The 288,358-nt window shown below is 33.4% G+C and overlaps 23 protein-coding genes, 2 long non-coding RNA genes and 1 other non-coding gene across 41 annotated transcripts in view; 13 read left to right on the top strand and 13 right to left on the bottom strand.

The window, feature by feature from the left end:
• Positions 1–9,759, bottom strand: part of LOC103833394 — a 10,676-nt gene extending 917 nt beyond the window's left edge. Inside the window, exons 1-7 of the mRNA XM_033282502.1 lie at positions 8,711–9,759; positions 8,463–8,516; positions 8,028–8,351; positions 1,464–7,409; positions 1,281–1,318; positions 348–534; positions 1–266 (exon numbers count right to left, since the gene is read on the bottom strand). The exon at positions 1–266 is cut by the window's left edge and continues 917 nt beyond it. Of these exons, the coding sequence (XP_033138393.1) occupies positions 1–266; positions 348–533 (452 nt within the window). The 5' untranslated portion in view covers position 534; positions 1,281–1,318; positions 1,464–7,409; ... (1 more) ...; positions 8,463–8,516; positions 8,711–9,759. The remainder of the gene's footprint in view (positions 267–347; positions 535–1,280; positions 1,319–1,463; positions 7,410–8,027; positions 8,352–8,462; positions 8,517–8,710) is intronic.
• Positions 9,760–23,118: 13,359 nt separating this feature from the next.
• LOC117129244 lies at positions 23,119–26,414 on the top strand. The gene is made up of 2 exons (XR_004452888.1): positions 23,119–24,339; positions 24,414–26,414. It is a non-coding gene; the product is annotated as an uncharacterized LOC117129244 (long non-coding RNA).
• Positions 26,415–26,987: 573 nt separating this feature from the next.
• LOC103833408 lies at positions 26,988–39,021 on the bottom strand. Its single transcript, XM_033282884.1, has 3 exons — positions 30,554–39,021; positions 29,341–30,474; positions 26,988–29,308 (listed from the first exon to the last, which is right to left on the bottom strand). Exons 1-3 carry the CDS (start codon positions 30,737–30,739, stop codon positions 28,397–28,399), a joined length of 2,232 nt encoding a protein of 743 aa, XP_033138775.1. The 5' UTR covers positions 30,740–39,021; the 3' UTR covers positions 26,988–28,396.
• Positions 39,022–39,899: 878 nt separating this feature from the next.
• On the bottom strand, positions 39,900–60,273 carry LOC103833426. 2 transcript variants are annotated; one of them, XM_033282193.1, is made up of 3 exons: positions 60,028–60,273; positions 59,746–59,945; positions 39,900–59,662 (listed from the first exon to the last, which is right to left on the bottom strand). In XM_033282193.1, exon 3 carries the CDS (start codon positions 41,058–41,060, stop codon positions 39,957–39,959), a length of 1,104 nt encoding a protein of 367 aa, XP_033138084.1. In that variant the 5' UTR covers positions 41,061–59,662; positions 59,746–59,945; positions 60,028–60,273; the 3' UTR covers positions 39,900–39,956. The 2 variants fall into 2 exon arrangements, with proteins under 2 accessions (XP_033138084.1, XP_033138083.1); XM_033282192.1 differs by having other exon boundaries at positions 39,900–59,945.
• Positions 60,274–68,600: 8,327 nt separating this feature from the next.
• Positions 68,601–71,023, bottom strand: LOC103832441 (scarecrow-like protein 8). Its single transcript, XM_009108456.3, has one exon. The coding sequence runs from the start codon at positions 70,556–70,558 to the stop codon at positions 68,732–68,734; it is 1,827 nt and encodes a 608-aa protein (XP_009106704.1). The 5' UTR covers positions 70,559–71,023; the 3' UTR covers positions 68,601–68,731.
• Positions 71,024–90,937: 19,914 nt separating this feature from the next.
• Positions 90,938–92,413, bottom strand: LOC103832457 (probable mediator of RNA polymerase II transcription subunit 36b). The gene is made up of 7 exons (XM_033282883.1): positions 92,403–92,413; positions 92,174–92,342; positions 91,922–92,017; positions 91,765–91,821; positions 91,536–91,664; positions 91,153–91,221; positions 90,938–91,060 (listed from the first exon to the last, which is right to left on the bottom strand). The coding sequence occupies exons 1-7, from the start codon at positions 92,411–92,413 to the stop codon at positions 90,938–90,940; spliced, it is 654 nt and encodes a 217-aa protein (XP_033138774.1).
• Positions 92,414–117,484: 25,071 nt separating this feature from the next.
• LOC103832466 (protein DETOXIFICATION 16) lies at positions 117,485–120,500 on the top strand. Its single transcript, XM_018655696.2, has 8 exons — positions 117,485–117,736; positions 118,259–118,803; positions 119,163–119,249; positions 119,344–119,400; positions 119,489–119,727; positions 119,810–119,928; positions 120,037–120,123; positions 120,202–120,500. The coding sequence occupies exons 1-8, from the start codon at positions 117,485–117,487 to the stop codon at positions 120,268–120,270; spliced, it is 1,455 nt and encodes a 484-aa protein (XP_018511212.1). The 3' UTR covers positions 120,271–120,500.
• A 9,175-nt stretch (positions 120,501–129,675) lies between these two features.
• LOC103832477 lies at positions 129,676–131,945 on the top strand. The gene is made up of 2 exons (XM_009108493.3): positions 129,676–130,083; positions 130,514–131,945. The coding sequence occupies exons 1-2, from the start codon at positions 130,000–130,002 to the stop codon at positions 131,651–131,653; spliced, it is 1,224 nt and encodes a 407-aa protein (XP_009106741.1). The 5' UTR covers positions 129,676–129,999; the 3' UTR covers positions 131,654–131,945.
• Positions 131,946–132,015: 70 nt separating this feature from the next.
• Positions 132,016–138,003, bottom strand: LOC103832488. Its single transcript, XM_009108505.3, has 2 exons — positions 137,312–138,003; positions 132,016–133,164 (listed from the first exon to the last, which is right to left on the bottom strand). Exon 2 carries the CDS (start codon positions 132,964–132,966, stop codon positions 132,253–132,255), a length of 714 nt encoding a protein of 237 aa, XP_009106753.1. The 5' UTR covers positions 132,967–133,164; positions 137,312–138,003; the 3' UTR covers positions 132,016–132,252.
• A 1,550-nt stretch (positions 138,004–139,553) lies between these two features.
• On the bottom strand, positions 139,554–142,619 carry LOC103833456. Of its 3 annotated transcripts, XM_033282112.1 has the most exons (6): positions 141,874–142,615; positions 141,557–141,614; positions 141,154–141,198; positions 140,741–140,869; positions 140,217–140,298; positions 139,554–139,816 (listed from the first exon to the last, which is right to left on the bottom strand). In XM_033282112.1, the coding sequence occupies exons 1-5, from the start codon at positions 142,065–142,067 to the stop codon at positions 140,236–140,238; spliced, it is 489 nt and encodes a 162-aa protein (XP_033138003.1). In that variant the 5' UTR covers positions 142,068–142,615; the 3' UTR covers positions 139,554–139,816; positions 140,217–140,235. The 3 variants fall into 3 exon arrangements, with proteins under 3 accessions (XP_033138003.1, XP_033138004.1, XP_009107791.1); XM_033282113.1 differs by lacking the exon at positions 140,217–140,298 and having other exon boundaries at positions 140,741–140,821; positions 141,874–142,619; XM_009109543.3 differs by lacking the exon at positions 140,217–140,298 and having other exon boundaries at positions 141,874–142,612.
• Positions 142,620–143,321: 702 nt separating this feature from the next.
• On the top strand, positions 143,322–144,906 carry LOC103832511. Of its 2 annotated transcripts, none has more exons than XM_009108533.3 (4): positions 143,322–143,901; positions 144,210–144,305; positions 144,397–144,490; positions 144,580–144,906. In XM_009108533.3, the coding sequence occupies exons 2-4, from the start codon at positions 144,285–144,287 to the stop codon at positions 144,768–144,770; spliced, it is 306 nt and encodes a 101-aa protein (XP_009106781.1). In that variant the 5' UTR covers positions 143,322–143,901; positions 144,210–144,284; the 3' UTR covers positions 144,771–144,906. The 2 variants fall into 2 exon arrangements, with proteins under 2 accessions (XP_009106781.1, XP_009106787.1); XM_009108539.3 differs by lacking the exon at positions 143,322–143,901 and adding an exon at positions 143,909–144,112.
• Positions 144,876–146,932, bottom strand: LOC103832496 (F-box/FBD/LRR-repeat protein At5g56420). 2 transcript variants are annotated; one of them, XM_009108523.3, is made up of 4 exons: positions 146,769–146,932; positions 145,640–146,624; positions 145,422–145,550; positions 144,876–145,331 (listed from the first exon to the last, which is right to left on the bottom strand). In XM_009108523.3, the coding sequence occupies exons 2-4, from the start codon at positions 146,510–146,512 to the stop codon at positions 145,050–145,052; spliced, it is 1,284 nt and encodes a 427-aa protein (XP_009106771.1). In that variant the 5' UTR covers positions 146,513–146,624; positions 146,769–146,932; the 3' UTR covers positions 144,876–145,049. The 2 variants fall into 2 exon arrangements, with proteins under 2 accessions (XP_009106771.1, XP_009106764.1); XM_009108516.3 differs by having other exon boundaries at positions 145,422–145,556; positions 146,769–146,931.
• Positions 146,933–161,287: 14,355 nt separating this feature from the next.
• On the top strand, positions 161,288–162,489 carry LOC103832526 (actin-depolymerizing factor 7). Its single transcript, XM_009108545.3, has 3 exons — positions 161,288–161,475; positions 161,636–161,895; positions 162,073–162,489. Exons 1-3 carry the CDS (start codon positions 161,473–161,475, stop codon positions 162,221–162,223), a joined length of 414 nt encoding a protein of 137 aa, XP_009106793.1. The 5' UTR covers positions 161,288–161,472; the 3' UTR covers positions 162,224–162,489.
• A 1,040-nt stretch (positions 162,490–163,529) lies between these two features.
• On the top strand, positions 163,530–178,544 carry LOC103832535 (protein DETOXIFICATION 50). Its single transcript, XM_033281558.1, has one exon. The coding sequence runs from the start codon at positions 170,926–170,928 to the stop codon at positions 172,483–172,485; it is 1,560 nt and encodes a 519-aa protein (XP_033137449.1). The 5' UTR covers positions 163,530–170,925; the 3' UTR covers positions 172,486–178,544.
• A 1,220-nt stretch (positions 178,545–179,764) lies between these two features.
• On the bottom strand, positions 179,765–180,886 carry LOC103832543 (membrane steroid-binding protein 1). The gene is made up of 2 exons (XM_009108567.2): positions 180,429–180,886; positions 179,765–180,230 (listed from the first exon to the last, which is right to left on the bottom strand). Exons 1-2 carry the CDS (start codon positions 180,746–180,748, stop codon positions 179,894–179,896), a joined length of 657 nt encoding a protein of 218 aa, XP_009106815.1. The 5' UTR covers positions 180,749–180,886; the 3' UTR covers positions 179,765–179,893.
• A 4,723-nt stretch (positions 180,887–185,609) lies between these two features.
• On the bottom strand, positions 185,610–185,716 carry LOC117129393. Its single transcript, XR_004453042.1, has one exon. It is a non-coding gene; the product is annotated as a small nucleolar RNA R71 (small nucleolar RNA).
• A 15,272-nt stretch (positions 185,717–200,988) lies between these two features.
• Positions 200,989–203,897, top strand: LOC103832554 (methyl-CpG-binding domain-containing protein 13). The gene is made up of 6 exons (XM_018654430.2): positions 200,989–201,273; positions 201,337–201,443; positions 201,716–201,811; positions 201,886–202,032; positions 202,112–202,223; positions 202,295–203,897. Exons 2-6 carry the CDS (start codon positions 201,366–201,368, stop codon positions 203,647–203,649), a joined length of 1,788 nt encoding a protein of 595 aa, XP_018509946.1. The 5' UTR covers positions 200,989–201,273; positions 201,337–201,365; the 3' UTR covers positions 203,650–203,897.
• A 106-nt stretch (positions 203,898–204,003) lies between these two features.
• Positions 204,004–204,814, top strand: LOC103832570 (chromosome transmission fidelity protein 8 homolog). Its single transcript, XM_009108604.3, has 3 exons — positions 204,004–204,218; positions 204,303–204,495; positions 204,587–204,814. Exons 1-3 carry the CDS (start codon positions 204,066–204,068, stop codon positions 204,595–204,597), a joined length of 357 nt encoding a protein of 118 aa, XP_009106852.1. The 5' UTR covers positions 204,004–204,065; the 3' UTR covers positions 204,598–204,814.
• LOC103832562 (ADP-ribosylation factor-related protein 1) lies at positions 204,743–206,584 on the bottom strand. The gene is made up of 7 exons (XM_009108590.3): positions 206,346–206,584; positions 205,857–205,963; positions 205,641–205,781; positions 205,462–205,570; positions 205,329–205,390; positions 205,146–205,249; positions 204,743–205,063 (listed from the first exon to the last, which is right to left on the bottom strand). Exons 1-7 carry the CDS (start codon positions 206,467–206,469, stop codon positions 204,955–204,957), a joined length of 756 nt encoding a protein of 251 aa, XP_009106838.2. The 5' UTR covers positions 206,470–206,584; the 3' UTR covers positions 204,743–204,954.
• LOC103832575 (protein phosphatase inhibitor 2) lies at positions 206,524–208,124 on the top strand. Of its 2 annotated transcripts, none has more exons than XM_009108616.3 (4): positions 206,524–206,644; positions 206,939–207,051; positions 207,392–207,580; positions 207,681–208,124. In XM_009108616.3, exons 1-4 carry the CDS (start codon positions 206,628–206,630, stop codon positions 207,899–207,901), a joined length of 540 nt encoding a protein of 179 aa, XP_009106864.1. In that variant the 5' UTR covers positions 206,524–206,627; the 3' UTR covers positions 207,902–208,124. The 2 variants fall into 2 exon arrangements, with proteins under 2 accessions (XP_009106864.1, XP_009106873.1); XM_009108625.3 differs by lacking the exon at positions 206,524–206,644 and adding an exon at positions 206,674–206,825.
• A 7,822-nt stretch (positions 208,125–215,946) lies between these two features.
• LOC103832589 lies at positions 215,947–218,622 on the top strand. 5 transcript variants are annotated; one of them, XR_004452280.1, is made up of 6 exons: positions 215,947–216,015; positions 216,142–216,227; positions 216,315–216,375; positions 216,556–216,942; positions 217,027–217,440; positions 217,515–218,622. It is a non-coding gene; the product is annotated as an uncharacterized LOC103832589 (long non-coding RNA). The 5 variants fall into 5 exon arrangements; XR_004452281.1 differs by having other exon boundaries at positions 216,556–216,685; positions 216,812–216,942; positions 217,027–218,450; XR_004452282.1 differs by having other exon boundaries at positions 216,556–216,685; positions 216,780–216,942; positions 217,027–218,450.
• A 4,017-nt stretch (positions 218,623–222,639) lies between these two features.
• Positions 222,640–235,444, top strand: LOC103833478. Of its 3 annotated transcripts, XM_009109563.3 has the most exons (12): positions 224,636–226,864; positions 226,998–227,095; positions 227,181–227,267; positions 227,339–227,468; positions 227,543–227,782; positions 227,851–227,990; positions 228,086–228,277; positions 228,356–228,449; positions 228,530–228,698; positions 228,764–228,874; positions 228,957–229,053; positions 229,394–235,444. In XM_009109563.3, the coding sequence occupies exons 1-12, from the start codon at positions 226,796–226,798 to the stop codon at positions 229,458–229,460; spliced, it is 1,494 nt and encodes a 497-aa protein (XP_009107811.1). In that variant the 5' UTR covers positions 224,636–226,795; the 3' UTR covers positions 229,461–235,444. The 3 variants fall into 3 exon arrangements, with proteins under 3 accessions (XP_033137967.1, XP_033137966.1, XP_009107811.1); XM_033282075.1 differs by having other exon boundaries at positions 224,631–226,864; positions 228,086–228,449; XM_033282076.1 differs by having other exon boundaries at positions 222,640–227,095; positions 227,181–227,257; positions 228,086–228,449.
• Positions 235,445–237,037: 1,593 nt separating this feature from the next.
• On the top strand, positions 237,038–238,659 carry LOC103832612. The gene has a single exon (XM_009108660.3). The coding sequence runs from the start codon at positions 237,204–237,206 to the stop codon at positions 238,518–238,520; it is 1,317 nt and encodes a 438-aa protein (XP_009106908.1). The 5' UTR covers positions 237,038–237,203; the 3' UTR covers positions 238,521–238,659.
• Positions 238,410–251,855, bottom strand: LOC103832602 (homeobox-leucine zipper protein HDG7). Of its 2 annotated transcripts, XM_009108649.3 has the most exons (9): positions 241,924–251,855; positions 241,533–241,710; positions 241,323–241,440; positions 240,693–241,241; positions 240,510–240,611; positions 240,214–240,426; positions 239,631–239,793; positions 239,170–239,525; positions 238,410–239,100 (listed from the first exon to the last, which is right to left on the bottom strand). In XM_009108649.3, exons 2-9 carry the CDS (start codon positions 241,697–241,699, stop codon positions 238,720–238,722), a joined length of 2,049 nt encoding a protein of 682 aa, XP_009106897.1. In that variant the 5' UTR covers positions 241,700–241,710; positions 241,924–251,855; the 3' UTR covers positions 238,410–238,719. The 2 variants fall into 2 exon arrangements, with proteins under 2 accessions (XP_009106897.1, XP_033137965.1); XM_033282074.1 differs by having other exon boundaries at positions 241,533–251,855.
• Positions 251,856–257,815: 5,960 nt separating this feature from the next.
• LOC103832622 (protein 108) lies at positions 257,816–258,489 on the bottom strand. The gene is made up of 2 exons (XM_033282531.1): positions 258,101–258,489; positions 257,816–258,004 (listed from the first exon to the last, which is right to left on the bottom strand). Exon 1 carries the CDS (start codon positions 258,409–258,411, stop codon positions 258,124–258,126), a length of 288 nt encoding a protein of 95 aa, XP_033138422.1. The 5' UTR covers positions 258,412–258,489; the 3' UTR covers positions 257,816–258,004; positions 258,101–258,123.
• A 7,862-nt stretch (positions 258,490–266,351) lies between these two features.
• LOC103832628 (E3 ubiquitin ligase BIG BROTHER-related) lies at positions 266,352–275,066 on the top strand. Of its 3 annotated transcripts, none has more exons than XM_009108692.2 (9): positions 266,352–270,721; positions 272,451–272,627; positions 272,884–272,949; positions 273,070–273,099; positions 273,350–273,387; positions 273,603–273,749; positions 273,865–274,016; positions 274,203–274,311; positions 274,727–275,066. In XM_009108692.2, exons 1-9 carry the CDS (start codon positions 270,535–270,537, stop codon positions 274,754–274,756), a joined length of 936 nt encoding a protein of 311 aa, XP_009106940.1. In that variant the 5' UTR covers positions 266,352–270,534; the 3' UTR covers positions 274,757–275,066. The 3 variants fall into 3 exon arrangements, with proteins under 3 accessions (XP_009106940.1, XP_033138469.1, XP_009106931.1); XM_033282578.1 differs by having other exon boundaries at positions 272,448–272,627; positions 273,070–273,106; positions 273,327–273,387; XM_009108683.2 differs by having other exon boundaries at positions 266,355–270,721; positions 272,448–272,627.
• Positions 275,067–288,358: the final 13,292 nt, after the last annotated feature.

Here is a 288,358-nt window from a genome sequence, read left to right as displayed (position 1 = left end):
CCATCTTGCTGCTGAACAACAGGTTCTTCAGAAGGCAGACGGTCAACAGCTGGTGCAAGATCATTTCTCAAATTACACACAGCGTCCGCAAGTAACGCAATACCAGAAAAGTCAGGACCACTGCTATCATTCTTTGGGTTTAACTTCCAAACATGGTTGATCTCCTGCCTATGTTCTGAGATTCCACGTCGACCACATGACTTTCTTGGTGAGGGGGAGGCAACCATCATTTCGCGCTTCTTCATTGGAACATGCTTACCTAGAAGCTGCCATAAACAGAAAGGACCGAATCAGATATATATCGGTGTAGTGAGACCGTGAGGAACACAAAGGAAAGGGGAAAAAACCTTTCCAGGCTCTGACTCATTTGCCATTGTTCCTGATGAACTCTTGTCTTTGTTCTCAACATCTGAGTCTGCAACTCGTACAATTGCTTTCTCATCACGCCTTGTTAAACTTTTGCTACCTTTCGCCGTCCAAGGAAGCTCACTGTCATTGGTACTCTTAAGCTCACCACGGTTGGTTTTTGCCATACTTCAATAAAATAATATTCCATTAATAAACCATATATGAAACAATACAAAACATAACCAGGAGCTATTGTCTATTATTGAATATCACTGTAGATATACTTCACAGTTTGAAAACTAGCTAAAGACTCTATGAGCTCTTACCTGAAAATAATATCCCTAACTTTGAAGAACATTTTAACAAGCATTCTTGGTATTAAAACTTAACAATCTAGCATTTCTTTCAGTTTTAATCCAATTATATCTGACTCAAGATCATTGTCTGCACACCCTTGATCAAAAGGGAAGAATAAATGTTCATCAGCTGTGTACCGACATAAGAAGGCAAGATCCATAAAAAAAAACTCTCATTGCGAAACTTCTTTCATTTTCAATCATGAAACACATCGATTCCTAAGCCTATCATATAAAGTCGTATATATATGAATCAGAGGGACCACGAGTTCATATATATATATTAAACTATTAATCTAAATCTATAGATGAAATCTAGATGGTACAGATCTCAGAGAATGGGAACATGGATTAGATTTGATATCTGGATGAATTTCACCTCTATAAAATTTCATAGATTCAAATCCACCAACAACTTTTTCGACCTCGTGTGATAACTGGTAATACTAATACTCACTAATTGACCCAATACTAATCATTTCTTTGTCATTTTAAAACTGATATCGCTGCTTGCAATAAGAATATATAATAATTATATATACATAAATGATTTGAATACAGTAAATATATGTTTACCTTTATATGCTTTCTTTTCCTCAAAACTTTGGAAGCACCTGCAAGTTCAGAAAAAAAAATGTACGTATAAATTAACAATGTTGAATTTAAAATGTTGACGTCATTTCGTGATAAAAAGCATGTCGAGAAACAAAAATTAAGAAACAGTCAACAGATTTCTTGAGAAAGAAAACATATACTTACCAACTCCTAAGCACTAATGCAAGTATGTGTATGTGGTCAGCCTTCTTCAGTTTGAGCACTTATAAACTGTATACATCTCAAAATCTATGGTTCTGATTATAAGTCAAACATATGATATTGAATGCAAAAAGAAACATATTGAATATTACCATTCAAAATGAAAATGAAATAGAGTATGTAAAGTATATAAATCGATTAAAAAGTTTCCATTTTCTTTTCCTTACAGAATATGTTACCAAACTAAATAATGTTAAGTCAACCAAAATATTATGTTCAGTGCTGAATGACTCCTGTCATAAACTTTTGTTTCACTTAACTCTTAATTTAGGGGTCATCAAAATAAAGAAAGTTGGAATAAAAACAAATGTTGTTACCTCAATTGGAAATATATGTAAGCAAAAGTGTTCCATGAACAATTGACATCTATGATAAAGTCCCCTATATATTATTGGAAAATTTTCCAATATTGAATAAAAACACACTTTTTGTCCCCTTAGTATAAAATCAACCTAAATTAGTCATTTATTATAATATATGCTAAAATATCCAATCTAATTAAAAAACATTAAAACTCACTTTTAAATATAAGTTAAAAACTAAAACGAATTTTGACAAAAAAGAAAGAAAATAAAAACAAATTAAGTCAAAATCTAATTAAAACAAATCTAAATAGATAGAAAAAGTAAAAGGGGAAAAAAATCCCCAAATCACTTTAATATATGAGTTCTGTTTAGTTTTATTTTTGATAATTATATAATTTTATATCATATTTTTAATTTTATAGAATTTAATTTAATATATCTTAACCAAAAGAAATAAATGAAATCTATCTAAATTATAATTTTAAATATATACATATATATATTCTTAAATATAATTTTAAATAAATTAAAAATTTTATTTTTAATATTCTTTGAAATATGATTATTTTTTCTGTAGAATATAGTTTGTACACTGTGTACAGAACATAACCATGTGTAGCCCTTTGAATTGAGTCTAGATTTCGTATACCTATAATTTTAGAATTGCTCATACAAGTATAAGATGCATTCAGAATAAATGTATTTACATTTATTATGTGTACACATCACATTTCTCATATTTAGAAATTTATTTAAAAGTAGATTATTGGTTCTAGAGAAAGTAAAATAACTTGTTTAACGTGGAGTTCAATTCCTATCATGTCATTTTTCGTAGAAGAAGAAATCTTCTTTCCGCAGAATATAAATTAAAAAATTAATTTAACAACATTTACAATAAAAAACATACCAGTTTATGTATATGAGTTTTTCGTCAATTTTTCTATTTTTATAATTTTGTATTCCTAAAAATATTTATTCATCAAGTTTGAAAAATAGAAGGAGTAATTGTGTCAAAAAATGGACAGAAAACTATGTTTTATGCTAAAGGGACAAATAGACTATTTTTCGTTCTATTTTAGCAATTGTCCCTTTATTATTTGAGAAGCATTTTGAGGGGGAAATGTTGATGAGTCGTTACCATAATAATTCGAACAGAAATAGTTGACGTGTCGTCTTCATAATCATTCTCATAAAAAGATAACATGTCAAACACTTTATGCATTTTCACATAATATATTAATTTTTATTAATAAATATTTATTTTGTTGAAATAATAATTTAGAGTTCTTTTTTATCTACTGATATACAGTTCTCATATTAATTTACAGTCATATATTTTTATCTAGTGATGTAAAGTTGTCATTTAAATTTTGGATCTATTCAAATTAAGTTTGATTAACTTAAATATAATGGAATCAACTCTATTAATTTGGTTAATCATTATTCATTTAAACCAGCCACGATTTAAGTTAGTATTATCAATTTCATGTAGCATCAAAATCGTTCCCAAAATTAACCAAATTACTAACCCCACATGTTACATTACCAACACTACAATACTCATCAATGTCAATAGTCGCTCTTATCATTCACAATTAGTAACACTAGAGATTTTACCCCGCCACGCTCGGTTTGTTTGTCTATAAATATTTAACTTTAGATTTATTTTTTAAAAATAAGTTATTTTAATATTATATCATTTATTTGTTTTGATATAATTTTTTGTTTGAAATATCATTAATTTATGTTAACATATTAAATGTATCTATTAGTCTTTTCGTAACCATGTTTAAATCTTTCTTAAAATTTAAAATACTCTACATTGAATAAAATAAAAAAGTTCTATCATCTTATGTATATTATATATTTTCTTATATATCATCTGATTGATTTTGAATTGTTTTTTGAAGTATAGGTAAATAACCTTTATTTCATATACATATATAATTTTATAAATGTGTAATATTTTGAATACTTAAATCTGTAAATTTTGATAACCAATAAAATGATTCAGCAATTCTTTAAGTTTTGAAGCCATAAAATATTTTCAACTAGGGTAGTCCTGCGCCACGCGCAAGATTTGATGGTCGTGTGATATATATAACCATATTATTGTATATTTTCATGTGTTTTATGATGATTTGTAAGAGGTGTATATAACAACTTTGATGGTTTTAACGTATGTTTGGGCGTGAATGGTTTATAAATGTTAAGATTGTTTAATACCTTATTCACATATAAAATAAAATAGAATTTTTAGTCATACCCGAAACTTTTGTTTTGAAAAATATACATAAAAACAATTTAGTTTTTTTGTCAAATTTAAAATAAATGGAAACAATCAAACAAATTAAAGAAATTTAAATAAAGCAAATCATCAACGAAGATGCCAGAGCTATAGAAGCCTCTAACCATATTCTTGGAACTACACAAAAATACATTTTTATGGTAAAAGTGTTTTTGTTTTACACGTGTTAAAATAAACAAAAAGGTATTAACAACCAATTATTTGAACCAATTGTAATAATACTTACATTTAAGAAAAATATTTTTAGCTACTTATATTTATGTAATTATTTTAAATTTCACAACTCTTTTAAAAATAGGTACTGAAATTTTTGAATATCAAACTATTAAATGTTTAATTTTTAGTATTTCTAATTATTATTCAACAATTATAACATTACAAACATATCATGTATTTTTCGTATAATATTATCATCCGCAAAATCGCGGACAAACACCTAGTGTTAGTTAATCAAGAGTTTCGCAGAGTGGGGTATACTGGTCAAAGTTACTTGTTCTCAAGGGTATTAATTCGTATTTTTGTCATTTTTTTTTCAGAAATGGTTAATCTGAACTTTTTCATATATATATATATATATATATATATATATAATATAATTTTTGTTTATAAATTCATACGTCTTATTTTCTATTTAGTTTAGCCATATTTTAAAAAAATGTCAATCTTTAAAGTTTTATTGTTTTGGTTTATTTTATCATGTGTTTTAACTTTTTAATAATAATTTCTGTTTTCCAGCCTAAATTATTTATAATAGTAAATATAGTATATCATGTTGATTTTGACCCTCTTTGTTTAAATTAATATGAATTAATCATATGATATGAATTAATCATATGAATATATTTATTATATTTAATATTTCGTAATGTGTAAATTTAAAATATATATTTATACTATTATTTATGAATTGATTTTTTACATTAGATCTATATAAACATAAATAAAACAAATCATTAACGAAGAAGCCAGAGCTATATAAGCCTATAACCATATTCCTGGAACTACACAAAAATAGGTAAGAGTGTTTTCGTTTTCCACGTGTTAAATAAACAAAAAGGTATTAACAACCAATTTTTGAACCAATTGTAATAATACTTACATTTAAGAAAAATATTTTTAGCGACTTATATTTATGTAATTATCTTAAATTTCCCAGCTCTTCTAAAAATAGATACTGAAATTTTTGAATATCAACTTATTAATGTTAATTTTTTAATATTTTTAATTATTATTCAACAAATACATCATTATAAACATATCATGTAATTTTCATATAATATTATCATTCGTGAAATTGTGGGCAAACACCTAGTATTACTGTATTAGTTAATCAAGAATTCCGCATAGTGGGGTATACAGAACAAAGTTACTTGTTCTCAAGGGTACAACTTCTTATTTTTGTCATTTTCTGAAATGGTTAATCTGAACTCTTTCATTTATATATATTGAAATAATATAATTTTTTTTATAAATTTGTATGACTTATTTTCTATTTAGTTTAGCCATATTTTTTAAAATGTGTAGATCTTTAAAGTTTTATTGTTTTGGTTTATTTTATCATGTGTTTTAACTTTTTAATAGTAATTTGCTCTTTTCCAGTCCAAAATTTTAATAGTAAATATAGTATATCATGATTTTGACCCTCTTTTTTTTAATTAATTGAATTAATTATATGAATATATATATTATTTAATATTTTGTATTGTGTACAAATTGATTTTTTACATTAGATCTCTTACATCAAAAGTTAGATTGGTTTGGTTACTATCGTTGTTACACATAATAATAATTATATTTATTAGTATTTTTATTCTAAAATATATTATTAATTTTACAACTACAGTATGACACAAATATATTATCTCTATAGTTTTTGTTGTTCTCATTCATCCAAGTCGTCTTGGTTTTAGTTTTGTTTCATCCTATAGGTTACACTGTTTGTTTTGTTTGCTACCATTCCCTTCTCCACTTTCATGCTGATATCGGATGTTCTCTTTTCAGTGGTTCAATCGTTTAGTGCAGATGAAACATATCACTGGTTAGAGATGATTGCGTGAAGAGTAATATCAACAACAACAAAGCTTGGTTGAGTATTATTTTGTTGTGTGTTTCTTTCTTTAAATCTAGATATTTTTTGGGTTCTTGACATCTATTTAGATTTTTTTCAGTGCACGACTATATCTACTCTTTTATTGTATTTTTATTACGTTAAATGGTTTTGTAAATTCGAAGTATATCTTCTATGTCTTACGTAATGTATGGATGGTTCGTTTCTTATTATTCAACTTGGCTTTTTTTTGTTCTTTTGTGCAGTGGGAATGACTCAGAACCATTAGCAGTCAGTCTCTGTTATCAGCCGCTGTTATATTTGTATATATTTGTCTCTGTTCGAGTTTCTTATGAGAGGAAATTGTAGATGTTGCAACTGATATGTTTATTGAGTATCTCAAGAAAAAGAAGTCGAATCACCATCAGGACGCCATAACCAGTTGTAAAATCACATGGTGCCAGCCTTGACTACGTATATTGTTCCTGTCCCATCCATACTGCGCATATGTAAATTTCTCTATCGAGATTATAGCATGTCTAAAACTTGCTTCTCTGTGGTAGAGTACTTAGGCTGAGGCTCAGTCATTCTGCAGAAATCATTAACACATCTAAAATCTAATAAAAAGGTTGTTTGCAATGACCATAAGTCCTTTATTATATAGCTGACTTGGTAGCAAATCCTTCAATGTTTCCTCCATCACAAATGATGTAGACATGAGCAGATTGATCTTTTAGTGGACTGGAAATGTTATTAACCATGGTGTCTGCTATGTTTGATATGAGTTCATGGCTTCGCAGAAGCTCAAAATTGTCATAATCTATAGTTTAAACGGAGACATAAATAGCTAAAGTTTTGTGTACTTACTGACCTCACGTATGCGTGAACATGACTTGAGAAAAAAACATCTACTTTATTATTGACAAACTACGGCTCATACATGACTCTCATGGTTTCATGGGAACTTACGCAGTGCTTTCTTGGCTACCACCTTGAGAGCCAGTGCTGTAGAAGATCCAGCTGTTTTACCCGCGAGACTGAGTTCTCTGGAGTCCACCTGTAGCGTGCAAGAAGACTTTGAACTGAGCAGCCATCATGCCGTACCTTGTTGGGAATCCAAAGACGAACCCATCAGCTTCAGCTAGGTCGTTAGGTGTGATGATTGGTGATTCACTCTTTGGTGGTGTGCTCATCTTAGAGAGTGCTTCTTCTGGAAGCGGCTCTGGTACCTGTGAAACAGCAATTCATCAGGGTTAACGATTCACATGGATTCGTGTAGCCAAGCCTAACTATATCTTGTGAATTGGAAATTCCTCTGTCACAAAACATATAAACTAAAACTGCAACACGGGTTATTGAAAAGGATTCACAGCAAGAATATCACCAAAACGACGTGATGCCATAAGAAGGGGTCAGTCCTGAGATTTATGGAACTTGAAACAGTTACTAAATAATCAAAACATATATCTTTGTTAAACAATCTGGAGGACAAATGATAAAACCTTGGAGGCCAATGTTTCATCTTGTTATGCCAATGACCGGTTCAGTTGGCCATAAACCAGCTAAACAACCTCGACAAAAAATTAGAATCTAAACTTGCTAAGGTAAAAGAACCCAGCAGCCAAGAATCAAAAATTAAGAAACTTGGATAATGGCAATGGTCCTAAGATTGCCTGAAGCTATTGTCAGAATGTCTTGTCCTTTCTTAAAGATCCACAAACTACTTATGACTCAAATCCTAGTGCTGGGTAGAGGACTCGGTAACCACTTATATTACCCATTTACAAAGTTTCTCACAGGAACATAATGAAATACAAAGCCATTATGGAGGGGAAGACAAATCTGACCTGCCATAGTTTGGCTTCAACGCCTTCAACAGAAACAGCTACTTTGTTAAGGGTAATGGTAGATGTTTTACCATAGTGAATGATTGAGAACAATCAACAATGCAGTTTTTTGTTATGTTAACCTTTGGGACTCCTCTACCTGCAGCCAGATTAGGATTAACATTAGAAGGCACCCGTGACTCCACACCATACATAAACTTAAAGTAAAACATAAGAATCATTAACCTGGCCAATTGCTTTCTCCCCATTAACCTCCAGGACCTGACCATGTCTCATAGATCCTTCTCCTAAGGGAATTTTAGCAATCTCTTGGTAAGTTAGACCCTGTTACATTAAACACAGTTCAATAAATCTTTAAAGTCAGTAAAGTATTCCTGAAAAAGATAATTTGATAGTCGATGGAAAGCTTATTTCTTTGTCAATGTTTATTTATACCTGACTTTTTCAATGATGACCAAGAGAACTGCAACACCTGAGACAGTTTGTACTCTACAAAATTCAAATTTTCTCAAATCAGTCTTTTACAAAGATAATACGGTAGCAATCCCGTAACATCAGGTACAGAAAACGATTGATATGTAATCAACGAAGAAAACCATCTACACCCTTCGTTAGTTAACCAACGTTTTAGAGAGACTGCGATGCATGATTGGTATCTACAGATAATAATCAAATCAACATACCCATTCCGATCACGGGAACTCCTTCATCAATGTTGATACAGCCGCAATTGTTTTCACTGTCACATATCGAAGTTAAATGAAACAGCTCTCCAATCACTGTGAACAAAAAAGGAATCACAAACGCAAATCGTGAATAAACATATCCACATCTAAAATGAAACCAAATGAACTCAAAATTCAGGAGTTCCACCTCCTTGCATGAGGGAAGATCGTAGATCGTGGGTGATGGATTTGATAAGGACTTTAAGAAGATGAATATGTAACTGGTAGCCTTTCGGATTTTAAGGAAGAAGATGAAACACGCTCTCAGAACTATGTACCGCAAGTATTGGAGTATCAAAGTATTAGACTGTTTTTCGGTTTAGCTGGTTCAATCGATTGTGATTGATTCCGGTTTAATACTGATGATCCGGTTCACTCTATCTATAAAGAGGATCCGTTGTAACTAACTTTGTAACAGAAAATGAATGAAGATTACTTTCTTCTTCGATGATCTCAAAACAGTAATATGGTATCAGAGCGTTGATCTCACCATCAACGATTCGATTCTCGGATTCTCTTAGCTCATTCTCATCGATCGGATATCTCTCCGGCGGATTCTTCATCTCCGTCGCATTCCGATCATTCCGCCGTTCTTTTATTTCAAGATGGTTACGCTTCGTTCTTCGACGAGGAGAGCAGCTCGTGCTTCGACATCCGCGACTCGAGCTTCTCGGCCTATTCCGGCTACCTCAGTCCCTGATCCACCTATTCCGGTGCCATTTGGAGCAAATCCGTCTCATTCTACCGTTCCGGTTCAATCGTTTATTCCTCGCGAGACATTTGATTTCGACGGCGTTCAATACTCTCCGTACTATCTCACCAACGGCGATAATCCTGGAACGTCTCTTATCTCTGAGGTACTCGATGGATCGAACTTTAACACCTGTAATTTAGCTATCACTATTGCTCTAGAGGCTAAGAACAAGATTGCTTTTGTGGATGGATCGTTACCTAGACCTTCGGCAAATCATCCTCATTATCGCATCTGGTCTCGATGCAATAGTATGGTTAAGTCTTGGATTCTCAACTCTGTGACTAAGAGCATGACTGGTTTTCCCGCTACCACTCGCAAACGCAGCTTTTGCGGTTGGTAGCGGTTGTTGGTGTTTTGCAACAATCGCTCAAACCGTTCCGAACCGTTCCAAACCGCTCCAAATCGCTCTGAACCTCATAAATTCAAAAGCTGGTTCCAGCTAGCGTTTGCGGTTGCGGGCGGTTGCGGGAGGATAAAAAAAATTCTTTTTTTCCAAAACAATATAAATACAAAAATAAAAATATTCAATAAAAAATTAAATTAGAATTATAAAAATGCTAAAATATATCTATTAAATTTTAATTAATATTATAAAACTTTAAAATAAAAATATTTTCTATATTTTAAAAAAAATTAAACTATAACTTTCTAAATATAACTTTTATATTTATTATAATATTATTATTTTTGATATTTTTATAATTGTATAAAATGTAAATATTGTTAATTTATTATTTAACCGCTGTTGCACTTGGTAGTTAACCAGTCATAAGTATCCCGCAAACGCACCAATTCTTAACCGCAGAACCAGTCGTACAAATCTCTTAAAACCGCTAGAAACCGTAACCACCCGCATCCGCAAACTCCCGCAACCGCAACCGCAACCGCTGCGGTTAAACCAGTCAGGCCCTAAGTCGATCTATGGAAGTATTTTGCGATTCAGTGATGCCTCTGAGATTTGGAAAGATTTGACAAGCAGGTTTCATATCACCAACTTGCCACGATCTTATCAACTCACTCAACAAATCTGGTCTCTTCAACAAGGCAACACAGATCTTTCAACATATTATACGAAGTTGAAGACTTTGTGGGATGATCTTGATGGAGCAGATTGTATCAAAACGTGTCAAAATTGCAATTGTTGCAAAGCTACTGCAACAAAGATGGAACATACGAAGATCATTAAGTTCTTGGCAGGTCTGAATGAGTCTTATGCAAACGCTCGCGGTCAAATCATCATGAAGAAGAATGTCCTTCTCTTGGTGAAGTCTATAATCTTCTTGACCAAGATTACAGTCAAAGAAGCATCATTCCAGTTCAGAATGCTACTGCTTTTCAAATGGCTGCGACAGAGAACATTTCACCGTCGATCAATGCTGCTTATAATGCTCCTAAGCAACGCCCTATGTGCTCTCACTGTGGTTACACTGGTCATACTGTGGATAAGTGTTACAAGATCCATGGTTACCCTCCCGGTTTCAAGCACAAGGTGAAGCAAACGGAGAACCATTCTCATACAGATAAACAGCAGATCAAACCTGTAGTTGCTCAACTTGCTTTACAGAATGTAGCTTCTCCAGCGATTAATGTTCCAGAAATGATCAACACGTTGTCAAAAGATCAGATTGAAAGTGTTATCGCTTACTTCAACAATCAGTTGAACACGTCATCTGCTTCTACTTCAACAACTCCATCAATGGGAACAATTACGACCTTACCGGGTATGGCTTTCTCTACTTCTTCACTCTGTTTTGTGGGAGTTTTGCGAGCTACTAGTAATTGTTTATCATCTCAGTCATGGGTTATTGATAGTGGAGCAACACATCACGTCTCTCATGATCGCAACCAGTTTGTGACCATGACTGATTCTATTGACAAATCTGTCACACTTCCCACGGGAATAGGTGTAAAGATTCAAGGTGTTGGACAGATTCGTTTGAATGATTATCTCATCTTGAATAATGTGTTATACATTCCGGACTTTCGTCTAAATCTCCTCAGTATCAGTCAGCTCACCAAAGATATAGGTTGTCGTGTCATGTTTGACCAATCTACTTGTCTGATACAGGATCCTATCAGGGGATTGACGATTGGTCAGGGTGAAGAAATCTCAAATCTGTTTGTACTGGATGCATCTACAGTTGCTGGATCATCTGCTACACATTTTAAATGCTCTGTCAATGTTGTTCTTGATACTTCATTATGGCACAATAGGCTTGGTCATCCATCTGTGGAAAAGACAATTGCAATAACAGATGTACTTGGTTTCAAGAAGAATAATAAAGACTCCTTTCATTGTGCAATATGCCCTCTTGCTAAACAAAAGCATCTCCCTTATATCTCTCATAATAATATACGTGATCATGCTTTTGATTTGCTGCACATTGACGTATGGGGTCCCTTCTCAGTTCCAACTCCAGAGGGATACAGGTATTTCTTAACTATAGTTGATGATCATACACGAGTCACATGGGCTTATCTTCTGCGTGCTAAATCAGATGTACTCCAGATATTCCCTGACTTCATCACTATGGTTGAGAAACAGTATCAAACGTCTGTGAAGGGTGTGAGGTCTGACAATGCTCCGGAATTGCGATTCTCTGATCTTTACAGGGCAAAAGGCATACAGGCTTTTCACTCTTGTCCAGAGACGCCTCAACAAAACTCTGTTGTGGAACGAAAGCACCAACACATACTCAACGTGGCTCGCTCTTTGATGTTTCAGTCTCACTTGCCTCTAGAGTATTGGGGTGATTGTATCCTCACAGCAGTCTTTCTCATAAATAGACTTCCTACTCCTTTGCTCCTGAACAAGTCTCCGTTTCAGTTGCTAACTTCTAAGCTTCCTGATTACAGAGATTTGCGGGTCTTTGGTTGTCTCGTTTATGTCTCCACAAGTTCGAAGAATCGTCATAAGTTTCAACCTCGAGCTAAACCATGTGTCTTTCTTGGTTACCCTGCAGGCTACAAAGGTTACAAGCTCTTGGATCTTGACACAAATGAGATTCTTATATCACGCAATGTGATCTTTCATGAAGATATCTTTCCATTTTCCAATACTGGAGAAAATCTACCTGATGATTTCTTCTCTCAGATGGATCTCTCTACGGAATCTTCCTCTACAAGCAGCATTCCTGTAGTAGTAAATTCAACTCCTACAGATGAGAATGGCTCTTGTTCGGATGATCTTCCCGCCTCTGTATCAAAACGGCAATCAAAACCTCCCTCATATCTACATGACTATTACTGTAATGTGACTGAGACTGATATACCGTTTCCTTTGGCTGCTCACCTATCTTATAATCAGCTTTCAGAGGGATACAGAAACTACATCTGTTCTATTTCCTTACATCCTGAACCGGCTTCTTTTAATCAAGCAAAGAAGTTTGAAGAATGGATCAAGGCAATGAATGAAGAACTCATTGCTCTTGAGGCTAATCAGACATGGGATATTTGTTCTCTGCCTCCTGATAAGCATGCTATCGGATGCAAATGGGTTTATAAAGTCAAACTCAATGCTGATGGCACTCTAGAGAGGTACAAGGCGCGTCTCGTTGCCAAGGGGTACACACAACAAGAAGGTATTGATTTTCTTGAAACCTTCTCCCCTGTTGCGAAGATGACAACTGTGAAGACTTTAATTGCGGTTGCTGCAGCAAAAGCTTGGAGTCTTACTCAGCTGGATATCTCAAACGCTTTCCTTAATGGTGATTTGTCTGAAGAAATATATATGACTTTACCTCCTGGTTATACTCCGAAAGAAGGTGTTATCCTACCTCCAAATCCTGTGTGTAAACTCAAGAAGTCTCTCTATGGATTGAAACAGGCTTCTCGCCAGTGGTTTCTCAAGTTTCGATCTACACTCTTGCTATTGGGATTTCAACAATCTTACACAGATCATACTCTTTTCATCAGGAACGTTAAGGGTCGATATGTGGCAGTTCTTGTTTACGTTGATGATATTATTATCACTTCGAACGATGATAATGAAGTTACAACATTGAAGACTAATCTACAGAGTTTCTTTAAACTACGAGATCTTGGACCATTGAAGTACTTTCTTGGTCTTGAGATAGCTCGTTCCAGCTCTGGGATCTCAGTCTGTCAACGGAAATATATCTTAGAGCTTCTTGAGGATACTGGGTTACTAGCTTGCAAACCATCTAGCATTCCGATGGATCCTCGCAACACTTTATGTTCGGACAGTGATGAGCCTTTGTTGTCAGAGCCTGAAGTTTACAGAAGATTGATTGGTCGAATGATGTATCTCACTATTACGAGACCTGATATAACCTTCGCCATCAATAAGCTCTGTCAATTTACTTCTGCTCCACGTCCATCACACCTCAAGGCCGCTCATAAGATTCTACATTACTTGAAAGGTACTATTGGTCTTGGTCTCTTCTTCTCTTCGAGCAGTGACTTGGTACTCAAGGCATTTACCGATGCTGATTGGAGTTCTTGTAAAGATACACGACGATCAACATCAGGTTTTTGTATGTTTCTTGGATCCTCTCTCATTGCTTGGAAGTCAAAGAAACAAGATACTGTTTCTTGTTCTTCAGCTGAATCTGAATACCGTGCTATGGGATTTGCTGTTAAAGAGGTCGAATGGTTGGTCAATCTCTTGGCTGAACTTGATTGTCCTCAACGTCAGTCTATTGCCTTCTATTGTGACTCCACTGCTGCGATCCATATAGCCAACAACTCTGTTTTTCACGAGCGCACCAAACATCTTGAGCGTGACTGTCATAAGGTTCGTGACAAGGTGATTGCTGGCCTTATCAAAACTCTTCATGTTCGTACAACGGATCAATTGGCAGATGCTTTTACCAAACCTCTGCAACCGGGACATTTTCATTCTCTCATCCGCAAGATGTCACTCATTTCTTTATACGTGCCATCTTGAGGGGGGCTATTGGAGTATCAAAGTATTAGACTGTTTTTCGGTTTAGCTGGTTCAATCGATTGTGATTGATTCCGGTTTAATACTGATGATCCGGTTCACTCTATCTATAAAGAGGATCCGTTGTAACTAACTTTGTAACAGAAAATGAATGAAGATTACTTTCTTCTTCGATGATCTCAAAACAGTAATAGCAAGCTCGTGAGGCTCTCGTACATCGCTCCCAGTTCCCCTGGTTTTGTGAGTTCCTTGATAATTTCTCCCATGCCTTGCTGTCCTTAGCTCCTTGTTCGGTCGAACATGTAGCTGACTCGAAGAACAGGGTGGCTGAGGAGATCGCATTGAGTGTATCTAGAGATCATCGCTATCAATCTTATGTTGCCTTGGGTGGTCCACGTTGGTTGATGGAATTACTGGAGTTTGAAGCAAGGCGAGCTGGTACTTGATGTCATGGTTTGTACTTTCTGGAGAGTTGAGGCTTGGGTTGGGCAGTGCTGTTTCTCTCCTCTTTCTACCCTTTCGGTCTCTCGATATTTTCTTGTTTTGGTTTATATGCTTTTCCCTTTTCGTAGTACTTTGTTGTTGTTGAAACTCTTGCCTCGACCAAACTCAGGTTCCGTCGGAGATGAAAGCAAGCTCAAGCCTAATATCAAAACGACGCTTAGAGCCGTGTTTACAATAGGGGCTATTATTTACGGGCTGGGTGACTGGAGCAAAAATAAGGCCCAAGACGAAAAACGAAGCCCACATACCACCATCTTTAATGAAACGCTGCGAATTTAATTTAGCTGTCACGTTGCACGACCAAAATCACTGATTTTTTGACGTGGAGGCTTGAGAATGAGGGAGTAGTCTTCTTTATATAATAAGATATTAAACTTTTTAGTATTTATTATTTTGTAAATAATTATTTGTTATAAAAATGAGAAATATGTAGTAGATTTCAGTATGAACAATTCTGTATTTAGTTATTACATAAAAGAATATTGAGAACCATTAACATATTCACAGATGGTCACTTATTTAACTAATCTTAAAGATTATCTCTTAACGCTAAAAATTCTTAGGTGTTGAGTTTCACGATAGAATCTTGTTAACATATTCTCTCTCTGTTAGAAAAAATCAGAGACGTGTATGAAATCGGAAGCATAATATTGAAATATGGACACGTACCTCTTCATCAATCATAAGCATCTCAAAGCCGAGAAGGATGCCTCCTTTGGAATTATTGCGAGCTTCCCAGAAATGGATTAGCTTAAAAAGCAACTGGGAATCTCCAGGTCCTAGTGAAACCTTACTGAAGAAAAGAAGAGAAGGAGCTTGGGTGGTGGTGACTGCCGTTTGATTTGCCATAAAGCTAGGAATGATTTGAGGATCTGAGCAATAGATTTTTTTTTGGCTTGAGGAGGCATCGTTATGATTGAGGAAGAGGAGGGATATAGGGAGTTAGATGCCGATTTGTATGGAGGAGTAATTAAGAGCTTGACTGGTTTCTCCGCTACCACCCGCAAACGCAGCTTTTGCGGTTGGTAGCGGTTGACAGCATTTCGAAACAATCATACAAACCGCTACAAATCGCTTCAAACCGCTACGAACCTCTTAAATTCAAAAGCTGGTTCCAGCTAGCGTTTACGGTTGCGGGAGGATAATTTTTTTTTCTTTTTTTTTAAAACCATATAAATACAAAAATAAAAATATTCAATAATTTTTTTTTTAAATGGAATTATAAAAATACTAAAATATATCTACTATATTTCAATTAATATTATATAATTTTAAAATAAAAATATTTTCTATAATTTTAAAAATTTTAAGACTATAACTTTGAAAATATAATTTACATATTTATTATAATATTATGATTTTTGATATTTTTATAATTATATAAAATGTAAATATTGTTAATTTATTATTTAACTGATGTTGTATTTGGTAATTAACCAGTCATAAGTATCCCGCAAACGCACCAATTTCTAACCGCAGAATCAGTCGTACAAATTTCTTAAAACCGCTAGAAACCGCAACCACCCGCATCTACAAACGCCCACAGCCGCAACCGCAACCGATGCGTTTAAACCAGTCAGGCCCTAAGTACCTTTAATTCGTCATTATAGTTGTCGCAGGCGTTATACGGAGGAGGTATGAAGATAGTGAGTTCTGGAAGGTCTTATGTAGACGTCGTAACAAAATTAGATTGGAGTAAGAAGATGGCAAAACAAATGGGTTATTAAAGCTAAATGGCCTATTACGCAGCATAGATTCGTGGCCCAACAACTTAAAATTCATGATGACCTGGACAAATGATTGGTTGCAAATATTTTCATTGACATGGACATCTTAAAATAACTTTATATTCTCCTTTTAATAGTGTAAGATTACTCTTGGAATTAATAATACATATTTCTTCAACGTATATTTGGCAGTAACATTTGTCCTGTGGCAATAACATGGATCTCTTCAAGTTCTATGTTACTTTTCATAGGTATGTAATCTATTGTTCTGATAATGTTTTGTTAATAAAGATTGCTTATAATGAAAAAAATGAAAATATAAACAATATTTTTGAAATAGCAATAATGTTACGAAAACTTTTTACATCGACAGTTATTTTTTTTGTTCACTAAAGTTGGTATATTTTTGTAAATACATATACATTTTATATTATTTTGTATAATTTCGTATAGTTTGTATAATATTAAATAATATTATATGTTTTATACAGTAACCATTTTTTTATTTATAATTTAGTCTAGCAACTTTTCGAATAATACCGAAAATATGTGAACACGTTTCATAAAAAAGATTTTTTTAACTAATTTAAATAAGATTGCCATTCATATATCTACTATTATTAAAACACAATTAACACTAACTACTTTGTACGCTAAATAACTTCCACTATAAACTCCTAAATAATCGGGACCCACTTTTTATATAGCTAAAACTGCCGAGTTACTTTAATTCCACAGCTTTCGTTTCTTATGTAATAGTTTTCTATAGCCCACGCCATTTTTTAATACAACTAATGTCATATCATTTCATCAAAAAAAAAACTACCCAGTAAAAAATATTTCAAACGATGAAGATACCCAATACGATGTCATCTAAAGAAGAGGAAAATATATTTATTTTTATTTTAGCATTTTATTAGAAAGAATATTAACTTGCCATATATTATACTAATAAACAACATCAAACATGCAAAATTTTGTGATTACAACTTTTTGCAGGTTATTTTAAAAAGCACTAGATTCTAGCGGGTATTTTTTTGTTTTATTTTTTCTAAATTTAATTTTTAAATTTGTATTTTTTTTTTGTAATCATATTATGTTTAAAATTAATTTAACTACCAAAAATATATGAAATTAAATTAATATTAAATATAATATTATTACAAAAAAGTTAAATTATAAAAATTAAATTTTTCAAAAATTAAAACAAAAATATGTTTACATAATTTAAAGGACTAGTATATTGGGAAATTAGGTAGCATATACATAACAAACTATAAATTAACTATATAACCATAGCAATTTTTAGGCTATGATATTTATGTATTATTTTCTATATTGCCCTTTTTCACTTTCACCTCTTCTTTTTATATAACTTTATAAGTTTAAAAAGTACTTATTTGGATTTTTTAAATACCTATAAAAAACATAGATTTTTTTTGTATATGAAATGTTTTGGATTTTGTAAAACTAACATATATTTATAAATTGAATATGTACAGTTATAATAAGATTTTTTCTATTCTATTTACGAAACATAGAATAGAATTGCACTTATACAATCTCTCTTTGTAAAATCTCTCCCTCTATCTATCTTCTCTATCACCATCTTTGTCTCTCTCCATTTTTTCATCTATGTATGTATCTCTTTTTCTGTTTCTCTTTCTTTCATTTTATCTTTTATTTCTTTCTCCAATATGTAATGTTCAAATAATGTAGTGTTATATTCTATAATATTTACAAAATATAGAATAGAATACCCTCCCTCCCTCCCTCCCTCCCTCTCTCCCTCCCTCTCTCTCTCTCCCTCCCTCTCTCTCTCCCTCTCCCTCCCTCTCTCTCACTCTCCCTCCCACCCTCCCTCCCTCCCACCCTCCCTCCCTACTATAGATGTACGTTTGTTTGAAATGATCTATTCTATATCGACATTTGAAATAGAATGGTACATGGCTGTTCAGTATGGTATACAAACGCTCATGTGATACGAAGGACTTCAATGTCCATTAATGTGGCAAAAAGACACATTTCCCAAGCCATGGCTATATTCTTAATTTTTTTTCCTATTATGGTTATACAACAAATTCTCCCTAGTATATTTGTATTTCAATATTTTTATATAATTTAAATGAGTACTTGTATTTGAACTGAACCCATAATGATCCAAACTGAATCCGAACTAAAATTTATAAATATCCAAATAGGTTTTAATCTCTCATCTAAAGACCAATATCTGAATAGTCGGAACCGAACTCAAACTCTTACCCTTACATATAGTCTATAATATGGTCACAGATAAAAACATAAATATGACTACAAAAAAATACATATATGATACAAGGAAAGACACAATTACATATGAAACTTGATTTATTTAATATACTTACAAAAATAATCTATTCTATTAAATTCATATCATAGAAAAATATAATTATACTAACACACAAACATATAAATTATATTAGACAAAAATATAAAAACAAAACATATACCCGCCCTCTCGAGGACGGCTTAATATCTAGTTATCCTTTTAAAAAGTACTTAGTATCTCTTCCATTATGATGCAACTAATAAACCTAAACATATATTCAAAATATAGATTATACTTTTACTAAATAGTTAGTATATATTAAAAAAGATACAGAAAAACTGATTTTTCGAAAACCTTCTTAAATTCTTATTTTTTTTATCTACTGATGTAAGGTTGTCGACAATTCCCTCAAAAACCATCTCACCTTTCAGTAGACAAAAACCCTAGCTGTCAAAAAAAAACAGAGAGATTATTTTATAGTTTCAAGCTGATGGTTGGAGGCATCTATAGCTCCGACAGATTAAAATTGTTAAGTGATTTTTATTTATTAAAAAAACTGATTTTTCTTTTTAAACAGAGAGATTATTAAGTGATTTTTATTTATTGTGGCACTCAGTATTTATAAATGGTTTTGAAAAGAAACCTAGTTGTATTAATTTTCTTCATAGCTCCTCTGTTGCAATACTTATAAATGTGGTTAATTGGTAGCTTCTTTTATTCAAAGCTGAGAATCATCTCAGCCATCTCATTCATAACCATCTCATGGCTTCCTATGTTCACTGGCGCACGGAAATCTCATTTTTCTCAACCTAAAATACAACCATGAGGCAAAATTAATACATGTTTTAACATACAAATTATATCATTTCTAATATGGAGCTAATGTCTACACCTGAGTACACCTTCACACTCATCAATGAATGTAAACAATGAAACACTAATACATTTATAGAGAAAGTATTATAAAACATACTCCCTCGGTTTATTTTTGTTGTTTTATAAAATATCTTTTTTTATAAACGTTTATAAATTTTAAGTATAAAATAAATAAAAAATATTATTAAAAAAATCAAAATATTTGTTTTATAAAAAAGCTTTATAGAAAAAATAAATTTTTAATTATTTTAGTATTTAGTAAAAATAACAAAACTTAATTTAATAATAAAATTTTAATCTTATATAAGAGATTTATTCGTTATAATTTTTGATCCTATCAATTACTTTTATGTTAATCTTGGTTATGTGTGTGTAAAGAACTTTTAGATTGGTTTTGTATTCATACGAATAATGTTTTTTAAGAGATTAAAAATTTATGATATGTTACTCTAAATTCTTTAAATGTAAACAACATAACAATAATTAATCGAAGATAACACGACTGCAACACTAGAATTGAATTTAAATCATTACAATACAAATATAACTCTTATGAGGATGGTATTGTGATAGGATCAAAAAATTTAAAAATATATCTTTTATATAAGATTAAATTTTTTATTAATTAATTAATTTTTGTAATTTACCAAATAATAAAAATTATAAATTTTTACATTTAATTTTTACATTTTCTAAAAATTATTTTTATAAAACAATTATTTCGTTTTAAAAAGAATAGATATTGTACACGTGGCATCCACGTCAGTAAAAAGAGCTGACATAAAATCCACGTCACCAAAATAGATGATGTGGCAGCAGATGCGGTGACTATGTATGTTTCGCCATAAAATTAAACAATATGTATGTTATTTGAATTTTTAGAAAGTAGAGTTATGTTTTTCCACAGTCATATAAGCAATGTATGAATTGAACATATCGCGATTTGTTGGGTGTGAAATTTCTTTTTTTCCTACAATTGATACTTTACAAGACAAAATCAATTACTCAATGTAAAATATGAAATTCTTATATTTATACATACCATATTAAATAATTATTTAATGCAGGTAAAATTTTAAAATATATATTATTACTAAGAAAATAAATAATTACTTATAAAAAAAGTTTAAAAAAAACTTGCGCATCCAAGTTCTAGGTTCTGACCCAGCGATTGCGTGGGGTTATTTTATTTTTATTTCTATTTATAATTTATATTTTAAATTGTATTTTACATGATTCGATGACAGTTTATAAACTTTGGTTTTATTTTTATTTGTATTTTTTTTCACTTTAGTTTTGATACGTTTATGGTTTTTTTGGTTCAAGAAATATAGTAATAGTTAAGTTATTTATGAATTTCGGTTTGGCATGGGTCTTGTTATTTTATTTTTTGGCTTGGTTCAAATAACAATGATAGAAACCCGATAAAATTTTGAGTTGAATTTGAGCGTGTGTGTCTGAATATATTTATTATATTTTTCGGTCTTGATTCTCATTTACATAGCTATATTTTTGGTTACATTTCCTCATTTTTATATTTTGTTAATGAATGTATTTATATTTTAAATATGTTTAGGAAATCAGTATATTTCAAGTTATATGTAATTTGTATATTTTAATAGTTATGATCAGAATATACCAATATAATTTTGAAATTGTAAATATTTTTTGTCTAAATAGGGATTAGGCATCTATTTTTTGCGTAATAGATTACTATACAGTAGAAAACTCTATAAATTAATATTTGGTAGATTAATACAGACGAAAAATTCATTAATTTTATCGGTCCCAAGTCGGGCTGATTCAAAATAAAACACAAATCGATAAAATAATAAGATAATAAACTTTTAAAAAATCGTATATAAATATAAGGTCCAATCAAAATGACAAATTAATAATTTAAATTGTATATGTTTATTTATATTATTAGTTTGCTATTCATAATTGAGTTCATTTCTATTTTTAACACTTGAATATATTTTGATAGTATTTAATCAAATTATATATAAAATCTCATTTAAATGCTATGACACATTTTTCATCTAAACCAAATAATATAATAAAACCATGAAAGTCAAATTTCTAAAGTTTAAAGTTCCAAAATAGAGGAATCTAAAAAGGATATATTTTTTTTTAGTTAATAACTTTATAAATTAATAAAATATTGCAGTCCCAATGTTATTAAATTATAGAGTTTTTTACTATATATTGGTAGTTATTGAAATTAATTATAAAGAATTTAAATGAATTTATAATATTGCTATTGATTTATAAGAAATTTAAATGGGTTTTTAATATATTAAATATAGTTATTATCTTCATATAATATTAGCTGCACAAATATTCTGAAGTCATAATGATTAATTCCCTTAATTAACTGAATAAATTGTGAAAAACATTTCTTAAACAGTTTCCGGAAAAATAATAAATGATATTTATATAGTTCAAAAACATGAAATGAATAAAATAAGAACATTCCTGAAATAGCTAAACTAATTTTTTTTGAACTATATAAATATCATTTATTATTTTTCTGTTTAATAATATCATTAATTTACTCGTAAAAGCTTTTCAAATATATTTTATAATATAAAAAAACAATATCTTTTGATTTCAGAATTTAAACAAAGAATGCACAAGTTCAAAATTGTGAAACTTATACTATAACAATAATCAATGATTTATTCATATTTCAATTTACAATGATATGCGCAAAAAAAAAAAAATCCATTCTGAATCAAGTTTATTTTTTTATTTCTGAATTGAAAAATAGAAAAATGAGATATAATTTTCCCTGATATAAAATTGAAATATGTAGAGAATATATTGGAAAATATCTAAAGACGATATATTCCCTATATATTAAAAGAGAAGCATTACAACATTTGAGGTAGCCACGTGTCATGACCACAATGATTCTTAGAATCATTAGAGAAATAAGTTGGTCCATCTAAATATATAATTATTTTTTTATTAAACTAACCATAAACTAATATATTAATGTTCTCAATTCTTTCCTTAAATAAAAATTACGGAATTGCCTAATGTGACTAAAATATATATGACAATTTATGATTTTAAATAATAAATATTTGATACAAATTAGTGTATTCTCTATTATTTTTGTTTAACTTTAAGTTAAAATAAATTAAAAGAAATCACGTTAACCATATAATAAGAATTTAGATTTTTCTGTATATGTTATATTTTGAATTTTTAAAAAATCCCACATTAAATTTTTTATGATCCATGATTTAATTTCTTTTTATAAAAAGATATAAATTATTACAAAATCATGTATGTAGAAAGTCTCATATATATTAATATATTTTAATTAAATTATATACGATAGAAACTACATAAATATTTTAATTTTGAAATTTGCTTTGAACAATTTTTTTTGATAAAAACTCTGAACAAATACTAAAAACTTTATATTTAAATTTTAAAATTTGCATTGAATATATATAAAAATTATAAATTACTAAAACTTTCAAAAACATTGCACAATGGAAATTTGTTTTCAGCATTTTAAATTTTTATTATAAAAGATACAAATAAGTAGAACGCATCATTTGACAATATATCAATATTAAAAATATACTTTTTATCAATGTATATATTATGTATATTTAATTATATAAAATAGAAAAAAAAAACTGATTGTTTGGGTTAATAAAATTTATTTACTTATTTACACTAATCTAATTATATATGTAATAGTTATTAACTTTTTCATTATCCAATATATATATATTGTTTTATAATATATAAAAGAACATACTATACGTAAAATAATTTATATATATGATGTTCATCCCGCGAAAAACGCGGATCTTAATCTAGTTATTATGTTATTAATCATGGTTTTGGGTATGTAACATACATTTATTTGTTATACTGTATTTAGTCATTTTACAATAGGAAATAGGAAGGTTAGATAATATTAGGAAATAGGAAGGTTAGATAATATTAGTAAGGGAGGATAGGAGGTCAAATAATATACGGGGATTATGATTAGATACTACTATATAAATATATATATATATATATATAGACAGACATCTTTAAAAGAAAATATTACATTGTAGGACACTTATTGAGTTTTTATTTCATCCTAGGTCACTTGTTGCTACTAACACACTTTTCTTGTACTTTCTCTACCAACGCCTCTAGTACAATATCTCTTTTACCCTTTCTTCCAAGTTTTTATTCCTTTCTAACTAAAACAACCGACTAAAAAATTACTTCATCTCATCTTCTTAATTTTGAAATCTTCTCGTATCCATGGTAAAGGGAGTAAAGAAAAAAATCTTTATAAAAGAAAAAAAAAATAAAAAATTCTCCAAATCGGACGATACTTCTCCGATTTTGACTAATTCTAACCCAGAAAATCCTCATATTTCTGAAAAATTGTCTTCATTCTCTCTTTATTTTCCCAATTTCTTTTGGGAATGTCTAAGGTTATGCAATTTCTTACAAAAGATGGCTCCTTTATGTACCAATTCGAAGGTTAGGCTGTGAATATTTGGGGTTTTTTTGTTAAATTCTGACAAGCTTATGTCTTTTTTTATTTTATTTTGCAGGCCTTGCAAATCTATCAGTTACATGTTAAATTTTGATATATAACTTGATTTTGTATAGCTAATGTGCCTATGTTGTTTCCTTTTACTGTTTTTTTTCTTTCAAGTCACAAAAATGATTTGATAATGTTGTTGTGGAGTCTTCATATATGTCCTTACTCTTTATATTTCTCAAGTTTTTATGAGTCTTTTTAATGGAGAACTGAAGCTGCTGAGTTAGTAGTCATTAGTTATCCCAATTGAGGCTGATTTGCAGAACATGTTAGTCACTTTATTAGTGTCTCTTTGATATTTGTCTCTGATCAGATTCGAACACATTACCATTCCCTTTATGTGTCTTGACGCATAACATATTCTGATATATATCATATAGTTATGGCGTTTGTATTCTCCGGTTAGGACGTTCCTTCTTTCTGTAACTTTTGATTTGAACAGATTGTGGAGGTGATGATCCAGAGCTCAAACAGGAAATGAAGAAGCAGTTTGTGGACACTGGCTAAGGAGTTGAAGCTGCAAGAAGCAGTTGGAGATGAGCATAGCCGTCATATGAACGATACCCTTGCAGAAGCTAAAGTTGCATCTTCACTATCATTGTGGGGATACAATGCTATCCAACTTTACTTACATAGTTTATATGCTCATCTCGGAAACTAGCTTCTCCTGCTCCCCCTAGGTTACGTTTGTATAGGTCTTATATTTTGGGCATACTCATTTGGTGGACACTTCAACTCTCCACGTTGACACTAGTCTGCATCTCTTGTGCTTTTTACATGTTTTTGTTCTGTTTTTTTTTTTTTTGCTTTGAGATGTATAAATGAATACTTTGTACATTTGCAATATCATATTTGCTGGGGTTTTTAACAATCGTCCACCGGCTATCCTTATGTACATTACATTAAGACTATACATGTGTACATCTATCTTGTATTGTACACCTAAGTGATTGTGTACAAATTTCTCGAAGACTTGTTAGGACAAAGCAAGTGAGTGTGTATATCCATGTGTACACAATCTCATAGTGTACAGGTGTACACATATATACATTTTTAACATTTGAACGACATTGTACAACCGTTGCATAAAATGTCACAATTGGCATTCAAATTTACAATTGCTTACAAACACTTAACTATATTTGGTCATCTTCTAATAACCAAAAACAGGCACGCCATTGTGAATCTTTTAAATGGGTTATAGATCTATGAATCTCCAGTCATTAAAATGTCCACATGTACACATATCTTCTTGCGGACATTCCAGCATATCGTACACATGGACGACACTTCTCATGTCCAGTCATTAAAAGAATTCATCTTTTAAGTGAGGTCATAGCAAAAATGAACCAACGAACCATAGTAAGGATTCATCTTCAAAGAAAAGTATATGATTCAATACTCTTCAGTTAGTTGGAGTTAAAACAAAAATCAGAACTAAATAATCTGATTTATAATAAAAATTTCTTTTTGGTGAAAAAGTACATTTTATAGTCACAGCTCAACTGAATCAAGACTTTGATTTTTAACAAATGCACAAACATCGGAAGTTCAATTTTTTTTTTGGTTCACTTGTTATCAGATGAGATGAGCTGGATAACTCACAAAATAAGGAAAAATAGTTTTTCTAAAGGATCTAACTTCAATCGCTGTTTTGTAGGTAGACATTATGCAACTTATGATTGGAGGGGAAGGTGTTGGGTGCTGATTGTGAACCGACCCACCATGAAAAAGAGTTTTGAAACAGGATTTTGAGGAAACTTCGACCCCAACAGTCGGAAGCCAGCATCTTCTCTATCGTCATAGTCATCTCTTTTCACGGTTAGGACATAAGGTCTGGGACAAAGAAAGATTGACATGTGAAGAGAAAAGAGAGCTTTATTGTTTGTTTAAAACAGAAGAATAGAGAAAAGATGAGATCGGACGTGAGATCGGACTTGAGAAGGAACGAGAAACTAAATTTAACTTGACTCACGTGCAACAACAAGGAAAAGCTTTAGTTGAGGACAATTTAGTATTTTTAACACCAAAAAGTACCCTAGTAGCACAAAGTGTTTTAGGGTGTAATAAAATGTTGAAAAGTGTCCTATAGTGTTAATAACTCTCTTTAAAATTATGGAATAGTAAATAGACTAGATTAAGACCCGCGCCTTGCGCAGAATAAATATTATATATAAATTATTTTCAAGTATTCTATATTTTTTACATATTATGAAATAATAAATATATATTGACTAATTAAAAATTTAGTAACTATTACGCATATCATTAAATTTGTACAAATACTTAAATAAATTTTATTCATCCAGCCAAACATTTTTTTTTATTTTATATGCCATAAAATTAAGTTTAAATAATATTAACATTGATATATAGTATATTTTTAATATTGACATCTGTTAAAAAAATATTTAATACTCATATTATTTTTGATCATTTGTATTTATTTATAAAAAAAAATTAAATCAATGATAACAATAAAAAAATTGTGGGAATAGTAATTTATAATTTTAAAAACATTCCATACAAAATTTAAAATCTAAATATTAAGTTGTCAATAATTGTTCAAAATGTTTATCAAAAAAATTCAAAGCAAATTCGAAATTAAAATACTTATGTATCTTATATGGTATATAGTTTATTTTTAAAAACTATTAATTTATATATATATATATATATATAATATTTATTAAATGAGACTTCCAACTTATGTAATTTCGTAATCTTGTTATAACATAAATTTGAAACCATGGATCACAAAAATTTCTATGTGAGATTTTAGCAACTTAAGTCTTTTATATTCGTTTTTAAAAATTCAAAATAAAAAATATACGAAAAAATCTAAATTTTTATTATATAGTTAATGCGGATTTTTAATTTATTTTAATCAGTTAAAATTAAAAAAAAATGATAGAGAATATACTAATTTTTATCAAATCTTTATTATTCAAAATCATTAATTGTCATATATATACTTTAGCTACATTAGGTAATTCCATGATTTTTATTTAAGAAAACAATGAAGAACATTTATGATTAATTTATGGTTAGTTTAATAAAAAGCTTATTATATATTTATATGGACTAATATGTTTTTCTAAGGATTCTAAGAATGATTGTGGTGATGACATATAGTATAGGGTTCCACATTTGTCAAATATTGGCTTCTATAGTATAACAAACCTTTGTATTAAAAAATTTCTATGTGTAGCCGAAATTTAAATACAAATAATTAGTAAGAGATCTTTAAGATGATAGTGTACGCGGTGAATTTTTAGTTTTCAAATATTATCATAATTAGATTGAGTGTTTTTAGGTTGGTCTACAACTTAAATGATTTAATTATTTTAAGTCACAAAAATTTTAATAGGTTTAAATTTAAAACATGCCAAGGTAAATTTCAAATAAGATACAAATTTAATAGACTAGAATGTATACATAATAAGGATGGAGATTGTAGATAGTCCCTGGAATTGTTGTTAAAATATTTGGTGCTATTGGTACATTTTTCGGATTTCATTAGGAGTTAAAGTCCTCAAACTCATTTGATGTTCAAGTCATATGCATGTAACGAATAAGTTTTTGATATCCTTAGTGGAATCTTCACAAGACTTATCTCATTATATTTTTCTTTGCCCTCAGTGGCGTAATTTGCGCTTTTATTGAAGAAAATCAAATTAAAGATTCAAATAGTAATTAAAAAAAGAAAGAAAGATATTTAGAAAGAAGATTTTTAAAGGAAGAGAAAGCTACAAACCCTAAAATCTCGATGATAAAAAGAAAAATGAAAACAAAATATCTTCAAAAAAAAAAACCAAAAACATCGTTTTACTCATAAATAAAAGCAACAAACATTGTCATGACATTATTTCTCCTCTTATTAGACAAATGTTTTTAAAATGAAAATTTTAATCAACCAACAAAAAAAACAAACAAAAAGAGAGAGGTTCTATTGAAAAACCTAAAAGATCCTCTTATGTTATTTTGTTTTCATTACCCTCTTTGTTCTCGTTGCCGTTGTTGTTTTTGGTTACACCCACGACTCTCTTTTGCGAAACCTGAACCGGCGACATCATCACCGCCATCTTCCGTGACGTCAGCCCGCCTAGTTTGCTGCTGCCTCATCTCAAACTTGTTTCCGCCAGTGTTATCTTCCACATCATCAAATCTTCTTTGGCGTCTGGAAGGTATAAAATTGTTGCTGTTACCAGAATTCAGTCTTCTCAAAGATCTTCTAGCATCATGTCTTTGGCCTAGCCCAAATCTCCTTCCCCTGAAGCTATTATGATTCGTTCCAGAATCATGGCTCCTCCTTTCATCGAATCCCAGCAGCGGCATTCTATTTCTTGGAGGTGACATGAAACCTATTTCTTGATCTTCAAGAAACCGTTCCTGGAAAGGAAACCTCACGCTCTCCATCATCCTCTCCTCGGCTCTAAACCCATCATGAGGATGAGATAATCTATCTCCACCATTCCACGGGACTGGAGAACGACTTCTAGATCTCCTAAAGACAGGAGAGTTACCTCTTCCTCTCCTATTACCACTCATCCAGTTGTGGATCCGACCATAAAACTGGTTATTATCACCGTGCCTGCCTCTCAATAAACGATCCCCTACATTTGAAGACCTTCTGAACCGACCACCGCGGTATCCCCCATTTGAGAAACGTTTACGTACATAACCATCGGGTTGTGATCCTTGTCCGGACCCTGATCCTGATTGATCAAAGCCGCCCATCATACCTAGATTTTCAGGGTGTCGAGGCTCGAGAACATAGGGAGGTCTGGAACCCGAACCACTAAAGTATCCTCTACCAGAACTCCTGTCATATCTCCCAAAACACTTATATGGAGCCATGCTCAACTCTTCATTATCATCAGATCTGAAACAAAAAGGACCATTACTAGGTTAATAATGAACTATTAAAAAGTAAAATTACCTAAAGATGAGGCATGAAAAGAAAAAACTTGCCTTGTCCTTGGGATGGCATCATGCGAAGGCAACTCCTTAGATGGTCTCAACACAAACCTCCTTGAAGAAGAAAAAGACCGCTTCTTAAGATGCAAATCATTCATGCGAGCCACATCATTCTTCTCTACGTCCCTTCTGTTATGAGCCTCTCCAATTCTCAATTCATCATAAGATTTACGCTCTAATGGACCCAGCTTAGTCTCTGCCAAGATTCCCTTACCAGAATCATTCATCTTGTTGTCATTATTTTCAGCCATAGAGTAGAATCCTTCATCTTCAACCTTATTTTCCCCCCTACGGTATGGCTCCCTTAATTCTCCATCCTCAAGCGGGGAATTATAACCAGATTTGAACTTATTTCCATTTCTAGCAGCTGCTTCAGCCTTAGGACCACATGCTGATGAAAACTTTTCTTGCCCAGCTGATACAACAAACCCATCAATAGGTTGGCTCACTCTAGGAGGCATTGGATTTGTGATTGCTCCCTTCACATCTTTTTCAGAGGCATCATTTTCTACATCACAAGGTGGACCCCAAGCATCCATAGAAACATTTAAGTCCCAGTGTAACCTTAAATTCTTTTTCTCAGTGGGTTCACTGACCGATGATTTATCTGGCTTTATGACAACTCCACTATCAGGTGCAAAATTTTCACTTTCACTTGCTCCCTTAGTAGCTATTATCATCCCTCCTACGCTCGCTATGCCCTTCTCAGCCAAATCAAGCGAAGATTTTTCAGGAGCTACATTGTCCTTTTTGCCTCGCCCCACCTGATATGTGGAACCAACCGCATGGGGCAATATGGTCGAGCCATCTTGCTGCTGAACAACAGGTTCTTCAGAAAGCAGACGGTCAACAGCTGGTGCAAGATCATTTCTCAAATTACACACAGCATCCGCAAGTAACGCAATACCAGAAAAATCAGGACCACTGCTATCATTCTTTGGGTTTAACTTCCAAACATGGTTGATCTCCGGCCTATGTTCTGAGATTCCACGTCGACCACATGACTTTCTTGGTGACGGGGAGGCAACCATCATTCCCCGCTTCTTCATTGGAACACGCCTTACTCTTTCTGCCACATGCTTACCTAGAAGCTGCCATAAACAGAAAGGACCGAATCAGATACATATCGGTGTGGTGAGACCATGAGACACAAAGGAAAGGGGAAAAAACCTTTCCAGGCTCTGACTCATTTGCCATTGTGCCTGATGAACTCTTGTCTTTGTTCTCAACATCTGAGTCTGCAACTCGTACAATTGCTTTCTCGTCACGCCTTGTTGAACTTTTCCTACCTTTCGCCATCCAAGGAAGCTCACTGTCATTGGTACTCTTAAGCTCACCACTGTTGGTTTTTGCCATGCTTCAATAAAATAATATTCCATTAATAAACCATATATGAAACAATACAAAACATAACCAGGAGCTATTGTCTATTGTCTATTACAGAATATCACTGTAGATATGTTTCACAGCTTGAAAACTAGTTAAAGACTCTATGAGCTCTCACCTGAAAATAATATCCCTAACTTTGAAACATTTTAACAAGCATTCTTGGTATTAAAAGCATAACAATCTAGCATTTATTTCAGTTTTAATCCAATTATATCTGACTCAAGATCATTGTCTGCACACCCTTGATCAAAAGGGAAGAATAAATGTTCATCAACTGTGCAATGACATAAGAAGGCAAGATCCATAAAAAAAAACTGTCATTGCGAAACTTCTTTCATTTTCAATCATGAAACACATCGATTCCTAAGCCTATCATATAAAGTCGTACATAGATGAATCAGAGGGACCACGAGTTCATATATATATATATATATATTAAACTATTAATCTAAATCTGTAGATGATATCTAGATGGTACAGATCTCAGAGAATGGTAACATGGATTAGATTTGGTATCTGGATGAATTTCACCTCTATAAAATTTCATAGATTCAAATCCACCAACAACTTTTTCGACCTTGTGTGATAACTGATAATACTAATACTCACTAATTGATCCAATACTAATCATTTCTTTGTCATTTTAAAACTGAAATGGCTGCTTGCAATAAGAATATATAATAATTATATATACATAAATGATTTGAATACAGTAAATATATGTTTACCTTTATACGCCTTCTTTTCCTCAAAACTTTCGAAGCACCTGCAAGTTCAGAAAAAAAATGTACGTATTAATTAACAATGTTGAATTTAAAATGTTGACGTCATTTCGTGATAAAAAGCATGTCGAGAAGCAAAAATTAAGAAACAGTGAACAGATTTCTTGAGAAAGAAAACATATTCTTACCAACTCCTAAGCACTAACGCAAGTATGTGTATGTGCTCAGCCCTCTTCAGTTTGAGCACTTATATCTATACATCTCAAAATCTATGGTTCTGATCATAAGTCAAACATATGATATTGCATGCAAAAAGAAACATATTTAATATTACCATTCAAAATGAAAATTAAATCGTGTATGTAAAGTATATAAATCGATTAAAAAGTTTCCATTTTCTTTTCCTTACAGAATATGTTACCAAACTAAATAATGTTAAGTCAACCAAAATATTATGTTCAGTGCTGAATGACTCATGTCATAAACTTTTGTTTCACTTAATTCTTAATTTAGGGGTCATCAAAATAAAGAAAGTTGGAATAAAAACAAATGTTGTTATCTCAATTGGAAATATATGTAAGCAAGAGTGTTCCATGAACAATTGACATCTATGATAAAATCTCCTATATATTATTGGAAACTTTTCCAATATTGAATAAAAACACACTTTTTGTCCCCTTAGTATAAAATCAACCTAAATTAGTCCTTTTATTATAATATATGCTAAAATATCCAATCTAATTAAAAAACATTAAAAACTAACTTTTAAATATAAGTTAAAAACTAAAACGAATTTTGACAAAAAAGAAAGAAAAAAAAAACAAATTAAATCAAAATCTAATTAAAACAAAATCTAAATAGAAAGAAAAAGTAAAAGGGGGAAAAATCCCCAAATCTATAACATAATGAGACCGTTCCCTCTTTCCTGAGGCGACACGTCAGCATTTTGGTGGGTCCCACTTTTAAAAAGTGTGAAAAGTATGTCAAGCATGTGGCTCGAACCCGGGTTATTGTTGTTATCCAATATGGAAAAACTATAATTGTTGTTTTTTCATATAACGTGATGAACCTCATTTAAAAATGAATTAAGAATTAAGAATTAAATGAGGTTCATCACGTTATATGAAAAAACAACAATTATAGTTATCCATATTGGAAATTGTCTTCGTTTAACATGAGTTAGGGTTCTTTTCATCATTGTCTTAGACAAGTCTGAGTTACAGAGTTGCGCTGTGTGTCTGTTCCTAATCTATTTTTTCACCGGTGAACTCTTCATCTCCCCATCTTAAATCGCTTGATCTTAAAAGTTTTTGATTTGTAGCCTTTCTGTAAACCCTATATATATGATTTTCATTTTTTATGAACCAATCTACATCTCCACAAAACTCATTGATTCCTCTTAGCTTTAACGATCTTCTAGAAAATGTCTCTCTGCCTCTCCAGTTTCTCAAACAGGCGTTTCCAGCATCCGTCACTCAACCTTCGAGTATCTCCGTACTGGTCGTAGTGGTCAGAACATAGCCCCTAACCTCCTCTCTTATGGGATTCCCTGAACTTCAAGAAAGACAGTGAGTTTATGGGAACTCTTCTTGTCTTATAAAAATAGTTTACATGCCCAATGTTAACAGACCAATGCTATTGTCTTCTTATGAGAAATACATAAATTCGTTTAAAACTCATTAAAGCCCAAATACTCAAAATTTTCACTCATTTTATAGTTATTTCTACAAGTCTTCATGTATTTGTTTTAAGAGTCCGGTAAGGACAAGAAGTTTAAAAATAAAATAAAAACATATAACAAACATAATAAGGATAATAAAAAATTATTAATTAATACAGACAACTTACACAACTAAACTGGAGAAAAAATATCCAGAAACAAAAGGTACTTCACATGAAATAAAATATTTTGATTTTATTTATTGTGGCACTCAGTATTTATAAATGGTTTTGAAAAGAAACCTAGTTGTATTAATTTTCTTCATAGCTCCTCTGTTGCAATACTTATAAATGTGGTTAATTGGTAGCTTTTTTTACGCAAAGCTGAGAATCATCTCAACCATCTCATTCATGCTTACCATCTCATGGCTTCCTATGTTCACTGGCGCACGGAAATCTGATTTTCTCAACCTAAAATACAACCATGAGGCAAAATTAATACATGTTTTAACATACAAATTATAACATTTCTTTTATGGAGCTAATGCATTCACCTGAGTATACCTTCACACTCATCAATGAGTGTAAACAATGAAACACTAATACATTTATAGAAAAAATATTATAAAACATACTCCCTCCGTTTATTTTTTTTTGTTTTATAAAATATCATTTTTTGTAAACGTTTATAATTATTTACTATAAAATAAATTAAAAATATTATTAAAAAAAATCAAAATTTTGTTTTATAAAAAAAACCTTTATTGAAAATATAAGTTCTTAAAATTTTTAGTATTTAGTAAAATTAACAAAACTTATAATTTTTTGATCTTATCAATTACTTTTATGTTAATCTTGGTTATGTGTGTGTAAAGAACTTTTCGATTGGTTTTGTATTCATACGAATAAATTTATTTTAAGAGATTAAAAATTTATGATATGTTACTCTAAATTCTTTAAATGTAAACAACATAACAATAATTAATCGAGGATAACGCGCCTGCAACACTAGAATTGAATTTGAATCATTACAATACAAATATAACTCTTATGAGGATGGTATTATGATAGGATCGAAAACTTTTAAAATATATCTCTTATATAAGATTAAATTTTTTATTAATTAATTAATTTTTCTAATTTACAAAATAATAAAAACTTATAAAATTTTACATTTTCTAAAAGTTATTTTTATAAAACAATTATTTTGTTTTAAAAAGAACATATTTTATACATGTGGCATCCTCGCCAGTAAAAATAGCTGATATAAAATTCATGTCACCAAAATAGATGATGTGGCAGGGCAGTGACGACTATGTATGTTTTGCTAAAAAAAGTAAACAATATATATGTTATTTGAATTTTTCGACCGTAGAGTTATGTTCTTGCACAGTCATATAAGCAAGGTATGAATTGAACATATCGCGATTTTTTGGGTGTGCAATTTTTGTTTTTCTTACAATTGATAGTTTACATGACAAAATCAATTACTAAATATAAACTATAAAATTTTTATTTTTATAAATACCATATTAAATAATTATTTAATGCAGGTAAAATTTTAAAATATATCTTATTATTAAGACAATAAATAATTATTTATACAAAATTAAAAAAAAACTTGTGCATCCAAGTTTTAGATTCTGATCCGTGTGATTGCGCGGGGTTATTTTATTTTTATTTCTATTTATAATTTCTATTTTAAATTTTATTTTACATGATTCGATGACAGTTCATTAACTTTGGTTTTATTTTTATTTGTAATTTTTTATTTTCCCTTTAGTTTTGATACGTTTATGGTTTTTTCGGTTCAAGAAATACAGTAATAGTTAAGTTATTTATGAATTTCCGTTTGGTTTGGGTCTTGTTATTTTAGTTTTTGGCTTGGTTCAAATAACAATGATAGAAACCCGAAAAAAATTTGAGTTGAATTTGAGCGTGTGTTTCTGAATATATTTATTATATTTTTCGTTCTTGATTCTCATTTACATAGCTATATTTTTGGTTACCTTTCCTCATTTTTATAATTTGTTAATGAATGTATTTATATTTTAAATATGTTAAGGAAATCGGTATATTTCAAGTTATATGTAAATTGTATATTTTAATAGTTATGATCAGAATATACCAATATCATTTTGAAATAGTAAATATTTTTAGTCTAAATAGGGATCAGGCATCTTTTTTGGGTAATAGATTACTATACATTAGAAAACTCTATAAATTAATATTTGGTAAATTAGTAAAGACGGAAAATTCATTAATTTTATCGGTCCCGAGTCGGGCTGATTCAAAATAAAAAACAAATCGATAAAATAATAAGATAATAAACTTGGGAAAAAAACTTTTAGAGCAAAAAAATGAAAACTATGTTCTTTTAGACTAATATCTATTTTGTACTATTTTTGTCTATAATACCCTTCAATACATTTGAAAATAATTTTAATAAATAGTTTTACAAACAAAACAAATTGGAAAAATATTAACTACTGATAAAATACCTATATGAACTTAGTGGTATTTTTTCAGTTCTAAAAATGTTTAAATCATAATTTTCAGATTTTGTTCTAAATAAAGTAGAAATATTATTCTACGAAGTAGAAAACGAAATCCACTTTTTTTATTGAATCTACAATGTTTAGAATACGTGATCTACGTAATAAGAGTATTCTAAAAATATTTAGAATACACATTCCGCGCTTAACCTACTAATCTAATATGTTTAGAAATCAAAATCTACACATTAATATAAATCTAAAACACGTAGAAATCGACTTCTACAGATTTACTGTAAATCTAAAACATGTAGAAATCAAAATCTACACATTACTATAATTCTAAAAACCTGTAGAAACTGATTTCTACAAATTAGTTGTATTCTACGGATAAGAAATCAGTTCCTAAAAATATGAAAACAAAATATTTGGGATATATAAATATATGGTCCAATTAAAATCCCAAATTAATAATATAAATAAATACAAATTATATATGTTTATTTTTTATTATTAGTTTGCTATTCATAATTGAGTTCATTTCTATTTTTAACACATGCATATATTTTGATAGTATTTAATCAAATTATATCTAACATCACATTTAAATGCTATGACACATTTTTCATCTAAACCAAATAATATAATAAAACCATGAAAGTCAAATTTCTAAAGTTTAGAATTAACTATTTTCTTATTTTATAAAAAAAATATTTCCAAAATAGAGGAATCTGAAAAGGATATATTTTCTTGTAGTTCATAACTTTATAAATTAATAAAATATTGCAGGCCCAATGTTATTAAATTATAGAGTTTTTACTATATATTGGTAGGTATTGAAATTAATTATAAGGAATTTAAATGAATTTAGAATGTTGCTATTGATTTATAAGAAATTTAAATGGGTTTTTAATATATTAAATATAGTTATTATTTTCATATAATATTGGCTGCACAAATATTCTGAAGTCATAATGATTAGTTCCCTTAATTAACTGAATAAGTTGTGAACAAAATTTCTTAAACAGTTTCCGGAAAGATGGGATGTAATTAATATATAGATATATATAAAGAGCAAAAACAGGAAATGAATAAAATAAGAAAATTCCTGAAATCGCTAAACTAAAATTGTTTTGAACTATATAAATATCATTTATTATTTTTCTGTTTAAATAAATATCATTAATTTACTCGTAAAAGTTTTTTTTTTGACAACACTCGTAAAAGCTTTTCAAAAATATATTTTATAATATACTATAACAATAATCAATTATTTATTCATATTTAAATTTACAATGATATGCGCAAAAAACAAATTCCATTCTGAATCAAGATTTTTTATTCATTTCTAAATTGAAAAATTGAAAATTGAGATATAATTTTGCCTGATATAAAATTGAAATATGTAGAGAATATATTGGGAAATATCTAAAGACGATATATAGTTATGTTATTAATCATGGTTTTGCGTATGTAACATATATTTATTGGTTATACTGTATTTAGTTATTTTACTATAGTATAGCAATTATATTATAAGATTCCATTGGTATGTCACGTTTGGAACTTTAGAAATAGGAAGGTTAGATAATATTAGTTAGGGAGGATAGGAGGGTCAAATAATATATGGGGTTTATGATTAGATACTACTATATATATATGACATCTTAAAAATTATGGAATAGTAAATAGATAAGAATATAGTATAGGATTCCACATTTGTCAAATATTGGCTTCTATAGTATAACAAACCTTTGTATTAAAAAATTTCTATGTGTAGGCAAAATTTAAATATATATAATTAGTAGGAGATATTTAAGATGATAGTGTAGGCGGTAAATTTTTAGTTTTCAAATATTATCATAATTAGATTGAAGTATATTAGGTTGGTCTTCAACTTAAATGATTTAATTATATTAAGTCACAATATTTTTAATAGGTTTAAATTTAAAACATGTCGAGGTAAATTTCAAATAGTTTACTAATATAATAGATAAGAATGTATACATAATAAATATCCTCCATCACGTCAAGTGTGGACATTATCTAAGATACCATCGCATCCTAATATTTTTATATCAATTATTTTTTCGCTAATATGAATCATCTTTTTTGGAGAGTCAATCTAAAGATGGATGACCACCAATTTACATAGATATTATGGTATATATGGAAAGGCCGGAATAACAAAGTTTTTAGCAATCTTGATATTGATCAAAGGGAAATACTTAAAATAGCAGAATTGGAGTCAATACTTTGGGCTGAGGCACATATAGTAAATGACCCAACAAAGGGGTATCAGATACAGACCAGTCTCATATTAGCAACACCAGGACGATGGTGCTTCATAGATAGATCGTGAAAAGATAAAGATTTATTTTCAGGGCAAGGCTGGTATAGCAATTTACCGGGTTTTGATGGTTCATTAAAGGTAAAGAATGTAAGGGCATGTCTCTCACCCTTTCATTTCGGAGGTAGAGACATTAATTTGGGCAATGAAATGTATGAAGAATTTAAGACAGTTTTAGGTAACGTTTGCAACGGATTGTTCTCAGTTAGTGAAGATGGTTTCGGAACCAGAAGAATGACCAGCATTTGAAAGCTATTTGGAAGACATCAAGCTTTTAAAAGGATGTTTTCTCAAATCAGATATCGTTCATGTACTCCGGACGGAGAACCTACGGGCGCATAGCTTAGCACACAGTGGTAGGAAATTAACATCTTTCGTCGTTCACATGGATGCAGAGTTACCGATTTGGTTTACAGAGTCAACATGAATCTGTAAATGTTTGTTGTAAAAAAAAAAGAATGTATACATAATAAGGATGGAGGTCGTAGATAGTCCCTGAAATTGTTGTTGAAATATTTGGGATAACCATTGGTACATTTTTAGAGATTGCGTTTGGAGTTAAAGTCCTCAAACTCATTTGATGTTCAAGTCTATATGCATGTAATGAATAAGTTTTTGCTACCCTTAGTGAAATCTTCACAAGACTTATCTCATTATATTTTTCTTTGCCTCAGTGGCGTAATTTGCGCTTTTATTGAAGAAAATCAAATTAAAAATTCAAATAGTAATTAAAAAAAAAACGAAAGATATTTAGAAAGAAGATTTTTAAAGTAAGAGAAAGCTACAAACCCTAAAATCTCGATGATAAAAAGAAAAATGAAAACAAAATATCTTCTTAAAAAAATCAAAAACATCGTTTGACTCATAAATAAAAGCAACAAACATTGTCATGACATTATTTCTCCTCTTATTAGACAAATGTTTTTAAAATGAAAATTTTAATCAACCAACACAAAACAAAACAAACAAAAAGAGAGAGGTTCTATTGAAAAACCTAAAAGATCCTCTTATGTTATTTTGTTCTCATTACCCTCTTTGTTCTCGTTGCCGTTGTTGTTTTTGGTTACACCCACGACTCTCTTTTGCGAAACCTGAACAGGCGACATCATCACCGCCATCTTCCGTGACGTCAGCCCGCCTAGTTTGCTGCTGCCTCATCTCAAACATGTTTCCGCCAGTGTTATCTTCCACATCATCAAATCTTCTTTGGCGTCTGAAAGGTATAAAATTGTTGATGTTACCAGAATTCAGTCTTCTTAAAGATCTTCTAGCATCATGTCTTTGGCCTAGCCCAAATCTCCTTCCCCTGAAGCTATTATGATTCGTTCCAGAATCATGGCTCCTCCTTTCATCGAATCCTAGCGGCGGCATTCTATTTCTTGGAGGTGACATGAAACCTATTTCTTGATCTTCAAGAAACCGTTCATGGAAAGGAAACCTCACGCTCTCCATCATCCTCTCCTCGGCTCTAAACCCATCATGAGGATGAGATAATCTATCTCCACCGTTCCACGGGACTGGAGAACGACTTCTAGATCTCCTAAAGACAGGAGAGTTACCTCTTCCTCTCCTATTACCACTCATCCAGTTGTGCATCCGACCATAAAACTGGTTATTATCACCGTGCCTGCCTCTCAATAAACGATCCCCACCATTTGAAGACCTTCTGAACCGACCACCGCGGTATCCCCCATTTGAGAAACGTTTACGTACATAACCATCGGGTTGTGATCCTTGTCCGGACCCTGATCCTGATTGATCAAAGCCGCCCATCATACCTAGATTTTCAGGGTGTCGAGGCTCGAGCACATAGGGAGGTCTGGAACCTGAACCACTAAAGTATCCTCTACCAGAACTCCTTTCATGTCTCCCAAAACACTTATATGGAGACATTCTCAATTCTTCATTATCATCAGATCTGAAACAAAAAGGACCATTACTAGGTTAATAATGAACTATTAAAAAGTAAAATTACCTAAAGATGAGGCATGGAAAGAAAAAACTTGCCTTGTCCTTGGGATGGCATCATGCGAAGGCAAGTCCTTAGATGGTCTCGACACAAACCTCCTTGAAGAAGAAGAAGACCGCTTCTTAAGATGCAAATCATTCATGCGAGCCACATCATTCTTCTCTACGTCCCTTCTGTTATGAGCCTCTCCAATTCTCAATGCATCATGAGATTTACGCTCTAATGGTCCCAGCTTAGTCTCTGCCAAGATTCTCTTACCAGAATCATTCATCTTGTTGTCATTATTTTCAGCCATGGAGTAGAATCCTTCATCTTCAACCTTATTTTTCCCCCTACGGTATGGCTCCCTTAATTCTCCATCCTCAAGCGGGGAATTATAACCAGATTTGAACTTATTTCCATTTCTAGCAGCTGCTTCAGCCTTAGGACCACATGCTGATGAAAACTTTTCTTGCCCAGCTGATACAACAAAACCATCAATAGGTTGGCTCACTCTAGGAGGCATTGGATTTGTGATTGCTCCCTTCACATCTTTTTCAGAGGCATCATTTTCTACATCACAAGGTGGACCCCAAGCATCCATAGAAACATTTAAGTCCCAGTGTAACCTTAAATTCTTTTTCTCAGTGGCTTCACTGACCGATGATTTATCTGACTTTATGACAACTCCACTATCAGGTGCAAAATTTTCACTTTCACTTGCTCCCTTAGTAGCTATTATCATCCCTCCTACGCTTGCTATGCCCTTCGCAGCCAAATCAAGCGAAGACTTTTCAGGAGCTACATAATCCTTTTTGCCTCGCCCCACCTGATCTGTGGAACCAACCGCATGGGGAAATATGGTCGAGCCATCTTGCTGCTGAACAACAGGTTCTTCAGAAGGCAGACGGTCAACAGCTGGTGCAAGATCATTTCTCAAATTACACGCAGCATCCGCAAGTAACGCAATACCAGAAAAGTCAGGACCACTGCTATCATTCTTTGGGTTTAACTTCCAAACATGGTTGATCTCCGGCCTATGTTCTGAGATTCCACGTCGACCACATGACTTTCTTGGTGACATGGAGGCAACCATCATTCCCCGCTTTTTCATTGGAACATGCCTTACTCTTTCTGCCACATGCTTACCTAGAAGCTGCCATAAACAGAAAGGATCGAATCAGATATATGTCAGTGTAGTGAGACCGTGAGGAACACAAAGAAAAGGGGAAAAAACCTTTCCAGGCTCTGACTCATTTGCCATTGTGCCTGATGAACTCTTGTCTTTGTTCTCAACATCTGAGTCTGCAACTCGTACAATTGCTTTCTCTTCACGCCTTGTTGAACTTTTGCTACCTTTCGCCATCCAAGGAAGCTCACTGTCATTGGTACTCTTAAGCTCACCACAGTTGGTTTTTGCCATGCTTCAATAAAATAATATTCCATTAATAAACCATATATGAAATAATACAAAACATAACCAGGAGCTATTGTCTATTGTCTATTATAGAATATATCACTGTAGATATACTTCACAGCTTAAAAACTAGTTAAAGACTCTATGAGCTCTTACCTGAAAATAATATCCATGACTTTGAAGAACATTTTAACAAACATTCTTGGTATTAAAAGCATAACAATCTAGCATTTATTTCAGTTTTCATCCAATTATATCTGACTCAAGATCATTGTCTGCACACCCTTGATCAAAAGGGAAGAATAAATGTTCATCAGTCGTGCAATGACATAAGAAGGCAAGATCCATAAAAAAAAACTGTCATTGCGAAACTTCTTTCATTTTTAATCATGAAACACATCGATTCCTAAGCCTATCATAAAAAGTCGTACATAGATGAATCAGAGGGACCACGAGTTCATATATATATATTAAACTATTAATCTAAATATATAGATAATATCTAGATGGTACAGATCTCAGAGAATGGTAACATGGATTAGATTTGATATCTCGATGAATTTCACCTCTATAAAATTTCATAGATTCAAATCCACCAACAACTTTTTCGACCTTGCGTGACAACTGATATTACTAATACTCACTAATTGACCCAATACTAATAATTTCTTTGTCATTTTAAAACTGATATGGCTGCTTGCAATAAGAATATATAATAATTATATATACATAAATTATTTGAATACAGTAAATATATGTTTACCTTTATACGATTTCTTTTCCTCAAAACTTTGGAAGCACCTGCAAGTTCAGAAAAAAAAATGTACGTATAAATTAACAATGTTGAATTTAAAATGTTGACATCATTTCGTGATAAAAAGCATGTCGAGAAACAAAAACTAAGAAACAGTCAACAGATTTTATGAGAAAGAAAACATATTCTTACCAACTCCTAAGATCTAATGCAAGTATGTGTATGTGGTCAGCCTTCTTCAGTTTGAGCACTTATAAACTGTATACATCTCAAAATCTATGGTTCTGATTATAAGTCAAACATATGATATTGAATGCAAAAAGAAACATATTGAATATTACCATTCAAAATGAAAATGAAATAGTGTATGTAAATTATATAAATCAATTAAAAAGTTTCCATTTTCTTTTCCTTACAGAATATGTTACCAAACTAAATAATGTTAAGTCAACCAAAATATTATGTTCAGTGCTGAATGAGTCATGTCATAAACTTTTCTTTCCCTTAATTCTTAGTTTAGGGGTCATCAAAATAAAGAAAGTTGGAATAAAAACAAGTGTTGTTACCTCAATTGGAAATATATGTAAGCAAAAATGTTCCATGAAGAATTGACATCTCTGATAAAATCCTCTATTTATTATTTGAAAATCATTTTGAAGGTAAAAGTTAATGTGCCAGTTACCACAATGATTTTAATAAAAAAATAGTTGACATATATATCCATAATAATTCTCACAAAAAGCTGACATGTCATCACTTTATGCATTTTCACAAAACACATTAAATAACAATTTTCTCAAAATTAATTACAATAAATCACATCAAATTTCATCGTCAAATTCCCTTAAGATAACATAATATATTTTCCATACTAATCGTAATACATTTTCAAAAGTCAAAAGTCCCATTACAAGAAATCATATTTTTTACGAGGGTAATATTCTTTGTAAATTCGTTGTAAAATGGGTGTTTCGTTGTTAAACGTCCGTCGTATGAAGGTTTCGTCATAAACACGTGGTAAAGTTTACGAAGAATGTTTTCCTCGTAAAACGGAAGGAAACATTTTGTCGTAAACGAGACGTAACATTTTGTTGTAAAGTACTCGTATTATTTCGATGTAAAGTACTCGTATTATTTCGATGTAACTCCATGTAACATTTACGAGGATTTTACAATGCTGCCCATGTAAGCTCCATGTAAACGTTACGACGATGTTACGAGGATTTTGTTGTAAATTCCATGTAAAATTTACAACGAATTCTCGTTGTTTCTTACCATATAATATTAAATAAAAATAAAAATGTTATTTAAAATTTTAAATTTTAAAAATTTTAAATATAAAATGAAATATGAAAATGAAAACATATTTTAAAAAACTATTTAAAAGTCCTAACATAATATTTAAATTCATAATACAAAACGAAGCAAATAAAAAAACTACTACATATTATCAAAGTAGTCGGTGGCGGTGCTCGGTTGAGAACGGTCTGGATCGGCATCTTCGAAATTCCGTATTGGCATCCTGAGAGCTGCTCGTCTCTCATTTAGTGCTCGCTGCATAGTCGGGTTTCCCACCGCCATCACGTCCGGCAGATCCTCAAGAGAGTCTAAACGATCCTGCTGGTTATCTATCCGAGCTCTCATCTGAGAGTTCTCTTCATCCCGTCTCGAAGCGTATGACGCAGTTGCTTTAGCAACTTCGTTAACAGAACCTATGCCCACCGTCCGTCCCTTTTTTTAGGAGCCACCTATACAAACATGTTAATATAGTTAAATTTTATTAAATAGCTAAATTTATTTAAATAAATTTATAAAGTTTTACCTCTTCGAATATCCTGTCGACCTTTTCGGTGGTCAGTTTGACGGGTAATCCATTGGGAGACTGCTGGGTTAATTGCATCTCCCGCTCTTCAACCCGAGAAGCCACTGCGTTGAAGAGTTTCTCGGATGCCGGATCCACAAAAATTCCGTCCGATGTGGCGTGAGTCTTCTTAAATAGATCAGACAGAGATGGTAAGACTCCCGTCTTCTCATACTACAAACAAAAAAATTAAATAAAAATAAACATTAAAATTCAAATTAATTAAAAAATTCAAAATAAATATTAGAAACAACTTACAGCTTCTAGACGGATCCCGGCGTGAGGTTTTTGTCCGGTTCTGTGAACCATGGGCAAATGAGTATCTTTGTCCATCGTTCTTCGGGAAGCGGAGCAGGAGTTGGCCTTACAGATCGAAGAGGGTAGCTTCCAAAAGGCGATGAGATCATCCCCATACTTCCTTCGTGAGCTCGGTGGGCTTTCCGTCATAACCGTAGATCTCCCACTTGTCCGTCCAATCGGAGCCAGTGTTGCAAAGGTGGGTCTTTACCTTTGCAACGAACTCCCTCTTCACCCTCTCGGTGATTCCCAAGGACCAGTGCCACCTTTGCTGAAACAAACAAAATTTTGAAAAAACTAAAATAAATATTTAATTAGATATAAATATATAATTAGATTTTTTTTTAAAAATATATTACCGCAAAACATTTAAACCAAGTCGTCCTAACGTGGTCTGGAGTCTTGCTCCAATTCGGGTAGGCTCCGTCGTAGTAGCCCTTGACCATCTCCGACACGCTCCGGCCAACACGGTTGCTCGCCTCAAACCTGAAAAGAGAACCTAGTTGTTTAAAAAAAATTAATGTACTAAAAAATAATAAGTTACCAATAAGTTCCCGGCGGTCTATCGGGATCCAGAACATCCAAGCCCTCTTGTCTAGACTGGGCGAGCAAATCCTCCACTGTATATCTTGCGTATGGGGCAGATGGAGGCACACGCAAATCTGGATGAACTGCGCCTGCAGGAACAGGCTGAGGTGCAGCGGCTGGAGGAGGAGGTGGGGGAGGCATATGAGGTACAGGAGGAGGAGGAGGACTCCAAGAAAATCTCTGAGATTTCTGTGAGTCCGGAACTGCCTCGGAAGATGATAGACCGGAAGAAAATGTCCCAACACCATCATGAAACATCTGAGAGTAAGTAAGTGCAACTGGCTTTCTTCTGGAACTCATCTAAATTTCTTAAAAAATTACAGTTAGTTTTATCATTAACGACATAATTTAAAAATATTATTCTGATACCTAACTAATTTAAAAATATTAGTCTGATACTAACCACTTAAAATTAGAGAGAGAGAGAGAGAGAGGTTACCTTAGAGGAGTGGAGAGGGGTTTGGGAGGAATGAACGAGCTTGGCTCGTTCTGAGGTGTCGCGTACATATAAGAAAAGACATTCCTCGTAAAGTCGTCATAAAGTTACAACGAAGTTACCAGGCCCGTATTTTTTCAGTTACGACGAAATTACCAGGCCCCTTTTTTTATTTACGACTAATTTACCATGCCCGTGTTTTTAACTTTACAACGAATTTATGTGGAAAATTTACGACGAATTTATGTGGAACGCTCATGCTTTTTTCATTTACGACGAATTTACTAGGCATGTGTTTTTGTTAACGACGACTTTACGAGGCTTAACCCTAAACCCAGAAACCTGAAAACCTAAACCCCAAAATCATTTATCTTATAACACCATCTTCTTCTTTACATCTTCTTCCTCTTTATCTCTTTATCCAACTTAAACCCTAATCTCCACATTAATTTTTTAAAACCAAAAGAAAACATATTATATAAAACAACATATGTTACATATACATTAAAATAAGAAAATGAAAAAGAAAAACAACATTTGTTACACATATATTAAAATGAAAAAATGAAAAAGAAAAACAACATTTGTTACATAGATTACATCATTCTGAATCGTTTTCGTTCTCATCAAGATCAGTACAATGATCATCGTCGCTTCCATCGAACTCGTCTTCACGTGCTTCATCTGTCACATCTTCGGAAAGATATTCATATTGTTGATTTTCCGGATCGATCAAAAAGATTTCATTAAGTTGTTGATCATGTACGTCAACTTCATTGATAGTGTCTTCTTCTTGCAAAGGTGGTTCTTCTCCAGCAACAATTCATCCACAATGTGTAATTTTTATAATAGCTAACCAATTTATCCCAGAACTTCAAAGGCGAGGGTATGTAAGGAAGCTAACTTGCTCGGCTTGAAAAGCTAGGATGAAAGGCTCGAACTTGCTGTATCTTCTCCCAGAATTGACATCCACAACACCAAATTTGTTAACACGAACACCTTGGTTCACAACGGGGTTGAACCATTCACATTTGAAGAGGACGCATTTTAGCTTCAATAACCCCGAAAATTCAACTTCAATAATCACCTGCAAGATCCATAAAAGTTTGTTTCGCCTTTCACACATATTCCGTTGTTACTTGTTGCCCGATGTCTCCCATTCTCGTATGTGTGAAAGGTAAAACCTCGTGTGAAATACATAGGTGATGTGGTGACCTTTGCTACTGAACCTTGGACCAAATCATGAAACCCTATGGGGTAAATATGGATCGTCATACTCAACCTACAAAAAGCATCACCGTTAAAATTATCTTAAAGCATCACTGTTAAAATGAGATATATATATATATACATGTGATTTTAACCACTTGACAAAGTGCTTATCTTTCCGTGCGTCCACCTCAGTTGAGGATATTACTGGTATTGCTTCTTCAACTTGAGATACAAACATGCTGCAAATAAAATGAATGCTTTAGAGCATATATAATTAACAATTTTCATATAATTAACATTCACAAGAATATTTACCTCTCAAAGGAACGGATTACTGCATCCTTGCAGTTGAGCAAAATATAAGTGTGGGGACTATGCTTATGTTCTTCACATGACCACTATACATCTTTCAGTTTACCACCAAACCGTCCAGTTTGACAGAAAATGTCAGGAATGCCATCAACTGCATATGATGTCGGTACTCCTCCATCATCATATTTTCTAGGAACTTTTTTTCTTGTACGAACGGTTGGAGCAAAGTAGTATGATTTGAAGTTAGATGTTTCTGCTGTCAAACTCCCAACAACTATTGAACCTTCGACCTTTGCAAGATTTCTTGATTTTCCCTTCAAATGTTTCATAGAACGCTCATACGGATACATCCATCTATTGTGAACAGGTCCACGAAGCAATGCTTCATACGGGAGGTGGACAACTACATGCTCCATGACGTCAAAAATGAAGGCGGAAATATCTTCTCCATATTGCACAATATGATCGGAATGTTCTCATGAAGTTGTTCGATGACTTCTTCCTTGAACGTACGTGTGCTAAGATCTCTGAAGAAGGCTCTGATGGCTGTATATTGCAAAAGTAACTCAATTAATAACATTTCATAACATATGTACATATATTATAAATTAATATTTACTTGCAATTGCTTCATGTACATTTGTTGGTAGGAGTTCGGCAAAGGTAAATGGAAGTAGTCGTTGCATAAACACATGACAATCATGACTCTTTATTCCTGAGAACTTTTGACCTCGTTCAACACATCTTGACATATTAGAAACATAACCATCAGGGAACTTAACTTCTAATGCAACCCAGTCAAAAAAAAGTTGTTTTGGCTTCTGATGACAACCGAAAGATAGGAACATGAATGTTTCCATTGCTCTTGATATGTAACTCCCTTCTTGAGCAAATATACGGTAAGTCCATACGGACGTTCAGTATTGTATTCATGATGTTGTCAAAAAAATTCTTCTCTATATGCATCACATCGAGGTTGTGACGTAAAAGAAAATCCTTCCAGTAAGGTAACTCCCAAAATATATTATTCTTATGCCAATTGTGCGCCACAACATACCCATCAGGCATATTTCCAGGAACATGCCAGTTTCCACTACACTTAACTGTTTCCTGAGCTCCGTAATAATCAATGTCCGATTCGATCTGTTGGCCAATGAAATATGGAGGAGGACTGTCTCTGACAACTCTTTTGTACCTAAAAAATGTCATATTTCTTATGTACAGATGAGAAATGGGAAGAAAGCAACGATGACAATCAAACCAACAACTCTTCCTACCATTCTTCAGTTGAAAAGCATCCGTCGATCCAAGATAATATGGACAAGATAATCTTTCATGTGTTGTCCAATCAGACGACATCCCATAAGCAGGAAAGTCACTTATCGTCCACAACAGAACTGCTCGCATCGTAAAATTATTTTTCAACGAACAATCATACGCCATCACCCCTTCTGACCACAACTCCTTTAGCTCTTGTAACAATGGTTGAAGAAAAACATCTAGCGACCGTTTTTGGATGCTTCGGCCCAGGGATTAATATGGTTAAGAACAAAAATTCTTGTTCCATGCACATTCTCGGCGGCAGATTGTGCGGCGTAATAATGACCGACCACAAAGAATATTGTCTCCCAGACATTCCAAAATGGACTAAATACATTGGTGCATAACCCAAGATAAATGTTCCAAATATTTCTACTGAAATCTGGGACTACCTTGTTGAAATGTCTCCACGCTCTTGCATCTGATGGATGAGCGACCTCGCCATCCCTCTGGACATGTTCGGCATACTACCTCATCGATGCAACAGTCCTCTCAGATTGATATAATCTTTTTAACATGTCTGTAATTGGTAAGTACCACATCCTTCGGTACGATACCCTATTCTTCCCACGTCCTTGCGGTTTGAATCGGTTTCTTGCAAAATCGACACTCTTCTAGCTTCTCATCATCTTTTCAGTAGATCATGAATTGTCAATGCAAACATCTATAATCTCCAACGGTAACCCAAGACAATAAACCAATTTCTGAATCTCATAATAAGATTCAGCAGACACGTTGTCTTCTGGCAAATACTCTTTAAACAACTCCGCCCATGCATCCATGCAATTCTCAGGTAAATTATGATCCGTTTTAAAAATACATCATCCTAGCTGCTAGAGACAATTTAGAGAAGACCTTTTCTACAACCAGTGTAGATTGGTTGATTTACAGCATCTAGCATTTCATAAAACCTTTTTGCATCCAAATTCGATTCTTCTTCAATTCCAGTCATCAGCTATTGTTGTAGTTGTTTCTAAAAATGCATCAGTAATCATGTCTTGAACCCCTTGTTCAAAAAATCGGACACCTGGCCGATTACGCAAACGATTAAACGTGATTCGGGATGGGACCGTGGCGAGGTGAGGCAGTTCGGTGACATTCTACGCTCGGCCACGTAAGTGACGTGGAATATGTATAAATGAAAAAGCGTCCGATTAATAAGAAAAAAAATGCTACGCATAACTTTTACTTCCTCGGCATAATAAAATTTGGCCCAAATATTTGGAACTATTTGTCCAGCCCAAGCTCAAAAAATCATTAACCACATCTTTACCAACTCTCTTCTCTTCTCCCGACAACAAAATCTCTAAAATTCTAAGAAACCCTAATTGTGAAAAACAATAAGATTTTGACAAAGACTCAACGTAATCTATATCACCTTCATATATGACCCTTTGTTGAATAAAAATATAACATCCAGTAGATTCAATGCAACCATGATTTACTTTAGTTGAATGACCAGTAGATTCAATAACATTTACAATAAATAATTCTTTAGAATGTATAAAAAAGTTATATTTTTTTGTGTTAATGACAAATACAATTATATTTTATATCCATTATGGTATATATTTATAAATCTATGAATTTTAATACCAACGATATTTTATACATAAATATGTATTATACATACAAAGTCGTATTTTACGTATAAATGAAGTATTATACATATAAAAATACAAAAAAATTATTTTCTGCATACTCCCCGAGTTTTTTCCGCTTTTCTAATAAATCGCTAGGCCCGGGTGCGCCGTACGCGTAGCACCTAGCGAGTTTCCGAACAAGGCTTGAACTCTATCATGATCTACCATCTGCTCTTCTTGATGGTAATTATATTCATTATGCAAATGATTAGGTTTTTCATTATTACCAGCATTTTCAAAATTATTATTACTATTACTAGTGTCATTTCCACCATAACTCTCTCCGTGTTGATACCAAATATAATATTATGGTGTAAATCCTACGTTTACTAAATGTTTCCATACAGTTTTACTACGTGCAAATTTTGAATTCTTGCATTTTCGACAAGGACAAAACATCTTACCGCTTTCCTGCATGATCGGTGAAGAGTCCGCCTGGTACATGAATGTCGCTAGTCTGCTCAGAAATGCATTCGTCACTCACTCTTCCGAATCTTTATGGGAATACATCCAACTCCGTAACTCGTAAATATTAGCGCCATCCGCCATTTTGTTTGGGAATTTTTTTTTGGAAATTTTTTTGGGGAATTGTTTCGGGCATTTTTTTAAAAAAAAAATTTGAATTTTTTTTTCAGAATTTTTTTCTTATTTTCCTTTGTGTGTTATGAGAGAATGAGTCGTAAGAAATGACATATATACAGAAAATATTTCGAGTTTGGTAGGTGAAGTATAACAATGATTTTACTAGGAAAACTTTACTAGGGTTTTACATAAGTTTTACAAGAAATTCACAATGAAATTAGGCAATTCAAAGTGCATTGAATACACGTTTTCACCAATAAATAACGGTAACATGTTTCATCGTAATATCCTCGTAAATTTACGACAAATATTGTTCGCGATGTACTTTCGTCGTAAATTTACAAGGCATTTACGACGAAACGTTTTCTTTGTAATTTTACGTCTACATTATGATGAATTTCCATTTTGTCTCACAACATCTTCGTAAATTACTTGTAAGTTAATTTACGAGGAAAAAATTTCCTTGTAACTTTTCGTCGTTACGGAGACGTTTTTTCTGTAGTGATCCCTTACACAAATGTATTAATCATACACATTGAGAAGTTTATAATAAGAAGAATCGAGTTCGTAATTATTTTATTATAGAGTATATATAATATTAAATATATTTAATGCCATAATAATATGATTTTTTGCTTCATATTGATTCTCAAAAACAAAACTGACGTGTCATCACGCATTCTCCCAAAACACATTAAAAAATAAAATCACAAAATTAATTAAAATAAATCACATCAAATTCATCGTCTAAATTCCCTTAGTAAAACATAATATATTTTCCATATTAATCTTAATACATTTTCAACCAGTCAATATTCCCTTACAAAATGTATTAATCACACACGCTGATAAGTTTATAATAAGAAGAATCGAGTTCGTAATTATTTTGTAAAGTATGAATAAGCATTTGTGGTAACATTTGGACAAAAAATATTATGCATGACTAAATATAGTTTTATGCTAACTCTATTGACCTTTTTAAGCAATATATAATTATAACTATTTATTTACTTTTACATTACATACTTTTTACTTATATAACTTATTGAAATTTTATAATAAGAACAATCAAGTTGTGCTTGGTAATCATTTGGAAAATACTCATTCATATTCATTGTACATGTTACAAACAATAACTTATCTTTCAGAAAACATTTATATAGAACTATATAATTGTTCTTCTACGTGTTTTTAAATTTATCATCTATAATTTTAATTACTTTATCTACGTGTATTTAATGTTTTCTTCTTTAATTTTGAATGGGTTTAATTACATAATCTAAACCCTAAAAGAATCAAAATGGTTTAGTCTAAAGTCAAATTGTTTGTACTGTATTCAAATGTGTATTGTATTTTGAGCGTGTATATAAGTAATAAATATTTGGCAATATTCATAATTTCCTTTCCTTTGGGTATGTTAATGTATATACCCTAAACTTTTTTTTTTGTCAACCTACCCTAAACTATTCAACTATTGTATTATAGACTGTAATATAAAAATATATTTAATGTATGCATGATTTTTTTTGCTTGTTTAAGAAGTTTATATCGAGGCGGTGAGTTTTGAAAATATTTAATATATCGTTTGACTAGGTTAATACATAGTTTGCAAGTTCTTAATATTTTTATGATTAACACATGATTATGATTAACACATGATGTGTTAGTTTGTGGTATTGGAAAGTATTAGTTTGTGATATTGGAAATTAATTTTAAATCCGAAATTTCGATAAGGTCCAATACTTAAAATTATTTTATTTTTATGTAAATGATTCAAATTTCCCAAATTTATCATCTATTATTTGGATATATTACCAGCGTAAAGCCAGATTATTACGTAGTTAATATAATCTTGGCTTTTTAGATATGAGAGAATTACAGACTTTGGACAAAATTTCATGTAATCCAAAACATAAAGCTGCAACAAATACTCGTTTCAAAATTTTAATTCTACTTTATAATTCTTAAATAATAAAATACATATATCATAGTTTAAATATACTTATGAACATATCACTCTGATGAATAATCAAAACACTACATGCTAATTTAGTATCAGAGATGTTGAATAACAAATGTCGAGACTCTCTAGGCGCCGCATGCGGTTGAGTAGGGCTTAGTGTCGAATTAATTAATCAGAGATTATACATGTATAATAAGGAGTATTTTTATAGTTTTTATCTGTTTTTGGATTTATATATTAATAATGTGCACAATAAGAGTTGTTGTAATATAGTTATATCAGTATTCTAAAATACGGTCTAGACGTCCGTTTAGGCGGCGTTTAGGCACTACACGGTAGCCTACCGTACTATTTTTATGTTATACAGTGTTTTATGCGGTTTTATATAATTTGGGTGAATAACAGCATTTAGGCGGATATTATGTATAGTCTAGGCGGATTTTAAGCATAATATTCAAAAAAATAAACTATTAATATTATTATTATATTTTATTAATGTTATTATTTATATTATTTTTACTTAATTTATATATTTATATGATTGTAGATATTAGTATAATTGTTGCAAAATCATTTTAAATTTATCATCTTTATTATTTAAAATAGGTTTAATTTTTATAATTTTAAACTAGTTATATATGTTAAACTATATACTTATACATAAAATTGGATTTAAAATATATTTATAATCATTTTTTGTAAAAATCATGTATATATTAGTTTTATATTTATATTTTGTATAAAAATATATATTCATATATACACCGTTTACGCCTCCGCCTGTACGGTTATGCGCTATACATTTATCTAATGCGTAATGAACGCGTTTTAGAACGCCGAGTCTAATGGTTAGTGGCAAGTATATTAAACAGTTATACTCGGGTTCGGACAGAGTTAGGCCCAGTTTTTCATTTATAGAAAACAATTACGTTGTGACAAAAAAAAAAAAAAAAAACAATTACGTTAAATAAATTTTAGAAGAACAAAATTAGCCATGTCTTCGACCTTACCCTGCAATTTTTCAGCAACTTGCAGTGGTTTTTCATATTTTCACGGTTTCACAAATATTTCTACTTATTCTTGTAAGTTTTGATCAAAATGTATCAAATCAAACACGCAGATATGATTTGAAACTTATAATCGTCAAAAACAGTGATTTTTTTTATCTTCGATTTAAAGGCCGAATAACACTAATCTGGCACGGCTCTAGCCCGAATCACGCTTTTCCGTTGATAAACCGTTCTAACTTGAACCCAGGTCCAACTGTAAACTGTAAGTGCACTTTTTTATTTTTTTTTCTTATGGACCAAAACTCAGTACCGCTGTTTGAAATAAGTAAAATATATATCGGGATTTGGCCCATTGTTTCAAAGTGTACTTATTTTTAACTTTTTCTCATGGTCCAAAACCTAATATATATTTTACTTTGTTTTGTTTGGATCGCTTGACGGTTTAATTTTTTTTTTAAATGCTGAATAATTGAACAATTGTGTTATTACAAACAATGAAAAATATTACATACGATTCTACGGCTGATAATTCTATTTGCATTATGAGGATTTACGCATGAGTGCATCACAAAAGCCGTTCTATTGGATCCATGTTTGGCGATACCCCTTGCACCATGCTGCAAATCTCATGTAAGCTTTTGTCTCTATTTACTCGCATAATTTCATCTTCTCTGAGACTCGAAACTCAGAACTTCTGGTGTAGAATCATTAATAAACTCACCAATGAATCTTCACAGTTTAATTTAGTTACTAGATTTTGACATACACTTTGAAAGACTGAGATTATTTTTTTGTTGATAAAACTATTAATATGTTTGTTACTTCATAATCAAATGAAAAATCTATTTATTCAACCTGTTTGTCCTTGATATATATTTTACATATTCGATTGAATAACCCAAAAAATGGTAATTGTAAAATGTCTACTCATTAATTGTATATTGGTTTAGGATAGTCGACTTAATTGAAACTTTTAAATATAGATTTTAAAATCAATTAAAATTAATTAAATAGGATTTATGTAAATTTATAGTTTTGTAAGCACATATATTTAGTAGATTTATGTCATTTATTCTATGATTTTGAAATATGTTTCAATATAAAGAGTAGCTGTAACATTTTTCAAATTGTTTTTCTTATTATTATAAATTGTTTTTAGAAAATGAGATCGTTGTGGTTTTTGTTTTAAATTAAAACTTATATCAGGTCTCTTTTCGATGATAATGTCAACACGTATAGATATTTTAAAATATTGAAAATATTTTAACATATAATTTTTTTTTATTTTAGTTATAACATAATTTCAGATGTTAAAATATACGGAAATATATTTTTAAACGTATTGAATCTTGGGTATAATTTTTATTTAGTACTGACATATCTTTAGTTATATTTTATATATAAGTACTATAATTTATGAAATATCTTTAGTTATATTTTATATATAAGTACTATAATTTATGAATATATCAGATAAAATTTATTCTACTATAATTTATTATATTTGAAATTTTATACTTGTGTCTAAAATTTGAAAAAGTGATACCATGTGATAATTGTGAATCGATTGTGTATAATAGCATGAAATTAAGTGATGGTATTATACTATCCTCTATATACTAATTGAGAAACGTTTTTAAGTTGTGACTTATGTTTTAGTGTTTGTGTCATAACTTCGGCCTCCACACAAATCATATTTAAAAAAAAAATTATTAGAGTAATCACATAATAAATTTAGCTATATGGAAGAGTACTCATAATCAAGAAACATGAAACTGAAATTACTAGCATATCTGTTTGAAAAGAACAGAATTAAGTCATAAGACTACATAAGTCTGAAAACAACAAGTGTCTGAAAATAACAAAAGTTTGAAAATAACCAGCAACGAGTGCAACTTCATCATGAAATCTTCAAGTCTGCGTTTGTTGAGTTTGAGAAGGTCCTTCATCAGGATCGACTGCAACTTTATCATGTGATATAGTTGTTTTATGCTTCCTAGGTGGACGAGGTTGACAAGGAACTCCAGGATTAGGACACTTAGAAGCGTTATGTTTAGGAAAACCACACCTTGAACAATGCATCACACGGTTGTGACCAGTTACTTTTTTCCTTTGTTGAAGACTCGTTAACTCCTTTGATTCTTTGTTGAGGTTTCTTCTTGAGCCCTTTGGAGATCTCTCTTGGTGGCGCTTGTATTGTTGAATCACCAGATGGAATCTTAAACGTGATCCCTTTTACTGGTTTGATCGAGTCTGAGTATTAATTGATGTTGCCACTTAGAAGTCAAATACCAATCAGACACCAAATTGTCGGTCTTATATGTCTTCTTTTGATCCAAAACGAAACGAAGCGCATGTCTGCAGGGAATCCCACTCAAATACCACCATCTCCTACAGCTACATGTATTTGCTCTCATATCAACTGCATACCGCATTCCATCTTCAGAGACCTCGAACTCACCAGTAGGTCCAGGAAGAGATTTACAATACTTCCTATATTTTGTCTTAGATGCTATCATCTTAGTATCCTTCAAGCTGAACTTTCCTTTGTAATCCGTGACTATCTTCTTCCTTAAATCAATACGTTTCATAGCTAATCTTCTCATTGTCTCTAGCATCTCCACCAATGGCATTGCACGTGCCTTCTCTAGTGTCCTATTATAAGGCTCTGGATTGTTGTTGAGAGCATCTTCACAACAAAGAGCAGTCAAGAAAGAGGCTATGCTACAAGTCTCGGGTCTTCTGGCCATCAAATCTGCATAAACTTCTTTGTCATACTCTTCTAACACTTTCAAACTTGATTTGTAGTCAGCTTCATTGTGACTTTCAACAACACTCCAAAACAACTTTTTCAACTGAGGCTTGTTAGGATGTAGCTTCCTTGAATTCCTGTAGATATGTCTTGCACACATTTTGTGCTCAATATTTGGCATCTCAGCATCGTCAGCTATAAGCAACCCCTAATTAGCCACCATAACAAACATAGAGACCATAAGAAAATCATTTAAGAATTAACTAAAACATATTGAATCATCACTTACCTTTTGTCGTCTGAAACAAGGGTGAAACCATCTCCATTTCCAAGATTTAAATCATTCTTCAGCTTATGCAAGAACCATGCCCATGTGTATGTGTTCTCTTTATGCACAACAGACCAAGCAAAAGGGTATATCTGGTTGTTTGCATCCCTTCCCACAGCAGCTAGAAGATGACCTTTTGTTTGTGGCTTTGAGGAAACACCCATCTATCCCAAAGATAGGTCGACATGAGGCTAGCCGTATGTCTCGGAGAACAGCAAAACAAACATAGAAACGATCAAAACCTTCAAGTCCACCAGTCCCAATGACGGACTGAAGATCAGTTGGTGATCCTTCATTTGTCATGTCCACCAAAAAAAGTGTTGAACACACACACAATTTACAAAGCTTTAAGTGAATGTCTCACCTTTTAATTTCGACTTCGTAGTCCTTAATCCTACGAAATTGTTCATCATACTTGGCTTGAAATAGATCCAAACATTTCTTCCTCGCTTTCTGACATTGGTCATCAGATGGATTCAAATCATAATGCAGCTGAATCTGATCTTGGATTGCTTTTGGTTTCATTTCCGGATCCTCCCTAACTTCATTTAAGAATAGTTTAGCTATGCGTGAATCTAACAATATCTTGCAACGTCCATCTTTGAAGCAAGTGTGGACATCTTGAAATGTCTTCACCATCCACTGAGAACACATATTCTTCATACGAACAATATATTCTCCAAGAACATGGGGTTTCTCCTTCATCCACTTCTACTCCACATATTGCCTCAGATTTTACATCGCCCCATCTCGTGAATTGAAGATTCTAACCTCCTTTTAGTGCATACTAAAATACATCATCTTTGAAGAATTTCACACTATCAAACAGTTTCCTAATATGTAACTCTCCACTGCCTCTCTTCCATCCTTGATAAGGCCGAGGATTTTCTTCTTCTTCGCCATCAGAACAAGGAGGTGTGTTTTTGTAGTTTTCATTATCTTCATCATCAGAAATCTCACCCACAGCAGCTTCAACACGTATGTCTTCTTCAAATTCACGATCTTCATTTTCATTACTATCTTCTTATGTCTCGTTATTCAGTCCCTCCGGTTCATCTTATTCTGTCTCGCCAGTCGGTCTTTCTGGTTCTCCTTCTTCATTATGTTCTTCATCATTCACATCTTCATTTTTTTTCTTCATCATTCACATCTTCATGCTCCATAAAAATTTCAATAAACTTAGTCCACTTTGAAGCTTCACACATCCTTGCAAAGCTCTGACTACCATAAATTAAGATTTTGAGATGTTTCATGGAATCATACAGTAGTTTGTACCAGATTTGCTGACCATCCATAGACATGGGAAATCATTCTTCAAACCTCTAAACAAAGCTTGAGCTTTTGTCTGAAATATATGAGTTTCACCTCCCATGTAGGAGATATCTCCACCATCACTCACAAACTTTCCACCATAACTTATCTGAAATGTGGTATCTCCTTCTTTACTGAAATTGAAAGACATTTGCAGTCAATCGCAACTAAACCCCAAGCTACAATTTTTTTTTTGAAGCCGTTAATCAATGACTTACCTCATTATTCCAGGCGAAATTCCCAGCTAACGATACACGAGTTCAGTCAAGATTGAGAGATGTTTCAGTCGACAAAAAGAACCAATCTAAATGGATTTTTTTCTGATATGTTTGCCTCTCTCTCGTCCTTTTCATAAGGTTAAGAGGAAGATGATGCATCCGTTTTTTCAACGGCGCCGTTTTACAATGGCCAAAACAGTTTAATATTTTGCCCAAATTAAGTATCACATTCGGCCCATAATATTTAAACTTTAACCTGTTATATTCTGTGTTTTTTCGGCATATTTGTATGTGAAGCTGACTAATCAGCCACATAATCATCTTAGTCAGCACTGTTAACTACGATTAAACAGTGTTTATGTCGATGTATGAATTGGTGTGAACTTTATAAATTCAGGTATGTAATTCAAATTATATATAGTTCAAGCATATATTAGCACATGAGAAAAGTGTAGGCATGTTTTTCCCAAAGACCTATAGTTCGGGCACGAGTAAGTCGTTTTCCCGTTTAGAATTGAGTAACATCTCACTTCCTGTCAACCCAACTCTTAGAAACGGACTATAACATAGTTACCAGATTCTAATCAGCCAAATCGAACCATGAAGTTAAGTAGGCAATAAAAGGAATTTGCCTTATAAAATCTTTGATTATTTAATATTTTATTTTCTTTACAATAGAAAGCATGTAAACAATTTTTTCCAGCAATTTAGAAATGTTTTACAGCAAAAAAAAAAGGCAACTGGGAGTTATTGGGGACAAATAAAAGAAACTACCAGAGGGTCCACGGAAACAAAAATTTGCTTAGAGCTTGATCAGGCGTCCGCATGGGCGTTAGTTTTTTTTATAAATTGTTTAATGACATTTAAATACACATAGGTTTTTGTTCATTTTTAAGTTCATGTACATTAGAATCGTATCCACCCAGATCTGGAAAGATCCGGCTCGAACCCCACTCGAAAGTTTATAATATCTGAACTGAGGCTAATTTTAAAACTCAAAAAACTCGATTTCCGAAAGATTTGATCCGTACCAATCGGATATATGAGTGCCCATACCTAACTAATTTTGTAAACAAATAAAAAGTATTTTGTTAACTGATTTGAATTTTTGTCTCCGATGGGAAAAAAATCATTTAAACATGTGAAATTATCATAGTTAACACGTAAAATAAATGATACCAAATTATTATGGTAAAGAAAATTAATGAAATAATTAAAAAGTGTGAACGAAAGAATGTGAAAAATATAATAAAGCACTTTAAAATAGATAAGTTTTGTTTTATATTTCTATAATAAATGCTGTCAAATTATTTGGATAATAACAATTAAATATAATAGTTAAAATAAGAAAAGAGAAGATGTAATAAATTTGTTGAAAATATAGTTCATCTTTATTTTGTACTTCAGTTAGAACTTTTGGACTCTTTTGAAATAGAGCAGAAATTTGATATGATTTAGGGAATGTGCGTAAAAACGAGGGACTTCTTTAGTAAGACTTGGCAAAGATTTCAACTTCCTCTGCTCGATTTCCTGTCATCAGACATGTTTTGATCCCTTAAGTCTGTTCAAACGGGAAACACTGAATGGTCGCACCCGTTTCTTCTTTTACCCTTTGCTCATCCGAGTCACTAGCTGACCATGGACCTCTTGCCCATTTCCCTGAAGATATTGCAACTTTGAGCTCCTCGTAGGATTTCACATCCACTATGTTACTGCACAACAACAGAAAAATTGTGGTGGGGAAGAGTCTAGTATGTGGCAAACAAGATAAGAATACAACCAAAAAAAAAAGTACATATCTCTGAATGTTACAGCCTTTTCTAGAAGTGATGATTGGATCTCATCCAGCTTCTCTTTTCCATATGATACTAACGTTGACGGCTCCATTGATATTCCAAAAACTTTCCCTGCCTTTCCCGGTATATTCCTCCTCGAGACAACAACACAGTTGCTAGATACATCGCGTGGACCAATTTCAATCCTTATAGGGACTCCCTGCAAAACCAATGAGAACCGTCAGAGCATATTGTAATCTTACTATGAGCGTTCTTTTCACTTAAGAGAGTAAGGAACGAACCTCCATCTCTCAGAAATTGAACTTCCATCCTGCGGTTCGTTCTGATGTGTCATCAAGTTTAACTCTAACCCCAGCAGCTTGGAGAACTTCTTTCACTGATGATGCAGCAGTGAGAACTCCTGTCTTCTCAGTCTCTTTTTTCCAAATCGGTACAGTCACTACCTACAGTTCCCGGTTTAACAAAATTGAAATTAAGATAACAAAAGCAAGGGAAAGTGGTTAAGAATTCTCAGAATAAATAGAAGAGATAAACCTGTATTGGAGCTATCTTGGGAGGAAGCATAAGACCAGTGTCATCTCCATGAGTCATGATAATGCCACCGACAAAACGTGTACTGACTGCCAATGATGTCTGCCACACATGTTGCCTTTCTCCATCCTCATCGTGGAACTGGCATGTTCATATATCTCATTTAACATTCTCCGGGGACGAATTTGCAAAAAGAATGTCAAAACAAGCAAAAGCGAGAGAACTTAACTCCAAACAAATTCAAAAGTCAGAAAGAGCATGACCTGCTTCCAAGATGATGGTTATGTACCTGAGTTCCAAAAGCACGAGAAAAGTTCTGCCCTAAGTTGTGGCTGGTACCAGCCTGCAAAGCCTTCCGATCTCCCATCATAGCCTCAATGGTATAGGTTGTATCAGCACCAGCAAAGGTCTCCAACTTTGATTTTCGACCAGCAATAACAGGTATGGCAGTTTGCTCAAAAGCAAATCTGGTGTAGATTTCGATCATCTGTTTGGCCTGCAATACAGCACTGAACATTCTTCACAAGAGGGTACCACACAAAAAAAAAAGATTCCATAAGCTGACCACAGCAAATATGGAGAAGAAACCTCTTTCTCTGCCTCCTCGGGAGTGGCATGAGCAGTATGACCCTCTTGCCACAGAAATTCAAGAGTCCTGATAAATGGTTTTGTCCGCATCTCCCATCTAGTGACATTGGCCCACTAAAACCCCAGAACGATGAAATTAACACTGTGCGAAGAATGATATTCAGTATTGGATTTTCTGCCCACACCTGATTGATCATGAGAGGAAGATCACGATAGCTGTGAACCCACTGGGTGATTCACAATGGTTTCACTGGTAGGCCGGACCTGCCACAACCCTCAACAATCAAAAGTCAGAACTTAGGTAATGAACTCTGGCAAGTCTCACTAACTTTTTTTTTGTGGTAAAACATACCACAAGCTTCTCTTCAAGTTCATTTCCTCCTCCAACAGTGACAAGGGCTAGTTCAGGACTAAATCCCTCAACTTGTGAATCTTCTTTCTCAATAAACGAGTACGGTATAAACTGCACCAAACATAGGAACACAACAGAAATGAGATAAAGTCTCCTTCTTTATTTGCCTCTATAATAGCATTTAGAGCTAAAACTACTCCAACCATACTCTATTTATTCCTCTAAAATAAAGATTGCTATATACGAAATAGCATTCCTTTACATTTTGCTCTATCTTTCGAGATTGCTATTTTAGAGAATTACATTGGAACATATCTCATCTCTATTATATAGAGTTCTTCTATTTTAGAGTAAAAATAGAAAATAGATTGGAGATGATCTTTTTTTTTTGTCAACTTCCATTTCATTTCAAGTGAAAATTTTACAATGGCTATGTTTGGAGCCAGGTTACAATGTATTGTTGCATACTACTCCTAGCTCTATTAGCTAGATGATCAGCATATTGAACAAAGTTCCTAGGTACCCAGTGGAAACAGAACCTATTCAATTGTGAAAGAGCTAAAATGTCTACTATATTAGGTGTTGCCTCATTGATGCTGATTTTCTTTTTACCTTCTTCTGTTTCCGTTAGATTCAAGCTCTTAAAAATCTGCAGAGAGTCACCTAGAATTGCCACGTTATTATAGCCCATGCAGTTCAACTGCTGAACAGCTAGTAGTATCGCCATTGCTTCAGCTACCAATGGTGATGTAGTAGCTTCTATTGCAGAGATTCCTTGGAGTCTAAGAATGCCTTCTTCGCTGTATAAGGACCATCCTATTCCAGCTTTATCCACTGGTGACTTCCAAGAGGCGTCTACAGTGCAGTAAAAGTCCATTCCTTGTTGGATAATCTGTGAAACAGGTCTTGGAGCAGTTTGTCTCTGTTGAGTAGTTGGAGGATTATATCGTGTTGCTTCTTCCCATAGTTGCTTATCCAAACAAGCTGCCCTGATTACCTGCACAATATGATCTCTTTTATTTTCATAGATAATCTTGTTTCTCATTTTCCAGATTCTCCAGCCAAGGAAAAAAGGCAATGTATGATCCAAAGTAGCAGTACTTTGTTCAACTAAGCTTTGTAAGAACTGTTGAACTGTACTGTTTTGTTGCAGCTGAGGAAATTTATCCAGCAGAGAGAGAGACCATATCTCCTTTGCTACTTTGCACTCTAGGAGCATGTGTTTAGTATTTTCAGCTCCCTCCCCACAGACTTGACAGTCAATATTCAATCGACACCCTCTTTTGATTAGGTTGCTCGCAACTGGGAGGGCCTTGTGCATCACTTTCCACCAAAATATTTTAAATCCAGAACTTAGTTAACATACGATGATGCATTTGGAAATCAGATGAGGTGGGAACCTGATTGAGTTGATCTTCTTTATCCAAAGCCTGTTGCAAGTAATATCCTATCTTAACTGTGTTGCTTCTGGAATTGGTAAGATCCCATCTTCTTATATCTGAGAGCCCCGTAATGCTTGGACGTATCATTAAGATCTTTTCTGCATCATCTTCATGAATCAAACTTTGAATCTTATTAACGTCCCATGTTGTTGTACCTGAGAGGAAAAGATCTTTGACCATTAGATTAATTAGGTTGATGGTTTGTTTGAGGGGATTTGGGAGTAACAAGTGCCTTATCAGGGAGCCAGTTATCTTTCCAGACATTGATTAGTTGCCCGTCTCCCACTATCCATTTCATTCCCTTTTTGATCAAAGCCTGGTTATCAGTCTCCAAGCTTGTTTAGCAAGCAAGGCTTTATCAAAAGCCATCATATCTCTAATTCCTAGCTCCCCCCCCCCCCCCCCTCTTGTTTTGAAGCCGTAATTTTATCCCAAGCTACCCAAGGGATGCCATGTTTATCCATTACCGCAGACCACCAAAAACGATGCGTAGCTTTAGTGATTTCCTGTATCAGTGTCTTCGGCAATAAGAAACATGACATAGTGTATGTAGGTAAAGACGTAATCACTGCTTTGAGTAAGACCTCTTTACCAGCTGATGACAAGAATTTTGAGTACCAACCCTCTAGCTTATTTTTTATTCTTTTAATTAAGTAATCAAAAACCTCTTTCCTATTTTTATCAATATGATCCGGGAGCCCTAAATACTTTCCAAATCCTCCTATTTTTGTGATTCCAAATTCTTGAGATATTTTATCTTGGAGTTGAGAGGGCGTACCTTTACTGAAGGCTATGGCCGACTTTTTGTAATTAATCTCTTGTCCTGAGGCTCGCTGATATATGTTGAGAATATGTTGCAATTGCCGGCTTTCTTCTTCCGTTGCCTTGCAAAAAAGTAAGGAATCATCAGCAAACAAGAGATGAGATATAGGAGGACCACTTCTGGAGGCTTTGAAACCATGGATTTTGCGCTCACAAATATAGTGCTTTATCAGTCTGGACAGGCCTTCCGTACATAGAATATAGAGATATGGAGATATGGCGTCACTCTGTCTTAGGCCTCTCTGAGGTTTGATGAAATGAGTTGGCTCTCCATTAATCAACACTGAGTATGAGACAGTGGAGATACATAGCAATACGGTTCGCGGGAGAGCTGCGGGGTAGCGAGTGGTAGCAGGAAACAAGAGGGAGGTGAGAGAAGCCACCATTGCTGCTTAAGGTCGGAAAAGAGATGATGAGATGAAAATTAGCTTCTCTTTCTCTTTGAACACTCATGTGTAGATAAGCCCATTCATATTTAGCACACATTAGAGCCCAATTAGTAATCAACTTCATATCACAGCTCTAAAGATCCCTGTAGAAAACCAAATACAGCTTAGTCTTAAATCAATTCCGGTTTTTGAGTTTTAGTAATATTACTGTGAATGGTAAAAATCCAAAATATAATGGTGTTTGATTGCGATCTGATATTTACTTTACCTGGACTACATTAAATATAAAATAACTTAAACTTTTAGTTAAGTTTAAGTAAACTTTGGTTCAATTATGTACACAACCAAATAAATATTATAAAACATTCATATATAACAAATTTCTATTAATTTTTCTATTATTCCATACTCATATATAACAAATTTCTTCAAATTTGAAGTTGTGGTCTTCAAATTAGCAGTTGTAATTCTAGATACTCTAATTATTTGAAATATAAACATGAACTTCTTTTAGATATACAATTGTATTTTTGATTATATGTATATCCAATTAATTTTCAGTTTTTTTTGTTGAATTATATTGTCAACTTATGTGTGGTGTTTTTCATTTTAGTTTGACAAAAAAAATTAAAATGCAAAATAATGAGCATTTTAAGTGTAATTTATGTTATATTAAATTTAAAAGTTATCATTTTGCTATAGGTTTTTATATGAAGGTAAGTTTTATTGGGTTTTAAACAAATCTATAATTTTATTTTGGTGTATATCCATTTAACCTTATGTTGGCTTTTTGGATTTTAATATCTAAAACTACGTACTTGTTCGCGTTTTAAAAGTGTAGAACTATTTTTGTACATAATTTTATTTCTTTATATTTGTAAACCAGATTGATATTTATCTTTTAGTGATAAAATATTTATGTTTGTTTAAGTTAATTGTTGGATTTAAAAATATAATAAGTTCATTTTTTATTTTCATTTTTAAACTACAACGAGTTAATTTTTAAGTATATTTTAATAATAATTATAAATTTAATTAGTTATTTAAACAATAAAAATAAAAAAATAAGATTTTGTTATAGTAAACTAATAATCATCTAAATTTAAAAATAAACTAAATGATAAACAATGTTTCTTACAATTCTTTTTTATTCATATCGAGTATATTCACAAGTATTAATATCATCGAAATGAAATTAATCTTTTAGCAATATTTTATGTTTCTCTTTTACTTTCTTGTTCTGATCTACTGTATTTACATGTATTAATATCTGATTTCAACAACTTAGCTCGTAATCTACAAAGTAAAAATGAGGAGAGCCATTTTTATTTCGAAATGCACTAATATAAAAACATTTTATGGAATAATATGGTATTTTGTTTGAAGTTTAATATTAATTAAGTTATTTTTATTTTTATTTTTATTTTATATTTTATTAATTAATATTGTTGTAATATGTTTATATATGTGCTAGCTATTTATAAATTTTTTATAAATTCAAATTAGTTATGAAAAATATAAGGACCATATTATAAAATACAAATAGTTTCGAAGTTAAATTTGAAGTTTTAAAATATCATATTAACAATTGTTTAAAAATTACTCAATATTTATTAATAAAACTTTTATATTTTTTTAGACATAGTTAATATACCAAAATAAAAAATATCTACCGTAATAATAAAATATTGTTACATTTTTGACATTGATTAAGTATAATTTATTGTTTAGCTAGATTATAGGAAATATTTTTTAAATAAGTAAACATAATTTGTTATATTTTATTTTAGGAGAATGTATTAATTAAACTATAAAAGACAAGAATACTAAAAGGTACTTCACAAAAAGATGGGAAATATACGGTTAAATCTGGATATCAGGCAGAAAGAGTTTATCCAGACAAGGAAAGACCACCGTTACTCTTTGGACCCACAATCGATTCTTTAAAGGCGTTCTGCTGGAAAATAAGGTGTCCGCCAAAGCTAAAACATTTTCTATGGCAATTGGTAACATGATGTATAGCAGTTAAGAAAAATCTATCTGCAAGAGGATTACAAGGGGATATATGTTGTGCAAGATGTGGTGCCTCTGAGGAATCGGTAAATCATGTGTTTTTCGAATGTTCTCCAGCACTTTAGGTTTGGACTCTCTTGAAGATTCCATCAAATCCAGATATCTTCCCAACTTCTTCTCTTTTCACAAACATGGATCATCTTTTTTGGAGAGTATTTTCTCAGATGGACGACCATCAGTTTGCATGGATATTATGGTATATTTGGAAAGGAAGAAATAGTAAAGTCTTCAGTAACATGGATATCGATCCTAGGGAAACTCTTAAGCGGGCAGAAAAAGAGTCAACACTCTGGGCAGAGGCACATATATTGAACGACCAGAGGATAGCACAAAACGTAGAGATTACGACACTACCGGTAATTCCAGGAAAATGGTGTTTCACAGATGCTTCTTGGAAAGAGAATGATACTTTTTCTGGACAAGGATGGTTCAGTACTTTAGAAGGATTTGATGGACTGATGGAGGCGAGAAATGTTAGAGCTTGTCTCTCTCTTCTTCATGCAGAGATGGAATCGCTTATTTGGACAATGGAATGTATGAGGAATTTACGATAATTACAGGTCACGTTTGCAACGGATTGTTCTCAATTGGTGAAGATGGTTTTGGAACCAGAAGAATGGCCAGCTTTTGCAAATTATTTGGAAGATTTACAACTCCTGAAAGTAAGTTTCCTCTGATCAGAGATTCTCTATGTTTCAAGAACGCACAATACCAAGGGACAGTCTAGCACGCAGTGCAAGAAAACAACCGTCTTTCGTCGTTCACATGGATGCAAATCTCACAACATGGTTCGCAGAGTCTATATGAGTATGTATAAGTTGATAACAAAAAAAAAAACTAAAAGGTACGTAAATATATTATTTCAGTGGCATATGATTATAAATAACTTGAAAAATTAAAAATTAATTTATAAGTGTTTCTGTTTTAATAAAGTAGATTCCTAATAGTATACGTATATGCACTTGGGCAACATAGTATACGTATATGCCTAAATGCATGGCTCTCACCATATCACATTTATTGCAAGCGTGTGTAAAGCCTTTTGTTACCTTTTTCGCAGTTTCACTTCTTCCTTCAGAGCAAGTGGGAAAATATGCTAACGTCAACTGCATAAGATGTGTGAGTTCACTGAGTTGTCATAAATGACCAAAGAGATTGAATTTTACAGTTATTTCAAAATTTTCATTGAATTTTCTCTAACTAAATAAATATAAACTTCAGTCTTCATTTATTTTATATGAATGTATAATATAGTGTCGTAATCGGGAAAGTTTGTTACATCACAACTCAGATAGGACCGGATATGTTACGAACTCATGAGATTTTGGATGAATAAATGAACTGTTTTTCTATTATTATAGACCAGTACTCTTATTAAACGCTTACTTTACTCGGTTGGAGTTATGGAAAATAGAAAAACTAACGTGTGCAATTGACTATTGCCTTCAGATTTTCATAAATATATGTGGGTTAGTTTAACACACGTTTAACCACAACATAGATTATTCATCAAAAGTGATATCATGAAAGTGGTAAACATGTAATTTCTCCTAGATTATTCATCATAATTAGGGAATTTCTAGTGTAAGGCGAGACATCAAATTGCATACTTGATAAACCGTTGATCCTAGAGTTACGTCTCTATTAAACACTACACACGGTTTTAAGTTGCGTATACTAGAATTAAATAAACTTAATTAACAACAAGTAAGAAGAAATCAATAAATAAGAAGTGAGGTCTTTGGAGAGTTTATGCATATATTTAGCCGCAAACAGCTTGCATCAAAGAATAATAATATTATCTTTTATAATGACCAGGTTTGTATATTTCATATAATACATTAAATATTCCAAGGACACGGAGTTTAAGTTTTGCGTAAAGGTGAATGTTCTAAGATTTGAATTAAAAATATATATAAAACAAGAACATCGAGCACCATGGGAGATGGACCCAAACAACGCCAACTTTCATTAGTGATTAAATAATTGAACAATGAGGTCCTTCACAATAAAAGTCACCATATGGTATCTTCTTTCCTCTAATTTCGAAAATAATGTTGTATTATATTCTCACCAACATATTTCACTGGCGTTAAAACTACCCATGTTAAGATTGGCGCTTATCAAACGCATATATACTATATAATATAGATTTGTAAGACGAAAATATTTGATATTCGGCATGACAAGTTTATCTTATAACTATACTGAGAGATATTTATTCCTAAATTCAGCAAGTAGTAATTTGCCTCAATACAAAATTACAATGCCATGAGCATACGAAGTGAGAAAGGCCTTTGATCATGCAGTTTTTAATAACTTATTTCTCTAGAATCGAAAAAGTATTTAATAAATCATTAGCAGGTATCATGCCAGAACCATTATCTGTCAAGTTGTTATTTGCTACATTGCCAGATTCTACCACAAAGTTGCATCAGATTGGCTTTCAGGGCATAAATTCTGTAATATCTTAGTGATTGCAAGATATAACAAAAATAGAATATTAGATAATCTTAAGAAATTCCCTGAAACTCAATCATTCTTTCTTTTATTATGAGTAAAATATTTAAAATCCATTTTACATAAGATTCCTACCTTTTCTTCCCCTCCCCCCCCCCCCCCCCCCACCCCAATCTTTTAAGATTTAACACACTTCGAAAACGAAAATAACAATGATAATAAATATCAGAATATCCCGAAATTAATAGCAACAATAAAAATACGGTAGTAATTTCTTTTTAGTTAAGAAGAAATTAAAAAAAAACGTAAAAATAAAAATAGTGTGAAGTTAACGCCAAGCGGATGCGACAGCGAGTGTCCGTCCCATCCAACCAAAGCACACACCTCCGTTCTCTTCCTTAACGGTAAACCCCGGGTGGACTCGGTTTCCGTTACTGAGTCGACTCTTCATGGACTCGGCTATCTTCTCACTAAGTGGCATCAACTCAAACCCAGCCATGCTCATCCTCATCCGCCATTTCCCAAACACCTCGCACCGCTCAATCCGATCGATCCCTTCGCAGGCAACCGCGTTTATTAGCTTCCGACCGATCCCTTCCTCCACTTTGGCACGGTCCGAGTAAGAACTCGGAACAGTCGATTCAACTGAGTCAAGCAAAGCGCCGTAACACGCGCACGACTCGCTCACTCGGCCCAAAAACGGGGCCGTGTTGGAATTCATCTCTTCCTCCACAAGAGTCACTACGCTCGGGTTGAGTCCTTTCACGCGCCGGAGAAGCTCGTCTCTTGGATTCTCCATGCATACACTTTCGTCTGGAACACGATAGAGTTTGAAAGCCAAGTTCACGGCTAAAGGCTCGTCGGGATGGCATCCGAGTGATTCACGGCTCAGATCGCTCAGTCTTAAACCCGCCACCACATTAAACTTCAAAGAGATACCGAGCCCATCACTGAGTTCGCTCAAACGATCTCCGATGGTTCTCAACCTCTCCTCTCCCCGCTGGCCGGCGACAGAGAATCCGTCGCTTATGTTCGTCACGGCGGTGATCCTGACCACCAGAGGGTTCTTACCGCTACGGCGCGTGGAGAGCGCGTGAAGGAGGTGAACGTACTGACCACCTTCACCGATTTCGAAGTCGATGACGTGAAATGAAGTCCCGTCGTCGTTCTTGTTACCGGAAGCGTCGAGAATGGCGAGATTAGCCGCCATGAAACCGAGTTTGAAACAAGGAGACAATTCGTAGAGCAATTGAGTTGAGACTATATGCTCCTTCCCGTACAATTCCGTCGCCGGAGCAGAGCTCTCCGCCGGATTGATCCGCGACCGGAGCGCCGTCACCATGAAATCCACCAGCTTCTCCTCAGAATTCCTCCTCTGGCTCGGCGTCTGAGAAACACGCGCTAGAATCTCGGACGCTATCTCCGTCTTCCCCTCCGCGATCGCCGTCGCGATTTCCAACACTGTTTGCCTCGAGCACACCGACGTGGTCGTCGAAGCTGTTGAAGGCGAAGACGACGAGGAGGAAGAGCTGGGTGAAGAAGACAAAACCGGGTTTGGGTTGGGTGTCACGAGGCCATGTAGCCAGTCGCTGTTGGAATTCGAATGGGTGATAACAGACACGTCATCATCACCGCCTTGCGCGTCGTCATCATCTAAAAGCTGTTTCTCAAGCTCTCTCAAACTATTCAGCATGTTCTCCGATTCCTCAGCCCGGTTTACGTTCTGAACCGGCTCAATACACGGAACGCCCGATAACGTCTGATTACCCGACCCGATTCCCATCCGGATCCCAGTGTAGTCCGGTTGCTGCTGTGTCTGAAACCTGAGATTCGGAAGAAACGACGGCGAGCCGTAACGCTGAGAAGAACCACCGAACGAACTCATATCGATCGCCGGCGACTGAAGATTTCGAGGCTTCACGGACCTTAGAAGAAACGCGTTGATAGCGGCTTGATTATGAAACGACTGCTGCTGAAAATCAGCTAAAGTACGTTTTCCGGCGATTCCATTTCCACTGGAGATTCTGTTTCCGATCTGATCGAGGAAAATCCCGGGAATCTGAGGATTGTTGTTTATGGGACCTCCAGGCATAGATCTACCACCAACGCCGTAAAACTCCGGTCCACCACCGCCGCCGGGAAATCCAGATGCCATTTATTATCTCTCTGAAAAGCTTACAAATAAATAAAGAGATCGAAATTTTAAAAACGCATGATAATATTGAAAAGAAAAAAAAGAAGAGAGAGAGAGAGATTAGATGGTCTGAATAAAATTTAGAGAGAGAAAAGACGAAGTTGCTTTCTCTTAGGGGTGATAGTGACGAAATATAAAGGGAAAGAGTAAAAACATTTTAAACCGTCCGATCAGATATTTAAACTGATTATTTTACCCTTTGAGAAACAATCCTGCGGTCAGGATGCGATGCTGAAAGTCTCAAACACACGAGACTAACCTGATATTACGATTACGACACGTGTCATTTGATCGTGGATCTGTGACATTGGAATGTGACCACAGTCTGTTACGTTATAAACTCTGTGTGTGTTAAAAAACTGAGTTTGGTTCATTCAAAACATTTCCAATACTCGGGGTCTGGTCTTGTGGATATCCTCTGTTTCCTTCTTTATTACTTTTTTTAACAAGATTACCGCTTAATTCGCCACGTTTCTGTCTTTTATTCGTCAGATATATTATTACTGTAATGTATTATTTTATTTTTAAGTCGGACAGGTTCTATAATAGTATTATTGTATTTTTTTTTTTGAACTTATAATAGTATAATAGTATTATTGTTACCTTAATTGTATTCGAGTTATTCAAATTTAAAACATAAAATAAGATTACGCTTGAGTAATTATTCTTACATTTATAACATACAGTACTTTAGAATATTTTACAGTTAAGTACATTTTTATTTCATTAATAAAAGCTCCAAAAATATCCATTTTTATTCAAGGCTATGTAGCTTTTTTTTTTTGAACTACTGGCTAGGTAGCTAAGTGTGAATCTTTTTTTTTATCTGATAATATTCATTCAACGGTGAAATACAAACGACGTTTGGTACACAAACTCGCGGATCACATGAATTCCCTAGAAGCAAGAGTCCAAAGAAAGGCAACTAAAACTCACAATGGGGCTATTTACGAACACAATAAAGATAAGATAAAGAATTTAGAAGCGAAAGACAAACTATTGCAACAACCTCCTAAATAGCAACTAGTAATGATCTGGATAAATTGTTGCTGTCGTCGGACAACCACCCGATTCCATCCACTTATAACACCTAAGACACCAAGTGTTTTCAATCCGGACCTATCGCTGCCGTCTATGGCCTACCTAACGATATCATCCCTACTCACAACCAAAACCCAAGCTTCACAATCCGACAAGAAGGACCGGTACACGATCCACAAAACTTTAAGATACAGTTTGAAAGCACTCTTTGAAGTCCACTTAACACCTAGATAGAAGCCACCATAAACCTTCACACACTCAAACCTCGACAACCAAAATCCATAATAGATACCATCATTGACAAACAGACCGGCGAGAGATCACTACAATCACCACTATAGGAGGAAAATCACAACAGAGACGTCACCGAACTGACTTGGGACCACCAAGAACATACGAGAGGTGGAAGCAGAGACACCGACTGTTGCCGGCGCTTGGAAGATCTGTTAGTCACACCAGATCCTTCGATCCTTGTAGACTCGCCAAAGCTCTTCACCTCTGAAACTTGTTCTTTCTTCACAAGACCAAAGGTCAAACCTTTTTAAAGCACTGGTTGAAGACTAAAGAGTAAACTAAGAGACTTCCATTCAGACCAACCACGAGAATAATCACCACCTAACCCACCGCAGATCTATGACGAAACCCCAAAAAAGAGAACAGCTCGAGACGACACTTTTCGCAAACGTAGATCTACAACCTACACAAAAACTAAACACCATATCTACAGTAAATTAAAGAAATGAAGCTAACTGGACCGGCGGTGGTGCTATCGGAGCCACCACGCGTCAGTCAACGGTGGTTCAAGCTTCTTTTTCTTCTTCTCTATTATTCAAACTCCCCTGCCCATGAGAGAGAGTTGGGCTAAGTGTGAGTTTATAACTGTTTTTTTAATTGCCAGTTCATTTTTTCGTGAAGCAAAAACTACCAAATACCGTTTTTATAGATATATATTTAGGAATCTCTGTGACAAAACTCAAATTTTGGCGTGTCGTGTTAACTTTAAATAAAACCCTAAAAATAAGAGAAAATAACAAAAACATTCCACTTGGGTTTCAATTCAAAGTAGCACCAGGTTTTCACATGCAAGTGCGTTTCTTTCCGTTTCTTACCCTTCTTTTACCTCTTCCAATAAAACATGAACATTCTCATCGTGCAACTTTATAATTCTACAAAGTAAACTATTTTTCCCTTGTATCTTTTATAATATCATAGATAAAATTGATGGTATTTTTTTATAAGCCAAGAAGTGTCTAGACCTTTAGCTCAAATAATTCTTCGGATCCGAAACCAGCCGGTGCTAACACTAATAACATTGCGTAAAACATCCATTCCAATGGAAAATATTAATGGTATTGGATAAAAAAGAAGTTATGTATATGCAATAAAATTATAATCCAAAATCGACACATCATTTAATTATTAAATTATGATGTTTTATTCGGTCACTATTATTGCAATTTGCAGCGAATTTATATAATACCAAATACGTTAATTTAATTAGCTAGCTACTAGCACGAAACTTATGTTCCTATGGTCATAGTAAGGCTGACCTTTAAAAATGGGCGATCGCCGTAAATATTATTTATTCAACACTCATACTCTTATAATACGTGTATCACAAAGTTCAAAAAACCTCTTATTATTTTTTTCAAACAATAATTGGTTTATAATAGCCCTACCTTCGATAACTTTGTCAAAGACTTAACGATATAATTTTTTTTTGTCAAGACTTAACGAAATATTTAGACAGAACAGAAAATAGATGGAAAACATAAAGTTATTTTTCCTTACAAAAAAAAAAAACATAAAATAGGTTTCAAATTGCCTATGAGGCTATGAGAACAAGGGGCCCTCCAGACTTGTAGAAGCAAATTGCCACTATAAAGAGTTAGTTGCCCCTATTTAAAATCCAAAAGCTGCTTATGTTAAGTTGAAAGAAAATTTTAAGAAACAATTATGCCAATATGATTTATTGGGGACTAAAAGTTGGAGTTTAATTTGTTCATGCACTTTTTTGGTAAGAAAATTGTTGCTAATGTGATTAAAATCTTGTTCATGCACTTTTCTAGGTTTGAACTACAAATCGTGGTCTATATGTCTCTACATGTTATAATCAAAAATTAATTGGATACTTAATTAAGCTTTTAGCTTTCACTAGTTTAAGTTCTGTAGAGTTGAAATAGTAAAACATAAGAATACGCGTTACGAAAAATGAATTATAATGAGAACAGGTGTTGACCCAAGAGAACTCGACATATTTTACTCTACGAAAGTACTAATTATGAAGATTCTATTGCATTTAATTACATCAAACAATTACTAAGCTAAAGCTTTTCCTGTAATTCTGAATTACTCGCACTAAAATATATAGAGAACATTTATAACCATAATAACATAAAAGTTTTTGACATTTCTTGGTAGGTTGCGTAAAGGCAAAAGCCTAATGAGTAAAAATTCGCTTAGCAACTATATCTTCCAAAATACTTTTCAGTACCTTAGTATTTTTTTTTTATTTTTTTTTCTGCTAACCGAGTATCCTGCCCCCACCGAAGTGGTCCAGACTAGAAACCGAAGTGAGCATAGACGCTGCCTGGGCGTCACCATGTGGTTCACCGTATAACGGTTTTCGGTCTCGGATGTTGCAACCCATATGTAAATTCCGCAGTGGCCAAGGCTCGAACCCAAGGTCGAGCACTCCAGCTAGAACTTCTATACCACTAGACCAAAGCAACTTGGTTACCTTAGTATTATATTTAAATCTTGACGTGTTACTCTAGTTTATGTCTTAAATAGTTTGTTAATTTAAATTGTGTATGATAATCACCACGTGTACTACTGGTGCCTTGCCTAACTCGACTCTTCTCCACCATGTATATCTATATTATTAAAACTGAAGTACATTTGAGAGTTGTTTGGAAACTTGGATAGTAGTATAAATGGGAATTGTTTGGAAACATGGATAGTAGTATAAATGAGAATTGTTTGGAAGCATGGATAACAGTAGAAAATAATACTTGCTTATCTTAATTGATTTTTTAAAAGATTTTTATTATATTGTTAATCAATTCTAACCCTTCATCTATTATATTTACTAAATAAGTTAATATCATTTATTACAGAAGTACCAAACAAAATTTATTGTTTTCAATTTTTTATTTTATCTTTTGCATTCATTTTTCTCAATTTTTTATTTCTATACAAAATTCAAATCAAAATAATAATTAAAATTAATTTAATATAAAATTGATTCAAATATAATATATATATATTATATTTATATATATATATATATATTTGTTAAAAAATTTACTAAATATTTTCCAATAACCATTTAAAAAATATTTTCACTATATATAAGAAAAATACAATACATAACTTAATTAAAAACACCAACTTAAATTATGGTTTTTATATTTCATATTAAGTTTATAAATATAATATATGTGATTATTTATATGATGGTATGTATAAAATAATATTAATTATATGATTACTTATATTATGGTACATATAAAATATGATTAATTATATGATGACATATATATGATATATAATAGTGACATGAAAAACAAAACTTATTTGTTTTCAATTTTTTTTATTTTATCTTTTACATTCATTTTCTCACTTTTTAACTATCTCATTAATTATATTTACTATAATATTTTCCAGGATTATTTACATATTAACTATAATAATTCGACATATTTGAATAAACCACTCTATTTGTAATAAGAATTCAAAATGGTTAACAATTTTTTTATTTACTTATGTATCGGTTAGACATGGACATTCGGATAACTATTCAGCTACGAGTTATTTCTGTGGGTTATCATGCTTTTTGAGTTTTGAAACTAGACTTCATTTCGGTATTATAAATTTTCATGTGTGTTTCGAATCGGGTCCAGATGAATTCAGTCTTGATATATACAAACCTACAAATATCCAAAAACTAATGTATTTGACGCCGGTACGGATATTTGTATGAAAAGTAAGAATATTAACCGATTCAATTCAGGTATGTTGAATTCAAATTAAACTAAAAATAACCAAATAACCAAAAGTAATCATATTACTCTATTTGATTCAGGTTCGATTATGATGTATAGAAATCTAAAAGTACTTATGCAATTAATTATACTAGGTGATTTTCCCGTGCTCATGCACGGGTATAAATGTTTTTGAAATAAATATACTATAATAATTGATTGCTATTTAGTTTTAATTTTAAATTAATTTATAGTTTGTATGCATCATTTATATTTATAATATTATATTACTTTAATAATACATATGATTTTCTATATGTATATTTAATCGGTTTTATTGTTTTTACAGTCAATTTAGTTATCATTTGCGTAATTTGGATTGCATCTCTGAATTCAACTATAATATTTTTTATTCTAAATATATTAAAATTTTGATTAATTCTTATTTGCATTTAGGTGGTTGTTGTCTAAAATATGTAAATATATTTTATGAAGATTATGTATAACTTTAAATATTTTGTGCTTACAATAAAAAAATTAAAATAAACTAAAGTGTCTGATTCCAATTTACATAAATTAATATAACGATAATATTCTGAAGTCTCATGCATATATATAAATTTTAGAAAAGAACTAAATTGTAACAGTTTTTTAATATTTTATTTTCATTTTAATATGTTTTGAGTTGTTCTATGATTTATATTTATAAAATAAATTATTTTTCTTATAAAATTATATTTTCTTATCGTAGTTAAATCTATGATTTTAGATATAAGTTAGATTAGTTGAATCACTCATGTTGTGAGTATATGAGTTACTGTTATTCTTTCAAATTCAAATGATATATATTTTTATTTTTTATTATAATCAAGTAAAATGAAATCACTTTTATTATCGTTTAAACGTGCATGTATTTTCATAATATTTATCAAATTATTGATGTTTTTAAAAATAATTATAAAAAATCAAGTGATGCTCAATAGGAAGTTACATACATAAGTAGGTGATACATTTCTGGAAGCTCATGAACACATATTAAATATTTACAATAATTAAAATATTCTGTAAATTCTAAATAACTTTATGCCTTTGATTTATTGAATGGAAACTAAAATTTATTTTAAAAAATATTGAAAATGAGAATTCACATTTTGCTTTGGTATTTTGATTATGGTTATATTAAGTTCCACAAACACAAAATTTAAAAGAACATTTAATATTAAGAAAAATAATAATTTTAATAATGATAAAATATAATATATCTATTTTGCAACTATTTGATTTATTTTTTTTGTTTTCAATATCTCTTAAAAATAAGCACTAAACAAAGTTGTAATTTTATTTGAAAATAATATTATATAAATAAAATATAATTTATCGATATTGTTTTTGATGTAATTGGAAGCTATTATAGTCAACAAAATATATGAAAAATAAATAAAACACATCAATAATATTAATTATAAACTATTTTAGTCAATTAAACATATATCAATTTATTTTTCTCAATTATTTTGTGTAATCTTCTAAGAAAATATATAGATATATAAAATACTTCTATTAGTTTGATTTTTTTTTGTATTGTTTAAAATTATGTTTGAAAGAAATGTTATTTCTTTTTCTAATATCAAGATTATCTGTGTAATTTTTTTTTTAATAAAATCACATTATATACAAATTTATGTTTTTCATCTAAGAAAATATAGATATATATAGAGTATTTTATTACTTCAAAACTATATTTTATGTTATTTAAAAATATTTTTAAAAATGTAATATTACTATTTTGTGAACTTTGCTTTTTTTGAAATCATATTATATATACATATATTTTTGTTTTCAATATTTCTTTTAACTTTATAAAACAATTCCTTTTTTATTATATGTATATGTTTTTGAATTTTTTAAAGGAAACTAAATAAAAAAATAAATAATAATATTTAATATTATTAATTCATTAAAGGTATCAGTGTAATCAACCATCGTGAAAGTTAATATGAGAGCGACACATAGGAAACTGACTTCTCAAATAATATTATAGAGATTATGACACATATAAAATATATAATACTAATCATAAAAATAAAATATCGATTTATAAGAAAGTAAAAATTAACACCCGCACGGGCGTGCGGGTCAATCTCTAGTTAATTATTAAGTTATTAACACAAATTTGGAGTTCCAACCATTTTTGTTCTGTTTAAAAGGAGTTCCAGCTTTATTGGTTGAATCTGTGTATAACGTAATCTTCTTCTTGCATGTTAACTTAGTTTGGGTGGTCAAGAAATGTGGAGAAATTTTTAATTAGAATTAAAAATACGAGAACAACATGAAAGCATGTAAACTTTTGGTTCTAAGAAACCATGTAGACGGTAGACCTATTACTCAAGAGCAAACAACACACGGCAATTCATTTTTGTTCCATTACTCTACTTTCGAACTTTGATTGTTTGAACTTTACAGTTGTTATATGCAAAGGATTTTTTTTTTTTAAATAATGGTTACTGATATGTTTTTTAGAGAAATAGAAACTCCTGGTAGTTTTATGAGAATATAATAAATAAATTAATTTGACTTCATATATAGATAGATAAATTATAGAGTACAGAAAGACGAACGAAACTCAAAGTTGGTAGGTCCTGATTTGGTGGTGGACTGTTCATGCTAACCGGAAATTACTGGTTACAATTGTTTGATTTTCTGGCCGAAAAGCAACTAATTAAAACACACAACGGTTTTAGCTTAAAATATTTTCTCTTTAATTCGATTTACAGAGTCTATAATCTATATGTTATATTTAAGTTAATGACAAAAAAAAATTACCCTACGATATGTTTATAAAAAATGTACTTGATAAAAGACCATACAAATCTAAAAGTAAGTATACAAGATATTTGAATTTGATGTAAGGACTTTGCAGACGACTTAAATTTTTACCTAAAAAAAAAAAAATTTGATGTAAGGACAACATTTGAATTTGACATTAACGGCTATAATTTTATGTTTTGCTTAAACGGTTTTGATAAAAAAAAATTTGCTTAATTGTTTTTTTTTAACATTATGTTTTGCTTAATTGTTGGCGTGAAAATAAAGTGAACACGATGTACTTCTAATTTCCCAAAAAGACAAGAGCTATTTATTATTGGATGTTATAAACTTATAGTTAACACATTTTCTTGAATGTTAAAATTTTCTTCTTTCTGCAAAACGAGAAATAAGGAGAAGAGACTAATCAGTTTGAACGGCATAGCTTGGGAATTTATTACGGTTAGTTCTCGTTCTCTTTCTAAATTTACCAAATTGTTAGTTTTTTTGTAGGACAAATAATCGTTGAACATGTTACATGTGCTAACCCAAAAAGGAAAAAAAAGTAGTAAATGAAAATGATAAAATTAAAAAGAAATTTTGAAGGAAAACTAGTGCAACGAAAGCCACGGGCTCCTCGATGATAGAATTGATAAAATAAAAGCTTTCTGTCGCCACACGAAAGCCCCACGCCTTGAAGCATTTCTGCTCTCTCTCTCTCTTTTTCCGTGCTACAGAAATTAACCAATGTCAGAGTAGTTTTTTTCTTAAACCGAATTATATATCATCCCGATTGGGAATAAGTAGTGCGTACAAACAGTAACTCGGATAAATTCCGTACGACCTAAGACTGCTCCACTACACTTCAAAGGATACACAGTCAAGTTACTTCGCTAAATCCCGGACCCAACTCTAATGAAGGACTACAAAGACATGCCGCTTATCATAACCCCGGACCCGACATCCGTGATCACGGCTGGTCCCGGTTAATCGGAACACGGAGAACAAAGTTTCCGCTTCCTCCTACCATTTTACCCACTACAACAGTTAAGACCGGTACACACAATACAACAACGAAACACAAGACAACCTAAACACACAACAACCTAACACATACAACACGAGTACAAACAAGACAGAAACAAAGACAAACTCTAGACTAGACACATAATTGAAAGAAGGCAATACCACAGAGCAGCTGAAACGAACCTGCAAATAAAGCAGTTAGAAACACAACCACAAGAGCTTCCAAAAGACAAGCTATTGCGCTGGGAAGTTGAACTCCAAAGCATGTTGTCTTCGAGACCTGTCAACCGCGAGACATAGCGGAGACAAGAACCCGCCATGCTCAGCCTCTGAGAACAAGAGGACAGCCCGCTTCAGAACACATCTGGAAGCTCACGAAGACAAGCGAAAGCTTTAGAATGAGGGCAAGGACCGTACGCTCGAAGTTGGAACCTCGCGACGAAAGCAACCCGAGAGATAAACCGCAATGTCATGACTGGAGAAAAAAACAAAGAGGATGCAACGAAACTCGGGATTAGCCGGAGCCATAGACAACTCACCCCCGCCGCCGAGCACTGACTTGCACGAGCCACCATCAAAGAGAAACGACCGACACGCCGACCAGAAACACCTTGCACGCATCGGTGAATCACACTAAACATCCTGGATGAGGACGAGCTGAGCTTCCTCTACAAGACACCAAGCAGAGAAGATAACTCATGCACCGCCATCCCACTCCACCGGAGATCAGAAAGATAATATTGACACCGAACCGCACAGATCCGGGAAGAGGAGTCTTCTCAGCAAAGCCACACGCCACCAATCCTAGAGAGTCGCCAGATATCTAAAAAGAAAATGAAACTCAGACGAGCCTCAATCCCTAAAATCCGACCCCCTGACCTGAACCCACATTGCGCACCTCACTGAAACTCCAACCAGACGACGAACTTCACAAGCGGTGAGGCCTCACCGAAGATGAGAAGCCGAGCGATGACAGAACTCCATGTATATCGGTGGAAGGGAGAGAGCAGAGACAGATAGCAAACCAAAAACGAGGAATAGAGAGGAAGAGGAGCACGCCTCCGACGTCGATAACCGATGCCGGAGCAACCAGAGAAGATAAAGTCGAGAGCTTTTGTTCGTAGAGAGAGAAATGTGTTAAAAGTTGCCTATGTCAGAGTAGTTATATGCGATGTGGAGCATCACTTTTCTTTCAATTTCACATTTTAGAAGATTCTCCAAATTTTTATATTTATTCTGAACCCCATAAGTGGATTTTAAAAATTGTTTGTGTTGCTTGTGGTAGGATGTTTCCTCCTCAAATAATAAAAACATTCCACAACCACTAAATAAACAAATAATTTAACAGTAAATCTTGGTATTATTAACCTTTTTTGACCACTGGAAAACACACTCAAGAAGTCAATCCTCGCTGCTGTTGCACAACAAGAGTGTATCAATCAACAATGTTGGTGCTGCAGAACGCCAAAAGAATCAATCAACAATGCAGTGAGTGTAATCATAGAACAAGTCAGAGAGAGCTAAAAGACAGGAGATGTTATTTATATTATATGTAAAGAAGAGATGCATGATTTTGGCTTCACTTGCCTTTATTGTTGCCTTGCCTTCCTCAATCATTTTGATAGAGTTTGCGTATCAATTCCTCACCAAATCACTCACAAACTCAATGCACACCATACACTCACAACTATGTATTAAACGAACATGAAAAATGTAACGTCTCGACCGTCCACAGCTAATTGACCATCCACACCCGTTCACTGGGTCTGTGGGCTCTATTCCGTTCCAACAGTAGGCCCGTTAATTTTTTCAAGGCTCGAAATCATTGTTTACTGACCCTGCAATCACCACATGACCTTTTTCCGTGCTTTGGCCTCACTCAAACAGTATCGCGAATCACTTCCTGATAGGTCACTCATCCTTCTACTACTCCAGCTCAAGCACACTTAACTCTGGAGTTCTAAACGGATGTGTGACGGAAAAGGTAAGTCAATTTCCAAATTAATCCTTTTAAGCTTTTCCATATATCATAAACCGGGATGTTACAATTCACCCCCTCTCATAGAATGCAACACCCTTGTTGCACTCCACGACAAGTCTCAAAATACCTCTCGAGTTAGAACCGAGATGGCTAACCTGGCTCTGAAACCACTTATAACGCCCTGACCGCCCACGATTAATGGGCCACCCACGCCCGTTCTCTCGGCTCGTGGGCCCCATCCCATCCGACGGTCGGTCCGTTAATTTTTCCAAGGCTCGAAAGTCTTGTTTACTGACCCTGCAATCCCCGCATGATATTTTCCCGTGCTTTGGCCTCACTCACACGGTATCACGAATCACTTCCCGATAGGTCACCCACCCTTTCAATATTCCAACTCAAGCACACTTAACTCTGGAGTTCTAAACGGATGTGTGACGGAGAAGGTAAGTCAACTTTGGTGGCATAGGTAGCCAAATCAATTCTCTTAAGCCTTTCCATATATCACAACTCGGGATGTTACAATTTATCTCCTCTCAAAAATGCAACGTCCTTGTTGCGCTCCACGACAAGTCTCAAGACGCCTCTCGGGTCAAAACCGAGATGGCTAACCAGCTCTGATACCATTTGTAATTCCCCGACTGCCCACAGCTAATCGGCCACCCGCGGCTGCTCACTCGGCCCGTGGGCCCATTCCATTACAACGGTCGGTCCATTAATTTTTCCAAGGCTTGAAATCATTATTTACTGACCTTGCAATCACCACATGACCTTTTCCCGTGCTTTAGCCTCACTCAAGAATTGTAACATCCCGAGTTGTGATATATGGAATGTCTTAAGATGATTGATTTGACTACCTATGTCACCAAAGTTTGACTTACTTTTTTCGTCACACTTTCGTTTAGAACTCCAGAGTTAAGCGTGCTTGAGCTGGAGTAGTGAAAGGATAGGTGACCTATTGGGAAGTTACTCGTGATACCATGTGAGTGAGCCGAAAGCACGAGGAAAGATCATGTGGTGATTGCAGGGTCAGTAAACAAGACTTTTGGGCCTTGGAAAAATTAACGGACTGACTGTCGGATGGGATGGGCCCACAGGCCGAGAGAGCGGGCATGGGTGGCCTATTAGCCGTGGGCGGTCGGGACGTTATAAGTGGTATCAGAACCACATTATCCATCTCAGTTCTGACCCGAGAGGCGTCTTGAAACCTATCGTGGAGCTTGTAACACCCCGATCACCCACAGCTAATGGGCCATCCATGCCCGCTCACTCGGCCCGTGGGCCCCATTCCATTCCAATGGTCGGTCCATTAATTTTTCCAAGGCTCAAAATCATTGTTTACTGACCCTGCAATAACCACATTATCTTTCCCCGTGCTTTAGCCTCACTCACACGGTATTGCGAATCACTTCCCGATAGGTCACCCATTCTTCCATTACTCCAGCTCAAGCACACTTAACTCTGGAGTTCTAAATGGACGAAAAAGGTAAGTCAACTTTTTATGTGACAACCCATCCCGATCCGGGCTGTGAGTCTGGATTCGAATGAGCGGGATGAGTTGTCACAAAGAAGGTTACTCTACTCCGAAGACTCAGCTTACATGTCACCAGGCTTCTCACATTCCTCGTCTCATTTCATCAAAAAGTTTTCTAGGTACAGTTTTCTTTGCATCATGGAGAAATTTGGGAGAGATGACCAACTTTTTCACGAAGATGATGGATTAGAAATTGACATGATGTTATCATATTGGAGAAGCAACTAGAGCCTTATGTTACGAAGAATAAACACATTGAACGTCTGATGCGCCAACCTATCACAAAAATTGGTTACAACTACAACTAAAAAACTCTCAAAGAAGATCCATAACACTTTTGAGAAGTGTGCCGTATGTATCCATAAGTTTTTGTGAAGTTGTGTCATCTTCTCTCAGAGAAAACAGCTCTCAGAGATACTTAACATATGTGTCTTGAAGAATTGGTGGCTACATTTTTGCTTACTATTGGTCAGAATTCAAAATATTTTTACACAATTGACACATTCAAGAGATCAAAATTTGCTGCAAGTACAAACTTTCACAAGGTTTTATAGGCCTTAAACTCTATTGCCCCAAGTTTGATGGCTAAACCTGGACTCATAATACCTACAAAAAATCAGAGAAAGCATGAATATTATTCGTACTTCAAGATACTTTTTGATTTAAAGTATATTATTTTAACTTTAGATGATATAGCTAATGTGGGTTGGAGACCCCATAACAGTCCAGCGATTAAGGAAACTCAAGAGGAAGCAAACTCCTGATATCACCTTCCTCATGGAGACAAAGAACCCCATTGAGACGGTTTCAAAAGAATCCACTGGCTCAAGACGAACAACTCTTTTTCGGTGGAGCCTCAAAGCCCGAGAGGAGATGGTCTCTTTCTGTCCTGGAAAAAAGATATTAACCTAACTGTTATTACATTTATAAACAACTTCATAGATACGTCTATAAGCTACAAAAGAAATACGTTTCACACAACATTTGTCTATGGAGAACCAGATCACACTAAACGACAACAAGTGTGGAACAATATCTCTATCTTACACCCACCCAGGGGAGGCCCCTGGTTTTTAATCAGGGACTTCAATGAGATTATTGACAACAGTGAGAAATGCGGTGGTCCAGTTAGAGCTGAAGGCACTTTTTGTGCTTTACGAACGTTCCTATCTCAAAATGACCTATTTTACCTCAAGTTCTCAGGAAGCTACTTATCTTGGAGAGGTAGAACGCACACGCATCTGGTCTTATGCAGGCTGGATCGAGCAATCAGCAACAGCGAATGGGTGGACTTATTTCTCTTGTGCATAAGCCAATATCTCAAGTTTGAAGGCTCAGATCATAGGCCACTTCTCTCTTTTCTGGACACCTCAAAGAAAAAAGGTCTTAAAATATTTATATTTGACAGAAGAATGAGAGACAACTTGAAAATCAAGGAGCTAGTAAAAACATTGTGGAATAACTCAGTCCACTTACCCGTAGAAGAGAGACTCTCCTTATGCCGACATGCGATCTGCATGTGGTGCAAAGCATTTCATGAGAATAGTCAAAAATCTCTAGAAGATGTTAGAGAAAGACTAGATGTAATTATGCCAGACCTAATTCCGGATGAAATATTGATTCATGATCTAAACCTCTGACTTCTACACCTCTACAAAGTAGAGGAGGAGTTCTAGAAGCAGATAAGTAGACGATTGTGGCTATCTCTTGGAGACTCAAACACCGGTTATTTTCACGCAGTTTCAAAAGTAAAAACGTCAAAGAAAAAGATGTCAGTTATTGAGGATGAATATGGTCTTCCAGTATATGAGGAATAATAGATTTCTGAGGTAATTTCAACATACTACACTGTCCTTTTCCAATCCTCGCTTCTGATGGCCGACAGACGATCACATCAGCTCTTTAACCCTGCATCACGAGCCAGCAAAATGAGAAACTCACCAGAATCCCTCAAGCCAAAGAAATTATGGAAGCTACCTTTGCAATTTACGCAGACAAGTCCCCAGGCCCAAATGGGTTTTCAGCCAGTTTCTTCCAGTCAAATTGGGAGGTGGTAGGACCAGCGGTAGTTACGGAAATCCAAACATTCTTCCTCTCAGGAGCTCTTGCACCTGTGATCAACAAGACACATGTGAGATTAATCCCAAAAATATTAGGTGCATCGAAAGTAGAAGACTACCGGCCAATATTCATGTGTAACATCTACTACAAAATCATTTCGAAGCTACTCTCGCTCAGACTAAAAACAGTGCTAGGATCCATTATTTCAGAGAATCAGTCCGCTTTCATTCCGAATAGAGCCATTGCTGATAATGTCCTAATTACACATGAGGTCCTACATCTAAAGACTTCAAAAGCTGAGAAAAATGAACAATTGCAGTGAAGACATATATGTCTAAAGCCTATGACAGAGAGTGGAGTTTTATTGAAATGGTATTTGAACGTCTAGGTTTCAGCTCAACATGGATAGGATGGATCATGCAATGCATAACTACGGTGTCCTATTCATATCTCATTAATGACGTGGTGTATGGAGAAGTGAAACCATACTGAGGGATCAGACATGGAGATCCTCTTTCTCCTTATGTCTTCATTCTTTGCAGTGAACTCCTCTATGGTTTGTGTGATAAAGCTGGCAAAACGGGGGCACTCCAAGGAATCAGAGTCGCGAGAGGCAGCTCAAGAGTAAATCATCTGCGAAAAGATGATACAATGTTATTCATTATGGCTTCCCAAAAGAGCTGTGAGACCCTAGTCAACATCCTCCACGACTATGAGAAAGCTTCAGGTCAGATGATCAACAAAGGAAAATCCTCCATCATTTTCTCTTGTAAGACCCCACCTGAAATTAGAGAAATGGCAAAGTCAATATTGGGAATTCAGAAAGAAGGAGGCTTGGGGAAATATCTAGGCATGCCTGAGCATTTTGGCCGTAGAAAGAAGGATCTGTTCACTTCTATTATTGATAGGATAAGGCAAAAGTATATAAGCTGGTCAACCAAACGGGTCTCCAGAGCAGGGAAATTAACAATGTTCAAATCAGTGCTCAGCGCAATTCCTTCATACACGATATCTTGTTTCCTCCTCTCCGTAGGCCTGTGCAAAAGAATCCAATCAATATTGACAAGATTTTGGTGGGACAACAGAGATGAAAAAAAAAAAAAATATGTTGTGTTGCGTGGAACAAACTGACAAAACCAAAAGCTCTAGAAGGTTTGAGAATTAGGGATATTCAGCTCTTTAATCGGCTCTCCTAGCTAAACTGGTGTGGCGTATCATCACGGTACCAAACAGCCTACTTGCTCGAATCCTGATGGGAAAATATTGTCATCGTAAAAATTTCCTAGAAGAAGAAGCCCCTCAAAGCAGTTCACATGGATGGAGGATCATAATACACGGGAGGGGCTTACTCATGACTAGCTTAGGAAAGGCTATTGGATCTCCCTAAAAAAACTATAAAACCGATGGGTCCTATCAAAGAATCAGCCCTTGATCTAACAGTAACAGACCTACTTACATCAGAGCTAAAATGGAATAAAGCAAGAATTGAGAAATTGTTACCTGAGTTTATCGACCAGATCCGTTGTATTCAACCAAGTTCCTTGGGCGCACAAGACACGGTGATCTGGAATAGAACCAAGTTTGGAGTTTATTCCACAAATTCAGGGTACTTTATTGCTTCCCTCTCCCCGTCTGATATAACACAAACAAGATCAAATACATATTTTCACTGGATCAAAGAAGTGTGGGCAGGGAATTTCTCACCAAAAATGAGGACGTTCTTATGGGCTGTCTTAAAAGACTCGCTTCCTCTGGGAGCTAACCTACACAGTAGAGGCGGAATCTCAGCATCATCATGTATGAGATGCCAACAAACAGAGACATCAAATCATTGTTTCTTCAGATGCCCTTTTGCTAAAAAAAAAGTGTTGGAACATATACCTTTAAAGCAAACAGTTCACATAGCTGCAAACGCCTCAATACAGGAAGTACTAGTATCGTTTCAGAAAGCAGTGTGTCTTCTCCCGTCGGGGATCTCCTCCAATGTCTTACCATGGGTCCTCTGGGCCATCAGGACATCAAGAAACACAAGGATGTTTGAGAATCGAACCATAACAAAGGAAGATACAGCTCTTAAAAGTCTGTGACTAGCGAAGGAATGGGTACAAGCACAAGGAAAAGCAAAGGAATCAACACCCTACATTCATACACCTATAGATGGTCACGACAAGAGGAGGAAAGCGAATAAGACGGTGAATTTATAACATGTAAGAAAAATGCAGCTAGGGATAAGCTGAGTGGAAAAGCCGGCTTTGGATGGGTATTCTCAGGACACAGCCTTGAATCTCCAGTACACGGATCGATGAACCAAAGCTTCATCGGATCACCCCTCATTGCAGAAGCAGTTGTGATGCGAACGGCACTATTCTTGGTGATCTCTCTCGAGTTCTCAGCACTCAGAGTCTTCTCCGACAATTCAACGCTCATCAGAGCTATCACCGGCGACATCCAGTCTAAAGAAATCATCGGAATCATCTCAGATATCCGATCGATCTCCTCTGGTTTTGCATCAATCGTTTTCTCTCATTTCTCTGGATCAAAGAACATGGTTGCGGATAACCTAGCAAAAAGGCCCTTCAGGACCTTTCTTCTTCTACATTGTTGTAAACTTATTGAGTTGGGCCACCGTTTTGGGTCTTCCTCTATTTTTTCTTAATTAAAAGTTTTCTGTGACAAAAAAAAAGATGATATAGCTAATGTTGTCATTTTGTGTAGGATTGTGTTGGCGTTATTGATAGCACACACATTGATTCAATAGTGTCTGCTTCTAATGCACCGAGCTACCTTAATCGGAAAATAAAAATATCACAAAATTTATTAATTGCTTGTAATTTTAATCTCGAGTTTTTATATGTTCTTAGTGGATGAGAAGGTAGTGCTCACGATTCAAAAGTACTATATATATATATATATATATATATATATATATGCATTTTAAATAAATAATTATTACTTTTGTATTTTATATATTTATGTGATGTATAACTTTCAGGGAAATTTTATCTTGTTGATTGTGGATTTGCAAATCGTCGCAATTTTTTAGCACCATTCAAAGGTACAAAGTATCACCTGCAAGAGTTTAAAGGGCAAGGACGTGATCATAGTAATCAGAATGAATTGTTCAACCTATGACATGCATCCTTGAGAAATGTAGTCAAGCCGATTTTTGGTATTTTCCAATCTCAGTTTTCTGATTTTTAAATCTGCACCACCATTTCTTTTTAAAGTACAAGCAGAACTTGTATTAGCTTATGCTGAATTACATAACTTTCTTCGTACACACTGCCGGTCCGATGAATTTCCTCTTGAAAAGAAAAATGTGAACTCTTCGATCTCAGCAAAGAGAATATGCTAATAATTGAAGCGGCACACTAGCTGCTAATATGTGGGCAGATGCTACCCAGACAGGAAGTCAACAATGAAGCATAGTAGATTTTTTTTTTCTAATTATTAAACTGCATTTTTGTATGTTCATGTTATTTTGAGCGTTGTTACTTTTTAGAGTGTTACAACATTGGAGTTCTGAATCTGTGAGATGACTTTTGGAATATTTGGTCTCATGCGATGTTACTGCGTTGGCCTAGTTTATTTTTCATTATCGGAAGCTTTTCGTTTAGGCTTTGTGTTAAAATTTCGATTTACCACTTTGACTGAGTTTGGTGTTATTTATGTTTGGTGTTTTTACTAGTTGTGCAAATCGTTTTCCTTTCTTGCAAGAACCACCACCGATGGTGACATTACGGAGAGTGCGACAGAATCTTTGCAAAATTGACTGAGTCTGAATGAATATGATACATTTAAACCACCATCGATGGATATGTTACGATAGCAACCTCTAAAGTTCACTACTCCAATCGTTTTGCTTTCTAAACTACGACCACCCGACGGAGATCTTACGGAGAGATTCACAGCAGGTTTTGCAAAAGTGACGGCTTAGACAGGTTGTGAAAGAGAGACAGAAAGAAACAAAAGAGACCGAAGAGAAACAGAAAGAAACTTGATCTACTTGCAATACTTTAGTAAGCATATTTTATGAAGAAAGTTTTCATAAATCAATAATCTAATAACAACAGACTTTAAAAGATGACAAAATCAGTTACTTTAATTTTTTATTAAATAACATAAGATTTTTATGGACATAGTAAAATAATAAATCCAATAGCTAGATTTTTATAAGCTTCTAACTACTTATGGCCCATTTGTTTCTCTGTCTAGATGAGTCATCTGGATGAAGATGAGAGTTTTGTTTGTTTAGCCACTAAAAGTGCAACTCATTTAGACGAATCATCCAGATGACTTTCGAAAATTTAGGTTTAATTTTAAAGTCCATTCAGCTGAACCAATTTGGATCATTTGAATGAAGATCGTTCATTCAAAATGGTATAATGTATATTATGCTCCTGGTGTAATTCACAAATTACAAACCTAAACATGTTATCATTTTTGTCACATACGAAAAATTACAAAACTACAAAAACACGTTTTTCAGCAAAAACCTAAAAACTATTTTTTCACGCCAAAACCCCTCAAAAAGGCATTTTCCCGCCAAAATCGCAAAAATGTGTTTTCCCGTCAAAATTGCAAAAACGTGTTTTTCCGCAAAAACCGAAAAACGTGTTTTCATGCCAAAATCACAAAAAACATGTTTTCACGCCAACACCCCAAAACACATTTTTCTGCCAAAACACAAAAATACGTTTTTCCGCCAAAATTGCAAAAACGTGTTTTTCTGCCAAAACAAAAAAAATGTGTTTTCCTGCTAAACCAAAAATCTTGTTTTCCCGCCGAAACCAAAAAAAATCTCGTTTTCCCGCCAAAACCGAAAAATCTCATTTTCCCGCGAAAACCGCCAAAAACGTGTTTCCTCGCAAAAACCGTAAAGAAAACACGTTTTCCCGCCAAAACCGCAAAAACATGTTTCCAGTCAAAACCGCATTTTCCCGCCAAAACCGCAAAAACGCACTTTCCCACCAAAACTGTAAAAACGCGTTTTCCCGCCAAAACCGCAAAAACGCGTTTTTCCGCCAATAACGAAAGTTCTTGTTTTCTCGCCAAAACCAAAAAAAATTGTTTTCCCGCGAAAATCGCAAAAACTTGTTTCCCTCCAAAACCGCAAAAACGTATTTTCCCGCCAAAAACGTGTTTTTCCGCCAAAATCGCAAAAACGTGTTTTCTCGCCAAAACCGAAAATTTGTATTTTCCCGCCAAAACCAAAAAATCTTGTTTTCATGCCAGAACCGAAAAATCTTGTTTTCCCGCCAAAACCGAAAAATGTGTTTCTCGCTAAAACCGAAAAATCGTTTTTTCCCACCCAAACCGCAAAAAGAAAACTCGTTAATTTTGAAATTCTAATTTAAATATATTGAACTAAATAATTAAATGCAATATAGTTAAAATTAATATCAAACATATGATTAAATCAACACAAGAGTATTTTGCTAATTTGTTTACTAAACCAATTTGAATGGAAATGAAAATAAAGAAACAAACATAAGATCCATTTAGATGATTCATCTAGCTGAGCTATGTGGATGGACAAACAAACAATTACAAAAATCTGAATGGATATCTGAATAGATCATACAAATGAATCATTTGGATGAAAATGACAGATGGTGAAACAAACAGCCCCTTATTAAAAATTCATAAACCAATAACATCAAACTTTAACATACTTTTGAAAAGCCTTAATTGAATAACACAAAAGTTGTTATAAAATCCAAATCCAGAAAACTCTTTAAAAATTCACAATCTAATAACACCCCCTAAACCCTTATAAAGTCTAAACGGATGTGAAACTTCTCACAATAATCACAAACTAAAGTAAAGAGACTTGATTGGCTAATGTTGTAGTAGTAGTAGTAGTAGTAGTAGGCAGCTTTCTGCTTATACCAACAACATAAGCATGGTCATGCGTAAGCGTAAGGCTCAAGAGTCACTTGCTCTGATGGTCTCAACTCATCCTCTAGCAGCTTCTTCCTTTCGTTCGAATACACTTCTTCTGGTTGCATTGTTAAGTGATGTATATCGGCCTGTATGAAGAATTAAAAACACTTAAATACTGACCAAAACTAAAAGAGAATTATTTGATTTGAATCAAGGGTCTCGAAGTGTTATTACTTACATTTATTATCAACGAAAAGTGACCTCTAGTTTTGAGGAAGAAAGATGCATTAAGAGCTAATATCATAGCCTGCATAGTATAGGTAACATACTACCACATATAAGTCTCGCATAGACATGAATCTTGGAAAAATGTCTTACGACACGAAAATTCTTTGCTTATAAAGAGATTTAAAGTAGCATTATGGAGTATATAGAATTCAAATCGAATTTTATGATGTTTGTCTGCTAGTTTTGGATGAATACTTTTCAATGCAAGCATTATATAATATACTATACACAATGCAGTATGGTGATGATATTAGTAAATAGTTTGTGTAAGGTAAGATAAAACCTCATCTGGCTGAGCAAGATCAGCGCATATGACACATCAACCATGCTCACAAGCATTTTGTATTTAGCAGGATTTCGAGCATCTTCAATGACTGGAATCACATTAGGTCTCGTCTTTGCCATGTTCACCAACTCTCTTCCACTTTTCTCAGAAATCTCGATAGCATAAACACATCCCTCCTACCAACCAGAAAAGCAAGTATAAAGCAAACAATACAAAGAAATATAAAATCAAGGGTTAGGTTTAAGGGTTCACTTACGGTCCAACAATATCAGAAACATGAGAGACAATGGTTCCAGAAGCAGCACCAAGGTAAAGAACTTTAGCACCAGGTTTCTACAATTTTAAGAACCAAAGTCTTTATAAATAATATGTCAGAAAAACGATTATTGTTACTTGATGTTTCTTGATGAAATAAAAAAGGTATGGGACTTGCGATCCAAATGTTGTCAGCACCACCAACAACTGCAGCAGCTAAATCAGAGCGGAAAGGGTCCCAAACTCTGTATTCAACCTCAGTTCCATCTTCGTTCTACAAAATTCAAAGGGCTTAAACTATAAGAATACAACAAGAAAAATGCAACTTTTACAGCGGTGTCATGGAGAAATATATGAACAAGAACAAGAAATAAATCATCTGGTTCTAACACATGTTTCCATCAAAGACCCATTAGAGAGCAAATCATACCTGCACAGAGAGTCTCTCCTCGTTGTAAAGGGCTTTTCCAGGGACCAAGTTCTTAGTGAGAATAGTACAATCTCTACCCTTAGCAATCATGAACACTCCTGCGTGCCTGTGAGGAGTTACTATCCCTTCGTTCCCTCCCTCCGTTCTTCCACTGCCTCTAATGACACTCCTGAGCATAAACCATATACATAAACCGATATTAAACTAATCAGAGGAGAGTATTTTAAACCTTGCTCCCATTAGACTATTGGATTGAAGCAGTGAAGACTCAGAACAGTCTAACCCTAAGGATCAATTCAGCTAGAGATATTGCGATAACTAAAGCGAGTTTAGATAACGAGTATAGGTGTTGTTCAAAAAAGAAAGAAAGATAACGAATATTATTGGAGTATAAGTATGAAGTCGGTTTAGATTGGTTATGTTGTTAATTCATTTCCGGTTTAGGACCGTTGATTCGGTTTACTTTGTTCTATAAAAGTCAAACCTTGTAACTGAATCTGTAACAGAAAATGAATGAAGATTACTTTTTCATTCGATCATTCTCAAAACAGTAATATGGTATCAGAGCCAGGTTACTACAATCAACGATACGATCCTCCGCCATCTCCGCCGTTATATCTCTGATCGGAATCCTTTTTCCGATCAAACTGTCGTCCCTGAGCTTCTCCGGTTATTCCGCCGTTCTTGAGCTCAAATATGGTTACTCTACGCCGATCAACGAGACGAACAGCTCGTGGTGCTTCATCTGCAGCTCGTGGTTCGACTCGATCTCCTCCCGTACAAGATTCACCCGTTCCGGTGACTTTTGCGGCGAATCCGTCTTCTTCACAAGTTCCGATCTCATCTCGCGAAGCGTTCAACTTCGACGGGGTTCAATACTCACCATATTTTCTCACAAGTGGTGACAATCCAGGAACATCTCTCATATCTGAGGTACTTGATGGATCAAACTATAACACTTGGATCATAGCTATTACGATTGCGTTAGAGGCGAAAAACAAGATAGCATTTGTTGATGGATCTTTGCCTCGACCTATTGAAACGCATCCTCATTATCGTATATGGTCAAGATGCAATAGTATGGTCAAAGCTTGGATATTAAACTCTGTCACAAAGCAGATCTATGGCAGTATCTTGCGATTTCAGGATGCGTCTGAGATTTGGAAAGACTTAACAGTCAGATTCCACATCACAAACATGCCAAGATCCTATCAATTGACGCAACAAATCTGGTCTCTCCAACAAGGCAATACAGATCTTTCAACATACTACACAAAGTTGAAGACACTATGGGATGATCTTGATGGAGCAGATTGTGTTAAAACGTGTCAAAGCTGTAATTGTTGCAAAGCTATGGCTACGAAGACAGAGCATTCTAAGATCATCAAGTTCCTTGCTGGTCTCAATGAGTCATATTCTAATGCTCGAAGTCAGATCATCATGAAGAAGAACGTCCCCAATCTTGGTGAAGTATATAATCTGCTTGATCAAGACCATAGTCAACGAAGCATTACTCCGATTCAGAATGCTACTGCGTTCCAAATAACTGCACCGGACAATGCTCAGCCTTTGATCAACGCAGCTTGCAACACTCAGAAACAGCGTCCTATATGCTCTCACTGTGGATATACAGGTCACACCGTCGACAAATGCTATAAGATTCACGGCTATCCACCTGATTTCAAGCACAAATTCAAGCAATCTGAGAAATCTTCTCACTCTGACACACAAGTCAAACCTGTGGTTGCTCAGCTCGCTTTACAGCATTCTACAGTCTCAGAGATCAGTGTTCCAGAGATGATAAACACTTTGTCTAAAGATCAGATACAGAGTGTTATTGCTTACTTCAATAATCAGCTGAATGTGACTTCTGGATCTACTTCTGAACCTTCGACATCAATGGGAACAATCACAGCATTACCGGGTATGGCTTTCTCCAATTCTACATTATGTTTTGTGGGAATATTGAGAGCTACCAGTAACTGTTTGACATCTCAATCCTGGATCATTGATAGTGGGGCAACTCATCATGTCTCACATGATCGAAACCAGTTTTTAAGTTTAACTGATACTCTTGACAAATCAGTTACTCTTCCTACTGGTATAGGGGTTCAGATAAGAGGCATTGGACAGATACGTCTGAATGAGTATCTTATATTGAACAACGTTTTATTCATTCCTGATTTCCGTCTGAATCTTCTGAGTATTAGTCAACTCACGAAAGATTTGGGTTGCCGTGTCAGTTTTGATCAATCAACTTGTCTGATACAGGATCCTATCAGGGGATTGATGATTGGTCAAGGTGAAGAGATCTCAAACCTGTACGTCTTGGAAGCTTCATCGATAACAGAAACCTGCTCTCAAGATTTGAAATTTTCTGTCAATGTTATTCTTGATACTCCTCTTTGGCACAATAGGCTAGGCCATCCATCTGTAGAACGGATTACTGCAATAACAGATGTACTTGGTCTTAAGCAAAAGAATAAAGAACCTTTCCATTGTGTCATCTGCCCCTTAGCAAAACAAAAGCATCTTCCTTATGTTTCTCCAAATCACATGCGAGACAATGCTTTTGATTTGCTTCATATTGATCTTTGGGGACCCTTCTCAGTACCAACTTCAGATGGATACAAACATTTTCTGACTATAGTGGATGACCACACGAGAGTAACTTGGGTGTATCTCTTACGTACTAAGTCTGAAGTGTTGCAGGTCTTTCCTGACTTCTTGAAGATGGTTGAAAACCAGTATCAAACCACAGTGAAAGCGGTGAGATCAGACAACGCTCAGGAATTAAAGTTCACTGACTTGTTTCAATCCAAAGGAATCCAGTCATTTCACTCATGTCCTGAGACACCACAGCAGAACTCAGTTGTGGAACGCAAGCATCAACACATCCTTAATGTGGCCAGAGCGTTAATGTTTCAATCACATCTCCCTCTTGAGTTTTGGGGTGACTGTGTTCTTACAGCGGTGTTCTTGATTAATAGGATTCCTACTCCCTTGTTACACAATAAATCACCGTTTCAGATATTGACCTCAAAGGTGCCTGATTACAGAGGTCTACGGGTGTTTGGTTGTCTAGTTTACTGCTCTACTAGCTCCAAGAACCGTCATAAGTTTCAACCGAGAGCAAAGCCTTGTGTCATGATTGGTTATCCTGCAGGATACAAAGGTTATAAACTCTTGGATCTTGAAACAAATAATATCCATATCTCACGAAATGTGGTCTTTCATGAAGATATATTCCCATTTGCTTCTTCTGATAAGGATTCTGCTTTGGATTTCTTCTCCCTAATGGATCATTCAAAGAAGATTCCGGATGTTGTGCGTACTGATTCCCTTAATGTGAAAGAACCTTCACAGGACAGTTCTTCAACGTCAACACAATCCAGTTCAGAAGATACTAAAAGGGTGACTAAACCTCCTTCATACTTACATGATTACTACTGTAATATGACTGAGACAAACATCCCGTATCCGTTGGCTTCTTATCTTTCATATAACCAGCTTTCTGATGGATATAAAGCCTATATCTGCTCTGTATCTCTATTCCCAGAGCCATCCTCCTTCACTCAAGCAAAGAAGTTTGATGAATGGATCAAGGCAATGAATGAAGAACTGCTTGCGTTAGAAGCAAATGATACATGGGAAATATGCTCTCTTCCATCTGGTAAACATGCCATTGGTTGTAAATGGGTTTACAAAGTGAAATTGAATGCAGATGGGACTCTTGAGAGATACAAGGCATGGCTCGTGGCCAAAGGATATACTCAGCAGGAAGGAATAGATTTTGTTGAAACCTTCTCGCCGGTTGCTAAAATGACTACTGTCAAGACTATTCTTGCAGTTGCAGCAGCTAAATCTTGGAGCCTCACGCAATTGGATATCTCAAATGCCTTTCTTAATGGGGATCTAACAGAGGAGATATATATGCGATTGCCTCTGGGATATACACCTAAAGACGGCGTTGTTTTACCTCCTAATCCGGTGTGTAAACTACGCAAATCTCTTTATGGTTTAAAACAAGCATCACGCCAATGGTTTCTCAAGTTTAGCTCAACATTGATGAGTCTTGGTTTTGAGAAATCATACACGGATCACACTCTATTCATCAGGAACATCAATGGAAAGTACATTGCCGTGCTTGTTTACGTTGATGATATTATCATCACGGCCAATGATGATGATGAAGTTACAAAACTGAAGACAGATCTTCAACAGTTCTTTAAACTTCGAGATCTTGGACCTTTGAAATATTTTCTAGGCCTTGAGATCGCTCATTCGAGTTCTGGAATATCTGTTTGCCAGAGGAAATATACCATGGAGTTACTTGAGGATGCTGGTCTTCTTGATTGTAAACCTTCGAGTATTCCTATGGATCCTCATGTTAAACTGAGATCAGATGGTGATGAACCACTTCTTGAAGAACCTGAAGCTTACAGAAGATTGATAGGGCGACTGATGTATCTGACTATCACTAGACCAGACATCACATTCGCTATCAACAAGCTTTGTCAGTTCACATCTGCTCCGAGACAATCTCATCTCAAAGCAGCTCACAAGGTTCTTCACTATCTAAAAGGTATTATAGGACTGGGATTATTCTATTCTTTAACGAATGATCTAGTTCTCAAGGCCTTCACAGATGCTGATTGGGGTTCTTGTAAAGATACAAGACGTTCCACTTCAGGTTTCTGCATGTTTCTTGGTGACTCTATGATCTCCTGGAAATCAAAGAAACAAGATACAGTCTCCTGTTCCTCTGCAGAATCGGAATATAGAGCAATGAGTTTTGCGGTAAAAGAAGTTGAGTGGTTGGTTAATCTTCTGGCTGAGTTTGGATGTCCTCAACATCAGTCTGTTGCTTTCTACTGCGACTCAACTGCTGCGATTCATATTGCCAATAACCATGTATTTCATGAGAGAACGAAACATCTTGAACGTGACTGTCACAAGGTTCGTGACAAAGTCATTGCAGGTTTGATCAAAACTCTTCATGTGCGTACGATGGATCAGCTCGCCGATGTGTTCACAAAAGCTCTACATCCGGGTCACTTTCATTCCATTATCAGCAAGATGTCATTACTTTCAATATACATGCCATCTTGAGGGGGGCTATTGGAGTATAAGTATGAAGTCGGTTTAGATTGGTTATGTTGTTAATTCATTTCCGGTTTAGGACCGTTGATTCGGTTTACTTTGTTCTATAAAAGTCAAACCTTGTAACTGAATCTGTAACAAAAAAATGAATGAAGATTACTTTTTCATTCGATCATTCTCAAAACAGTAATAAATATAGGTCAAAAGGAGCTACTGTGGATTAAGAAACAAGGAGAAACGGCGTTTACGGGTTCTTACTTCTTACACAAAGACAAGACAGAGGAGATCAGTGGCTATGTATGTTGCTGCTTCTGTAATTAGTTTTTCAAATTTTCACATATATCAAAAAATATTTTAAATTTTGATGATGAATGCATTGTTTTTTGGTGATTAATTGTTTCTCTTAACTTTTAACTAATCAAAATTCAATAAACAAAATTTATCAGTATTATCTAATAAAAACGCATTGAAAATATAAATATATATATTTTTGAAATAATTTTATAAAACATATTTTTCTGGGATGGAAGGAGTAGTCTTTATCTTCGTTATCCATGAAAAATAATCATCTTTCTTATTAAAACAGAAACATTATGTTAGATCCAACCCTTTTTAAGTAAGTTTTTAGATTAAATACACTTTTCTATTATAAAGTTAAACCACCCGAAATAATTAATACTCATTTCCTTATACTATTGATTGTTTAGTAACTACTCTCTACTTTATACAATGTTAATACTCGATGCACAAAGAAAAGATTAATACAATATTAATACTCATTTTATTATATAATGCTTGGTTTTTCAAAATTGATAATTAACATGATCGTGACATATGTCAATTATATATTTAAGATTGTGACATGTGTTAATCTATCTCATAATTAAATATATATACTAAGATATTAACAAAAATGAATTTTATTAAAAACTAATTATAAATATTATTTAATAGTAGTTTTCTTTTTTTTTTTAATTCTAAACAAAAATAATTGCAAAAGATTATTTGATAATATTGTTACATGTGTTTTAATGTATAAGACAAAATATATAAATATTTTAACAGAATTTTTTCTAATAACAATAAAATAGCTGTATAAAAATATAAAAGAAAAACTAATTATCAAATAATTAGTTTCCCTTTTGAAAGTCTAAATAAAATGAAAATGTAAAAGTAGTCTTCTTTTTCTTATAATTAACTAACTTTACTTTTTTATAATTTTGTGTTGAAAAAAATATAAACCAAAATTAACTTCAAATATTTCACCTGATATGATTGTGACATGTGTCAACTAAAAAATATATATTATGATTGTGTTAATAAAAACTATCATTATGTGAAAATAACCTCTTATTTTCCTAAAATCTTAAATAAAAGATATTTCTAAAATAACAAATTTCTAATCTTAACAAATTAAGATTTTTTTCTTTTTTTCTTACATCCTGACAAGAGAGAATTGTAAAATTTTATTTAATAGTAAGTTTTACTTAAAACATTAATGATAAACATAATACTAACAATAATATAACAAAAATATTAAAAAGTAAAGTTAGTTAATATCTTAGTATATATATTTTTAATTATGGGATAGATTAACACATGTCACAATCTTAAAATATATAATTGTCATGTGTCACAATCATGTTAATTAGCAACTTAGAAGAACCAAGCTTTGTATAATAACGCAACGGGTTTCGTTTGATTTTTAATTTAAAAAAAAAACATAAAATAATAAAATAATATATATACTAAAATAATAAAAACAATTTTTGTTAAAAATTAATTATAAATATTATTAATAGTCTTCTTATTATTATTATTATTTATTATATTGTTTGTTTTATAAGATACTAAAGATAGAAATTATAAAAGATAAATATTAACTTTTAGGAAACAAATGTTAAACAGAAAACGAATTGTAAAATCCTAAAAGTACAATAAATTATTAATAAAAAACATGAAGAAAAACTAAATTTTAAATAAATAATTTTACCTTTTTTAAAGCCTAATTAAAAGAAAATTATAAAAGAACTCTTATTATTTTCTTATAAGTAACTAACTAACTTTCTTTTTTAATAGATAATTTGTACGTTAAAAACTTATGACCAAAAATAGCTACAAATATTTCACATCTATATTTAGGTTTAAGCTTTTACATATTATTTTTACAAAACACAATAGTATTTACATGAAAAGTATTACTTGAGTATTTTCTTTTAATTTCTTGATACAACTCAACTTCTTAGTATCTTTCTTATATCTTCTAATGCTAACATAATTTTTAATTTTGATGTTGTTGTCGTACATGAGTATGTGTATAAATATGATGAATATGTGTTTGTATGTATAAGACAAAATATATAAATATATAAACATAATTTTTTCTACTAAAAAATAAAATAGTTGTATATAAATCTAAATGGAAAACTAATTATAAAATAATTAATTTCCATTTTAAAAGGCTACGTAAAATAAAAATGTACAAATAATTTTATTTTTCTTATAATTAACTAACTTTACTTTTTAAAAGTTTTGTGTTAAAAAAAATATAAACAAAAATTAACTTCAAATATTTCACCTGATATGATTGTGACATGTGTCAACTAAAAGAGTATATTGTGAATGTATCAATAAAAACTGTCAATTATGTGAAAATAGCCTCTTATTTTCCTAAAATCTTAAATAAAAGAGATTTCTAAGAAAAAAACATTTCTAATCTTAACAAATTAAGATTTTTTTACTTTTTTCTTACATCCTGACCAGAGAAAATTGTAAATTTTTATTTAATAGTAGGTTTTACTTAAAAAATCAATGATAAACACGATACTAACAATTATATAATTAACAAGAAAAATTGTTTAAATATTAATGATATTGAAAAAACGAATATTTTGAATGGAAACTCTTAAAAAAATTAATATTAAATGGAAATAATTATTTGATAGTTTTTTTTTAAATCCTAGACAAAATATAATTGTAAAAGATTATATAATATTAATTTTCTTTTCTAATATCCTAAAAACCTGAAAAAGAATATTTGATTGTTGTTTTTATTTTTTTTTTATAAAAGAAATCCTAGACAAAATAAATCTGTATCATATTTTTAAGTCTTAACCAAAAGAGAATTTTAAATTTTTATTTGATAATATTTTTAAGAGAGTATTTGATGATGAAAATTATACAAAAAATTATTTAATTAACAAAAAAGTGTAAAATTATTATTAATACGAATTGTAAAAATAGTAATTTTAAAATTATATATTAATAACTAAAAATAATTATTTCATAGCAATTTTGTTTTTGAAATTCTAAAGAGAAGATAATCTTAATAGGTTATATGACAGTAATTTCCTTTTCTAAAATCTTAGAGAAATGTAAAATAATTTTTTTTTTTATTTTTTTTTGTAAATAAAAAAGAGATTTATAAAATATAATGTTTCCCTTTTAAAAAAAATCCTATCAAAATAAAACTTAAACACTTATTTAATAATACATTAAATTAGTACATAAGAACATGTATAATGTTGTCATTGACTCGATTGGTGTATTTGACTTTATTTCTTTTTACTTTTCACTCAATTTCTTATTTCAATTTCTTATTTCGGGTTGTGTTCAGTTTAAACGTTTAGGTATAATATTTTCTCTAATCCTATGTACAAAGTTTATAACAATTCATCTATGCACCATGATTATAAAATACAAATATTAACTTGAAATTATATGTGAAAACGAGTTTTAATTATAAAATAAATCTCAAACAACATATGAAAAAAAACAATCATAAAACTATAATTTTATTTGCAACCTTATTATTAGTTGCAACCTTATTATTTTATGATTTATATTAAATTAAAGTGTTAAACAAAACTCGTTGCAACGCAACATGCTCATATCTTGTTCCTTATAAAACATTAATACTCTCTCCCGTATACTATTGATGATTTAGTAAATATTTGGTCTAAAAAAGTTTATATCGTTTGAATACTGGATTATATTTTATACTTTCCAAAAACCTAGCACCTATTCATATTTGGCCGGTCCACTTTCTTTTTCTCGTGCTCAGATCATTGAGTTTACTGGTTTAACTACGAATCCGGATCGGATATGAAAAAACTGAATAAAATCAAAGACGCATATAAAAATTATTTTTGATCATCCAGGTATCAAAAATAAATATTAAAATAAAATCCAAAATAGTACTTAATACCAACTAACATATTCTATCCAAAAATCAGATCCGTGCTATTAAGGGCGGGTCAAAATCTAGTTAGTATTACAAAAAAATAATTAATATCAGCTCAACATAATTATCATGGTATATATATATATATAATATTAACTGGTGAAATTGGGAGAAATTTTAGTTGTTTACTACTCCCGTACCTTGAACTCTGTATTTTAATATTAACTAGATTTTGATCCGCGCTTATAAAATGCAGAATAATTTTTTAACTAAATCTAATTTACAAAATCAATATCTTGTAATATTTTTATAAGTAATTTTTTTAACATTTTTTGTATTTTAAAACAATGCAATTATATTATTTTTATTTGTATTAAATATGAAATTATATAAGATATTACTTAATAAAATCTTTGTATTTGTTTGAATAATAATGTGATACTTATTTGATAAACTTTTAATTATAAAATTATTTGATGTCAACTTACCAAGCATAATCTTTCACATATATTCATATGCTCTTAAGAGTAAAAAAAAAAAGGCTTTTTGCAAAATTGACTTACAACTCAAAGTCAAACACAAAACTAACCTCTTTTTTTTTGGAAATGAGTTTTGTCCTATTCATCCCACAAGTTCATATAATTCACGAAAATGCCATCAAATTTTTTTTTTTTTTTGAAAATGACATTTTTACTCTCTCACCCTCATCATCTTCAAGTAATTACAACATTGTCATTATCATCAATACCATAACCACCATGAACAACCAATTTGAAGCTCTTAATGCTCCCAAAATCGATTTACCCTTCTTCTTTCTCCATTCTTATGAACTAAACACAACATCTCTCTCACTTTCTCTCCACATTAAGCTAAAAAACCCCAAGATTTTGATTCAACATTTTTATGGTTCATAGTGTCATAGAAGCTAATGATTCTGGGTGGGTCATTTTCGTTTGAGATTTTGTGTTCTTGGAGAAGCCTTATTTGTGCTAAAGTAGTTATCTCACCAATTTAAGGTATGAAATCGAGTTTTTTCCTAGATCTGGCTATAGACGACTTACCTAGAAGTCGCATGGTCAATGCAGAGGTTATTTTTGGAATTGACTTTGAAATCTGTTTTCTGAGACGAATGAAATATAAGTCGTCTGCTTTTGTTTGGTTACAAAATAATCTCCAAAGAACCTAGACGACTTACATGTAAGTCATCATAGGTTAGTTTTGCATTTGACTGGATTATTTCACAAGTTTGTTTCTGGACGACTTATATTTCAGTCGTCTGGTGAAAATTGAAATATCAATATTTTATTAAAATCCGATGACTTACATGTAAGTCGTCGTATGTTAGTTTTGCAATTGAAAAAAAAAAATTCAATATCTAATTATACCCAGACAACTTATAATTCAGTCGTCCGCCCGACGACTTACATGTAAGTCGTCCAGGATTTTATTCCGAGATTCTGGTCAAACCTCGTAAATCCTGGACGACTTAGATGTAAGTCGTCGGGCGGACGACAGAATTGTAAGTTGTCTATATATAATTAAATATTGAAATTTTATTTTTCAATTGCAAAACTAACCTATGACCACATAATTGTAAGTCGTCGAGTTTTAATAAATTATTGATATTTCAATTTTTCACCAGGCGACTGAAATGTAAGTCGTCCAGGAAAGTCAAACTTGTAAAATAATCCAGTCAAATGCAAAACTAACCTATGACGAATGAAATTTAAGCCGTCTAGCTTTTTTGGAGTTTTTTTTTAACAAACAAAAGTAGACGACTTATTTTTCAGTCGTCTCAGATAACATATTTCAAAGTCAATTGCAAAAATAACCTCTGCGTTGACCAGACGACTTATATTTTAGTCGTCTAGAAGACTTAGATTGAAGTCGTCCGCGTCGACCTAAATGGACGACTTCTCTAGAAGTCTACTAGACGACCTCCATGGATGTCGTCTGCGTCAATGTTTGATAAACTTGCATTTTCTCTAAAACTATAAAGACTTTTAATCATTTTCTTGTTAATTCATGTTTATTAATGAATATGTGGGTTACTGAATGAAATTTATAACTTAATTGATGATATTTATGAGGTTACCAACATTCACGTTAATTAATGTTTCTATCGATCGGAGAAAACTTCCGTGGATGTCTTCTATGCTAGTTTTTAAGTCTTCTACGCTAGTTTTTGAATAACTTGTATTTTTAAGAGTGATAAGTAACTTCAAGATGTGTAAAACTCATATTTTCAAAATATGTTTTCTCCCTTAGTTTTACTAAATTTGACTAAGTTTTTCAACACAAACTTATAAAAAAAATATGATATGCTTTGACTAGTTACTATTGTTTGTTTCTATCTCTTAAGTATTATTGTTATAGACACTAATGATGATTATTGTTATGAGTTGGAAGAAGGGTTAAAATACTTCTTAAAATGTTGTATCAATATGAAGCTACCAACATTCTTGTTTATTAAGATGAGAAAAAAGTCATTGGAGTTTATTATTGCATATGAGAGATCCAAAGATAAGAAAAAGGCTATTGAAGTCTATTATTTCATTGATTTGTAAATGTGTAAACACATTGTTAGCACATGTATTACATCTTGGGACACATTATTACTGATTTTACAAAAAAAATCACAACTAAAAGAGTAGACATGCAAATCACAAAACATACCACAAACAAAACTATTATAGATCATTCCTCCACAACTAGTGCATTATATTTTAGACGACTAACAGGTAAGTCGTCCCAGAAGTCTTCCAGATCTGAAAAATCTGCATATCAAATAGAGTTTTTAATAAATAAATAAAAAAAGAAAAAAGATTTACCATCAGACAACGATCGTGGAGAAAGCATAATTAAACATTTATAATAAAAAGTAAATTAAAACATATATGATACAGATTGAAATATAACTTAAAAATAAAACAGAAATATGGGCGGTTAGACCAGCCACTTAAACATAAAGCATAATACTAAAACGAGAAAATGAAACAAGAAAAATATAATTAAAACTTTATTTATTAAAAACTTACTTAAAAAGAGATTGTAGCAATGTTCTCGATTACAAGGACTGGAGAGAATGTAAGAGGAGATATGAATGAAAGAGTAGGAGAATGGGAGAATGAGAACTTGGTTTACAACTGAAGCAAAGACTCCTTTATATAGGAGTTTACAAGGGTGAAATTAAGAAAATAAAAATAAAAATAAAAGTGGCATATATGGATAACTCCACTAGCAAAAGCTTGCTCCATTAAGCTCCATAATTGTTTGCTGTCTGCTGGAAGTGGACCTTGGTCTTCATGGCTACAGGAGAAAGCACTTATTTGATGTTTTGGATTTTTATCGGGTATTGCGACAAAAGATCGTGGAAAATATTCGTAACAATGTAACCGTATCTGACAGAGTTGCAACAAAGATACGTTTTGAATTTTGAGGAGATTTGCATTTCTTGGGGAGAGAGATTTAAACTCCACTGTTGCTGAAAATTTCTTCATCGATATCTGGCACTTGGGACCCTGAATCACTCCTTGAAGTACGAGAGATTTGATCTGACATTGACGGTAGAAATTGTAAGGAGATAGCCTTAATTTCTTCTTCAGATTTTGCACCTGCCAACATTGCTAACATTTTGGATTTTTGAGCCAAGAAAAAGGTTGTCTCTGGTGTTTGGTTCTGTGTTTGGTTAAGTGTTTGGATTTTTGAGTTTTGTTCTTTTATCCAGGTAAGAATATTTGACGGGTAAAGGTTTGAGGGAATTTTGTATTTATCCCACCACTTGACTCTGAATTTTCTTCGGATAACAGGAATTGGATCAGAAGTAAATTCTAGGGTCCATGAAAAAACCCAAGGAAAATGAAATTTTGAGTGGAAGAGGGCTAGTGGGGGAAATTTCTTTTCTTCTTCAGACGAAATGAAATTTGTCTTGAAGATTTGGAATGATTTTTGGATATTGGGTTTAAATATTTCTGTGACATAACCAAAGTAGTTCCACCATGGTATGAACCAATAGGGAGATTTGGATAAGTTACAGGTGGTGTCAAAGAAGATCAACCACGTGAGTTTGTGTTTAGGAGATTGGATCAAAAAAGAATTATACCATGCTTGGCAATAATCCCAATAGTTAAAGGGGACATTGTAACAAGGGAGATTTTTAAGATCTTCTGGAAAATTTAGATTGTCGTTAAGATCATATTCCCAATCACATGGCGCAATGATTTTATGGATTTTGAATGTGGAATAAGCAGCATCAGTGTGGTTTTCGTTTAGATAAAAATGTTTGAAGGACACTGAATCTGTAATTTCCAAAATGGTTTGAAAGAATAACACAGTTTTATCTGTATTATGTGGTTTAAAGAAATTGTTTTTGCCAAAATATTTTTCGATTGTTAAAAACGGGTCATTGTTCACAAAAAATCCCTTTTCGATATTTATAATATTTTGGTATGTGTGTTTTTCAAAATACTCCGATGGAGTGGTTTGGGAAATCTGCTTCAAAATAATTTGTGAATTATTTGAAGGTTTTGAAACAATTTTTGAGGTCTGGTTTTCTCTTGAAATCATTTTTGAAGGGACCTCGTTATTTTTTGAAATAGCTTGAGAAGGAAGGTTTCTGGAAGATTCTCCCGACACTTGCTTTGAAAAACTAAGCTCGAAAGCTTTTTGCAATTGTAACATTTGATTCATGATAGCTTCTGGAGATTGAAGAGATTTTGGGGTGGTTGGTATTTCTTCCTTTTTAGCACTCTTTTTTGTTACTGAGATCCAGGGTTCTGTTTTTGGGCTAGTGTTTGTAGGTTCGGGTTTTTCTGAGATTGGTTCCAGGGAAATTCCCTTGCCTTTGTCAATTATCTTCTTCGGAGGCATTGTACCTGTTTTGGAGAAATTCTCTTGTCAAGAAATCTGGGACAAAGTTTGAATCTCCTTTTATAAATTCAATTTCAAAATCAAAAATACTCAAAATCGCCTGCCATCGCGCAAAAATTTGTTTTGATGCAAGGTTTTTCACATCCTTTTGTAAAACATCTTTAGCACTTTTGCAATCAATTCTTAAAAGAATTTTTTTACTTAAAAGATCGCTTTGAAATTTTTGAATACATAAAACTATACTCAAGATTTCCTTTTTAATTGTAGAATAGTTCTTTTGGGTGTCGTTCCAGTGTGATGACGTAAATTGCACAATACTTTCGCGACCATCTAACTTCTTTTGTTTAAGAATACCCCCATATCCTATATCAGAAGCATTTGTTTCTACGATTTTCTCTAAATCCGGATCTGCTATGTGCAGACATGGGATTTCTAAGACCTGTTTTTTAATCCTTTGAACTATTTCAGTATGTTCTTTTGTCCAAGGAACTGGATTTTTCTTTAGACGATTGTGCAACGGTTTAGCTATTCTATTTATATTAGGACAGAAATCTAAAACATAATTGAGACTTCCAAGGAACCTTTGTAATTGAATTTTATCAATAATTTTATCTGGGAATTTACTTACAAATTCTAAAGATCTTTCAATAGGGGTTATCATACCTTGTGATATGTAATGACCTAAAAATCTGATCTTTGTTTGAAATAGGGACATTTTTGTTTTGGAAACAACAAGACCATTCTTTCTAGCAACATAATAGAATGTTTTGAGATTTTTGAAATGTTCATCAATAGAATGTGAAAATATTAGTATATCATCAATGTAGACAATGCAAAATTTTGAATAATCAGAAAATATATCATTCATGATTCTTTGAAATTCAGAAGGTGCATTTTTTAAACCAAATAGCATTACATTCCATTGGTACTGACCAAAAGGGACTGTAAATGCTGTTTTATAACGATCATTCTCAGATATCTGAATTTGCCAAAATCCTGATTTTAGATCAAACTTTGAGAATATGTGGGCAGAGTAAAGTCTTTGAAGTAAATCTTTTTTATTTGGTATTGGATATCTAATCCATTTTAAAGCAGTGTTTAAAGGTTTGTAATTAATTACTAATCTTGGGGTTCCTCTTTCAATTTCAGAATTTTTATTTACATAAAAAGCAGCACAAGACCAAGGAGATCTTGATTTCGAAATCAGTCCTTTTTCTAGAAGATCCGAAATTTCTTTTCTACAATGTTTTTCTAATTCTGAGTTCATTTGAATTGGACGAGCTTTTGTGGGAATCTCTTTTTCAAGAAAATTTTCATCATAAGGTAAATCAACAATATGTTGTTTTCGATTCCAAAAAGCAGTTGGTAAATCTGAACAAATTTCTTTCTCAAATAACTTATTTAAGTTTGAAAATTTTTCTTTTATCTCTTTTGAATTTAAGGTTTCTAAGGTTTTTTGAAGTAAAACTTCTGATTTTAAATGTTCCAGGTGGAAGGTTTTACTATGGATTAAAGAGTTTAGAAATTTTTCTTGTATAGAACAAGCTTTTATTAAGTTTAGACTTCGCTTTTTTGGTGTTTCGAGAAATTTAAAAGATAATTTTATATTTTGATTTTTGAAGGAAATTTTATCATCCATAACTTTATATGGTGTGATCAAATTAATAAATGGTGTTCCTAAAATAACATTTTGATATATATCATCCGTGAGAACGAATGCAGTTTTAATAAGAATATTTTCTTTTAATATTGAAGCTTCTGCTTTAGATGTTATACGAAGTTTAGAGTTATTTGCAGCAGATAGTTTTTCTTTAGTTTCTAGATGAAAACATTTTGGAACAAGCCCAGACTTGATGCAATTAAGATCTGCACCAGTGTCGAACAAAGCAATTGTATCAATTTTGTAATTTTCAGAAAAAACAATGGTGACTCTAATTTTATATTTTCGAGAAGTTATTTCTCGTAGAACGAAAAGGAAATCATTAGGGGCCATATCTAGAGATTGAATTTGTTCTTTGAGATTTTCATCTTGATTATTTAGGCAATCATTTTCTTGTTCTTCCGAACTAGATTCTTGAGGATCTTTGATGGAAGATATGATCGAGTGAAAATATTCAGAATCTTGTCTTTGTTTTTCTTTGAGGATTTTTAGATCATTTTTTACTTCTTTGATTTCAATCCTAAGATCTTGTATTGTTGTTTTCGAGGTGTCTTTCTTTCTTTTGTTGAGAATAGTGGTGAGATCATAAGAGGATTTGGAGGAACTTGGACCATGAGATTTTGGGGAATTATCTATGTTTTTATCATCTTTTTCGTTTAAAGAGGAAATAATTTTCTCAAGAAATTTCTGTTTTAGGCTTGGATCAGAAATGGAATTTAATATTTCAAGTTGTAATTCTTGATCTTTAGTGAGGACATAGATATTCTTTTCATTTGATTCTGAACTAGATGATGAGCTATTTAGTTCATCAACCTGAAGGGCTTTTTCAGAAGCCACAGATGAGTCAGAGTCATATGACGAAGAAGAATCATTTAGTAAAAGATTAGCTATTTTATTTGAAATTTCTTCTCCGAGGTTTAGTTCCTGGATTTTGCGATTAAAACGGCAAAACTTTGAAGTGTGACCTTTCTTATTGCATTTGAAGCATGTAAGATCTTTATAGAAAGGTTTTTTGGCTGGGGTTTCCTTTGAAGGGAATTTGTTTTGGGGTTTTTTCCATGAATTTTCACGACTTCTAAAACTTTTATAGTTTTTTTTTTTTTGGGCAAACTTTTATAGTTTCTAGAATGTTTTCTAGACTTATTTTTAGAGTAGTAGTTTTTGTTACAATCTCCTACACAAGATTTACTACCTTGATGGGGGTCTATTTCAAATTGTTTACAGAATGATCCTAATTCTACTTTCGTTCTTTTGAGTTCCCATTTAAGATGTTTCTGGAGTTTCAGGTCTTGGCATATCCTAAGACCTTCTTGTTGAACAATACTGACCAACTCTCCATAAGTGAAATCATCATAGTCTATTATTTGGGTTCCCATGGAATCTCTAATTTTGTTTCTAACTTTGTCTCCTAAGAGAGTAGGAAGGCCAGCTAGGAATTTTTCTTTCCAAAAAGGTTGGTTAGAATCCTGACGGAGTAAGACTCTAGTAAGAAATGTGTTTTTGTACCATTGGAAATCACTTAGTTTTTTGCATTTAAGGTTTGAAAGGAGTTCAGCATTTTTATCTCGAAGGACCGAGGGGTCTCCTATAAAATGCAAGGTTATGGCTATGACTAAAGTAGCAACAGCATCTTGTTGAGGATTTCCGAAATTATCTAGGATTGGTACATTATCTTCATCCGTTTTAATTGAATCTAGGATTTCTGTTCGTTGCTGATTGGTTAGGTAATTATCCCACCATCCTTTTAGCTGTCCCGAAAAGCCAGCTATTAGGAGTTCAGCTACGGTTTTATCCTCATTTCCTATTTGGGTTCTATAAGCGTTTGTGGCCATTGTCATTTTTTGGAGAAAACTTAAAATGTTATATTCAGATATACCATCAATATTCCAGTCATAGACTGATGATGAGTTAAATCGAGATTGCTCTATTGGTTGGATTTGTCCTAGATCAGGGGCTGAGATTAATTGACGATCTTGATGGTTTTGCCAATCAAGACGGTTTATTTTTGGGACAGAATTTTGATCAGAACATTCACTAATGTCTGAATCATTGGCTAGAGTGTTTATTTGGATTTTTGATGTAGGAGTATCGGGGAAATCAGAAATATGTGGCATGCTACTATCTCCTATTTCAGCTTTACTTAATTGACTTTGGAGGGCACGAATGAATTCAAGGTTTGTGTCTTGGTAAGTTTTGACACTTGAATTGGAAATTTGGAAAGGTTTAAACATGAGACTTTTGTTTTTCTTTTCAGAAGGAGACACCATTGGAATGGGGTTTTGATTTTGGATTGATTTTTCAATCCTATCAAGTTGTTTGCTTATTGTACCAAGATTAGTGTTTGAAAAATTGTTTTGAACAATGATATTTTTTATATTAGCTTTATCATCTTCTTGGGGTCGTTTAAAAGGAATTGCTTCAATTGGGGTTCCTAACCAATCTAGCTTTATCCCTTGGGGAGGAGGATGATTTGAGCGAATAATTTTACCATTAGCAAGTGTTTCCCATTCAGGAGTTTTATTGTGATTGGTAATTAGATTCACTGTTTTAGAAAAAGGAAAATTTATATTGTTCTTAGAAGCATAATCTTCAAACCAATTAAAAGATAAAATTTGTACCTTATGTGTTTGAAGATAATCATAAAATTCATTCTGAATGTTATTTCTTTCTTTTAAAAAGTTTTTGAAGAACCAAAGCCTTTTTTGACTATTATTTTTAGAGTAAAATTCATCTCTTAAAAACGCTTTGTCAATTGAAAATTCTTTTTGTAAAACATTTAATTCATTTAACATGTTATCTGTAATGGCTGAAAAAGTTGGACTTGTTGGCTCAGATTTTGTAATAAATTCATTTTGTGAAAGATCGTTTTCCGCAGAGTAAACTGGTTTTGGAATCTGTGACTGAAAATTAACATTTCTTAAAACAGAATTTGGAATATCCGAGGTTGAATAACGGGGACGGAATTTCATACTCTTTTCTTCTCTAGGAAAATCATGACCTAGTTGTGAGACTCTTCCTAAATCAATAGTTTCTGGGTTAGAAGAGGATTCACACATGTTAGAAGAAGATCCACACAAATATTCATCAATCCTATCTTGGTTATTTCTGATAAAAGACAGTTTTACTTTTCCATCACGATATTGTTTAATATGTTTTAAACGTGTATTTGGTTCTATAGATTCTTGGGGTGCAGGAATTTTTGGTTGGACCGCTCCTTCGAGGACCCATTCGTCTGGAAGATTTATATCTTTCCATTGGATGGATCTCGGAATAACGGAGTTGGATCTTGAAAGATCAGTTTGAAGCAACAGGGTCTCCCCTTTTTTGCTGGAAAGTTTTACCTTTGAAGAAAATGCACTTGTCATAGCTTTGTAATGAACTCTAAAGATCAAAGCAATTGGAATTGATCCTTCAATCATTTCATAGTTGTGGGTTTTAACTTGTAACACCAAAGATTTTAAGATATTTTTGTCATTTAGAGAAACAGTAAAGTTTGGATAGCAATCAAATGAAATTGGTCCAGTACATAAACTAGATTCAACCGAGCTTAACAAAGAATCTTCAAATACTTTAAATCGTGTGTCCCTTAAAATAGCTAATATTGAAGTATTTAACCCTTCTTTTGAAAGAGGTTTTATGCCGACTTGAACCAAGCCAATATGAATATATTTAAAGTTTTTTTCTCTATTCCTTTGTAAAGCACTTTCAGAAAATAAATGAATTGTCTCAAAAGGTTTTGTAAGTTGAATATCACGTTCCTCAGTTTTAATAGAAAAATTTGTTCTCAGAAAATTCATTTTCGAGATTTGGTAAATTTGATCTTTATGAACTCTTGGAATCTCCCAATTATCAATTGATCCTTGGAAATCATCTATAGTTGTTTCTTGACTAGTTACTATCTTTTTTGAATCTTTTATAGCTTTCTTTTCCGATCTGGAAGAAGAAGAGGCGGATTGGGATTTGTATGATGAAGATCTAAAATATGATTCCATTTTTTGATAATAAAGGTGTAAATCTAAGACTCCTTACAATCTAAAGAGAGGTTTTGTTTTCCCAACACCTACGGGACTTAGAACCTTGTCTAGACCGGAAAAAACACTCAGGAGGACTAAGATTTTAACCTATAAGAACCAAAGGGAGGAAAAAGATTAATAGATCACCAACACCCAAAACTTTAGACGCCTACCCAACCATGGCTCTGATACCATCAGACAACGCCTACCAAACTTTAATAAATCTGCATATCAAATCCAGATTTGAAAAACTTGCATATCCAAAAACGTTCAAATGGCTTGAAAACAGAAAAAATGAGTGGAAGATTAGATAAATCTACCTTTACAGAACACACAAAAATACATATCTAAAATTAATACCTCTATTCTTTAAATGATTGGAAGATGAGTACCATATGATTAAAAACCTGCAAAGATGATAGATTAGTAAGAAAGACATGAGACAAAACTGAAAAATTCATATAAAGTTTGGTGTTTTCAAGTCAAAGAGATTAGAGTGGGTTTGGAGAGTTTTAGTTTGAAAAAAAAAAGAACTTTATGCAACAAGAAGTTACCAAATGAAGAAAAATCAGACATAAAAATTTACCAAAACGCTCAGATCTATTGTGAAAGAGAGACTTCGTCAGAAGACTTCCAGGAAGTCCAGACGACTTCCATGAAGTCTTCCAGACGACTTCCAGGAAGTCCAGACGACTGAAATGGAAGTCGTCTGGAAGACTTCATGGAAGTCGTCTAGAAGACTTCATGGAAGTCGTCTAGTTCATTCTATTTTAGACGACTAACAGGTAAGTCGTTCCAAAAGTCTTCGAGATCTGAAAAACCTGCATATCAAATCCAGATCTGAAAAATCTGCATATCCAAAAACGTTCAAATGGTTTAAAAACATAGAAAATGAGTGGAAGATTATATAAATCTACCTTTATAGAACACACAAAAATACATATCTAAAATTAATAGATTTACCTTTAAATGAGTGGAAGATGAGTACAAACTGATTAAAAACCTGCAAAAAAAGATAGATTAGTAAGAAAGACATGAGACAAAACTGAAAAATTCATATAAAATTTGGTGTTTTCAAGTCAAAGAGATTAGAGAGAGGTTGAAGAGTTTTAGAATAATGAACATTACATTTTTATTGCAGCCATTTGAGAGGAGAAGAGAGAATGTGTAATTTTTTCTTTATATAGGGAGACAAAAAATCCAATTAGGTTAAATATTTTTGATTCAGACGACTTCCTAGACGACTTACTTGTAAGTCGTCCAGAAGACTTTAATATTTTTAGCGGGAAATTAAAATAATTTTAGCGGAAAACTAAAATAGAAAACTTCCCAGGCGACTAACAAGTAAGTCGTCTGGTTTAAATGATTTAAGCGGGAAAATAATTTAAAAAAAAATTTTAGGCGGGAATATTTGGACGACTTACATGTAAATCGTCTGTTTTAATTTTTTCACTAGACGACTGAAATGTAAGTCGTATAGACCCTAAACATAACCCCTAAACTTAATTAACTAACTAAACACTTCATAAAATGAAATAAAACTTCAAAAGTGTTTACTATACACAAAAATAAACACGTATAGGTAAAAATTTAATTTTTCAAAAAAACGTTCAAGCTTTTCAAAATCTAATCCTAAGAATACATACAATACTACAACATATGTTGCCAAACCCTATAGCAAAGAATACCATGATTCACTACCTACACTCATCTATGTTGAAAACAATTCAATTTTGTTATATTTTAATTTATATAACTTAAAACTATTTATAGTTACATGATTTTAATTTTTCGCTTATCAAAATATTTTTTAAAAAAATTATAAATTATTTTTAAGATCAGCTTCACCAGAAGACTTATTTTGAAGTCGTCCAGACTTCCAACATCTCAGACGATTTACTGGAGATATATTCGTAAAAATAGCTTCTGTTTTTTTGTTTAGTCACAAGGGGTTGGGCTGTAATTTCACAAGGCTTTTAGGTTAATTTTGCATTTGATTCAAGTTTGGATATGGGTTTAGGGTTAAAATCAAGTTGTGGGTTAGTATTGGCAAATTTCCCAAAAAAAAAGTCTAAAACTAAGAATCTAATATGAAAACTATATTAAGTTTAAACGAGTGGAATTTTCAATGAAATATAAATAAAAAATCCATTAAATTAGTTAATTTCATATTAAATGAAATTATTTTATAGTATCTAAACCTACGATACATAGCTATATTTATTTTCAACTTTTTCATAATTTCGTTGAGTATTTTAGTCAATTATTTGACTTATCAAATAATTTAAAAGAACATAAATAAAACTTATTAAAAAAGCAGGACCTCATATATTTCACACAATATTATTAATCTCTTATATATTAAAGGAGAAACATTGTAATAAATGCGTTCACACTAAACTGGACACATGTCATGTATAGAAGCATTGTAATAAATGCGTTTACACTAAAATTGACATATGTCACATGTAGAGAACTTCTCAGCCAAACTCTACATAAATATGTTCACACCATGTACTTTATGTTTTTTAATAAAAGACTCACATGCATGGTTCTTCTTTACGTTATTTTTACAGTTTATGAATAGAGCTGGACAAATTATTCATAAATTTTGATTCGATTCGTTATCCGTTTCGATTCGAACCGAAAAATCTGTATATCCGTTACTCTACGAAGCAAATCAAATACTAAAAATGCAATGTCCGAAAAAAGCAAATCACAAATATCAATATTTATAGGAACGGATATCCAATTTGATCCGTTATATGCATATATATATATATATATATATATATATATATATTTAAATAATTATATATAAGTTATATATTATAGTTTACATAAATTTTACAATATTTTTGTTTTTAAATAATTTCATTTTAGGAATTTTATTTTTCATGTATTATTTTGAAACAATGTCATTTAATATTAATTAACAGTATGTTTATATATTTGTCAACCATCTTTATATACTTTTACATACACATACATGTGCATATTCACGTGAGCACCTTATAACTAAGTATTTACCACAACTGAAATATCTAATTTTTTTGAAAGTTAAAATATTTTTTTTTCTTAATGCTTCTTTCACTATTGACCAAACTGTAGTAAAATTATTTATCTTAATGAGTTCTTTTCTTTTTCTTAACTATTACCCGTTTAGAAACTATAATATGAAACCATTGGTTCAACATCACGACTATTTAAGATTCATAACATGAAAATAAACAAATAGTAATAATTTTGATTATCACAGAAAAAAAAAACAAAAACATCAAACATTTTAACCGAACAAACCAAATAAATATTGATTTAAAATGATGGTTATATTTTAGGAGTTTAAAAACCAAAAAAACAACCTAAAACCAAACTGATATTCAGATTAAACAGATTAATGTCTCCTTATTAAAAAATAACAAAACTAATAATCACATTCCGCGTAAGGCGCGGGTTATTACCTAGTTGTTGTGTTATTTGGAAACACATTTAGTAGTATAATGGTTGTTTCCATAATTATCTTTACTATTTTTATTAATTACTAATGACATTTAAAGTAATATAATGTATGACTAAAGCTTAGGTCCTAAGGAGTGTTTCTATTTTAATAAGATAGATTTAGGTTAAGCTATTGCGGGTAATTGATTTTTATAAAGTTCAACTACAATTGTTTTGATCGGATCTTCACTGTATGTGATAAACAAGTTATCCCATATCATTGTCATTTAACTCTTCAGTCAAATTGCTTGTGAAACAAAAAATCTAGCATCTTGAATTAACACTGAACTTTTGTTTATTGAAATATATATGGTTTTAAAGAGAGGGTTTCTGCTCCCGCTCAACTCAGCAGATATGTTCAACATATGGCAAATAATCTGCTGGAGAGGGTATCGATTCTAATTGTAACCAGTGTTGATTAAGGTACTAAACTACTAACAAGGTGGGATGGAACTATAAAATTTTCTTTTAAGTAATAATATATTTTTCACAATTTGGAAGCTTAAGCGGTTTAGCCTATGTTAAAAACTTTTAAAATTTTAGGGACCAATGTTATTGTTTTACTGGATTATGCTTAGATTCGGTCTTGACTACTAACAAGAGTCGGCTAGTTATTTGGGGTAATCTAGGGTGAATTGAGTCTTAAACCTTCGTCATTGTTTTCCAAGTGTTTCTATGGATTGTGTAGAGGTATATTCTTGAATATTGAATAGATGTTGGGGGTTTACTATTTCATTGAGCTCTGTTCTTGAAGTGAGATTATCATGAGCCAAGTAGTTGATAAAATACACTCAATATTACATATGTGCTTCTTTATCAAATGATCAAATACCCACAACACTAGACATAAGAGCATATATCCATCTTTCACTTAATACAACAAACAAGAATCCAACCACACTGGTCCACAAATATACAGAGCTTCTGACTTGGATGGTCTATACACACCAAGTATCTTTCTATGCAGCTTGCAGCCTTTTGTTTCTTTGGCATGCGGTAACCGCCCACAACACATGCATGGGCACGCTCAAAACGGCTCCAAAAGTCACTTGTTCTCCTGGCTTAAACTGCACTTGCTGCAGCTTCTTCGCCTCGCTCTGAAACTCTGCTTCTGCTTGAAACGTTGAGTCAATACAGTTCACCTGAACAGAGGCAGGATACAGTTTGATTTCTCTAAGAGACATCTCCAAATGAAGTGAACTATTAAAATTTAATTTGTGGTGCGAGAAGAATAAGATGAACGATTACAGTTGAGCAAAAATGAAGCGTTCAGTGCTAAGATTCTTGCCTTCAAGAGTTCGTAAAATGGGGTTCAATTAAAGAAAAAATAAACATAAAACCCGAAAAGATACAAAATCCATTGTTTTTCCCATATCTATGACCGTCACTTCCTCTTCCTCCCTAACTAATACATAGTTACCGCCACCGTAATCACCATCATCGTCGATGCCATAACCACCATCACTGTAACAATATATTTTATTTTATTTTTCATTTAAGTGATACATGATCTTTATGTGTTATCACCGTTAACCGTTTTAGAAAAAGGAAAAAACCGGAAAAAGAGAAAAAATTATAGAAAATCTAATTATGTCAACATCATTGTCATATTCTTAATTTTCTCTTAAAATTGGCTATTACACAAATTAACCCTTGGTTATTTGGATCCAAATATATATTTATTCCGAAGCCTAAAAGAAATTCTTAAAGCTGAATTTTGAAACAAATAAAAACATAGCCTACAATATGAGTGGGTGACATACACTAATTTATAATTTAAAGCTGCATGTCCTTGTGTCAAATAGCCGGATATTACAATTGACCAATATGAAAACAAATAAAAAGTACTAGTGCCCACTCCCCACACACCACACATCAGTAGAGAGAGAGAGAGACCAAACCAAACACAATAACCCCTTAAAGCATGAAAGATCCTTGTTACTCGTCATTATCTTTTGCTATTTATTTGCCTAGATTAAAAGACAATGAGGGAAGAGAGAGAAACAGGAAATAATGTATTATCATGGCCTCTAATCGGAGAGAAAGAGAAGAAAAGTAGTGTAAAAGAAGAAGTGAAGAAGCAGCTATGGCTATCGGGTCCACTAATCGGCGTCAGTCTTCTTCAGTTTTGCCTTCAAGTCATCTCTGTCATGTTCGTCGGCCATCTTGGCTCTCTTCCTCTTTCTGCTGCCTCCATCGCCACCTCTTTTGCCTCCGTCACCGGCTTCAGTTTCCTCGTTAGTTTTTTCACTTTCACTTTACATATATCTCATATTGATTTCTACTTAAGCATGTATCTTAATTTATTGAAATTTGATCATAGGAAATTAGCGAATTCTAAACTGATTGGCTAAAGGGTAACTTTATTTCCTTTCTTATGCACCTTTGGATTTTAATCTACCTTTTAAACCATTAAAGTTATATATTATGGACATATCAGGTCACTTTGTTTGAATATTCAACTTGCGTATGCATTTTTGCTACCACTCCTTTTGAATTTTAATAACGACAAAAACAATTGTCATTTTACGGACAAAAGTAAAAACGCCAAGCTATCAAAGTCTTCTTAAAACATTGTGCATAAATTTTTTCCCCTTTTCCTACTTAAACTTGAAGCCAATATGTAACATTAAAACAGTGAAAGATGTCATTATATCAAAGTTTAATATTCACGTATTTGTTTACAAATTGCGTTAACAGAAACTTGTGAAGCAAGAAAACTACACTAAATCCACCATTTTTCATTTCCTCATGAACAGATGGGAACAGCAAGTGCGTTAGATACCCTTTGTGGCCAATCATTCGGAGCAAAGATGTATGGAATGTTGGGGATACAAATGCAAAGAGCAATGTTTGTTCTTACACTACTCTCTGTTCCTATCTCCATCATTTGGTTTAACACAGAACACCTTCTTCTCTTCGTCGGACAAGACAAATCCATTGCTACACTCGCTGGCTCCTACGCAAGATTCATGATCCCAAGCATATTTGCCTATGGTCTACTTCAATGCTTTAACAGGTTTTTGCAGGCACAAAACAATGTGTTTCCTGTGGTCATCTGCTCTGGAATCACCACCTGTCTTCATGTCCTCCTATGTTGGGTCTTGGTTTTGAAATCCGGTTTAGGTTTTAAAGGAGCTGCTGTGGCTAACACTATCTCGTATTGGCTTAATGTCGTACTCTTGTTCTGTTACGTAAAGTTATCGCCTTCTTGCTCACTGACTTGGACCGGTTTCTCTAAGGAGGCTCTACACGACATCCTCCCTTTTATGAGACTAGCTATTCCTTCTGCACTTATGGTCTGGTAAGTGGTAAGTAAAAAAAATAACAAGAGATAACAAACTTTTATAAATACTCTCAAATAATTTCTAAAATAACATTTAAAAGTTAAAAAGGCTTTTATATAATATTTGGGTTTATGTTTAGTAATCAGTGTTTATGGTTTAGTATTTATGGGATGGTGGGATTAGAGTTTATAATTAAGAGTAATTTAGTTTTTTCCCCTAAAAATGAGTGCTATTTTTGAGATTTTGTCTCTTAAATACTAAATTTATGATATTTAAAATGTATTGTATTGGCGAGTTACCCGGAATAACTAGTCTGCTTGCGGTCAACGGGTCAAGAACGCCTTTTTGTTCACAAGTTAGATTTGTTTGAGTGCAGCTTAGAGATGTGGTCCTTTGAGCTTCTGGTTCTCTTATCAGGACTGCTTCCAAACCCGGTTCTCGAAACTTCTGTTCTCTCAATCTGGTAAGAACAAAACTTATAACTGAATATATTTATCTTCCTAATCCAAGAGTATTTAGTTAAATTTTGGGAGTAACTAAATTTTGTTTACGTGCAGCCTTAATACAGCAGGAACAGTATGGATGATCCCGTTTGGGCTTAGTGGTGCTGCAAGGTAATTAAACATATATAACCCAAATCACGTAACCTTAATATCAAACTCATTATAAAACTATATCGAATTTCCTTTAAAATACTTGCAGTACGAGGGTGTCAAACGAGCTAGGAGCGGGGAATCCAAGAGTGGCTAAGCTTGCGGTGCGTGTGGTCATTTGCATCGCAATCGCAGAAAGTATAGTGATTGGATTGGTTTTGATACTGATAAGGAATATATGGGGAATGGCTTACAGTAGTGAACCGGAAGTAGTCACCTATGTAGCCTCATTGATGCCGATTCTGGCCTTAGGCAATTTTCTTGACAGTCTTCAGTGTGTTCTCTCAGGTTCCTTTTCTTTCTTTGCGTACAAGTAGAGACACTTGGTTAAGTATGGTTATTGCTAATTAATTTTTTCCTGGTTTAATAGGGGTTGCCAGAGGATGTGGATGGCAGAAGATAGGAGCATTCATAAATCTTGGATCATATTATTTTGTTGGAGTACCTTCAGGCTTGTTACTTGGTTTTCACTTTCACGTTGGTGGTCGGGTAAATTAAAATTAAATCAACTCAAATTCATAACCTTTTCTCCAAAATAACCATTAATTTTAACTGTAGTAATCTAAAAGAAAATGTGATAATCATTTTGATATGAAGGGCCTTTGGCTTGGAATCATATGCGCATTGGTTGTTCAAGTTATATGTCTTTCACTTGTCACCGTCTTTACGAATTGGGATGAAGAGGTAAGAAAAAAGCTTTGTTGTTCACTTACTGTTTTACCTATAACTAATATATGATAATTCTGTAATTTTAATGGATAGGCCAAGAAAGCAACAAAAAGAGTCGAGTCTTCTTCAGGTGTGAGGGATGCTCCTCCAATGGATCCATAATTGTTGTCATTCTGCTCTTCTTTGGCTTGGCCTATCTCACTCTTCGTCACTCACGGCCAGCTTCTCTCTGTTTTGTTAACTCTCTTTGTTATTTGTGTTTCATCATCCAAAAGCACACTCACTCCCTCACTCTTTGTTCTCACTTGTGTATAATCATAACACAAGCTCACACTCTCTCTTTACTCTCTAACGTTTCATCACTCACGGCCAGCTTCTCTCTGTTTTGTTAACTCTCTTTATTACTTGTGTTTAATCATCCAAAAGCACACTCACTCCCTCACTCTTTGTTCTCACTTGTGTATAATCATAACACAAGCTCACACTCTCTCTTTACTCTCTAACATTTTTTTTTTGTTTGTATAGAGAGAAGAGAGAACACTTTGTATGTCTACATCTTTTAAGTTTTTAACTCTTTTTCATTAATTCTTCTTCAAACACAACCATACATACTTATAGTAGATTTCTCTACTAACTCCACTTACTCTCCCTTACACTTATAGCTTTACCTACTCCCACTTGTCCATGCCTCTATATTAGGCCATAGACTAATTCCACAAGCAAACTTATCTTATTCTAACAAATTCAACTTAACTTAGTTAGCTTTGCAACTAACTAGATATCTTATTCTTCTTGTTGTGTAACTTCTAGTTACACAACAGAAGTTACACAACCAAGTTTTCTTCCTTGACTTCTTGTTCTTCCTCCTTTCTTGCTTTTCACGTTTCTTCTTCTTCTTCCATTCCTTTGCAGCTTCTTCTAGGCTACTCTTCTTATTCTTCTTTTGTAGTATTTAATCAAAGGTTCAATCTCAATATCCCCCCCCCCCCCCCCCCCCACACACACACAATTTGTGATATAAATTTTATCAAGTTTGCAGTTTTGCAAATATCTTCAAAGTTTCACTTTTTTTTTCCAAATTTCTTAGTTGTACTGACCTCGAGAATTATGTTATGGTTGTATCAGTTATATTCAGTTTTCTACAATTATTTCTCATCTAACCATGTAATAATGTAGTTAATTCATGAAATATATAATTTTTATGGATCCACAAAGCCAATATTAACAGAAAGTTAAAGGTAATACTTGTAAACAAGCATCACAATTTTTAATAGAATTATTATTTTTAATAGATTTTGTTTTGGGCACCAATTCAAAATTTTCAAACCCCCCCCCCCCACACACACAATTTGTGATATAAGTTTTATCAAGTTTGCAGTTTTGCAAATATCTTCAAAGTTTCACTTTTTTTTTCCAAATTTCTTAGTTGTACTGATCTCAAGAGAATTATGTTATGGTTGTATCAGTTATATTCAGTTTTCTACAATTATTTCTCATCTAACCATGTAATAATCTAGTTAATTCATGAAATATATAATTTTTATGGATCCACAAAGTCAATATTAACAGAAAGTTAAAGGTAATACTTGTAAACAATCAAACAAGCATAACAATTTTTAATAGAATTATTATTTTCAATTTAAATCACAAATATTTTTAAAATTATTATAATAATATGTGCATACTTGTAAACAAGCAAACACGTTTAGAATTTTATCTCCATTACTATTCTTTTTTTTGGATTTTTAGCAGTTTTACTAAATTTCACTCAGTTATACAACCATAAAAACACAAACATTAAAATGTATATCATGAACTGCTATGTGTTTTCCTCTTGAAGCTGCAGAGGAAAACACTTATACACAAACTTTTCTTTGAACCAGAGTGATGAGAGTTTTAGCATTTTGCATTTCCATGTGGAGTTTTCTACAATCATTTCTCATCTAACCATATAATAATAGAGTTAATTTTATGAAATATACAAATTTTAAAGTATTAGAAGGACAATATTAATAATGTAATCCTCAAAGTTGTTCACAATTATTAGAATTATACATGTATACTTGTAAACAAACAAACAAGTGTATAATTTTATCTTCAAAGTTGTAGAGTACGTTATAATTGCATTAACTTGATAGAAGTTCAAATTACATGTAATACCGAATCCCTAGAACTATGACAACATGGATTAAACAACAACCTACAACTATCCTTCTATTATTGGTTCCTTCAGTTCTCATGGTCGCTTTGAGAATTTGAAGCTCTTCTTCTAGCACACGAACTTGGTAGTCCAACTGTTGCATCTCATACTTGAATGCCTCATGGAACCATCTGAAGACATGATTTTTGTTCATAAGCTACAAAATAGAGAAATTAATGGCGGTTTAGACAACGTGAAACACTAATAACTAAAACTGAATGTTTTTTTTCATTTGAGTCGCATGGCAACATCGATAATATTGGCAGTAAGGGTTTGGATCGGATTTGGAGATGAGCTCGATGACACCCGAACCGCAGTAACACCTAATAGGGATCCCTTGAGTTCTGACTCTTGTCCAACCACCACTCGTGGAAGAGGAACCCGATGATTGCTCATTATGTAGAGAGAGAGAGATGAGATGAGTTCATAAAATTATTATAATATTTTGAATAAATTATCTTGCGCATGATATTTGTTATACAGTCTGACTTATATCTTTACTCATAAGTTTATAAAATTATTATTATATTTTGAATAAATATATACACTTTCAACATATTTCCGCTTTTAGTTTTTTTACAAAATTTTTACTTCTATGACTTTATATGATTTCGTTTCCACGTACCCGGTTCTGATTTCATGTAATATAAATTAATACTTTAGCTCTAAAAAATAGAATTTTAGTTAGATGTAAGTCATCTAACTAAAATGTAAGAAGAACAAAAGAAAATGAGTAGATTTGTTTTCTTTATTAAGTTAAAAGGAGAAAAACAATCAAAAATGGAAAAGGTAAGAAAAGAGAGGTAAGGAGTTCTTTTTTCGCTAAATTTTTTTAATTCAATATTGTTTTTCAAACACAATAACATAAAATTTGATATGATGCACACCGTCAACAGAGCCAAAACAAATTATTGAAAAACAATCTAACCCGTTAGAAAATATGATTTGACAAATATGACAAAAAAAAAATCATTGATGAAGTCCAAAACAAAATTTTTGGATGTTGCCAATACATTGATATCAAAATGATCTTGTTCCGCGCTTTTTAACAATTGAAATTGTTTCCAGCTTCACAACGGGATGCAATCACTTCCATTACCTGTTTTTAGATGAAAATAGATCTTTTTATTTGGTTTAAATGGTTTCGGAAGAGATCCCTTCCGAAAAAATTATATGGAACTCTGCGAACAATTTCGATATCCGTCGACAATCTGCGATAAACATTACAACGAAGATCAGAACAAAACGAATATATATCTGATTTAAAAAATCGTCGGAAAACAAAAATATTCCAAAAATTTTAGAAAAACACAACCAAAATGAAGTCATAGTAATTGCTGACAAAAATAAAATGAAGTCATCCCTTATATACTAATTGAGAAATATTACACATTGTTTTGTAGCCACGTGTCACCATGAGAATGAAATTCAGAATTCTTAGATAAATAGGTTGGTCCATCTTATTTAGATTATACTTTTTATTAAACTAACTATTCAATTGATAAATAGTATACAAAAGAATATTCTCGCACTTTCCTTAAATAAAAACTACGGAATTACCTAATATTATTAACATATATACGATAATCAATAATTATGAATAATAAATATTTGATAATAATTTTGTATCTTAGCTTTTTTTTTTGTTTAATTTTATATTATTAAAAGATATTAAACAACCACATTAATCATATAATAAAAAAATTCTTATATGTTATATTTTGAATTTATAAAACGACTATAAATTACTAAAATCGTTAAATGCCTCACACTAAATTTTTGTGATCAATGGTTTTACTTTTGTTTTGTAATAACAAGATACAAATGATCATAAATCGTATGAATATGAAGTATCATTTACCAGATATTCATATTATATAAGTTTTAAAATTAAACATATAACATAGAAAAATAATTAAATATGATAATTTCTAAATTTGTATTGAAAAATTATTGAAACCTTAGTATTTTAATTTTGAAATTTGCATTAAAAAATCGTCATTAAAAATTTTGTGCTTATCATATGAGTATGAATTCTCAATAATAAATATTTATATTAAAATATAATATCTATGTTCATGTCATTGAAATTTAGTTATATACCTTATAAAATAAATAAAATGATTGTTTTGATTTACCAAAAAAGTATTGTAAATAACAAGATGTATTGTTTTGATTTGTGAATTTACTCTAATTTAATTATATACATAATACGTAAATAAATATAAATAAATAATAGTAGATAAAAATTAGTTATATATATAAAATTTATCCTGCGCAATTGCGCGGATATTAAGTTAGTAGTAATAAAATAACATAAAAACTATTAAGGCCAAGTCCAATCGAACGCTATAACTGTAAAATAGTGCAACATTTGCAGTTTTCTCTCTCCAACCACACGGTAAAAAGAACTGTATTTTAGTGTGATTCCCTTTTCAGCTACAGTGTCACACTATATTTGGTGTTGCACTGTAGCAACGGCAAACTTTTTTTTTTTTCAAAACTGTTTATTTATATATTATTTACCTATAATTTATGTATCTTATTATCTTTATAACAGGATATGATATTTAAATAAAGTAAATATGTCATATTTGTTTTGTTATCTTTTTAGTTTATTTAATATAAAATATTAATTTATTAAAAACAAATAAAAACTAGTTGATTTATATAACAAAATTTAATTTAAACACTGAAAATTAAAACTAAAAAAACAGCATAAAAGATAAAACTGCATACAATCAGATAGCATAATCTAGCTTTTGTAAAGTTTTTTTAATTCTTAAATTTTGTATAATGTACTCTAGCTTTTATTATGTGTTTTTAATTGTTAAATATAAGAGTTTGTTTTAATAATAATATTTTAATATAAATTTTGTCATGTAATATATTTATATTTAAATTAGAAATATTTTTTAAAAAGGTGAAATTAAAATATTATTTAAATTAATATTGTTTTAGGGCCAATTTGTGAAATAACCAAAAAAAATCAAAATTAGATTTTTAGAGAGAGGGATGAGAGCTAAAAAATTATTACTAAACAATAAAAAAACTAAGAAAATCATGTTTAATAATATAATAATAAAAAATATTCCTTTTAGTATAATATTTGGTGTTGTGGTTGGAGAGTTAAAAATTTTTAATGTTAAAACTACACTAAAATAGTGTAATCTTGACACTAAAATAGTGTCATGGATTGAAGATGTCCTAAACGAATTCTAGCACCGGTGCTACAAAAACCATTGGCGCGGACACAAAATAAATCTTTCTTCTTGGTATTATTAAAAAATATATATAAAAAGAGGTTCACACACAAACATGGTTTGGTTTGATTCAAAAGCCATCACGCCCAACTCACCACACAAAATGGTGTGCGCACGTGGGCACATTTATTTATTATTTTTTTTATCCGGCCTTTTTCCATATATGTAAGTTATTTTTCCCATCTATATATATAAAGGGGAGTTTTCTCTCACCTCCTTGTGCCACATCATCAATCTGCTTGGGGCATTTTGTGACACCTGTTGTCATATTGTTCGATCATCTCGCGTTTGCTGGTGAGTTATGTTGTATGGGCCTCAATTAGTTACATGTTGGGTCTTCAATGAAAACCGTGACCCAGTTACCTAATTTTGTTCTGGCTCACTCACCAAGTATCAATGCCAACATAAGTTCTTCGTCGTTGTGGTGTCAAGCGTAACCGTCAGATCGTCTCCGTCCCAATTCAGTCAACATAGTAATTGATAGTGATAATGGGGTAATCAATAGAACCCACTGTCTCCTCATCAGTTAAGATCGCGTTAAGGTGCTCGTGAGGAATCACTGATCTTCTTTGAATCATACTCTCGCCAAAACCCTAGCACCAGATCTTCCACGAATGTCGATTACTCAGGTCTACTTTTCCAATTGAAAGGTTGTTCGTTGCAAGCAGCTAGATACGACACGTTTTCTTTTTAAATGCAGATGCTTTTGTTTTAAAAGTTACAGTAGAATAAAGGAGTTGTGCTTTTGTTATTACGAACCCAACTTGAACTGTCTATTGTCTTTTTGGTTCAGTTGTTATTGTTAATGTAAATACTTATCTTTTAATGTATGCATGGCAGGTTCTAACCAGACCTGGAAAAAGTGGGGGAGGGGGAAGAATCAAGAGACTCAAAGGCCTACAAAGATTCCAGAGAATGGTCGTCTTTGTGTTTTACTTTGTTCTGATCCTGGCCAGAAGAACGAATGATGGTCTGATAGCGATTGAGGAATTTCCTGCACGTTTGATTTATGGTAAGCCCACTTTTAGGATTAATCCTAAGATTTGTAACTTTCACGAAATTCATGTTCACAGCGGATAAAAGTAAACTGTACATAGTAGTCAATTTTTGGACATCAACCAAAGCAAGGATCAGTTTTCATTGAGCAGTACCAGATATTGTTGTAGTTTGTTGGGTCGCTAACCAAACACTATTGTCATCTGGAGAGGTTGCCAGCAGTTCAAGTTATATGATCGCTTTTAAGTAATACAGGCACCAGAAACTCTATAAATTAATTATAAGTAATACATGCAGGAGAAACTCTATAAATTAATAACACGACAAATTAATAAATTTTGTTGATTTCGATTTAGGTGAAGATATAAATCAATAAAATAATATTTTTGAAAAACGTTTATGTAAAAATATGAACTCATTAAACTCATAAATTAATAATTTATATTTATATAATTATATAAAAATATTATGTTATTTATTTTATATTCACAATGGTGTCTATTCTATTTTCTTTGACACTTTAAAATATTTTTTAATATTTAATAAAGTATACATAGAACTTATCTAAAATTTATGATATCTAAACATTCAGCTCGAATAAAACGTAACCACTATCACTATTATCACTAACCACTATCAAAATGGATTAAAAAATAATTTTGAACTCATTAGAACATTAACCTTACGAAACCGGCGCGTAGCGCCGGAATACCACTAGTTGACTATAAACAAAAGTTCATCAAACCATAAAGACACTAATATACTGTGAACTAAAAAGTAAAGTTTAGAACCAGAAGACAAAAAAACTGCAATTCAAAATTATTTTTTTCTCCGCGTGAAATAATGCAACAGACGTTAAAATGAAGAATAAGAAACACAAATTTAGATGAATCATATGGGTTATTATGAGAACCCGATCTTGGATCCGGCGTACGGCTGAGAGAGAAAGTAGATCTGATTTTGGGTTCGACGTACGGCCAGTGCGTGAGCGAGCGTACCGTCGCTGGAACCTTTCGTTTTCTTTTGAGAAAATTCCCCTGCTTCTCCCTCGCCTCCTTTCCCTATCGCCTTGTCGGAACTCGGTCTAGGCCTCATCCGTCGTCGTCATCTCGAGGAGTGACGAGCTCTGATGTGTCCCGGTGGATCGATCGATGGATGTTTCACCGGGGGTGGCTTGAAGGGGGGGGGGGGGGGGGGGGCGACGTCGTGGCTTGAAGTGATGGTTCACGGGGACGGCGGCGACCTTTCGGTTTCTAGGGTTTCTTTAGTTAGGCTTATAGGCCTTGTGTGTGTATTTTAAATTTGTTCTTAGTGATGAGTTTTGTATTTTTTTAGGTTTGTTCTTTTAATTAAAAAAAATATTGATGGCAAAAAAAAAGAAAGATGAGTCACATGGGATTCCAATGATGAATCAGCTATAATCGGTCCCCATCCCAAATGGCATATGCAGTTCATAAGGCTTGGTCAACTCTTGGCAAAGTCTAATATTTTCTTCTTTTTTGACTAATATTCATCCATATGAAAGGTTTACATTAAGAATTTAACTAATAAAGAAACTAAAAATAGCCACCAGACAACGTTATGAAAGTTCTAGAAATATACTTACATTTTATTTGTAATTGAACAGATACAACTAAATTATGTTGTCGTTGTTGTCAATAATTAAGATTTACTAGCGGCAATTTGTTAGTAATTTATTCTATTAAAAGAGAAGTAATTTTAATAAATCTATTTATAAAGGTTGTTTGGACTCTTTTATTTTTTTAGTCCAACCTATTATATATAACTAAATCTTATAACCAACCTATTTTATAGCAACCAAATAAAAATCTCCTACATTTAAATAAAACATATTACTGTTTATTGACTTTAAATATTATAATCTAAACTGTCGATTTATAGCCTTTTAAATATGTATGTAGGTTTTGTATGAACCATTGTTCTATTAGTAATGTTTATATAATATGTTTGTATCGAATGATGGTATGAAATTATTATAAACCAACATTCTACCTCATATAACAAGACTTTAATGAATCATATATTAGATATCTATTATTTAAATGAATCAGTGTTTTCATCACAAAAATATAACAAATTAGTGTTTTCATCAAAGCATTTTAACAACTTACAGGTTTGGTAAAATGTTCATATCTAAGAGAAAATTATATAAGAGTGTACATATATTTGAACAAAAAAAGAATACATACAAAATCTTAAATAAATTAATTCATGAATTATATAATTTAAATAAGTTATTTTTTTGACATCATATGATTTTGTAACATAATAATTTACAACATTTTCAAAATATTAATTCACAAATTTTATATATAATCCAAAGAAAAATCCGCGCTTTGATCTAGTTGCTAGTTATTAAAAAACGAAAATGGACCAATACTCCAATAGTTACTTGAAGGCTTGAAGCCAAAACTCAACAATATATTTTTTTTTTTTTTGACAACAACACTCAAACACTAATTAGAGTCTCCAGCCGATCTAGCAAGCTAAACCGGTGGAGTTGAATCGACATAAATCATAGCTGAAGGAGAACTCCTCGCACCACGTGCAAGCTTATCCGCCAAGGTATTTTGTGCTCTAGGGATATGTCTGATCCGAAAATGGGGGAAGAAAGTCTTACTTCGCTTGAATTCTTCCATGTGTGTAGAAAATGCAGGCCATTCTTCAGGTGTCGACAATACATTTATAAAACTCAACAATACAAATTCTGCAAATTAATTTTTGTTAAATTAATACATTTATTGGTTAAATTAGACTGAGTTAAAATATGAAACAGTTCAATAAATAAAAATAATTTTTTTTTAAATTTTTGAACATTATTAAAATATAAACTAGTGGTTAATATATACAAATTTTATGTATATTTAATTAAAATTTATTTTTTATTCTTTTATTTACATTGTATATATATGTTTTTATTACACCAAATATTTAATTAAAAACAAATTTTTTTAAAAAAAACTTCATCTTATTATAAATATAAAGAATTTATTTAATTTTTTTTTGAATATATTAAATTGAATTTTTAATAAATTAATAAAAAGTAATATACCGAGATTGTGCACAATGATGGAAATGATAAATCATTTTTTACATAAAAATAAGAAAGGGAAAAAGGAAAGCGCGTGGGATCGAACTGTGTATACTGATGACGTGGCAAGGGCATGTGGAAAATTGATTGAAAGCTGGACAAGATAACGACGGGAGAGAAAGAGTGGGACCCGGGAGAGATGAGAGAGCGACTCCCAAATCTCATATCATTCATTATACACAAACACTTTGCTTTTGATTTACTTTTTTTTGTTTTTCCTTCTAAGTTTAATTTAATTTTTCTTTCGAGATCCAAGTAGAGTAGCAGCGGTGTGTGAGTAGTAAATCTTAATGTGATTGTGGGTGAATCTGTAGTCGAAGATGAGAAACAGCGTTGAGACTGTGAACGCAGCCGCTACCGCCATCGTCACCGCCGAGTCTCGTGTTCAGCCCTCGTCTGTTCAGGTATTCTTCAATTCTTTTATTGATTTTCTGAGTTCGAAATGTGTCTCTCAGATCGTGATTCCGAGATCTGTAGCTTTTTGATTGAAAATTATTTGCACAGACTAAGATCATGATTTGTAGATCAGAGCGGGTAAGATTCAGTTTGCGCGATTTACTTTTATTTTCTTGGTGTCACGACTTTGTGATGATCTTTTACTACTTTATATCCTCGTAAAGGTTAAAAAAAAAAAAAGACACTTGTTTGGTTGCTTGATAAAGGTAAATTATTGGCCTTTTTCAATCTGATTGGCTTTACAAGGTCATAATAGCATTCAGTTCATGATTACAAAGGTCAATAAAGAGAAGTACTTTGTAAAGTTATGTTCATAATAGTTATTTCAAACTACTTTGGTGAAACAGTAGGGGGAATCTAATTTCTTGACTTTTACAGAAGAGAAGGTGGGGAAACTGTTGGAGCTTAAACTCTTGTTTTGGATCTCAAAAGAACAACACACGGATTGGTAACGCCGTCCTAGTACCTGAACCCATTGCATCCGGAGCTCCGGCGATTTCAATCCAAAACTCAACCACTTCGATAGCACCTCCTTCGTCTCCAGCGTCGTTTCTTCAGTCTGATCCCTCATCTGTCTCTCATACCCCTGTCGGTCCACTCTCTCATACATTCTCCCCTAAGGAACCTCAATCCGTCTTCTCTGCTGGACCATACGCTAACGAAACTCAACCCGTCACTCCTCCGGTCTTCTCCGCATTGATAACCGAACCATCCACTGCCTCTTTCACTCCACCTCCGGAATCATCACTCCATATAACCACGCCTTCTTCCCCTGAAGTTCCCTTTGCTCAGTTGCTTACATCTTCCTTGGAGCTTACTCGGAGGGATAGCAGCGGGACGAATCAAAAGTTCTCGTCTTCACACTACGAGTTTCGGTCCAACCAAGTGTGTCCGGGGAGTCCTGGTGGCGGTAACTTAATCTCCCCTGGCTCAGTGGTTTCAAACTCCGGTACTTCTTCTCCTTACCCCGGTAAATCACCCATGGTTGAGTTTCGTATCGGTGAGCCTCCAAAGTTCCTTGGTTTTGAGCATTTCACTGCTCGTAAATGGGGATCCAGGTTTGGTTCTGGGTCAATCACCCCTGTTGGCCACGGTTCAGGGATGGGTTCAGGGGCACTGACACCTAACGGTCCAGGGATGGTTTCTGGAAACAACACTGCATGGCCACAGATCTCTGAGGTCGAGTCTCTAGCTAATTCCGATCATGGGTCTGAAGTCATTGTAGCGGATCACAGAGTCTCTTTTGAGTTAACAGGCGAGGACGTTGCCCGTTGTCTTGCTAGCAAGCTGAACAGATCGCATGACAGAATGAACAACAATGACCGGATTGAGAAAGATGAGAGAAGAAGCATAGAGAGATTGTCAGGAGATAGAGAGACCGAACAGCAGAGGATCCATCAGCTCAGTTCCTCGTCGGTTGGATCTAGCAAAGAATTCAAATTTGATAACACGAAAGAAGAGAGTAGTGAGAAAGTCGCGGGGAACAGCTGGAGTTTCTTCCCGGGGTTACGATCTTAAAGTCAGCTAACAAAAGTAGCTTCTTTTACATTACCAAAGACTACATATATTAAAGAACCTGTATAACAAAACAAAACCATTTAACATGGCTCAGTGAGATGGTGAAGACAAAGGTAAGAGAGTGGGTTCTGACAACTTATATTATACACTGAATAAATAAGCTAGTTAGCTTTGGTTTTGCAATTGTTTTATGAACAACCTCTGTACTGATGTAATTAGGAACCTTGGAATATTATTTCATCTCGTTACATTGATATATCGATCGTTGTGAAATAAAAATTATATTTCGTTTATTTTATGTTAGTATCCCCCTACGGAAGTATTTTGAACTCTCTATAAAAAAGAGCTCTGACAAAAACAAGAATCAACTGAAACTGCTGAATTCATAAATAAAAGATTGTAAAAGAAGAAAGATAACAAAAGCTGGGTGATTAAACCGGCTAATACATTATTCTAAAGCTACCAGGAGATAAACCGGTATCAGATAACCAAAGAGATTGAACAACAAAACCCTTGAATTCACTTTTAGATCACGGTTAATCCTACGACCAAACCGAACTAGTTAAACAACAAAAGCTGGGATTGATCTTCAACCAGACTCAATTCTCCTTGCTGGAACCGTAATACCTCTTAAAAGCTCTGGGTAGATAAACCGGGATCAGAACACCAAAGAGATTAAACGACCAAACCCCTAAGTTCACCGCCGACAAAACTTTCCCGGCAAGCATCCGCCGCTCAGAAACCGTCCCCACCCCCGTGCCAGACGCTGGAGATTCCCTTGAGAACTCGTCCATAATCCACTCCACGAGAGTAAGGACCCTCCTAGCGTTGTAAACGATGGGTACGAGGATCCGAGCCGGAGAAGAGAAGCCAAACGTGGCCGCTAATCCCTCCATGAAAACCTGACTCGCCAGAAGGAACACGTGCGGAGCAGCTGCGCTCACACCGCGTTTATCGTCCTCGAGGAGTCCTTCGAAGATGTAGCAGATGGGAAGTAAGAGCCCCACGATCCCCGCGCAAGCTACATAGAAACGGAAAAACTTGTTGGTGGAGCTTGTGAGAGGCGCGTCTCGGTTCGGATTCTCGTGTGGAGGGAAGACTACTTTGGCGATGAAGAAGAAGTAGATGAAGGTGAGGAGTGCGAATAGAAAATCTATTATTGTGACGAGACCGCTTGCGGAGAGGACGAGGATTATTGCAAGGACGTTTAGTTGCCGGAACGAAAAGAATCCGGTGGTTTTTCCGACAGCGTGATGGTGTTCGTCTTTTGGCAAGGCTATGTCGTTATAAGTCGGACCGACACCTCCAGACATGGTTTCGGGGTTTGTGTAAGGCTCTTTCTGAGAAGAGATGATTCGTTTTGGTTTTCTTTTGCTCGGGAAATTGTGGCAAGTGAACAGTTTCGAGTGTCGAGGGAAGATAAAAGAGGGAAAGAAATGGACACGTGGAGGATGAGTGGAAGAGGTTTAGATACGTGGAGGATCGCGCAGAACCGGTGGGTTTGTTCTCTACTAGGGATTAACCCGGGCTACGCCCGGGATTTTTATTTTTTCTAATTTAAGTTGTTAAATTATTTATATTTAGGCTATGATATATATTTATATAAATGTTAAATGCATGTCATAATTAAAATTTATTTTTTAAATTTTAACACGTTAAATTAACATATTTTTTACTATTTAAATATTTTTTTGTAATTTTATTGGCTATCTAGTTGGAATAAATGTTTTAGAGATTTTATTAAACTGCAGTGTATTTTCGGATCGACCACATGCTCAACATTCGATCGATCCGTAAAAAGATGGTTGATCTCCTTGGCCAGGTAAGTACAATTTTAGCAAAAATATCTTTTATTTTCAAATATTAAATATATAACTATTCTTTTTAATATTTTTTTAGTTGTATTTTTTGATTAAATTATTGTATTATAATGGTTATGTAAATATTTTTTGTGATGTTTGAATTTGTGTTGTTCGTATACTTAACTTAGATGATATTGATGTTTAATAATTTATTGTTTTCTGGAAATAGAAAATAATGATATATCAAAACGTATCTAATACTTGTTAAATGATAGTATAATGTAAATTACATCCATTATTTGAAAATAACCATTTGTTGTTTTTATTTTATTTTAAATCAGAAATTATTTTTATTTAAAAACATTATTCATATATAATATAATAGTTTAAGTTTGGAAGATTAATATATATATATATAAATTATGTATATTTAAAAAAAAATAATTTAAGATATTATATATTGAGTATTTAAATAAAAGCTGAATTTCTTATCTTGAAATCAGATATTTATATTTTTTGTCTTCATGTTATACTCACCAATCCATCATTGATATTTATAACTGAGTATGTTTTTAAAAAAACTTAGTTTTAAGTAATAAACGAATTTAATAAATTAAATTCATCACCTATAATGTTCTGTAAACTATATTTGAAAACTCTCTAAAATTATATTTTAAGCATAATATTATTATTATTTAATTTAAGTTATTTTAAAGCATAATATATTTAATCTTAATGTAATTTCCCATTTTTAAAATTTGGTATTTACTTATATTATATATTTACTTATTATTTACTTTTCTTTATATTGTGTATTTCTATTTCTTATACTTTCTATTTACTAATAATTTTATATTTTAAGATTTATTTACATTTTAAGATAGATGTTTAAATACTAATGTACTTTTTCCATTTTTTTTAAATTGAGTATTTCCTTTTCTTATACTTTCTATTTACTTAATATCTATATTTTACATTTTAAGATAGATGTTTAATATTTAATGTACTATTTCCATTTCTTAAAAATTGTGCATTTACTTATTATTGTATATATAATTCGTATATTTATATATTTATAATATTTACTTATTGTTTATTTTTCTATATATTTAGTATTTCTCTTTCTTATACTTTATATTTAGTTAATGTCTATATTTTATATTTTATGATATATGTTTAAATCTTTACATATTTTTCCATTTTTAATGTAAAACGGCAATGTTTAATAGAAGAACTTGGACAAGTAGTCAAATAGTTATATTTATGTTTTTTTTTTCTTTTTTTTTATAAAATGGTAATGTTACATTATGAAGATAACCCGTTTTTTTAGTGAACAATGGTAATCTTACATATGTTTAATGTAGTTTTTCCATTTTTTTATGCTGTATGTTTACATATTTTTTATAATTTTCGAAAATAATAAAATTAAAATGTAAAACTATATTTTATGCCACGTGTCATCTTTCGAGATTATATTATATATTTACTTATTATTTATTTTTCTTTATATTGTGTATTTCTATTTCTTATACTTTCCATTTACTAATAATTTTATATTTTAACATTGATTTACATTTTAAGATAGATGTTTAAATATTAATGTACTTTTTCCATTTTTTTAAATTGTGTATTTCCTTTTCTTATACTTTCTATTTGCGTAATATCTATATTTTACATTTTAAGATAGATGTTTAAATCTTAATATACTTTTTCCATTGTTTTTAAGTTGTGTATTTCTTTTTCTTATATTTTCTATTTATTTAATATCTATATTTTACATTTTAAGATAGATGTTTAATATTTAATGTACTCTTTCCATTTTTTAAAAATTGTGCATTTACTTATTATTGTATATATAATTCTTATATTTATATATTTAGAATATTTACTTATTATTTATTTTTTATATATTGAGTATTTCTCTTTCTTATACTTTATATTGAGTTAATGTCTATATTTTATATTTTAAGATAGATGTTTAAATCTTTACGTATTTTTCCATTTTTAATGTAAAACGGCAATGTTTAATTGAAGAACTTGGACAAATAGTCAAATAGTTATATTTATGTTTTTTTTTTTTTTTATAAAATGGTAATGTTACATTATGAAGATAAACCGTTTTTTTAGTGAACAATGGTAATCTTACATATGTTTAATGTAGTTTTTCCATTTTTTTATATTGTATGTTTACATATTATTGTTATTTTTAAATGTAAAATGGTAATTTTACATATGTTTAATGTAGTATTTCCATTTTTTATGTTGCATGTTTACATATTATTTATTATTTTCGAAATTATATATAATTTGTTTTTTACAAAATAGTAATGTTACATTATGGAGATAAGCCGTCTTTTTTGTTTAGTGAAAAATTGTAATCTTACATATGTTTAATGTAGTGTTTCCATTTTTTATGTTGTATGTTTACATATTATTTTCTTAAATTAAAAATGTAAAATGTTAATCTTACATATGTTTAATGTAGTATTTCCATTTTTATGTTGTATGTTTTACATATATTTATTATTTTCGAAATTATATATAATGTTTTTTGTTTTTTTTATAAAACGGTAATGTTACATTATGGAGATAGACCGTCTTTTTTTTTGAAGTGAAAAATAGTAATCTTACATATGTTTAATGTAGTTTTTCCATTTTTTATGCTGTATGTTTACATATTTTTTATAATTTTCGAAAATAAGTAATATTAAAATGTAAAACTATATTTTATGTCACGTGTCATCTTTCGGGATTATATTATATATTTACTTATTATTTATTTTTCTTTATATTGTGTATTTCTATTTCTTATACTTTCTATTTACTAATAATTTTATATTTTAAGATTGATTTACATTTTAAGATAGATGTTTAAATACCAATGTACTTTTTCCATTTTTTTAAATTGTGTATTTCCTTTTCTTATACTTTCTATTTGCATAATATCTATATTTTACATTTTAAGATAGATGTTTAAATCTTAATATACTTTTTCCATTGTTTTTAAGTTGTGTATTTCTTTTTCTTATACTTTCTATTTACTTAATATCTATATTTTACATTTTAAAATAGATGTTTAATATTTAATGTACTCTTTCCATTTTTTTTAAAATTGTGCATTTACTTATTATTGTATATATAATTCGTATATTTATAATATTTACTTATTATTTATTTTTTTATATATTGAGTATTTCTCTTTCTTATACTTTATATTTAGTTAATGTCTATATTTTATATTTTAAGATAGATGTTTAAATATTTACGTATTTTTCCATTTTTAATGTAAAACGGCAATGTTTAATAGAAGAACTTGGACAAATAGTCAAATAGTTATATTTATGTTTTTTTTTCTTTTTTTTTATAAAGTGGTAATGTTACATTATGAAGATAAACCGTTTTTTAGTGAACAATGGTAATCTTACATATGTTTAATGTAAATTTTCCATTTTTTTATGTTGTATGTTTACATATTATTGTTATTTTTAAATGTAAAATAGTAATCTTACATATGTTCAATGTAGTATTTCCATTTTTATGTTGTATTTTTACATATATTTATTATTTTCGAAATTATATATAATGTTTTTTGTTTTTTTTTTATAAAACGGTAATGTTACATTTTGGAGATAAGCCGTCTTTTTTTTTTTATGTGAAAATAGTAATCTTACATATGTTTTATGTAGTTTTTCCATTTTTTATGCTGTATGTTTACATATTTTTTACAATTTTCGAAAATAAGTAATATTAAAATGTAAAACTATATTTTATGCCACGTGTCATCTTTCGGGAGAAATTTTTTCCACTGATGTGGACGCCCTATGGAGCCTCAAAAGTTCCCTTTTATTAGTAGAGATTGTCTATTTTAAAATGTTAACTGATAACATGTGCAGCAGCGGCATACTATAATCAACCTCTCATCTTTATTGGCTCCGATGATAACATGTAATATTAGCTTTGAACTATCATAAATATTATAATTCAATAATATTTACAGTAAATAGGGTAGAAACTATAGATTTGTTATGAAATAACTTATAATTTATAATATTAAAAAATTTAAATAAAAGTGAAATTTTATACTCGCATAAAGGAAATAACATTTATATAAGATGAATATCGAAAAAAATGTGTTATAAAAAGAAGAAGGGATGATGTATTACAATTGATCGAAATGATCGTATATATAGAAATGAAAAAGAAAAATTACTGTGCGTGCATAGTGACTGTGGGCTCTACATAGTAAATAATAATGCAAAATGTCAAGTTTCGGTGCATATTATTTTGACGTTGTTTTTTTCACGTTTATAAAACTTCCCTTTGGAGACCAGAGTCACTATCGTTTCTTGCTTAACGCCTTTGTTGCCTCGTTAAAAACCTTTCTAGGAAAACCCAATGGATAAAATCATAGTAAAGTAAAAAGAGTACAACTACGTAAGCTCCCACTCGAATGAGCAGTCATAGATCCTTCTGATGACGCATTCCAATGTTATGGACATGTTTTCTGAATACCGAAATCTGAAGTGATTTTGTGAAGAGGTCGGCTGCATTGTCGCATGATCGGACATATCTTACTTCAATCTCTTTCTTCTTCACAAGCTCTTGAGTGTATGAGAAGAATTTCAGATGGATATGCTCCGTTCTATCGCTTTTGATTCCTTTGTTTGAGCAACACATGCTAAATTATCTTCATATATAATAGTTGGCTCTGTATTTCCGTTAATCCCACTGCTTGAACAGATGTGTCGGCTTATTTATCTTAGTCATACACATTCTTTACTTGTTTCATGCAGTGCAATGATCTCAGCATGATTTGAAGAAGTAGCCACGAGCGTTTGTTTCTGAGAACGCTAAGATATAGCAATGCCTCCGATCGTAAAAACTTATCATGTTTGCGATCGGACTTTGTGTGGATCTGAAAGATATCCTGCATCTGCAAAACCGACCATTTGACCTTTTGAACTTTTAGGATAAAACAAGCCTAAATCAATGGTTCCTTGGAGGTAACGAAAAATATGTTTACTCCCATTCTAATGTCTTCGAGTTGGAGATGAGCTGAATCTTGCAAAAAGATTTACAGCAAATGATATATCAGGCCGTGTACAATTTGCAAGGTACATCAGCGCTCCAATTGCATTTAGATATGGTATTTCTGGACCAAATATCTCTTCTTTTGGTATAGTTCCTTTTAAAACGAAACAAAGAAACAACGACAACAAAACAAAAATATTCCACATGTACACGCCGTTGTTTTAAAAATCTCCCACCTCATTTTGGTGGCTACAAACGAAAATCTTATCCCTTATATATTAAAAGAGAAACATTGTAATAAATGCATTCACACTATAATAAACACGTGGCAGTCTCACAACGATTTGATAATAAGTATGCTAATACATTCACACTATATTCATAAATGTGTTCACACTATGTACTTTGCGATTCTTTTAATATAAAACTCACATACATGGTTCCAATAAAATTCTGGATTTTTCGATTCAAATAAAAATAGATAACGAATCAAAAGTCATTATATATATATTACTTTTATAAGTTTATTGTTTACGGATAAATCTGAGCAAAATATTCATAAATTTTGATTCGATTCGTTATCCATTTTGATTTGAACAAAAAAATCTGGATATCTATAGCTTTACAAAACAAATTAATTAGTAAAATACAATATCCAAAAAAAAAAGCAAATCACAAAGACCAATATTTTTAGGAACATACATCTAATTCGATATGTTATATACATATATATATACATATATGTAAAGAATTATATATATACGTTATATATATTATACTTTAAATCAGTTTTCAATATTTTTATGAATTAAATTTATTATATAAGGTTAGGGGTGTCAATATGGGTAAACCAACCCAATCCAATCCAAACCCAAATGGATTGAGCAGTTTATGGATCAATGTTAATCCAACCCATTAACTAAATGGATTGGGTTAAACCATAACCCATTTAAATTAATGAGTTAGTGGTTTTATTGGGTTGACTCATTAACAATAGTATTAGTAAACATAATTTACAAATATTTACTATATCACAATAATATTACCATCAACTTACTAACATTTAATAATTAAAAATGCTAATCAAAAATTAGCAAATTATATAATTTTCTTTTCTCAAGTTATATAATATAACTCATCAAAATATTTGAATTAACAGAAAATCAAATGTCTAGCAAGAAAAACAAGATTGCCTCTCTAGTCTCCACCATTACACATTAACAAGAACTATGGTCGTTTGGTAATAGAACACAAACAAAAGTCTCTAATTCCAATCGAGCCACTTCATCATTTCGTTCACTTCTCTTGTTATGTCTGCCCATTGTTTCACCTAAAACACAAAATCAACCATTTGAGTGCAAACTCATATCTTAAAATCTCTTAGAAGAAATACAACATTCAAAGAACCAATTTAGAGATAGAGAATATTCTGCTTGATGAAACACTCACTGTAACAATCATTAGCTACACTATTCATTTACCATCCAAGGTGTAAAACACTTTACATAACAAGAATCCAAAAAGAAACTCGTTTCAAAAAGGGATTTTCACAAGTGCTTTTCTTGTTGAATTATATTGAGGACACAACAGCCACTACCAAAGAAAGAATCATAGTATCGCAATAAAACCAACGAGAATGACACACTCAAGACTCATGCATATCAAATTTCTCAAGTAGAGTCAAAGAAAAGAGTCAAAATATTTACTTTGAAAATAATCAAAGAACTTACTCCTTTGGTGGACGTGTGATCATGTCTTCCACATCATTTGGACTCGGTCTAATAACAACCGTCTCACCTTCACCATTATCATCTACAATTTCAGAAGAGGATAGTGTTAGACTTTTATACACATGATCAGTTTATAAGACAAAAGTATGTATACCTTCATCATCAAGCATATTATAACCATATATCCAAGAACGAGTACACAATAGAGCTTGGACGTTACTAAGATAATCTCTAAGTTCTTCATATTCAACAGAAAGGAAAGGAAGATTATGTCTAATAATCACTCGACTAAACTTTTCCCTAGAAACTTTATCATCAAACTTCCTTTCCTTTCTAACATCCAAACAATTTGAGCATTTCTCAGCATGACGTTTCAAATTAGATGTTCCACTAGTTGGCAACCACACATAGTTCTTTGGACACTTTTTACAATATGCTCTCTCTTGGCCATTCTCATATTTTTCTATTGTAAAATAATCCCAAGCAGTTGATCTCTTAGTTCTTTTTGAATGATTAGAACTTACTAGAGCCGTTTGTGATGCACTTGTGGATGATTGGCCACCACTGTTTAGAAGATCTTCATTATTCATCATCTTTGTTGACACCTTGCTGCTACAAGACTTGTAGTACAAGTGTTCCACAATCACTGATACCTGTCAATATAAAGAAAGTCTATTAGCACTATGAAGAGACAGAGTCAAAGAAAACTCTTCCAGCCACAAATAAAATAAAGCTTGAAAGTCTACAATTTTTTCTTCATACGCTAGTCAAAATCTGAATTTCAACAAAGACATATCACGTAAAGAACTACAATCACTGATTCTATGAACTCCCAATAGAGCAAAAAGCATTTTCCAATAAGAAAATATCAAACCAAAACCTATTTCTCACAGACTCATCAACAAAATTATAATTTCTTAAATTAAAAAGAACTCACCTTGCTGCTACAAGTGTTCCACAAACACGTAAAGGATGTTGATACCTGTCAACGTAAAGAACGTCTATTAGCACTAATGCACTATGAAGATACAAAGTCAAAGAATACTTCCAACCACAAATAAAATAAAGCTTGAAAGTTCACTAGTGTTTCTTCATAAACTGGTCAAAGAGACCTTATCAATGAGCTTATATGATGAAGCGAGAAATCTGAATGTCAACTTGAAAACATTGAAAACGCAAAAATCATTTTCCAATAAAAAAATATCAAACCAGAAACTATATTTTGAAGTATAGTCATTTTCCAATAAAAAGTGACTAGTATAACCCAAAATATCATACGCATGATCAAATCGAGTATACAAAGACATCACAACTCAAAACTCAAATACAATCCAACTTACAACGCTGGTGGAAGAGTAGTGGTGATACTCAGTGTTTGGTCTCCTTGGTAGTGAAGATCTGAAAAAGAGCAACATTCAAAACTCATTCTACAATCAAAACATCACAAAGAGACTCGGATACTAAACATGAATAGCTTCAATCATCACTCAAGAAGAACAAAGGTACATCAATACAAATAAATAAACCAAACAATGAGACAATCCTTCCATGAAAGTCACTTTCAAACCCAGAAAAATTTACTTCAAAATTGATCCCAAATCAGCAAAATCAGTGACCCATAAAGCCAAATTGAAAAAAAAAATAGAGTTTGACTCACAAGGAAGATGAGTTGATGTGTTGCGATCGATAACCCAAAAGCAATGACCCAAAAGGGTTGATCGATGTCGTGATCGATGATGAAGGTCTCGTGAGATCGAGAAAGAGAGAGCGTCTCGTGAGAGAAGAAAGAGAGAGAGAGACTAAAAAATTATGTGAGAAAAAGTGGGTTGGATTGGATAATCCATAAACCATTTTGATCCAAACCAATATTAATCCAGCTCACTAAACTCATTAACCCATAAAAACCATTTATCCATTAACATCCAAATTGTTAACCCATTAGAACCATGGATTGGTTTGGTTTGGGTCAACCCATTAATTTCAACCCATTTTGACACCCCTATATAAGGTACTAGAATTTTAAAAGTTAAATAATGTTTTATTTTTGTAATAAAATGTTATTATTAATTTTTTCAATTATTTTTAAACTTTATTTTATTTATGGATCGAATCAGATATTTTTTAAAATTCTAAAACATTTCGGATATCCGAGTCACCGATCTAGGTGGCTAAAGATCGAATCTATACGAAGGCTTCCAAATACGCAGATATTCGATCTGTGCCACCCATATTTACGGATCCAATTTTATTTTTTTATATGAAAAATGACTAATATCAAGGTCTTTTTTATTTTAAATTAATTTTAATTTTATCTTTCATGTATTATTTTGAACAAAAATCTCATTTAATATTAATTAATAATATCTTTATATATTTGTCAACTATTTTTATATACTTTTTACATATACATATATGTGCACCTTGATGTGAGCACATTGTAACTAAGTATTCACCACAACTGAAGTATAGAATTTTTTTGAAAATTGAAATATTTTTTTTTAATGCTTCTTTCACTACCGACTAAATTGTAGTGAAATGATTTGTCTGAATAATTTTCTTTCCTTTTTCTTAAACTATTATCTGTTTAGAAATTATAATATGAATATCTAAAATTCATAACATGAAAATAAACAAATAATATTAATTTTTGGTTTTTACCCGAAAAAAACTAAAATATCAAATATTTTAACCGAATAAACTAAAGTGAATATTAATTTAAAATTATAGTTATATTTTATTAGATTAAAAACCAAAAGAAAAAAAAATTTAAAGCCGAACCAATATTTAGAGTAAACAGATTTAATGTCTTTTTAAAAAATAATGAAACTCTTGCGCGGAGTATTAACCAGCTAAAAATCTAAAAGGCGTACAAATTTCTTATATGTAGCCTATAAGAAATTTGGAAGCACCGTAGCCTATTGGTTAAGGTTTAAAGGCTTCTACATCCAGGTCTGGGGTTCAAATCCCAGACTATGCAATTTATTGCAGATTACAGGAAATCCAGGTTTCAAATTCCGGAGAAAGCGGTTTATTAAACAATTATGCAGACTACAGAGGAAAGACTTGCAATGGATCTTCAACATGGTGCAAGTAAATCTGGCCAGGCGTGGATCTTCATAGGACGGCTCAGGTGATGCAGTTAGGCGTAGGTCTTCATAAGGCAGGTAGTATTGTCGGTTGTCGAATCGTCTATGTAATATTTCCTATATCATAATTGTAAGATCATAATAAATCAGCGTTAAAAAAAAAAATTTCTTATATGTATACGCGATATTTGGACCCATTATGATTGGGCCGGGTAAAGCGAAGCCTGCGCTAGAAACCTCTGCGTCTTTCACCGACTCTATCGTCGCCGGTTGAAATTAATCGGCTTCCTCTCTCTCTCCTTCTCTCTCTCTCTCTCTCTTTCTCTGCTGAATTGAACAATGGTGAGCCAAAGGCAAAGACTTGCGCGGAAGCTCACCCGGAGCAGTTTCCAAAACCAGAACCAACGTCGCCAAAGGATCCCGACAAGAAAAAGAGCTTGTTCAAGAAAAAGAAACCTGGTCCCATGAGAAAAGGCTCCTCCACGAGGCATCCTCTCCGAGTTCCTGTTATGAAACCTGGCGAAGGCTGTTATATCTGCAAGTCCAAAACCCATATTACTAAGCTCTGTCCTGAAAAATCTGAGTGGGAGAGAAACAAGGTTTGCTTTACTCTCTTCTTGATTGTTATCTTTGGTTTATGATTAGGGGTTTTTTAGCTCCGATAGATTCTCGTGTGTATACGGTTCAGGCAGCTCTTGTCTGAATCTGTCAAGGGTTTAGTTGAGTTTGGAGATATGGTTTTGTTGTGTTTGTGGCATAACCGCGAGTGCTTTATCACCAACTTTTGTTTAGGATAAGAGCCTTCTCATAGTATGTCTATGTCTGGTTAGCTATACCATGTGTTATTGTAACTGTAGCTCTACTATATTCAGTTGTCACTAAGGTTGCTTGCTGTTTTGATTTGTAGGAGGGACAAAGTTTGCAAGTTGTTTCATATGCAAAGAACACGGGCATATAAGCAAGAACTGTCCTCAAAACAAGCATGGAGTCTACCTACCCAATGGTACAATGCTCAGTTCATATATATATATATATTTTTTTTTTGAGTTTTGACATGTTAGACTAATATTATTGGATGAACTTTCATTTAACAGGGCGGTTGTTGTAAAGTATGTGGGAGTGTGGCGCATCTCGTCAAAGACTGCCCTGATGAACTCAACAGAGATTCAGCCCCCACAAAGAGCTCAAGTAACATTTTCTGTTTTAAGTGATCAAAGAGACGGTAAATGCAAATTTCTTTGATCTTATAAAAGATTATAACTATATCTCCCTGACAGGATTCGATGCTACACCAAGAGGAAAACTCACCAAGTTCAGTGGGGATGATCTTGAGAACGGTTTCTATGAAGAGCCTAAAAGTAGCAAGAAGAACAAGACTTCTGATGATGTTATTACACCTGATAATGTAGATGAGAAGCGCATCCTAAAAAAGAAACACGGTCCAAAGATTGTCAATTTCGTTGGATGATCACAAATCAGCTAAACGGGCTGTCAGTTTTGTAGTAAAGATCTTTTTTTTTTTGTTTGTTCTCTATCTGCCTCTCACAGCCATGTAATGACAAATTGATTGCTATTTACAAGGTTCAGAACAATGTTATGTAATGGGAACCATACAACAGCCAATTCTGTCTTAACCAAAGATAAATGATATGTTCGATATCTACAAAGCTGTGTGTTTGAACCTCTGAACATGATTCTGATGCACTGTTAAGACAAAACCCAAAAGAAAGAAGCAAACATAATACTTTCATCCCATTGTTAGTTCGCAAGATCTTGAACCCCTTGACACAACTTCCAACTCCTTAAACATTTGAAGCTTGCGCTCCCACTCGAATAAATCAGGGTAGTAGATAGTTGCAGTCACTAATCGGCTCGCATTCTTCAAGATATAAATCGCCATTTCTTTCTCTACTTCTTCTGTTCCGTCATAGTCTCTCCACTCAAAGGTTTCGAGATGGTACAGCAAACACTGAGGAACACAACTTGGCTGCGTCCAGAAAACTTTACGATCCTCAGTCACCGAATGGTTCTGCAATCAATGGTAAAAGTGCATTTAGACTTTTTAAAGCGGAAACAAAAACACGATAGATAGATAGATTTGGGTTAGGAAAGAAAGTACCAGTGCAAGCTTGAGAACTTTTAGTTTAGGTGAATGTTGGAGCACACTCATAAGCATATTCATCCAATTACTTTCACATGAACAAATCTTTAAAAACACAAGCTGAGATAAAACAATACCAGTAGGGTACTGCACCTAACACGACACAAGCAAACAAAAGTTTCAGATTTTTTTCGGTACCAAGAAAAATCTAAAAGAGGAAGAAAAGCAGACTCTACCTCTTCAGGTAAGCATAAAGATATACGCTTGAGCCGGGAGAAAGATTCAAGAACCTTAGCATGGCAGGACACAGATAATAGATTTGCCTCGACAAGTTGTGGCATATTATTATTACCTAATAACTTTAGTTCACCGAAGTAGTCCACAATTGTTAACTGCTTCAATGAATGGTAATGTACCACAAACACATCGTTCTCAGTCTCCAAGTCTTGCAATGTATTCCTGATGGAAAACTTCTCCAGGGAAGGCACATTAATAGTAAAAGTCACCACATTGTCATCGTGACAAGTTTCTACAACCAAGTCTTCAAGAACAGGGCAATCTGATATAAGCCTCACGAAAGATTCTTCGTCTGCATACTTGACAAACAGCAGACGAAACGTCTTAAGAGATTGAAAGCTAACTCGAGATGGAACTTCCGAAATAACCACCTTCCGAAGTTCCAAAGTCTCTAGTGTTGCGCATCTGAACAGTGTGCTAGGCAATCTTATAATCCCGTATTCAGGGAAAAACCGTATCTTCAAATCACGCACGAAACGATCAACTGCAAGTCTAACCCATAGATCAATCTCGGAAGCACTGCATCCTGAAACACGGTTGAGATGAAAACGTTCGAGAACCGGGGCTTTATGTAGTAGTAAAGTCCCATAAACAAACTGCGAGCAGCAGTGATCATTCTCACTAGCCTCTGCATCCTCCTCTTCCCTATCATCATCTTCCTCTGGGTAATCACCAAAGATTAGTCTTGGCACTAGTGTCCAAAGAGAAATCCATCGTTTAGACAAAACTCTCATGGCAACTACCTCTTCTGTTGGGACTAGTGACAATATTTTTATGAGCAAATCATCTGGTAATTGACTTATCTTGTCCATATACTATAAGAACACGTACAAACAACTCCCGAAACTTGCACTTTTTTCAACTTTCACTTGTCTTCCGGAATCACAGATCGAAAAGATCAAGACTTTTCGATCTGATGCTAACCTGGAAACAAACCCAAATACGAAAGAACTGTAAATTTCAAAAGGAAATCGATTTTTCAAGCAAATTCAAATTTCTCACGAGAGAAACACAGTAGCAATAGAAAGACGAAACGACAAAGAAAGTGAAATTAAAACAGAGATATACCCTTTGTAAGTGGAACTAGAACCTCTCCTCTCAACCGTTGATCATTTGAGAACTTAGATAAAAGGGATACACCCTAAACCAGAATTGTTTTTTCCTGTGAAAACGGTTACTCAATATTGGATCAAACCCTAAAGTTATGGGTTAGTGAATTTAAGCGAAAAGAACACTTCTTTTTATTTGTACAGTGTATTGTCGGAGTTTTTTTTTTTTTTTTTTTTTTTGTCAGCTGCCATTTACTCTAGATCAAGTGACCGAAGAGCACCTCCGTCTGGTCGGGTTTGATTTACAGTATATAGAAAAAATATAGTCTCTGGTTTTTGCTTATTTTGCTAATGCATTATCCGCCCGACCATTCCTATTTCGAAGAATATGAGACATGCTCACATTCTCGAAATCCTCCTGTAATTTCTGGAACACCTCAATTTTTGTCGCAAATGTTGACCAATCTATCAGAATCTTGTCAGAGTTTAAAGTTTGTGTCTTTGGCTTTGTTAACTTTTTCTATCCGTCATCTCCAAATCTAATCAAATGATCCATCCGGATATTATTGGGATTGTTCTTTTCTTAATCGAAATGGTTCATTAGATGGATTATCTGGCTTTGATAAGCTATCGAAATGGCTTAGATAGCATCGGAGCTAGTCTCCACTCCTCTCGTTCATTGTTATTATTTGGTGTTAGATGTGCATGGATCGTCTGGCTTTCATCTCTTAATAGTTAGAGTGTAGCAATTTGTTGCTCCTATGGAATTAGGAGAGGCTCAGACTCTCCGATCTGGTCATCTTCTATCTTGCACTAATGTCGGAGCTCCGGATCCTTTCGATCGACGGTAGATTTTGTTTGTTTCTCTGATTTTATGTGTTTCAAGTGGGGATGGTGTTGCTGTTCTATTTATCTGTCCATTTGGTTTGTTCGTTGGTTCGTCATGCTAGTTATCTGCAGATTTTTTTCTCGGTTTGTTCGTTGGTTCATAGTATTTTTTGTTGGGTTTACTGATGACGAAGTTTCTTTACAGTGGTTTGTTGTTTATCATGCAAGCTATTCCTCATGTGTGGTATGCTCCCAAAATTGGTGTTTTAGAGTAAATTTTGTTATTGGAGACCGATGCTTCTGCGTGGAGATTTTTAGTGTCTTTGATCTAAATGGGTAAGGATTCGTTATTTAGAGTTGGACTTTGGATCATATGACGCTCTTCTCAAGCTGCTACTGTTGACAAAAATCAGAGTTTGTAGTTCTTAGAGTTCTAATTTTGGATTTTCATTCATTCCTTAAGTTCAAATTAAGCATCTTACAGCCTCCCTTCCTCTGGTACTCTTGCTCTACAAATCCTCCAGGATCTTAAGGTCATTGAAGATTCGGTGAGAGAAGAACCTGGCTGTGTCATCTGTTTCAGCGAGTGTTAAGACTTTTGTACGCAGTTGGATGTTGCTTCAGAAGATTCTTTTTTACTCCACCATATGGCTGTTCAGAAAGCAATGATCTAAACCCATCTCAGCTCGAAGGGATATGTGGTACCATTGCCATACTCTTACCACAGTCTGAAATGGAATGACCTACTTTCTCTCCTTTGGTGAGACGTTCTGCCATGCTGCCCATTGGTGGTGTCTTGCTTGTTTTTCCTATGTTGTTCTCGTCATGTTTTTCTCTACGAGCAATGTCTTAACCGACCTTGTTTGACCCAAAAAAGGTATATTTGCTGGTGATGTTTGTTGGAATCATACAATAAAGAATCTAAGGATAATGATTAGATTCTTTAAGTTTAGGAGAAATCTTCATAGAATCCAAAGAGAAAAAGAACATCCAAAAGACTTTATTAATCAAAGATTGCATTACAAGAATGATTTCTAGTGTAAAGTGAATCAAATAATGTATAAAATCTTTATAAAATGTGTTCTAGATCTAAATAGAAAAGAGAAGATCCTTTCTAATAAGGAGGTAGCTCATTATTTATAGAAGAAAGATGTCTAGAGTTTCATAATGAAGTGGGCCTAATTCAATGTTTAATGGGCCTTGAGGGAGGATGTAAATCCACCCCCAACATACCTTTTGGTCCGGTTTATTTGCTCCCATTATGGATTGTAAACACTGAAACTTTCTTTGAATGAATGAAAATCCAGCGTTAAAAAAATATGGATCATCAAAATGAAATTCTGTCCGTTTGTTCATATTTATTTTTAACTAGAATACTTTAGTACACAAATTACTTATTTATTTATTTATTTTTATTTAATCCTAGTTTATCTTTATTTAACTATATTAATTATTCAAAATATAATTATTTAAATTATAAGTTTTGTAGGAAATATAATTTTGAGGTTTTGCTACTAATGGGAGATAGCAGATCGAGATGAATAGCATGTTACTACTAATGGGATATACATGTATAAATCTAGATATCAAGTAGAACGAATGTATCTAGATAGAGATATGACGTTACCAGAGTATGGTCCTTTGGTAATTCCATTGAAGGCTTACTGCTGGAAGGTACGCTCTCCACCTAAGATGAAACATTTTATGGCAGATGGTATCAGGATGTATAGCGCTTAAGAAAAAATTAAAAGCAAGAAGAATACAAGGGGATACAACCTGTGTACAATGTGGAGCACCCGAAGAATACATAAATCATATATTTTTTAATGTCCAGCAGTTCAGGCTTGGGCACTCTCACGAATTCAATAGAACTCAGACATCTTTCCCACTGAATCACTTTTTGCAAACATGGATCATTTATTTTGGAGGGTTTATCCAGAATTAGAAGATCATCAATTTGCCTGGATTTTATGGTACATATGGAAAGGAAGAAACAAGAAAGTTTTTAGAAATTTGGATATTGATCCTATATATATTCTCAAATTGGCGGAAACAGAGTATTTACTCTGGGCTGAGGCACATAATTCACTTACACATGGAATCGATCAAACTCGATTTCCAGTAGAAGAAAGAGACCGTCTATCCCAGGTAGATGGTGTTTTACGGATGGATCATGGAAAAATTAGGAAATTTATTCAGGACAAGAGGGGGGGGGGGATATAGAACTCTGGAAGGTTTTGATGATTTAATGGGAGTGAGGAATACAAAAGCGAGTCAGTCGCCACTGCACTCGGAGATAGATGCTCTCATTTGGACAATGGAAACATTTTTTTGTTACTTTTGCAACAGATTTTTCTCAGTTGGTGAAGATGGTTTTGGAAACAGAAGAATGACCAGTCTTTGCAAGTTATTTGGAGGACATACAAATCTTGAAGAGAAGTTTCAACAGCTCAGAGCTCATCCATATACCACAAACGCAAAATTCAAGGACTGACAGTCTCGCACGCAGAAAACAACCGTCGTTTGTTGTTCATATAGATGTGGAGCTACGAGTTTGGTTTACAGAGTCTATATGAGTCTGTTTATGTTGTTGACAAAATAATAATAATAATAATAATAATAATAATAATAATAATAATAACTATTATTATTATTATTATTATTATTATTATTATTATTATTATTATTATTACTTTGAGGTTTGTTGAGAATTTTTTTTTTTTTTTGGCGAAAATAAATTTTGCAGTTTCAGTTAAAAAATATGATTTTTGTGGCTTTGATTGAAAACGTGATTTTTCGATTTTGGCGGGAAAAATATATTTTTGTGGTTATAGCAGAAAATATGTTTTGCGGTGTCGAGGGGAAATGTGTTTTGCGGTTCTGCCGAAAAAATAAGTTTTGCGGTTTTGCCGGAAAATGTATTTTGGGCGGGAAAATGCATTTTTGCATTTTGGCAAAAAAAACGTTCTATGATTTTGGGAAAAATACGTTTTTGTAGTTTTAGTGGGAAAATATGTTTTGGCGGTTTTGACGAAAATGCTTTTTTGTAGTTTTAGCGAAGAAATGCGTCATTTTGCAGTTTTGGCAGTAATGTGTTTTGCGGGTTTGGCAGAAAAATGTGTTTGTTAATATCTCAATAAGAAAATCATATGACAGTTGACTTGTATTGTCCAAAATTTCAAAAACTAGCTTTTTTCTTTCAAGTTGTACCTCTCAGTACCAGAAACTATAAACCAATGACAGAAAGATCAAACTATCCGAATTATTTTTATCCTGGAAACGACATCATTACAAAAAGAACAGTGAAATTTCAAAAGGGCATCAGTTTAAGGGATTAAGGGCAAAGCCTGAAGCAATAGAAAACGAAAAATGCAAATCAAAGTCAGAGACATACCCTTGTAAATTATCGACACATTCTAGGAAGCAAAGTCCACTTTCACATATTTCATTTGAGAATTGAGATGATAAAATCCTATGTCTTCATGTGGATCATAACAAAACGGAATTGAACCACCACCACTATATCATTGGACCAAAGATTTTAAAATCGGACAAGTAACAAAGTCATACTTTTATCATTAACGTAGAGCATCTCGTTAGAATAGTTATTTTGTTCAAAGCACTCTTAGAAAATGAAGCAAATCATGGGGGTGATTGGTTGAGCTGTAACAGTAGAAAATTTATTTTAGAATTTAGTCTGTAGGATTTTTTATTTAACTTTAACAGATGTAGTTTTAAATTTCCTACAGCAAAAAAAATGGAACTTTAGAAAATAAGACTTTTGTTGATCAAAAAAAAAAAGAAAATAAGACTTTTATAGCTATTTTTTTGTTTTTTTTTTGCTGTAGCTTATATCAGGTGACTTTAATGACATCCTCAAAAACTCAGGGAAAACGGGAGGACCTGCTCGCGGAAGGGTCCTTCACTGCTTTCCGGACTTTCGTATCTCAATATGGACTTTGGGATCTAAAGCACTCCGGCAATCATCTTTCCTGGAGAGGTACAAGATACACTCACTATGTGAGATCGAGGCTTGATAGATCCATGGTTAACTGCTCTTGGAATGAGCTCTTTCCTTTGGGAAGATGTCGGTATTTGAGGTTTGAGGCCTCTGACCATCGCCCTCTTGTAACTTATTTCAACAAATCGGGACCACAACGAAAAGGGATGTTCAGATTCAACAGATCACTTACAGATAAGAAAGAGGTTGAGGAAGTTGTGGAGTCCGAATGGAATGGCTCTCCCTTGGCTTCGATTATCAGCAAGCTAAACTCCTGTCGAAGGGGAATTATTCAGTGGGCTCGAGAACAAAACTTGAAGAACAACCATATCATCCTCCAGAATCAAGAGGCCCTGGAAGAAACGCTTTCTGCAGCAACTCCGAATCAGGAACTCATTGACCAACTAACCAGCTCCCTCATAACTGCATACAAGGAGGAGGAAAGCTTCTGGTTACAACGCAGTCGCATTCAATGGTTGAAAAGTGGGGATAGGAACACATGCTTCTTTCACGCTGCAACTCGCCAACGCCGTCTGATCAATTCCTTATCTGTAATAGAGGACGATGAGGGAAGGATTGTATATGAAGAAGAGCAAATATGTACTGTGAACTCAGAATATTTCAATAATATTTTTAAGACCAACAGCAACACAGATTTTGGCAATCTCTCAGGGGTTCTCAGCTGCAAAGTCTCGGAGGAAACTATCCGCCAACTAACCCTTATACCGAGTGATTCAGAGATAAAAGAAGCCGCTTTCTCCATCAATAGTGGAAAAGCACCGGGACCAGATGGATTTTCTGCTAAATTCTATCATGCTTACTGGCACATCGTCGGGAAAGATGTATGTAGAGACATCCGAGAGTTCTTCGTCTCTGGAAATCTACACCCGCAGCAAAACGAGACTCACGTCCGACTGATCCCAAAGATCACAAGCGCTAGGAAGGTAGCTGAATATCGTCCCATTGCCTTATGCAATACACATTACAAAATCATTGCGAAGATATTGACAAGAAGGCTGAAACCACTCCTGCCTGGCCTCATCTCTATATCACAGTCCGCCTTTGTCTTGGGTCGAGCAATAGGAGATAATGTGTTGATCACCCATGAGATCCTTCACTTCCTTCGCACCTCGGAAGCCAAGAAATATTGTTCTATGGCCGTAAAGACAGACATGAACAAAGCTTATGATAGAATCGAATGGGGCTTCCTTCGTGCGGTGCTGGTTCAGTTGGGTTTCGATGCGAAATGGATCTCTTGGGTCATGAGCTGTGTCGAATCAGTCTCGTATTCCTTCCTCATCAATGGTACTCCGATGGGCTCAGTTAAACCCTCCCGTGGAATACGGCAGGGGGACCCCCTATCCTCCTATCTCTTTATACTTTGCACAGAGGTCCTCTCATCTATGTGTGATAAGGCGCTACTAGACGGCTCACTCCCGGGTATTAGAGTTTCCCGTGGTTCCCCACAGATTAACCACTTATTATTTGCGGATGACACTATGTTTTTCTGTAAATCCAGCCCCTCTAGTGTCTCGACCTTACTGAAGATAATGCGCACATATGAAGGTCTCTCGGGCCAATGCATAAACTTCTCAAAGTCTGCCATTACCTTCTCTGCTAGAACTCCCTCAGAGGTTAAGCTTTGGGTAAAAGCGGCCTTAGGTATTGATGCTGAGGGTGGGCTAGGAAAGTATCTTGGACTACCTGAGCACTTCGGGAGGAAAAAACGAGACATCTTCGCATCGATTCTAGACCGCATTAGACGAAAATCCCTAAGTTGGACTTCAGTATGAATGCGTTATTCTGCGTCTGATAACGAGTTGTGCTCCGGCCCCAGATACGCTAGCTTGGCTCCTGGACAAATCTGGTGTATATACCACGAAAACAGGATATGGAGCGGGTTTAAACATTGACGATCGGGCCCCTCCTGAGGTTGGGTTTAATTGGACTAAAAGCATCTGGAACGTTAAAACCGCTCCAAAGCTGAAAGATTTCTTGTGGAAGGTGGTCCGTAGAGCTATCCCTGTGAGTGCCAATCTGGAAAACATGGGAATTCTACCCTTTGGCTGCAAGACGTGCAACGCAAGAGAGGATTATCTACACGTGTTCTTAAACTGCGAGGTGGCAAAACTGGTATGGGATCTGGCTCCGCTATCTACTCGACCTTCCTCGCTGACCCCCTCCATTGCATCACTGATTTCTAATGCTCCCATTCTTACGAATCTACCCCCTCTTGGTCTTACGGTGCCCCTATGGCCATGGATTTTGTGGAATCTATGGAAAGCTAGGAACAAACTCTGTTTCGAAAACATGATTTTTTCTAGTATGGAAATCATTGCAAAAGCTATATCTGATGCCAAGGAGTGGCAATCTGCTCAAAGCCAGGAGACGACGCAAGAGCTTACCTCAGCCCCTCAAACTACCCGACCCAACTCTGCCTTACTAAGCGATGGCCCTCCCCGCACTGTAAGATGTAATGTTGATGCAGCGTGGGATCAGAGATCAGGCAATTGTGGCACCCGAGCAATCTTTTCAGGTGATAATACCTACCCGCTATCGAGTCCTCGCAGCGACTCACACAGTCATATCTCATCGGCGTTAATGGCTGAAGCCCTCGCCATCCGTTCTGCGGTCATGTATGCCGCATCATCAAATGTTAAAGTCCTAATGATTCTGTCTGACTCCCTCTCCCTGGTCAAGTTACTGAAGGAAAGGAGGTCCATCCCAGCGTTGTTTGGAATTGTGTTTGATATCTATCACGTTAGCTCTACCTTTGATTTTGTCTTTTTTCGATATGTTCCCCGCTTGTGTAATGTGGAGGCTTATGCTGTGTCAAAATCAGCCCTTTCATTGCTTAACGAATCCTCCGTCAATGGAGTGTAAGACCTTTTTACTTGAATGAATGAATGAATGTTTGATAAAAAAAAGTATGATTGGTGATTTTTAAGACTGTAGATAAAAATTAAAGCTAAAGTCATTTGTTACAGCCCAACCAATCACCCCCCATGTTCTTTAATGATTTGCTTATATTTTTATTCGTAAAAGAAATATTTTAAGCATGATATCCTTTTATTTATTATTAAGAGATAATTACTCAATTAGTATAGAAAAAGTTATTATATAACTAGAATAGCATACATTTTCTGAAAATTACTCAAATGTTGGTTACCCCTAGTGAATTACAATAAACACTCTTGGTTAGTTTTTTTATACTGTGACTATTTATAGTAAAAATGATTAAAATTATTATGAAATCCACGTCACTAATAACTGTAATCCACGTCACTAATAAATGTGATCTCAATTAAAAGACGTTTAACTTAAAAATTCCATTGATAAAAAAACTTAAAATTTCTTTCGTCGATTAAACCCTCACTGCCATTTGAGTCGACACTGTCTTCTACGAAATCATCTTCTCCGCAATCGTCTTCTCCGTAAGCGTCTTCTCTGAAATAGTCTTCTCCGCAATCGTCTGAAATCGGCTTCTTCGGTATGATTTGATACTTTACTTTGAATTTTCGAGTTTGTGCCTTAGTTTTATTTATGTTGTGGCCGAGTTAGTTTTTTGTTGCGGCTGATTTATATATGCAGTTGTGGCTGAGTTACTTCCTGCCGATCTCTGAAAACTTAGCTATAAGCAGATTGCGTTCCGAAGAGAAAAGGCATTTACATTCCAAAAACACCCAAATTGGTGATTGTGGGGTGTATTCATTGACTTTTTTCGAGTGTATGATTGACAGTCCTTACTTTTCTGGAAGAAACGAGATTATCGGTGGTGGGTTATGATGAATATTGGATATTTGATGAAGGGCTACATGAGAAGAAGGAGAAGATACGATTGAGGTATGTCTCTTACTCTCTTTCAAATTTTGTATTGTTTGTGATTTATACCTGTTGGATCCAATTTCGGTCAGTATGTAAATGGGCCACGATCAACTAAATGGGCCACAATCAACTAAATGGGCCGCGAAGAGTTAAAGCCCACAGCGAGCACTCGAGTTTCAAACGGAGACTTCGAAGATCCAGAGATCACAGAATGATTGCTGAGATCGCAGAGCAGTTGCGAAAATCACGAGAGCGGCATGCTATAAGAGGAGGTGGACATATAAGGAAGAGGACACGTTGAAAACCCTAGAGAGAGCTACACCCACACTTTGACCTTGTTTTCATCGATCTTTAGACCTTTTCCTTGAACGATCTCATTGTAACATTCGATCTCGTTTTACTCATTGTATTCACTCTCATTCATCAATAAAAGTCAATTGTTACCTACCGGAAACTGATTATATTGTTGTGTTCTAAAGATATCGTTGCCTACATAATTTATTTTCTCCTGATTAAACTCACAATCACTATCAAATTCTTAGTGTAGATTTTAGTGAAACTCATCTGCTCGTGGCTCATATATTGTTGTTTCTACTGCATACCTCTCGTGATAGTGATCATCTGCCCAACTGCCAATTGAATAGTTTCCTTCTTGTGCATGGTCGATTCCATTGTCGATCGATGTGTAGTTGGTGATGTTGGTTGATGCTCGTGTACGGTTTGTCTGGTGATGATGAGTGTCGATCGATGTGGTGTAACCTCTGTCGATCGACGTCGCATTCCTTATCCTATAAGAATTGTGGAGAAGTCTATCTTCTTTTGTAAGAAAAGCATGATACTCCATAGCTCGTTCCTCCTTATAATCCTCATCATAATCTTATGTATGCAGATTATCTAAGTCTGAAGGTGTTGTAGTGTCTATAGCAAAAGTGGAATTGTAGTAGTCATTCTCCCAACTGTCAATAGAACCTTCTGTAAAATCTTCTATGATATCGCTTGGACTACTGTCGATCGATTCTTCGAGGTGATTGTCGATCGATTTTTGATGGTTGAAACTGTCGATCGATGTTGGGGTGTGAGTCTCGATCGATTCTGAATAGTCTGTTTCGTACTCAGCTCCACAGTGACATGCTGCTATGAGTCCTTGATCATCTTTGATTCTTCTGGAGGACGTCTTTGGCTTTATAACTGGAATTGGATCATAGTATATGTGCAAGTCTATGAGGGTCAGGCACAACTGGTTGGTTTGCATGTTGCATACTGCTCTTACTGTTGACAAGAAAGCTCTTCCAAGTAATATAGAAGAGTTCCAGTTCAGCTTGATATCCAAGACATGAAATCTACTGGAACTAGGGCATTACCAACCTGCACCTCAAGGTCTCCGATATCTTCTCCTGAGTTCGTCTGAGAACAATCCACAAAAGTGATTCCCTGAAGGCTCTACCTTCAGACCTAGCTGGCCTGCTGTAACCCTAGGTAGAATGCTGACTGATGCTCATGTGTCACATAATGCATGTGGGAACTCAATACCTTACATCAGACATGGTATTGCACACTTCCCATGATCACTCTTCTTCTTCAGTGTAATCCTATTCTTCATCTTATCTCTGACCTGATGGAACATTCTCCTAATGTCCTCTTCAGTCTCCTTGGTCTCTCTGAAGAACATCCACAATATGTGGGTAAATTAAGCTTCCTCAAATGGTGTCTCCAGTGAAATCCTAAGGACTCTCTTAAGAAAACTTTTCATCTCCTTCCCATTAGCTCCCCTCTTCAGATGCTTAGGAACCTTCTCCTTTCTTCTCCTCAAGGTTCTCCCCATAGTAGCCTAATCAACTTGCATAGGCTCTGGTGCATCTTCTAAATGTGTACTGGTGTTCTCTGGTGGGTTAGCTGAAGGTTTTGGTTGTGGCCTGAGTGCATTGATTCGTACAATGCCGATCTTTGGAAACTCTACTCGGAATGTGAGAGGTGCTCGTTGATTGATGGGTTATGGAGATTGTCAATCGGTGGTGGTCACTCGTTGTCGATCGATGGCTAGGTCAGTTTTCCGATCGATGTTGGCATGAAAAGGGCTGGGCGGATGTGGGTGTCTTGCTGCGAACTCCTCGTGGGTTATGATCCTTACAGCATTGCAAGATGCAACCGACTCTGTGGGTGTCGTTAATCGATGCTCTGAAAAGCTTGTCAATCGGTTCTGGTTGAAGTCCGTCGATCAATGTTCGAAGTTTGACTTTGATCGACACCAATACGATCCGCCAAAACTCATTAAACTTTCTACTTCGAAATCTACTTCTTACAGCTTCTCATGCTTCACCACTTGCCAGAAATCATCATCTATGATGGCATTCATGTGGTGCTTCATCACATCATCTCCTCTCCCCCTTGCTAAAGCTTCTTGCCTCTTAACAACTTCTTATATCTGAACTACCTGTATTTCCAGCTTCTTCACATGAGTGCTCAAAGTCTCAAACTTTGTGTTCAGGTTGTTGTAGACAAAATCAATCTTCCCATTGAAATCCACCGTCAGGGTCTGCTGTCCTTCAAGGACCCGATCAAGCATTGCTTCTATTTTGGTCTCTTGAGTTTGTGGTGGTGGTTTGTGGTAAGATGAGTTTACATAACTCCTGATTTTGTTGCTGTTGTAGTTATGGCTGTAGGGTTTTTGGTATTGCGAACTCTGGTTGAAGTTACTACTCTGTCCATTGCCATAGAAGTTTTCATTTCCACTCTGGTTTCCAAACCTCTAGAATCCAGTTCCACTGATAAAGTTCACATCCTCCTCTACTTCTGATTTATCCTCTGTATCTATAACATCTACATCATATACTAAGCAAACCTGCTTCATGAGAAGCTTGTGAACACTGTCCAACTTTGCCTTCACCTCGTCCATCTGCTCCTTTCCAAGGATAGCTACAAATTTCCTTCTCTCAAAATCAGTGTTCTTGGTGCTATTGCTGGATGCCAAGTTCTCAATAAGTCTCACAGCCTCTTCTGGATTCTTAGTGTTGAAGTTCCCTTCACTAGACGCATCAAGAGCCATCTGATACTGCACTGTGATGCCTCTGAAGAAAGTGCTAAGCAGCTGCACTTCATTTAATCCACGGTGTGGACAATCTCGTTGGTAAGACTTGAATCTGACTCAGAAGCTTCTGAATGACTTTCTAGGCTCATGCGTAAATGTAACAATCTTGCTCTTCAAATCTTCAGCACGTGCCTCATCAAAGAAGTTACGCAGGAATGCGTTCTTGATGTCGGCCCATGATGTAAGAGATCCTGGTAGTAACTGCTTAAGCCAATACGAAGCATCTCCAAGTGAGTTCTTGAGAGCTTGCAGAATAGGTAGTCATGAGGGACTCCATTGACTTTGATAGCAGATATAAGATCCTCGAACCTCTCCAGATGGTCCATTTGATGCTCGTAGGATAACCCACTGTAAGGTGTCCATCCCGCCAGAGTGTAGTACTGCGGCTTCAACTCGAAACCACCTCTCTGGATAGCTGGAGGACGAATAGCTGATCTGTTGGCATAGAACTGATATGGACGGTTGTAATCTGCCAACGTTCTGGGGCGAGCAGCCTCATCTACAGGTTGAGGAACTCCTGTAGCATCAGTATCAGGCTCAGGGATTACAGTCCCCTGAGCATCTATCCTCTGACCTGCTGCATTACGCAGATGACCCTCCTGGTCATGCCGGTCTCAATTCTCATCTTGTATAAGAACTAAAGTTGCAACCATGTCTCGCGGCTCAATATCGATCGATGTTTGGGATGAAGTATCAATCGATGTGGGATAGAAGATGTCGGTCGATGGAAGAATAGTTTCGGTCGATGGTGGTTGGCGAGTGTCGATCGATGAACTAGTGTTGTTGTCGGTCGACGAGGAGCGTCTTCCTTTGCGGATCGAACGTTCCAAGCTTGCAGGATCTGATAAAAATAGCAATGGTGTTTCCTTGTTGTTTCTGGTACTGTTGGGCATGCACCTGAAAAGACAAGAAAAATTTTATGTTAGAAAGAGGTTTAAAGAAGTAACCTAGACTAAATCAAAGTAGATCTCACTCAAATTACCCTAAGAAGTGAATTACTCTCTCAAATAAGATGTTCAATTGTAGTACTTAGGAATCGAATCCACAAGGAGCTAGAGTACCTAATAAATATAATCAGAATGATTAAGCTAGGTTGATTATGTTTAAATGTAAATAGCAAGTTGTGAGCAAGGTAGTTGCTCGGTTGGTTTGATTGGGTTTTTGATACTTAAATGAAATAACTAGACTAAGGGTTTCTATTCAGGTAATCATAATTATAATCCTACAGATGCTTAACAGTTATATTCATGATATTATAGAGCTCAATCACTTACAAACCGATCGGCGTTCGCTTTCTAGGTTTGCTTATTGACCAGATCTAATGGTCTCAACAGTAGGTCATACAAATTAGAAAGTTTTTCTTGAATCATCGATCAATACACCTTTTGCACCGCCGATCGATTATTCTATAGGAATATTGATCGACGCGCTCTTAGTCAAACTTTATGCGCATGTTGAATAATGCTCACTAGGCTTACTAGATCAGCTTTCGCCTTACTCTAACAATCCTAGCTCAATTATGACGGATTTAGGGTGAGATTCAAGTGTTAACTTGTGCCTACAACTCCTTGGTTAAGGTTCTAGTTAGCTAAACTAGAAACATGCATTAATGACAATCATATTGATGAATATCACAACTAGCAATCTATAGTTAGGGCTAATCTCTCATAAGCTATTTGAACTCTAAACATAACAGTAGAACTACTCATACATAGTTAAGCAATTCATAACAACAATAAAGTATAAAAATTGCATAGATAAAAAAAATATAAAAATGGAGTTCCAATCACAAATCTCTCTGGATCTTCTCTCCAACTCTACTAAATCCTAGAGAACCTTTTTGCTGTGAAAACAAGAGAACAAGAAAGAACACTTTGCCTAAAACACATGGGCAAGCTATAAATATTAGGTTAAAAACTCGTCAGAGGCAGTCTTGTAATTTGGTGAAATTTTGGACTCTAAGTCGGCTGGAACCAAACAGGCTTCTGCGCGCTTCGCCGTCGATCGATGTCACAAGGCGTGCATCGATCGTTTATTTCCTCTGAATGTCGACCTCTGGTCTTGCTCGATGGTCAGCTCGGGGGTTCTCTCCTTTTATCTCCAAAATGTTCCAAAGTCATCACTTTTTTCCAAATCACTCATGAACCTATACATATACTAAATTAACCCTAAAACATAATAATTAGTTATTAAAACACTTATAAACCATGGCTAAAAGTGGGTAAAATCCATGGTCTATCAAAAAACAAATCAACTGAACAACTGCCTTGTTTGCTTTGCTTGCTATTTACTGTTTTCATAATTTACCTAGCTTAATCACTGCTGATTAGGATCTATTGTGTGCCCCATATCCTTGTGGATTCGATCCCTAAGTACTACAATTGAACCTCTTATTGGAGAGAGTAAAACCACTCCTTAAGGTAATTTGAATGATATCATCATCTATATCCTTCCATTACTGTAGCTCAAGCAAACTTAACTAATGACGTATTTTCTGGATATGTAAAAAAAAAAAATTAAATATAATTTGATGACTAGGTAGCTAAATCAATTCTACTAAAAAAATTTCTGTATATCCGAATGTTACAATAGTGTCATGTAATGAAACCACATATCCCATCAGCTGCTTCATATAATTGCTAAAATGATTCAACCGAGCAAGAACCAATTGATTAAAACCGCAAATGGTTATCTCAATTAAATGATAGACATATATAGGCATTAGCATGGATGGATAAGAAGAAAATAAAAATATCCTTAAAATAGAATAGAAAGAAGGGATGATTAAGCGAATTTGAAGGATAGAGAGGAAGAAAGGTGTGGGTTTGATGTTTAAAAAGAAGAGGGGTTGTCCGAGTTCCTCTCCATTGGCTTATTCAAATCAAACTATAGAATCTCCCCTCCCACAAAAGAGGACAAAAACAAAAACAAAAACAAAAACAAAACAAAAAGTCCCATCTCTCTTGCCTCCATCAACCAAACACAATGGTGTGTTCTCTCATTCTTATTGTGGCGAAAGTTGTGTTATAGACGTTTGAACATTGTTTCTTGTTATGCCTCATACACTAACGCAACAATATATTTTGGAACTATGACTTATCTGTCTATATTTTTTATCTTAAACTTATGTTTTATATGAATTGAAAAGGCGAACGCGGCGTCGGGAATGGCGGTGGAAGATGAATGTAAGCTCAAGTTTTTGGAGCTAAAATCGAAAAGAAACTATAGGTTCATAATATTCAGGATAGACGGACAACAAGTGGTGGTGGAAAAGCTGGGAAGTCCCGAGGAGAACTACGACGATTTCTCCAATTCCCTACCTGCCAATGAGTGTCGCTATGCTGTCTTTGACTTTGACTTCACCACTGCTGAGAATTGCCAGAAGAGCAAGATCTTCTTCATAGCATGGTATTACAAAACCCTCATGAAACATAAACCTTTTATGTTATGAAACAGTTACATATATCATGCATAGTGTGGGTCTGAACATGTGTAGCACAAATCACTTAGACTAAATGTCATGGTTACATGTTGTCAAACATATAAAAATGACTGTATTGGATTATTCATGTACGTATATGGTAGGTCACCGGATTCATCGAGGGTGAGGATGAAGATGGTGTATGCGAGTTCAAAAGACAGGTTCAAGAGAGAATTGGATGGGATTCAAGTGGAGTTACAGGCCACGGACCCGAGTGAGATGAGTTTCGACATCATCAAAAGCCGAGCTCTATAGGTTCATTTATGCCTGATTTCTTATAATATATCCATCCATAAATGATCCATCATCATCATTTAAATTAAAGAACTTCTCCATGAAATGTTGTAATTTTCTTGCATGGTCTCTTTCATCCTTCTCCATCTTGAATATTTTCTCTCTTTTTGTTTTACATTTTAATTACGTGGGTTTAGTACTTTGCCTTTCGAGAAGATTAAAACCATGTAGCTTCTTGTGTAATAGTTGCATACTTTGGTTGTAAAATAAAATATATTACTTCTCTATCGCAATTTTAAAACAAGTCGATATGTATGAGCGAGACATATCCGTTATCGCTAGTCCCAAACGAATGTGCTCAACCCGCATAACTCAATTATAGCTATGGGTTTAATACTTTGCCTTAAGCTTAAAACGATGTAGCTTCTTGTGTACTAGTTGCATACTTCCGTTTTAAAATAAAACTTGAGTTTGACATAGTCGACTGTGCGGGTGTTTTTTTTAACTTTTTTAAGTAATTGTTTGTTTTGTACAAAATAATGGTATATATTTGACATTTATATGTATAAAATAATGTTTTAAATACGGTATTTCTAAATACACTAATTATAATAGTCTATAATGAATAATTTTATTTTATGTTTTTGAGCCGTCAACTGTATCACCCATATTTCTTATTATATATTTATCGTATTAGATTTGATTGGATTATTATTTATATGAAATATGAATAAAATAATATATTGACAGACTAATTTATATTATATTCATATAATATAAATTGACTATTTATATTTTACAGTATAAATGAATATAACTTCGCTGTTCAAAAAAATGAATATAACTTCATATTTATATTTTGATCATGGGTTTTTACATGTATGTTTTTACATTTGTAAGAGTGTGTAAATATTTATTTTGATCATGGTTTTTAACCCGTATATTTTGATCATGGTTTTAAATCAGGTATTCTATTTATGGTTAAATTGGAGCGTAAAATGCAAAATTATATGAAAAATATCGTACAATAGAACCTCTATATATATTAATAACGTTGGAACTTTGAAATTTTATTAAGTCATAGAGATATTAATTTATAAAAAATTTCTTATTTAGATTTCTTATTTAAATATATATTTATTCTAAGATAAGAAAAGTATTTGATTTTAGTGTATAGAAATTAATTGTTATTTTTTGAAATTTGACATTTATACTACTTATATTATATTATTTGGTATATATATATATATATATTGCATAGAACTTAAATGTTATTTTAGATACAATATTACTAAATCTCATCAAAAATATATTAAGTGTTATAGAAATATATAGATATTTCCATTGTGAATATAAAACAAACAATATAATACTAGCTTCTTACTTATATAAAATATGTATAAATATAAATAATAAATTTATAGTTTTAATGAGACCATATTTTACATAGAATTTTCTAAAAAAATATTATCTTATTATTTTATCGATTTATGTCAAATTTTAAACCGATCCAAGTTGGGACCGGTAAAATTATTAATTTATAGAGTATTAATTTATCGAGTATTATTTATAGAGGTTTTACTGTATATGCTAAATCAGTGGTACATTAAATCAATTATAGAATTTTATTTATAAATAAGCTAAATTGTAGGAAGTATTTATTTTTCCCTTCGAAAAAGGAATGAGCATGATTTTTAATAGCTGATTTAGTTTTTAATAGTAGAGAATATTTTTAAAATTTTGTATGTTCAAAAATAATAGTTTTTGTTAAGAATAGAAATAATGTTTATCAAAAATATACAAATACTTAACAATAACTCTCAAAAAATTAAAATAAACACACATAAATGGAACTGCCGACGAATGGGAAGAAATGGACCATAAGCTATCTAAGGGAGATATGACATAAATATAAATCAATTTTTTTTTAATCTGAAACAAAGCAAGATTCTGAATTTGTTCAAGATTTTCAATAACACTTTGGATTTGATAATATAGTCACAGTAGATCCAGTGGAGAGAAGTGGTGGATTAGCGCTTTTTTACAGTAATGAGTATCATATTAAGTTTTTATACTCTAGTAACAGAATGATAGATGTGGAAGCGGTGGTTCTTGGGAAAACGGTTTATCTAACTTTTGTGTATGGTGACCCAGTTCAAAAACTGAGGGAACAAGTGTGGAAACGTTTAACTAGATATGGGCTCTCGCGATCCGAACCCCGGTTCATCATTGGTGATCTAAATGAGATCACTGGAAACCATGAAAAAGAGGGAGGATCTTTTAGAAATACAGATTCATTTATTCCTTTTAACAACATGATAAGAAATAGTGGATTATTGGAGTTCCCGGCTCGGGGATACAAAATTTCATGGCAAGGGAGAAGAGGAAAAGAGAAAGGGGCAGTGATGATTAGATGTCAACTAGATCACGCTTTAGCAAACGAAGAGTGCACACTTTATTTCCCTGTTTTATACAATATATTTAGGGATGGTGGCATCTGATCATCGACCGGTGGTGGCATATCTAGAAAATAAAGTTCCCAGGAGGGAAGAAAAATTTCGATTTGATAAGAGATGGATTAGACAATAAGGTTTTATGGAATCAATTACAATGGGCTGATCAGATTATAGCGAAGGAGGAGCAGAGGGTATAGTGGCAAAAATTAGTAATTGTCATCATGAAATTGCTAACTCGAGGAAAAATAATCCACTTTTTGAAAAGGAAAAAATAAATGAGTTACAAAAAGCCCTCGAAGAGGTACAAATAGATAACACCAGGTCTCAAGAGGAAATTGTGGAGGTATCTATGAAGTTACAAAATGCATACAAAGGATGAAGAGGATTACTGGCATCAGAAAAGCAGGAATATGTGGTATTCATCTGGAGATCTTAATACAAAATTCTATCACGCGTTAACTAAGAAAAGACAGGTCTGTAATAGGATTGTCGGGCTACATGATGCTGCGGGAAATTGGATTACAGAGAATAACAGTGTGGAAAAGGTGGCAGTAGACTCTTTTGAAGATCTATTTAGTACCACTTCACCATCGGAGTTTTATAGTTTCCTGACAGAGGTAACACAGGGTATCAGTCCTCAGATGAATCAACGTTTGTTGAGGATAGCGACCGAGGATGAGGTTAAAGAGGCTTTGTTTATGATGCATCCAGAGAAAGTATCAGGACCGGATGTCATGACTGCTCTTTCTTTCAGTATTTCTGGCATATTATTAAGAATGATTTGGTAGAAATGGTGAATATTTTTTTTGGTTTCAGGAGAAATGGATTCAAGGTTAAATATAACTAACATCTGTATGATCCCAAAGACGGAGAGGCCTATAAGGATGACGGAACTAAGGCCAATTAGTCTTTGTAATGTAGGGTATAAAATTATCTTGAAGATTTTGTGTCAGAGATTGAAAATATGCCTTACCTCCCTCATTTCAGAAACTCAATCGGCATTTGTGGCAGGAAGGTTAATTTCTGATAATATTCTTATAGCTGAGGAAATATTTCATGGATTGTGGACCAATAAAGCATGTCAAGGAAAATCATGGCAATTAAAATGGACATGAGTAAAGCGTATGAAAGGGTGAAATGGGATTTTATCAAGGCCTTAATACAGAAGATGGGTTTTGATCTTTGTTGGATTAAACTAATGATGGAGTGTATATCATTGGTTTAATATCAGGTTCTACTAGCCATGTGGCCTAATTGTTCCACATAGAGGTCTACGTCAAGGGAATCATTTATCTCCTTATTTGTTTATTCTGTGCACTGAGGCTTTAATTGCAAATATAAATAAGGCGGAGAGAGGGCGACAACTAAGGGGAATATAGGTAGCCAGAGCATGTCCATCGATATCTCATTTGCTCTTTGCAGACGATAACCTCTTCTTTTGTAAAGCTCAAAAAGAAGAGTGTCAAACCATTCTCAGAATTTTTAAAGGAATATGAGGTAGTATCAGGTCAACTCATCAATTTTGATAAGTCTTCGATTCAATTTGGACACAAGATCGAAGAATCTGTCAGACAAGAGTTAAGGGATATTTTAGGCATCCAGAATTTTAAGAGGAATGGGAACTTACCTACGTTTTCATAGGTTTTTTGAGAAGATTCTCATGACACATTCATTTCTGGAACGAATTGGTCAACCAGAGGTGGATCTAGCTAACCATCGGGAGGAAAGTGTTCCTTTTAATGTGCACGATGCTACATCTATTCTCGAGTTTTCTTCGTCGCAAATGTTTTCGATACTTTTCCGTGACTCACTTGGTACAACGGAAACTGAAAGAAATGCTTTTGTGATTGAAGATTTCTCGTAGAAATTTTTAAACAAAACTGGCTTTCTAAAGCCGGAAAGGGTTTCAATACTTTGGCTAATCGTCGAATTTCAGTTTGATATTAGGACAGATTTTCTGTACGCATGATTGCGACAAGAAATGATGTATAGTCTTTGAGATTATGTTCATGATCGTCTGGATATGTTGCTAGCGTTTAAACGAATTTTAGATCGTCGTTTGCCCATTTGGGATGATTTGCTTTGACGAAATCGTTTTCTTGACGATTTGCAAAAGTTTTCGAAGTTTGGGAGTATACGAGTATAGTATACGTACCTACTCCCTTTTTTTTACGAAAGAAAACGGTTGAACCGATACTTTGAAGGGCTGTGTACGTTTCTTCTTCTGAGGTTTGGAATGATCAATAATCCGAGACGATTTGAAGACGACGCTTGGACTGTGATTTGGTTATTTCCACGTTCACGACTTGGAATATGTCGGTTCCGAGAAAATTGTTAGAAACGAATCGGTTTTAAGACGATGTTCATGTCTCTAATTTTTTCTCTCTTTAGGAAGCGAGATTGATATGCGTGGCGATCGTTTCTCAATTTTCAGAGAGTTTAGATCGGTTTGCAAGATCTGGTTGAACAGTTATGGAACTATATATCGAGACCGGAAAAATCGCCTAAGACTTAGTTCGCTAGACTATCCACCTAGGTTTTACGTTCCCTAAAGTTTTATGGCAGTCTCAAAGGTGTTTTTATTTCTTAGTAATTCCTACAAAAATTCTTAGTCTGATTTCAAAAATTTCAAGTCGGAAATACCTTAGTTCTCTCGAAGATGCAGTTTTGTCTCTTCTCAGTTTTGCTTGCTTATTTCCCCTTTCTCTTCTCGTGTATGTTCACTATTTTCGATATTGGTATTTATCCTTTGAAACTTGACATTTATCTTCCGAACTTGACTGTTATCTTCTCCTTAGATACGACATCAATTTTTATAAAAAAGTTCAACGTAATCGTATAGTTGAGGCGGCTAAGGTGTTAAGTTAACCGTTGCCGTTTTATACGATTAATTTGAATCCATGCGAGAAAACAAGTCTTTGCGGGTTTTTTATCGTAAACTTCAATGGTAACTCCAATCGAGACGACACAAGAGATGTTTCGATCGAGATTCGAAGGAGAACGCAAAGATGGAGGTAAGGGCGAGCAAGCCAAGGAGTTTAGACGAGTCTAATTTGTTTTCGTCGTAAAATCTCAACGGAAACTCCGACTGAGACGAAACGAAAAGCGTTTTAATGAGGACTCAAATGAGAACGTAAAGGAGGACTTTTCTGAGGCCTGACAGGTCGCTATGTAGCGAGTGGAGGTCTGACAGGTCGCTACGTAGCGAGTAGAAGCAAACCAAGAAGAGTCCTACTTGTTTTCGTCGTAAAATCTCAACGGAAACTCCGATTGAGACGAGACAAAAAGCGTTTCGATGAGAGTTCAAAAAAGAACGCAGAGTAGGAACTTTCTGAGGCCTTACAGGTCGCTATGTAGCGAGCGGAGGTCTGACAGGTCGCTACATAGCGAGTAGAAGCAAGCCCAGAAGAGTCCTACTTGTTTTCGTCGTAAAATCTCAACGAAAACTTCGATTGAGACGAAACGAAAAGCGTTTCGATGAGGATTCAAAATAGAACGCAAAGTAGGAAATTTCTGAGGCCTGAAAGGTTGCTATGTAGCGAGTGGAGAGTTGGCTTGAGCTTGGTCGCTACGTAGCGACCGAGCTGTGTGCATGCTCGGTCGCTATGTAACGACCGAGCCGTGTACTTGCTTGGTCGCTGCATAGAGACCGAGCTTGGCTGGAGCTCGGTCGCTACGTAGCGACCGAGCTGTGTGCGTGCTCGGTCGCTACGTAGCAACCGAGCCGTGTGCGTGCTTGGCTCGAGCTCGGTCGCTACGTAGCGACCGAGCAGTGTGCATGCTTGGTTGCTGCGTAGCGACCGTGCTTGGCTTGTCCGTGTTCCAATCGTCATACTCGAACTTATCCGTGGCTGTTTTAGATACGTATCCGTTACCTTGGGAAAGCCGGTGTCTGATCCAACCGAGACTCGAACAAGGTTTTAACGCGAGATCCTTTGTTGTGACATTCTTTACGAAGCATAATTGTCGCAGAATGATACTCACACTCATTTTTGCGGAGGTTTGGACATTAACTTTGTCGTAACCGTTTTCGACCCCAACAGCGACCGAGCGGTACTCGTGCTCGGCCTCTACGTAGCGACCGAGTGGTACGCATGCTCGGTTGCTACGTGTGCATGCTTGGTCGTTGCGTAGTGATCGTGCTTGGCTTGTCTGTGGTCCGATCGCCATACTCGAGCTCGTTTGTGGCTGATTTGGATACATGTCTGTTGCCTTCGGACAATCAGTAAATCAGTATTAAGTGGTTCGATTGAGATTTGAACACAATTTTACCGCAAGGCTCTTCGTAAAGATTTCTTTACGAAGATTACATTTCGTAAAAACGTTCATGCCGATTTTTACGGACTTTCGGATATTGATTCCGTCGTGACCGATTTTGACCCCAACACCTGACAATTCAGGTCAACCATGGCTTTCCTCACAAAGAATAGTTTGGATGCAAGCCTAAGATTCTCAATTCCTTCGTTCTTCACCTTTTATCCATTTGATTATAACATTCCCAAGAACAAGTGTAACATCATTAATTAGATTCTTGTCACTAATCATGTGATGACTACCCTCTGAATCTACTGTAATTGACTTATAGATAAGAGAATGAGAACCTTACTTCTTAGAGGAGATGATGATGGCTTTTGCAGCTTTGATTAGTAGCTCAATCTCACTCAAGCTGATGGGACCATCATTTGTCATTGCCTTGTTCCACATTTCTCCGCAATTGGATTCACTCATGAGAGAAGAGTAGGGCTCACGGTTCTCTCTATTACGACCAAGCAAATCACTATCATGTAACTTGTTTCCAATAAATTCGGCGTCGAGCCTCTTAGGCTTCATCTTCCTAGGGGATGACTTTAGCTAAGTTCAACTGAAGCCTTTCAGAACAGCTTTTGTGACTGAAACAAAGTTATATGAAAACAATTTTCATAAGGCTAAAGGAAGGATTATACGAAACACTAATTGTATGATAAAACCTAAATTGCACCTCTTTTTATACTATATATGTAGCCCCAATACCAAAACACATGCATAATTGGCCTAAGTCCTAGAATAAACTCTTTGGCCCTTTGCGAATTACACCTTCTTAAATTTCAAGAACCCCGATCCCGATTGCCAGGGAAGGCCTGAAATTAGAGCTTAATACTAGACTTTGTTATTATAAGAGATGAATCCTTTGGATCACTCCAACTACTCCGTGTATCTAAGGTGCATGTGACGTGTCTTGCACCAAAGATCTTGGTATGTTGTGTAACTGTTTGACCGCGGATCTTAGTTATTATTTATTAGACCTGGAGCTCGCTACCTCTAGCTGTGAAGTATCCTTTTTAGGTAAGAATAGCTAGGCTTTGTAGATGATCAAGTGGAAACTGTAAATTTAGCCCATTGCGATTGGGCCTATATCAGATTGGATTTATATATTAAATCCTTCTATAATTAACTAAGCTTCTTCACACCCAAAAATCCTTTTTCTCTTACTTATCTAACTTTTAAAAAAGAAAAAATATCTCAAATAAATCATGTCAAAGACGAAGTTACAATAATCTTTCTTCCAAGATTCTTTCTTCATGAGAAACTAAATTTACTTAAAAATTATTTTCCTCTTCTCTCCTTTTTCACAAATAAAGTAATCTTAATCGCAAGAATCTCTTTCCCATTGGTCATCACAAATGGTCCCTTTTACAAGTAGTTACATGTGTTTACATATTTAAGTAGAATATATTGGATAAATAAAAATCGAAGATGAAAAAAAATTAAGATTATGTCCTCAAAATATTTAGCATTTATATATAAAAATCTACTATATCTTTGAAAAAGGACCCACATTTCATTGTATTGATTCAAGCCACATAAAATTTTGTATATTGGATTCGAATCTTGTTAATGACACGTGTATACGAAATCAAACAACATACATTGTATGAGGTCCAACCGAGAGGAGAAAATTAGAAGCAAAGAAAGAAAGTATATCCTTAAAAAATTAAAACTTAGAGATGAAAATCTACTATTCGTATGAATGTTTACCACATGTCATTATGAATTGAAAGAGAATCGAAAGCGCGTGTACAACTTTATTATATAGTCAACACGTATATATATACACAGTTGTATATATTGATTTTATGATAATTGTTAATTAAAAGTAAGGAAAATATATGACCAAATTTGGAAAAAAATAATGTTAGAACTTCCAATGACTAATTTCACTATATAAAGCCAATGCTTAACCATACTTCTTCATCCCCTCCTGCTTCTATCTAACATAAAAGAGAAAGAATGTCTCAATCAAATCGTTTCAACGATGAAGTTACAGTACCATTTCTCCCAAATATCTCTCTTCACGAGAAACTACATTTACTTAAAAATTTCTTTGCGCTTCTCTCCCTCTTTGCAATAGATGCAATCTCCATTTTAAGAATCGCTTACCCATTGATCATCACAAATGTTCTCCTTTACTTTCGCTCCTTCATATCTATGTTTTTCCTGGCCGGTCTTGGTGGCCCCACTCTTGCAGGCGGCTCCCTCGCACTTGCATTTGCCAACATCACCGCTTACTCGTTCTTCTCTGGTTTAACCATGGGTGTAGACTCAATTTGCTCACAAGCAATTGGTGCAACAAACTATAAACTCTTCCGGGCAACAATCCGTCGAGGAATCATCCTACTCCTCGTCACAACTCTCCCTGTTTTTCTTCTATGGATAAACATCAAGAGGATTCTGAAATTGTTAAAACAGGACGAGGAGCTCGCATCCATAGCTCACACCTTTCTGCTTTACTCTGTTCCAGATCTCCTTGCTCAATCTTTCTTACACCCATTAAGAGCTTATTTCAGGACACAGTCAAAGACTCTACCTTTATCAGTATGCACAGGGATTGCGAGTGTTCTCCACTTTCCGGTTACATTCCTCCTAGTGTCATACCTCGGTTTTGAGATCAAAGGTATTGCTTTGAGTGGTGCTCTGTCAAATTTCAACCTTGTCGTATTTCTCTTCATCTACATAGCTTTCTTCGAAGAAAAGCTAAGTAAAGATGAGAAGGTCTCAGAGGAGTCGTATGAACAGAGTGTGAGAGAATGGAAGAAGCTGCTTGGTCTCGCGGTACCCAGTTGTGTTGCAGTTTGTCTCGAGTGGTGGTGCTACGAGATCATGATTGTGCTTTGTGGGTTACTTATAAACCCTAAAGTATCCGTTTCTTCAATGGGTATTCTCATCCAAATCACTTCCCTTGTTTATATTTTCCCTCATTCATTGGGCTCTGCAGTCTCGACTCGTGTAGGAAACGAGCTGGGTTCGAACCAGCCACAGAGAGCGAGAAGAGCCACCTTTGTCGGACTTGGTCTCAGCATCGCCCTCGGGCTCATGGCTCTCATATTCACTTTCTCAGTCAGAAAGGTATGGGCTACGTTTTTCACGGATGATGAAGAAGTCATTAATTTGACTATGATGGTTCTACCAGTCGTTGGCCTTTGCGAGCTGGGAAACTGCCCTCAGACTACTGGATGCGGCGTTCTCAGAGGGTCGGCGAGGCCAATGACGGGAGCTAATATCAATATAGCGGCATTTTATGTGATTGGTTTGCCTGTAGGAATGGTTTTAACTTTTTGGTTTGGGTTTGGATTCATGGGACTTTGGCTTGGGATGCTCGTGGCGCAGATATCATGTATGATTGGTATGATGGTGTCGATGTGTAGGATTAATTGGCCATTGGAGGCGGAAAGGGCTAGGGAGCTAACAGCGACGGAAAGGGCTAGGGAGCCAAAAACGACGGATGGCGTCATAAGCTTCAGCAATGTGGAAGATATGGAGGTTGGAAGGTTGGTGATTAGAGAGGAGTGAGTCTTTAAGAGTGATAGATAATTGCTCTTTTAATATGACCGTCTTCTTTAAAATAATAATAATAATAATAATAATAATAATAATAATAATAATAATAATAATAATATGACTTTCATATTTAATTGCAAGTTTGGCAGAATATTGCACAAACACTGACAGAATAATTAGTGAGACACCGTCTCCCATGCATTGTGATCTTGATAAATCATGTGTAATCTTTATGCTCCCACAGCTCACAGCACCGGCTGAACCGTAGCCATCTTCTGATGTTCTGACTCAACTCGCAAGTAACCGAAACAATCACAAGACGTCATGTCAAATGCATGACTCACCTCCACTTTTTCATGTATCTTGCAGCTAACATAAGTATAATCACCACCAAGTACTCTCGTATCATAGTTACTACTCGTGCAAAGAAACAAGCTTTTACTTTGAATAGGATCGGGTGGCTTGCTCTTCCTCAGTCCATAATGACAAGAAAAATAAAATTTCACTTGTTTCTCACAATTGAGAGCTCTCACCGTTCCATAATAAAGTAAAATTCCATAATAAAGTAAAACTACTAACTCTTCCTCTATCCATAATGACAAGAAAAATAAAATTTCACTTGTTTCTCATAATTGAGAGCTCTCACCATGCCATAATAAAGTAAAACTACTGACTCTTCCTCTGTCCATAATGACAAGAAAAATAAAATTTCACTTGTTTCTCATAATTGAGATCTCTCACCGTGCCATAGTAAGGTAAAAAACTACTGACTCTTCCTCTTTCCACAAAACATAATTTTATTTTTTTTTACAGCAAAAGGTTAAGGAACTAAAAAAATCTCTGGTCCGAGAACCATTTCGGGAGAACTGAATCAACATAAACCATAGCAGCTGGCGAAGTCCTAACACCTCGTGCCAGCTTGTCCGCCAGAGTGTTTTGCGCCCTTGGGATATGTTGGATAGTAAAGTTGAGAAAGAATTCCTTACATCGCAGAAACTCCTCCATATGTGTAGTGAACGCCGACCATTCTGTTGGTGTGGACACTATTTTCACCAATTGAGAGCAGTCAGTTGCAAACACCACTTCTGAAACTTGTAGGGTCTTCATACACTCCATCGCCCATATCAAAGCTTCACATTCAGCATGTAAAGGTGATAGACTTCTGCGAATAGACATTGCACCCATCATAGTATCAGTGGATTCATTTTTCCTATAGACCCATCCTTGTCTCGTGTAAAGATCATTTTCTTTCCATGCTCCATCAATATAACACTTATCGATGCCATTTGGCAGAGCTTCTCCTATAACATCTAGGGGTCCACGATTCATAGCCGCATCTTTCTGAGCTTCAGCCCATAAAACACCTTCTATCTCCGCAGTCCTGAGAATGTCAAAAGGGGTTCTTGTCTGATTCCTAAAAACTTTAGCGTTTCGATTCTTCCAAATATACCACAGTATCCATGGAAAATAATTCAAGTCCGGTTCCTTGGGTAACCGCCAGAAAAGATAGTCCATATTTATGAAAAGAAACGGGGTGGGGAAAACCCCCGGACATGAGGGAATATTAAATAAAGCCCAAGTTTGTAATGCCAACGGACATTCAAACAACACATGATTAATGGATTCTTCTTCATCTCCACATACTTGACACTGCGTATCACATTTTATCCCTCGGTAACGAAGATTCTTAGTTACCGGAAGACTTCCCTATAATATTTGCCAAACAAAATGTTTTAGCTTTGGAGAACATTGAAGCTTCCAAGAATGAGCCAAGAGTGGTTTAGTATTTGGTCCCGAAAAACTATCATGAGCTCCACTATCCGGAAATAATGTTTCCGTTTGATAACCTGATTTAACCGTATATCGACCATGGTCCGTAAAATGCCAGCCATATGAATCCGGTTTTGGATTACGACTAATAGCTATACTCCGTATAATATCCACATCATCCCGATGTATATAAGCTTTGAGCAAATTCAGATTCCAAGAAAGATCTTCTTGATTAATCAAATCTTCCACTTTAAGTAATGGATTTAAATATTGATTCGAAAATTTTTGTATTGCTGACCTCGGGCGAGGAGTAGGGATCCAAGGATCATTCCAGACCGAAATGCTTGAACCAGTTCCCACTCTTTTGATTAGCCCTTTATTAACCAGAGATCTAGCTGATGTAATACTTCTCTACCCGTATGAGGGAGAATATGATCTGATTGGGTCCAAAGGATCAGATTTCCTATAGTATCTTCCTTTAAAAACTCTTGCGAAAAGAGAATCAGGTTTATCTATTAACCTCCATAGCTGTTTCGCTAATAACGTCGTATTAAAATTTTGAATATCTCTAAAACTAATACCACCATTCACTTTATCTTTGCACATTTTATCCCATGAAAACCAATGCATTCCCTTTGTATTACCACTACCACTCCACCAAAAATGGGAAACTGTACTCGTAAGTTTTTTTGTAACCGTTTTTGGTAAACGAAAACATGACATAACGTGAGTTGGCATAGGTGATGCCACTGCTTTGATTAAAACTTCCTTTCCTCCTTTCGTAATGAATCGTATTGTCTAATTATTAACTTTATTATTAACCCTTTCATTAAAAAAAACAAAAATTTGTGATTTAGATCCCCCAAGACTCTCAGGTATTCCCAAATATGTTCCCCTCCCACCAATTGTAGTGATCCCCAAAATATGTTGTACCTCTAGACGAACTGCGTCTGGAACCTTGTGGCCAAACTGTAAGGACGATTTTAGGAAATTAATATGTTGCCCCGACGCTCTTTCATAGTCTTTCAAGATCTGTAGGATAGTTTCATATTCTTGCTTATTGGCTTTACAGAAAAAAAAAAGACTGTCATCCGCAAATAATAGATGTGAAATCGCCGGACTACCACTTGCAACTTTTAGCCCCGTTAGTAACTTTTCTTCCTCCTTTTTCCTTATATTCGCTATTAGTGCCTCAGTACACAAAATAAATAAGTAAGGTGATAACGGATCACCCTGACGAAGACCTCGATTTGGTACAATATGCCCTTTTGGTTGACCATTAATCATAACTTTATATTGTACCGATGTAATACAAGACATTTTCCGAGATACCCACCTTTGTGCAAATCCCAGCTTTAGCAGCATCGCCTCTATAAAAGGTCATTCCACTCTATCATATGTCTTGCTCATATCTGTTTTTATAGCCATAAATTTCTCCTACATGAATTATTCGTCCTTAATCCATGAAACATCTCTTGCGCAATCAAAATATTATCTGAAATTAATCTCTCAGAGACAAAAGCTGATTGTGTTTCTAAGACTAATCGTGGCAATAGTCTTTTCAAACGTTGGCAAAGCACCTTCGAAATAATCTTATATCCCACATTACAAAGACTGATGGGGCGCAATTCCATCATTCTACTCCGTCGCACCGTCTTTGGAATGGGACAAATATTGGTCATATTTATCCTCTCATCCAAATATCCAGTCCTAAAAAACTCGTTAACCATACATGTGATGTCTGATTTAATAATCGACCAGGACTGTTGGAAGAATAAAGCCGTCATTCCATCTGGTCCTGGAGCCTTTTTTGGATGCATCATAAATAAAGCAGATCGTACTTCCTCCTCTGATGCCCAAGAAGTTAGAGATCTATTTTGATCTTCCGTAATCAGGGTAGGTACCTCCTTTAAAAATTCCTCATAGCCCGAAGGTGATGACGTCGCAAACAAATCATTAAAATAATCTATCGCCACACCTTCTACTTCAGATTCTGATGTAACCCAATTACCGTCCCTATTATGCAAGCCCACAATCTTATTTTGTATCCTACTCTGCTTAGTCAAAGCATGGTAAAATTTTGTATTTCGATCGCCCTTTTGCGTGCCAAGTCGTTCTACATTTTTGTTCCCAATATAATTCTTCATCCCTATACGCTTTTTGCAATTTCCTGGATACATCTAACACTTCCTCATATGTCTTAGTATTATCACACTGAACTTCCTCCAAACCTTCTGAAGGGAATTAATCTTTTCCTTCCCATATGGAGGATTATTCTTCCTCCATGCCAAAATTTCATGTCTACAATTGATAATTTTGTCAACAATACCCGAGTTCTGTCTTCGTCTTTTTGAAGACCAACGTTTCGAAATGGAGTCCATAAGGCCATCCATTCCAATCCATATCTTATCAAACCTAAACTGCCTTCTTGTCCTTACAAGCTTTTCATCTAGATTCGTCACTATAGGCCTATGATCCCACCATTCCCAAATACTCTACAAAGGAGGACGGAAATAAATTGTGCCATTCCACATTCCCTAAAGCCCGATCCAGTCTACATCGTACCGTTTGTTTGTTCCTCGTCCCGCTCCATGACATAGTATTCTCCAAAGACGGGAATTCCAAAAGCCCACAGTTATCAATCATATTATTAAAATCTACAAAGGTGGACGCGTGTCTCAACACTCCCCCTTCCTTCTCATGATTACATGTTATTTCGTTAAGATCTCCTATAATAAACCACGGCTCCAATCTATTTATCCCAATTCGAATAAGACGTTCCCAAACTTGGTCCCGAAGATCCTGAACATGCTCCCCATAAACAAAAGAAATAAAAATAGTTTTTCCTTTATAACTTGTTTCAACGTCTATAATCCTATTACTTGAATAGATAATAGTTACCGGTGAATCATGGTTATGATAAAGGGCTAGTCCTCCACTCCTCCCAATTGGGTCCACCGTATGTAGATGTTTATAACCAAAATGAAATTGAAAATTCTGGACAAAACTAAACTGTTGTTTTGTTTCCGACAAGAAAAGAAAGGTAGGTTTATGTTTATACCATATCTCTCTCAGATAACTGATCGTATATTTACTCCCCATTCCTCTACAATTCCAACTCAATATTTTCATAATTAATTTCGTTGCATTATTTAAAAAAACTAAAATAAACCACCTTCCGATAATTGTAACCTTTACAAAAATCACCTTCCACCCACAAGTACACCAAGCATAGGGAATTAATCTTGTATTTTGATTAAAATTCTGAATCTCTGCATATTGTGATAAACCCTTTCCAAAAACCATTGTATATGAGCCGGATTCAGCTCGGTTAAACCATCTCCTTCGCTGACCAATTGCATTAGCCCATCTCCTTAACCAATAACATATCATTAAACATGAGCGAAGCAATGATTCCGCATAACCAAGTGATACACAAACACAAATTACAATATATAAAATATTATTATAGACAAAGTATTCTAGTTCCTGATATATACCTCTATATAAATCCATTACACAGACCAACTTAACGTCCATAAATTTAACTTGAGGAAGTACAAAGCCGATAGAGTTAATATTGTCAAGCCTAAAATCCCAACAAACACCAGTAACAACCGGGACGCTCGTCCTATCTTCCTGACCTCTTATAAACTTGTATCTTAGTGGGAAAACCCATCGCCTTATCACATTGTTTGTGAAAGCATCACTGCCCCTATTGCTCCGTTCCGTAACCACCCACCTCGTATGTAATCGTCTGTATAGTTCACTCCACATACCCAAACACAACACACCCGAAGCATAAACGCCAAGCCCCTGTCCAATAAAGAAACACCAATGGAACCCCACATATTGACAAACCAAACTACCTGTTCCAAACAAAATAGGATTGCTAATCATCCTTTCTACAAGCAAACCATTACACCCACAGCTTGTGACGCTAGCAATCAGCACACAGAACTTCTCCAAATCAGTTTGTAAGAACGGTATCTCCTCAACAGACTCCATAATAACCTCGATGGCAAAATGCCGATTCCAAAAAAACACTCTCCTCATCACTTGTCCCCATTTCTATGCTCCTAATAAACAAAGACCAAGATCCCATGTATCTCTTAACCAGAGAAAAGAAGACACTCCAATAACTGACCAAATACCATAGTCCCCGAGAAGGCATAGTCCTACACAAATCTAACCACCACCCGTACTCATAAGATCTCAAAACAAAAGAAAAACACTTAAATTTATTATTCCAACTCCCTGAAAACCTCAGAGGAAACTCATAGCAAAGATTGAAAGCAAAATCAAAACGAAATTCAAAGGGAATACTAGATCTTTCCCTACACTTATTCATTAAATTTTTGAGAACTTGTTAACTCCTTAATCCTGATCAGGATCTGCCTTGACTGAAGCCTTCTTTGGGGGTAATATACCCTTCTCCCCCCATCTTACTACCCTGCTTAGCCGTATGTTTCTTCCTTGGAGAGACGACACTCTGCACCAGCCGCTTCTTGAGCGTACCTCCCATCACAGCACCACATGGTTTCCCAAGCTTCTTCTTATTAGCCTGACGTTCTTTGCCTTCATTAACATTTGCAGCCTTCTGAGTTTCTGTCTCCATCAGATTCTCCTCCTCCTCCTCCTCCATCAGATTATCATCCACCTCGTAATTTATGCTTTGAGAATTATGCGTTGCTTTTCTAGCTCTTCTTTGAGATCTTACTTCACGTTGATTTTAAAAGCAGAATCCAAAAAATTGGGGCAAATTCAGCTTCTGCAAATTCTATGTTCTCGTCATCAAATTCATTGTATATTGGATCGCCGTTCCAATTAGTGAAGATGTCTTTTGATGTGTGCTCCTCCTTATCAACATCATCATCATCGTCTGTGTCGTACCTGTCATATATTGGACCATAGAAATGACATGTAAAAAATTTATCGTCTTCTTCCTCAACACCATTGTCATTGTAATCATTGTCAGTGCATCCCCGGCGAATTGCAGCGGTCACTCGTTTCGTTAGATCAGTCACAACAGTCACAAGAGCCGTGATTTGAGCTTGAAGGTCGGCAATAGATTTTTGGGTGGTAGGGGCATCGTTATCAGCTTGTTGCTGAGAACATTTAGGGTTTTAGAAACCTGTTCTTGGATTGATCAAAAAGTTTCTCGCGATTGCTTCTTTGAAACCAACTTCTCTAGAGATGAATTTAATGGATCACACAATGAAGAAGCAAAACTTTAAGTTTCTTATCAAAAGTCTGATTAATATGAGAGCGTAAGCTCTGTTTATATAATTTGAATAATTATCATGTTGGCGCCAATAGTAGAGATGCTGCTGAATCACCAACCTTGACATACTTGCTCATGATTGTACTTCCAGTCCTGAAATGAATAAAGGAGAAAAACCGGAGAAACATATCTCAATTACGTCAAATATTTTTCTTCATCTTTGGAAGATCACGGTTTGCATCTTTCCCTGCAAACAAAGCATATATGTCCACCACCTTGTAATTTTGCAATGCAATATTCAAACACTATGTGATCGAGCATTTTATAAATACTTTATTAACCAGCAAACTCGGTTTTTGAGGTAATGAAACAAAGATTATATCATTGAAACTTCAACATCATCAGAGTAAATCACGGAAACAGAATCTACTCGTTCTTCACATCACTCTCAGCAGGAGTCTCAAGATTCTTATCAACAACTGTCGGTTCTTGCTTGATTACATGAGCGTCTCCGTCATCAGTCTCTGCGGGTTCAGACACAGATGCAGTTTCAGCTTCTGAAACGGTCACTTTGACAGTGCCAACAGTGGCATACTTGCTCTTGAACTTGTACTCCCAGTCCTGAAGAGCTTCAAGCTCAAAGGGACCAAGACCAGAGATATCCCAAGTCAGATCTTTCTCCTCAAACGACATCTTTGCAAGCGCTCGGCTTGCGTCTTTCCCTGCAAACAAAGCATATGGCCCTCCTGGTCCATAGAACATCCTATAAACCAACACAGACATCAACAACAGTACTCTACGCAAAAACAACAATAAGAATTTAGAAAAAGGATAAATCTTTACTAACGAAACAAATCTTCAAAGTGAACAACTTTAGGGTTTAAATGTATGCAAGTCCAAGTTCTTACAGAAAGGAGAAAGGTAATGTTTGTGTTCATTAGTGAAATTTAAAGAAAGTGACCTGCTTTGAGTTACGTCATAGATCTGATGTTTGATGGCCATAAGAAGGGGCTTTTGAGGATCGGAGCCATCGTACTGCTTAAGCTCCTCCTCTGTGATCTCGCCGACCTGAACAGGCTGAGGAATCGGAGGTGCTTCCTCTGCAGCCGAGGATCTAGCCCTCTGATGTCGGCGAACATCATCGAAAGGCGAAGCGAACCAGCCTGAGACGACTTGGTAAATGGAGAAGGCGAGAGCGAGGGCGGTGAAGAAGACCACCGGGGAGAGACCTGTGTAAGCATGTATCGCTTCTTTTAGAGTTTGCCATAGTAGTAGCGCCATGGTTTTGGCTTCGAGAGAAGGAAGAAGATTGATGTTGAAAAGGTTTTCGCACTTTCGTCTTTCTATGTAAAGTCAGATTTATTTTCTCACTTTACCTTTTCTTTTTTTTTGGGACCCAACACTTTACCTCCTCGAGTTGATATTTTTTTCTTTTTTTTGGCCGTAAACATAGTATACAGTGTTTTTCGTAAATATAAGCAATATTAAATTCTTTGACCAAAAAAAAAACCAATATTATATTCTTGTTTTATCTTTAAATTTTTTACAAGGTAATTTTTGGAAAAAAATCATTTTAAAAATAATAAAATAATTATAATTGATTAACTTATTACTTCTATTTATTGATAAGTTTTAAATTGTCTTGTAGTTTATACAATAGAAAGACAAATATAATATTATTTTAAAATCATTATTTCGTTATCTTAATTAAATATATGATTTAGGGTATAATAATTTGGATCGGTTAAGTTATTTTTTGGTATAATGAGTTGGTACCTATTGTCCAACTGAATTTTAATTATATTAAATCAGATTATTTATAGTTTCATTTAGTTCAGTTTATTTTCATAAATTTCTAAATATGTATTTATAAATCGATATATTTTTCTGACTTAAATTTTTGAGAAAATTTTTGAAGTGTTGATATCAGAAGTTGTATAAGTGAAAAAACTTTGCAATCTTTTAAAACACATCGATTATTAGAGTTTTGGAACATAATATTAACCAAATTACTTTTTATCAAATACCGCATTCACAAAAAAACAATTTGTTAATGGAATTGGATTTGAGATAATTACTTATTTATTTGTATAGATATTGAAACATTCATGTTGTATTAGGCTTGACAATCTGTAATTAGAAACAGAAAAAATTGAATAAAATTATGCGAGAATTTGTTTAAAATAAAAGATTGATTAATTATCCAAAAAATAAATTTTATTTTACAAATTTATAATTATGAAAAAATAATTTTATTTAGTGTATTAAAGTAAATACTGATTTGGTAACTAAATTGAATTTTTATTAAATTGAGATTTATATAAAAGAAAATTCCTTATTTTTAAATCACATGTTTTAAATATTAAAAATCACTATTCTCTTATTTTGAAGATATTAGTTTTGATACTAAATTATTTTATAATATTGATATGATTTTATTTAATAATATTGATAAAATGAAAAGATAAATATAAATAGATAATATTAGTAATGGCAATTAGTAAAATAGTTTATGACATTGAGTTTTACATAAAAGGAAATTCCTTATTGTCAAACTACATGTTTTAAATACAAAAAATTACTATGTATTTTTACTTTTAAGATATTACCGATACTATATATATATATATATTTATATATAATGAAAGAAAATAAAAATAGATAATAGATATTTTCAAAATATAATGATATTTTCCTTTTTATTTAAGAAAAAAGTTATTAATAAAAGTTAAATAGAAATTTTTATAACAGTAACAAATATTATTAATTCATTAAGGTTACAATGTATAAGATCTATTGTGAGAATTGACGTGAGCGCGACACGTAATAAACTGACTTCTCAAATAATATTATAGATATTAAAAATATTTTTTAGTTTTATAAAAATGTAACTCTAAGTAATGATAATCTTCAAAATATTTATAATTATATATTTTACTAGATAAATATATACAAGATTTATCGTATTTTAAAAAAAATATTATATTTATTGAAAAAAATATTTAGAATAACAACACAGTAAATATGAATTATTTTTTCATTACTTTTTGTCATTATTTTATTACTTTCAAACAAATATCTAATAAAATATGTAAATCACAACAACCCAAGACTGCTTTAAAATCTAAAAATAAAGTTAAAACAAAACTAATAATAATGTATAAGACGAATATCAAAAGATTATAAAATTTTTCTTTATGCTTCATTTTGTTAACACCAACATTGTTACTGACATCACTCAACACCCAACCTTTTATTATAGTTTTTTTTTTCAAAAATTGAATATTACAAAACATCATTAAAATATAAAAAAGCCATCACCCGATAAATCAAAACTAACATTAATGTTCTGAAATAAAAAGACTAAAACATGTTACGGTTGTGACTTTGTAGGTACGATTAAATGACATTTTTAGAGTAAATAATTGGAGTAAATTTATTTAACTCTATATTCTGCTTAATCATTTTTTTACAACGAACCGTTATTTTATTACTCAAACTTGAAGTATTCCGGGTAACCACCCAGAATAGGACAACTAATGTATCAAAGCTCTCGCAGTCTTAGCTAAATAGTTCAAAATTTCATTTTTCGCTCTCGGGATATGAGATATCGTGATGTTTGGAAAACATATTTGCATCATTTTTATCGCCTCCAATTTTGTCGCAAAACTTGGCCATGCTTGAAGCTCCTTTATCATCACAATCATATCCTTGCAATTCATCTTAAAGCTCTAACATGTTGAATGTTGTAGCATCCTCTCTATTGTACATCATAGTACTTCCAGTTCTGAATGTAAGGCAGTTCTCTCCGTCTTAAGTTATGCATGCCCAAGTTAAATATTTTTCAAATTATCATTCCTAACTCATCCACAACAATTAAACTATGCTGTTGAAGTACATGAACCATCCACCATGCAGATATTATTCAAGCTCTTGTAGAATAGGGTAACCATCTCATTTGCATGTTAAATACAGTAAAAATATATTTACCAAATATATTAAAGTTACTTTCAGCTGAATATACCTTGAAAAGTTAAAAAAAATCTCATTTGTCTTAACAAAAGAAACAGTTACGCAATTTCTCCTATTTTTTCTCTCTTTATTATTTTTTTGTCAATGTATAATATTTTATTTATTTATTTGTATTTCACCATTTTACGTTACATATTATTGATATCTTGTGTTTTTGCATAGTTTTAGCAATCATTTTAGTTCTCAATTTATCCATTTAGATGCATTTAGAGTAGATATAGGTGCATTGCATAGACATTTGTCTCTATTAGGTGATGGAGATGCTATTTGGTGAGTTTGGAACCTTTGGAGATGGTTTAGAGACAAGAATGGTGATTTTGGTTCACAAGACAAAGTCCCAACTGTCCCAGCGGCCAACTGCAGCGGCCAAGCCAAACAGCTGGGAAAATGCACACGTCCCTGCCCCATATGTACTTGTTGCAGCGGCCAAATGACATGTCAAAAGCCAGCTGCGACACTTAGAAAAATCTGCACTTCTGTTTTTACCAACTTTTTACCCAAATTATCTTGGATCAACCCAGGCTTGTTGGGTCGATCCAGCTCGTTTTTAGACCACTATAAATACTTTTTAGACCTAATTTTAGGGGTTATCTTGTTTTATATCTAATCAAAAACCATTTTTGGGTGAAAGATCTAATCTTGATCATAATTTCTTATCTTTGCTTGATTATCTTGCTCTCTAATCATGTTTAACCTTGAATCATCCATGGTTTTGGAGTTATTCATGTCTATTAGTGAGTAGACTAATCTTGGATTCATGGGCTAGGGTGATTAAGGGTGATTAGAGAAGATCTAGGGTGTTTAGTGTTAGATCCACTTGTTTCCTTGCTTGTTGAGGGTTCTCATTGCTATTTTAGTCTTGATCATACTAAAATAGATCTTTAGGCATTTTCTACCCACAAGGTGTATGATGAAATGCCTAAACCAACTCTTCAATGCTTTTAGCTTGCTTTACCTAAGGGATTAGTTGCTAAAGGAGTTAAGATTGCTATTAGACTTGTTCTCCATGTTTGCTTTAGTAACATTCAACCTAAGGGATTAGATGCTTGAGTTGCTTTAGCAAAAGAACATTCATCTAGGGATAGAGCTTGTTTAGCTTAGTGTTTAGGCATAAGAAAAATGTTTGATTGATAGCTTGCCACCCTTAGATTAGATCTACATCATCCAAGATCAAATGCCTAGCCCCATGAGTCCTCTTGCTTTGTATTGAGAAAGAAAAAAAATCATTACTTTATTGCATTAGCTTATTAGTTCTTAGTTCGTACCATCTTTAAAACCGGATTGCACTTAGCTTAAGCATGAACTTGCATTCCCTTTGCTTTAGAATCACCTAGGATTGGTTCGACAATCTTTTATACTATAACATTTGATTAGGAGCCTTGAAAACTCCTAACATCAAATTGGCGCCGTTGCCAAGTTCTAGGTTGATTGTGACATTGGGATTTAGTCACTTGCTTGAGACTAAGTCACTTTTTTCTTTTATTTTGTTACTGGTTCTCTTTCTTCCTCTCTCTCTTTGCATTTCAGGTGTATGAACTTGAGGAGCAGAGGTTCATCAAGCCTAGTTCCAAGAGTTGAAGACATTAGAGCACTTGAGAGGGAGATAGCAAGAAAGAGAAGAGAAGAAGAGCAACAGGCTCACTTTCAGAGATTGGGGTTTGAAATGGAGCACAATCAGAATCAGCCTCATGATGGAGTGGCCCAAGGAGCTGCAAACCTTAGGCCACAGCATCCACAACGCCAAGCTAGAGCCATTGGAGCCTATGATCAACCTCACATTCATGGTCATAGGTTGGGAATCAGAGCACCAGCTGTGGAGAACAACAACTTTGAGATCAAGTCAGGACTACTCAACACCATAGAGAACAACAAGTATCATGGCCTTGCTGCTGAAGATCCATTTGATCACTTGGACAAGTTTGATAAGTATTGTGGCTTATCCAAGACCAATGGTGTTTCTGAAGATGCATTGAAGCTCAAGCTGTTCCCTTTTTCTTTGGGTGACAAAGCACATCAGTGGGAGAAGGCTCTTCCAAGTGACTCTATCACAACTTGGAATGAGTGCAAGAGGGTATTCCTAGAGAAGTTTTTCTCTATCTCAAGGACGGCCAAGATCAGGAATGAGATCTCTAGCTTTCAGCAGAAGAACCTAGAGGGCTTTAGTGAAGTTTGGAAGAGGTTCAAGGGCTATTGGTCTCAGTGCCCACATCATGGCTTCACCAAGGAGAGTTTGCTCAGTACCTTCTACAGAGGTGCTCTTCCAGAGTTCAGGAGCAGATTAGACACAGCCAGCAATGGTTTCTTCTTGGGTAGAACTGAAGAGGATGCAGAAGAGCTGGTGGAGAACATGGCTAAGAGTGACTCAGTCTACAGTGAGGAGTATGATAGAAGCAACATAGGTGATGATCAGCACACCAGGAAAGAGCTGAAGTCTCTCCAAGCCAAGTTGGATCTACTTCTTGCAGAAAAAGCTAAGCAAGAGAAGATGAACTTTGTTGGTGATCAGAAACAAGAGGCACCTCCAGTGATCAATGAGGTTGATGGTTTAGAAGGCCAAGAGGAGTTGTGCTTCATCAATGCTAATGGCACATGGTACAAGAAAGAGCCCAACTTTCAGTACCAAAACAACTACCAGCAAAGACCACTCTACAATAATCAGCAAGGAGGTTACCAAGCCAATCAGTCTCCTCAGACTCAAGGAAGCTCTTCTCAAGCTCAAGCTCCAGATTCAAGTGTGGATTCTATGTTCAAGCAACTCTTAGAATTTCAGGCCAGAAATGAGAAGAACATGATTTATGAGTTCAAGAACATCCATGCAAAGATTGATGGGAACTATTCTGACCTCAACAACAAGTACATGCAACTTGCCTCTCATCTCAAAGCTTTGGAGAGTCAAGTTGCTTCTATGCCTTCATCCTCCAAGCAGCCAATGGGGTCTCTACCAGGGAAACCAGAAAAGAACCCCAAGGAGTCTTGCAATGTTGTTTTCTCCACTACTTCTCCAGAGATTGAGCTGAGTAATCATAAGAAAGAGGAGGATGAGATTGAAAGACTGGTATTTGGAACTGAATTTGGAGAAGTTGAGAGATTTGTTGTGGCCACAGCTGAAGCACAAATTGTGAAGGACGCTGCTAGGAAGGTTGAAGCAACGAATCTGCAAAGAGTTGAGCACAAGGCTGCGAAACAAGTTGAGGAGAGAGCTGACAACAAGCTAAAAAAGGTTAAGCAAGAGGAAGCCACTGAGGTTGAGCCATCACCCTATGATAAGCTCCATTTCCCCCAAAGAGTTCTCACCAAAGCACAGAAGAAGGTGCTCTCCAAGTTCAGGAAAGATCTTAGTGATGTTGAGATCCGACTTCCAGAAATCTCGGGTATGCGTGAAGCTCATGTCCAGATGATGCTCATCAAGGACATTATAGACCACCAAGCTGAAGTGGCCGAGCTTTTGGACATCTCCATTATGAAAATTGATCCACCAATCCCTCCAAAGTCCCTCCCTAAGCTTGAGTTTCAAGGGATGTTCACCTTGCCTTGCTACCTTGGTAAGCTCACTTTTGATGATGCTCTTGTTGATTCTGGTGCAAGTGTGAATGTGATCTCAATGGAGATGATGAAGAGTCTAGGGATTGAGAGCATGGAGCCAAACACATCTTCCCTACAGTTTGGAGATTCCTCTTCTACAACTCCTATTGGTCTCATCAAGGATTTCCCTTTGAAGATTGGAGAATGCACCATTCCTATAGACCTCACTGTTCTGAAGATGGCAACTGAGAAGAGAGTCCCATTGATCCTTGACACTCCATTCCTTACAACAGTGGGAGCTTGCATAGACTTTGCCAACAAGAAGGTCACACTCCTAAATGTGAACAAGGCTGTCTCCTATCCACTACAATCCCCAAAGATGAATGATGAGTATTGTGGAACAATCACTTGTGGAGCATCCTCCATTGAAAAGACCAAGGCTGAAGGGGTTAGTATTAAGAAAGAAGGTCTTGCTGGAGAGTCCTCTAAAGAGCTGTGTGATGAGCACTTGGAAAGTGCTAAAAAGAAGGAGGTGAGTAGAGCCACAAAGGCTGCTCATGACAAGAAGAAGATTGTGAAAGAACCTCATCCTCCACCTCTTGATAAGACTCCTCACACTCTTACTCTCCACCCAATGAAGCTTAAGGATGGGGTCATTGAGTACAAAATCAAGTGTAAGGGAAGGTCTAAGCCATTCTCAAGTGCAAGGGCCATCATCACTCCTCAGCTCCAAAATGATCCAATCAAGCTTCAAGAGCTTCTCTCTCAAATCCTCACCATCACTCTTGATAGTGGGAAGGATCCTCCTCCTCCACTCTCCGCTTGAGGTACCACTCCAACCTTTCCATTGTATATACCAGTTTTTCTTTGCATTTATTCTTTTTTTTGGGTATCTCTTTCAACTTACCAACACAGAGACTGTGTGAACTAAGTTTGGGGGAGATACCAGGTATTTGATCATGTTTTCTTTGATGATATTGCATTGAGTCTTGCATTGTACATAATTATTTGCATAGAAAATCCACAAAAATTGAAAAATTTCAAAAATCACAAAAATAAGCATTTAGTTGCATCATTTGCATCTTTAGAATTGAGTCTAGAAGCATTTAGATTGCATTGATGCATTAGGAGAAACCTTGTAAAGAACACATGTCTAGAACTCAATTTGACATCCTAGCTAAACATATCAAGTAGCTTAAGCATCTCTTGAAAGCTTGCATGCTTCGAGTCTTGAAAACTCTTCTTAAACTTGTTTGTTTGCTTGATATTGACATTGTTCTTAAAATCAGCTCCAAACTGAACTTGGCTTGAATGAAATTAATCTCTCTTGCATATGGGCATTTGCATACTTGATCATGGATCTCATACACATTTGGGTTATCTTATTCCTTCATACCTATCTTTGTTAACCCAAATGGCACTCCTTACCCTAAAACCCTAACCATTCTTTGAGACCAAATATTGAATTGCATGAGTGAGGCCTCTTTTGATAGCTTGTCATGTGCAAAATCTTGAGAGTATTGGAGGTGACATAGGTTGATTCTCATCTCTTGCTAGCACAATGAGTTAGCATTTGGGGATGGTGAGAGGGGTTTGTGTGTTCTACATTTCATATCTTGGGTTTGGAGAGTGAGAAAGATGAGAGATGAGCAAAAGAGTATGAATAGAAAAGAATACTCTAGGGATAAAAAGAAAATAAGAAGCTCTTGATTTTGCAACAAAGGACCTTCCCCTTAAAAAAAAAAAGAGAAAAAAAAAGAAAAAGAATCAAAGAGAAGTTGGGGAAGGAAATGAAAAAGAGTTAGAGCTTGTAGAAAGTGAATTAAAATCCCTAGCAGTTGAGTCAAAAGAAAAAAAGAGTTGTTCATTGGGTGAGTGATGTGAGGGGTTTAGATTGATTTTGAGATGATGATAAAGAGGGTAGAACTTGTGATCACTTATAACAAAAGGAGGTAGAATGATGAGAATGAATCTATGTATGCATGAGTTGCTTCTAATCTTAGATAAATTTTGCATAATGATCAAGCTCCTTGTTTTGAGTGATAACCACCCTTAAATAAAAACATTTGAACCCATCTCTTCATTCATATTAGACCATTGCTTACCTAGCCAAATGATTGAGATCATGTGCCCATTTGTGAGAGTTCACCTTGTGTGTGTGTGTGAATCAATGTGAGAGCTGATTGAAGGAACTTGTTGGTAAAGAGTATTGCAACTTGAGTAGAGGCAAAAGAGTATGGATAGGCCTAGAGAAGCTAGAGTATACTAAGGAAGTTGCTCATGCTATTTGATATGTTTTCTTTAGGATGTTACATTGAAGGTTAGAAAGTGTGTCTTTTGGTTATGAGTTCCCATTTTCAAACTTTTCTTCTAATAGACCTTGAAAGTTTACTTGTGGACAAGTAAAGTTCTAGTTTGGGGGAGTTGATATCTTGTGTTTTTTCATAGTTTTAGCAATCATTTTAGTTCTCAATCTGTCAATTTAGATGCATTTAGAGTAGATATAGGTGCATTGCATAGACATTTGTCTCTATTAGGTGATGGAGATGCTATTTGGTGAGTTTGGAACCTTTGGAGATGGTTTAGAGACAAGAATGGTGATTTTGGTTCACAAGACAAGGTCCCAACTGTCCGCGGCCAACTGCAGCGGCCAAGCCAAACAGCTGGGAAAATGCACACGCCCCTACCCCATATGTACTTGTTGCAGCGGCCAAATGACATGTCAAAAGCCAGCTGCGACACTTAGAAAAATCTGCACTTCTGTTTTTACCAACTTTTTACCCAAATTATCTTGGATCAACCCAGACTTGTTGGGTCGACCCAGCTCGTTTTTAGACCACTATAAATACTTTTTAGACCTAATTTTAGGGGTTATCTTGTTTTCTATCTAATCAAAAGCCATTTTTTGGTGAAAGATCTAATCTTGATCATAATTTCTTATCTTTGCTTGATTATCTTGCTCTCTAATCATGTTTAACCTTGAATCATCCATGGTTTTGGAGTTATTCATGTCTATTAGTGAGTAGACTAATCTTGGATTCATGGGCTAGGGTGATTAAGGGTGATTAGAGAAGATCTAGGGTATTTAGTGTTAGATCCACTTGTTTCCTTGCTTGTTGAGGGTTCTCAATGCTATTTTAGTCTTGATCATACTAAAATAGATCTCTAGGCATTTCCTACCCACAAGGTGTATGATGAAATGCCTAAACCAACTCTTCAATGCTTTTAGCTTGCTTTACCTAAGGGATTAGTTGCTAAAGGAGTTAAGATTGCTATTAGACTTGTTCTCCATGTTTGCTTTAGTAACATTCAACCTAAGGGATTAGATGCTTGAGTTGCTTTAGCAAAAGAACATTCATCTAGGGATAGAGCTTGTTTAGCTTAGTGTTTAGGCATAAGGAAAATGTTTGATTGATAGTTTGCCACCCTTAGATTGGATCTACATCATCCAAGATCAAATCCCTAGCCCCATGAGTCCTCTTGCTTTGTATTGAGAAAGAAAAAAATCATTACTTTATTGCATTAGCTTATTAGTTCTTAGTTCATACCATCTTTAAAACCGGATTGCACTTAGCTTAAGCATGAACTTGCATTCCCTTTACTTTAGAATCACCTAGGATTGGTTCGACAATCTTTTATACTATAACATTTGATTAGGAGCCTTGAAAACTCTTAACATCAATTATTTTACTTTTCCTCTCACTATGTGTGTGATTGGTGACAAAAAATGTAAGACAAAATAAAAATAAAAATAATATAATAAAAAAAAATATTAAATCAGCGCAATACATGTGGATAAACCGAGAGAGAAGAAATAAACAATTTTACTATATTTTAATAATGACAACCAAATACTAGCAGAAATCAAAGTAAATATGTTTTCCTCTTAGATATATTTCTAGATGTGTAAAACAGTCGTAGCCTCTGTGTGTCACATATAACGATATATTTATGGAGCAAAAATTACTTTCACTTCTGCTACCATTAAACCAATCAAGTGAAATCTATTCTACTTACTTTTTCCCCCATAAATATTCAAAAATTGAAAAATGGTTTATACTTTTTCTTCTTGTTTTGAGTTGAGAAAAAAAAGTTGCCATGTGTTTAAGTTCTTTTCTTTTTCTATTACTTTATTTTCTCTTTAACTTTTCACTACAAAAAGAGTATTGAATTGTATCACTTAAATGGAATCACAAAAATAAATGATAGTATTTTAAATTACTTATTTATTAATAATACAAATATTTATAATATAGAATCGATTGTAATAATTGATGTTAATAGTAATTAATTTTAACATCAGTTTACCAAATTGATATAATTTCTTATAATTTATATCATTTTAACATAACTGATTGATACCACTCAAATTATCCTAATGAGTGAATTACTCTCTCAAATAAGAGGTTCAGTTGCATTACTTACGGATCGAATCCACAAGGATCTAGGGATCCTACTAAATCTAGTAAGGTTATTAATTCTAGGTGTTTGTTATTTTATGGGTTTTAAATTAAATTCAATCCTAATTGAGCAAGTCTATTGCTCGACTAACGAGATGATTGGGGGTGTAACTTATTGGAAGATATTAGATGCATGGTTTCTATTCAGGTATTGGAGATTATAATCCTATAGATGCCTAACAGTTGCACGCATGATATATTAGAGATCAACTCCTTAGTCACAGTGATCAGCGATGGCAATTTTCACTGGTTAACTAACTAGATCTTGGATCTCAACTGTCGACTTTTGATTACAAGAAAGTGTCGATCGATGATCCTATAAGGATATCGATTGATACACTTTTCACAAATATCGATCGATTGTCAGAAGACAATATCGATCGATGCTTCTAGCTAAGCCTTAGGCGTGGGTTGATAATGCTCATCACTAGTCTCCTAGATCAGCGGTTAGCTCTCTCGAGTAGTCCTACCTTGACAGATTAGATTCAGGACAAGATGATCAAGGATGCTTGACACATGCTAATTCCTAGGTTCATGTTCTAGTTAGCAAGACTAAAACAAGCAATAAGAACAATCAATCAATAAATATCACAACTTAGCAAATCTATAGTTGGGGCTAATCCCTCTAACCTATTTGAACCATGAATCTAACAAGTAAACTACTCATACATAGCTAAGCAATTCATAACACAAGATATGGATAAATAAAATAGAATAGATGAATCAATGGAGTTTCAATCACAAATCTCTCTATGATCATCTCTCCTCTGAAAAATAAGAATACAATGGTGGCTGAAAACTCTCTCTCAAAGAAAGCTCTCCTTGCCTCCTAACACTTACGCAAGTATATAACTATTAGGTTAAAAACTCGTCAGGGGTAATCTTGTAATTTGGTGAAACCTTGGGTTGAAAGTCGGCTGAAACCAAGTTTCGCGTCTCGTCATCGATCGATGGTACATGATGTACATCGATCGATTTCTTCTTCTTCGTATCGACCTCTAATGGTCATCTCGGATGAAATCTCTTTTAAGCTCTTAAATGCTCCATAATCATCACTTTATTCCAAGATACTTCTGAACTTGAAAACATACGTAATATGATAGAATATATAATATATAAATAGTAAAACATTTATATACCATAGATGAAAATGGGTCAAATCCATGATATATCACTGATGTTATTATATAAATTTTACATCGATTAAAGATTTGATACATTTACGTTTTGCTTAACATCATTTATTGAAATGATTCACATTTTACATCATTAATAAACTGATACTAACAAAAAAATAGGTAACTATATACTCCCTCCGTTTTTTAATATAAGTCGTTTTAAATCTATGCACATAGATTAAGAAAAACATTAATTTCTTATATTTTCGAAACAAAAACATCATTAATTATTTACCTAACCACAATTCAACTAATAGAAAAATAGAAGATATATTATTATTGGTCAGATAACATTAATTATTAATAAATGTTACATAGAAAACCGAAAACGACATATAATTTGAAACAAAAAAGTTTCTCTCAAACGACTTATATTGAAAAACGGAGGGAGTATTCGTTTAGCACTTATTCAATAAAAGTGATGGTATCTTATTTTAATTTACATCAATTAAAACATATGTTTAATTTTTTTTTTTTTGAAACAACCTTATATTACGGGATGTGGTTACTATTTTCAAGGCTTTAATTTAATTGATCCCATGTTTTTCTATAACTGTTTTATCTTAAAAGGCATATTAGTTTCGATCCTCATTCATTCTTTCATCCCTCTTCTACTCTGTTTGCTAACTTTTTATCTGTTTGAACAGTAAATTTTGGGAAATTTGACTTATAAAGAAAAAGTAACAAGAAGCGATCATCTTTTTTTTTTTTGTAACTGAAGAAGCAATCATCTTCTCTCTTGTTTGGTACTATGAAGCAATCATCTTTCTAATGAGTTATGATTTTATTAGTCTTACGCATGATTTGAAAGAAATCTAAAGTCTTCTAATTACTCTAAGTTACGCTAATGCTAACAAATTAAATCCCCATAGATATATAACAATAAAAATATATTTTTATTTTTTGAAAATAAAAGTGTAAAATATACCAAATACATACATATTTTGAATTAAATCGACTATATGTTGACAAAAAAAGAATTAAATCTACTGTATTTGATACTTTTATTGGTTAGAAGAGAGAGACAAGGGGTAAACCTCTTTAAAAAGTGGATATTTAGACCATTATCAATGCAGATTGACCTGCAATTTTTTTTCTCCATTCAACTTTTAAAACGAAGAACAAAAGGAAATCATAAAATAAAAAAAATCTGCATGCAGAATAAATTTGATCATTGATTTAATGATCTGCAAGAGAGAAAAGAAAGACACCAAAAACATGCCGAGGGCCGATGAGAACAATTTGTTTTTGTTTTTCTTTTCCTGCTACCAATAAATATATTCATTTAATTTGTTTCTTTCACTTTTAAATCACATAATATTTCATTTCAAAAGTACATTTAATATATTGTTACAGCTTTTCGTTTTATTAGTATTTTATTTTTAAAAACATTATAAGCATATAATATATGTTCTATCAATATTTTAATAGAAACTTATGTATATGTTGATTACTATTCACAATTTTATAGTTTTTAATTAATAAATAGTCATGCATATTATTTTTTATATAATCTAAGAATATATGCTTATACTAAAGAATTATATAATGTTTAGTTAAAGAAACATATATGTTATAGTTTATTTTTTATAATTGACAATAATTAACATAAATAAAATAATATTAGTTTTATGGTTGAGCAAAATGATATGAAAACCAATTTTCGGATTCAGATTATATCAGATCGGTTTGGATATACCCAAAATAAAATTTAAATTTAAAAGAAAACAGAAAATATATAGTTATTTACACAGAATGAAGTATTTAAGATACTTATTTAAATTTTAAATATTTATTGATAGATATCATTTCAAAATAAATATGAAATTTAATATTTTAAGTATATATTTATTTTTTAAATATTTATATTTTTTATAAATTTGGATATTCAGATCAGTTTTTTCATATATTTTTCACGCGTTTGGGTTATGTTTAATAACATTTTCGGTTCAGATATGTTTTATAACACCCTACAAAACCCGTTTATGTATTTCTTTTTACATTTTGGACTTGGTACGAGTCAGTTTTTTGGTTCGGGTTCGGTTCGAAATTCAGGTTAAAGATTTTATGTCCAGCCCTAATTAACGTCTTTGGATCCTAATTAGATTTTAGTTTGGACTATAAAAATAATTAAAGGGACAAGGAATACTCTTTATCATTTTAATGAATTTTATAGAATTTTTAAGCTTCAATATATTTATTAGAATGATAATTGTTTTACAGTTTTTTTTTTTGTAATTGTGTTTACCTTTTATATAATGTTTAAAATTTCTTTCTATTTATTAAATTAATAAAAAAAATTGATAAGAATTTGTATTTTCGTTTTAGATATTTAATTTAAAAAATTATTTTAAACATTTGGTTAAATACACTAATTCGATAAACTCGTTTAACAAGTTAGATCTGCATTTGTTCTGCATGATCTGTTTGATCTGCATTTGTTCTGCTTGATCTGCGTTTTAAGTTAAATCTACGTATATTTTATCTGCGTATTTTTTATCTGCTTACCATTCGAAGCAAGGTTATGAATGGAAGGGCAGGACAGGTGCAGTTCTCCTGCACGTGCAGTTCTCCCGCAATACATTCACCATTCACGTTTTTCTGTTTGCAAAAGCAGTTTAAGTGGAGGATCTGCATCCAATTCAATATTTTTGTCTTTTTGTGGAAAAATGGGAGATCTGCATACAGATCTCCTCTGCTAACATTTGGTGGTGTTGATCTGCTTTTTTTTCTTTTTGATAATAAATAATTTTGTTACAAACACTTACCTTTAAAGTATATTTATCTGATTTTATAAATATTGTAAAATGATTAGCTCAAACTATAGTTTACAGTAATACTGTTTGTGTTGTTTTACAATTATAAGCATGACATTCAATCGCCGACAAAACACAACATTTTCAAAGGAAAAAGATATAATTTTTCCTACATAAATATCAACAAGGGTAAGTAGTTAATACTTTTTTATGTTTTAAAATAGTTAACATATAGGTAAATGATTGAAATTTTGTAAATATATTGAGAGAAGGCAATTTTAAACAAAATCTTAACCGAGAACGTGTATTTATTGAGTTGTACGATCAAATAATTTTCTTGACTAATTACCGTTTCAAATATCATACACCCACTGGTAGAGAGTTTCCCGGTGGTAAATTTTACCAAAAGTTCAATATTAGTGTAACCTACCGATTTTCTTAAGAAAATCTTGATCACCTAAAAAGAATATAAAAGTAGTATAAGTATCTTATAAAACATTTCGGCCGATCCTATAGTATCTAAGATATTTGTTTAGATATCTAGGTGTAATTTTCATTGTTTTAATATATGATCTATAGTTTTGAACTGATTTTTTCATTCATAAGATATAATAAATTATTTGAGCGGTTTGATATGTTTTTTTCCTGCATGATCCGCTTGATCTGCACTTGTTCTGCTTGATCTGCATGATTTGTCCCGCTTGACTACTTTTACCATTCGAAGCCTAGAACATGACGCATGAGAACTGCTTTTGCACAAAAAGACAAAAAAAATAATCAAATATGCAGTTGTCGTGCCTTTTACTTTTAGAAACATAAATTATAGTGAATGAAGATTTAAAATCAGATCTCCTGCAACACATATTATCTGCCCTTGTCCTGCCCCTCCCATTAATAACCTATCTATTACCTCTCATGCTAAAGCACGCACGACGGCACAGGTAAATTTCATTAGCTTCCAAATTATATGATTTTAAAATAACAATGTTTTATCAAAAATAGCAGGAAATGCTAAACATGTGATGATGGTTAGGAAATAGGGTTTAGATTTTTTTTTTTGCAGTTATTTGAAAAGATATTTTAGATCAAAACATGCTATATTTTTAAAAATTTTGTAAACAAATTTTATGTGTCACTATTTGATTCGCCATGTGACATGTGTTTTAGTATGTAAAAGAAGCATAAGTCACTCAACCAATCATATATTGCCACTTCTTTTTGTTTCATTTTTAAAAGAAAAATAATTAAAATACATGAGTTTATTTATTTTCTACCTAAAATGGAAAGTGAAAATTGTTTTAAGGGTCTCAGCTGTTACAACCACGATCTCCACATCTTCTTACATAATATCAACTTTAGATGAACACCATAATCATTTCTGCAACAAATTTGTAGGGAAGTTAAATCAAGGACCAAGGCCTAACCCTCTCTTGTTTAATATAAACCCAACCCTATTTTAACTCAGCTATATTTTAACTCAGCCCTATGTTAACTCTATTTTAATCAAGGATTAGGGATGATACCAGGGTTAGCCCATTTAAGCAGTTTAGGGTTTGATTGGTAAGAACTTTCGTTTTAGGTTGTTGCTTTAGACTATTGGCTATAGAGATTTTGCTGTTAAAATTGTTAGTATTATTTTACCAAAAATAAAAATTATTAATCAAAAAAAAAAAAAACAGTAAATAATATTTTAAAGTTTTCATTATAAATACACAATTTCGCAAATAATAAAGAAAAAACATATATGAAACCGAAATTTATACAATATGGATCTCAAAATAAAATGAAAAAAATGATTATTTTTTTAAATAAATTTTATAATAAAATTAATATAAAGTAGAATAAGTACTTTAGTTATTGTGGAGAAGAGGAAAAAAATATTTTTACAATAAAAATAAAAGAGAAATAGAAAATGGCGTTGAGAACTTTAGAACCATTAAAATTATAAAAGCCTGATTGGTGAAAAATGAAATTTAGAAACTGTTTAATCCGAGTCCTAACATTCACAAAATAACCGATACTTCATTTTCCATTTTTCTTCCACTGATCCACAAAATAACCGATACTTCATTTTCCATTTTTCTTCTCTTAAGTTAGTTTTTATTCTATTAAAAAGACTAATCTTGAATCTAATAGTGGCGGTAAAGTTTTTGAAGTTGCAAAAATGATTGATATTGTGTACAAAATAATTTTTGAAAATATTAAGGGAACCTTATAGGATTTCAGAAATTATGCTATACACGAGTTCATATTATCTTTTGTTGTGTAGTTTTAAATTCCTTTGTTTTTTTTTTTTGCAGAGGAATTGTCGTAAAGGTCAATCCATATTACAAACAAGGTAGGATCAGTCATATTCTAAATGTTAATCCATACTACAAACAAGGTAGGATCAGTTTATGCATCCATGTATCTTCTGAAGAAACAAAAATTCTTGATTTATTAGAGAGGCTTCTTTATGTTGATGAAGAACCGGTTGGTGTAAAGGTCAATCCATACTACAAACAAGGTAGGATCAGTCATATTCTAAATGCACGGGCAGAGGATAAGGTCGATGTTATAAAGAAACTCACCATTTAGTAAATTCTTTGAACTCGCTTATATCATTCTAGGCATGTAGGGCGATATCTTATATTCTGACAGCTTAAAGTTAAGAAAAAGTATGCGTAGTGATTCTTATATTCAGAGAAACCTATCAGGTTTTCTTTGCGAGAATATGATATCATTACTAGCTTGTCTTGTGCAAAATACCCCAAAGTTTCCAAAAACAAAAAATGAAGAATCTATTTTGGAGAAATCCTATTGACGCTTATTATCTGATATGTTAAAGAAATTTAGTATTGCATCTGTGTTGAGAATATTGAATAAGAAGACTCTCACTTACAAAGAGATTCACATCAAATATGCTTGGCTCGCCATGCTTTTATATGCCATTTTACCTACCACTCACTATCCGAAGATATTAGTCATTTATGCAAAATAAATTAAAAAAACTTGTTCTGCCATTGTTTCTCCCTCATTTGCTTGAAGTTCCTTTCCCACACGCCATTAAACAATCCTCCATGATCTTCTTCCAATACACTATATAATTTTTCAAAACCGTCAAAGCTAGTTGATCTGTTTTCATCATGAGTTCTAACCATTAAGTCCAAACCTACGTCTCCAGTGGGTACATATTCACTTTGACATTATTAGGTAAATATAGAACATAACCAACATAATATTGATTATCCTGATCAAGTGAACAATAATTAAATTGTTTCAATACTCTTAGTTGTGTTGGAATTCACATGTTTTGTGTTGACTCCATTAAATCCTAGAGTATCAACCATTTCATCCTCATCATCCTGGACAACTATGATCTCTTTTCCTTTGTTTCTCATCATCTTCACCATTATTTGTGGATGAGCACTTGGCCTAGTCCAGTTCTAGGGCAACCCGGTTCAAAATAATCATTTCCTCCACGCTAAATATATCTTCCAACACCTTCATTCTACAAAAATTCTGGTTTCGTTCATAAGTCTTGCAGGAATTTTGTATGTCATGTAAATCGTATGTTTGTTATTACTAAATATGAACTTACTATCATCGCATGTTTTCCATATTCATCTTTCTCCCATCAATGATAATACGTTCTACCAACAATAGATTTCTCTCAGCTATTAAAACGTAACATTGCTATGTGCACCGACAGTGACACAAAAATTAAGTTAACTGAACCAATACGGGACAGTCAATATGACTGCAATATGTGATGTTGTTTGAACACTTATTAGATGTGTCTTTCTACCCGCTGGGACCAGCGTACACTCGGCAGTTGATAGCTAACAACCACCAGATTCCTCTCCTATAACACATAACACATACGTACGATACTTATTAACATATCAAATGACTCGTTCTTTATGAGCATCACGCCGAAACCTTTGTCTGCTACTAAAACTCAGTCACCATTACACTCCTTTTCCCAGTCACTACGCCATAGACGACAAGCTTCACCATCTGGAAAATATAAACCAATATTTTGAGAAACGGCGTAATAATTAGTTGCTATTTAATGTTTCAACTTCAACAAAGATATCACCGTAAACAACCAGAAACAACTAAAATTTGTATTTAACTAAGTTTTCTAGTATACCTTCGGTTCTTCTAAAAGGAGAAATGCTATTTACCGAATTATTCTTAGTCAAGGTTAGATGGAGAAGTACAAGAACTTATGGAATAATTGCGATATACATTAGCCGGTTATATTGGGTATTATATAAACTGTAACCACTACATCATATATCTCATGCATATTTGTATACACCTATATGTATATGCATAAAATATTTCCCGGATTCTACATTTAATGCCGCTGAAACCAAATAGAATCGTGTTGGTTATTTTTTGTTTATCGAGGGTAATTTGTTAGTTACACATATTATATTGGTAATTTTGACACATTACATCCTATAAATCCAACATTTGATCCTATGGTTTCCTTTTTGATAATTTTGTCATTCTTATAGAATAACTACCTAAATAGCTCTTAATTATAATTAAGTAAAATACATATTTTTAAAAATGTTCAACTAATATTCAGTACATATATTAGGTAACAGCTTTTAATCTCAAATATGTGTGTTTCAATATATTTCTTTCTCTCTATTTATTTTGTCATAAAATTATTTGTTATACAAAACGTAAAAATAACTATTTATGTATAACTGACAGAGATATTCAACTTATTAAACAATAGCCTCAAATAGTTCCAACATATATTTTTGTTCTCAAACTAGCATACAAGTGTCAAAATGAACAAAATAAATTTCATTAAAGAGGCAAAATCACCAAAAATAGATTTGCACATATTTTTTCAAAGTTATTTTTTGAAAAACTTTTTTCAAATTAAAGAATGCCTTCATAAATATCTAATTAGGCTTCCTGAATGTAACTTGTATGTCTATTTAGGAAGGCCTTTGTAAATGTGTATGACATCTTTCTAAAAACTAGAAAATCATTTCTAAAGTATATATTTACATATTTTGATTTTCATTTATACAACATCTATGAATGTTTGCCTAAATTTTATAAATATTGTATACATATTTAGAAATATTTTCGTAAATTTTAGAAAATAGTATATATTTAGTAATATTTTTCTAGATATGCATATAAGTCAAATTCAGAAATATATAATACACAGAAAGTTCTAAACTTTAGAAAAATGTTATACATATTCAAGAATATCTTACTAAATAGACATGAATTCATATTCGGGTTATTCATAAAGGTTTTACAAAATATACATCTAAGAATGCATTTTTAAATACACATTCATGAAGGATTTTCAAAAAAAAAATTTGACCAATGACCAAAGAAAGAAATAAAAAATCCAAAACAGAGGAAAATTTTCTATTTATTTATATAAATCTAGTGTTAGATTTATTCATTTCGGACAGTTGAAAAATGGAACAAATAACTAAAGTTTACAGTGTTCCAAAAAAAAAAAAAACTAAACTTTACAGAGATAAAAATGAAAAAACGAAGTAAAGTTTACAGTGGATTTGAGAAATTTAGCAGGAGAAGAGAGGTTTGACAAAAGAACAAAAAAAAAAAAGCAGAAGAAGAGAGAAAATAGTGGATGTTGTGTCCAGAAGACTCGCAATGCTGGTGGTGGACTGAGTTTGGTGTTCCTCTCAAATCGGGAATCACACCATCGAATCTCTTCACTTGTACACGTGTAAACCCTTTCCTCTCTTAAACCTATTTTCTTACTATTATTCAGCTTAGTGGAGGGAGGGACAGAGAGAATAAAAGGGGTTCCGATCTTGATGACGTTGAATTCGTGATGGGTTTTGGCGTTTTGAGTTGAGAAACCATTCTGGGGTGGTTATGTTAATTTCTTTTGTTCCAAATCAAAAGGAGAGAGAGAGAGAGAAAAAAGGAAGTGGTTTTCAGGCGAGAAGAGATGGATGGAGAAGGGATCTCTGATGGGTTATCGGCGGAAAGGAAAGTGGAAATCAGAGTAAATAACAAAGGGAGAAAGGTGATTTCCACCCTTTTTCTGACTTGTCTTCTGCATGTTTGGTTTTGTTTTTAGCTCTTTTGCAGTGTCTTATTCTTTGAATCTCGTTCACTCTTAGTTTCTCATGTTATTCTGATTATGTAATCATGGCAAAATGTGAAATCTTTTCTCATCTCCTGCATGCAATGCTTTAGCTTTACTGAATCAATTTAACTTAAAAGGGGTCCTTTGATGGTGACTTTGATACGTGTTTTTTTCTTAAAGGAAAAAGTCTCTCTGTCTAAGTGATACAGGTTATAGTTGAGAAATCTGCAGCTGAAGGGTTACCTGAAGGATGGATCAAGAAGCTTGTTATATCAAACAGATCAGGCCGTAAAAGAAGAGATCCTGTTTGTACTCTCTTTGTGTCTTTTAGCATTTTCTCCTACATGGAAACTCCTCTTTTGACATTTCCTTTTTGCAGTTCTTCATTGACCCTCAAAGTGAGTATATCTTCCCTTCCTTCAGAGCTGCATCACGTTATGTTGAGACTGGCGATATTGGGCATTATGCACGCAAGTTCAAGGAAAGCGATACTGAAGATGATGATTCCGGAAATGGCAAGAACGTTGTCAGTTACTTACTCCCTTCTTTTGTATTGTATAGTTGAATGGTTGATTTTGTGATCCTTTCTCTTCATTCGGTTTTAGCTTCATCTGGAGTCTGCTGATGCTTTACTGGAAAAGGAGAAGAACATTGATGTTAATAATAGTAAACGGAGAAGAAACTCATCTTCTTCTTCTGGTGAACATTCCGAGAATTGTAAGCACAAATGCTCTCTTTCTCTTATGCAGTGAGTAATTTTAAACGTCAACATTTTAATATACCTGCAGGTAAAATGAATTCTGAAGTGAGCAGTGTAACCTCACAAGTTCTCGAGGATTTGGTGAAGAAGAAAGATGTGAATGAGCCCATTGCGAAACGTGTTACTAGGAGCCAAACTAAAGCAAATGAGACTGAGGAAGTAGACGTACATGTAAAACCCAGACTGAGAAGTGCTAGTTCACAAAGTTCACAGAAGAGATCTGTGATGAAGGAGGAAGATGTAAGAGATTCTGCTGAAAAAGGGATCACGAGGAGTAAGGGTTTAGTGAAGAAGAATGAGTTAGCTAATACTGTAGCAAGAAGAGCATCAAAACGATTAGCTGGTATTGAGCTTGAACCTACCCCTGAACTGGATACAAGAACCAAAGCTCAACCAGTAGCACCTCCTGATGATGATGATGGCACAGCCGGAAAGTGCATGCAACCTGTGGATCCTATTGCTGTTACCAGCGGATTGAAAAAGATGGATATACCTCTCACTAAGGAAGAAGCCAAAAGCTATAATACTGAACATTCATCTCCAAAACCAAATGCTTCTTCTTCTTCTACAAGCATGAATCGTGTGAGTGCAGAATTAGAATTGGAAATGCATATAGAAAAGATCGGTAAATCTGGAGACAAGATGAAGATGAAGATGCCACAGATGACATCCCAGGTGGAACTGAATCCAGTTTTTCGTCTTGAGGGTTACAAGCAGAAGGAAGAAATGTCGCCAGTGTCACCATTATCTTGCAAAACTTCTGCAACAAAGCGTGAGAAGACAGCAGGAGGCAAAAGATTGGGACGGTGGAGTGCAAATGCTAATAAAGTTACTAGTCCGAAAGCAAATGAGATGTCATCATCAAATAAAGAAGAGCATCCACATCCGCATCCTTATGATAACGGAAATGTCACACAAAGGAGAAATAAACTAAGCAACAACTCATTTGAATCGTCTGTTGTTAGAGGCACATTCTCAGAAGTGATGGAGAAGAGTAATAATACCAACAGCTTCTCCTCCTCCTCCGCAGCAACTCTTGCAGATCTTTGGAAAGATCCTTGCATTGCCTTTGCTATCAAAACACTGACCGGAGACACGCTGCGTCTTCCCAACAACACTGCATCAATCTCTTCTGATGCCAAGCAGAAAGGAGTCACATTTCTCCCAGAGACGCCTCAAAATGCCAAAACAAACTCTGGAGTGTCTAGTGAATCAGCACCGGGTATGGATATCTGGAAAGACCCGTGTATCGACTTTGCTATAAAAACCCTGACAGGGGCAATCCCTGTAGGGTCAAATGAGCCGGTTGTAAAACCAAAACATGAAGGGATGACGATGACATCATCATCAGCAAGACAGGAACATGAAGGTAGGCAACTGTGATTATGTAGTTCAACAGTGTAGTAACAAGACCATGGAGAAACCTGGAGGAGATCTAAGACTAGGTTGTTTTCCCTTTGTACTAGTATTAGTAGTTTAAAGACGCCATGGATATAAAGTAAGATCCATCATCCATGTGCAATGCCTACTTCTTTGTGTTCTGTATATACAATATGTATTAGTTTGATATATCGACAGAACCTGGAGACTCATAAAAGCTCGTAAACGCATGCAATGATCTTGTTTTTTTTTCTCTCCCTATGTAACGATGGAAGCTTCTTTGACTTGTTACTAGAGATAATTGTGACGTCATCTAAAACGGACAAAGAAGCCCGCGAAAGATCTGTCTTTTGCCGCCAAAAAAGTAACATATATATATAAAAAAAAGTAATATAGAAGAGGAAGAGGAGGGGAAGAAGATGGAGATTAGAGTGAAGTGTGGGTGTGGAGAAGAGGGGTGTAGCGAGTGGACGATCGTAGAACTCCAAGGCGTCGTGGACTCTCAGTCTTCGTTCCAAGGTTCTGTTCAGAATCTCGAGATCGGTCGTCTCTGTCACTCCGATTCCTCCCAGGTTCTCTTCTTTTAACTCAGTTCGTCTTCGTTTCAATCGTAGCTGTGGATAGCCGTGGAGTGAATATCCTGTTGATGGTTGCAGGAAAGTTACACGTTCACGGTGGGTTACCATGAACTCACAGGCTCCAAGGTGACTCTGAAGAAACCATTGTTGGTTTTGAAGAAGCTTCAAAAGTGCACAGATGGTTCTTCAGAGAAAGAAACGGAACTGCAAGTTGTCGGGATTATAAGGTCAACGATCTTGTTTAAGACCAGACCTAAGCCTCTCTTTTCAGGTATAACCTCTCTCTTCTGTTCTTGTTTGCTTCTCTGAAACTTTAAGCCTCAAACTTGCTCTGACATTTCTGAGATACTTGTTTGATTCAGGAACAAATTAGGCTGCAAGTGCAAAGTGATACCTCTGGATTGCTTATTAGTTCTGCCTGTTTCCTCCTGTCTTGTAAGCTACGGAAGAGATAAACTGATGTACTCTGTTCTTTGTTTTCAAGAAACTTTATTACAACTTGGGAAGTTATTACCTTAAGTCTCAATCTGAATCATAGCATTGGTAAGGATGTAAAGGCAATATAATAATGATATTACTAGCCCTACTTATCAAGTGATCTGATGCTAACACAAAACATTGCACGATTCTGGTCCATTCCTTTTTTTTTTTTTTTTTATCTACAAATGTTTCTCACAGAAAAGAGTTTAGTTGGTTTGAGAATTGAGTTTGTGAGCGCTCCTTTCCAAGTCTAGGAAGTTGGGACAGGAACATATCCTGAACGGGCTCTTAATGCTTCCGTTCTTTTGCTTCTCTCCATCACTCCCACCAGCCATTCTATACTCTCTTTGATTCCTCGCCTGCTCAAACAATAACATTTAAGCATCATCTCTAACAGAGCTACAAGGTTCCTGCGCGTAGCTAAAGTCAGTTTTTACTCACCCATCGTATCCAGAAGCTGCTTCAAACATGTACACCCTTTCGTCTAGTTTCTTTAGATCCAGGTATCGGTCTAGCTCCTCAGCTGAGACAGCATTTGGGAGATCCTGCTCACCGGTTACCAGATTCAAGACTTATCAGAAACAACATATTAAGCAAACAAAAGGAGGCAATGCAGTTTCTTACTTGCTTGTTTGCCAATATCAAAAGAGGCGCTCCTTGCAAATCCTCGTGCCGTAGTGCTTTTTCTGGTGGAAAGGCAAATTTAACATTAGCTTCATAATTGCTGTTTGAAGTCAACTTGAATGTGCAAACTCACCTAGAGCAGATTTTGAGTCTTCAAAGCGGGATGGGCAAGCTGCGTCGATCAAATATATCAATGCGTGTGCTTCTTCATAATACTTCTCCCAAATCGAACGCAAGCCAGGCTGCCATAAGGAATGGTTATTATTAGATTACAAAGACAAAAAGTGAAGGGATTGAATATTTCCAACTAACCTGACCTCCAAGGTCCCAAAAGACGATTTTAGCATTGGCGACTTCAATACGACCAATATTAAGGCCAACAGTAGGAACAATCCGATCATGTGGGAGACCTTCTGAGATTGAGTATATCGTTTTCAACTTCTCCAGAAACGTCTACACCAGTCCAAATACGAGAAATGTGCATTAGAGATGAGCCTTTTTTGAAAGAAGAGACACAAAAATAAATACCGTTTTGCCAGCTTTGTCGATACCAAGAATGAGGACATGGAACTCAGTTTTGCTGAACATGTAAGTCCACAATCCATGCATTAGAGAAAACATCACTTCCTTTTGATCTTTCACCCAACCAAAAAAAAAAAAAAATGGAGCTAGGAATCAGCATATCATTCTCCGAGAAATCAAGAACATAACTTGGCTTCCTTATCAGAGTATAAACACAAGAAGAAAATGAATACACAAACACAATGCTACACTAGTTCTAACACATTACCCCCAAGTAGCAAGAGACATCAAATAACCAAAACCAGACACAATCATTACGAAAAGTTAGATCAGAGTCCAAACACAAATCTAAACAAAATAAAAATGGGTAGATCGCTAGAAAAAAAAGAAGGTGAATCACACTATCACCCAGTCGCATTATCGAAACATGATCAGGACAAAGAGAAGCTCCCTAAAATTGATAAAATCAGCAAAGCAGAATTAGAAGATCCATACATGTCTGAGGAAGATCTGGAGAAGGAGAATGAAAGAAAGATTTGTTGTTGGTCTTCTTCGATTCGATCTTCGTCCCTTCAAAAGCCCGAATTCCAAAACTACCCTTACTCCAACGCGTTTCCATCTCGAGTTGTAAGGGGGTGACACGTGGCGAGATCTAAAGAGCAACAATACTAGTCAAAAGTCAAAGAAACAGACGGCTGCTTCTCTTAACACCCCGCCTAGGTCTTCAAAACTTTTGCTTCGCGATCGAGAAATAAAGTTGGTTGAAGTTAAAAGAAGATGGCTGATTCAAAAAAGTAAGTTCCGGAATTTACTATGGATCGATTTCGCATTCTCTATGCTCTTCTTCAATTCCATCTTTAATAAGTGGTAGCTAGGGTTCGATTCTCTTTAAGATGTTAGTCTTGAAAAGTTAGCAGATTGGATTGTTTATTCGCTTGATTAGCTGGAAATAGAGTACAACCAGCTTAGTATGGAGTATACGTTTCTCCTTCTCTGCTTTCTCTTTTGCTTGCTTGCTTGCTTGCTGATTCAGAACCTTACCTTGCATAAGCGTCTATGAGCTTTAATTTCAGCATTTTTGTGGGCAGGGGGCGTGTGCAATGGGATGAAGCTAATATAGTGGAAATTGAATCTAACAAGCCTGTTAGGCAGAAGATCACTGAACCTAAGACACCCTACCACCCTATGATCGATGATGATGGTTTCTCTACTTTTCTTTCTTTTGCTTTCTGTTTATATATGTGTGTGTGTGCACAATTTCTGAACTATGCTACTCTTTTGAGTATCCATATGCTTATGCCAAATTTGCGTATTTATGCTTGTCGTCAACTTAACCTAATCAGATCTAAAGCATGTGTAAGTGAATATTATATGAATCTAGGAAGCTAAACAATTACTACTCTTTTCTGGAGGAAACTTGTGCTTGCGCTATTGGTTTCTTGATTTGAAAATTTGTCTTTCTAGGTGATATTTTTCAATCCGAAACATAATTTAAAATTTGTCTTTTCTCTTTGTTGGTGTTTCCTGATTGATTGTGTCAGGTTCTCTGTCTCCTAGAGGCAGGTCGTTTGACGAATGCGTTGATGATATGCAACGTGCCGAAGAACTGAGGAACGTTCTCAACGAGGCAGCAGCTTCCTCAAGTAGGAATACTAGCCAGGGGTCTGGTTCTGGTGGCTGGAGCTCTTCTGAGGAGGATGAAGCAGATCCGATGGATCAAGATGATGAAGGTGTTCCTCCTCGAAACCAAACAAAATATTAACTTTCATGTTTTTATTCTTTTGTTTGATTTCATCTCCATATGTTTCTGTTTTTGTGCAAATGACACAGATGTGGATGGTGAGAAAAACGCACGTTTCAACGAACTCAGAAGAGTACATTACGATGAGTTTCGGAAGGTGAAGGAAATGAGGTCTTCAGGGTCGTTCTATGAAGAAGAGGAAGAAGAGAATGGAGCAAAAGGCAGTAAAACAGTGGCAACTACCTCACGTCACACTAAAGGCGTTAAAAAAGAGGTCGATGCAGCCACGACAGCTTCATCCTCGAGTTGATATTAACCTCTGCTCAGTCAAATGTGTACTCCCTGGGGTTTACATTAGTGTTTAGCTTTTTAAAAAGAAAACAACAAAGAAAAAGAGCAAAAACAACATTCTGAGTTATTTGTCTTTATATAGCATTTTAGAGTCCAATTGCTGTTGAACAAAAAAGAGAGCCCAATTGCTTTAACATCACTTTGATTCGTCAGTATCATCGTAATACTTTTTGTTTTATCAATTTCTGAAGGTTGTGTTTTCGTTTAAAATTTATGTATGAATGATATCTTTTAATTAAAAATAGGTGGACCGTCCGCACGTATGCGGACATTAATATTAAATTGATAATTACATATTTACAACTATAAAATATTTATGTTACATGTATGTGGTTAATATGAAAGATTCGATGTTATATAATAATATTTATACTATGTTTATATAAACGAAAAATACATTAGAACATTTAGATTAAAAATTTCAGTGTTTCGTATAAACAATATGAGTTATGGAAAATACAAAGTACATTAAGTTCATAAAATAGAGAAACTAGACTTTAAGACCAAGGCTTCGAGTTCTGTTTAGATTAAAGTAAAACCCACACATCATATAAGATCATATTTCTCATGTCTTGAGCGCCAAATCATCATGAAGAGTGCTCTCGATTTTTTTAGCACCAACATATTTCCAGTATATTGAAAGCACTGTCCCATTAGATTCCACATGTTGATTGTGCAAAACTGCAAAAGAGTCAATCAAAATGCCAAAAACATTGTAATCTCCATGAAAGAAGAAAGACTAAATAGGAATATAGATAGATAGATACTCACAAATGATTTGCTCTAGCACTCCTCATATCCTCGTCATAATTCAAACATATCTCACGGAAGAACTTGTTCGAAGCAGCGTCTCCTTGAAGCTTATCATCCTTCTATTTTTCTTCACTTCAGCTTCAAGCTTGTCATAGTCCTTTACTTTCTTGGAAGAACGATAAGCCGGTCTCATTGAAACCTCTGCACCATTACACAAACAAATAATATAAATTTTAAAATGTCAAGAGTCTGTGATTCAAACTTTTCATCATGTGAAACTAAATAAAAAGAAAAAAGAAAGTAGAAAACCTGTTTAAGAAATTCAGGTCTGGCAAAACTGCTGGTTGTTTGTCATGTTCAAGAGAGACCCATGTGATTATCTCTGCTTTTAAAAGACTTTTCTTAATTTTGGTTGATATTACTTCATATTTGCACTTCACTACTGATATATGAATACACACCGCAAGAAAAAAAAAATCAATACAATGTGTACAACTTAGAACATGGCATTGTTTGAGTTTAAAATGACTGCTTGGTACTATCTAATAAAATGTACTATCATTTATATCTGATAAAGTGTATCCTTTAGATACATCTCTTTGAACTAATTATAGGTTAAACATGATTATTCTGTTAGTTCAAAAAGTTAGATTTCAAAAGGTTTAAAAGGACTGGTTGGTACTATCTAATAAAATGTATCCTTTAGATGTCAATTATCCAGTTACATCTATAAACCAATTACCTTTCCCAACAATCTCGGTTTGAGATGATACGCTTTCTCTCTTGGAACATCAGTCACAATACTCAGATCTAAAATCACTAACATAATTGACACAATTTACATAGAAGTGTTTATCATGGAGGTGTGTTCTGAGAATGCATTATGCTTCAAACTATCACATTTAACACTAATCTTAAAACATCAGAAAATATAATTGAGAAAAGATAAATATTTCACGCATAACCCCAATAAAAAAATCAGCCATGAAATATAAAAGAGAGATTTGAATTACCTGAGATTTATTATCATTGGTTTCATTGTAACAGCAGAGATGATTTACGGATTCCTTCTCTAAGCCTTGAGTCAAAAAATAGGTAATTCTAACAAAAATATTTAAAGATGTAAACAATTCCCAAAAGATAACAAATTATATAATTGATAGGACAACGTCAATGAGTTTCAAAGTTTTTAAAAAGCTTTGAGATTACCTTTGGCTCTCAGACGTACCGAAGAGGATCACGCACAATAAATAAATTGCACTTGATTAGCATACACATCTTATATATTCTTGATAAGTGATTTAACTTTATAAAAAAAAAAGAATTACCTTTTTCGAAAGGGATGATCAGTTCCTGGATAAACAGAGTCGTCTCTTTTTGTTAGTTGAACCACTACAGATGCCAAAATATAGATAAGGATACAACATGGAGAGGAAGAGAACAAAAATAAAAGGAGAAGAAGAATCCCCAATAAAATTACCAGTAATGGTGTTTCCATCTATGAGTTACTTATTGATTATCATACATCTGCGTAAGATCACAAAAGTAGAATTTAAATTAGAACGATCAAAAACATATGAAAACTTAAAAGATAGATGCGTGAAACTAACAGGGATGGCATGATATTTATATAGCAAATTAGTTTAAGTTTCTAAATGATTTAGTTTTCAAGAGAAGCTATGAGATAGATTATCCTCTAATAAATTTTAATTCAGCTATGAGATAGAATATCATTTAATAAAAATTTTAAGATATTCTGATTATAATATATACATAATTTTTGTAACTCAAATCTTGCTATATATATATATATATTTAAATATTAAATGCATGATATTAGGAAAGAAGATATCTCGTGAGTTGATTGCAACTGATTTTTGATAAAATAAATCCCACTATAAGGATTTAAATAATCTATCTAATACTAAAAGGATTATATGAGGAGTAGAAAGGCTGTCCACGTCCTCATTTTAAATCAGCCAATAGATGAGTTCGATTTTGCCACGTGAACATCGCTGGATTAGAAATGGATTTCGGGTGGGCTTTCTAAAAATTATAAGCTCGTCCTTCGCAAGCCCAAAACCTATTTCTTTCAGCTTGCGATCACCCCCCCCCCCCCCCCCCCCCCCCGACTCTTCGGCTTTCATATCTTCTCCGATCTGTAAAGTCGAGTTTTGCGTTACCATGACCCACTTTTGATCAATCAATGATCTTTAAAATCTTTCTCAATGTTTCATTTTACCTCTGATGATTCTTCATCTTTCAAATCCAGATATTTCATGAATTTATCAACCACTTGGTATAAGTTTAGGGCCATACACACGAACCCTCACTACCCCAAACCAAGTTCTCTGTAGTTCCTACTTTTCTGCTCTTCTTTTCTTGGCTCACCTCGATTTTCTCTTCCTAATTTACATTCGACAATCACACTGTTAGTTGAGCTCAAGCTCATCAGAGAAGAAGGTCAAAATAGAAATATCTTTCTGTTATTTTCATCAATGATTCAACGTTTACATTATATAGTATTGAAACCCGGTTTATACATGTACCGAATACAATCTATATTGAACCAACATTAAACCAAACTGAATCAACGCTCATATATTAATATTCCCCCTCAAGATGGCGAGTATAGTGAATGGAGAGACATCTTGCCAATGAGTGCGTTGAACTGAGTAGGAAAGATAGGTTTGGTGAAAACGTCAGCTAGTTGACTAACAGTGCCAACGTGAAGCGTCTTGATCAAGCCACTGCAAATCCTGTCACGAACTTGATGACAATCCAGTTCAACATGTTTTGTTCTCTCATGAAAAACCGGATTATTAGCAATGTGAATAGCAGCTGTTGAATCACAGAAGAAAGCAATGGGCTTATCTTGAGGTGCCTGCAACTCATGACAAAGATTAGCAATCCAGACCACTTCCTTAACCGCAACAGACATTGCTCTATACTCAGACTCTGCTGAAGAATGAGAAGCCACATCTTGCTTCTTTGATTTCCAAGCAATAAGAGCTGTACCAAGGAACATACAAAAGCCAGAAGTAGACCTTCGTGTATCAAGACAAGAACCCCAGTCAGCATCAGTATAAGTCTTCAGTGTCAAATCAGATTCTGCAGAGTAGAATAAACCAAGACCGATAGTCCCTTTAAGGTAATGTAAAACTCTGTAGGCAGCCTTGAGATGAAGACTCTGTGGTGCGGAAGCAAATTGACACAATTTGTTTACTGCGAAGGTGATATCCGGACGTGTAATAGTAAGATACATTAGCCGTCCAACCATTCTGCGATACACAGTAGGATCATCCAAGATTGGTTGATCTTTATCAGAGAAAAGCTTGACATTAGGATCCATCGGAACAGAAGCCGGCTTGCAAGCCATCAAACCAGTTTCTTCTAATAACTCCAGGATGTATTTGCGCTGACAAATAGAAATCCCTTTACTAGATCTGGCAATCTCCAAGCCAAGAAAAAACTTCAAAGAACCAAGATCCCTTAGCTTAAACACTTCTCTGAGATTAGCTTTGAGTTGTTCCACTTCAGTATCATCATTGCTGGCAATGACAATATCATCAACATACACCAAAACGGCCACATATTTTCCACCAAAATTTTTGATGAATAATGTGTGGTCAGTCTGTGACTTAGCAAAACCCATAGAGATAAGAGTAGAGATAAACTTGAGAAACCATTGCCTAGAAGCTTGCTTGAGACCATATAAGGATTTTTGTAACTTACAAACCGCATTTGGAGGCAATGTTTCCCCCTGTTTTGGTGTATATCCTGGAGGAAGCTTCATGTAAATTTCTTCGTGTAAATCTCCATTTAGAAACGCATTCGAGATATCAAGTTGTGTGAGACTCCAGTTCTTAGCAGCAGAGACAGCCAAGAGTGTCTTCACAGTAGTCATTTTCGCAACGGGTGAGAATGTATCAACAAAGTCTACTCCCTCTTGTTGAGTATACCCTTTGGCGACTAATCTCGCTTTATAGCGTTCTAAAGTACCATCAGCATTCAACTTCACCTTATATACCCACTTGCAGCCAATAGCACGCTTTCCAGGCGGTAGAGAAACAATCTTCCAAGTATCTGTGCTTTCGAGTGCTATTAACTCGTCATTCATCGCCTTGAGCCATTAATCAAACCGTTTAGCTTGTGTGAAGGAAGAAGGCTCAATGTGTTTAGATAAAGCACAGATATAGCTTTCATACCCTTCAGAGAGCTTGGCAAATGAGATATAAGAAGCAAGAGGATAAGGAACATCAGTAGCAGTAAGATGACAATAATACTCACTAAGATGTTCAGGTGGTTTGCTGACTCGCTTTGATTTGTCACGGGAAGGAAGAATAGAATCCCCTGTTGTGTGTAACACTTCTGTAGAGAAATCAGACGATGCTGCTGGATGAGACTTCTCAGGAATCATATTCATCCAATCAGTATTTAAGAAATCCTCTGAGTAAACCGGCTTCTCCTCAGCATAAGGAAATATATCTTCATGGAAAGTTACATTCCTGGATATATGAACTTTGTTACTCTCAAGATCAAGGAGTTTATAGCCCTTGTAACCAGAGGGATAACCAAGAAAAACACAGGGTCTTGAGCGTGGCTGGAACTTATGTCGTCCTTTAGATGAAGTAGACATATATGCTAAACAACCAAACACCCTGAGATCAGAGTAAACGACTTTCTTTGACGTCAATAACTCGAAAGGTGTCTTGTTCTTGAGACGAGGAGTAGGAAGACGGTTGATCAGAAAGACCGCAGTCAAAACACAATCTCCCCAATGATCCAAAGGAACTTGTGACTGAAACATCAATGACCGAGCTACGTTCAGTATGTGTTGATGTTTCCGCTCCACCACTGAGTTCTGCTCTGGTGTCTCCGGACAAGAATGATAAGCAACAATACCCTTCTTCTTGAATAAAGCCGTGAAACGAAGCTCTGGAGCATTATCTGAACGAACTCCTTTCACTACAGCTTTATATTGAGTTTCAACCATCTGTAAGAACTCTGGAAAAACCGTGATAACTTCATCCTTGCTTCTGAGTAAATATAACCATGTAATCCTGGTGTGATCATCAACGATGGTGAGAAAATATTTGTAGCCTTCAGGAGTCGGTACAGAGAAAGGTCCCCACACATCTATGTGTAACATTTCAAACGGATGATCACAGATATTGTTATGAGAGATATACGGAAGATGTTTCTGCTTTGCGAGATGACAAACTGAACAATGATGTATTTTATTTCTCTCCTTTAATCCAAGTACATCATTCAGAGAATCAGTTTTAGACAAGGCAGGATGTCCTAGTCTATTGTGCCATAAAGCAGTATCAGCAACAACATTTGAGCAGAAAATTAAATCTGTAGTATCTTCTGTGTTTGATGAATCAGGAAGTGATGTAGTATCCAGCACATAGAGGTTTGCAATCTCTTCACCCAGACCAATCATCAGCCCCCTGGTAGGATCCTGTATCATGCAAGAACAACCATCAAACATAATGCGATAACCCAAGTCCTTTGTTACCTGACTCACACTGATCAAACTGAGACGAAACTCAGGTATGTAGAGCACGTTATTAAGAACGAGATGACGACTGAGTCTAACACTGCCAACTCCCTCAATATTAACACCCATTCCAGTAGGAAGAGTTACAGAGGCATTTTGAGTCACAGATAAAGTCTCAAAACGACTCTTGTCACAGGTAACATGGTGCGTAGCACCACTGTCTACAATCCATGAAGAAGAACCCAAAATACTACTGGTTGCCTGCAAGATGGCTACAAATCTAAGAGTAGATGAGGAGTAGGCCATACCAGGCAAAGCAGTAATGGTGGCACCAGATGAGGAAGCAGTAGACTGAAGGTTGGAAGGTTGCAGCTTGGAGTTGAAATACGCAATAACCCCCTGAATTTGATCCTTTGTCAAACTGTTGACCATATGAGAAATGTTATTCCCGTTGATCTCAGATTCCTCGAGAGCAAGTTGAGCGACCACTGGCTTCGTGTAGCTTGTAGGCTTTGCTGAAGGAGTAATCTTCTCTGTCTTATTCTTATGTTTATGCTTGAAATCAATCGGATAGCCGTGTATCTTGTAGCAAGTATCAGTGGTGTGTCCAGTGTAACCACAATGAGTACATATCGGCTTTTGTTGTTTCTGATGATGATAGTTTGACTGAGTCGCATAAACCACAGCAGGAACTTGTGAAGTAGATGATACCTGGAATGCAGAAGCATTCTGAAGAGAACTGAGATTCCTCTGGTTAAAATCCTGATCCAGAAGATTATATATCTCAGACAAATCAGGTACATTTTTCTTCATGATAATCTGACTCCTGATGATGGCATAAGACTCGTTCAAGCCTGCCAAGAACTTAACAATTTTAGATTGTTCAGCCTTTTTGTTCATAGCTTTGCAACAGTCACAGTTGTGGCAAGAATCAACGCAGTTATCACTATCCAGCTCATCCCATAAGGTCTTCAGAGTTGTGTAGTAGGTAGCTAGATCCATAGAGCCCTGCTGCAACGACCAAATTTGTTGAGATAGCTGATACGAACGCGGAAGATTTGTGATGTGGAATCTGGTGGCGAGATCCTTCCAGATTTCCGAAGCATCGTTGAATCTGAGAATACTTTTGTAAATCTGTTTCGAAACAGTATTTAGTATCCAAGATTTCACCATAGAGTTGCAACGAGACCAGATCCTGAAGCTAGAATGAGAATCACTTGGCCTAGCTAATGATCCATCGATAAACGCTGATTTGTTCTTCGCATCTAACGCAATGTTCATAGCTATACACCAATTATCGTAATTCGTACCATCAAGCACCTCAGAGATGATCGAAAGACCTGGATTGTCGCCGTTGGTTAGGTGAAAGGGAGAATGGATGCTATCGTACGATTCGGATGGAGCGATCGGGGTATTTGGCGGCGAAACTTCGGGATCTGCAGATCTCCGCGCCGATGCCGCTGCTCGACCAGAACGACGACCAACTCTCCTTGCGATCACCATTGTTGAGCGAGAAAAAAAAACGTGAGCAGAATCGAGTGAGGTTTGAGCCTCACTGCTCTGATACCATGTTAGTTGAGCTCAAGCTCATCAGAGAAGAAGCTCAAAATAGAAATATCTTTCTGTTATTTTCATCAATGATTCAACGTTTACATTATATAGTATTGAAACCCGGTTTATACATGTACCGAATACAATCTATATTGAACCAACATTAAACCAAACTGAATCAACGCTCATATATTAATACACACACATGGCTATACTTTGTGGCTATCGATGGTTTGATAACACACAATGATTGACTCTTGCAGGTAAGTTTCACTTATTGGCTCTATATATATCTATATATTGTGTGTCAAGTTTATGTACTTAATTGCTCTACAAGACCCGATGAATTGTGTCAGTTTAATCCATCTGTTCTTATTCGTGATTGAAAGACCGGAGGGCTGCTTAGATTTTGGGAAGCAAACGTCAAATGCGGTTGGGAGTTGATGGAGTGGATATGTTTCTCCTCCATGCCAAGGTTTTCTGATCTTAAATCTCAAAAAATAATAATTTAAGTTTTAAGTTTTTTGATCTTAAATCTCAAGTTTTCCGATCTTCTCGCAAGATTGCTGAAGACACTAAGGGCTAAACAATTGTCTCACCAAAAGGTCAGAGTTTCATAGATTGTAAGTAAGGCTCTCTTTGATTTGTGTAATCTACACTTTGTTTATACACTATGTTTATCTAATGCTTTAAACTCACCCGATATGCTCCTTATGTGATTTCGTAAGATGCAGTCAAGTTACTTGAGTGTTAGCTTAATTCATAATAGACTGTTGCTCATCCGTTTTTTTTTTGTTTGGCAGATGACAACTGCAATATCTATAGAGGATGTGAGAAGATAAGTTAAAACCTACGGGGGTTATCTGGATACAACGATCTGGTATAATTCTATGATGCGTTCGAGGAAAATGCCAGTGACTACATCGTTATAGAGTAAGAAAATCATTTTGAATTGTGTTTCTTCTTATTGCATGTTTTCTTGAATCTAGCCTCTGAAACAATAGTAAGTAAAACTCATTGAATGTAGAATTATATAAATTGCTGTTGGTTTATTTGGAGGTGGAGAATAGACTAATGGAGTGGATGCAGCAGCGCTTATGGTGGCCAAAGCTGGGAGCAGCGACGGTCCTTCCATTTCATGCTTAAACAGCCCAACTTTCCTTCATGTTGAGCTACGCAGAGAAACTATGGTACACAACTAATTTAGCTCTTAATAGTGAGCTAAGATTGATCATTATTTGAAGCCTTTTTATGAGTGATCATCCATGTGTCAGGTGAAGAAGCGTTACAGAATACAAGGCTCTGTTTCCCGCAATCGTTTTTCAACAGTACGTAAGAACATCATACTGGTTACATCTGATCAATATCTCTAGCGATAATATATTGTTAGAAAGATTCTTATGCTTGAAAGTTACAATGATATTTTGTGGAAGCCGAGTCTCCCCAGACGAAGTTGCAGCTAGAGGTGTAGAGTTCATTAACTGGTGGTTACCATGTATACTAAAATAACATTTTTGTTCCTTTTTAGTTACTAATTATTTTCCCATTGATTTGAAAATATATATATGCCATTTGCTTTGTCAACGCTCTGGATAAGGAAAGAAAAGGAGATTGCAAATATATCTCACAGTGTCTTCCTGCATGGTGTCTTAACATAAATTACGACATACGATAGAGTTGTCTTTAGAGTAAGCTACCTTAACGCATAAACCTGAAGAAATGCATGAACTGTTTGCTAATGAAACTATTCAACATTTTCCAGCTTCAAAAAGGTTATGATCAATATTATAGTCTCTGAGATACATGCATCAGACGTGCATAAAACTATTCATCATTTTCCAGCTTCAAGGTTAGAAGGTCAAGCTCCTCAAATATTTCCCACTATTTGTCACACAACAAACCGAGTTGTATCACAATTAAAAAATAAAATATCACACTGTAATACTATTTGTAGCTCTAATGTAGTATTTGAATTCATTATTTTATTCCATTCTAAACAAATGTTTTCATCGCTAATATATAAAACATGACCAGACTGTCTGCTTGAATTGTGTTAGCAACCTTCTTGACACCAAACTCATATTGTTCTTTTATTTTGATACTTTATGCTTGGTGTCATGTAATTTTGCTGCAGTTAATATATCAACTTTTCCATTTTAATTAGTTAATTAATATTTTTGACTAAGTTATATGTTAGCTTTGAGTGAAAGATGTTTCCAAGAACTGAAGAGTGGTTGGAATAGATGGAAGAAACAAGCTACTTTTGAAAGAGCCATCGGCAATGCAATTTTGTCAGATTATATTTCATCTGATTCTTGAAAAATTCAAATACTTCAAAGATTTTGTTAGACTACATTTGGTGACGTTTCCAAGTAAGCTATATATACACACACCAAAAATGAAAATATATGGATGAAAACAATTCGTTTCTTTTTATCTTTTTCTAACGTGAAGGCAATTATTTTCAATAAATAATTAAAATCCTAAATAATACTTTAAGAGAATTTTTTACAATAGATCATTATTTATTATTAAAAAAATAGTAGAAACATATACATGCATGTGTTAGACAAATCTAGGACCCACAAATTACCAACCAACAAAATAAAAAATCTACATAAACAAAATTTACAATACCCACAGAAGATCAAGAGTATATAACACACCATATATTATAAAGACAAAGAACAAAAAAAAACAGAAATACCAACAAATCACAAGTTATAATGTACTTCACGCTTAAATATTTGTAGTATTGGTATCTTAATGTAACTTAAAAAGACATAAACTGAAAACCATCACAAAATATCCATTGTAAATTTAACGAACAAACAAAATTTGTTTACAAAAAAATATAACTTAAATAAAAATAAATTACATTATGCACATAGCGTGGACCGGCCACTAAAAATTTAAAAGTATGTAATTATATTTCTGTTTATCTACTAGAAATTGTGTGTAACAAAACAAAACCATAATTAAAGTTTCAAAAGATAATAAATGTAACTAAACATTTAAATTTCAAAATATAATAAATTTTCTAATATTGCAAAGTCTTTCTAAAGAAAAATAATAATACAAGGTGATACAATATTTTTATGTAAAAAATAATATATTTTCATGTATATATTTAAACTTTACTTATTTCTAATAATCTCAAAATCAATGATTTGTGAGTGAAATAATATTAATATATTTATAAATTCATTCTTCAAAAATATCAAAGAAAATATACTAATTTTTTTAAACTTTATTAAGAAACATATTAGCAGTAAAAATATGTATTTAAATTACCATTTCAAAGATTATTCGAAAAATTGGTGCATAGGGAAATTTTTAACTTATACTATTCTGCAACATAATAAATATTTAAAAAGTTAAGAAAAAAAACAAGTTAATGCTTAATAAAAGAAAACAATATACTTATCAAAATTACACAATTTTTTATTTTTAACAAAAGCAAATACATCACATTCCGCGCGTAGCGCGGACCGATCCTAGTAGATAATAAGGAAAGAATAAGGAATTTTAACGTTAAAACCCAACAATTAAGTTTGTTTTGGGTAAAAACCCTCAAACTAAGTATTTAACGAAAAACCCCCTAAACTAATTTTATTTAATGAATTAAACTCTAACATGTCATAATTACCATTACTACCGGTAAATCTTTAGTTTAAGGGTTTCCACACTAAGTAAACATAGTTGAGAAATTTTACCATTAAAAATGAAAAAATTCAAAACATTGTAATAGGAGGATAAATTTTCAAAATACATTTTATAAATTAATGTATAAGCTTCTATAAATGACTTAGAACCTCTTATAATAATTTAAAACATCTGATAAGCCAATATAAGTAATTTTATAAATGTATATATAATCTTATAAATGATTTATAAAGCATGCATTGAATTATTAGACATTAATAGTTATTATGATACTTTATATACACATATAATTCTTTCTATACGAATATAAAATCATTATATCAATTCAACTAAACATTTTTGTTTATTATTTTATGTAATTTATAAATATATAAAAAAATTGATCGCATTATTACTCTTTCATAGTTTCAACAATTAGTTACCATAAATAATTATTTCTAATATTATGTAGATTATTTGGAAAGTGGTAATTGAATTATTCCTTTTAGATATAATTATAATAAATAAAATTAAAAATCATCGGTCAATCAAATTATAACAATTTGAAGAGTTTATTTATGATCAACACGTAATAAAAAATCATTTATGTGTATTCTCAATCAATTTATAGTAGGATTTATATTTTTCTAAATAATTTATAATATTATATAAATATATCAAAACGTTTAATTAAAAAGATTGACCTGCTCATCCACATGGGTATTGGTTCTTCTGATATTTTTATACATTGATATTTGTTTTACAAAGAAACAAGAAGTGTTCTACAAAGAACAAATGAGATAAACTCAATAAAAGGGAAAAAAGTTTGTCTTTTTCATGGAATGAGATTACATACTTATAGTAGCAATGGTCAAAGAAAGACATAAATAAATTGTGGAAAACTAGAATTTAGAAAACATAAACAAAGACTAAGACTAAAGACTTTTATAGAACCGAGAAGTTTAATTTTGACTAGTCTTTGAAGAACTCTTGGCAAGCCACGACCATGACTTATTTGTTGACTCCCTCTTGGTATCTCGATAAAAATGAGCTTGGAATGGACTGAGGAAAGGGCTGGTCGGATTTGGAAAGAAACAAACCCATATTGCACTTTTTATGAACTTTTCCTTGAGCTCAATAAGGCTCATTTCGCCCAGCAGCTAAACCAGCTCGTGTCACTTAGCTCACTCAGCTCCAAAGTAGTGTCACTTAGCTCGTCCAGCTCCAAATTAGTGTCACTTAGCTCATCCAGCTCCAAAGAAGTGTCACTTAGCTCACTCAGCTCATCCAGCTCATCTACTCTCACTTCAACTGGTTTTAGATCAGTATGCTCGCCATTAATCCATCATGGTTTGTACTTTGTTGAAGAACCATATGTCTTAGCCATGGTCACATCATCCTGGATCGGGTCTACGATCGGAGGCGCATCATTCCCTCCCTCTTGAAAATGATTTGACCTCAAATCCATTTTACCTGTATCAGACGGAAATGAATCAGACAAAAAGAATTTAAAAAAACATGTACAACTTAGCGAAGGAAAATTTTGGAAAGAAACTTCCTTGCAGTTTTGATGCCATTTTCTTCGAGTACATGCATCTCTAAATCTCAAACTGATAAGCACGGCCTATGCTTCTTTTCCTGACACTTCTTGGAGACTGGACCCGTTTATCCTCGACACTCAAAATAGAAACTAGAATACCAGAATCATTGTGCAACATGTACTTGTTCAAATAAGAAAGCAAAGTTTCTTTCCTAGAACACCAGGATCATACCTAGAACATGTAGCACACGTTTCAGCCTTTCAAAATTCACATCAAAGTAAGCATTACAGGCCAGAATGTATCAAGGCACAAAATAGTATTGAACATTTTCAAAATATGCCTATCTTTCTCAAAATCATAACACAAAAGAGTAAGTTCAGATTGAAAATCACTTATCAAAGGCTCAATATGTTTTTCAAAGAATGTGTTGTAAACCACAGTATCATCAAAGCTCAAAACAAAACAATTATTAAGCAATGATCTCAACACATGCCAAGGTATATCAGTTTCAAAACACAAAATATCAAGCTTCAAAACAGAATCACAAAAATCGGTTTCAACTCTAGGTGATTTCTGCTCTAGCAAAGTCTTAATATCATTAGTTCGTCCAAGGCACAAGTGGATGCAAACAAATCACCAATGATCAGTTCATGTTTATAAAAACTCAGATCAAAACCATTTTCTTTGAAGACAAATGAATCAAACGATTTTCTAGCACAAAAAACAGGTTGTTGCAAACCAAGCTCTAGTGATTTTTCAAGATGATCAAAACCCTTGCTATGTTTCAAAAACTGATCAAAACTCAAAACAAGATTAGAATTGATGTCATTGCCAATTTGAAAATGTTTTTGATCAGAAAATTTATCAGGTTCAAACAGTTGAAAAAAGTTAATCATGTTTTCAAAAATAGAGTTTGAAACACAAAATTCTTTAACTTTGTCAAAACTAAAACGTTTAACATCTTCCGAATTGATCTTAACAAACATTTCAGGCAGAGAATTAATCAAATCAAGTTTCTCACAGTGCTCTTGAATATCTGTGGACAAAGGCGTAGGAGTTGTGTCGGGATCAAAGCAAAGTTGGTTCTCCATGATGATGGATGTTATGCTTGGTGCTTCTGCTTCAAAGGTTGAACCAGTTCGTCTTTCTCATCAAAGATGGGACCTAGATCATCGTCCATGGGTCTCCTAGTGCCAAGAAGCGGTTCTTGATGCGAGTAGTCGAATGGCTCTTCCTCAAAATCCTGTGAAAATAGTACAAGACTACTCGGATGCCCCGGTTCGAAACAAGTTAGTCCATTGGTCTCTTCATCATCAAACATAAAATCAGATTTTGGAGAAGGAAGATCACATTCATCCTCACAAATGATCAAACTTTCAATCAGCTCTTCATCATATTCATCAAAAATTGGTAAAAAATATGAAAAATCTTTTAAATCTTCAAGGTTGTTTTCAGATTTACCTTTGGGTTCTTCATTCATGAATATTGATGGTTCAGCTACTGGTGAATGTGTGGTTGTGATCTTCTTTTGGATCTTGCTGGCGTCCTAAGGGTTTTCAACATCTGCTTCTCAAAGTTATCACAAAACTCTTGCACATCAAACTGAAGGAATCGCCTCCTTTGATCAGCTTCATCTCTAGACGTTTTGAACTGCACTTTGCACCTCTTGTTTGGCATCTTATGTGGTCTTCTCAGGGTTGGCCTTTACTGCACAGTAACAAAATTATCAAAAATATTCAACAAATTTCGAGATGAAGATTTAAAGATAGTTTGCTGTTGGGATTTTTTGTTGCTACTCTTCTTGTGAAGTCCAAACATCTTTTTCCCACACAAGTGTTTCTTCGGATTTTAGTGGTCACTCAAGAATTTCCTCTCAAACTTCTAAGAGAACAAATCAAGTAACTCAATGGCTTCTCCAAGCAAACAAGAGATGAACACAAGATAGGAAGATAAGATAATTAGTTTTGAAATCCGTATTAACTACTCCTAGGCTGGATTTCTCCTCAGCCAGCAGAATTTCTCTTCCACCACCTAGCCAATTAAATCAAACTTTTGTTTTTCTCTTTTTTCTTTGATAGATCTTTTTCTTTTTTTTTCTTTTTTTTTTCTTTTTTTTTATTAAAGAAGAATGGCGGTAGGTAAGGTAGTGGCCCAAATTTGAGATAAAAAGAAGAAGATGAAGTGTTTAGAAAATGAAAGATGAGAAGATGGATAGATAGTACCGGTTGAGTGACTTTGATACCACTTGATACGCCTTAAATAAGGGAATGATCACTCAGCCGGACTAAGAGGATATGAACTCACCAAAAAGGAAAAACTGATGGATTGAATGATGACACAAGAGGGACGGAAAGTCTCTTGATACTACCAGACTTTAGTTGTTGCTTGATATAGCCATCTCTCCCACAGACCACCGTCCTCTCTATCTCTCTCTTAATTCAACGGCGGAGGAGGACAAGTATTGTTCCTGTTCGAGGTAAAGATACCTACAAGACTCTGCCTTTAAACAGATTTTATCCAAGCACAAATAGATGTAAGTTTTTTTTTTTTTGTGTTCTTATTACAAGCTTGTTCATGAGGTGCTTTTTGGTCTTCTATTAACAACGACAAGTATCCCTCTGATGGCTGTAGCATACAACTCGATAGAAGTCAACTCCAGTGACTAGGTGATGCGACGACAACACTCAGGAGGTGGATGCTCTGGAGGCTGGAGGCTAGTGGCGGAGAATTAGGGTTGCAGGCAGAGGCTTAGTTTAGGTTAATTATGTTTTGGTATAATGTTTTAATTTATTTTTCGTTTAATGTATTCATTAATTATTTGTATATTGATTTTAATTAATAAATAAAATTTACCTTTTAATTATCAATTAATTTTCTATTCAATTTTGAATTATTTAATTATGTTTAGGTGTAGTTTTTTTTTATTTTTTAAAATTAGTTTGATTTTATAATTTTTTAAAATAAAATTTTAAGAGAATTTAAAAATAATTTAATAGCACGAAACATTAGCTATCGTTGCTAATTTAACTATAGCATACAAGAAAACCACTATTAAAAGTGTCGGACCTATTATAACGGGTGCTGTCAGAACGGCTAGAATTCATAGTGTTTTCCGGCCGCTATTAGGGCATCTCCATTCCTATTCCATTTTTTCCTCTAAAATGGAGTAAAAGTGAATATGGAGTAAAGAATGCTCTAACCCAACTTCATATCTCACTCCATAATGAAATTTACTCCATAAATAGAGTAATCTCTTTTTTGTTTGTTCATAACTCTATTATGGAGTGGGAAATGAAGTAGGGTTGAGGCAATTTTACTCTATTTTCACTTTTACTCTATTTTGGAGGAAAAAATGGAGTTTTACATTGGAGATGCTCTTACTACCCATATATTTCCTGTAGTGAATAATGGAAGATTTGTAACTGCCCAAAACCTTTAACCCAAATTTAACTTTGGATTAAAAGGAAGCCCGCTGAGCATAGTCCCATTAGGGATAAACCTAGGGTTTTCCTTTCTTTTTATTGAAAATAGAAATTCCCCATCTCTTTTCTTCCCCATCAGAAAACCAAAGAAAACCTTGCAAGTTTCATAGAGTTTAGAAACAAGAGAGAGAGAGAGTTTAGAAACCCTAGCCGTCATATATTCTCTCTCTCTCTCTCTCTCTCTCTCTCTCTCTCTCTCTCTCTCTCTCTCTCTCTCTCTCTCTCATCGGCCTCTCTTTCTCGTTTTCTTGTGTGTCCCTCTCTCCTCGCGCCCGAGCCGGCGTCTCTCTCCCCTCACCGCCGGACCGCCATGACATCAACAGATAGCTTCCGGTCGTCCATCCCCTCCAGCCGAGCTGAGATGTCGTGTGGTGTTGTTGTTTTTGCTGCTCGGTGTTCCTTGTTCATGTTGTTCAGATCTGCGTACTAGGATATTAGATGCATGAAACGGATTAGATAAATGGTTGCTAGGTTCAGACTATGTGTTGTGTGGTTGGTCCTAAAGTGTTGAACGATGAAGAGGAAGAGTGTGAAAAATGGTGTGATGAGATGTGTGTGAACTGCCGTTTTGTATTCAGCCGGTTGTCTCTTAGGTAGGACAGCAATGGATGTGTAAAACGTGTTAAGATGAAGAAATTCAGTTACTTTGGGTAAAATTGTAAAAACCAAAATTAGCCGAAAACCAAACGAATTTTTTCTGGTTCACTTCAGTGATACTGTGAACAAACCAAAAATGCCTGACCGAATAAACAAAAAAAAAAGTGTAACCGCAAGACTAGTTCAAATAGCAAAAATAATCAAGTACTTAATCATGTTCAAAAGAAATAATATTTAATAGTCAGTAACTGGACTAAAAATTTGTGATTCACAAGTTTACTTATGTGTATGAAATACATTAAAAACTATAAATTAATAATGTTGAGACTATGATATTTTATTAAGTTTTAGATCTATTAATTTATAACAAAAGATTTCCTTTTTAGATTTTTCTATCTTTGAATATTTCTATTTATAAAATAAGAAATTATTTGACTTGACTGTATATACATTAATTAAAGTTTAGAAATTCGACTTTCATATTGTTTTATTATATGATTTGGTGAATATTTTATGTTTTATAAAATTTAAATGTGGTTTCGATATAATTTTACTAAATATTATCAAAATATATAGAAGTTTTATGAAAAAATAGAGGTATTTTCGTTGTGAATATAAAACCTACAATATAATGTTTAATTTGTACTTATCTATAAAATATATATATAAACAGATTATTAATTTATAATTTTAATGAGACCATGTATTTACATAGAACTTTCTAAAAATTATTATATTAATATTTTATTGATTTGTGTCATATTTTGAACTAGCCCACTTCAAGATCGAAGAAAATTATTAATTTATAGTGTCTATCAATTTATCGATTATTAATTTATAGAGTTTTACTGTACGTATAATTAAGGATACAACTTCCAAACATGTAATCTTAAATCAGTGGCCTTCAAAATATTTTCGGTAGCCAAAAAGGAAAGAAATCTACAAATATTATCCTAAAATCTAAAAAATTCATATACTCTGAATTTAACTGGTCCAAGCCTTAAACATCAGATTTTCGAGGGAAAAAAAAAAGACTTGTTTTCAAGTTTGTGAGTAATTTTTAATAAAAATATTCAAAGATAGAAAAAATCTAAAAAAGAAATCTTTTTTATAACTAATAAATCTATAACTTAATAAAATCTTTGATTTGACTGTACATACATTAATTAAAGTTTAGAAATTTGACTTTCATATTGTCTTATTATATGATTTGGTGAATATTTGATGTTTTATAGAATTTAAATGTGCTTTCGATATAATTTTACTAAATATTATCAAAATATATTTGAAGTTTTATGAAAAAATAGAGGTATTTTGTTGTGAATATAAAACCTACAATATAATATTTAATTTGTGCTTATCTAAAATATATATATAAACAGATTATTAATTTATAATTTTAATGAGACTATATATTTACATAGAAGCTTGTAAACATTATTATATTAATATTTTATCGATTTGTGTTATATTTTGAACTGATTCACTTTAAGATTGAGGAAAATTAGTAATTTATAGTGTCTATCAATTTATCGCTTATTAATTTATAGAGAATTACTGTACTTATGAGGATACAGCTTCCAAAAATGTAATCTTAAATTATTGGCCTTCAAAATGTTTTCGGTAGCCAAAAAGGAAAGTAATCTACAAATATTATCCTAAAATCTAAAAAAATTATATACTCTGAATTTAACTAGTCCAAGCCTTAAACATCAGATTTTCCAGAGAGAAAAAAAAAGGACTTGTTTTCAAGTTTGTGAGTAACTTTTTTTTAGAGTATGGCTATGGAAAGCACGAACCAGCAGATTGTTGACGCAACGATCGAAGACGCGATATATTGTCACCAAGTGATATACCTTCGTCTTTGTTTTGATATTATGATGAAACTTAAAATGGATACTCGTCCAATTCTGCGTTTAGATTAAACTTTTTGTCTTGTCATTTGAAGTTTTATTTTGATAAGTGGTCTTTATTTTGCAGTGTCGTCACAGGAGATCGGATGCTGTTGGAACTTGCGTGACTAAGGAGGGAACCAAGACATGTGGGTTGAAGTTTTGTCCTAAGTGCCTGTTGAGCAGGTTTGGTTTTGATGTTTTGAGATTTATGTCTTTTGTTATGAGAAACGTGCAAGCTCTAGTGATATGTATTGGCTCGAATTAATAGGTACGGAGAGATCGGGGAGGAGGTTGCGCTGAATGATAATTGGGTTTGTCCCAGATGTAGGAAAATTTGCAATTGTAGTAAGTGCATGTAAGTCAAAATCATCCATTATATATATATATATGCACTTTTATTAAATTTTGTTTTCTTTTTTCTTCCAGGAAGAATAAAGGTGAGAAGCCTACTGGGATGTTGACAGCCACAGCTAAGAAAAATGGTTGCTCCAATGTCTCTGAGTTCCTCAAAAAAGAGGGTTCTGAAAAATACTTTTACAGGGGGAAGGTGAAACCGGTACGAAGCTATGATCCTTTGTATTGTGTCGATTATAGCTTTTATGTCTTGTTTGATGATATTGGTATCTGCAGGAAAATGTTATTGGACAAGGGAATTGTGCTGAAGGGATAAATGATTCAACTGCTGGCTGCAGCGAGGAGAATGCTGCGGCAAGAACCAAACCCGTTCTCAAGGAGAAAGAGGAGTTTCAGCTTGCGGAGGTTAAGCTACCACAGGGAATCCAATCAATCACTGTTTCAAGTGTTGACTTGCACCCTGAAAATGCTGGAAGTGTGCTTCAGTTTTTAGAGTTCTGTTTAACGTTTAGAGAGGTATCATCCTTTGAATATAATTAAAGATCACTAATAGTTCCTCTCACTTCATATGACTTTATGAATAGGCTCTGGGTTTGAGGGACGGGCAAGCTCATTCGGTTGTACATGAGGTTCTATCTGAAAGAAGCACGAGCCAAGAGCATTCTATGCTTACCCAGACGATAATCCAGTTACTGACTCTTATACTAGCAGACAGAGGAGAAATGTAAGCATCGTTTTTCTTGAAAAGTATCAAATTTTCTCTAATAAATTTTGTGTACGTTATCTGATTAGTTTTTTTATTTTTAAAATAAAATGTAGATCGGTTGGCATTAGTGCCACTGATGATAGGTGGTTCACTATTCTTGGAGAGTGTCTTGCGGAATCAGAAGTTAAGCTTGATGACTTCCCTCCTGAGATGTTTCATAAAGGCATTTCTGAGTATGCGGAGATGGATTCATCACAAAAGCTTAAGCTTTTGAATTATTTATGCGATGAAGCGCTTGGCATATCGTACGTTATAGAGACATATTCATACATACATACATACATATATATAAGAGGGCTTAAATGCTGTGATAAATTTATCAGGCTGATGAGGAATTTCATCGATAACCATGAAAACCCTAAATATGTTGAAAAGAAAAAGAGAGCAGAAGAAAAGTTGAATGCAGCAGAAGCTAAGGTAACCATAAAAAATCTACTTAGGTTTTTACAGTTAAGTTTAATAACGCTTAGATTCATTCTAAAACATTTCTGTTGTAGGAGAAAGAACTGTATCAGAAGATAAAAGATGATTTTTCCAAAACTGAAGCAGATAATAATGGGGTTGCATTAACAATCGAACAACGGGTTGCAATTATATCGCAAATGTCTGCTGAATCTGACGAAGTTCATTTTGAAAAGAAAAAGGCATTAGAAATGCAACCTAAAAGTATAAATTTGAACTCATGTGATTGATTTTTATAAAAATGTACCTAATCTTATTGTTTTGCATAGGTCAAGAATATAACGATGCTCTTAGAACCAACCCTGTTGAACTGGAAGACAATGGTCTTATTCTCTGGAATTTGAAGTCGTACAATGAAGAACCAACCATTTTGCTTCAAGGTGTGAAAGAAACATAGGAATTATCCGTTTGTTGTGGCAAAGGGTATGTACTGACTTTAATCTCTTCTATTTCTGTGTGCAGATTTGGGAAGCTATAGTGACATATGTCCTCATGAAAAATGGTATTCTTTTAGCTCCGAGCAGAAACCACAGGTTGAAAAGTACATCACTTTCAAAAGGTAAATCATTTCATTCTCTCTCTCTTAAAGTGTTTAGGTCAAGGAATAAATTTTAAGGATTGTGAAAGTTTAAAACTGCTTTTTAGGTCAATATTTTTTAAATGCTTTTAAAGGTTTAAAATTGCTTTATCAATCTTAAACCCAAAATTTATATATAATATATACAATACTTGCAAGTTGCAACTAAAGCATGTATAATAGATTAAACTGATTCTTCACTCGAAATTACAAACTTTGGAATCTTTCTGTGTTACTATCAAATGCTTTCTGAGCATGAAATTCAATTGTGCTTTACTTGTTCATCTCAATTTTTCTTTTGAATCATGTGATAATTATGTAGGAAGAAAAGTCTTCTAGAAGAGAAGAGAAAGAGGAAGGAGAAGAAGAGGAAGACTGTCTTTGAGTAGTAATGATGATTTTTTCCATTTGCCTTTAAGCACATATTACAAAAATGGTGTCTAAGCAAGCAAAGGTAAAAAAAAGTGGACTCGTGCATTCTTCTGACATGCAATTTTTAAATTGCATTTGAATATGATTTGTTGTCTTAATTACATTTCTGAACAATCCAAAAACTTTTTTTGTACTTTTATGCTAAAAACATTTCCAACATGATTGTGAACGAATAATATTTGTATCCATTTTATGAGTGTGATTGGTTACATCATAAATTTAGAATGCGGGAGTATTGTAATTTTCATATTGTTAGTAATCATACATATAGTATAATTTTAATATAGATTTTTTGGTGGAATTTTTGTTTTATATAGCTTTACAGAAATGAACAAGACAAATAAAGAATGCATTCTTATTGGAAAAAAACACTAGTAAAAGATGGCATAAGTTTTGCATGTTAAATAGTGTCATACAAAAAAAGACGTTATACAAGATACTTTGCTCACCTTCCTGGAGGAAAATCCAAGATTTTTCTTCTATTGGATAATTACATTAAGATGTTACTTTGTAATAAGTATTCTAATCATGGTAAAAAATCATACACATTTATGTTCATAGTTACAAAAGTTGAAAGAACTATATATACACTCTCTCATGATTTTCTTAATCAAACTTTTGTATGATTAGGATTATCATTCTCACCAAATACAAACATGTAATAAGTTTGGTATTTATGAAATATCTACAGTATATGATATATGATATATATATATTTTTCATATCACAATAAGTTAATGAAATTATTATTTTTCATATCACAATAACTTTCTTGTGATTTATTATCGAACTTTCTTACGATTAGAATTATCATTCTCACTAAATACAAAAATATAATAAGTTTTGTATTTATGAAGTATCTAATGTATAGAAATATTTTCAAATCACAATAAGTTAATGAAATTTTTTTTTTATTAAATAAAAATTAGTAACAATGCTTGATTTCAAATAAATATAAGTATATACAATATTGTTAACAGTGACGCGGTGCTTGTTGCACCATTTTCATATATCAACATATTTTCAAAATTTATAAGATTTTTGTTAAAGGCTTTTGTATTAAATATATTTTGTGTTTTTTTCTACAAACGAGACAACTGGAATTGAAAAGACATAAAAGGAAAGTAAAATTAAAAAAACCGAAAACATATAAACTGGTTCAAACAAACGGAAGACTTTGAACAAAAACTCCCCAAAATGGCAAGAGAGCAAAAGAGAGGGACAGCCGCCGCTGAACAAAAACTCCCCGAAACCTTCCTCAAAGAGGCACCATGTCCTCAGCGAACTATCGCCATTAGTCGGAGCTCCCGCAGAACCATCAACTGGAAAGCATAACCACTTCCACAAGAAGGAAGGCCAAGAAAACAAGGTGGTGACACCCCCAAACGTTACGAAACCTGAAAAGAAAACAAGTTAGTGCAAGATCAGTGAAGAAACCACCTGACTGGAAGGCTTCGCCGGTTCGGAACGTGCTTGAGGATAAGCCTAAGCCGCTCCCGACACCCACTCGCCTCCACCTCCTCCAGAAACCCTCCTCTTGACCGTCAAACCACCGTCCTCAACCAGCCGTTAGCCTGTCAGAGAGTCACCAAGAGTCCGTATCCGAGGATCCAATCTCCTCTACGTCAGGCCGCTGTCCCAAGGAGACCTGTCACATCACGCCGCTTCACCGGAAACCACAAAACTTATATGTTTGTTTCACCAAGAAATTGTACTGATATGCGTTAATTAGTCAATGTATTTTTTAAAAAGAAAAATCTAGTTGGTTTTGCTGAATTCGTAATCCCCACATCATATGTATAGCTAACCTAAATCTTTTCACAATTGTCAGCAACTATGTTAATCAAATGAAATTTAATTACTGACATCGTTGTAATTACTGTTATATAAATACGTTAATAAAGTCTCCACCCGGAAACATATTTCATTTATTGCCGGGTGGAGACTTTATTAACGTATTTATATAACAGTAATTATATAACGTATTTATATTAACATATTTCATTTATTCAAGCTTCCAACATGCTAAAGAAAAAGCAAACACATTCGCATAGGCCATAGACCATTTTCTCCGTTAAATAAATTGTTTTTATACCTTCACCGACTTCTTTTTATTATTAGATGTTCAATTGATGTTAATATGTTAATGGGTTTCCATGTTCTTAGTTGCATCTCAAATTTTCTTTTGAATCATGTGTTTAATATGTAGGAAGAAAAGTCTTCTTGAAGAGAAGATGTAGAAGAAGGGAAAAACTATTTTTCAGTAGTAGTGATGATTCTTATCATTTGCCTGTGAACACATAACACAAAAAGGTTTTGCTTAGTAGAGGTAAAAAGGTTGAGTCATGCACTCTTCTAAGATGCCATTTTAAATTGAATTTGAATGTGATTTGTTGTTTAATTAAATTTGTTAACAATCAATACTCCTTTTGTATATCTTTATGCTAAAAACCTTTCCAACATGATTGTGAACAAAAATAGATTTATTCAGACTATGAGTGTGCATGTGTGATTATTCAATGAAAAAAAATATCACACTATTAAGGTGATCCAATGGAATCAAGAAAGTGATATGGAAGCTCATCTTCAGAGTCATGCAGGAAGTACAGAAGTCAGAGGTGCTAACATACAAAAGGTACTTCCAGATGACTCAATTTATTATTGCAAAGTGGACGCTTCTTGGAAGAATGCAAATGAGGTAGGAGGTATTGGATGGGCCTTATACAACAAAGAAGGCGTCCAAAAACTCCAAACTCTGCCTCGATAAAACCAACAAATTCCTCAGTGGAAGCTGAAGCTCAAGCATTGTTAATGGCAGTGCAACAGATCAGGAGGCTTGGATACAAACAAGTTACTTTTCTCAGTGATTGCAAGCCAATGGTAAAAGAGTTGGATCAGTGGAAAACTGTAACAACCATCAAAGACAGTCCATAACATAGAGACAACCTCTATGGTACAGGACATTGTAGATCGTTTAAGTAAAAATGGTTTTCTTTTTCTTATGTTTCTAGATCATATATCAATGAAGTTGATGTATTAGCTAGGAATGCTAGAAGCACAATGAAAAACTATATTATAAAATGGTTATCTTGATCAATAAATGAAAACGTTGACAAAGAACAAAAAAGTTACATTATAAATTAAAATGTGGGAGTATTACAATTTTCATGTTGTCACTATACATATAGTATAATTTTCATATAGCTTTTGTTGATGTACGTTTTTCATATACTCACTCCGTTTCATATTAAGTGTCGTTTTAGAGAAAAATTATCGTTACAAAAGAAGTGTCGTTTTCAATTTTCAATGCAAAATTTATTAATTTTATGCATCAATTTATTTTTCTATTGGTTGAAATATGGTTAGGTATATAAGTAATGATGTTTTTGTATAGGAAATGTATAAAATTAATTGTTTTCTTAATCCGTGTGCACAAACCCAAAACAACACTTATAATGAAACATAGGGAGTATATTTTGACATAAATGAACAGTACAAATAAAGAGTGCATTATAATTGAAAAAAAACACCAGTAAAAGATGGCATAAGTTTTGCATATTAAATGGGGTTGTACAACAAAAAAAAGACGCTATATACAAATACTGTGCCGGTCCTATTATTTAATGGGCTGGAAGCTAAAATAATATACTAGGCCTTTAGATTGACATATTCAAGAGAGTATAATCAAAAAAAGTATTTATGATAAGAGGAATACTCGAACTCTGAACCTTTGCTATGGTAATAGTAATCACAACCAACTCGACTAACAAACAAAATTATTAAAATGTGGCCGAAATTATATTTATTATTTGTCGGTCGGAAGCAGCTGCTTCTGTTACTTACCTTCAAGACCGGCTTCAAGACCGGCTCTGACAAGATACTACCTTCCTGAAGGAAAATCCAAGCTTTTTCTTCTATTCGATAATTACATTGACATGTTACTTTGGAATAAACATTCTAACTATGGTAAAAATCACACATATTTATGTCCAAAGTTAATTGTCAAATGATTAATATCACAACTTAACAATCTATAGTTGAGGCTAATCCCTCATAACATATTTAAACCCTAAAATCTAACTAGGGAATTACTCAAACATGGCCAAGTAATTCATAACAGCAATAAGGTATGAAAACTGCATTAGAATAGTGAATAGATATCAATGGAGTTCCAATCACAAATATAACTTTGGATCTTCTCTCCAATCTATCAAAATCCTACAAAACCTTTGCTGTGAAAATCGTAAAACAAGAAAGCACATTTTGCCTCTAACATGTTGGAAAAGCTTATATAGTTCGGTTAAAACTCGTCAGGGGTAATCTTGTAAATTGGTGAAGACTTGGGCTTCAAGTCGGCTGTGACCAAACGGGTTTCTGCGCGCTTCGCTGTCGATCGATGTCAAGATGTGAACATCGATCGATTATTCCTCTTCAATATCGACCGATGGTCGAACTCGAAGGTCATCTCAGGTGCTTAGTCCAAATATATCTAAATCCTCCAAAAACATCACTTATCTCCAAATCACTCATGATCCTGTAAATATACTAAGTAGACTCTATAATATAATAATTAATAGTTAAAAAAACTTATAAACCATGGGTAAAAGTGGATCAAATTCATGGTCTATCAACTCTCCCAGACTTACCCTTTTGCTTGTTGATACCACTCAAATTATCCTAAGGGGTGATTTATACTCGCTCAAATAAGAGGTCGAGTTGTACTACTTAGGGATCGAATTCACATGGAGCTAGGGAACCTAAGAAATCTAATATGATTTGTTAAGTTAGATGGTCTTAGATATTTAAATGTAAATTGTAGTTTTATATTGAACAAGTGTTTGTTCAATTGATCGGTTGAGGTTTTGGTGCTTAAAAAGGAAATAGTTAGACTTAAGGTTTTTATTCAGGAAACTTGGGATTATAATCCTACAGATGCCTAATGAGTTGCATGCATGATAATGTAAAGCTCAACTACTTAGTCAACAAGTCTATCAGCTTTCGCATGTTTAGACTTGTCTATTAACTAGATCTAATGATCTCAACTATCATATGTCGACCAATTAGAAAGTATCGATCGATGATCTTATAGGGATATCGATCGATACACCTTTCGCTCCGTCGATCTATTATTCAATAATGATATCGATCGATGCGCTTCTAGTTAAGTTTTATGCGCATGTTGAATGATAGCTTACTAATCTCACTAGATCAGCTCTCGCCTTACTCATACCAAGAAACTTAGCTCAGTTAGAATGTTTTCAGGATGAGAATGAAGCTTTCGCTTTTATCTATCAATCCTAGGGCAAGTTCTAGGTAGCTAATCCAGAGACATACATTAATGAACAATCCTAATGATAATTACCACAACTCAGCAATCTATAGTTGGGGCTAATCTCTCCTAACCTATTTAAACCCTAAAATCTAACAATGGAACTACTCAGACATGGCTAAGCAATTCATAACAGCAGTTAGGTAAGAAAACTTCATTAGAATAGTAAATAGATATTAATGGAGTTCTAATCATAAACTATAACTTTGGATCTTCTCTCCAATCTATCAAAATCCTATAAAACCTTGCTGTGAAAATAATAAACAAGAAAAACACACTTTGTCTCTAACATGGTGGCAAAACTTATATAATTAGGTTAAAACTCGTCAGGGTAATCTTGTAAATTGGTGAAGACTTGGGCTTCAAGTCGGTTGTGACCAAACGGGCTTTCTGCGCGCTTCCTGTCGATCGATGTCAAGATATGAACATTGGTCGATTATTCCTCTTCAATGTCGACCGATGGTCATCTCGAGTGTTTGCTCCAAATATCTCCAGAATGCTCCAAATATCTCCAGAATGCTCCAAAATCATCACTTATCTCCCAATCACTCCTGATCTTATAAATATAATAAATAGACTCTATAATATAATAATTATTAGTAAAAACACATATAAACCATGGATAAAAATGGATCAAATTCATGGTCTATCAACTCCCCCAGACTTACCATTTTGCTTGTCCTCAAGCAAAACAAACATGCAGTCTCTCTGAAAGAGGTTTTAAAATGACAGGGACTCACATGATTTAAAATTTAGAATCATAACCTCTGCAATATTGCAATCCACATCTAAAAAAACAATTGTGGTTTAATCGTCTAGAACCACCACCCGTCATGTCATGCAATCATCTTCAATACTGTCTGAAGCTGCTAAAAACAATTGTGTTTACAAGAATATGACAATCAAACCATTGACTATCCATCCACTTACATCTCTGACAAGGTATAACCAGTGGCGGAGCCACCTTGGAGAGAAAGTGGTCAATTGACCCATGTAAAACCTATAAATATTAGTTTTTAGGTGTATTGACTATGTTGTTTCTGTGGTAAATGAGTTAAGATGCTTAGATTTGACTCATATGTAATGGGTTCAACTCTCATAGATGTACTTTTTATGTATAGTAATTGAATTATGACCCATGTGGAACTTAGGTTTAGCTCCGCCACTGGGTATAACGATTTAATGACAAAATGTTTATCCGCCAGAAACTTAAAATGACAAAATATTGTATCTTGATGCAATTGACCTATACGGAATTTATGTTTGCCCCATTCAAATATATTATCAGTCTGCTACCATAACTATTTGTGTATATCTACTTACCCGAAAAATATTGTTAGTAAAATGCACATTTCCATTACACATTATTAAACACTAGAGAAGTAGAAGAAACGTAGCACATGCCCAACATATAAAAATTTATAACTTTTATTAAGAAATTCCATTACACTTTAAATATACAAGTGTAACTACACAAATAGAAGACACATCAGTTGAATTAAAAATTAATCGATAATAGTTCTAAAAATGTAAATAACAAAAATATCAAACAATTCGTGACATTAGTTAGATAAAATAAAAAAAGCTCATATCCAGGTGTAGCCTTGACCTAAAGCCCGTAGAGAAAAAGCTTTGAGCGCCAGAATAAATAAATAAATTATAGACGCCAAAATTTCTAATTGTCTCTTTAGTCTAGTGGTTTCAGCTAACAATATAAATGAGCTTCAGACGAAGTCACGGGTTCGATTCCAGCTTGGGCTAAAATATATACATATATATATATAATCATTTCATAATAATAACAGTTATGACACCTACCGCTGTAGGTCTTTTTTCAATTCTTCTCAAGCTTTTTCTTTTTTTTTTCCCTGGAAAAATTGTATCATCCATGATTATTTGATTGTTGATGCTCATTGGAATTGTTGCATCTTCCAGTATTTCATGTTAAATTTTTCCTCTTCTTCTTTTTTTATTTGTTCTTTATTCATTTTTTGGAATTTTTATAATCTGTATTAGGATTTATGGAATTTGAACAAACATAACATTATCATAAAGTTATGTTTCCGAAAATTATTAAAGTAGATAAAATTATGCACATTAAAGTTAATGTTAGTTTGAATTGATAATTAAAATTGCATTTTTTTTTCTCTTCTGTGTACATTATAATTGTCTTTCAATCACTAACATTTCTCTGATTTCAGGTATGTATGCATCTCTTCCGCCTTCTCAGGTTTGAATATTGGGCCAGGCTAAAAAGAATGGGTTTCCAGTTTCCATACTGGGCACCTATTCCCAAATTACACTCTCAGAGACCGTTTTAGTTTACATCTGAGAAGATCAAAGAAGAGATTGAGCAGAGCAGCAAGGAAGAATGCTCGACCACTTCGGAACCTACAGGAACCTCATCCTCCAAACCCTGCTATCCCTCTCCTTAACCCTAATCCTCTACTTCCTCAGGATCCCGATCATCTTCCTCTACGGCCTCTGCACCTACATCCAACCCGAGAATCTCGGCCAGAACAGCGCCGGAAGTGGAGTCAGAGCCGCGATCCGACGTCCTTCAAACACAGACCCCAACAATGAACTCAGAAGAAGAAACAGATCCAAGGACAAATCCGAATTCGACGAAACCAACGCCCAGATCTTCCGAATCAAGCTCGACGAAGACCACCTCAGATCCCGCATGTACTTCACCGACTACAACTCCCTCTTCGTTGTGTCCTTCCTATCTCTCTCCTCCTTCCTTCTCCAGATCTACTTCTCCGTAGATGGTAAGGGCCTTTTGTTCCCTCTTGTTCTCGGATTCATCGCCTTGTGCAAAGTCTTCGCTGCGTTAGCTAAGATCTCGTTCGAGAGATCTGCGTCCAAGCGATCCGAGAAGAGACTTAGCTTCATCTTCGGGGCGTTAGGCTTTGTCTTCGGGATTATTATTAGTGCTGGTGTGTTCCCTAGAGGGTTGGACTTTCAGTTAGGCTCCGTTGATGCCTTCTGCTGTGTACTCATCTCCTTCTCCATGGCGTGCATCGCTGGGTTCCTCTACATGCCTGCGGGGAGAAGCGCGAGGTCGTTTTGGGTTGGTACTGATCAGATTAGGAGTAATCTCTCTATCATATCTTGTGGATGGTTCGGTAGAATCATTCTTTATGTCAACTACATTGTCTCCGTTTTCACTTCGTTGCTTTGGATCCATCCTTTGGCTGACATTCTAGTGAAGAGAAGCAGCAATGCTGGTGGGTTGGTTGGTAATGTAGGCTTCTCGACTAGTGATTTCGGCAGGTTTCGTGTTCTGTGTTTGTTGCTGTCCGGTTTACTACAGGCTATGGCGGTTCGCCCTAACCTTCAGATGTTTTTGAACGAAGCGGTGTTATCTTGGTATCAGAGATTACATGGGAGTAAGACTCCTGATTTGGAGTTTAGCAGGGCGAAGATGTTTCTTCATAACCACTACTTGTGCCTAGTTGCTTTGCAGTTTGTGGCGCCGTCCGTTCTTGTAATCATCTTCCTAGGATTGTCTCAGATTGATCTAGGCTCATTTGCTGTTTCTCAACTGGTATGTGGTTCTTTGCCTTGCAGCGAGTTCGTTGGACAAGTTGGTTTGTTGATGTCTTGGTGGGTTCTTTTTGTTTGGTCGGCTTTTGCTTCTGCAAGTCTTGTTTTCTATCGACGTGGTGTCTTGTATGTTTCTTGAGATGGAATTTTTTCATGTATTCGGAGGAAAATGCCAGAAACAAAACAAAGAATCAGTTTTGCAAGACTCTGTGGCCCATTTGTTTGTTTGTTTGTTCTACTTACTATTTGTCTCAAAGTTTTACTGAATTTCTATTGTCTTCTACTCTCTCACAAAATGTTCCAGAAAGAGAAACAAGAATAGGTCTCTAGAAATTTAGCTAAGCAGGTATACTAAGAGCGGCTTTGATCTTGTGAATGGTGCAAGCGATGAGGTTGTTAACAGTTTGAACAGATTCCATGTTGAGCTTTGTGGTCGGTACGCTGTTCACTAAGATCTGAAACCCTACTGTCAGGAGACATCCTTTGCTTTCATGGTTCACCAAACCTCCATTTTTATCGATCTGATCAGACCATGATGATGATCCATCAGGCGATATGGAGAACCCTGATGGAAGAAGCGCAACGTTAGCTGAGTCTCCACCGCTCATTACCATGTTCGTAGATGGCACATCGACGGGTGCATAAACCACAAGCGCACCGGAAGCATCACTCCATGTCTCTTGCAGGATTAGCATACTGCTCTCATTTTGATGCTTTCCCTGCAAATTAGAAGTGGTCTAATTAGTTAGTACTCAAGTAGTGAGATTAATATTAGATTAAAGACTCACAGCATGTTGAAGAAGAGAGACGCATCTTCCTTCACTTTGCCTTTGTGGGATGAGAAGCATGTTTTCCATTGAAGCACCATTACACAAAATATCCCACTGGTTTCTGCATTTACTATCACACAGAAACTCAAACAGTCTCTGCTGAGTCACCGGTAGCCACATAGACGTTGCAGCGCTTAATACAACACCAGACGGCTGAAGGCTCTTCCTGGTCAGTATCCTTGTCTCCTGTCCTACGTTCTCAGCGACAAGCTTCTCCCATTTGTGGATGGGCGATCCAGTTATGCCTGAATAGAAGTTGCGCTTCATACGCTGTGCAAGTGTTAGTGTGCTCTTGGTGCCAGCAAGTGGCAAACCTATCAGAAAACATCAAAGAAACACAATCCTTTCTTACTATGACTCATTCTATAAAGTCTCAGGACATTTCAAGATTCAAAAAGCAGAGACAAGGAAAGAAAAACCTGTTTGGTCTTGAGAAGACAAAAGGGTTGTGTAGCTTTCACATCGTCTCTGCAGAGTTGCAAGCCATTTGGTTGCACCTAACCCAACCGAAGAACCGAGCAATTGTTGGTAAAGAGGATGGATATGACTCCCTTCATACTCTGAATGTTCAATCCACGTCACCTGTTGAAGTCTTATAAGTGTTAAACCAAAATGTAGTAACTAGTAATTAATAACAAAGTAACCCATTTTACTAAGGAAAGTTAATTAGCCGATTCATTAATCCCAAGATTAACATACCCAAGATTTTTAAGTAAACAAAACAAGATATTTTGTATTAATTATATAGTAGCCTAGAACTAGCCCAGACGAGAACCAGGCTATGCCTTGAAAAATGAAGCCTTTGATCAGAGTTGATATTTTATTTTAATAAAAAGAAGATTCTTATGATAAGATATACACAAAGGCTTCAGGTTCTCAGGCTAACTGTCGACTCATTTGTTAATCTTTGATATAAACAATTCAATAAAGAAACTCACACAAATCCAAATTACAGCTAACTCTCACACCTTAGAAAAAGATGAAAGAAAATTAACAAGTTACCTTGGAGCAACCATTGCCTATGTCTTGTATGATGCATCCAGAGGGAAGCCTCTTTAAGCCACCATAAGACTTCAAGTCCTGACTTTCTCTGTTTACATCATAAGAAACATCCACGACCGCCCATAAACCATCTCCATGTTGCTTGCAATATCTAAGAAACTTTAATTGTCTGATTGGAACCAATGGAGACATAACTTGAAACTCTGCTTGCATCTGTCCCAAACAAAAAGAATCATCATGAGTCATCACCAATGAATCAAAAAAATATAAACGTTTATGGTTATTGAGGAACATACCAACAGAAGAGCGCCGTTTCTAGATCCACCACTACCGTTAGATATCACTTCAACGGTTGATGCAACAGCTACAATACACTCAAACATCTCTGCCCATCGGTTCTGTAAAAACCCCAAATTCAAGATATGTTTATTAGTGAGCGTGTGTTTTTGTGTATTGACATGCATACAAGTTTCTCATACCGTGTCCATTAGAGTCTCCACTAGAGTCGAGCTATTGATGAGAACTAAACCAGTTTCTCTTGAACCTTCAGCTGCAAAACCTGGATGTTTACTTCCCGCAAAAATGCTTGTATACTGGTCGTGCTTCATTGAATCCCTCTCGCTCTTTGAACATTTTGTCCATAAAGGATTATCCACTTCAGCTAGCCTTATCAACTCATCCATAGCCACCGCGGCAATATCCATAAAGGTCGAAGTACCTCTGGTGAAACCATGTCCTAAAGACAAATCCTGTGAGCCAACCCCACCATTTGAAGGCTGCTCTAGTGAGATAGAACCGCCAATGAATCTGTTTGCTAAAGCGCAAAGCTTATCGAGCTCGTACTTAAGCTTAGCGTTCTCCATCCTAAGCTGCTGCTGATCATGTGAGACGTTACCTGGTGTAGCTGCTCCACCACAGTTGTTGCATGTAGGAGGACTTCTCATTGCTTCTTTGAGGATACCGTTTTCGACACGCAGTTTTTCATTCTCTTGTCTGAGAATCGCATTCTCATGCCTCTCTAGTTGCGTCTGGTCAAAATGAAAAAAAAAAGAATCAAAACTCTTTCTGTAAAAAAAAAGCTACATGTTCCATAATAAATCACAAGTTACCTTCATTTGTGTTCTTCTGTTCTGAAACCAAAACTTGATTTGCTTACTCTCCAAAGAAAGTTTGCTTCCAAGTTCAAGCCTTTGCTTCTCATTAGGATGAGGACACACTTTGAAGAAACTACACTCAACATTAGCAAACAAAACACATAGTTTAGTTTATATCATCAACATATAACTGATAAAATATCTGAAGAAACAGAGTCTTCTTACGATTCGAGTTCTTGAATCTGGTAAGAAGTGTGTCTACGGTACTTTGACATCTTCTTCTTCTTTTTAGGGCGTTGTTCATGTTTATCATCATCATCGCCAGACATTGCTTCGAAGCTATCACTCTCAAACTCATCATCTCCTTTAGAAATATCAAAATCACCATTCATTTTTTCACTCTCTGCAACAGAAGAAAAAAAAGGACCAAAACAAGAAGTTATAGAGTGAAAAAGAAGTCACCAAAGGCAGGACATAAGATAAGATAGTGCAAGAATAGACACATATTTTGTATTATCACAGTTTGTACTATTCAAACCATCGAAACTCATCACATTCACACACTACACCTACACGAAAGCTCTTGTCCGTGTAGTATATTCATCAAGTTTCATACCTTTCAAGATTTTCTGGTGACTAGACAAGAAAAGTTGTCTTCTTAGACGTAAGAGTGAGATCAGCAAAATGAAAGACAAAGGTGTCTCCTTTGTTATATCATATGACTTGTCCCTTTTTTGTCTCACTCAGAAGGTCCCAAGAAATCAGGTTATAACTTTGACCTTTTCATCTTCTTTCTTCGAAGAATATCTTCAGATTTGACCAATTTGGTTACTTATTTTGTCACTTTCCCTCAAGATTTTGACAAAATGGAAACAAAGCTGTTTAAAAAAAATAAAAATAACAAAAAAACGGCAACTTTTGCAAAGGTCCGGACCTAAAAGCCTAAAAAGATCTATTTTGACTCCGCACCAGTTTATATACTATTTTATTAACCTATCAGTTACTGTAACATAAAATATATAAATTCAATTTGAAGATACGATCAATTTAAGCAATAAACATTTTCGGACAAAAAAACCTGACTAAAAGAGCTATAAACATTTTTACTTCACTGTAAATTTTCATACCTATTTTATAATTTATAGGGTTTAAATTCTTATATATTATATTTTAAAAAAATTTAGAGATCAATATTAAAAACAATCAATTATACAATAAAAACTGTGAAAACTCTCACACCTGTGGAAAGTCTTGCTTGAATTGACGGTGAATTTATTGCCAAAATGCGAATTTTTTATTAGTTTATAATTAAAAGACAGTAAGAAAGGAGTGTGTTGTCCGAGCACATTATGTCCGCCGCCCGGTTCAACCTCCAATTTTTCACTTAGGCTCCGAATGATGACTGCGGTTTGAGCGGTGCGGAACAAGCGGTTTAACTGCGATGCGGTTTTAACAGTTATAAAAACGTATAGATATATAGTATATGTAGAGATTTTTATTATTGTTAACTGCGGTGCGGGACGGGGCGGTTGTAAACATTCGAAATAAGGGCTTTTAGAAACCGCACTTTACTTTTAGAAAATGAACCTTATAATTAAGAGGGGTTTTTTCAAATGTGACCTAAAATTTTAAGTCAAACACCTTTTTTTTGAAATATTTTTTTTCTTATTCACTTTAGAAGTTTGAGTTATTCACAAAAAAAACCATTACATTTCTTTTTCTTTTCTTTTTTTGAAAATGATTCTTTTATCTTATCATTCTCATATCCGTATGAGGACTATCAAAAGGGTGGGAACATGATTTTTTATATCCGTATGGAATGATCCTTGGCTCCCAACCACTCGCCCGAGACCAGCAAATAAAAATCAACATAATCTTTACCCAGACCTTACAGTGGATTCTCTTATTGATCCTCATTTGCGAAGATGGAATTCGCCGGTGCTTCGGGCTTTGGTAGACCCACATGATGTGAAATTAATAGAAAGTATACCATTGAGTAGAACTCGGACGGCAGACAAAGATGGATGTCATTTCACAAATAATGGAAAATACACGGTTAAATCTAGATATCAGGTTGAAAGGATATACCCAGATAGGGAAAAACCAGCATTAGTGTTTGGACCCACAGTGGATATGTTGAAGGCATATTGTTGGAAAATACGGTGCCCACCAAAGATTAAGCATTTTCTATGGCAATTGGTGACAGGGTGTATATCAGTCAAGAAGAATCTGCATAAGCGAGGGATGCCCGGAGATATCGTTTGTGCAAGATGTGGAGCTGAGGAGGAATCGATCAACCATGTATTCTTTGAATGTCCTCCTGCACTTCAGACATGGGCTCTTTCAAAGATTCCAACAAATCCAGCTATGTTTCCAATAAGTTCTCTCTTTGTGAATATGGATCATCTCTTTTGGAGAATTGTTCCACAGATGGAGGATCATCAGTTTGCATGGATACTATGGTATATATGGAAAGGAAGAAATAATAAAGTCTTTAGTAATTTGGATGTGGATCCGTTGGATACCCTTAAACTGGCAAAAACGGAATTAAAACTCTGGGCTGAGGCACAAATACTGACTGATCACAAGAGGAGTCCACAGGTAGAGGCTACGATTCTTCCGTCAATTTCAGGAAGATGGTGTTTTACGGATGGTTCCTGGAAAGAGAATGAGGTTTTTTTAGGTCAAAGATGGTACAGTACTCTAGAAGGATTTGCGGGTTTGATGGGTGCAAGAAATGTTCGGGCTTCCCTTACTCCTCTTCATGCGGAGATGGAAGCTTTATTATGGGCAATGGAATGTATGAAAAACTTACGACAATTTCAGGTTACGTTTGCAACAGATTGTTCTCAATTGGTGAAGATGGTTTCAGAAGCAGAAGAATGGCCAGCATTTGCAAGTTATTTGGAAGATATAAACAGCCTGAAAGAGAATTTTTTCCGAGCATAGATTATCTATGTACCAAGAACGCAGAACAAGAAGGCAGATAGCTTAGCCCGCAGTGCTAGGAAGAAAACGTCTTTTGTAGTTCACATGGATCAAAATCTCCCAGTTTGGTTTACAGAGTCAACATGAGTCTGTAAAGTTGATGACAAAAAAAAAAAAAAAATCTTATCATCCTCATCTTCACCAAGTATTTACAATATTACCATCGTGATCAATACACTAACTACCATGAAAAATCAATTTGAAGCTTTTAATGCACCAAAGTTTCGATTATTGCTATTCATATCTCATTATTTATGCACACAAATAACCTCTCTTTCACTCTCTCTTCAAACTCATCCAAAAACAACAAGATTTTGATTCCAAGCTTTGTAAGGTTCATAGAGACATTGAAGCTCATGATCCGTGGTAATCAACGACTTAGTAGCTTTGGTAGTGAAGTTATGGGTGCTTGGAGAATCTAAGCAAGTAATCTTACAGGCTCAAGGTATGAAATCAATTTTTTCCCAGATCTGTTTTGCGAAGACTTTCAGAAGACTTCAAGAAGACTTTCACAAGACTTCGCTAGATATGTTTTCCATCAAAAATACTTTCCTACAAGTCTTCTAACTTTCATTTATTAAAAAAAAACCCAAAAATTCCAGAGAAGACTTCTCGAGAATTCTTCTCAGATAAATATATTAATTTTGCAATTGACCGAAGTTTGTCCAAAATTTGACATTTTATAGAAGACTTCCCGAGAAGTCTTCTCGGAAAAAACTTATATAGAAGTCTTCTGGAAGTTTTCCCGAAGTCTTCTTACTGTCACAAGAAGTCTGCGTGGGTTACTTTTGCAATTGAAAAATAATAGTGAAACATTTAATATTAATGAAAAGATTTCTTGAGAATTCTTCTCGAAGAAGACTTCTTTAGAAGTTAAAGAAGTCTTCTCAATTTTTATTCCGGGGTTTGGATAAAACTTTGGTTACGAAAGAAAACTTCTAGAGAAGTCATCTCTGGAAAAGTCAAATATTAGTCAATTGCAAAAGTATCTCAGGTAAACTTCTTACAACATTGAGAAGACTTTCAGAAGGAAGTCTTCATGAGAAGACTTTCAGAAGACTTCTATAGAATTCTTCCCGAGAAGACTTTCCGAGAAGTCTTCTAGAAAAAGTCAAGTTTCTGACAAACTTTGGTTAATTGCAAACTAACTTTTTTATCCAAAAAGACTTCTCAAGAAGTCTTCTATGGCATTTTCGAGAATTTTTTAAATTTAAAATTAAGCTAATATTAACAAAAGAAGACTTTTCAAGATGTCTTCTGTAGAGTAGACTTCTTAAGAAGTCTTCCTTCGTAAATTTGCAATTGCAAAAATTACCTAAACATAAGACTGCTTAAGAAGTCTTCTCGGAGAAGACTTGACTTCTTAGAAAGTCTTCTACGTCAACGTTTGATAAACTTTCATTTTCTCTACAATTAAAATGACTTTTTAATATTTTATTATTAATTCATGTGTATTAGTCAATATTAGAGATCCTGGATGAAATTCATAACTTATTTGGTGATAATTATGAGATTTCAAATATGTATGTTTCTAGCTAATCCGAGAAGGCTTCTTAAGAAGTTTTTTCTAAAAGAGAAGTCTTCTACGTTAGATTTTCAAGAGTGTTAAGTAATTTCAAAATATGTTTTTAACTTTCAAAAGTGTTAAGTAACTTCAAGAATATTAAGTCATGTGCTTTAATGTGTCTTTACTCTTTTTAGATCATAAAGTATAATTTTTTAACTTACATGAGATTTAAAATTTTAACTTTCACTTAAAATTAAAGTTTGATATTTTGTGAATTTGACTAAGTTTTCTTGTGAAGTCCTCTCTCATAGTTTTAGTAAATTTAACTATGTTTTTGTGTTGTTGTGTTTTGTTATGAATAAATAGAATGGTTAAAAAAACTTCTTGGTATGTTGTACCAATAACTTCAATAATTGATATCACTCAAATTACTCTAAGGAGTGATTTATACTCTCTCAAATAAGAGGCCGAGTTGTAGTACTTAGGAATCGAATCCATAGAGAGCTAGGACACACAAAAGATCTAATAGTTATATGATTAAGCTAGACTAATAGGTATTAACGTAGTAAATATAATAAATTGCAGGGCGAACAAGGTAGTTGTTCTTATGGGACTGAGAGTTGTTTGGTGGAAGGATGGTTGCTAGAGCTCAACACTTATAAACAAACCGATCGGCTCTCTCTTTCTAGGTTTGTCTATTGGCCAGATATAAGTGTCGATCGATACACTTGTTGAACCGTCGATCGATTATTCGATTGGAATATTGATCGACGTGTTTAGTCAAGCTTTACACACGGGTGGAATTGTGCTCACTAGACTTCCTAGATCAGCTCTCGCCTTACTCTAGCAATCTTAGCTCAATTAGGATGGATTCAGGGTGAGATACAAGTGATGACTTGAGTCTACAACTCCAAGCTCAAGTTATAGCTAGCTAAACTAGAAACACGCATTAATGACAATTTTAATGATGAATATCACAACTAGAAATCTATAGTTGGAGCTAATCCCTCATAACCTATCTGAAAACAGGTGGATCTATTCAAGCATGAAGTTTGTCACATAAATCATAGAAAGAATAAATATAAAATTACAATAGATATAAAAACAAAAACCAATGGAGTTCCAGGAGGACTCTGAAAGAGTTCCTTCCTTTTCTCCTAACTAAGAGAAGCAATGAATAGAAAGCTTAAGAGAGCATAGATAGCATAGCCGTCAACAATGGCTTATAAATAACATAAATAGGATTTCAAGTCGTCCAGGGGCATCTTGGTAATTTATGGTGTCTTCTAGGCTTAAGTCGGTCATAAACTATGCGGGCCCGTATTCTGGAATCACTGTCAATCAACACCAAGTATGCACCGTCGATCGACAGTCCTTCATCTCCTCAACAGTTTCCTCTCGCGAGGAAGACTGATCACTCTTCAGTAAAACGGGCATAACTTCTGCTACAGGATGCTGATTGACCTCACACCGGCGGCATTGGAAATATAACTCAAAGCTCTACCGTCTGGTAAAATATAGGCTCAATCTAATGGTGTTAAGGTCTCCATTCATAGCTAAAAATCTGACGCATCTGTTCAGCTATGCACTCAAAAGGCTCTAAAAGACACCAAAATCATATAACTAACTAAATAGGAAAAAATAATTCGTTAAACTTAAAATCAACTTATAAAACGTTTAATATACACAAAACTAAACACATGTATGTTAATTTTTTTATTTAAAATTTAAGATTCTAAAATCTAACCCTAAATACAAACAATACTATAACATATGTTACTAAACTCTAAACCAAAGTTTTCTCGGAGTCTTCAAGACCCTATAATCAAATAACTAATCAAAAACACTTCCTTAAACTTAAAAGAAACTTATAAAGTTTTTAGATCAAGTAATTAGATAGTCAATAAACACATATATGTCAAACTAAAATAAAAAATAAAAATATAAGATTTCAAAATATAACCCTAAAAATACCAACAATAGTATAAAATATTTTGCCAAACCCTAAACCGAAGGCTATCATGACTCAATCTACCTACATTCACTTATATGTTTAAACCTAATTCAATTTTAGTAAAACTAAATTTCCATCATTTAGAAATGTTTTTAATACATGATTTTGATTTTTTTCTCTTTCATAATCTTTTATAAACTTTATTAATTACTTTTAAGATCTAATACATGAGAAGACTTCTAATATATCCCGCCTGAATTTTAGTAGAATTTATGGTTTCCGCCTAAATTTAAGAAGAATTTAGGTTTTCCGCCTAAATTTAAGAAGAATTTAGGTTTTCCGCCTAAATCGAATAGCTAAACAAAAAAATACTTCCTTAAACTTTTAAGATACTTAGAAAGTGTTTAAATCAAGTTATTAGATAGTCACTAAACACATATAGGTTAATTTTTAAAAAAAGATAAGATTTCAAAATCTAACCATAAATATACTAACAATATTATAACATATGTTACCAAACCATAAACCAAGAACTATCATGAGTTAATTGACTTTCACTCATCTATGTTGAAAATAATTCAATTTTAGTAAAACTAAATTTACATGGTTTAGAAATATTTATTATTAAATGATTTCAATTTTTCCGATCAAAATGTTTTTTTTATAAAAAATTTAAATTATTTTAAAGATCTACTGAATGAGAAGACTTATAAAGAAGTATTCTCTAAGAAGACTTCAAAAGAAGTCTTCTCACGCGAAGGGTTATAATGATAACTTAATACATGTTTTTTTTGTTTGGTCATATGGAGATTGTTGTAATTTCACTATCCTTTTGGGTTACTTTTGTATTTGATTGAATTTGGGGTACACTTTTACATATAAAATCAAGTTTTGAGTCATTTTGGACAACTTCCTTTAATTATGATGTAATCATAGCATCAAGTATTAATCTATCAGTGACAGAGCCAGAACTTTTTTTTACCGAAAAAAAAAGAAAATATAAAAAATGTATAAATTACCTAAAAAACTTACAAATTTATTTTGCATAATAAAATTATGTATTCTCTATAAGTTCACATTCAAAATTACAAAGCTAAAAAATTTTAATAAGAAATTCTGTTTTATCTCATCTTTAATATTATAATTATATTATAATATTTATTTATAGATAAGAAATTTCAAAAATGAATCTATTTGATAAATTAAAATGATTTATTTTAAGAAATTTTAAAAATTGTAGTTAACAATATTTAACTTTTATAATTAAAAAAATCATAAAATTTAGGAATTTAATTCTAATTGTCAATTTCATCAAATATAAGTATAAAATATATAAGATTTAAAAGAATACAAAAAATTAACTCAAAATATAAGAGACAAAGACAGATTTTTAAAGTCATATTCTGAACTTTATGTTTTCTAAAATAAAAATAAACTAATTAATTTTTAATTAACCAACAATAGTTAGTGATTATTATTATATTTAAATTGGTCTTAAACTTATTATGAACTCAAAATTTAGTTAGTTGGAATTTTTTTTCGTAAACCCATTTGATCATTTAGTTATGTAATTAAGTTTTATCTTTTTGTTTTAAGTGTGTTTGAATTTTTACGGGGTCAGAGATAATATTTTCATGGGGTCAGAAATAAAGTTTTGTATACAGGATGAAATTTCTCTATATTTTTCAAAATGAGGTGGGGTCAGTTGACCCCCTAATCCCTTCTTACATCCCCTCATGTTCTATCATATGCTAAATATATCCTTGCATCAAAAATTAGTAATGTGATTTATATATATAAAGATTGTATTGTTCTGAGATGAAATTTATAAAAATATAATGGTAATCTGTATAAAGGATACCAAGCAAAATCATTTCAGAACAGAGCTTAATCTTATCAAAAACATGTAAGTTTATTTGTAGTAATTATTAAATGTTGAGATCTTAGGAATGGAACTGAGGTTTGATTGTTAACTAAAGATACCTCCTGTTTTTAGTGCTACTTATTATATTGTTGCTTAAAACATGAACAATAGGATGGTATAGCATTAGTTGTTATAAAAGGGTGTGGAGTTTAGAAAAGTATAACTTATATGAAAACTAGGGTCGGTCCGCGCTTCGCGCGGGATATAGTCTTTGTTCTTATGATCGATGACTATTTAGTTGAGGTTAAAGATCTGAAATAATCTGTATATGTGACACAGTGCGTTGTAGGACAATTTAGATATATAAAGTCGTATTAGTTGAAGTGTTATAGTTACGGAAAGATTCATGCTAAAGATCAATATCTAAAGATTATACGTTTAGTCTTTTAATTTTGGAGAGTCTTTTAACCTTGGAGCATTCAAACCCTTTTGAGCATGTTAAGCTCTGTTTACAACATTGAAAATATTGACCATGCACTTTGATTCTGGGAGTACATAAAAGAAAAACTGAGTTAGTATTAAAAGTAATAAAAACACCAAACAATTTATAGAGAGACTTTATTGAATCATTTAGCATACAAAACAATATATTCCTTAGTTACAATACCTATAAGAACCTTCCCATAGAAATCGAAATAGTTTGAAGGGTTAACATGTTCTTTCTCAGCAACCTTGACACATTGTTATATTGACTCATCATCAAAACACAAAACACATAAAAAGGTGAGTGAATTCAATCAAAATCATACCAAGTGTTTGGCCTCTATGGCCGGAGCCTTAGCCTTTATGTGTCTCATGCCATGCGTTTGTTGTAATGGTTTTCGATATACTTCATAGTTGCAGCATCTTTCTCCATTGTTGAACTCAAAATCAACTCTTCATCCTCTACAGCCTCTGATGTTGGAGATGGCATAATATTTGCTACCACCTGCTCTTCGTGATCCGTTTCACAATTCTCCTTTTTTTATGTCTCCCAAAAACATAAAAAAAATGTTGCTATTTATCTTCCATTGGATTTATTTTTGTTGCAGCCATCGACGGAACGCCGAGATGTCATCTCTACTTTCTTAGTCTTTCCTTTTCGCAGGTGGTTTAAATTTGCCGATGAATTTGTAATTTCGGCTTACTCATGGTATTTATTTTAGGTCAGACTTTACACTTTGTAATTTTTATGTTTTTTAATTATAATATTTTATGATTTGTTAAAATAAATGACTTTTATATGTACAACATGTTAAAACAGATTTTTAGTATAACTTGAAATTAAATAATATTTATTTACCAAAATTTTAAAAAAATTAGCCTTGAAAATATGAACATGTAAATATAATACTACTCCCAAATTTAGAAATACTATTAGTTTAACTAAATTATGTTCCTTTGTTTATGATATATAGCAGGGGTGGGTATTTTACCCGATACTTGAACCCGTATCCGAAGCCGATCCGAAAAACCCGAATCGAAATCCAAACCGATATAGCAAAATGCCTGAATGTGTATTAATTTAGGAGAAACTGGATATCCGAACTCGAACGGGTAATATCCAAACCCGAATGGATATCTGAAAATAATCGAACATATGTATACTTGCCCTTATATTTCTTGTTTACATATATTATTTTATTTAAAATATTTATATTGATGTTACACATAATTTAAGATCATATAATATACATATAATTACGAAGAAAATTATTTGTCACTCAATTAAAATCCATGTCAAGTTATTTGTTTCATGTATTAACAAAAGTTATTTGAAAAAAAAAAAAAAAAAAAAAAAAAAAAACAAAAGTTATATTCAAAATTTTAAAATAATAGCCAAAATGTTTATTTATTTTTGAAATGTTATCTCCAAATTATCAATCATTCAATCTATTAAAAAAAAATCAGTTAACTGAAATCTCTGTATTTTAAAATAGAATAAACCTAAAAATGAAAAATTAATGAAACAACTAGAACCCGCGCACCTGAGCAGGTATTTATTTTTGGTTTACAAAAAAAAATATTTATCTTATGTAAATGGTAATATATGTTTTTAAAATTTATATATATGTAAAAAATAAATATCTTTCTAAACACAATCATTTTAGAATTTATAATGAATAATTTTTTTTTTGATCTGTCAACTATTACAACCTATTTTTAAAATATAACTCATGTATTCGTGCAAATGTATTTTTTATGGATCAAAATTTTAGTGTAAAATAAAATGGTTATCTATTTTTATATTTTATTTATACAATTAAATAATTCCATATATTATTTAAAATTTTGTGGTTTATATTATGTATTTTTATAACACTTTTATGTTTTTTAGACGTAGTTAATATACCAAAATAAAAAATAACCACCCCGTAATAATAAAATCTTGTTACATTTTTGACATTGATTAAATATAATTTATTGTTTACCCAGATTATAGGAAGTTTTTTTTTAAATAAATAAACATAATTTGTTATACTTTATTTTAGGAAAATGCATTAATTAAACTATAAAAGACAAGAATACTAAAAGGTAGTTAAATTTATTACTTCAGTGGCATTCAAATGTAAATAACTTTGAAAACTAAGGGGCAATTTATATTGGTACTTATCTTTTAATAATAGAGATACAATTTGTCTTAATGGACACGTGTCACTACGATATGAAAGGACTTATCTACGTGAATTCTAGGAGAGAGCAAACCGTACTTTATATATATAGATAGATAGATAGATAGATGTGCGCTAAGGATAAAATTTTAGTCGACAGTTTTTAGCTAAAAAAAAGTAGGTCCTCATTATTTTGGAACTAAAATGAAGTTACTCAATATGTATTCAGCGTACAAAAGTAGTTACTGTTATCTATACTATACTAAAAGGGTTATATGAGGAGTAGAGAGTGTGTCCACATCAGATTAAAAAATCGGCCAATTGGAGAAGAGCTTTTCGCCACGTCAGACACGCAATGTCCAAAAGCGAGTGTCGGCCCTTTTTCTTTTCGTATGGGTTTTATGAAAATATGAAAATTATCACTCTGGCCCATTCCAGCCCAGGTAGATAACATAGGGATAAACTTTTATCGTTTCACGCTTGAGTTTCTCCTCCAACTTTTCCACTTCATCTTTTCCGATGTATAGATTTGTTTGCTTTGCCAAACTTTATCAACCATTCTTCAATGTTCTATCCACTTTCCCTTGATCCTTCTCCTATATAAATCTCTATGTACAAACCTAAATCCACCCAAAATCAAAACCTACTCTAAAGAAGTTACATCCATCGACACTTTAGTCTAAACCTATCTGCACGATCTCTACTTCTACTCCGCGGCCGTCAAATAAAAAATGCAATTCCTCCGGTAAAAGCTCAGTCACGGTCGAAGTTCCTTCACCGCTGAATCATCATCATCTAGGTTCTTACCTTGTGACGTCTCTCACCTTTGTCGATCCATCGAGAATCTCCTGTAAAAAAAACTCAGTTCCCGTTGATGGAGAGATTGTGAAGAAGGTTGGTCAATCTGTTTCCTGTAATATACATATAATTACGAAGAAAATTATTTGTCACTCAATTAAAATCCATGTCAAGTTATTTGTTTCATGTATTAACAAAAGTTATATTCAAAATTTTAAAATAATAGCCAAAATGTTTATTTATTTTTGAAATGTTATCTCCAAATTATCAATCATTCAATCTATTAAAAAAAAAATCAGTTAACTGAAATCTCTGTATTTTAAAATAGAATAAACCTAAAAATGAAAAATTAATGAAACAACTAGAACCCGCGCACCTGAGCAGGTATTTATTTTTGGTTTACAAAAAAAAATATTTATCTTATGTAAATGGTAATATATGTTTTTAAAATTTATATATATGTAAAAAATAAATATCTTTCTAAACACAATCATTTTAGAATTTATAATGAATAATTTTTTTTTTGATCTGTCAACTATTACAACCTATTTTTAAAATATAACTCATGTATTCGTGCAAATGTATTTTTTATGGATCAAAATTTTAGTGTAAAATAAAATGGTTATCTATTTTTATATTTTATTTATACAATTAAATAATTCCATATATTATTTAAAATTTTGTGGTTTATATTATGTATTTTTATAACACTTTTATGTTTTTTAGACGTAGTTAATATACCAAAATAAAAAATAACCACCCCGTAATAATAAAATCTTGTTACATTTTTGACATTGATTAAGTATAATTTATTGTTTACCCAGATTATAGGAAGTTTTTTTTTAAATAAATAAACATAATTTGTTATACTTTATTTTAGGAAAATGCATTAATTAAACTATAAAAGACAAGAATACTAAAAGGTAGTTAAATTTATTACTTCAGTGGCATTCAAATGTAAATAACTTTGAAAACTAAGGGGCAATTTATATTGGTACTTATCTTTTAATAATAGAGATACAATTTGTCTTAATGGACACGTGTCACTACGATATGAAAGGACTTATCTACGTGAATTCTAGGAGAGAGCAAACCGTACTTTATATATATAGATAGATAGATAGATAGATGTGCGCTAAGGATAAAATTTTAGTCGACAGTTTTTAGCTAAAAAAAAGTAGGTCCTCATTATTTTGGAACTAAAATGAAGTTACTCAATATGTATTCAGCGTACAAAAGTAGTTACTGTTATCTATACTATACTAAAAGGGTTATATGAGGAGTAGAGAGTGTGTCCACATCAGATTAAAAAATCGGCCAATTGGAGAAGAGCTTTTCGCCACGTCAGACACGCAATGTCCAAAAGCGAGTGTCGGCCCTTTTTCTTTTCGTATGGGTTTTATGAAAATATGAAAATTATCACTCTGGCCCATTCCAGCCCAGGTAGATAACATAGGGATAAACTTTTATCGTTTCACGCTTGAGTTTCTCCTCCAACTTTTCCACTTCATCTTTTCCGATGTATAGATTTGTTTGCTTTGCCAAACTTTATCAACCATTCTTCAATGTTCTATCCACTTTCCCTTGATCCTTCTCCTATATAAATCTCTATGTACAAACCTAAATCCACCCAAAATCAAAACCTACTCTAAAGAAGTTACATCCATCGACACTTTAGTCTAAACCTATCTGCACGATCTCTACTTCTACTCCGCGGCCGTCAAATAAAAAATGCAATTCCTCCGGTAAAAGCTCAGTCACGGTCGAAGTTCCTTCACCGCTGAATCATCATCATCTAGGTTCTTACCTTGTGACGTCTCTCACCTTTGTCGATCCATCGAGAATCTCCTGTAAAAAAACTCAGTTCCCGTTGATGGAGAGATTGTGAAGAAGGTTGGTCAATCTGTTTCCTGTAGGTAAAAGATTTATGTGTTGTGCTAGAACTGTTTCAGATTTCAAGTGATTGGTCTTCTGAAGAACTATGCTTTTGTGTGCGAGGTATATAATTCTCTTACAAACTTTATCTTACATGGATAAGATTCCAGATTTGGTGTTTGGGTTTATATGTGACATTTGAACTTATGTGTGATTTTTAAGCACAACGAGTGTTTGGGAATAAATGGACTGAGATACAAAGGTGGATTCAGGCAGGTAGAATACCGGCTCTAATGGTGCTTCAAGTCATGATTGTAGGATCAATCATTAATGTTTTATACTTCTCTATGTTTGTAGAAAGGATAAGGCTGTGAACAGGTTTACGAGACTTCGTGTGAAGAGAGCCAACCATGAAACTATGGCTAGCGAGAACAACTCAAACAAGAAAATAATGTTCTTCTTACAATATGAAACTTCTATTGCCAATAGAACAAGGATCTAGCTCCATGTAAGGTCTGATTCTTTTCCTTTTCTATGCTCCAAAGTTGTGATCAAGCATTTCTCTGACTTGAAATCTGTGTTTAGTTCTTCTCTTCCAAGATATATGCCTTAGATTACACGTTATGTCTCCACAGTGAGTTATTTATGAGCATCACAAGGTGGAAACTTTCCTCACTCCCTCATGAGTGACTGGAGGACAATCTAAAACTATTAGCCTGGACAAGCAAAAGTTAACAATCCTCTTTGACAACCCCAACATCTGGTACTCACTTATACTACTTCTTCAAGTTCCCCGTTTAAACTTCAAGATAATTTTTTTTTTATTGTTCTGTTTCTATTGACCATAGAAAATGGAAGGAAAAAGCCTTTTGCTGGATCCTTTTCATGCAGAAGGAATCGTCTGTCAGAAAATGTAAGAGCTCTATATTAATTGGCTTCCTTATCTGCTTAATTTTAGTTTGGACAGTGGTGTTGATGAGTGAGTCTCTCTGTCTGAATATGTAGAGTAATTGTGCTCTAGAAAGGAAGCATCACTATTTAACATTATTCTAATCCAAGTTAAAGCTAAAAGTAACTTCTAATGCTAATAAATATATATTACATATTTGAGCTAGGGGTTGAAACGGTGGCTATTGATGCAGCCAAAGACATGGTACTGTCAAAGGAACAATGGATGTTAAAGAGCTTGTGCTTTTACTGGCCAAAAACTCAATGAACCATCAATCTCTTCTTCTGGTCAAAGACTGTGCCACCCCTCCCGCCTTAAAGAAAGAAGTCTCGGCTGCAGGAGAAAGAGACAAAGAAGGAAGGGAAGTTGGAGAGAAGAAAACAGAGGGTGGCTAGAAGAAGAAAGAAGTTGTTGACGGCAGAGAAGAGAGAAAACAAAAGATGTTGGAGCTGGCAGGAAGAAGAAGAAAGAAGCCAGGCGCGGTGAGAAGAAGTGATTCCCTGGTCAAATCATTGTCACGTGAAAGATTATAAGTTCATACAAGTATATGCAGTCTTAAAATTTTCTGACGGACATCTCTATAACTATAATTTTCAACTACTACCAAAATAAAACTTGAAAGGAACGAGAAAGATTGTATACACTCTAATCTAATAAAGTTTTAACTATTATTCTTAATCTTTAATTATGCTTAACTCTTTTTACAGTAATGCAATTATAAAATATATGTACTTTTTCTTAATTTATGTTTTTCTTATTGAGTACTCTTTCTTATTTCAGTTCCATGAAGAATTTAAAGGAAAATAGTAGTACCATCTATTAATAGCCTGTCCAAAAATTTAACCTATAACTGGTATAAATTACGAGAAACAAAGAATCTGCGGTAATTTTTTTCCTTCAACATAATTACCAATTAGAACCATAAATTGTACAAAAGAATTAACCACCATTTTTATTATTTAGTTTTCTTAGCTAAACAATTAAATATGATCTCTGTAATATGCTTTGTTTCATGGCTTCCCTTCTTGAACAATATTCTCTGTACGGAGACTGCAAGCAAGGGTATGTCTCAGTTTTTTTTGCCTGCAACGTCCTTAGATCTCTTAATCCCAGTCAGCTCCAAAATCACATCTTAATCCAGTCACTGGAGTTATTATAACAAAGAATCATTAAAACTACAAACCAACTTAAAGAAAAAAAGACTAAGGTCTTTTAGAAAAGGCCGAGATTCTTAATTTAGAGTCATTGTTGGTTTAATATGATTTAAATATCAAGTTTTGGTAATGGTTCGTTTAAAAAATTTGTTCTTTAGTTTGGTCTGGTTTGGACAATGATATTATTTTACGTTTGGATCAATTTTTTTGATTCAATTTTATTTATGTTAAGAAACTGTTCAATTTGGTATTAGAACTCAATGATTCTATAGTGAAAACAAAGTTTAAATCAGTTGTAAATATTACAATTGTTTTATACAAAAAAATTAAATCACAAAATGTATTTAAATGATAACCATATTTTGTTAGTTTTTACTCATCTTACTTATTATCCTATATATATGATTTTAAATTGTTATATACAAGACAATGAATACATACATACAAACAAATTTTATTTTTTAAGAATTTAATGTTATAGTCGATTGTAATATATATATACGGCTTATGTTCATAAATATAAACCTTTTTAAGTTAACTTAAAACTATACGAATACCCCGGGCATAGTCCGAAAAATCCCTAGTATAACTAAATAAATATATTTAAAAGTAGGTTCAATAGTAAAAAGAAATAATATTTAAGGGTATAGTAAAGATAAAAGATATGGATGATTCCATTTTAATAATATTGATATTGCTTTTTTTTTTGTAAATAATAATATTTATATTGTTGTCGTCGTTATTTTATTGATTAGGGACCTCATCGACTAAAAGGCCAAACTGACTGAAGAGTTTATTTAACAACCCATTCAACAATTTATAATTTCCTTTCAAGGTTATTCACTTTTTATTCCAAACCCCCTTGGTTTTACAGCAACTGACAGAACGAAACAATAAAACTTCCGAGTTTTTTATTCATAAATATTATATTGTCGTTGATCTCCCTCCCTGCTTCTCCTGTTATTAGAAAAATACAATTGAGAGCTTAGTACAAGGTGGTTAGATACATTACTACTCATGTATTAAGCAATTAACGTTATTTTATGCTCTTACATAGATATAACAACGCCATATCATCAGTTGCATGAAAGTGTAGGGATGTTGCAGCGAGTGGGAAGCCTAGAGGCAATGCGAAATGTGTTGCAAATGCAGTCGCTCGGCACTGCCTCAAGAGCATTGCAACACTCGGCACTCGGGTTCGTCGTGTCTGCTCCTGGAACTACAAACTCACCACACACGTTCAGTCCACTCAAGTGCGTATTGCAGCTCTGTCCATCCACCACCGTCGCCACCAAGACCACAGCCACCATCACAACCACCTTCATGATTGTAGAAGATTTGGAAGAGCTGGAAATTGATACCATCTTCTTCTTCTTTATCTTTTATGTATTCTAAAAATATATGATTTTGGAAGTGTGACTATTGTTTGTTAGATATATTTAGGATTCTAGGGGTTTACATATGTTTATATAGAGTCGAGGACGGTTCGAACGGTATATGGCAAAGGGGTTTAGGATCAGTATTCGTGAGCTACCTAACTAGAGGGATCACGTTAAGCTGAACTTTTTGCGTGTGCCTGTCTGTGCGCGCGCGGGGGATTTAGAAAATGGCAATTGTCAATAATAGCACATTTTGAAGTTTATGTTTTAAAAATGACACTAGAAGGAGAAAGTCACAAAAATGATATTCACTAAAGGGTAAAATATCCCTAATAACCTTGGTTTAAAATTAAATAAACAAACAAAAATAAAAAAAAATAAATAAAAAAAATAAAAAAAAAAGAATTTTTTTTATAGTTTCAGATTATATGTTTTCAGATTCGAAATTTTTATAATTTTTTTTTGAAATTTTTTTTTCGAAATTTTCTTTTTATAATTTAAAAATACTTTTTGAAAATGTTTTTAAAATTTTTATTTTTATTTTAGTATTTATTTTTCATAAAATTTTAAACCCTAATTCCATAACCCCACCCCCTTAACTCTAAACCTTAAGGTTGGGATTAATTAATCTAAGGGGTATAAGTGTATATTTACCTCTTTAATGAAACCTATTTTTGTGACTTTGAGTCCTGAGTGCTACTTTGGGAACAAAAACTTGGTTTGGTGCTATCCTAGTCTTTTTAATAGCACATTTTGAAGTTTATGTCTCAAAAATGGCACTAAAAGGAGAAAGTCACAAAAATGACATTGATTAAAGGGTAAAATATCTCTAATAACCTTGGTTTAAAATTAAATAAACAAACAAAAATATATAAAAATAAATAAAATAAAAATAAAAAAAATGAAAAAAGGAATTTTTTATAGTTTCAGATTATATGTTTTCAGATTCGAAATTTTTATAATTTTTTTTGAAATTTTTTTTTTTGAAATTTTCTTTTTATAATTTAAAAATACTTTTTGAAACTGTTTTTAAAATTTTTATTTTTATTTTAGTATTTATTTTTTATAAAATTTTAAACCCTAATTCCAAAACCCACCCCTTAACTCTAAACCTTAAAGTTTGAATTAAGAGTAAATTAGCTAAATATACTAACAAAGGTGGGATATCATTGAATGGGGGGAAAATGGTAATGTTGGGGGGAAGAAAATTGGAGGGATATAGGGTATGGAGTGCAAATAGGGGAAAAGTGGTGTGTAGGGAGTACAAATTCTCTTGAATTAATTAACCTAAGGGATATAAGTGTATATTTACCTCTTTAATGAAACCTATTTTTGTGACTTTGAGCCTTGAGTGCTACTTTGGGAACAAAAACTTGGTTTGGTGTTATCTTAGTCTTTTTCTCTTTTGAAAATATGCATGCTTGTGATTCCTCGATGTATGATATATAAAATGATGCACGTACATAGAATAAATATATAGAGAAATTCGATAACCACAAATTTTGTTTTAACCACGAATATAAATGATCAAAATGTTTTGTTAAGGAAGTAAATAAACAATTATATCCATATGACTAACTAATCTAAATTTGTGGTTTAGATTGAGGGGGTGAGTTTTTAGGGGAAGGTAGGATTTAAGATTATTAAAAAAATAATAATAATACTAAAAATTTAAAAAATAGTTTTAACAAAAAAGATTGGATTTTAAAATAAAAATTTGAAAAACATATTTGAATTTTTTTTTTGAAAACGTTCAAATTCAAAAACATAGTATTCAAAAATAATAAAAATATTTTTTTAATTTTTATTATTATTTAAATGTCGATAAAATAAGGTTAGAAATTTTTTTTTTCTTTAATGAAACTTCATTTGGTCACTTTTCTCATTGTTGGCTCTTTTAGTGAACAAACGTATGTTATTGTCATCTGAGAGAATTACCCAAATATATATATGCTAATATTGTGACATATGTTCTCCCGGTCTAGGTTTTCCAAAGATGTAACACCACATCAGTAATTATACTTCTACAACTTCTCGAACAAACCTGCAAAAAAATAGAAGGGAGTAATTACTCAGAGAGGACGGATTCAAAAACTTACAAACCAAGAAACATAGTAAGAACAAGTCATAATTTAATATCACCTAGCATGCATCAATCAGCCTAGACCTTTAGGACCTAATCACATGCGGCTCATTGATTTGGCTAATCCCCCACTTTTTACCGCACGAATCCCTATGTGATTATCTGCTCCTGGTCCTTTGGCTCATCCGACATCCTCCCCTTGCGGTCATCATAGTTTTGTGGTCCTCAAATTTGTGGCTCGGCCAGAGTCTAAAAAAACTGACAACCCCAACCATTTAGGTGATACTAGTGAGAGAGGTTCAGTCTAAGGAGAATATCTGGACAACCGGAAAGATTTTGCCAAGAAACCAATTTTCAGAGCAAGCAACTAATCAATGCATCACCGCGACTTGAAATTACCAAAAAAGATTCACGGACAGGAGTTATGGAGTTTACAAAATGGAATGCTTCCAGCATGTCTATCTGCAAGTATCGGTCTTTAGAAGTGGATTTCAGCCCAACAAAAAGTGGCATGCACCAAAATAAATTATGGACTTCAAGAGCGATCTTTTACGGATCCATGAAGCCCACAATCAGGATAAACACAGAGAGAAACTGAAGATGCAATCAATTTCCCAACACTTTCAAGTTGATATCTTTTATGGAAAGTTTTTTTTTACGGATTTGGCAGAAAAGTATTTTTTTTACGGATTTTAACCGAAAAGTGTGTTTTACGATTTTAGTAGAAAAATGTGTTTTTTGCAGTTTTGGCGGGAAAGTGTGTTTTACTGTTTTGGCGGAAAAGTCCGTTTTATGGTTTTGACAGGAAAGTGCATTTTTGCAATTTTGGCGGAAAAATGCATTTTTTTTTGTTTTGATGGGAAAGTGCGTTTGCAGCTTTGATGGAAAGTGTGTTTTAAAAGTTTTGGCTAAAAAGTGAATTTTACGGTTTTTAAAGGAAAATGCATATTTACGCTTTTGGCTTTAAAAGTGCATTTTACAATTTTAGTTGAAAAGTATGTTTTACGGTTTTGACATAAAATGTGTGTTTTTTTTTCTGTTTTGATAGCAAAGAGTATTTTTACGGTTTTGGCCGAAAAGTGTATTTTTACAGTTTCGGCCAAAGATGTGTTTTATGGTTTTGGCGAAAATGTGTGTTTTTACGGTTTTGACGGAAACTATATTTTTGCATAAATAGGATTTTTGGTGATGAAATATACGAAAATTTTGTTCTCACATCTTATTTAAATAGGCCCGGCTTATGTGGTGTAGTTTCCTCGACATTTGCGGTTCATATTTATTTGAGGTATTTTTTTCAGAATATTTTTGCCATTGATTTCGTCGTGACCAATGTTGACTTTGATCATAACTTTTATTAGTTATGACTTTTATGATTTATATTATTAGATTTAGAATATTAACTTCTCTAACAAGTTAATATTATTTTTTAGGTTTGGACTTAATGGTCGTGTGTCACAAAGCATTTCCGACATGATCAAAGACTATTCCGTCTTACCATAAATATGAAAGTGATTGATGATAGAAAGGATTCCTCAGACCAAACCCCTAGGCTCCAGACATCCGAGTTGGACCCTGATACCAGAGAAAATTAGGACCATGTGGTTCAAATGTTTTGCGGTAACCTTCTATATATATTTAAAATTAGATGGCCGGCCCGCACCCTATGCGGACATAAGAACATGATCGGTCTGCACCCTGTATTCTCTCTCGGCCCGTATCTCACGAGAGGGAACACAGTAACGTCAGTATGAAGAGGCAGATATTGTGTGTATGTATAATTGCAACGTCACAAAATATTTTGTGTGTTTACGAAGATACTTTCATTCAAAAAATGGAATAAATAGTGTATAGTTTTAGAAGTAACAGATTTTATATTATCATTAATTAGAATTGTATTGTATACGTTTCGTAATTCTTTATTTAGGTGAATAATATTATTTTTCCACAAATAATAAACAAACATTTATGTAGACATATTAAAAGAAAATATAATAAAAATCAAAATATTATCCATAAATAATATAAATTATGAAGTACATTTCTCGATAAAGAAAGCAAATTCAATTAGAAACTTGCAAAAAATTAAATAAATTTTGTAAGCAATTTGACGTGTTAACATTATTTGATAGATTTATAAATTTCAAAATTTTATTGAACATGAAATAATATTAAATTGACATACCGTCATCGGTCTCCTAACTCATCACAACCCATCTAGCAAATACAAAAAATAAATAATTGTAACAGTTTATTCATTTTAAAATTTGTATTTGAAAAAAAAATTAGATTAAAATTACGTACCGTGACTACGAAATATTCTGAAAAACTTGTTTGTAGACAACATTCAATATTTTTGTCTGCGACTTCCCTTCTTTACCAGTTATTAGGATTTTTAATCCAGATCTCGACTTAACTCTTGAAAGTGAAACTTTGCCTTGCATTTTTTAAGCATTTTATAAATGATTTTATAGTTTATAAATATTAAAAGTAATAAATAAAACGTTATTAATCTTTCTATAATACTTCTAAGGTAAAGTGAGTGGCAGAGTCGATGAAAGTGGGTGGCAGAGTCGATTCATCAAGTAGCATATAATACTTCCAAGGCAAATTGGATGGCAGAGTCGATGAAAGATGAGAAGCCTTTGCGTCAAAACACATTTTTCTTAGCACACAAGCAACATCGTCGTAATACCTTAATAGTATGAGAGAAGAGATTTGTGAATAATACTTTAAAGAATGAAAAGAGAATGTTTGTATTTTAAGACCTTGGGTGTCTCATATATATATACAGTCGATTTATTTCTCATATTAATGACGCACAATATTTTGCACAATAAATAATGAAATCGTTTAAAGAAAGATATTAAATGTGTATTGTCAAAAAATGATTTGCATATGATATGATTTTAACTTGCGCAAGTAATCCATATTAGAAAGGTAAGTTATTAAAAACAAACAACCTAATTAGAAACATTAAAATATTTTGTAAGTAATGTAATAAATATGATATCAACATGCGCAAGTTTACCGTTTGAATAATAAGGAAAGTTTTTAATATTTGTCTTAATTCTAAATCTTGCCCAAGGGTAAACTAAATCGATAATATTTAATGATTTCAACTTGCGCAAGTAATCCATATTGTGAAAAAGTGATTTGCATATTTAATGATTTCAACTTGCGCAAGTAATCCATATTAGAAAGGTAAGTTATTAAAAACAAACAACCTAATTAGTAGGGGTGGGCACTTTACCCGATATCCGAAGTGACATCCGAACCCGATCCGAAAACCCGAACTGAAATCCGAATCGAAGTAGCAAAATACCCGAATGGGTATTGAATAAGGAGATATTGGATACCCGATATATGTAGTATTCAACCTTTGTAATGTTGAATCAACAAGCAAAAATAAATGTAAGAACTTTGGTTGAAAGTGCAACTTTGCCTTGCATTTTGTAAGCATTTTATAAATTATTTTAAAATTATGATAAATTTATTCTTTAAACAACGATAAATAATTTAAAAATAATATTAATAAAAATTTTTGGATTTTGTAATATTTAAAATAGTTATTATATAATTATATTCGAATACAATTCATCAAGTAGAGGATAAAACTATTATAATTATCTTATATAAAATTTCGTTCATTTTATTTTATAGGTTATAAATATTAAAAGTAATAAATAAAACATTATTAGTCTTTCAATAATTTCGAGAATAGTTTTCATAAATTGTTATTTGTAATATTCGTTAGATTATATGGCAAGTGATGTTAAACGTCAATAAGTTAAACAATTCTTCCATATTTGGAAAACATATATATATATATATATATATATATATATATATATATATAACAATGACAAATTAAATGGTAGAGTATGTAAACACCTATTTTCTACCAGCGTGAGTTAGAACACCGCCGTATTTAAGAATCATAAGGGTCTCTACAGGTCTTTATTCTTCGCCTTCACCATCCCACTTCAGCGGCTTCAGTTGAACATTCCTGTATATCCCTGGGAAATTTCCTCCCTGCGCCATTCCAAAAGGTTCTCTGCTGTGAGAAAATGACCTCATGAATTAAATAAAAAATGCATAATGCTAGCTTACTTATAAGATAGTATATTCAACAAAAAAAAAATGATATAAGATAGTATTACTAAATGATACTATGTAATACTTTCCCGGACAATATTCAACAAAGAGAGATAAAGTACTAAAGAACCTCTTCAAGAACTGCTTTAACTTGGCGAAGCTTCTCAGCATGTTCAATCAAGGTTTTTTAGATCACTATCACTCTCACGACCTGGTCTACATATAAAAAAAGAAAGACCATATTGTCGTTACCAGTATTCAACACATGGAAAAGATAGACCAGACATGCTTTTTGGAGACAAGACACAAAGAGTTGAGTTCAGGGTTCTAAAGATGAGGAGCCTTTGCGTCTAAACACATTTTTTTTAGCACACAAGCAGCATTGTCGTAATACCTTAATAGTATGAGAGGAGAGATTTGTGAATAATATTTTAAAGAATGAAAAGAGAATGTTTGTATTTTAAGACCTTGGGTGTCTCCTATATATATACAGTCGATTTATTCTCATATTAATGATTTTAATATTTTGCACAATAAATAATAAAATCGTTTAAAGAAAGATATTAAATATGTATTGTCAAAAAATGATTTGCATATGATATGATTTTAATTTGCGCAAGTAATCCATATTAGAAATGTAAGTTATTAAAAACAAACAACCTAATTAGAAACATTAAAATATTTTATAAGCAATAAAATAAATATGATATCAACATGCGCAAGTTTACCGTTTGAATAATAAGGAAAGTTTTTAATATTTGTCTTAATTCTAAATCTTGCCCAAGGGTAAACTAAATCGATAAAATTTAATGATTTCAACTTGCGCAAGTAATTCATATTGTGAATAAGTGATTTGCATATTTAATGATTTCAACTTGCGCAAGTAATCTATATTAGAAATGTAAGTTATTAAAAACAAATTTTGTCAATAATTTATTTGCATATTTAATGATTTCAACTTGCGCAAGTAATCCATATTAGAAAGATAAGTTATTAAAAACAAACAACCTAATTAGTAGGGGTGGGCACTTTATCCGATATCCGAAGTGGCACCCGAACCCGATCTGAAAAACCCAAACTGAAATCCGAACCGAAGTAGCAAAATACCTGAACGGGTATTGAATAAGGAGAGATTGGATACCCGAACCCAAACGGATAATACCCAAACCCGAATGGAAATCCGAAGTTAACCGAACACATGTATAATTAACCTTATATTTTTAGTTTACATCTGTCATTTTATATAAAATATTTATATTGATACTACACATACTTTAAGTTCATATGATATACATACAATTACGAAAAAATGAATTTCTACTCACTTAAAATGCATGTCAAGTTTTTTATTAAAAAAAATTAACAAAAAGTTACATCCGAAATTAAAAAAAATAACTAAATTAATGCCTTTTTAGTTTTAAAATGTTATGTCCAAATCTATTAACTATTCAATCTATTAAAAATAAAAAATTAGTTAACTGAAAGTTATATTTTTAAATATAAGAAACTTGAGAAATGAAAATTTTAATTTTTTTTCAAAATCTAAATATACGAACCAAATCCGAAATAACCGAATCCGAACTAAAAATACCCAAACCCGACCCGAAGTACAGAAATACCCGAACGGGTTCTACACCTCTATACCGAAATACCCGAAAATCCGAAATACCCGACTCGAACCCGAACGGGTACCCAATGCTAAACTAAATCGATAATTATTATCCCATAGCTATATATGGGCTTAACGAAATCGACAATAGTTTTGGACTTGTCTACATAAGTGATTGATTAAAATAAATAAAAAAGAAAAATTCAAAAAATCCAGCCAATAGAATTATAACGTTTTTTCTGAGAAGCTCTATATGAGTGTCACCTCAGCAAAAATCACTAAAGTGACTTCTCTTTTAATGTATAGGGAGATTATTCTAATATTATTTTTTTATTTTCTTTGTTTCAGCAAAATTAGAATTAGTCCGTAGCGATCAATGAGAACGTGAAGGCGTCTTTTGCTGCTAAGCTGAAGGTATGCTTAGCAAAACACTGTCTCACACCGGATGGACCAGCCTCACAAAGGAAGTATGGTATTGGCTCATCTGGTATTGGACCAACCCCCACTCTGTCTGAGACACAGCAAAGTGCTCCGCTTCCCGTATGATGAGAGATGAGCACAATAATTTACCGATGCTTCACACTACCGAGAAAAAATCCCATGCTGGTATCCGTCTAGAGATAGTAAGTAATTTTGATTTATTTTTTTCGCTTTATTATTTAGCTTTTCAGATTTTCATTCTATTTGTATTATTTGTAGGCCGGAAAGACATGCATAATGCCATCTCTTTTGGAGATTTTCGAGAAGACACATAGAACACAGTGTGGGAGTTTTGTGGATCCTAGGTCTGAAAAGATCTACAATGACATCACTGCTCGGATTGAGGAGTGCTAGACGCAGCTGACCTAGCAGTCTCCAGATGGGTTGCCCATCATACAGATGCAGAGGGTTTGTATCTTAAACGGCAGGAACTCTGGATTTTAGATCCACCAGCCCATTCCGCGGATGAAGATGTGGAGTTAGGGGGAAGGAGCAGCTCGGACTACTTCGGCGACGACCTCAACCACTAGCTTTATTTTTTTTTTTGTTTTTTTTTTTGTATTATAAACTTAAATGTAATTTTAAATTATATTTCATAAATTTTAATTTTTTTTAAATTTTTTGATTCTTGTATAATTTTAGTTATTTTATATTTTTAATTATTTTAAAAATTATTATTTTTAAAAACAACAAATTAGAACAATCGAAGTAAATTTGTAATTACATTTTCGAGCACTTTACAAGTTACTACTTGTTAGCTCCTCGTAAAATATTTGACGAGTTTACATGAACGTTCACGTAAACTCATTATAAATTGTTACTAGAAATTAACATCGACAACGATGTAAATTTTTCGTAATAGTTACATGTTTTGGGGGACGATATAACTTTGATAATTCACGAGTAAGTCACAACAATTATTACGAGTACTTTACAAAAAAGTATAACCTCATAACTTTATTATGAATCCACGACGAAATTGGTTTTTGTTTACGATAAACAGTTTTTCTTGTAACGCTAACGAGTAGTTTACAATGAATTTTCTGTTAAGGCGGTCAATTTACGATGAATCATTCAACTTGGTTAATTCATCCTAAATCACCATTTTATGATGAATTAACCACGATAACTGACTTCGTAAAGCTTATGCTTTATTGTAGTGTAAAGATTATTACACACTACTAAACATTAGTACTTATAAGAAATTAGACCAGTAAATAAATTTGGAGTTCATGATCACATTTTTGAATATGAACTCTAGAGTAGTGATATCATGATAAGATACTTTTGTAGCTTCATACCATTTTTGACATCTCACTTGTAAGACCTGACCCTGATGCTTGTGTGGACCAATCACACAATACGAGCCGACAGGAGACCCGAGTCTGGTCGGTTCATATCCCGTTTAAGTATAATATTCAATTGAGATTCTAACCAATTTTCTAAATTAATTAAGCAACACATAACCAAATAAAACCATATGGCCGTTTTGTATAAATCAAAAAGGATTTGATTCATTTTTGTTTAAATGTAGTTTTATCAATCCTAAATAATACTAAATCCAAATGAATCTAACACCACTCATTCCTATCGGCCACCTGTTTTGCGTCAACCCATATCATCCTTAGAACATGCCACATTAAATGAGGCATAAGCAATTCTACTATTGCTTAGTGAGTAAAATCATTCCGACTACATGGTTAGACCCGAAAACCTAACCTTAACATGTTATGATCCTAAGTCTTTTATGTGACGATAGCCTCATAGTCCAACCGATCCATTCAACACTCGGCATCATGGTTTTGGTCCACTAAGTGTGATTCATTCCCAAGGGAAAGCCTTGGCGAATTCCTCCCCTGTGTCGGCTGCCTAGGCCAATCACCTTGCACCTTGTAAAACCGATTGGCCCATTGGCTTCACCAAAGCATACGACCATACTTAGTCTATAGAAATTATAGCAGGTTTGAATTATCTATATGAATGCACCAAACACAGGTAATACACTCTCCCTCAATTCCTTATGTATCAATCATGCAACCCTCAATCAATCCAACCAAACAATCCTAGATCGACCCAAAGGCCATAAACATGAACATGCCAGTCATAAACATTTGGTTCTAACTCTACTCACCTTAGTCAATTAGAGAGAATCAGAGAGAAGAGAATCACAAACAACAAAAGGCACCCTTTTTGTCTTTTTCTGAAAACTGCCCAATCGCCTTGCCAGACTGTCTCACCAGACCGTCTGACCACCCGTCTGGTTGGGTCAACCACTCGGCCTTAACCATTTTCTGGTTAAACCTCTCCTTATCTCACGCCGCAATCTCTCTCTCTCTCTCTCTTTTCTCTCTCTCTCTCTCTCTCTCTCTCTCTCTCTCTCTCTCTCTCTCTCTCTCTCTTTTCTCTATTATTCAAAATATATTTATTATTATATAATATGCAAAAAATGCAAAATAAATAATAATGTACGTACAGCTTAGATTGCCCTTAGTGACAACAGGAAGATGGTGTTTCACAGATGGTTCTTGGAAAGATAAAGATGTTTTTTCAGGACAAAGTTGGCTCAGTACCTTTCCAGGGTTTGAGGGTTTGTTAGGAGCAAGGAATGTAAGGGCAAGTTTATCACCTCTTCATGCGGAGATAGATGCATTGACTTGGGCAACGGAATGTATGAAAAACTTAAGATAGTATCAGGTCACGTTTGCAACAGATTGTTCTCAACTGGTGATGATGGTTTCAGAACCAGAGGAATGGCCAGCATTTAGAAGTTACCTAGAGGACATCAAGCTTTTGAGAAGAAGCTTCACCAACTCAAAAATTGTTCATGTTTCGAGGACGGACAATAAAATAGCGGATCGCTTGGCACGCATTGCTCGGATACAACCGTCGTTCGTGATACACATGGATGCAGAGTTGCCACTATGGTTTACGAAGTCTATATGAGTCTATAAATATTTTTACTGTAAAAAAAAATAATAATAATAGTGTACGTAAAATGATTTATATTCCGAAAACAACGAAAAATGTGTTGAAGCCAAGGAAGGATTCATACTTTGACAGTTTTCACATCCAATGGTTCATATCTTATTTGGAACATTAGATCAGACAAATTCCATTGTTCTTTTTGTGAACGATAGATAAAATACAACTTTGAAGAAAACTAAGAAACTAAGAAAAATGCTTATGGAGCATTCATGTATTTCTTTTATTTTGGAGTAATTTATCTTTAATTTAGTAAAATTAAAAACTGTATATATCACTATATTTGTTTTTCAAAGTATGTCATTAATTTTTGTAATAGTATGTCATTAATTAAGTCATTTAAATAAATATAAATAAATTATAGTAAAAAGATTTGAAAAATGAAAATGTTATCTTCGAAACATTATTTCTTCAGGGATAGTTTACTATTTTAAATGTAGTGATCTAGTTTTTTAAAAGTAATATAATTCAACAAATTAGAAAGAAACATATCATAATGTGGGAAAGAAATCTCAAAGTTTGATTATCATTTTACAATTTCAAATTTTTAAAGAAAAAGTAGATTTCTTGGAGCCAAAATTTTTAAATACATTTAATCAATTAAATGCCACAGGCGCACAAAGAAACTTTTCAAATTGATAAAATCTTCCGGTGCAACCTTAATTTACCATAATATCACACAACAAAGACCTTCTTTCAAGTGTTTATTTAAATAACTGAGAGAAAGGTAATGGTATGCTTTTGTGTTCAAAGACAAAAAAAAAAGAAAGGGTAATGGTATGATTGACTGAGAGAAGTTATAGATCTCATTCATTGTCAAAAGCACCATTGTTCTCTTTGAAAACACGACAAATTAACTATGCCTCGACTTGTAAACCAGTCATCTGTCGATGAGAATATTGCAATGTTCTTACAATTTGGGTTATCAGAAGATTCAGACCTGACGGTTAATCATGATGTTATTGCTCGGGAAATTCAACAACAATATCAAAATAACTCGACAGTTGACGATGCTGCTATTGCTTATGAGATTCAGCACCAAGAAGGTACATAAATATATATTAATATAATTAGTTTGAATAGTTTTTTGTGCCTTTTTATGCCCATAATTTTCAGCTATCACTTTGTTTCTTATAAAATAGTGTTTGTACTAAAAACATTTTGTGTTTACTGAGTTTTAACAAAACCAAATAAGTAATGATATTTAATTAAATTAATGTTATTCTTGTCATATAACTAAACATTACTGTTGTATTGAAATATTTTCAAAAACTTATTTACATGATGATGAAGGGAAGAACATTGCAAGCCTTAGAGAATATTATTTTTTCTTGATGATAGAGAGTAATCTTGTCATTCTTCTATATATTATACACCTAGTAAAATAGTGATTTAACTTTTTTAAAAGTAATAAATCTAGTGATCTAGTTTTTTTACAACTTATCCTTTGAATAGAACTACGGGTAAACATAACGCATCTAGTGGGATAAAATGATGTCACCATTCATCTTTATATTTTGACTATTAATTGTGTAAAATACTTATAAATAGGAAAATAAGGTATATCGGGATAAATTTCTGTTAGTAATGCAATTTTAAATAAGAACCAAGTAATAGCATGTGATTTGGTACACTAATGTTAACTAGTCTATTAATAATTATTTTTTCTTTTTGAAAACATTTATTGTTATTTATTAATTAAATGCACAGAAAACATATACTATCAACCTTCGATATTTTTCTATTTTATCGTTTAGAAAATATGGAAAATCTGATCTTATATAATTTTTTTCCTTAAAACCGAAACCAAAGTTATATATATTTAAGCTATAATAGATAGTATAATTTATTCAGTTTGTTTAAACGACAAATGACGCAACTTTGACAGTCTTTACGCCAACAGAAACATAAAATATTTTTAAAAAATTACATAATAGAGATACAATAGTAAAATTTGATATTGGTTTAACTACTTTTTTATATTTAAATATCACATTTAAATTTTCTTTTAAACAACTGTTGTGTTATTATTCTTAAAACTAAAATAAGATATTGGCTATAAATTTAAAATAATATATATATATATAATTATATTAGTATCACTGATTTTTTTTAGTTTGTAAAATATAAGTATATTATATTATATGTATCTCGCAGTTATACTATTCATTATATATGTTACCATTCGTCTTGATTTAGACGAACTGTAGATGTTCTGCATTGTGCGTTTTTTTTATGAAAACTGCAGTTAAACCACACTGCAGTATGCAATTCACTTATCATGCACCGTTTAATCCGATTTTACCAATCAGAGCATTAGAAAGAAACATATCATACTCTATGGGAAAGAAATCTAAAAGTTGGATTATTATTTACATTTTTGAATTTTTAAAGAAAAAAATAAATTTCTGGAGGCAAAAATATTTAAATACCCTTAATCATATAAATGCAACGGATACACAGAGAAACTTTTCAAATTGATACAGTCTTCCGGTGCCATATAAATGTACCATAATATCTCACAACAAAAACCTTCTTTCAAGTGTTTATTTAAATTTATCTTCAAAAAAAAAAAAAGTGTTTATTTAAATAATTGAGAGATAGGTAATGGTATGAATACTTTCTGTTGGTTGAGAGAAAGTATAGATTTCATTCATTGTCAAAAGCAACATTTTTTTCTTTGAAAACTCGAGAAAATAACTATGCCTCGACTTGTAAACCAGTCATCTATCGATGAGAATATTGCAATGTTCTTACAATTTGGTTTATCAGAAGATTCAGACCTGACGGTTAATGATGATGTTATTGCTCGGGAAATTCAACAACAATATCCAAATAATTCTGACCTGACGGCTAATGATGATGTGATTGCTCGGGAAATTCAACAACAGTATCAAAATAATTTGACATATGACGATACTGCTATTGCTTTGGAGATTCAGAAACAAGAAGGTACATAAATTGTATATTAAGGTTAAACTATTTTTAGTGATACGTCTAGAATTTTAAGTTCATACGTTCTCTAGATGATAAAAAAAAATGTAATATACATTTAATTAACATAGTTAAGGAAAGATGATTCACAAAACTGTAAATGAATAAATTAGTCATATATGCTTTTTGCAAAAAAGAGTCAATTCACCAGGTACCTCCATTTTTTTTGTAAAAAGTATAATTGCAGAAAATCCATTTTTTCTTTGTTTTTCAGGTAATCTACCCACTTCTCTAAGCGATGATGAAAAACTTGCTAGATATTTGCAGCAACAAGACGAATGTAAGTATATGTTTTCCACCTGACGTTTTTAATTTTTTTCATACTTGACGAATCTTTTTTTCATTTACCAACTGAAATTAATTTACCACGTTTTATTGTTTTGTCATCCCCGGACTCTAGCGGCAAATAGCACGGATGAAGATATACAAGGTACGTAAATCATGATAGACTGTTTTTTTTTTTTGTAAAAACATGATAGACTTAAATCTATGTTTATGTATGTATTAGATAAAATAGTCTAACTAAGTTGGAATTTGAAGTTTCTAATTATTTTCCTGTCTAAAAATAGTATTTAAGTTACTTCCAATTTTTAAAAGCATAAACGTGAACAGAAGCATTATTTAGGAATTTTTCACGACTTTGTTCTAACTTATGATTTTATATCTATTTCAACCTACAGGGAACAATTCATACATACCTGAACGTGATGCTCCCTCGGTAATAATGATTTTTTCAATTTTCAAATTTATTATACGTTTCATAAATCTAGATAAATCAAGTTGCGTGTCTTTCTTTCATAAAATTTATGGTTACCAATAAAGTCACGCACACCTAGTTTTATTTATTTTCATAATTCTACAAACTAACAAACATATTACTGACGTAAAGTTACTTACATGTATTGTAATTTTTTGCTTTGGATTATATTTTAGACTAGTAGAACAATTATTCAATATGATGATGATGATCACTTCTCGGGTCATCATACACATACTCGCACCCAGTCAAATAGCCCATCAATTAGCTCCCTTGATCTTTCTACTAATGAGAACACTGATCCCGCAAATATGACGTATGAGGTATGTACCGTGTCAGCTCAATGTTTTCATCCAAATACTATTATATATGTGGTTTATGATCTTGAAAGGAAAACTCATATATCAATATTCTGTTTCTTCATATTTGGGTGAAAAGGAATTGAATGAGTTAGAAGACTCCATGGGAAATGTTGATAGAGGTTTATCGCAAAGAAGGATTTCAAAATTACCGACCTATAAATATGGTGCGGAAACCAAAACTTGCTGCTGGCAAATCAGGAAAAAGAAGTTCATCGCAACTGATACTCAGTAAGATCATATATATATATATATATATCTTTTAGTTTGTTTATAGCTTGTTTCCTCAATCCTCACTCCTCATTTGGATCTTTTCTTTATTACAAACCACATTAACATATAACAGATGGTTATTACTATTAGATAGAAATTTACGTTTAAACCATGTTTCTAATTTTGATCTGGATATTATGGTAGGTGTTCGATATGTCTAGTTGACTATGTGATGGGGGATAAAATAACAACACTGCCATGTAAACATATCTATCATAAGGATTGCATTTCACAATGGTTGAAACAAAGCAAGGTATGAACAAAAACTCGTTTTAGTTTTTTTTATTAAAAATGGGTGCATGCATATTATGTTATACTCCCTCCATTTTTTGTATATTTGACGTTCCCGAGAAATATTTTCGTTCCAAATTATTTGATGTTTCAGTTTTTTATGTAAAATTTATTAATAGTTAATACAAAATGACCAATGCTATTATAATTTCTATTCTATTATTGGTTCAATAGTGGTTAGGTAAACAATTAATGATATTTTTGTTTAGAAAATTAAATATTTCTTAATCTATGTGCATAATTTTAAAACGTTAAATATAAAAAAACGGAGGGAACATTTTTGTTGCATGCGGAAGTTTTTTTTTTTTTTTTGCTAAAATTTGGTGCATGCCGAAGTTATTCTCTGTTAATTAATAGTACTAATTTTATGTATGCAGGTATGTTGCGTTTGCAAAGCCGAGGTTTAATCCCTAGTGTTGGTTTCAGTAAAAATTTAATCCCTAATGTTCTTGTTTGGACTATAATGTTGATCAATCAATATTGTTTAGATTTAAAATTTATTTTTTGTGCAATCACCTTCCCTATGTATAAATTTCTATTGTTAATTTAGATAAATACTTATGCATGCGTGAGTTTATATATATATATATATATATATATATATATATATATATATATATGTCAAACAAGTATTTAAGCTTAATGGCTTCTTTTTTTTCTGGCATTTTGTATTGTTGATATGAAATACTAAAATGTAAAAATTCAAACATAATTACTCTAACATAAAGGTCAAACAATAAACACTACAAAAAGTCCACATTGATAGCATATTGTCATAGTTCGTTTTACTGAACTGCTATTGTAGATAATTTAAGAATTTTAGTATCATATAATAGCGTTAGATAAACACTATGATAGAGTTTCAGTAAACAGAAACCTAAAATTAGGTTCTTCGCGACACACTTAGTGAAAGTTACCAAAATAATCAATTTTCCTCTCATCTCAACTCTCATTCCCTCTCTCACTTCTAATTTATGAAATGGTTATTTATGTAACTAAAGCTTTCAATTAAGGTTATAACATAGAAGTAGATTTTGACCCGCACTTCGAAAGCGCGGATATTTTTTGGTTGATCCTTTTGACAAAATTTTCTTGAATTTAATTCTTATTAAATAAATAATTTTTAAGTTGTTTTATCATAATATTTGAGTTTGAAGCACCATTTTTATATCCAATCCCGACTCATGGTCGCAACTCGACGACCTAGAATATAATCTAGTTCACATTTGTAAAAAAAAAATATGATAAATCTAATAACAATCCAAAAATTTGCTATTAACCTGTAATACGATACCGATTGATCTCATATAAACTCAAAAAAACATGATAAAAATGATTAAATTTTTCATATATTTAGAAAACTAAAATTGAATAAAATTTAATTATATCATTCGAAAAAATGTTAACAGAAAAAAATTATTGATATAACAGTGTTAGTTTATTTTTGTTATAAATAACTTAGTATAAGTTTATGTTTTCATTTTTAGGTTTAAAAGTTAATTTTATAATATATTTTTTTAATTATTTATTATGTTAATTTTTAGGTAAAATTTTAATTTGGTTTTACGGAATATTCAAAAAAAATGTTAATTTTTAGGTAAAATTTTTAGGTTTAATAGTTAATTTTTATAATATTTTTTCTTTAATAATTTATTATTTTAATTTTTAGGTAAACTTTTTATTTGGTTTTACGGAATATTCAAAAAAAAAATTTTATGATGGATGAAAATTAAAATAAATGATATTCAAATATGTATATGATATATGGTTTACAGTATAGTATGTTAGTTTATATTATAATTTTTTTTGTTATATTGAATATATGCATAATATTTGAATTATTTATTTTGAATATTGATACATAGGTTTTTTTTTAAAATAATTAGATGTTATTTTGTTTGTTAATTTATACCCTTTTATTTATTTTAGTTCTGAATGATTTTGAATTACAGAAAAAACATAGATAAGTTGTTAATTAGTATAAAAATCTTAGTGCATTTTTAGTATGTTTACTTAGTACACGTTTAGAATAAATATTTATTCTATGTGATTTGATTCAAAATTCGAAATGAATAAATATTAAATAACTGCTCTTGTATTGGTAAAATACCATACTGACCTATTATTGTGGGGTAAAATATAATTAATTTGGTCGATTTTACTGTTAGCTTAAATGTAGTTAAATCCCAAAAACTAAAAGAATATTCTGCTATTAATGAATATTTTATTCTCTGTTAATATTATTGATACTATATAAAAGAAGACATGTTAAATTTCTAACAAATAAGTCCAACAACCTTTTGTAAGTAGATTTTTCAAGACTGATTCCCTTTTAATATAATAGATGGTTGATAAAGCATGTGTGCATCTTAGCAAGTAATGAATTTAATGGTATAAGTTAGGTTTCAGTAGGTGTTTAGAGACTTAAATTTTTTTTTCCTTTTCATTCTGAATCAAAAAGTTGATCCTTATGAGAGAGAGGCTTCAAAGTTTGTACGAGATGTGGCTGCATCTTTGTGACTGATTGATATGATTGTATGTCCTTGTATTGATTTTTGTAATATTGATCGTCACTCAGGAAGCGTGGAAGCTGACCATCTGGTTACTAGGGGAATGAATGAGGCTTATAAGATGCGGCATGATTGTTATCTACATGGAGAATTAAACTCAGGGGTTACAGGTGAAAGCAGAGGAAGTCAATGGAATGAAGAGATCTTTGGGTTATATAGAGCTGTGTGCAAACCCAAATTCACACCGTCGATTTCCGTAATCAGAGGAAAGTCAGGAAACCCTAACTTTCCCTGAGATCTCGGATTCTCTGCGAGAGCCGGCGACAAGTGACCAAATAAATGCGAAAAATATGAAAAGATAACAAAATGAATTTATAGAAAAGATAGATCTTATTTTGAATCTCCGTAAGAGCGTTTCGATCATTACAAGAGATTATAAAAGCTTCGGCCGCAAGAGCTGCCAGCGAATTACCTAGTTCTAGCAAAACATAAAACCTTAAACCTTGTTGAGTCGCAGCTCGATAACAGAAGACGGAAAAGATATGAAAATGGTTTTGATTAATCTCGGACTGAACCTTATGAAAGGCTGCCTACGTACCCCTTTGGAGGATCAAGCCGAACGTAGTTTAAGAGTGAACCAATAGATCGAACTGCTTGTGCGCGTTCGTCTGGTAACCGGGTGCCAGTCCTAGAAATAGAGCATATCGAGAATAATGCCTCAAAATTTCTAACGAGAGTTCCCCCTTTTTTCCGGATTGTACCTTATGAAAGGCTGCCTACCCTTTTCGAGGATCAAACCTAACATACTCCTAGTCATAGTAACATAGCATGTCGAGAATAATGCCTCAAAATTTCAAAATGCCGAGAGTTCCCTTTTTTTGTGCCTCTCGCCTAGGACTCCTTATATACTCCTCCAAGGTCGGTTTTAGGTTCCCTTCCTGCCCTTAAGCCGTCTTAAGTGAAAAATGGAGATATTCCATTTTTTTCGATGTTCATGTTTATCGGCGGAAACTTAACATTTTTCTACGGAGACTTATCTTTATATTTGTTTTTATAAAATAAAAACATAAACCACCATAGTATCTACGAGCTCATTCTTAAAGAATCGTAAGTGGGCTTGTAGTCGCGTTTTAGACCTTGTTGCGCCGTCTTTCGACATGAAATGTTTGTTACGATTTTCTTTTCGACAAAAACAAGTTCTCGTGGTTTTTATCGTAAAGTTTCAACGGTAACTTTGATCGGAATGATGTGAGAAATGATATGGCTGCGGTACATGGGAGCTAGCATTGAGGAACAGACGATAATGCAAAGATATGGGTCGCACCTGCACGGATTTGGGCTGTACCTGTTGATCGATGTCTGAGACAGTTCGGTCGCTACGTAGCGACCAAACGAAAGGCTTGGTCGGTTGCTATGTAGCGACTGACTTTTTCACGGGTCGGTCGCTACGTAGCGACCGACTGAATGGCTTGGTCGGTCGCTACATAGCGACCGGCTCGTTCGCGGACCAGTCGCTACATGGCGACCTTTTTTTGGATCCTTTTCTAACGTTTTTTTAATGTGTTCTTGGACTATGGGTGTTTAGGTTTGATGAATCAACCGAGATTAGTGCAAGACTTCACCGCAAAGTTCTTCCTAAAGATTTCTTACGAAGATTACTTTTCGTAAAAACTTTCATGCTTATTTTTACGGATACTTGGATGTTAACTTCGCCGTGTCCGTTTTTGAGCCCAACAATATTAATAACTCGTCGTATAATATTTTCAATAAAAATTATACGAAATTCACAAATCGAAAAATATTTTTCGGGGAGTTTTAGACATTGATTCTGTTGTGACCGATTTTGACCCCAACAAGCTGCTGAGTGTTTTGATGAAGCGTTAGTTGGTACGTAGGATTTTTCTAAGATGGCAGAGGGAGAGGACCAGAAATAAGATGAGTTCTTGCCAAAGCTAGCTGATACTGAAACACCTTTGTAGCTGTGCAAACCATAGTAAATTATCTGAAATTGTTTCATTATGTAGATTGAAGGAGTTGAAGACGAGGAAGAGGAGCAAGGCGATGTAAAAAGCGATGTCGTGAGGCGATGTGAAACAACGATGTGCTCAGGGTGATGATAGCAAGTGGTAGAAGCTAATGGGCGATGAAAAAGTGAGAGGGCTGATGGGTGATGAAATGGAGAGAGAGTGTGAGAAGAGGGAGTGAGAAAGGCTAATGAGGAGAGGAGACTGGAGAGAGGAGAGAGAATTTTGATGATGCCATTCTCTTTTCTTGTCTCGTCTCTTTTGCTCTCCGTTTATGGCTACGAATGCTTTCAATAATGTTTTGCTAGTATACGAAAGTTTCTCCGTATAAACTTTTTGAAAGTTTATTTTACAAAAAATTGTTTTGTCAACTTTTTTCGATAGAAACTCTCTGAAGTTTGTTTTACGTATGATTGTTTTGTGAAACCGTGATGTTTCTTTGAAAAGCCTACCGAAAGAACGTTTTTCCAAATAATTCTTTTTTGGGCAAAAATCTCTTTTTATATCCTTTGATGGGTTATATCTTCTTTTGGGGATTAACATGTTCAGTAATCCGGGTCGATTTAAAGATGACGACGAGATTGTGAACTTGGGTAGTTGCAGGTTGACGAGATGTGATATCACTCAAATTACCCTAAGGAGTGACTTACTCTCTAAAATAAGAGTTTCAAATGTAGTACTTAGGGATCGAATCCATAGAGACTATAGGATTACACAATGAATTTGTAGTTTTCTAAGTAATACTAGACTGTTATGATTAAAGAAATAAATAAAGCTAAGGTTTGGTGAACAAGGTAGTTGTTCAGATGATTGATTTTAGATTTTAAACTATTAAAGATGAAATTGCTAAATTCAGGTGATTTCTTAGGTATGACAAGTATGCCTTCTATGAATTATTAGGAGTTTATAATTATTAATTATTAATTGTTCTTGAGCTCAAAATTTATTTATAATCTATCAAATTTCACTTGTTTAGATTATCTACTGACTAGATCGCTGATCTCAACATCTGTTTGTTAATCAAGAGAAAGTGTCGATTGATGATTCAATATGAATATTGATCGATATACCTTTCAAAATATCAATTGATGTAAATGTCGTTATGTCAATTGATATTTATTCTACCAGGCTTTACGAATGGGTTTGATAGGTTCTCTAATATCCTAAACCAACTTTCGTGTATATCCAGTTAATTAGATCATAATAGTTTTCTTTCAGATAATTAACTAAACTTCCGCTTGCGCTAATTGATCCTAAGATATAAGTTCAGGGTGATCTAGCCTATACTTAGCAGTAAGAACAACTATATGAAGAACTATTTAATTTCACAATTAATATTCATTTCAGCAATTAGTCACCACTACCATATATCTCACAACTCTACTAATAGCGCCTGACATACCCCTCTATTGACCTCATTTCTGCATAAAGTAAATGTGTAGGCTGCATCTTGGAAGTATCGATCAAGGGATACATGTAATGAACTCAAACAAGTATCTGGACCTACAGGTAACCCTTTCTGATTTTCCTTCTCTCTTCTCTCTTCTTTGAATCCGATATATATATATATTATTTTTCTTTTGGCAAAGTTGTAGGCGAATAATAGGGTCACATGAGATGCTCCTACCCCTTGCTTCCGAACAATGTGTGATCATTCTATTAGAGTAGAATAATGGGGTCGCAGGAGACGCTCCTACCGGTACACAATAGATCCTAATCAGTTTATGATTAAACTAGGCAAACAAAGTAATTAATAAAGAGCAAGGGTGAAAAAAGCAGTTGTTCAGTTGATTGATTGTAAGCAATTATGAGATGAAATCTAGGGTTTCAGGTAATCAGGATTATAATGTATAGATGCTAAAGTTTTCAATTTTAGAACTCGAATTCTAATAAGAAAGTATTCCAGCTTCTACATGCAAATAAATCCTATTGACTAAGTCCAATATCTTAGTTGTTGCTTGTTGATATGGTTCGTATGTCGATCGATGCTATGACATTAGCGTCGATCGATGTTTAATTAGGAAAGCTTTAGCGAGCTGCTCGATAGGTTCACTAGTGTTAAATAAATCTGTTGTCGCTTGTTTCAAGCAATCCTAGCTCAAGGGAATTAATTCAAGTAACAGATCATGTCGTCGCCTGCACCTAATTATCCTAAGTTCAGGGTTCTAGTTAGCTACTTTAGAACACAAGCATTACAAACAATTCCTTGAAGAAAATCTTTATCACCTTAGTGTATCTATAGTTTGGGTTAATCCCTCATAACTTTACTTTAAACCCTAAATCTAAAAAAGATAACTACTCGAACATAGAAAGGCATAACATAGCAAATATCTGAATAGAATGCATAAATAGAATAAGGTATAAAAACAGGAGTTTCAATACAAAGCTCTAAAGGAGTCTTGGATCTTCTCTCCAAACTACTAAAAACCCTAAATATGTTTTGCCGTGAAAAGATAAAAAATATGAAAGTGTGTGTTACACAAAACAATGGCGTAGCACATGAATATTAGGTTAAAGTCGGCCCATGGGTATATTTATGTGGAACTTAGGTTATAATTCTACTGGAAACCAAGTCGGGCCTTGCGAGCTACGCTGTCGATCGACGGACATATGTTTGACTCTGAATGTCGACTCTGGACTGGTTTGATAGACTGCTACGAATTTCTTCTAGTTTTATCTCCAAAATGCTCCAAAATCACCCAATATTTCCAAAACACTCCTAGACCTGTAAATACTCTAAAAGACTCTAAAACATAATAAATAACTTCTAAAACACCTATATAGCATGGCTAAAAACTGCTAAAATTCATGGTATATCATATATTATGAAACTCGCCAAATAAGTGAATGGCGATCAACGTTCTCCAAGTCAATAGATTGAGGTGCGAGGGAAAAGTACTAAAATACGAGGAAATTTTGCTTATCAAAGCACGTATCTCTCCCCAAAGACCCGCCTCTAAGAAAGCCTCAAGAACGACGATTTTGTATGTCCCTTCGTCATAAGTGGCTCCAACACAATTGGACTATGCAAGTTGGCATTGGTAAGGAATACTTTATCCGAACCTCAGGGATCCCACTCTCCCCTATCTCGGAACGAGGACTAATCTCCACGCAACCAAGAAGATGATAATGTCTGAAGTGAGCTGTTGGAAATAGCTACCTAATCAACCTCCAGGGCATTATCCAATGTCGGACTAGGAGAAGAGAAAAGACTTTGAAAGAGCTATATGGGTCTTAAAACGGCCACCCACGAAAGAAACATGTAGAATAAATCTCAAATATTCTTCCATATCTTCGGGGAAGTCAAAATAAAAACCACAAGGCACATATTTAGAAATCTAATTAGAGCCTACTTATTGTGTGTCCTATATGATCAAGCCTAGGGCTTGTTGAAGTATCTCTCCTATCCAAAAACGAGATGATCCGCCTGATATACAAAGGAAAGATGAAAAAGGTTGAAAATCGAGAATTCAATTCTTAAAGTTCAAAATTACTTTGCACAACAACCAGGATCCGTTGAGTATTATGGTAACACCTACAAGGGTAAACTAAAAGTTAGGAGAATCTCCAAAAGGCTCAATCAAAAATTCAGGATTAGAATATATACCACGGATAATTTCCTCCACAATATTTTTATGTAGCCCATCGGTCAAGCATTCCTTCTTATCAACCAAAAGGCAAATAAGAAATACGATCTTCCTTGATTATTCAGCCAAATCTACATTACCATCTATAACCAGACTAAGGTCTTTGCTCACTTCAGCATGCCCATGAATCTACCTACTGGCTCAGGCCATGACTCCCTGCTCACAAGTCAGAAGATATCACGTTCATGAAGTTTTTTGAGAAGTTTTCGATCTTGTTAGGCCATGCACCCTCTAGACCATACGATGTCCATCAACTATAAAACCATGCACCATAAAATAAATTTTGTAGACCACTATAATATGAATTCAGAACCATGAGTCCATTAAGGTCACATGATTATACATGGCTCTATGCCAAGCAACTTAAGAGAACCCGATCTCTTATATCACCATATGCCTTTGCAATAAAGCATCTCATGTTGGATTTCCAAGATTTCTAGGCAAGGAAAATCTAGGCAACCCCCAAGGAGCGACGCCATGCTCCTCACACCACCTGCAAACTTGTTGTGAAGGTATGATTTTGGTCGACTGAAAAGCACATGTTTACTCACGAGATCAAACATGAATTCCAAAGATAAATGGCAAACTATTGGCGATAATTAATTCAGGAAGCAAGTCTCCCTTCTTAGAGTAGAACGTCAGCCTTCTTCTCCTCCTTAAATGTATTTCGTCTTCTAGGTCATGTTTCCGTGCCTCCGGGTAAAATGGAAAACCTCTACTAAAGACAGATTTATTCCATATTTTAAAATATGTAAGGATGTAACCTAGGTTTTGACTATGATGACATATAATAGGGACTCCAAAACCCTCGAAGAGGGATCGCCAACTATTCCCTTTCGACAATAGAAGTATGCAGCTTAAACTAGGGCTTACGAAGATATATTATTTTTTGGTTTATCATGGCTTTTAACTTAAAACCAAGTGGTGATAAGTGGATTGTTTCTAACCATTTTTATATTATTTCATTAAGTCTCCAACTACCGATGTGAGCCTGCATTCATTCATTAACACCTTCCCTCACGCTTAAGCATGGACAATCGTGGGAACAACATCCACAGGGTGGCCCAACATCGGGTGGCTCTGATACCATGTTAAATTTAAGTTTATCATGCTATTTCAACTAAAAACAAATTGGTCATAACTCTTTATATATTAGTTCATTAACTCTCAAGCTACTGATGTGGAACTTCATTCATTCATTAAGAGCATCTCCAAAAAGGAACTCTATTTTGAAGTTTCCAAAACTTTATATTTGAAGTTTCAATGTGTTCTTCTCCAAAAGTAAAACTTCAAACCTAACTTCAAAATTATTTATATTTTACACTATGATCCTTATGTTTGTCATAGTTGATGTAAATTCATAAAACTTCTATAAATAACTAATACATATATATAAATATTAAAGAAATATTAATTAGAAAAAAATCTTACACTAAAATATAAAATTATAAATAAAAGTACATAATTAAATATTAAACTGCAAGCAAATATTACATTATTGCATAAAATTATTTCCATAATGCTCCCATATATGATCAACTATTTCGAAGTAAGAAATGATTCTCTTTATTTTTTATTTGTAGATTACGAGCCAAAAATTGTTGAAACCGGATATCCTCATAATATGTCTGCTGATAGTTTGATATCATCAAACGAAAAAAATCCTTGATCTTTTAAACGAAAGTACAACAAGCAGGGAAAAATGTCATGAGATGATTGAATTACGACTGTAAAATGAAGCAAAAAAGTTAGCTTTTAAAGAAATAAAAGAGGAAAATAAAATATTGCTAAAAAACTTAGCTTCTATCGATGACGTTAATATTCGTGAATACATTTCGATCTGAACAAGAAAGAATCATACGAAAAATGCGTCAAGAGCAACAACAACAATCATCTTCGGTTACACAAAATTTGTTGAACAATATTTTGGAGATTTTGGAGGTTCCGGAGCAAATTTACCAGACTATTAGTGTTGTTATAATATTTAAATTTGAGTAATAATTATGTCTTCATGTGTCTTTTTAATAAGTTTTTATTATGGTTTTTTGTAATATTCTTGTTGTTTAATTCTAGTTTTAAAATATTATAAATCTTGTTTTAATTTTTTTTATTTAATTTCATGTGTAAAACTTAAGTTTATATAACAAATTTGAAATATTTATGAGATATAAAAGTTTTAAGGATTAAAACAATAAACAAAAAAAATATTTAAGAATTATAAATATGATGTATAATTGTAAGGACCAAAATGCAAATAAAAAGATGAAACTTCAAATTTGAAGTTTTGAAAAGTGAAACTCTATATTTGGAGTTTCATTCTTCAAAACTTCAAATTTGAAGTTTTGAAGTTCCTTTTTGGAGAGCAAAAAACTCTATATTTGGAGTTATAGAGTTTCTTTTGGAGATGCTCTAACATATATGTTTTACTTTTTCTATATTGATCAATAAAACACTACAGTAGTGATTGGTGAATTAACAAAAGGCGGATTTAAAAAAAATGCACAGAAAACCGCATATGGTTTACCAATCAGTTAATCCTTTCTGAAAAGGCATTTAAAAAAAAACAAAACTGCACACAATTTCCAAGACCATAATAACAACAGCTAAGATGAAATGCACACTACAGAATCGACCACTCCCAATACCATGTGGTCCAATGAAAAATGCACCCAAATTTATTCATTTAAATAATAAAAACTGTTATATATATCTACCAAATCACTTTACAATTTCATCATATCAGGAAAAAAAAAGAATGTGAGTTCACTTGACTAAGCATTCATTCACACATCATTCAAAGAGGGAGAAGTGACTTATTCATATTCACAAAATATGTAAGTTTGTTGATTTAAATTTATTACATTATATTTAAAATAGATAATTAATCCACATAATAAATCTTAAAATAAAATAACTATAAACTAATAAGTATATTTTGTTATCCAATTAATTAAAGGCTAACAAAAAAATGATATTTACTTCCAATATAGTGTTTAAAATTATAGTTTATTTAATATAAATTACCAAAATGGTGATCGTTAGTTTAATTTAACTGAATTGCTAAAGTAATAGTTTGTTTATGAAAAAGTCAAATTCTAAAACTATTGTTAGTTTAATTTAAGTAAATTGCTAAAGTAATAATTTGTTGGATATATAGAAGTGTATGTGATGGAGCAACAGGATCTTGTCAATATGTGCTTTGAATATGTTATTCACATATATATGGAATGGAGCACCAGGATCTTGTCACAATACTGTTTTTTTTGGCAATGGCACAGCAAAACGATTCTGAGTTCCCTTTGCCTCCACGATATAAATATTATCTCGTTGATTCAGGCTATCCGAACAAGCAAGGATTTTTATCCCCATACAGATCATCACGAAATAGAGTTGTGAGATATCATATATCTCAGTTCAACTCTAGTCCTGCTCCTATAAATAAACAAGAACTATTCAACCGATATCATGCGTCTTTGCGTTCAGTTATTGAGAGTACATTTGGAGTTTGTAAGAAAAAAATGGAAGATTCTATCTGGTTTTCCAAGATACAATATACGCACCGAAAAAAAGAGTGGTAATAGCTACAATGAGATTACATAACTTTATCAAAATTTCAAACTATGCAAATGAATATTTTGCAAATATAATGCCAGATACGAGACTGGACAATAGAGATTCAGAATCTGACTATGTTGATACAGGAGAATTTGATGCGCCACAAGGAGAACAAATGGCACAATTACGAGATAATATTGCAAATATGTTGTGGAAAAATCAAAATAATAGATGATATTTTTATTGTATTTTTACTTAGTTTTGTTTTATATATGTAATTTTAATGTTTAATTCATATGAATTTGGTATTTAAATTTCTAAATAATAAACAAAGTTACACTAATAACAACACTAACTAAAAAATTTAATTTTCAATTATATTGATTCATATGTATAACATTTTTAACAATTTTTTAATTGTTCAATTCCAAAAACTATATATTTTCACCAATCAACACAATTCCGCACCACTAATTTTACCAAAACCGCACTTATCACGCAAAACGCACGAACCAAAGTTGAACTGTCCCGCACTTTAATTCCACATCGCTTTTGATACCAATTCCGTCGTCACCATTCGGAGCCTACATTTGATCCATTCTTCTTGATTTACTGCTTTTCATCTTGTTTTTGTAGTATCACGGAGAACTCTACTTTATTTTACCCTAACCATGACCAACTACCTACAAGATATGTGATAATGGTAAAGAATTTTAACAAACAACGATTCAAAAATGTAGCTCTCTCCATAACATTCGGATCGACTGACAATTATGCATGTATGACATCATCTTTTGATAGGTTATCTCCGCAAGCCAAGATCACAACTAACGGCTCTACCTGCAACACTCAAAAACTTCTGACAAGTATTACATCCTATAATCTACAGAAAATTATATCCTTTAGAAATTGAACCCTATACCTAACGTACAAACAATAAAAATTGGTCACTATGCTGTGGTTCTTCCACAACCAAGTCACTTCCTTAGAAACATTTTGTAATCAGTAATCCTCAATTAGTTATTACATATAAACTTAATTGTGTTGGCACTCTATATAAAAATCGCAATATACATCTAGAATCGACATTTACTTAATCTGATATCACTAAAACATTTTTGTAGTAATCGTAAGAGTTTATAAGTTATATTGTTTTTGTTCAGTCGATTTCATAATTTGAGGAAGTATCTATTTAAAATCAATTGTTAGTTAATCTAAAAACAAAAACCGAAAATATAAATAGAGAGAATAGTACATCTGACAAGAAATTTTGTTGAGCAAGCGTTTTGTTGCTTGTCAACGGGAGCGGACCCAAAAATTTATATAACATGGGGCACAAAATGTCATAAAAATTTAGTATAGGGATATTTAAATACAAAGCATGAAGCACATATTGTAATAACACATCAAACTAAGGGTATTAAAATAAATTTTGTACCAAAATCTTTATAAATTTTTTTTTAATGTGGAGTCCTTGCCACACCCTTCCCTCGACTGGGTCCGGCCCTACTCGTCAAGACAATTTTCATAGCAAAGGCCGTCAGGACATGATGGGCAACAAACATCACACATGAAAATGGAAAGGATAGGAACAAAGCAAAAAACATGTAAAGCAATTAGTCAGATCGAAGAGCAAAGAAGCAAGAAAGAGGAAACATAAGAAGCTAAAGGACCGGAAGTTGTCGTCTGGCGAAATATGACTTTTAGTTAACGTTGGTACTATTGTGGTAGGGGCCTGTCTTGCAAACTAGAGTTATTACTCTCTAGTTATAAGATCTTTACATCTGAATTATATTATGATACTTGTAATTAGTGCAGATGCTCGATAATCGGGTTGAATAAAATATACTTCCTACGTTTCAAAAAGATGCATATTCTAAAGAAAAATTTTGTTTCAAAAGGATACATACTCCTTCCGTTTCATATTAAGTGTCGTTGTAGAGCAATTTTTCGTTACAAAATAAGTGTCGTTTTCGACTTTCAATTCAAGATTTATTAATTTTATTCAACAATTTATTTTTATATTGGTTGAAATATGATTACGCGTATAGATAATTGTGTTTTTATATAGGAAATATACAAAATTAATTGTTTCATTAACCTGTGTGCACAAATATAAAACGACATTTAAAATGAAACCGAGAGAATATTTTATATTTTCTATGTAATTTTTGTCAACTAATAATGAGAAATTATGAAGTTCAAGAACATTAATTGCATTTTTAAAGTTTTATTGGTTTAAAAATATAAGAAATATAAAATTACAAAAAACT

This window comes from Brassica rapa, chromosome A10, assembly GCF_000309985.2.
Source record: "Brassica rapa cultivar Chiifu-401-42 chromosome A10, CAAS_Brap_v3.01, whole genome shotgun sequence".
NCBI lineage: Eukaryota > Viridiplantae > Streptophyta > Magnoliopsida > Brassicales > Brassicaceae > Brassica > Brassica rapa.
Note: the sequence above shows the minus strand (reverse complement) of the source record. Positions and strands in the feature narration are given on the sequence as shown.

Bases quoted from the DNA above. Each gene is read 5' to 3' on its own strand.
- LOC103832526 (XM_009108545.3), top strand. The intron at 161,896-162,072 runs GTATTACAAAAC...CGTATATGGTAG, and splicing joins AAGATCTTCTTCATAGCATG to GTCACCGGATTCATCGAGGG.
- LOC103833408 (XM_033282884.1), bottom strand. From the start codon at position 30,739: ATGGCAAAAACCAACAGTGGTGAGCTTAAGAGTACCAATGACAGTGAG. The intron at 30,475-30,553 runs GTTTTTTCCCCT...TGTTTATGGCAG, and splicing joins ATGAGTCAGAGCCTGGAAAG to CTTCTAGGTAAGCATGTGGC. The intron at 29,309-29,340 runs TTTACTTTTTAA...TATTAACCTAGT, and splicing joins ATGCCTCATCTTTAGGTAAT to AATGGTCCTTTTTGTTTCAG.
- LOC103832554 (XM_018654430.2), top strand. From the start codon at position 201,366: ATGGATGGAGAAGGGATCTCTGATGGGTTATCGGCGGAAAGGAAAGTG. The intron at 201,812-201,885 runs GTTTGTACTCTC...TCCTTTTTGCAG, and splicing joins GCCGTAAAAGAAGAGATCCT to TTCTTCATTGACCCTCAAAG. The intron at 202,224-202,294 runs GTAAGCACAAAT...ATATACCTGCAG, and splicing joins TGGTGAACATTCCGAGAATT to GTAAAATGAATTCTGAAGTG.
- LOC103832511 (XM_009108533.3), top strand. From the start codon at position 144,285: ATGGAGTCTACCTACCCAATG. The intron at 144,306-144,396 runs GTACAATGCTCA...TTCATTTAACAG, and splicing joins TGGAGTCTACCTACCCAATG to GGCGGTTGTTGTAAAGTATG. The intron at 144,491-144,579 runs GTAACATTTTCT...TCTCCCTGACAG, and splicing joins AGCCCCCACAAAGAGCTCAA to GATTCGATGCTACACCAAGA.
- LOC103832628 (XM_033282578.1), top strand. From the start codon at position 270,535: ATGCCTCGACTTGTAAACCAGTCATCTGTCGATGAGAATATTGCAATG. The intron at 272,950-273,069 runs GTAAGTATATGT...CCCGGACTCTAG, and splicing joins TTTGCAGCAACAAGACGAAT to CGGCAAATAGCACGGATGAA. The intron at 273,750-273,864 runs GTATGTACCGTG...TTGGGTGAAAAG, and splicing joins CCGCAAATATGACGTATGAG to GAATTGAATGAGTTAGAAGA.
- LOC103832543 (XM_009108567.2), bottom strand. From the start codon at position 180,748: ATGGCGCTACTACTATGGCAAACTCTAAAAGAAGCGATACATGCTTAC. The intron at 180,231-180,428 runs GTCACTTTCTTT...GTTGGTTTATAG, and splicing joins TATGACGTAACTCAAAGCAG to GATGTTCTATGGACCAGGAG.
- LOC103833478 (XM_033282075.1), top strand. From the start codon at position 226,796: ATGGCTATGGAAAGCACGAACCAGCAGATTGTTGACGCAACGATCGAA. The intron at 226,865-226,997 runs GTGATATACCTT...TTTATTTTGCAG, and splicing joins ACGCGATATATTGTCACCAA to TGTCGTCACAGGAGATCGGA. The intron at 228,875-228,956 runs GTGTGAAAGAAA...TTCTGTGTGCAG, and splicing joins ACCAACCATTTTGCTTCAAG to ATTTGGGAAGCTATAGTGAC.
- LOC103832562 (XM_009108590.3), bottom strand. From the start codon at position 206,469: ATGGAAACGCGTTGGAGTAAGGGTAGTTTTGGAATTCGGGCTTTTGAA. The intron at 205,964-206,345 runs GTATGGATCTTC...GTTGGGTGAAAG, and splicing joins TCCAGATCTTCCTCAGACAT to ATCAAAAGGAAGTGATGTTT. The intron at 205,782-205,856 runs GTATTTATTTTT...GGACTGGTGTAG, and splicing joins TCGACAAAGCTGGCAAAACG to ACGTTTCTGGAGAAGTTGAA.
- LOC103832575 (XM_009108616.3), top strand. The intron at 207,052-207,391 runs GTTTCTCTACTT...TGATTGTGTCAG, and splicing joins CCCTATGATCGATGATGATG to GTTCTCTGTCTCCTAGAGGC. The intron at 207,581-207,680 runs GTGTTCCTCCTC...CAAATGACACAG, and splicing joins GATGGATCAAGATGATGAAG to ATGTGGATGGTGAGAAAAAC.
- LOC103833426 (XM_033282192.1), bottom strand. From the start codon at position 41,060: ATGAAAAAGCGGGGAATGATGGTTGCCTCCATGTCACCAAGAAAGTCA.
- LOC103832622 (XM_033282531.1), bottom strand. From the start codon at position 258,411: ATGGTATCAATTTCCAGCTCTTCCAAATCTTCTACAATCATGAAGGTG.
- LOC103832488 (XM_009108505.3), bottom strand. From the start codon at position 132,966: ATGTCTGGAGGTGTCGGTCCGACTTATAACGACATAGCCTTGCCAAAA.
- LOC103832496 (XM_009108516.3), bottom strand. From the start codon at position 146,512: ATGGACAAGATAAGTCAATTACCAGATGATTTGCTCATAAAAATATTG. The intron at 145,557-145,639 runs GTAGAGTCTGCT...GTGTCGTGTTAG, and splicing joins CTTTATGCTTACCTGAAGAG to GTGCAGTACCCTACTGGTAT. The intron at 145,332-145,421 runs GTACTTTCTTTC...CATTGATTGCAG, and splicing joins AAGTTCTCAAGCTTGCACTG to AACCATTCGGTGACTGAGGA.
- LOC103832441 (XM_009108456.3), bottom strand. From the start codon at position 70,558: ATGGCATCTGGATTTCCCGGCGGCGGTGGTGGACCGGAGTTTTACGGC.
- LOC103832466 (XM_018655696.2), top strand. From the start codon at position 117,485: ATGAGGGAAGAGAGAGAAACAGGAAATAATGTATTATCATGGCCTCTA. The intron at 118,804-119,162 runs GTAAGTGGTAAG...GTTTGAGTGCAG, and splicing joins CCTTCTGCACTTATGGTCTG to CTTAGAGATGTGGTCCTTTG. The intron at 119,250-119,343 runs GTAAGAACAAAA...GTTTACGTGCAG, and splicing joins ACTTCTGTTCTCTCAATCTG to CCTTAATACAGCAGGAACAG.
- LOC103832457 (XM_033282883.1), bottom strand. The intron at 91,822-91,921 runs GCAAGTCCCATA...TTAAAATTGTAG, and splicing joins GTGCTGACAACATTTGGATC to AAACCTGGTGCTAAAGTTCT. The intron at 91,061-91,152 runs GTAAGTAATAAC...TTCTTCATACAG, and splicing joins ACTTTTCGTTGATAATAAAT to GCCGATATACATCACTTAAC.
- LOC103832477 (XM_009108493.3), top strand. From the start codon at position 130,000: ATGAGAAACAGCGTTGAGACTGTGAACGCAGCCGCTACCGCCATCGTC. The intron at 130,084-130,513 runs GTATTCTTCAAT...TGACTTTTACAG, and splicing joins TTCAGCCCTCGTCTGTTCAG to AAGAGAAGGTGGGGAAACTG.
- LOC103832535 (XM_033281558.1), top strand. From the start codon at position 170,926: ATGTCTCAATCAAATCGTTTCAACGATGAAGTTACAGTACCATTTCTC.
- LOC103833456 (XM_009109543.3), bottom strand. From the start codon at position 142,067: ATGGTTTATGGATTATCCAATCCAACCCACTTTTTCTCACATAATTTT. The intron at 140,870-141,153 runs GTGAGTTCTTTT...TTATATTGACAG, and splicing joins GGAACACTTGTAGCAGCAAG to GTATCAGTGATTGTGGAACA. The intron at 139,817-140,740 runs GTAAGTTCTAAT...TTTGTGTTTTAG, and splicing joins GTGCATCACAAACGGCTCTA to GTGAAACAATGGGCAGACAT.
- LOC103832612 (XM_009108660.3), top strand. From the start codon at position 237,204: ATGCTCGACCACTTCGGAACCTACAGGAACCTCATCCTCCAAACCCTG.
- LOC103832570 (XM_009108604.3), top strand. From the start codon at position 204,066: ATGGAGATTAGAGTGAAGTGTGGGTGTGGAGAAGAGGGGTGTAGCGAG. The intron at 204,219-204,302 runs GTTCTCTTCTTT...TGATGGTTGCAG, and splicing joins GTCACTCCGATTCCTCCCAG to GAAAGTTACACGTTCACGGT.
- LOC103832602 (XM_033282074.1), bottom strand. From the start codon at position 241,699: ATGAATGGTGATTTTGATATTTCTAAAGGAGATGATGAGTTTGAGAGT. The intron at 240,612-240,692 runs GTATGAGAAACT...GGGTTTTTACAG, and splicing joins TGGAGACTCTAATGGACACG to AACCGATGGGCAGAGATGTT. The intron at 239,101-239,169 runs GTGAGTCTTTAA...TCTAATTTGCAG, and splicing joins TCTCTCTTCTTCAACATGCT to GGAAAGCATCAAAATGAGAG.